At 35.7% G+C, this 288,358-nt stretch overlaps 23 protein-coding genes, 3 long non-coding RNA genes, 7 other non-coding genes and 1 pseudogene across 42 annotated transcripts; 19 read left to right on the forward strand and 15 right to left on the reverse strand.

Moving 5' to 3' along the window:
- The first annotated feature begins 31,906 nt into the window (after positions 1-31,906).
- LOC125581454 lies at positions 31,907-38,609 on the forward strand. The gene is made up of 3 exons (XR_007319061.1): positions 31,907-35,269; positions 35,480-35,526; positions 35,627-38,609. It is a non-coding gene; the product is annotated as an uncharacterized LOC125581454 (long non-coding RNA).
- Positions 38,610-40,419: 1,810 nt separating this feature from the next.
- Positions 40,420-43,134, forward strand: LOC106425669. 6 transcript variants are annotated; one of them, XR_001285187.3, is made up of 8 exons: positions 40,420-41,160; positions 41,286-41,406; positions 41,502-41,566; positions 41,640-41,883; positions 41,970-42,007; positions 42,098-42,191; positions 42,254-42,435; positions 42,864-43,134. It is a non-coding gene; the product is annotated as an uncharacterized LOC106425669 (long non-coding RNA). The 6 variants fall into 6 exon arrangements; XR_001285188.3 differs by having other exon boundaries at positions 40,434-41,160; positions 42,254-42,384; XR_007319062.1 differs by having other exon boundaries at positions 40,440-41,160; positions 42,254-42,412.
- Positions 43,135-63,355: 20,221 nt separating this feature from the next.
- LOC125581455 (cell division control protein 6 homolog) lies at positions 63,356-66,458 on the forward strand. Of its 2 annotated transcripts, XR_007319064.1 has the most exons (4): positions 63,356-64,360; positions 64,501-64,570; positions 64,662-65,025; positions 65,108-66,458. XR_007319064.1 is itself a non-coding variant. In XM_048746911.1 (3 exons), exons 1-3 carry the CDS (start codon positions 64,304-64,306, stop codon positions 64,925-64,927), a joined length of 393 nt encoding a protein of 130 aa, XP_048602868.1. In that variant the 5' UTR covers positions 63,356-64,303; the 3' UTR covers positions 64,928-66,458. The 2 variants fall into 2 exon arrangements, 1 of the variants encoding a protein (XP_048602868.1); XM_048746911.1 differs by having other exon boundaries at positions 64,662-66,458.
- Positions 66,459-75,057: 8,599 nt separating this feature from the next.
- On the reverse strand, positions 75,058-75,550 carry LOC106425639 (protein NIM1-INTERACTING 2-like). Its single transcript, XM_013866357.3, has one exon. The coding sequence runs from the start codon at positions 75,477-75,479 to the stop codon at positions 75,126-75,128; it is 354 nt and encodes a 117-aa protein (XP_013721811.1). The 5' UTR covers positions 75,480-75,550; the 3' UTR covers positions 75,058-75,125.
- A 7,236-nt stretch (positions 75,551-82,786) lies between these two features.
- On the reverse strand, positions 82,787-86,580 carry LOC125581456. Of its 2 annotated transcripts, none has more exons than XM_048746912.1 (4): positions 85,336-86,580; positions 85,143-85,251; positions 84,874-84,977; positions 82,787-83,105 (listed from the first exon to the last, which is right to left on the reverse strand). In XM_048746912.1, the coding sequence occupies exons 1-3, from the start codon at positions 85,699-85,701 to the stop codon at positions 84,925-84,927; spliced, it is 528 nt and encodes a 175-aa protein (XP_048602869.1). In that variant the 5' UTR covers positions 85,702-86,580; the 3' UTR covers positions 82,787-83,105; positions 84,874-84,924. The 2 variants fall into 2 exon arrangements, with proteins under 2 accessions (XP_048602869.1, XP_048602870.1); XM_048746913.1 differs by having other exon boundaries at positions 82,795-83,105; positions 84,874-84,971; positions 85,336-86,572.
- On the reverse strand, positions 83,066-84,507 carry LOC125582461 (glutathione S-transferase T3-like). The gene is made up of 3 exons (XM_048749186.1): positions 83,423-84,507; positions 83,309-83,326; positions 83,066-83,105 (listed from the first exon to the last, which is right to left on the reverse strand). Exons 1-3 carry the CDS (start codon positions 84,505-84,507, stop codon positions 83,066-83,068), a joined length of 1,143 nt encoding a protein of 380 aa, XP_048605143.1.
- A 25,950-nt stretch (positions 86,581-112,530) lies between the features above and the next one.
- Positions 112,531-112,637, reverse strand: LOC125582623. The gene has a single exon (XR_007320080.1). It is a non-coding gene; the product is annotated as a small nucleolar RNA R71 (small nucleolar RNA).
- A 4,937-nt stretch (positions 112,638-117,574) lies between these two features.
- Positions 117,575-117,681, forward strand: LOC125582553. The gene has a single exon (XR_007320010.1). It is a non-coding gene; the product is annotated as a small nucleolar RNA R71 (small nucleolar RNA).
- Positions 117,682-131,799: 14,118 nt separating this feature from the next.
- On the forward strand, positions 131,800-135,891 carry LOC106401388 (ethylene-responsive transcription factor ERF119-like). The gene is made up of 2 exons (XM_048746914.1): positions 131,800-134,084; positions 134,769-135,891. Exons 1-2 carry the CDS (start codon positions 133,937-133,939, stop codon positions 135,506-135,508), a joined length of 888 nt encoding a protein of 295 aa, XP_048602871.1. The 5' UTR covers positions 131,800-133,936; the 3' UTR covers positions 135,509-135,891.
- Positions 135,892-140,367: 4,476 nt separating this feature from the next.
- Positions 140,368-141,318, reverse strand: LOC111202705 (CLAVATA3/ESR (CLE)-related protein 27-like). The gene has a single exon (XM_022695563.2). It carries the CDS (start codon positions 140,969-140,971, stop codon positions 140,690-140,692), a length of 282 nt encoding a protein of 93 aa, XP_022551284.1. The 5' UTR covers positions 140,972-141,318; the 3' UTR covers positions 140,368-140,689.
- Positions 141,319-152,048: 10,730 nt separating this feature from the next.
- LOC125581457 lies at positions 152,049-152,954 on the reverse strand. Its single transcript, XR_007319065.1, has 2 exons — positions 152,644-152,954; positions 152,049-152,558 (listed from the first exon to the last, which is right to left on the reverse strand). It is a non-coding gene; the product is annotated as an uncharacterized LOC125581457 (long non-coding RNA).
- A 4,239-nt stretch (positions 152,955-157,193) lies between these two features.
- On the forward strand, positions 157,194-158,836 carry LOC106401380. The gene is made up of 2 exons (XM_022697056.2): positions 157,194-157,384; positions 157,632-158,836. Exon 2 carries the CDS (start codon positions 157,665-157,667, stop codon positions 158,670-158,672), a length of 1,008 nt encoding a protein of 335 aa, XP_022552777.1. The 5' UTR covers positions 157,194-157,384; positions 157,632-157,664; the 3' UTR covers positions 158,673-158,836.
- A 428-nt stretch (positions 158,837-159,264) lies between these two features.
- On the reverse strand, positions 159,265-159,336 carry TRNAD-GUC. Its single transcript has one exon. It is a non-coding gene; the product is annotated as a tRNA-Asp (tRNA).
- Positions 159,337-159,964: 628 nt separating this feature from the next.
- On the reverse strand, positions 159,965-162,101 carry LOC111202706. The gene is made up of 4 exons (XM_022695564.2): positions 161,800-162,101; positions 161,620-161,711; positions 161,343-161,461; positions 159,965-160,171 (listed from the first exon to the last, which is right to left on the reverse strand). The coding sequence occupies exons 1-4, from the start codon at positions 161,996-161,998 to the stop codon at positions 160,129-160,131; spliced, it is 453 nt and encodes a 150-aa protein (XP_022551285.1). The 5' UTR covers positions 161,999-162,101; the 3' UTR covers positions 159,965-160,128.
- A 1,446-nt stretch (positions 162,102-163,547) lies between these two features.
- LOC125582862 lies at positions 163,548-163,650 on the reverse strand. The gene has a single exon (XR_007320304.1). It is a non-coding gene; the product is annotated as a U6 spliceosomal RNA (small nuclear RNA).
- Positions 163,651-163,936: 286 nt separating this feature from the next.
- On the reverse strand, positions 163,937-166,436 carry LOC106401369 (putative pentatricopeptide repeat-containing protein At3g25970). Its single transcript, XM_013841879.3, has one exon. The coding sequence runs from the start codon at positions 166,139-166,141 to the stop codon at positions 164,030-164,032; it is 2,112 nt and encodes a 703-aa protein (XP_013697333.2). The 5' UTR covers positions 166,142-166,436; the 3' UTR covers positions 163,937-164,029.
- Positions 166,437-166,671: 235 nt separating this feature from the next.
- Positions 166,672-168,573, reverse strand: LOC111203342 (trihelix transcription factor GT-4-like). The gene is made up of 5 exons (XM_048746915.1): positions 167,923-168,573; positions 167,726-167,764; positions 167,390-167,521; positions 167,096-167,320; positions 166,672-167,035 (listed from the first exon to the last, which is right to left on the reverse strand). The coding sequence occupies exons 1-5, from the start codon at positions 168,485-168,487 to the stop codon at positions 166,809-166,811; spliced, it is 1,188 nt and encodes a 395-aa protein (XP_048602872.1). The 5' UTR covers positions 168,488-168,573; the 3' UTR covers positions 166,672-166,808.
- Positions 168,574-175,631: 7,058 nt separating this feature from the next.
- LOC111203343 (F-box protein SKIP14-like) lies at positions 175,632-178,338 on the reverse strand. The gene is made up of 2 exons (XM_022697057.2): positions 176,296-178,338; positions 175,632-176,213 (listed from the first exon to the last, which is right to left on the reverse strand). The coding sequence occupies exons 1-2, from the start codon at positions 177,145-177,147 to the stop codon at positions 175,746-175,748; spliced, it is 1,320 nt and encodes a 439-aa protein (XP_022552778.1). The 5' UTR covers positions 177,148-178,338; the 3' UTR covers positions 175,632-175,745.
- Positions 178,339-188,503: 10,165 nt separating this feature from the next.
- On the forward strand, positions 188,504-191,575 carry LOC111203344 (serine/threonine protein phosphatase 2A 59 kDa regulatory subunit B' eta isoform-like). The gene is made up of 4 exons (XM_048746917.1): positions 188,504-188,760; positions 188,858-188,963; positions 189,059-190,312; positions 191,012-191,575. Exons 3-4 carry the CDS (start codon positions 189,104-189,106, stop codon positions 191,315-191,317), a joined length of 1,515 nt encoding a protein of 504 aa, XP_048602874.1. The 5' UTR covers positions 188,504-188,760; positions 188,858-188,963; positions 189,059-189,103; the 3' UTR covers positions 191,318-191,575.
- Positions 191,576-191,770: 195 nt separating this feature from the next.
- LOC111203345 (serine/threonine protein phosphatase 2A 55 kDa regulatory subunit B' delta isoform) lies at positions 191,771-194,123 on the forward strand. The gene is made up of 2 exons (XM_022697059.2): positions 191,771-193,295; positions 193,548-194,123. Exons 1-2 carry the CDS (start codon positions 192,171-192,173, stop codon positions 193,866-193,868), a joined length of 1,446 nt encoding a protein of 481 aa, XP_022552780.1. The 5' UTR covers positions 191,771-192,170; the 3' UTR covers positions 193,869-194,123.
- Positions 194,124-195,636: 1,513 nt separating this feature from the next.
- Positions 195,637-198,460, forward strand: LOC111203347. Of its 2 annotated transcripts, XM_048746916.1 has the most exons (9): positions 195,637-195,869; positions 196,023-196,505; positions 196,589-197,140; positions 197,219-197,286; positions 197,364-197,435; positions 197,532-197,634; positions 197,741-197,854; positions 197,938-198,160; positions 198,244-198,460. In XM_048746916.1, the coding sequence occupies exons 1-8, from the start codon at positions 195,807-195,809 to the stop codon at positions 198,151-198,153; spliced, it is 1,671 nt and encodes a 556-aa protein (XP_048602873.1). In that variant the 5' UTR covers positions 195,637-195,806; the 3' UTR covers positions 198,154-198,160; positions 198,244-198,460. The 2 variants fall into 2 exon arrangements, with proteins under 2 accessions (XP_048602873.1, XP_022552781.1); XM_022697060.2 differs by having other exon boundaries at positions 195,642-195,869; positions 197,938-198,460.
- A 3,812-nt stretch (positions 198,461-202,272) lies between these two features.
- LOC125574853 (ultraviolet-B receptor UVR8-like) lies at positions 202,273-205,715 on the forward strand. Of its 2 annotated transcripts, none has more exons than XM_048746919.1 (6): positions 202,273-202,663; positions 203,062-203,327; positions 203,415-203,764; positions 203,952-204,356; positions 204,753-205,137; positions 205,216-205,715. In XM_048746919.1, the coding sequence occupies exons 2-6, from the start codon at positions 203,103-203,105 to the stop codon at positions 205,456-205,458; spliced, it is 1,608 nt and encodes a 535-aa protein (XP_048602876.1). In that variant the 5' UTR covers positions 202,273-202,663; positions 203,062-203,102; the 3' UTR covers positions 205,459-205,715. The 2 variants fall into 2 exon arrangements, with proteins under 2 accessions (XP_048602876.1, XP_048602875.1); XM_048746918.1 differs by having other exon boundaries at positions 202,274-202,574.
- Positions 205,716-212,832: 7,117 nt separating this feature from the next.
- LOC106432909 (anther-specific protein BCP1) lies at positions 212,833-213,485 on the forward strand. The gene has a single exon (XM_013873754.3). The coding sequence runs from the start codon at positions 212,929-212,931 to the stop codon at positions 213,283-213,285; it is 357 nt and encodes a 118-aa protein (XP_013729208.2). The 5' UTR covers positions 212,833-212,928; the 3' UTR covers positions 213,286-213,485.
- Positions 213,486-215,452: 1,967 nt separating this feature from the next.
- LOC125581458 lies at positions 215,453-222,579 on the forward strand. Its single transcript, XM_048746920.1, has 2 exons — positions 215,453-218,411; positions 218,535-222,579. Exon 2 carries the CDS (start codon positions 220,976-220,978, stop codon positions 222,026-222,028), a length of 1,053 nt encoding a protein of 350 aa, XP_048602877.1. The 5' UTR covers positions 215,453-218,411; positions 218,535-220,975; the 3' UTR covers positions 222,029-222,579.
- On the forward strand, positions 217,927-218,988 carry LOC111208928. The gene is made up of 4 exons (XM_048749187.1): positions 217,927-218,411; positions 218,535-218,628; positions 218,775-218,861; positions 218,935-218,988. Exons 1-4 carry the CDS (start codon positions 217,927-217,929, stop codon positions 218,986-218,988), a joined length of 720 nt encoding a protein of 239 aa, XP_048605144.1.
- LOC125582462 (mucin-7-like) lies at positions 219,917-220,402 on the forward strand. The gene has a single exon (XM_048749188.1). The coding sequence runs from the start codon at positions 219,917-219,919 to the stop codon at positions 220,400-220,402; it is 486 nt and encodes a 161-aa protein (XP_048605145.1).
- A 946-nt stretch (positions 222,580-223,525) lies between the features above and the next one.
- LOC106432908 lies at positions 223,526-226,762 on the forward strand. The gene has a single exon (XM_048746921.1). It carries the CDS (start codon positions 225,237-225,239, stop codon positions 226,287-226,289), a length of 1,053 nt encoding a protein of 350 aa, XP_048602878.1. The 5' UTR covers positions 223,526-225,236; the 3' UTR covers positions 226,290-226,762.
- Positions 226,763-231,428: 4,666 nt separating this feature from the next.
- LOC106432911 (protein terminal ear1 homolog) lies at positions 231,429-235,977 on the forward strand. Its single transcript, XM_013873756.3, has 5 exons — positions 231,429-233,325; positions 233,539-234,061; positions 234,476-234,613; positions 234,707-234,848; positions 235,078-235,977. Exons 1-5 carry the CDS (start codon positions 232,620-232,622, stop codon positions 235,345-235,347), a joined length of 1,779 nt encoding a protein of 592 aa, XP_013729210.3. The 5' UTR covers positions 231,429-232,619; the 3' UTR covers positions 235,348-235,977.
- Positions 235,978-238,261: 2,284 nt separating this feature from the next.
- On the forward strand, positions 238,262-238,410 carry LOC125582850. The gene has a single exon (XR_007320294.1). It is a non-coding gene; the product is annotated as a small nucleolar RNA snoR137 (small nucleolar RNA).
- Positions 238,411-238,424: 14 nt separating this feature from the next.
- On the forward strand, positions 238,425-238,519 carry LOC125582806. The gene has a single exon (XR_007320258.1). It is a non-coding gene; the product is annotated as a small nucleolar RNA Z223 (small nucleolar RNA).
- A 36-nt stretch (positions 238,520-238,555) lies between these two features.
- Positions 238,556-238,668, forward strand: LOC125582811. Its single transcript, XR_007320263.1, has one exon. It is a non-coding gene; the product is annotated as a small nucleolar RNA Z278 (small nucleolar RNA).
- A 1,598-nt stretch (positions 238,669-240,266) lies between these two features.
- On the reverse strand, positions 240,267-241,563 carry LOC106432897 (annotated as a pseudogene).
- A 1,711-nt stretch (positions 241,564-243,274) lies between these two features.
- Positions 243,275-244,476, reverse strand: LOC106437419 (glycosyl hydrolase 5 family protein-like). The gene is made up of 3 exons (XM_048749189.1): positions 244,189-244,476; positions 243,926-244,051; positions 243,275-243,541 (listed from the first exon to the last, which is right to left on the reverse strand). The coding sequence occupies exons 1-3, from the start codon at positions 244,474-244,476 to the stop codon at positions 243,275-243,277; spliced, it is 681 nt and encodes a 226-aa protein (XP_048605146.1).
- A 6,278-nt stretch (positions 244,477-250,754) lies between these two features.
- LOC125581459 (cytochrome P450 71B19) lies at positions 250,755-252,591 on the reverse strand. The gene is made up of 2 exons (XM_048746922.1): positions 251,616-252,591; positions 250,755-251,533 (listed from the first exon to the last, which is right to left on the reverse strand). Exons 1-2 carry the CDS (start codon positions 252,510-252,512, stop codon positions 250,922-250,924), a joined length of 1,509 nt encoding a protein of 502 aa, XP_048602879.1. The 5' UTR covers positions 252,513-252,591; the 3' UTR covers positions 250,755-250,921.
- Positions 252,592-288,358: the final 35,767 nt, after the last annotated feature.

Genomic DNA, 288,358 nt, shown 5'->3' on the forward strand with positions numbered 1-288,358 from the left:
AGAAGGCAAAGGAGGTTCAAGTGGTCCAAGTCCGATCCAGCGACAACTCAGCCGACCTTTTCACCAAGTCTCTGCCAACCTCAACATTCAGGAAGCTGGTTCATCAGATAGGGATGCGCCGCCTGAAGGATCTGCAGTGATGTCTTCATCAGGGGGAGTGTCATGCGTTGTACTCTTTTTCCTGTCTACGGTTTCCATTTTTTCCCACCTTGGGTTTTTGGTTTTCCTAGAGAGGTTTTAACGAGGCAACATCGTGCATGATACGAGCCCATATGGTTCTAGCATCCAAGGGGGAGTGTTATGAACAATGTGGATTGCTAGGAACCAAATGGCCAAGACCGAGGCCCATAGAGAGAGAGAGAGTCGGCGGCCAAAAGGGGAAGAGAGTGGCCGACCTAGACTTAGGATAAGTTTCCATTTATCTTTCATGTTTATCTTTAGGAGATTTTCTTTTTCACTCTAGGATTATGATTTGGATACTTTCCTTTTATCTATCCCTTGTATCCCCTATATAAGGGAACACTTTGATTCAGAAATAATAAGACAGAGAACACGATTTCATCTCTTGTTCACAACAAGATACCACTTGTTTACAGTTTTGCTTGTCTTTATGTTTGTTGCAGAGACGGGCGGATGTAGGCTTGCGGGTACGGGGGCACGTGCCCCCTACTCTTTTTTTATTTTTTTTCTAAACAACTTAAGCTAATTTGATTCAATTGTTTGGTTTAGTGAATAAACAAAATTGTCCCCCCAATTCATAATGTTTTTATTTTGTTTTTAGTAATGTGACCCCAACTATTAATGGTTCTAGATCCGCCACGGCTCTTACGTTTTATTTTTTTGGTCTTTTTTTTCTTTCTTTTTCATTTCTGTTTTTCTTTGGATGTAAAGAAATGTAAGTAGTTTCACAAGATAAGACGTATAAAATAAAATATTAGTATATACCAATTTAATTTGTAGATAATAGAGTTGAAATGCTTATATATTTGGTTACCTTCGTTATGAAAATTTAAGCTTTGAAACATAAGCACATTCATGTGACGTTTTACCTGGATAATTAAGAAAAAGAAATTTATTAATTGAGAAGAGGAGGAAACTGAATCTTAACTAAGAGAAAACATTTTTCTTTTTTTTTTTGACGTAAGTGAAAACATTTAGAAACATTTAGAATTAGGAGAAAAAAATAACTTGTATAGAATTTTTTTGATCAACAGCAGGAGAAGAAATGACGAAGGAGAAAGTACAACTAAATAAGATACAAAAAGTATACAGAAAAACAGTTATAAAATACGTGATCTTTATTTCTTGTTACAAAAAAAAATGATCTTTGTTTTGCACGTGGATGTGATCATGTGAGAAAATTTAGGGATCTAGGTTTTTTTTTTTAAATCAGTTTTTTACGTGGAGTTTGAAAATAAAATTTTAATCAATATTATTTGTTTTATTTTTGCAAAATATTTGGTTTGCCAAGTGTTAAAATTTGATTACTTAGTTGACTTGTGCTTTAGTATATAAGAGATATGTATATATATGCATATATGGATATACGCTTCCAACACATACCCGCTTCCTAATTTTGTAGAAAATCGCGCTTCCATACGCTTCCGCTTCCACGTACCTGCTTCTGTTTCTATGTAACGTAGATCTTCAATCAAGAGGGCACCAAAGAATTTCTTTATCTCGGGGGTGCTCTAAGGGTCCGTCGTATGCAGGCGGTGCTGGTGCAATGGATTTATTCTGGTGTGTGAGTGTTAGGCGAGTTTCAATGCTTAGTCATCTGTCATGGCTTCTCGGCTTTTCCCTACCGGTTCTTCTTTCTTCTGATTTCTTCTATGCAATGATGTGTTTCGGGGCTCTAGCAGAAGGCGACGACTTTCTCTATTGGACATTCCTCTATATTTTCATCGTCTCCTTATCCTAATCGACACCAAGGGTTTGTTTAGTGAGATAGGGTCTTCGTTGTTCATTTCTCGGAGATGACACCAGGCGTAGTGGCTCTTTCTTATGTAGCTTGTTGTTACGGTGTCTTTGGTGGTAATTCACATTTCCCAGTGCCAAGTAAGGTTGATTAATTTTGTTTTGATAGCGTGGTTGCAAGTTTTGTGCAGGCGTATGAGGATCCTTTTCGAGTGCATTGGCGTTTCTAAACGCAATCTTTGGCTTCTTGTGTGAGTTTGTTCTATTGGGGTTGTTGTTAGCTTGCTTCAGGTCTTAATATGCTTGCCCGTGATGTTTAGTTTCGAGTTTGATTGTCTTATTCTCGGTTTGTCTTGTGTTAGTTTGTTTAGGTTGTTGTGTGTGTTGTGTGTTCTTTTTTATGTTTGTGTATGGTTTTAATTGTCTCGAAGGTTCAGTGGTGAGTAGAGACCGGAGTCTATGTTCTTCCGCCCCAATAAATTGAGAGCAACCTGATTACTGCATTTTGCCACATGTCAATTAACATAATGTGCACGCTACCACAATCACATGGTATATCGATGCATCACTTTAGGATCGAATCCACAAAAAACTAGTGATATATAACACTAAGAATACACACATTTTTCTAATCTAACAAACTAAGAATATGGATTACTGGTAACAAGCTAAGATTCTAGATATATAAACATGTTATCTCAAATTCAAACAATAAATAAGTGCAAGAACTAAAATTTCAATCAAGTGCTAAGGATGGATCCATGGACAAGGATAATTGATATAAGGTGGTCAAGGTTCTATCTAGGATGTTAAAAAACAATCAACAAGTCTATAGGTCTAGATCTCATTCTAATAGACTAATCCAAATACTTCTTATGCTAATCATGCATTAAACATCAACTCTCGTTGGCCTAACACATTCAAGCATGCATAAATCACAAGTCTACTAACCATTTAACGTCCCCAATATCAATTCTCATTGGTTAGACATGTAAAAGACAATATTAGGTTGGTTCAAGCATTTAATCGAACATCTTTCGGACATAAAATTATTTAAGCTCTAAATCAACTTGATCAAGCTTAATCTAGCATTAAGAACACCTAACAAGCATAAAACAATGTTAATCAAGCAAGAAACACCCTAAATATCCACCTAATCACCCAATCCACCTAACCCATGAATCACAAGGTCACTACTCACTAATCTCCATGAGAAACCTTAAACACATGTAAAATTCAAGGCTAATCATGTTAATGAACAAGAGAAACACAAATATAAGATGAATTACTTTCTTAAATGATCAAAAGATTCAAGCATTTACAAAACTAGACAAATTTTCGAGAGAAAATGAGATATCCTAACATTTTTATGTTTAAATATATTTATACTACGGTAAAAATCGCACAGGATCAACCCAAAAACCCTGGGCCGGCCCAACTTAAAGTTTGATCAAATTTGGTTCAAATGACGGCCGCAACCACCTCTCAGCCGCGACAGTATTCTGTGATCGCCATGTGTCGGCCGCATGTTCCGGCTGCGGCCGACACATGTCGCGAATATGGTCTGCGAAACTCCCTGGTCAAACTCGTCGTGACGCGGCCGCAACCATCCTCATCCTTCAAAAGTAGCATGCGGTCGCCAAGTGATAGACCATGGATTTGATCAATTTTCATCCATTGTTTATAAGTGTTTTAACTATTAATTATTATATTATAGAGTATATTTAGCATATTTATAGGATCAGAAGTGATTTGGAGATAAGTGATGATTTTGGAGTATTTTGGAGATATTTGGAGCAAGCACCCGAGATGACCATCGAGCTCGACCATCGGTCGATCGACCATCGGTCGATCGACCATCTGTCGATATTGAAGAGGAATAAATGATCGATGTTCATGTCTTGACATCGATCGAGTGAAGCGCAGAAAGGCCGTTTGGTCACAGCCAACTTGAAGCCCAAGTCTTCACCAATTTACAAGATTACTCCTGACGATTTTTAACCTAATTATATAAGCTTTGCCACCATGTTAGAGGCAAATGAGTGTTTTCTTGTTTTATTATTTTCACAGCATGGTTTTCTAGGATTTTGATAGATTGGAGAGAACATCCAAAGTTATAATTTGTGATTGGAACTCCATTAATATCTATTTACTATTCTAATGAAGTTTTCTTACATAATTGCTGTTATGAATTGCTTGACCATGTCTGAGTAGTTCAATTGTTAGATTTTAGGGTTTAAATAGGTTAGGAGTGATTAGCCACAACTATAGATTGCTGAGTTGTGGTAATTGTCATTAGGATTGTTCATTAATGCATGTTTCTAGATTAGCTACCTAGAACTTGCCCTAGGATTGATAGATAAAAGCGAGAGCTTCATTCTCATCCTGAAAACATTCTAACTGAGCTAAGTTTCTTGCTATGAGTAAGGCGAGAGCTGATCTAGTGAGCTTAGTAAGCTACCATTCAACCCGTGCATAAAGCTTAACTAGAAGCGCGTCGATCGATATCATTATTGCATAATCGATCGACGGAGCCAAAGGTGTATCGATCGATATCCCTATAGTATCATCGACCGACACTTTCTAATTAATCGACATACAATAGTTGAGATCATTAGATCTAGTTAATAGACAAGTCAAAACATGCGAGAGCTGATTGACTTGTTGACTAAGTAGTTGAGCTATACATTATCATGCATGTAACTCATTAGGCATCTGTAGGATTATAATCCCAAGTTTTCTTAATAAAAACCATAAGTCTAGCTATTTCCTTTTAAGCACCAAAACCTCAACCAATCAATTGAACAAACATTTGTTCAATAAAAACTGCAATTTACATTTAAATCATTAAACCATCCTGCTTAACAAATCATATTATATTCTTAGGTTCCCTAGCTCCCTATGAATTTGATCCCTAAGTGCTACAACTCGACATCTTATTTGAGAGAGTATAAATCACTCCTTAGGATAATTTGAGTGGTATCAAATTTGATGCCATTGCCGGGGAGCTTTGATCGCCTATTCGATCTAATTTTTTGTTAAGTTTTTGACATAATTTTTTTCTTGGATTTTCAGGTACATGTCCAGCAGTACCATAAGCAACAAGGAAACTCAACTGCTATTCTCACCAGACCCTGCAAGTTTGGAGCATTCAATCCGCAAAGAAGCACGCTCCTCATCAATCGACAACAACACTTGTTCGTCGCTCGATTTTGTTCAACCATCATCGACCCAGACACTAATTCCATCGACCGATACTCGCTCACCACCGTCGACCGAGGACACTCATCTTCTATCGACCGACATCCTCCATCCGACATCGATCAATACTCCAACCCAGACATCGATCGATACTGAGCCGCGAGACATGGTTGCGACTTTGATACTTGTACGAGATGATAAGGGAGACCTGCATGACCAGGAAGGTCATCTGCGTAATGCAGCAGGTCCGAGGATAGATGCTCAGGGGGCTGCAATCCCTGAGCCTGATGCTAATGCTACAGGCATTTCTCAACCTGTAGATGAGGCTGCGCGAACCAAAACGTTGGCTGATTACAACCGTTCAGATCAATACTACACCAATAGATCAGCCATTCGTCCTCCCACTATTCAGAGGGATTTCGAGTTGAAGGCGCAGTACTACACACTTGTGGGACAGATACCCTACCATGGATTATCTCACGAGCATCCTATGGACCATCTGGAGAGGTTCGAGGATCTGATATCTGCTATTAGAGTCGAGGGAGTTTTTGAGGATTACCTCTAATGCAAGCTCTTCAAATACTCACTTGCTGGAGAAGCTCTACATTGGCTTAAGCAGTTATCACCAGGATCTCTCACATCCTGGAGCGACATCAAGAATGCATTCTTATGCAATTTCTTTGATAAAGCATGTGCTGAAGACTTGAGGAGCAAGATTGCTACATTCACTCAGGAGCCTGAAGAATCATTCAGAGGCTCTTGTATCAGATTCAAGTCTTATCAGAGAGACTATCCACACCATGGATTCAATGAAGAACAACTGCTCAGTACTTTCTACAGAGGCATCACGGTGCAGTACTAGATGGCTTTTGATGCTTCCAACAATGGAAACTTCAACACCAGAAATCCAGAGGAGGCAGTAAAGGTTATTGAAAATCTAGTATCTAGCAACAACACCAAGAACACTGATTTTGAGGGGAAAAGATCTGCCACCATCCTTGGGAACGATCAGATGGATGAGGTGAAGGCAAAGCTGGATAGTGTTCACAAGCTTCTTAGGAAGCAAGTCTGCTTGGTTGAAGATGTAGAGGCTGTAGAGGGTAGAGCAGAGGAAGAAGAAGAGGTGAACTACATTGGTGGAACTGGATTCCAAGGTTCTGGAAACCAAGGTGGAAACAGAAACTCCTATGGAAATAGGGGTAATTTCAACCAAAATTCACAATACCAGAAACCCTACAACAACAACTACAACAACAACAGAAGTTATGGGAGTTCCTACAACCAGAAGCCACCGCCGCCTACTCAAGAGAGTAAGATTGAAGAGATGCTTGATAGGGTTCTTGAGGCACAATAGCCCTTGACAATGGACTTCAATGGAAAGATTAATTCTGTCTACACAAACCTGAACACAAAGTTTGAAACTTTGAGCACTCATGTGAAGAAGCTGGAGATGCAGGTTGTTTATACAGGAGAAGCTGTTAAGATGCAGGAAGCCTTGACAAAAGAGGTAGGAGATGATGTGATGAAACACCACGTGAATGCCATCATTGGGGATGATTTCTGGCAAGTGATTAAGGAAGAGAAGCTGCAAGAAAGAGATTTCGAAGTAGAAAGTCTGATGAGTTTTGGCGGATCACATTGGTGTCGATCGACGCCAGACTACGAACACGATCGACAGACCCAAGTCCAAATCGATCGACGGGATCTCCAGAGCATCGATCGATGACACTTACGGAGTCAACCGCATCTTGCAATGCCGTGAGGATTCTGACTCACGAGGAGTTCGCAGCAAAACACCCACATCCGCCCAACCCTGATAACGTAAGAATCGCTTGACGTGCTGCCACCCCCATCGATCGACAAATAGATGTCAATATCGATCGACAACCTCAGGCGCCCATTGATCGACGAGCACCTATTACGTACCGAGTGAAAATGCCAAAAATACATGTTGCACATCTTAATGCACTCAGGCCCAAGCCTAAACCTTCTGAAACCCCACCAGAGACCGTCAGGATACCTTCAGATGATGGAGAAGATTCGATGGAAGTCGATAGGGTTCATATGGGAAGAACCCTAAGGAAAAGAAAGGAAAAAGTGGAGAAGCATCTGAAGAGGGGGGCCAATGATAAGGAAAAGAAAAGTTTCCGAAAAAGAGTCTTCAGGATTCCTCTAGATAAGCCATTCGAGGAGGCTTATTATACCCACATATTGTGGATGTTCTTCAGAGAAACTAGAGAGAAAGAAGAAGACATCAGAAGAATGTTCTGTCAAGCTAGAAAAAAGATGAGGAAGAGGGTTACATTGAAGAAGAAGAGTGATCATGGGCCATTTGCAATACCATGCACGGTGAAGGGTATTGAGTTCCCACATGCTTTGTGTGACACATGAGCATCAGTCAGCATCCTACCTAGGGTTATGGCAGACCATCTGGGTCTGCAGGTGGAGCCTTCGCAGGAATTGTTCACTTTTGTGGATTGTTCCCAGAGGAACTCAGGAGGAATTGTGAGAGACCTAAAAGTGCAGATTGGTAATGCCCTAGTTCCAGTTGATTTCCATGTCTTGGACATCAAGCTAAACTGGAACTCTTCTCTATTACTTGGGAGAGATTTCTTGTCAACAGTGGGAGCTGTGTGAAACTTGCAAACCAACCAGTTGTGTCTAACACTCATCGATCCTAATGCCCACTACGACCCTATTCCAGTCAAGAAGCCACAGACGACCTCCAGAAGAATCAATCATCAAGGAATCATTGCAACTTGCCACTGTGGAGTGGAATACGAGACAGATTACTCGGCGTCGGTCGAAACTCATACGGTAACATCGATCGAAAATGCCCACAAGGAATTGACCGACACATCAAAGGAAGAATCGGTCGACAGTAGTCCAGATGATTGGGAAAATGACTACTACAACCCCACTATTGCCGCATACTCCAGACAAAACACACATACTGAAGAGTATGATGAAGACTATGAGGAGGAACGAGCTACTGAGTACAAAGCCATCCTTGATGAGGAAGAGAAACTTCTACATCATTCCTCCTGGAAAAGGAATGCACCATTGATCGACATAACGAGATCACCATCGATCGACACTCAACCTTATCAGAGAAACCGAAAACGAGCATCGACCGACAATGCCTACTACTCATCGATCGACGCTGAAGTCGACCGTGCGCGAGAAGGAGACTACTCAATTGGCAGTTGGGCAGATGAACACCATCATGAAAGCTATGCAGTAGAAACAACAATCTATGCACCAGGAGCAGATGAACTACATGACAGCTTCACAGACGAGGAGCTTCTCAACATGCAAAGACGCGACGAAATAGATCAGAATCGAGCAGCAACTGCTTGGGAAAGAACACATTTTAGCCATACGATCGACAAAGAAAGACGTCCAACGATCGACACCAATCGTTCACAATCGATCGACATTTAAAATACAACATCGATCGACATTCGTCCAATACGAAAAAACCACTGTAAGCGAAAAAGATAAATCTGATAACCAGTATCTAACTCCAGACGAATTTGATAATTTCAGGGACCCAGATAGCTACGCAAGAGCAATAGACGGACGTACACTGCACGTATCTCGAGAAAATATCGCAGATATCCTTCAGACAGCCAATGGAGCAGATAATTTGTTCAGACATCAACGCAACATTCCAGAACACCAACAGAAGGTTACAAAGGAGTTCTATGACACAACTGGTGGCATAGACAAAAGATTCAAACAAAGGTTTCACCATCCCACCCGACCATCGATCGACGTTGACGTCCCAACATCGGTCTACAGATAGCCAGAATTCGGCAGAAGAGCCTTTGATGTCTACGGTACCCGAAAATTCTTCTGGGAAGAGAAGGATGAGTATGGAGTCTACAAAGATGATCTGGGATACGCCAGAGATCTAGAGGGACGCACCGTTCGTGTTCACAATAGAGATATCAGAAGACTTCTGGAAAGAGCTTCGAGAGATGAGCCAAGCTACATATGTCTTCCTGAACATGCTACCTCATTCACACAGACAAAACTGGTACCATAGATCTACACCAAGGACGAGATCAATGAGATGTTCTATGGAGTTTGTGGAGAACAAAAGAAGAACAAAGAAGCCTTCCAGATGAAACTTGATGGTGTCTACTATCCATTGAATGATAGTATCAGTTGGCTGACTACTTGCATGGAGGAGATAAAGCAAGACATAGACAGAATTCAGCACGCGACTGACATTGCTCGACCTACATCGATCGACAAAGGACATCATCCATCGATCGACAATCGCTTACACACATCGATCGATAACCGCATACCAGCATCGGTCGACAACATTCCACCACACTCACCTCTGATGAAGTCTCCACAAGATTTTCACACCAGAGAAGAGATAGATCAGTTGGTAGAGGGGATCTACAGAGCTCTGGAAACTACAGAAGAGAGGCTTGATGGGAGATGTGATGACATTTATTTCCCAATGGATCTTAGCATTAATGCTTTGACTTCCAAGATTGAAGCTATGCAAGGGGAATTGGTGGAGATTCAAAGTTACATTGCCCCTAGACCAGAAGCATCCGCATCGATCGACAGACGCAAACACAAATCGACCGACATTCATCAACGAACATTGGTCGATGACGCTACAAACCGAGGCCGGCTATTACCAAAGGTGACATCAAACACGTCTAACACATATTACCATGGAGAGGAGATCTCAGCTAACACTTACGCCACATTAAAAAGACATCAGTTCAACCTTGAGAGTGTTGGAGATAGATTGCAGAGGATGGAAAACACAACTGCAACAATGAAGGAAAAAATGGTGCAGAGGGGATGAAGCAATTAGAGACTTCACTGGTACATGGTTCAACAAGCGCAGAGAAGAGATGGATACTTGTTTTCCAACAAGTTCCAGTTTTCAACACTACTAGCCCAATCACCTCCAAAGTCAAGCTAAATGACATTAACAAAGCGCTGAGTGGGAGGCAACCCACTATTAGGTAATATTTATTTAGTTTTTCTTAGTATACTATTTATGTTGGTTTTTAATTATTGACGGTCATATATTAAAAAAAAGAGAACCGAGTAGACGATTGCCGTGAGTATCGACCGACGAGAAGCTGTCGACATCGATCGACATTGCCTTACCTGCCGCGACCGATATCAACATCCTTACATCGGTCGACATCCATTCCGGTCTTGTATATCGTTCTAACTTGTTACATTGAGTCCTTATGATTTAGCTCTCACCATAACTCCGACTGAATTTACACCGGGGACAGGTAGTTTAAGTCTGGGGGAGGTTTACTGATAGTAATCTATTTATGAGTCGTATTAAAACGTTTTTCAAAAAAAAAAAATTTATTGAGTCAAGAAGGGGATAATGAACTTTTAGATTTTTGCTTGTTATCTAACCACTCTTTAGCACCATTCTAGACTTACTGATTGCAGATAGTACTAAAGATACTAAAGTGAATCAACCTGTCAACTATCCACACTTGCTGAGATTGTTTGAAGGAAACAAAGATGACCTCCAACACTAAACTTGACACAACTGCTTGTCTTGGGGCTTGATATACATGAGAACGGATTCTTCAAACAAGTCTGGAAGGTAAAGCCTTGTGTAAATAGATTTATCACTCTTTCTCTCTCTATTTTCGAATTAAAAAAAATATATATTATGATATATATCTATTAGAGATTTACTAGGAAGGAATTCGAACATGACTTGGTGGCTACAACCATTAAGGCTTCCTTCATAAGAATTATATAGGTAAATGATTAGAACAGGACTTGGTGGCTACAACCATTAAGGCTTGCTTCACAAATAATCCTAGGATATAGGTCAAAAAAAAGTGAACAGAACTTGGTGGCAACCACCATTAAGGTTTGATTCATGGAAGTCTGTCCAATCTTGGTCAATGATCTTGCAAATATAAGCAGACTTTGACCACTACAAGAAAACATAACCTTAACGAGGGCGGTTTTCGTCGTTATTTCGTCGTAAAAGAGGCTTTACGACGAAATAGCGAGGAAGCGCGTTTGCTCGTTACTCGTCCGTCGTAACACATATTTCCTCGCTAATTCGTCGTAACTTAGCGAGGAATATATTTCATCGTAAAGACGAAGTAGGGCGATTCGTCGTAAAGACCACGTCAATATTCCACGCAAGGACGTCGCTACAATTCCTCGTAAATACCTCGAAATGAGTTCCTCGTAACCTACATGTAAATACCTTGAAAGAGTTTCCTCGCAAAATACACGTAACTACCACGAAACGGTTTCCTCGTAAAATACTCGTAAACTTTTCCTCGTTATTTCCTCGCAAATGTTTCCTCGTAAAATAGTCGTTAACTGTTTCTCGTCATTTCCTCGTAAGGTTTCCACGTAAAGAAGTCGTATATTAGCTGCGAATTTACTTCGTTTTTATTATTTTTACAGAATTTAAAAATATAATTAAAAAATAATTAAAATTATTTAATTTAATAATAAATTAAAATTTAAAATAAAAATAAATCAATATGAAAATATTTTATATATAACTAAGTTTTGAATTTATATAATACAACAACCAAAAAAAAAAACTAAGGGTCGTTCATCGCCCGGTAGAATTCATCACTCCTCCTCGTAACATCCGCCTCGTTATGTACGTCGGATGACTCGCCTTGAATGGGATGTTGTTGTCGCATGTTCCTCAACATGGACTCCCATTCCGGATTTGTGGCCGCAATAACGTCCAAGAAGCCCTTGACTCCACCCATACGAGATTTTGTCGCGGTCAACTCGTTACGCAGCTGAGCGGACTCTCTACGCAGCTCAGTGACTTCATCATCCCGTCGCTGACCATAAGACGATGTCGCTCTTGGAACATCGTTGACGGAACCAATACCCAACGTCCGTCCCTTTTTTTTAGGGACAACCTTAAAAACAAAAAATAAATATTGTAAGTAAAAATTTAAAGTTAAATTAAATGAATAATAAAAAATTAATTTTTTTGAAAATTTACCTCCTCGTAAATCTTATCCACGTCAAGTGTGGATAAGGTGACGGGTAATCCGTCGGTAGACTGCTGGGTCAGCTGAGTCTGGCGGTCTTCAACCCGAGCAACTACGTCGTTGTAGATTTGCTCGGACTTGCCATCTACAAATACGCCCGCCTTGTTCTTGTGGGTCCTCTCGTAAAGTTCCATAAGAGACGGGAGATGTCCCGTCTCTTTGGCCTAAAAAACAGTTAAGAAAGTTAGAATAAATTAATATATATATTAAAAAAATTATTTAATAAAATATTTAATTACCATTTCCAAACGGACACCGGCGTGGGGTTTTTGGCCCGTAGTGTGAAGCATCGGCCCGTTCCCGTGCTCATCGACCGTGTTACGGGAGTTAGAGCAAGGCTGGGCGATTCTAATGGAATCAGGAAGGCGCCAATAACGGATGAGGCCATCCCACACATCCGTGGTGAGCTCAGCGGGTTTGCCACGCTCATACCCCTTCACGATCCAGTCACCCTTCCATTTGGAGACCGTGTCCAACAAGCGAACTTTCGCCTTCACGTTAAACTTCTTCCTCACCCTCTCAGTGATCCCCAAGGCCCAAGTATATTTTTGCTGTAGGAAAAATAAATTAACAATTAGTTTTTTTAGAAAGTATATGTATAAATCATGAAAAAATTAAAGTATATATAATTAATTAATAGAAACTTACAGCGTAAATTTTGAACCACGTCTTTCTGACGTAGTGAGGCGTCTTACTCCAGTTTGGATGTGGCATGGAGAAGTAACCCTTGATCGTGTCGGTTACGTCCGATGCAAGACATCCGTCAACCCCCCCACCTGGAAAATACAAATTTAAAATATAAATTATTTTTTAATGTTATAAAAGAAATTTAAACGAATTAAAAAAAATTAATGCAACATACCACAAAGTTCCGTCCGGTCGGTCTGGGTCGATGACTGGTAAACCTTCTCTGTCTGGCAGACTGAGAATGTCCTCTACAGTGTACTGCGAGTAAGGAGCACTCGGAGGCACCATCAAATCAGGATGAATATCGGCGGCCATCGGAGGTGCCATCGGAGGAGGCACAGGAGGAGGCATCGGAGGAGGCACATGAGGAGCCGATGGTGCAGTAGAAGAAGTAGACCCAGAGACTCTCTGAGTGTACTGAGTCTCGGGGACAGTCTCCTGGCCCGAAGAACTGGGAGCGGAAGAAGAGGTCGGGTCTAAACGACTACCCGGCTCACCGAAGATCTCTCTGTAATGGGCAGTAAGTCTTCCTTTTCGAACCTGGGAAAAAAATGAAATTTTTAAAATTAACATCAACAATATATTTCCCAACATTATCCACATAATCAACACTAAACAACATAAAATCCGCAAACCTATCTAAATTCCCTATACTAACCACCTAATCTATCCTAAACTAACCAAATTAGAGAGGAATCAGAGAGGCTTACCATTGCTACGAAATGGAGAGGAAGTAGAGAGGAAGTAGAGAGGAAAGAAAGAGTGAGCGCTCGGGTGTATATATAAGATTACATATCGTCGCAAATTCCTCGTAAGTTTACGACGAAATAGCGAGCAGGTACAAAGGCCCGTCTTTTTTTTTACGAGGAAATTGCGAGGAATCACAAAGGCCCGTGTTTTTTTATACGAGGTATTAACGACGATTTACCTTACGAGGAATTAACGTGGCTTGGTTTCCTATAAATATACCCACAACTCTCACTCTCAAACCACACACAAACTCCCAAATCACACCTTATCTCAAATCACAATCCTCAAAAAAATCCTATTCAAATTATAAATATTTGAAAAAAATAGGAAAAGGAGAAGATATTAGAATTCATGTGGGCGAGACATACGTATTATAATTCCTGGAAGTCTTGCCACATGTTAATTTGGTATTTCTCTCCTTTTCCTTTTTTTTTCAAGTTTGTACAGTATGAGATATTTACGACGATTTGTACTTACGTGGAATTAACGGGTTTATGTATAAATCCGTTTACGTGGTCTTTACGACGATTTGTGCTTACGTGGAATTAAAGAGTGTTTTGTTTAAATCATTTTACGTGGTAGTTACGACGATTTCATCCTACGAGGACTTTACGACGATTTGTGCTTACGTGGAATTAACGAGTGTTATGTTTAAATCCCTAGAATCCAAAACCCGAAACCCGAAACCCGAAACCCAAACCCGAAACCCCATACCCGAAACACCAAACCCCAACCCCCAAACCCGAAACCCGAAACCCGAAACCCAAACCCCCATCTTTAATTTTCTACTTCATATATTCCAAACCCCATATTTAATTTTAAGTTTCGTCGTTATTTTTAACGAGTGTTATGGTTAAATCTCTAGAACCCCAAACCCGAAACCCGAAACCCAAAACCCGAAACCCGAAATCCGAAACTCGAAATCCAAAACCCGAAACACATCTGTCGTTTCATTACAATATGGACAAGCTAATCTCCCATGTGTAGTCCATCCAGACAACATCCCATAGGTAGGAAAATCACTTATGGTCCACAAAAGCATCGCTCGCATCGTAAAATTCGTCTTCGTTGGACAGTCATACGTCCTCACCCCTGTTGACCACAAATCCTTCAACTCTTTTATCAGTGGTTGTAGGAAAACATCCAGGGACCTTTTTGGATGGTTCGGACCAGGTATTAATATGGTCAAGAATAGTAACTCCCGTTGCATGCACATCTCCGGTGGCAGGTTGTATGGAGTAAGAAAGACTGGCCACAATGAATATTGTCTCCCTGACATTCCGAACAGACTAAATCCATCTGTGCATAATCCGAGATACACATTCCGGATATTGCTAGCGAAATCTCATCTTTCCAGCAGTCTCTTGCATCTGATGGATGAGTCATCTCACCATCCGTCTGAGTATGCTCGGCATGCCATCTCATCTTTCCAGCAGTCTGCTCTGATTGATACAATCTTTTCAATCTGTCTGTAATTGGTAGGTACCACATCCGTTGGTACGGTACCCTATTACGTCCCCGTCCTTGCGGCTTGAATCGTGGCTTCTTGCAGAATCGACATTCTTCTAGCTTCTCATCATCTCTCCAATAGATCATGCAGTTGTCGATGCAAACATCTATCATCTCCGATGGCAACCCAAGACTATAAACCAGTTTCTGAATCTCATAATAAGAATCAGCAGACACATTGTCTTCCGGCAAATACTCTTTAAAGAAGTCCGCCCATTCGTTCATGCAACTTTCAGGTAGATTGTGATCAGTTTTAATATTCATCATTCTAGCAGCTAACGACAATTTAGAAAGACCTTCTCTACAACCACTGTAAAGTGGTTGATTCGCCGCGTTTAACATTTCGTAAAACTTTTTTGCATCTATATTAGGTTCTTCATCTTCATCATGAGCTACGAATGCATCAGCTACCATATCATGAACCCTATCATAATCTACCATCTCCTCCTGATGGTAACTATGTTCATTATGCAAATGATGATCAACCGGTTCTTTTTCCTGAAAATTACTATTACTACTACTAGCTTCGTTCTGATCATAATTAAAACCTTCTCCATGTTGAAACCAAATATAGTAATTTGCCGTGAAACCTCTATTTATTAAATGCTTCCAAACATTTTCACGGTTTGCCAGTTTCGAATTGTTGCATTTCCGACAAGGACATAACATCTTACCACTTTCTTGGGCGAGCGGTGTTGAATTTGCTTGATGCATAAATGTCTCCAGACCCGCAAGGTATTCTTTCGTCACTCTCCCGTTAGCATCTCTATGCATATACATCCACTTCCGCAACTCGTAAATAGTCCCGGAGCCAGCCATTTTTTTTTCTTTCACGTTTTTTGTTGTTGGTGTGTTTAAAATGATGTTCAAACATCCATATTTATAGGAAAAATCGAATCTGGTAGTTGTAATTTTCCTATGAATTTACGACGAAAATTAATTAGGTGGGCAAAAAAAACGTGTAACACCTATAAAGTTGGTGGATTCAAAAATTTCCTCGCTAAATACACGTAAACTATTTCCTCGTAAATACCACGCTAAGTTTACGTCGTATTTACGAGGAAATAGTTTTTCCTCGTAAAATACTCGTAAAGTTACATCCACTTTACGACGAAACAGTTTTGTCGTTACGTTGCGAGGAAATAACGATGACTTTAGTTTTTCACGTAAATTCCTTGTAAACTCGACGCAAATTTACGAGGATTGTTTTTCCTCGTTAAATTTCGTCGTTAAGCATGTGTTTTCTTGTAGTGGACTAAGAGATAAAAGTAGTAGAGAGAGAGGATAAGAACTAAAGCTTACCTGCAGGTCCAGATACTTGTTTGAAAGTCCTTGCATCATGTGATCGATACCCCCAAGGTAAGGTCTGCACTTTTATTTATGATAAGAAATAAGGTTAGTAGAGGGAAATGTCATACAAGATTTGCTAAGTTGCTGGCTAGATGAATTTGGTTGCTAAGCTAGGATATGGTATAATGTGCTTTTGTGATTAGGAATTTTTAGATGTGGATTGCAATATTGTAGAGGTGATGATTCTAAGTGTTAAATCATGTGAGTCCCTGCTGTTTTCAAACCTCTTTCAGAGAGACTGCATGTTTGTTTTGCTTGAGGACAAGCAAAATGATAAGTTTGGGGGAGTTGATAGACCATGGATTTGACCCATTTTCATTCATGGTTTATAAGTGTTTTAACTATTAATTATTATATTATAGAGTCTATTTAGCATATTTATAGGGTTAGGAGTGATTTGGAGATAAGTGATGATTTTGGAGCATTTTGGAGATATTTTGAGCAAGCACCCGAGATGACCATCGAGCTCGACCATCGGTCGATATTGAAGAGGAATAATCGATCGATGTTCATGTCTCGACATCGATCGATAGCGAAGCGCGCAGAAAGTCCGTTTGGTCACAACCAACTTGAAGCCCAAGTCTTCACCAATTTACAAAATTACCCCTGACGAGTTTTAACCTAATTATATAAGCTTTACCACCATGTTAGAGGCAAATGAGTGTTTTCTTTTTTTATTATTTTCACAGCAAGGTTTTCTAGTATTTTGATAGATTGGAGAGAAGATCCAAAGTTATAATTTGTGATTGGAACTCCATTAATATCTATTTACTATTTTAATGAAGTTTTCTTACTTAATTGTTGTTATGAATTGTTTGGCCATGTCTGAGTAATTCCATTGTTAGATTTTAGGGTTTAAATAGGTTAGGAGGGATTAGCCCCAACTATAGATTGCTTAGTTGTGGTAATTGTCATTAGGATTGTTCATTAATGCATGTTTCTAGATTAGCTACCTAGAACTTGCCCTAGGATTGATAGATAAAAGCGAGAGCTTCATTCTCATCCCGAAAACATTTTAACTGAGATAAGTTTCTTGCTATGAGTAAGGCAAGAGATGATCTAGTGAGCTTAGTAAGCTACCATTCAACCCGCGCATAAAGCTTAACTAGAAGTGCGTCGATCGATATCATTATTGCATAATCGATCGACGGAGCGAAAGGTGTATCAATCGATATCCCTATAGGATCATCGATCGACACTTTCTAATTGATCGACATACGATAGTGAAGATCATTAGATCTAGTTAATAGACAAGTCAAAACATGCGAGAGCTGATTGACTTGTTGACTAAGTAGTTGAGCTTTACATTATCATGCATGCAACTCATTAGACATCTGTAGAATTATAATCCCAAGGTTCCTGAATAAAAACCCTACGTCTAGCTATTTCCTTTTAAGCACCAAAACCTCAACCAATCAATTGAACAAACATTTGTTCAATAAAAACTGCAATTTACATTTAAATCATTAAACCATCTTGATTAACAAATCATATTAGATTCTTAGGTTCCCTAGCTCCTTGTGAATTCGATCCCTAAGTACTACAACTCGACTTCTTATTTGAGAGAATATAGATCACTCATTAGGATAATTGGAATGGTATCACCAAGCGCCACCACGGCCCTCTCTTGCATGCGGTCGTCACCCGCTACTGCACCATTCTTCATCTTTGAATTCAAAATGGCTTCAAACTCCTCCAAAGATTCCAAATGGAAACTTCAACACCTAATATGGACACATGCATGAAAAATGCAACTTAATGATGCCTAAATACTAATTTAAATAATCAATATATACATTAAGTGATAGTTAAAATCATGCAAATTCATGAGACATCACAACCGGTGATCACGGAAGTTGGGTCTAAAGATTACGATAAACGGTTTTTCTGCGTTGTCATTCATTAGAACTGAGTCTGGAGTTGACGGTGTGTCTTTCGGAGATGTAACTGGGAAGTTTTAAATCATATGAATTTTACTCAATTACTACTTGCAACCGTTGTTTATGCATGGTTGAACATTTAGTGGAATTTCATTATTTATTTTCTAATAGGCATTCTTAATAAATATGCCGAAAAATGTTTACGAGCTTAAAACTTTTGGTTTTTTTTATGGCGCTAGCCTAGTAAATACCCAATTGAAATAACCCGTATAAGAGCTTCTCCAATGTACACCTCTATATTTTCATCTAAAATAGAGATCTATATTATAGAGATGAAAATACTCCAATGTATGCCTCTATAATATAGTTTCTCTAAGATGTGATTGGTTTAAAGTGGAGTAAAATGGTGAAAAAATAAAAATGAAAATGAGAGGTAAGAAAAAATTGAGCGCAAGTGAGAATAACAAAAGGAAAAAGAGAGAGAATTAATAAATAGTAAAAAGAAATAGGGAAAATTGTTTTTTAGAGCAAAAAAAAGATAACTATATCCTTTTAGACTAATATATATTTCGTGTCATTTTTGCCTATAATACCCTTTAATATTTTTAAAATAAATGTAATAAATAGTTTTACAAACAAAATTTTTTTGGAAAAATAATAACTATCGATAAAATACCTATATGAACTTAGTGGTATTTTTTTCAGTTTTAAAAATGTTTAAATCATAATTTTCAGATTCTTTTCTAAATAATGTAGAAAAGACATTCTACGAAGTAAAAAACGAAATCCACCTTTTTCATTGAATCTACGATGTTTAGAATATGTGATCTACTTAAATAAGAGTATTATAAAAATATTTACAATACACATTCCGCGCTTAACCAACCGATCTAAAATCTTTAGAAATCAAAATCTGTACATTAATATAAATCTAAAACACGTAGAAACCGACTTCTACAGATTTACTTTACATATAAAACATGTAGAAATGAAAATCTACACATTACTATAATTCTAAAAACCTGTAGAAACCGATTTCTACATATTAGTTGTATTCTACGGATAAGAAATCAGTTCCTAAAAATATGGAAACAAAATATTTGGGAATATTCACTTTCATATTTTGAAAAAAACAATTTAAAAAAAAACAAAAAAACGAAAAAAAGTGGTAACCTTCTTCTCACGGCGTCTTCTATATTCCATTGATTGTTCACAAAATTTTCACAAAAAATTTCACATTATTTCTACCATGATTCATATCTATGCTTCCACGGATCTATCGGTCTATAATTCGAGATCGGTTGATCTGTATGAAATCGACATTTTCCGATCGAGTGAAATGGACCAGGTCGATCAGTATATACTCCGCGTTTTTTTGTTCTGCATAATGATCAGAATCGATCGATCCGTTCAACCTTTTAATTTCGGATCGATCGATCCCGCTTGATCAAATCTATTATTTATTATATTTTAAAATTACAATTTTAAGGGTATTATTGCTATTTTGAAAATAATTAGCCTAATGGGACATAAAGTATATGAGATTAGTCTAAAGAGACATAGTTATCACACTACAAGAAAACAACGGTATTCTGACGGACATTCAGACGGAAAATGAAATCCTCGGAATATCCCAAGGAATTTCCGAGGATATTCCGAGGAAACACAAAATTCGGAATTTCCTCGGAATATACCGACGGAATTCCGAGGAAATATTAATCCGTCGGAATATTCTTATGGAATACCGAGGAAAAATGTATTCCTCGGAAAAAACCGAGGAATTCCGAGGATATATTATAGCCGTTAGAGAGCCGTTGGGGGATTTTAAAAATTCCGAGGAAATTCCGACGAACTAGCCGTTTCCGTCGGAATTTCCTCGGTCTGTCGGCAGGATTTCAACTATAAATACAAGCACCCCTCTTCCTCTTCATTCACTCCATATCTTCATCCTCCCTCTTACTCTCTTTACACACGAATTTGATTCATAAAAAACATGTCTTCTTCAAATTATTTTCGTTCTTGGATCGATCGATCTCATTTGGATCCGAACACGAGATTGCTTACGGAAGAATACCAACGAGGTATAACCGAATTCATGGGGTTAGTTCACCGACAACCGGAAGCAAAAACAGGTATGTTAAGATGTACTTGCTCTAATTGTAAAAATAGAAAGGTTATTAAAGAGTGGGATGTTTGGACTCATCTATATTTGAGTGGGTTTACACGAAGTTACAAAATTTGGTATCATCATGGGGAAACTGATTATGAACATGGTAGTACTAGCAAACCTCATCCAGCGGTTAGATTAGAAGAACCAATTAGAACGGATGTAGATTATGGTGTAGGTACTGAGGAGATGGTAAATGATCATTTTAGAGGGGAAGATTTACCCAATGCACAAGCTAGGAGATTTTATGATATGTTGGATGCTGGAAAGCAACCATTGTACGAAGGTTGCAGAGATGGTCATTCAGCTTTATCATCTGCCACAAGATTGATGGGCATTAAAACATATTATAATTTGGTTGAAGACTGTGTGGATGCGATTGCTAATTTTGTAAAAGGTATTCTACCCGAGGATAATGTAGCTCCTGGTTCATACTACGAGGTTCAGAAACTCGTAGCTGGTCTTGGTTCATCGTATCAGGTAATAGATGTATGCAGCGACAACTGCATGATTTATTGGAGGGCGGATGAACAGCGGGTTACATGCAAATTTTGTGGAAAGCCTCGTTATAAAGATACGAGTGGAAGAGTTCTAGTGCCATATAAAAGGATGTGGTATTTGCCTTTGACGGAAAGGTTGCAGAGGTTGTATCTGTCTGAACGCACAGCGCAACCAATGAGATGGCATGCGGAGCACTCAACAGATGGTGAGATCAGACATCCTTCAGATGCAAAAGCGTGGAAGAATTTCCAATCAAAGTATCCCGAGTTTGCGTATGATAGAAGAAATGTCTACCTTGGATTATGTACTGATGGTTTCAGCCCGTTTGGCAAGAGTGGAAGACAGTATTCTCTATGGCCAGTCATTCTTACACCATACAACCTACTCCCAAACTTGTGCTTGCGACGAGAGTTTTTGTTTCTCTCGATTCTCGTTCCCGGACCAGAGCATCCTTAGAGATCACTTGATGTGTTTCTTCAGCCACTAATATATGAGTTGCAACAACTATGGGCTCAAGGTGCTGAAACATACGATGTTTCGTGTAAAGAAAACTTTCAAATGCGGGCAGTACTAATGTGGACAATAAGTGATTTTCCAGCATATGGTATGTTATCTGGATGGACAACGCATGGAAGGCTATCATGTCCATATTGTCAAGATAACACTGATGCTTTTCAACTAAAACACGGAAGGAAAACGTGTTGGTTTGACTGTCACAGGAGATTCCTACCACCTAATCATCCATATCGTAGGAGTAGGAATTTGTTTACGAAGAACAAGAGGGTATTTGACAGTCCACCTCCGGAAATTTGTGGGAAAGATTTGAAGACACAACTAAGAGATTTTGGTGCAGAAAGGACGCCAGATGTCGGTGGACATGAGCGTTTTCCGGTATATGCTGTTGGAGACCTACATAACTGGCACAAAAAAAAGTATTTTCTGGGATCTGCCATACTGGGAGGATCATCTGCTAAGGCATAATTTAGATGTCATGCATATTGAGAAGAACTTTTCTGACAATCTCATGAACACGATCCTTAATGTTCAAGGTAAAACAAAGGATAATTTGAAGTCAAGACTGGATTTAGTCGATATATGTGCTCGTTCAGAACTTCATGTTGATGAGAATGGTAGGGCTCCTTTTCCCATATACCGACTTGATGCAGAGGGAAAAGATGCGTTCTTTGATTGGATTTCAAACGATGTGAAATTTCCAGACGGTTACGCATCCAATTTGCGTAACTGTATCGACAGAAAGGAAGGAAAGTTTACTGGCTTGAAAAGCCACGATTGCCATGTAATGATGCAGCGCCTCCTTCCGTTTGCCTTCAAGGAACTATTACCACGAAATGTTCATGAAGCAATTGCAGGGATAAGTGGTTTCTTCCGCGATTTATGCACGAGATCAGTGACTCTTGAAGGTATTGAAAATTTGAAGACTAACATAGCCGTGATTCAGTGCAACCTTGAGAAGATATCTCCTCCCTCATTTTTTGATGTTATGGAGCATCTTGTTATTCACCTGGCAAGAGAATTGGAACTTGGTGGTCCTGTGCAGTATAGATGGATGTATCTGTATGAGCGGTATATGTTCCATTTGAAGAAGATGGTGAAAAATTTAAGTAGGGTGGAATGTTCTATAGTCGCACAGATGATCAATGAAGAAACTTCAAACTTTGCCGAGTACTACTTTCCAGCAGAAGTTCAGACCAAAAACAGAAGACCTGCTCGGCATGATGATAGAGGCGAACGGGCAACATATCATGTTACGGTTCCAGACATTTTCACAGACGTTGGATGACTTAGCGGAAAACCAAAGGACCGTCGACTTACTGAGCAGGAGCGCAGTAATTTGCAAACATATTTGCTCACCAACTGCGAAGATGTTCTTCAATATGAGAGGTAAATAAATAAGCTTACAAATTTTTATTTTAACAAGTTGAAATTTAAATCTTAATTAATTACATTATTGTCATCATATGTACATGATTTTCATGGCAGAAAAGAGGTTCGAATATAGATACGCCACAGAGGACGAACTAGAAGAAATGAAGCAGAGAGAATTTTCTGGATGGATGTTTACTTATGTGAGTGCTTTAAACAAATTAAAATATCATTTATCACATATTTATACTAATTCACATTTATTGATATATAGGTGTCTGCTGGTTTGGCCAGAGGTGAAACATTTGACGATTGGATACGCGAGATGGTCGTTGGACCAAAATTTGTTGTGAAGTCATATCCGAGATTTTGTACTCGAGGATATGCATTCACAACTCAGAAGAGGAGACGTTCGAGTACGACTTATGATGCTGGCGTTTGTTCTGCATCAGGAGATGATGTATACTACGGACACATACATGAGAATTTGGAAATCAAGTATTTGGGCATGGTTGGATTGCGCTGTACTGTTTTCTATTGTGATTGGCACGACAACACTCTAGATCGAGGTGTGAGAACATATGCATTTGGTGTTACATCAGTAAATTCGAGGCGAAAGCTGCAATATTATGATCCTTTCATTCTTGCTTCTCAGGCCGATCAGGTAATTAAATGTTAATTATTTAGAATGATTCATCATCATGTGTATTAATTTATTATTTTACTAATATTTTTTTAAATGTTACAGGTTTGTTATATCAAGTACCCCCCGGGTAAGGAACAGAGATGATCCATGGGTTACTATTACAAGACTCAACCCGAGAGGCCGAGTTCAGGGAAGTTCTGAGCTGGAAGACCCACTACAACCAAGCACATCCGGCAACTTAAGTGCAGCAGAAGATTTAGCTGGAGTTGGCCTTGTAGTCGATTTAACCGACTTCGGAGAGGAAGCCGTCGTTCACGTCGAGGATGAACCAGTGATTGGAGAGTTTCACCAAGATCCAGATTCAAATTCATCTGGTGATGATGACTCGGAAACAGACTAGCATCCAATTCCGAGGAAGATAAGGGTTTCCTCGGAATTTCCTCAGAATTCCGAGGAAATAGGGTTTTTAAACCGAAAACAACGTTTTGCAGTTTGAATAACACTTATATAACCCTTATTAAGTGTCTTAGACTGATTATGAAGTCAAACATTTGTTCCTTACCCTATAATAAACACTTTTCCGATTGTATGAACGAAATCCCCACAACGTAAGAGAAACATTTATACACTTTAATGAACGGTAAAGGGAATATTTTCAATTCGTTTTGAAATTTGTTATTTCATGGTTTATGATCATCTATACAAAGAATCCTCAATGGTATACATTACAATTGTATAAGAAATGAAATACGGCAAAAAAAAATTGATGTTTTGAAACCCCAAACACTAGTTCCTCGGAATTCCCTCGGAATATTCCGACGGAATTCCGAGGAAGATAAGGGTTTTCTCGGAATTTCCTCGGAATAGTCCGAGGAAATTCCGAGGAAATAGGGTTTTTAAACCGAAAACAACGTTTTGCGGTTTGAATAACACTTATATAACCATTATTAAGTGTCTTAGACTGATTATGAAGTCAAACATTTGTTTCTTACCCTATAATAAACACTTTTCCGATTGTATGAACGAAATCCCCACAACGTAAGAGAAACACTTATACACTTTAATGAACGGTAAAGGGAATACTTTCAATTCGTTTTGAAATTTGTTATTTCATGATTTATGATCATCTATACAAAGAATCCTCAATGGTATGCATTACAATTGTATAAGAAATGAAATACGGCAAAAAAATGATGTTTTGAAACCCCAAATACTAGTTCCTCGGAATTCCCTCGGAATATTCCGACGGAATTCCGAGGAAGATAAGGGTTTCCTCGGAATTTCCTCGGAAAATAGGGTTTTTAAACCGAAAACAACGTTTTGCGGTTTGAATAACACTTATATAACCCTTATTAAGTGTCTTAGACTGATTATGAAGTCAAACATTTGTTCCTTACCCTATAATAAACACTTTTCCGATTGTATGAACGAAATCCCCACAACGTAAGAGAAACACTTATACAATTTAATGAACGGTAAAGGGAATACTTTCAATTCGTTTTGAAATTTGTTATTTCATGGTTTATGATCATCTATACAAAGAATCCTCAATGATATGCATTACAATTGTATAAGAAATGAAATACGGCAAAAAAAATTGATGTTTTGAAACCCCAAACACTAGTTCCTCGGAATTCCCTCGGAATATTCTGACGGAATTCCGAGGGATATTTAAGTATCCGTCGGAATTTCCTCAGAGTATTTTCATTTAACCGGGCAAATATTTCGCGAAAATTGAAATTGGAATTCCGACGGAATTCCGACGGATACTATCGGCCGGACCCTAGGTTTTATAACCACGAGCCGCTTATTCTTCCCCATTTCTCTCTTCTTCCTCTGCGCCTCCTCTCCCTCTTCTCCGGCGATTTACCCCTTCTCTCCGACCTCTTCTCCGGCGATCTCCCCTTTCTCTTACACAAATCATGTAAGGACCCTATCACACTCTCTTAGGTTCTATTTGTTAGGTTTTTGTGTAGATTTGATAGATTTTTGTTAGGGTGATTGGTTAGGATTGTGATTTGGTTGTATAATAGGTTTAGAATTGTGATTTGGTTGAATAATTTGTTTTGTTGAATTGATTTAGAATTTTTTTATAAATTTTTGATTTTTTTTTGTATTTATAAATTCGATTTTTGTGTATAAATTCGATTTTTGTATTTTACAAAATGATTTTTGTATATAAATTCGTTTTTTTGGATTTTACAAAACGTTTTTTGTATATAAATTCGATTTTTTGGATTTTACAAAACATTTTTAATATCTTTAAAACTTTTTTTTGTTATTAAAAACTATTATTTGGGATTTAAAAAAAAATAATTTTTTTTATATTTATATTATATAAATTTCTATATTTATTAAACATTTTTAATATTATTAAAACTATTTTTTTATTTATTAAAACTATTTTTTGTTTATTAGAACTATTTTTATATATTTATTAAACATTTTAATGTCTATAAAACTTTTTTGTGATTAAAAAAACTATTATTTGGTACTTTAAAAAAAATTAATTTATATATTTCTATATTTATTAAATATTTTTTTTATAATTTACAGGTCGCATGATGATCAGACCCGGCCTCGACAGCGTCGTGGTCGTGGTGGTACGGAGAGCCAGTCTCGGGATTCCAGCCATTTTCAGGATTCCCATTCGCCCCACAGCTCCTACCATACATCTCCATGTGCTGCACACGCTCCTGCTCCTCTCGCTCCCGCTGCTGCACCCGCTCCTGCTTCTCCGGGTCCTCCGGGCCTGATGAGTGTTGCGGAGTTGGTTCGACAGCCCTGTCGTGACCATCTTCCCTATCTCACTCCGTATCCACATGGACGGGGTCAAACATGGTAATTAAACATATTTTTTTTTCATTAAAATTTGATTCATTATTAAGCGTTTGTTCTTTTTATTAGGTTCAACCGATCCGGGAACGGGATCAGCGCATGGATCAACCGTATGATGTACTCGGCCCTCGACAAGGGACATCCGACTTTCACTGACTTCCCTACCGACAAGCAGCATCTGTGGTTTCGTCAGTTTGCGGTATGTATTCTAATTTTTTACTTATATTTTTAATCTTTAATATAAATTTTCTACTAATTGTGTTTTTTTTTTCTGCAAGAATTCACCTGGAATTTCGATGAGACGTTCTTTATCTATCACCACTTCGTCCATAAAGTTATGGACAACTACGGGAAGCAGATCCACGAGTGGAAGAAGAAGTGGGAAATCAATAAGGTTCGATTTAATTTATTAAACAATTTTTTTAATTTATTAAAGTATTTTTTAATTTATTAAACTATTTTCTCTTTTTTTTTATTAAAAGGTCCCAAAGTCGATAGGTCTGGACGGAGTTGTGTGCGCATTGAGATAAGGAAGAGACGAAAGAAACTTCTTCCACCAACTCCACCAACCGCAGGAGCGACCGTAAAGGGAAGGGCGTCTTCAAGCATAATTTGGGTGCTCAATCTATTGCCTCTCTGGGAGATCGCATGGTAAGTTCAGCCGCTTTTCCTTCAATTATTTAAGTTTTGAAATTTTATTTTTTGTTCATTTCTTCTAATTTCTAATGTTTCTTTAATTTATGTTTTTTTTCAAGGCGGAAGAAAATGATGGCGAGCCGGTTGATGATCTCGCCCTAATGAAGAGGGCGTATACCAACAAGAAGACCGGCCAGATTGATGACGGAGTGTCTCAGCCTGGTCCAAACTCAGGTGCAAGACGAAGTGTCTCAGCTTCAAACCGAGGATGACGCTTCGACGGCTTCGACCAACTTATCCCGGTTTCGAGTCAACGAAATCGTTGAATCCGTAAGTTCTTTTTTTTTAAAGTTCAATTTATTTATTTCTTGATTTAAATATTTGTAAATTTGGCTATTTTCAATTTCAGTCGGTTCCAAGGAAGAAGGGACGTTTGGTCGGTTTGGGTCGTCGCACCCGGTCGGTTCCTCCTTCTTCTGCACCACCGCCCTTTGTTGATCCAGAAGTACTTACGGCTCAGTTAAAGGACAAGGATGATCGTATATCTTTGTTGGAGACCCAGATGGCGGCTCAACAGGCGGGCTATGAGGCACAGAGGAGGCTGAACCAGCAAATGATGGAGATGATGCAGATGATGTACCCGAACGAGGTGTTCCCGGACGTGCCAGACCCGTAGTTTTTTCTTTTTCAAAAACTCGGAATGTTTTATTTTTATTTGTGAAACTTTGAATATTAATTAATATGATTTCAATTTTAATTTTAATTCTATATTTTCGAATTTAAATTTCAAAATTTTTTTTTTAAAAAAAAATTAATATTTTTTACATTCCGAGGAATTGGACCCTCAGAATATACCGAGGGACATCTTCCTCGGAATATACCGAGGGACCCCGTTCCTCGGAATATACCGAGGGACCCCGTTCCTCGGAATATACCGAGGGACCCCGTTCCTCGGAATATACCGAGGGACATGTTTCTCGGAATATTCCGAGGGACCCCGTTCCTCGGAATTTTCCGAGAAACATGTCCCTCGGTATATGAATCCGTCTATGATTCAGCAATCCCAAAGTGTCTTTTTTTTGTTTTTGTAAATAAGCTTCCGGTGTGAAAACAAAGTTTGTGACGCTGGGATGTGCCCGAATAGGGAAGATATCATTTTAAATACCCCTTTCTTATCCCATACTACTCTTTCAATATATAATCTAATTTTTTTAATCTAAAAAATTTCATATCGAATTCGAAGTGCCATGCTATTATTACTTAACTAATTCATATTTCCGAGGGACCCCGTTCCTCGGAATTTTCCGAGGGACCCGTTCCTCGGAATTTTCCGAGGAATATTTCGTCGGAACTTCCGAGGATTGGACCATCGGAAATTCCATCGAAATATCCCGACGAAGTTCTCCCCCGGTATATTTCGAGGAGCTTTCCGACGAACTGGTTGTCCTCGGAATTTCCTCGGAAATTTGTTTCCTCGGAATTCCGTCGGAAAATTTCGAGGGATTTCCGAGGAAAATTGAATTTTCGAGGAGTTATTTCCGATGACTTGTTTCGTCGGTATGTCGTCAGAATAACGTTATTCCGACGACATACCGACGATTTTTTCCCTCAGTATGTCGCTGTTTTCTTGTTGTGTCATTTTTTTGCTATAAAAAAAAAACAATTTTCCCAAAGAAATAATATGAAAAAGCAGAGTAAAAGTTATATTCTCATTGTTGCAAGTGTGTGATTATTTACTCCATTTTCAGCTGTATTGAGATTGAAGTGACTGAAATACTTTTTAACTATATTTTTCCTAATTGGTAAACATTAAGCTGAAGATAGAGTAAAAACATTTACTCTAAAACATTTACTCTAAAGTGACTCTCCAATCAAATTCGTAGTGACATATAGCCCAATAGAAAAGAACCCACGAAACTAGTAAGAAAGAACCAAAGTGATGATCGATCGTTGGACAGAGAGATCAAGGAAAGTTGCGGAGTCAGAAAAACGAAAAATCGAGTAAATTTCATTATTATTATTTTTTTAAGGCAAAAAAGTTAAATCCGAATTATGACACAGAGCTAACCCTGGGAATTTCATTATTTGGGGGGAAAAAACAGTCAAAAGCTTGCATTCACGGTCGATAAGAAATTTAGTTTTTTTATTGATAGAACATCAAACCAAATGTGAAAACAATCAAACATCAATCGATGGTCAAATCTGTTTTTTTTTTAACTTATTTTTTAATCTGCCACATTATAATATAGATATAGCCATGATTTTATTATAAATGGGTCAGTCCAGTATTTCCTTAAAAAAATTATGCAATATTATTATATACTATTCGAAAGATGCCTAAAATGCTTTTCTCTTTTCAATTAAAAATTTGTTAAAATGTTAAAGGAAAGAAACTGTTGACAAAAAAAACGAACAAAACTTAAGTTCAGTAAATTTATTAACGATATCAGAAATATGTTTAGCTTACATTCATTTATTTTACCAACGATATCAAAATATGTAACTAATGGCCATCCAACCGGTTCATCTATTATTTTTTATCAATCGGTTTCATTTAATCTTTTGATTGTTTATAGAGAAAATAGGACAAAAAACACTTAGAACTTGGTTTTGTCTCAATAGAACTTTTAGAAGATTGTTTAGGGAAATATGATTTAGATTTATGTTAATACCATAACACCTTTAAATAAACTAATTAATCTGAATTATAAATAATAATTTTTGTAATTAATTTAATATTAAAAAGAAAAAGGTAAAAACAGAAGGGAAAAAAAACTAAAGATGTGAACCTTAAGTCATTTTACTCTAATTTATTTTCAACTAGGGGGGTGTTCGCGCGGAATATTGTTTTATTATTGCGAGCATGATTTTTTTTTTGGATAATGTAATTATGTTATCGTTTTTATTTGTTAAGATTATTTGATGTTTTTAGTTTGTTATATAGTAGGTGATAAGTTAATATATTTTGCGTTTTTTTTTTTTTTGAATAATGTGTTGTTGTGTGTATAGTACTTGTTAGTAGTCAAATGAGCCTCTAACGTAAACTTATATTGAATTTCAATAACTTTACATGTACGCATTTGTTGATTATAAGATTAACGGTTTCATCGTCAAAATTGTATTATATTTTTTTCATATTTTTGAAAATTATAATTTTTAAGATGTTTTTTGCCCTCTCTCCATATTTTAAACTTGAGCCCTTACCGTCTATGTATTTCATTACATTTCTGGTGTGCGGTGCTTCTCACCATCACCGGAAAAAGACTCACATTTTTCTCTTGTTCTTCTTGCCTTTTTCACCTATGAGATTATATGGTATTTGTTGCAGATCGGGTTTATGAGTTTTCAGTTGTTCAGTTGCTTCCCACGGCATTGTAGGCTATTCCAGTCAATATTGATTGCTCCTATTCTTCCTTAGATTTCAGCTGATGTTAGGAACTGCATCTCCTTGGTTGGGTCAGAGTTTATTCGTCTTTGATTTTGTATTCCTCGTCGATGGCTTACCGTCAATAGTCTCTGCTCGTTTTGGTTTTCAAAATCTAGTTTTTGGTGCTCTGACTTCTATGCTCTCTTTCATAGCTCGAGGACGGCTCCATAGTTTTCTGATTTCGCTCCGTCTCCCTTTCCCTCTCTATTCTTGCATCTCTATCTCTGGTGGCTCTCCCTTTCACCATGTTTGCCACTCGAGATTTGGATAATGTTTTCGTTCGTGTATGCTATGTGGGCTTGGAAGGTTATTTCTGGTCTCAAGTTTAGTCTCTGATTTTTTGGTGGTTGTCTTCCATTCTCACTCTCTCAAGTTGTTTCTTTTCTTTCCATATTTTCCTTGGTATAGGTGTGCGGAGTTAGTCTCTTGGAGCTTTGGTCCTTTTTATCCAGAGCTTTGTGGTTTTTCAGTTGCACGTCGTCTTGTATGTTCTTGTTTAGTTTGTGAGGTGTTTCTTACTTTTTAGCTACTGGTTGTGATTCCGGTGTTTTAGGCATATATTTTCCTGCTTTTTGGTGGCTTTGGCCTTTCGATTATTATTCTCCCTTTGGCCCGCTTTCTTAGTTTATGTGTTGGTTGTCTAGTTTCTTATTCTTAATTTGATTATCTTATGATACTAATACTGAAATAAATATAATTTGTAAATGAAATAATAAAAATTAGTAAAAATAATAAAATGATGAAAAGTCTTGCTATTTTTAGGTGTGAATAAATTAAATATTTAAAATATATTTATATTATTTTATTTATTTCTTGAATTTTAGAGACCAATAAATGTGAGAAGGATTAGATAATAGACAATTAGAAATTGATGGAGAAAATTGCAATAATTTAAAAGAAGAAGAATTTAAATACAAAAAAAAACATGAGGACACATGTCAACAAACCCCCTTCCACATGTCATAAGAAGTAAAAAAACCAATTATATATATATAGATATAGTTGTCTTCTCCGCCAAAGCTTTTTACTCTATCAATGGTGATTTAGAATTTTTGGAAAATACTTGTTCTTCATCGATGCTTATACACTTGATCCAGTCAAAAAATTGGGAGAAATTTTGTTTGGTGTTATTTAGATAAAAATGGACGGCTAAATCCCAAATCTATCATGTTTATGTGTTAGTAATGAAAAAAATAAGTTAAAACGGAACGAATAACTCAAAAAACAATGAATTTTGTTGAAAAAAAAACCATGGCGGCTGTAGATATTAGGGTTGCATGCAGATTTGACCGAATAAGGAGGCGAAGTAAAATTATCTTTTTATCCTTCATCAAAGAAAAAATAAAAGAACATAAAAAATATACTGAGTATGGATTGAAACCGTGACTTACCTCTCATTTAGAACAAACTACACCACTAGGTAACAGTAACATATGTGATATGTTTACGAAACATAATATGGAACTTTGTGGGAGAGAAAAAAGTTTGAGAAAATATACAATGCGAGATTTAAGGTAGATTTTGTGTAGATTTAGAAAATATATTAATTGAAATAGGGAAGTTTCCATATTTTCGTCATTTGACTATAATATGTGTCTTACGTTGAGTAGAACACTGCATAATGGGTGTGAAATTTATTATTTCCTAGGCATAACATAAAGTAATAGCTAGAACAGGTTATAACACACAAATAAGATAAAGTAAATCGCAGAGTTATTTGTATAAGTTGTAATCAAGCTTTAAGTACACTAACGACATCTTGCCAGATTAATACCAAAAGAATTATATTTGTGTATAGTACTTAGTATCAGATTTCTAAACTAAATAGATGACCGAATGAGTATTTTATCCTCATTTAGGATTTAAAAAAAATATGATTCCACTATTTAAGAAAAAAAATTAAACATATAAATAGTCATACTAATGTTTATAATAGTTTCATAATTTTTTGAAATTTTAAAACTTAAAATACTATTTTCTATTACAAAAAAGTAAAATATGTCCAAAAGTGGTCTAAAGATCAAAAGTCTTATTGAGACAAATAAAAGTTGAGAGTATCTCATTTTGTCAATTTTCCCATGTTTATATTACTTAACTTTTAAACACACAGCTAAAATATATGTTTTCGGGTTATAGGATCAAATGATTAATAGAAGTAAGCTTTGTTTATAATCACACTTATGGTGTCAAATGGTTGGCTGTGAAGTGTCTTCTCATAAAATGGAAGATTTACATTTCTAGCTTATAACAAAACAACCCAACCCAACCAGTAGCATACGGTAAATGTTTATTTCACATTAAAAAGCCTCAAAACTTTAATATTTGGCAGAATCTAACGTTTCCCGGTTCATAAGTGTGACGTTTAAAAATTTTCTTATCTTTTACCAACCACTGAGAAAGAAAAATTAGCATAAAGACACTATATTCTTTAATTTTTGTAACTTTTAATCTTTTGCACTTTGTAGATGCGAATATGTGGAGGACTTCTCACTTCTCACAGGCACATACATGATATCGAACAAGTTTTAGTTGTGTCCTAACGTCCTTTGTGGTCCTTAGGCAAGTAGTTCGGATGAGAGTTAGGTCCATCGATTTAGGTCGTATCAATTATTGTTATAATTTTTTTAAAAATGTAAGGACAGTCGAAAGTTATTCGACCAAATTGTATAGATCCAGCACATGTTCAGCAATTAATAAATACTAACTAGAGTTTTGATGGATTTATTTTCTATATTTTAGTTTTTTGTTAAGTGTATTTTCTCAAATGTAATAAATGTATTGTTATTGTCTAATTGAAACATCTTTATTGAAGTATATTGAACAATATAAGATGTTTTGTGTTTCATTTCATTTATAATTTGATCATATGTTTTTTGATCTTCTAATGCTTTGTTATCTTGGTTATTCTTAAAAAAATTATTTTTAGTATTTATGTGTCTCCTTTAATCACATTTAAACTAAATATTGTTTTTCGTGTTGGTATTAACTAAATTTTTTTGCTTCAAAATTTTTGAAGATGAGTTATAAATTTAAATAAATTTGATTTAATATTTTAAGAGTTTATATATTTAGAAGAGAAAATTATAATGTTTTTAATTAAACTGAAAGTTGAATAGAGTTAACTTATATCTTCGCTGGAAATTTTTATTTATTTAGAATTATGTTTTTGAGAAGTAGTATAATACATACATGCAAAGAGTAATAAGTTTGTAGGTATAATATGGAGCCTTTTCCATTTTGTTACCCTTTTTTTTCCTCTTCAACGAGAGTTTAGGGGATTTGTAAAGCTTTTTTTTTTGAAACATAAACAGTATGTAAATTTTCGTAACACTAATCAATGCTTATATTTGTTTTATTTGTTTGGTTAGTAGCAATCCTCAATTCACATTGTTGCAGTTCGAGCATGATTAAAAGTGCAAATGGTTATTTCTGAACTTATCAATAGAAGAGTGTTTTAAAAATATATAAATTTGATCTATTTTTATAAATATGTACATTTCTTCTATTTTATACGTAATATTATTACAGAAAAAGATAAACTTTTATATTCTAATATCTGTAGTATGCTATCCGGTTTAAAATTTGGAATTTTAAGTTTGATAATACTTTTACTTCATATATTAATAAAAAAATAAAAATAGCTTTATCTATGAAGTTTTCTGAACCCATTACAGTAGAAACTCTATGAGTTAATATTCGATAAATTAATAAACGTAAAAAAATTAATAAACTCCATCAATTCTGAATTGGGTCAATATAAAATATGACACAATTCGATAAATTAATAAAATAATAAATTCTTGAATTTTTTGTGTAAATATATATTCCCAATAAAAACATAAATTAATAACCGGTGCATATAAATTTATATAAATATAATAATATATTGTATAGTTTGCCTGTATTTTATTCATAGTGAAGTTTATCTTTAAACTTTATAAGTATTTAAAAATATTTAAATGTTATTTTGTCATTTTATACTTAAAATGCATATACATTTATGGTAAATATTTTCTATACACCTTATAGTTGAACAATAGTAACATAAAAAGTTTTATCTATAACAATTAATCAACCATTCATATATCTTAAAATCAAATACCTTTTTAAACAGAAAATATATTCTTCTAAATTTTTTTTTTTTGTAAATTAATAACTCGAAGAGAAAGATCTAAACATCGAGATCAATATTGTTGTAATGTGATCCAAGTTAATGATCCGCTCTGCTTTTTTTATTCATCTCATCGTCGGCAATAAAATAAACGACACAAATAGAGTGTAATGTAAATAGGTGCAGATCACAATATAAGACGTAATAGTCTTTTATGTATTAAAAATTTTAAAACCTAACTTTATAATTACGAAAACACAACACATGCTTGGGAGGAAATACACTAACTTCACAAGTTATTATTCATTATATATAAAAAAATGTAAGAACAGAGAATTCAAAAATAGTTTGGATAAAGTTGTGCTAGACTCCCTCGTCATTCTCGTCCTCGATGTTGCAGCTATTGTTGCAGCTCCAGTCACACTTCAAGGTAATGGGGAACGCGTGTTGTGTTGCTCCTCGTGACAAAATGGTCCTCCTGCCTAACTCATCATCAGCTGCTGAGAGGAGGCATTCTCCTACTTGAAGTTTCCGCTGGGATAATAATAATAGAGGCCGTGTAGCTGGTGAAGAAGCCTCTCTCAGTTGGTTGTCTGATGGGATTAGCCGGAACGATGTGTCTGACATCAAATCTGATTTTTTATCATCTCAAGGTTCCTCTTTGGACAGCTTTCGGACACAGACGATGCAGAAGTCTCCGGCCTCAGGTAAAATAAGTTCAGCTTGTTTAGTATTTTTTTAGCTTGAGGGAACACATGTATGGTGTGTTATTTACTTGGGACTTTTAGATAGTATTTTTCAGAACCTGTTAAATCATGTTTCTCTTGATAGGACTTCTCTACTTGCTTCTTGACTTGCCTACGCATCTGTCTACAGATCATAATAATCTTACATGACATTAATGAATATTTTGGCAGATTTATCTTTTTCAAGAAATTCTTCCATGGATACAGTCTTTGAGCAGGTAAAACTTGTTTCACCTATAGTTGAGTTTTCTCACATCTTTGAAACTTCTACATTTGTTGATACATAACCTCTCTTTTGCGTTTCTATCTCTCACACAGAAAGAAAATGATTCAATAGAATCTGCAGCACCTTCATACCCATCTCCTGCACAATTGTCTCTTTCACTTGCTTTACAACCATCTTCTTTCCCAACGTCACCACTTCCCTCCCAGATCTACTATCACCCTGCAAGTTCATCGACACTTAATCCAACACAGCAAGTCTCCGATGGTAAGATCTGTGGAATGAACTCACTTAGCAGAAGCTCAGCAACTGAAGAAGAAGAAAAGGGAACTCCTTTTAGAGTAATTCATATACTACCACAGTAAATGAAAAATAATGTGATCCAACCAAAGAACGTCATTTTGTTACAGCTCCCACTTGCATCAACATAACTCAAAAGCAGAGTCTTGAAGATTTACCAAACTCCTTCATATCTTCAATGGTGCTTTCTCTGGTAAGCAAAGAAATTCAGCGACTGCAACAACAACATAACTGAGTAACGATCCATTCAAGCGGGGTATACAAAAGCATTCTCTCAATCAAATTAATGATAGGAGAGATTTTCATTCATTGTACTTACACCGAGCTTTTAAACAGACGTTTGTATCACTGTTCTTTTCCTCAAAAATTCTGTGGTATCAGTTTTGATGAAGGATGTTTGTAGTTCTCGCCACCTGAAATATATATATGAACGTTAGTGTATAATCAACAAAATTCTTGTTAACAATAAGTTGCAGAGATCACTCCACTGTCATCCTTAGTTCGAGCTTAGCCTAGAGATTCCTCCTTTAAATCACAGTTTGCTTCGAAGTCTTCAAACAAATGCAACCTCCTTGTGCTTCCAATGCTGATGCAAAATTTTCATTACACCATCAAAGACTCCTCTTCTACCTAAATAATGAAACAGATACATATTGAATATTGTGTAAACCAATCTGGTAACCTTTCGAAAAGGAATAAGAAGAAGCGAAGAACAGATTTGGAGGCTGTTACCAAGAACCAATCTGCTGTACATATTCAGTCAGATTCTTCTCAAGCATTCTCTCTCTTCATGAGTCAGTATCTCAATGTCATCGTCGTGCTCAGATGGTTTCCATACTGAATTAAATTTAAACAACTCTAGTGTTGATTTCAGCTGCTATAAAAGAGGAGCAACCCATCGAAGTAATACTCCATCTGCATAGTCCATTCCACAAACACATGTATTTTTGGCCCTGAATTAAGTTTCGCACCTTTCAAAAGAGAAGAATTTGCTAAATATTAAACGAACATAAACACAAAACAAAAAAAATCAGACAACAACAAACCTCTTCAAAACCTCCCTCTCTCTGTTTGTCTCTAGGACAACCTTACTGCATTGATCTCAGCGTGTGCGTCCGTAACTCTAGATCTTTATATGCATTCCAATAGAGACGAACATTAATTAATTAAGCAAACACAACCAACCAAAAAGAAGCAAAATAATTTAAATCAAATCGCCACATAATAATGTGCATAATTAAACTGTATTCGACGACAAAACCTAAACCTTAGCAGAGATCACCTCTGAGAACACAACTCGTTTCAAAATTTTTGGATGAATGGAACCTGATCTGTTGAACTAAATCGCTAAACTTTGTTCGTGAAGCTCGGAAAGGACTCTGAAAGTGTCATCTTTTGAGATAAGAGGTAAAAGAGGCTGAGATCCACGCTTCAGAAAACATTTATACCGGCTTACTCGAGCTATGCACCTTGTATCACAGATTCATTTTGAGGTGTAGAATAGGTTAGATTATACAAAAAAAAATTATGAAATTCAGGGGTTTAGCATATCAGCTCATACCTTTCGCCGATAAATAACAGATCAAGTCCTATGAGGATCCCGCTTTGTGCATGATTCAGGGCTGTAGATGGAGCTACACGCTTGAGGGAGCCGTCATAGAGACCAACTCCTTGTTTCTTAGTTGGAGTGGATTTCGCTGGATTATTAGCCATCGATGTGGTGGTCGATATCGCCGGAGTTCGGTTCTAGCCGAAGCTTTGGAGCTGCAAACAGTTTATCATCCATAGCCATAGCTTGATTTTCATGGCCATAGCTTGATATTCTTGTATAGAGGTTCTACGATGTGGTTTGATTTAAGTATCGATAAAGGGTTATATAAGATGGAAAACAAAGGGAGGTGAAGGAAAAGATCTCATGAAGATAAGAGTCAAAGAAATGAATTGAATGTGTTATCAAAACTCTGAAACGGAGATTCATAGAAATCGGAAACGATGGTGGTGGAGCGGAAAAGTTGCGTCGTTTGCTATGAGCGCGAGATGGGCAGTGTTATAATGGGCCACTTTGATTTGTTATAAGCCCAGCAAATAATGATGTGCGAGATAAATTAAATTGACGTGGCAGTATAGTACTCCCTCATTCGTTGATTTTATTTGCTGAGGTGGACACCCTCTCCTTTGAGTATATTCTCCTTTTATTACTTGTTTGATGTTTGTTCATTAAATAGTTTTAACATTTTGCGACACTACCATTTTTATCGATTGTAAATGACGAATACAAATGTTGGTCTATTAAATATATCATCGTTGTTGAAGAGTTAACGTATTATAGCTCATTTAATTATTTTTAAGACTTCATATATACAAAAAGAAAATAAGTTTTACGGGTGACACAAATTACCAAAACCAGTTAGGCAACATTGATTGTAAAATGAGAAAATAAAATTAGGTTTTCTTCTCTCGATTTGTTTACTATTGACTTTGCATAAGTGATTTCATTTTCTATCCCTATAACATTGTGCTTTCGTTCTCGTTTCTTTTTACTAATAAAAATTTTGTCTCTTTTTTTTGTACTTTTTCTGTGAATTCGGTGAATTACATAAATGTCAATTTAAAAATATGGACATCTGTAAAAATTAGTTCCACTCTAGATACATATGTAAGAATCATTGACCAAAAGTTTAAAACTCGTTTTTTAAAAGAAAAATCATGATGCATAAAAAATATTTATATTGATAAACACAACATATTTTATTCGAGGACATGTTAAAATATTATATTCCACTTTTTAATAACTTTTTATTAATCTTCTTCAAAATATTTAATAAATTAAATAATTGATTGCAACACTCAAATAATTTATTAAATTTTTAAAAGTAAATATAACTATTTTTTGCAGATTTATATACTATAAAATAATTTTATTTAATATGAAATCAATTAATTAATAGATTATTTTATTTTATATTTTCATTAATAAAAACATTAATTAATTTAAATAATCTTTCATATTAAAATAAATAATTTATGTCAATAAAATATTAGAATCAATAAATTAGTATCAAATAAATTTATATTTAAAATTTATCAAACATATATATCACATAACCAATCAAATATATTACAAAGATTTGATTTAAAATTCTTTAAGAGATTGAAATAATTAAAAATGAATAAATAATATCTAATATCATTTTTATATTTAATATAACTAGATTCTGATCCGCGCTTTTAAAGCGTGGAAATATCTTTTTAAATATACAAAAAATAAAATATTTTAACATATTTATTTTGCATTTTCTAAGAAAATAAAATAAAATAAAATACAAAATATTAATATTTAAATACACTAAAATAAAATATCAAAACATTTTAATTTTTAAATTATATTTTTAATATAATTCGCGTATTAAATTCTAGTTTATTAGTTTATTGTTATTTCAAAAGCTTTGAAGGTTTTAATGATTGATTTCATATCATCATTACTTCTTTATCATGACTCATTCAAAGATTTATATTTTCAATTATTATCAATTGAACAGGGTCTTTTTCAATAATAACACGTACAATGTCAGATTTAAATTTTGAGTGGTGCGACATCGACAACAGCAACATTTTGTTTTTGTCAACATAAACCATTAAACGATAAACTATGTTCTATAATTATATACAACCGTGTCGGAATCTCCAATGGTTCACTCTAAAATAAAATAACTTTATAATAAAATTGAGTTATATTTCAATAATATTCTATTTTTGAGTAAAAATAGAGTGATGAACAAAAATAAATAACTTATTCTATATAGAATAAACTCATTTTTACTCTATTATAGAGTACAAAATCAAATATTATCTGAGCATTTTTACTCAAAATTTTATTTTAGAATGAAAAATAAAACGTGGTCAGAAATACTCTCAGACATGTTAAATTGATAATTTTGGACTAATTAATTCTCCAAAAGAAGTGGATCTGATGATTTATAAACATCAATTTTACAAAAAAAATACTTACTCAATTTAAAATATGAAAATATGAATTTAATATGTGCCTGGTGGTATGGTAGTGTAAGAGCAACATTATCGCACAAGTAAATAGTATATTATACCCCGGGATCAAAATATAGTAAATGGTTAGTGGGTGTATTCAACTAAGAGTTTTAGGTGATTTGTATTAAAATGACAAATCCACTGTTATTCAAATATGAATTTTAAAAACTCATTTAAAATCCACTGTTATTGAACTTAACATTTCGTAGAGTACTCTAAAATCCACTGTTATTGAATATATTTTAAGTTGTGGAGTTTTAAAGCTTTCAGGTGATTTTAGAGTGTTTGACTGGAGTTTCTTAGTTAAAAAAAATTAAAACTCAAATCCCATGGTTTTAGGTTATATTCTAGAGTGGTTTAACAAAAATCACCTAAATCTCTGTGACTTATTAAAATCATCTAAAATTCCATTAAAAATCAAATCACTTCAAATGTTATATTGAATACACCCCCTAAGATTCTTGTAAATATATGATAATTGCTGAAGTTGCTATCAGAAAATCTATAGTATATTAAAAGAGATATATAATCAACAGGGAGAGTGTCCACTTAGGACATTAAAATCATCCAATCAAGAGATCCCTTTTTGACACGTCAACAAGCCCAGCTCCGTTGCTTTGGTTCTTCTTCACGCCTTTCGCGATCCGAGAGGCGATAAATTCGACGTTTCCCTTTTTCATTTCTCCAGATCCCGTTTTGCTAGATCGAATCGTGAAACCCTTTGCTTTTCCTCTCTTAATCCACGTTATCCGGTGATCCTAAAAGAAGTGTTATTATATCTCGATGGATTCCGATGGGATCTAAACGCAGCGATGGAGGCTTGCCGCAGAAAACCTTGCCGGCAGCCAAGACCGGGAAATCAAAGGACAAAGGTTTTTTTTTTTGGGACTTGGCGGTCTGGATCCACATCCTCAACCTCCAACATCGAGAGACCAGCTCGGTTTTGGACAATCTGCTCGGTCTTGGACAATCTCCCCGTATGAATCTTATAATCGCCTCTGCCGCCACCGTTCATCGTCTTCATGGTTATAGTGGCCAATGCTCCGGTAATACTTGGAAGGAGTGACGATAGTGATGATGACTCCGCTGGTGAAAACGTAAGATCAACTGGTCTAGATAGTCAGCCATCTGTATCAGTCGTGCTTTCGAAAACCAAGGAGAAAATCGCTTGCTTCACCGCCGACCAACCACGCCAGCAGAAGAAGCACAAGAGTCAGAGCACTGTTAGTGATGCCAACGCTGGAGTCGACCCTGAGAGAATCTTCTCTCAATTTCACTGAGAAAGGTAAAACACAAAAACTCATTTTTTTATCAAAAAATGGAGAACAAATATTTCTCTATTTTAAAGCTGTAATTTTCTATGGAGATTCTCATCGGGTGCACTCTAAAACACATCTTTGTCTTCTGCAGTAATGAATGGCTCTTTGTAACAGTTTCTAAATAAGGTTCTTCGTTGCGTAAATCTTTTAAAGACAATGCAAATGAGATTCTCAAACGTCACTTCAATCTCAAACAAAGATTTTGCTTCAAGGTATGTATCCCAGTTTCTTTCACGGGGAAGACTATCACACTTATCATTAGCAATCAACATGGTTTGTCTAATGATTTGCCTTCTTCTCCGTACAGGTTTCAGTTAATGGGGATGCATAGACACATGGAATAGCGAGTTGATTTTATGGACTGGGGTCCAGGTTATGTCTCATGCTCAAATCTTATATTTTCACTATGGTTCTCCCTATGGTTCTTAACTTACGTTGAATTCAGGTGCTCACTGTGGTGAATAATCATGGTTTTTCAAGGGATGATTTTAACATCGAGCATAAAATCCATCAAAGGACGTTAATTCGGAAATGCTACAATGAGTTTTTTATCTTCTAAAATTTGTTTTAAAGTTCTTCGAAATGGTCTAGAAAAGCCTTCCATTGATTTTGCAGATTTTCTTACATACGCAGAGCCAGAAACTGTCGTCCTTCTTCTCAAGTTTTCCAACTCTGGTGCTGTCTTGAATGTAATCTCTCTTCACTTTTTCTTTTAAAGCATTATTAAGAAAAAAAATTATGATTACAAGAAATTGTTGCTTATTGTTGTGTGCAGGTTTAAATTGAGAAGATCCAAGGAGGCAATGATTTAAGGTAAAATATTTTCTATATAAGTTATGTGTACTTTCTGTTATTGTATTGCTTCAATCCTGTTAGGAGATTCTTAATTTCGTGTTATAGCAGATTTGTTATATGAAAATAAGGTCAATACTTTCCAAGGAGGATAGCTTCTGAAGCCCTATCAAGCAATGATGAATTAAAGGGATATAAAGAAGATGTAAGGTTCTTGGTTCAAATTTCCACTGAGAAAGTTGTATTGATCATTTGTGATTTTCACAGGGCTATGAGTGTTGGTCTAGGAGTTTCAACTGATTCTATTGGTGAATCAGGTGGATGGATGGTTCGGAAGGGAATGCACACTCGCCAGTTCCTGCAACAAAGAACGGACACTGACGATCAAACAGAGACAGGTGAAACATGGACTCCACTTCTGAACATGTACAAAGCCCAAATGCAATTCTGTGAGGATTCAAAGCTTATGAAAGTTTTCTTAGAAGTTGTGAGATCACTCTATGAACTTTTATGAGGTTACAAACAGTAACTATACACAGGGTGTTTGTTCTATTCCTGAGGTCACTTTTAAACTGAAACTCTTAGACCATTACATGTATGATTGTTTTATTGTTACGAACGTAGGATTGAGTTTCTACTGTTTTCAGGGGACATTTAGAGATGAGACTTTATATATTGTTCATATATAGCACTAATATTAGAGCTGAGTTATATATTGTCTAATGTAGTTTAGCGAAAAAGAATAGGAATTTACGCATATATTGTATCTGTAGTAGCTAGCATAGGAAACAATTGAGGTATGTGATCTAATTTTTTGATCATTTGTAACTTTCTTACTTTAGTCTCACACTTTTGTGCTCATCTTTTTTTCTGATAGGCAAGATACTTTTTCAAGCAGATTATATCAAGAGCGAGTGATTGCCATGATGTAGTAAGGAATGACTTACGAAGGTCTACTCAACTCCCACAGACATACTAAAGCTTTGTTTATCATCCCTGTAGTCACATTATTTTCAATATTCTTATAGCAAATACACCAAACTTAGAGGAAATTGGAAATATACCACTTTGTTTATAATCAGGGTCGAATGAAACCATTTATGACATTGAATTTCCATTTTGGTGAAAAGAGTTCTGTGTTTGGGTAAGGGTAATATCACCTTGATTTAAAACTCATCTATGTTTTAAGTGATTGTATGGGATCATCATTCCCTGTGTAGCCTGAACTCTTTATTAATTAATCAGCACCAGATAACCACAAAATAAAAAAATAAATCGTTGACAGAGTCTTTGATTTTCAGATTAACCTAAAAATAAAAAAGAACATGAAAAAGTTGGTTGTTCATATGACGCCAATTATATGACACCAATAAACACTTCTAAACTAAAAATAATAAACAAGCCTTAAAAATTGGTTGTTTATATGATCCATCAATTAAAAAAACATTTTCAACAATTCTAAATATATTACAATGGGATTTTAATGTTCTGGTTTTTTCGTTTACAAGCCATAACAATAGAAGTTTTTCTCCTCACTTAAAGTAACAAACCTAGAAATCTCATAATCAAACATTGTACCATATCATGCAAAAGATTGCTAAACTAAGAAATATATATATATAATAATTAATAATTATAAGAAAGTAAAATACTAAGAAATAAACAAAATAGTAAAAAAAAATTATCCATGCTATCAATATTTTTAAACCCGACTTGGACATTGAACCATACTAATTCCAGGATCACCAGCTCATTGGATCGATTGTTTCTAAACCATGGATCAATAAATTAATAAATCTTATTATATATTTATATATTAATATAATATTATTAATCGTCTAAAATATTAGATAATATCAAAAAACATGTTTTATATCAAAATATAATTGCAAATTTTATTTTAAATCTCAATTTTTTTATTTTGCAATGAAAAACAAATTATTTAACTAATTTATTAATAATAAATTAGGACTTTGGACAAAAATTAAGAAAAAATAATTAAATAGCAATTACTATTTATAAAAGAAAGTTTTGGCTATTAGAAAAAACTTTTAAATCTAAAAAATTACATTGCGAAGATTTTCTTTAATTGTTACCTCCCGTCTATTATGTATATACTATTAGATTTCTATATTTATTTATAATGTTATACCAATTAAGTTTGTGTAAAAGTCAATTTAGGTTAGAGCATTACCAATTGATGCATTTGGCTTCTCGCTATACTACATCCATCATAAACTGCTTAATATTTAACTTTAAGAGTCTAAAATAATAATCAAAGTATGTTTATACTCTAAGATACATACGATATTGCAAGGTTGTGTATTTTATACACAATATTAACGAAAAATATATCTGCATATGTGTAATACAAATAATCAATCCAAAGTACTTTATGTAGTATCTAAGCATGGAATTGTTTATAATGAAATCTTACACAGGTTTCACAGTATTATAATAAATACTGATTTACAAAATAATAAGTACCAAACACATTTTAAAATTGAAATATCATATTAAAACAAATAAATGATATAATATAGCACATAATAAAAGTACTCTATTTTAAACTTCTATGTTTAAGTTATACTCCCTCTATTTCAAAATTATCAATGTTTTGGATAACAAAAAAAGATTTAAAAGATATTTATTTTTTTACATTCTCAATGTATTTTTACTAGGTAATAATTGTAAATTGTAAATTGTAAACTTTGAAATAAATAAATTGTGATTACTGAATTTTGACCGGTTAAAAATTATAGAAAATAGTTAATCACAAAGAATAATACATTTATAATCAATATATAAGATAAGTTTTTATATGTATGAAAATTTAAAACTTACATCTTTTAAACATTAATTTATAAACAAACAAACCGCGCGTAGCGCGGTAAAATCTCTAATAGTATTAAAAACAGTGAAAACAGAACACCTTATGTTTAAATGAACTTTTAAATATAATCATTTATATATATGCACTAGATATTTTTAGAAATATAGTAACTTTTAAAATAATAAATCATACAGTTATACAATGAAATTCTCAAGAAAATCTAGGCGACAGCATGAGGCCTTTTCTTTAGAAATATGTGTAGGGAACCAACCACGTCTCTCAATCTGAACCCTTTTCTTCACAATTCACATCATCTCATGTTCTCAACCATCCATTAATTTTATTTCGGCTAGACCTTTGATAAGTAGAAAATTTGCAAAAAGATAATTATCCTCATTGTCAATCACCATTTATTAAAAAGGAATTTTAATTATCAATTTAGAGTTGTAAATGCTCTTCAACTACTCTTTGCTAATTTTTTTATGAAAATTTTGGTAAAAAATAATATTTTAAGTATATAAAATTAAATACTATTTATTTTATTTAATAACACTTAAAATTATATTTATATCCAAAAACAAAATATATGTTTCAAAACTAAATTTTATAATTAATTAATTTTTAATTTTTAAAGAACAACATTTTGAATTAAAGTTAAAATGTAATATGCATAATTAGATAAAATACATTTATTTCAGTAACAGAACTAACATATATATCATATTCCATGTTCAAAAACTCGGCTAACTCGGCCGATTAACCGGCGAGTACACGCTGTGCGGCCAACCACCGTAGTGAATCGACCATAATCGGCCATAAAATCGGGTTTTTGAAAAAATCTCGTTTTAGTTTTGATTTCTGTTAAAAATCAGTGCGTTTAAGTTAGATCTATGGATATTAAATGGAATTGTACAAACAAATGATGAAAATAATGAGAAAATTGAACACAAAAATGGAGGCAGGCGGTTGTTGCAGGTTACGTTCGCAGGGCAAAAGGAAAGGGATGACACTGCGAATTACCGTTTTGCCCTTCGTTAAAAGAAAAATTAAAACTAGGCCCAAAAAGACAAAACAGGGAGTTGAACCCGGGTATTGTCGCTAGAAAACCACACTTTTACCATCTGAGCTGGACCATTTCTGATTAACCTAGTGCAAATACAAGTTTATATACGCATATAAACATAAAATGATGAAAAATTAATCTCCGATTAATCTGTGATTAATCTCCGAGTTTATGTTAACTCGCTAGGCCCGAGTGTGCCGCACGGATAGCGCCTAGCGAGTTTTCGAACATGGATCATATTATAATTTGATATAGTAATAATATAATATAAATTATATACTGGTCTATCAGTCACATCATACAACATATGTTGCACGCTGAGGTTGTGACTGGTTTTAAGTGAAGTAAAAGGGTGAAAAATGGAGGTAAAATCTGAATGCAAATGATTCATCAAAAACTTTACGGATCCGAACGGTGACCGCGGTTCGAATAATAAAAACATTAGACAAAAAGCATTTGAAGAGCATTTACATTTTCTAAATCCTAATCTAAATGCTTTTTTAATAATTGGTGACTGAATAATAATGTTTATGCTACTCTTTTACCAATCGAGCTTTACTATTACTTTATCACCAACTCTATCAATCAATGCATTAATCACTTTCGGTATTTGCAAATTCATTTAAAATCTACATTTCTAATAGGAATTGTATTAATAAATAGTGGATATTTTGCTTTTACCTTATATTTATATCATATTATTTATGTTTACATTCATTAAATGGCTTTTTAACAAATACCTAGAGTATGAGATTTTATTAAAGAGGCAAAATACTTTTTTACCCTCAATTTATAGATAAATAAATATAGATAATTATTTAGATAAATAATAAAAATAAAAATAATATATTTTTGAATTATACATTTTTTAATTCGAACTTTTTATAAAAACAAATTATTTTGAAATTTTAAAATTCTTTTTGAAGCTATTTTTAAGAAATTTATTTGAATTTTAAGTTTTTTTTTCAGATCCAAAACCCCATCCCTCGAATTTAAACTCTAAACCTAGATTAGTTAACCATAGGGATGTAAGCATCTATTTACTTCTTTAAATCTAAAGGTAAATGTGGTTAAGATAAACATGAAAAATGATATTAGTAATGTGGTAGTTTAAGCAATTTCTCTTATAAATACTAGTACGAAGTCTTATATATAGAAAATCTTTAGTTGTTAGAGTTTTAACTGGAAAAGTAGAATCTATTGGATAGTATTTAAACTGTTCTATCTGAAATTAGTTTTAATTTTTTGAATAAATATAAAATTGTATTAATCAAAAATATTCCTTTTTAAATAAAATGTAAAATATATTTTGAATAAATTAAAATTCATACAAACTAGAATTTGTTTTGAATAAATCTGAATATTTGAATCAATATTCTACATGTTTTGAATATATATGTGTATATATATGTACATATATTAAGGACTAGTTTATTTCATATTTTATCGTGAAAGCTAGATCATTTAAAATAGAGTGAATTTGTTTTTTTTTTTTTTTTCGTCAGCCATAGAGTGAATTTGTTAGAAAACCAAAACAAAGTGTAAAATTAGAAAAATGTAAAACTAGTGGACACACAGTGTACATATCATCATACTACAAATTAAAACAGTGAATAATAGAGTCTTTAGATATATAACTAATTATGGGATAATATTAAGATACGAGATGCAAAATACTCTTTAAAATAATGTTTGATGTGAATTGATCGTCTAAAGAGTTTCTAATGCAATTTTTTTGGTTTCATAAGGTTTATAATAACATATGTATTCTTAAATATTATTTTTTGTTGCAAAATTGTTTCCGATTACTCGACAACAAAGGACGACTGAGATTTATTTGATGAGAAGATGAAGAATGCGATGAAGCAATACAATTTGATTGAACAAAGCCTGGGTCCCTAACAATTTTTTTTAGCTCTGGTCAACGAAGTGAAGATTAGTGGAAGATAGAATACGAAGGCTACAATGAGTTGAGAGTGGAGATTGGCTAAAAGAAACTAGGATTTTCTAGAGTTATAGAAAATGAAACGATTTATTTTAATATATATTAGAATTGAATTGTAAATTAAATTTTGGTTTAGTATTGTGATTAAGTGGCTAAGGTTGGACATGTAAATGGTAAACCAAAATTAACTATGGTTTTATGTTCAAATTGATTTTAAGTATGAATATATGTCTATGTAAGTTTTCAACTTTTATTCCGAGTAAAAAGATGTTTTAAACATTTATTTGATTGAAAAATAAAATAAAGCATACTTTTGTAGATATAGTGGTATATGAAAGTTTAGAGGAGAAAATAGATCTTAATTCGAGTTTTATCATATATAAATTTGTTAGTACAAAATAAGAATTAGATACACTTTAACAACAAATCATTACAAAATAAATAAAATTTTAATATTTTAATATTTAAAATATAATCCAAATAAGTCTAAGTTGTAAATATGTTTAGTTTTATGTGTCTATTTGTTATATATTACATATGTTTAATATCACAATATCAAATAGTATTATCTACAGTTTTTTACTTTACTAATATAAATATAATTTTTATATCATGAAAAAAATAAAATTGAGTAATAAATCTATTGTAAAAAAAACTAATTGAAAAGTCAAATTAACACTCTTTGCTATGCATCCGGAGAAGACTCCTGGACCAAATGGGATGATAGCTCTCTTTTATCAGAAATTCTGGGATATTGTCAAGGAAGATTTAACTCATATGGTTAATCAATTCCTATTTGATGGGTTGGTGGTGAGTGGACTGAATGATACAAATATGACAACTAAGCCTAATGAGATGTCTCAGTTCCGGTCCATTAGTTGTACAACGTTAGTTACAAGATAATCTATAAGGTCTTATGCCAGAAATTAAAGAAAGTCTTACCAGACAGAAATGCAGAAACCCAGTCACCTGTTGTTGCTGGAAGACAGATCTCGGACAATGTAATGATTGCTCAAGAGATGTTCTATGCCCTGAGAACTAAACCAAGTTGACACAATAAAAAGATGTCCATTAAGACGGATATGAGTAAAGCGTATGACATGATGGAGAAGTCGTTCATTGAAGCAGTTATACGAAAGATGGGATTTTTTGAAAGTTGGATTAACTGGATAATGCGGTCTATCACTACGGTCGAATACAAGGTGCTTATGAATGGGCAACCAAGGGGAAATATTGTTCCAGAGAGAGGTCTACGTCAAGGGGATCCTTTGTCTTCTTTCATTTTTATTATATGCACGAAAGCGCTCGTTGGTCTTCTTAATCATGCAAAGAACCAAACAAAAATAACGGGGATGCGCGTTACACGCGTGCGTCCCTTAGTATCCCACCTTCTCTTTGCTGATGATAGTCTTTTCTTCTGTAAGGCGGAGCCTCGTGAATGTGAAGAAATGATGAAAGTAGTTAGGAAGTATGGACAAGCATCATGACAATGTATTAACTTTGAGAAATCTTCTTTACTCTTTGGTAAGAGGATTGATGCGAATGTTAGGCAGCAGATTAAAGATACACTTGGAATCCAAAACAAAAGAGGAATGGGGACATACCTAAAAATTCCAGAAGATATTAGTGGATCCAAATGCAAGCTCTTCGCTTTTCTTAAGGACAAATTACTGCATATAGTGAAAGAATGGACAGGTAGATGGCTCTCTAAAGGAGGAAAGAAATTTTTGATTAAATATAGCTTGTTAGCTCTTCCGACATATGTTATGTCTACTTTCATGTTGGAGATATGTAAAAACCTTGCGAGTGCCATTTAACAGTTGGGATATTGGAGGATTATGTTTCCCCTGCCGATATACCTTTCATAAGAAGTTTGGCCATAAGCTCAACTCATCGTCGTGACACATTCTGCTGGAGGTACACCAAGAATGGCCAATACACGATTAAGTCAGGATATTGAGTAGCTCAGAACATATTGAAGGCTGAGAATAAGAAAGAAGTGCTGGAGCCAAGTATTACTAGGCTTCAAGCCTTTGCTTGGACGATAAAGGCACCGCAGAAGATATGTCATCTTATATGGCAGCAAATAACATGTCATGTGACAGTAACGAATAATTTGGTGCGGCGTAACATGAGATGCGATAACTATTACCCACGATGTGGTGAGCCAGAAGAATCGGTTACCCATGCCATTTTTGAGTGCCCGCCAGCTTTACAAGCTTGGTCCTTATCATTTACACCAACAAGTCCATATATATTTCCAGGCCCGAGTATCTATGCTAATATGGATTATCTTTTCTGGAGAAAGAACAACATTGTCGAGCCAGAACTAGACATGAGTCCTTATCCTTGGATAATTTGGTACATTTGGAAGGCCCGGAATGATAAAATTTTTAGGGAACTTGATAGACATCCTTTGGAGTTAGTGCACTATGCAGAGAACGAGTGTGAAGCCTGGTTCGATGCAAACGAGATGGTGACTCCAACTCTACAAGGCTATAGTATTGAGGAACCTCAAATCTTAAGCTTGGGTAATATATGCATGATAGATGGGTCATAGACGTCAACATCAAAGTTCAGTGGGTGTGGATGAGTTTGGATGGATAGCTTGGGGAAGGTTCAACTTATGGGGACATAAAATTATATACGACGGGAGTTTGCCCTGCATTCTGAGGTAGAACATTGCAATGGGCAATGGAGAGCATGCTTCAGTATTCGACATGTCAGAGCTTTGAAACGGACCGCAAGGATTTGATCGCCATGATAAAGGAGCCTCATGCCTAGCCAACCTTTGCAACAAAATTGGAGAGAATAGCGACTCTGAAGATATGCTTCACGGACTTCAAAATCACTCATATTTCACGAGCGCAAAATCAGATTTCAGATTCTTTAGCTAGGACTGCGAGGTCTTTTCATATAGAACTTTGTTTTGTTGGTTGTTATATTCATGTCTAGTTACCCAGACCACATCAAATTTGAGTAATAGAATAGTCGTTCGTTGCAAAAAAAAAAACCTGATTTAAAATTTAAAAGGTTAGTAACATTATATATTATGATTAGGATTAAGATATAAAATAAATAACAGAGAAATTAAAATAAGCAATGAATGATACTAGCGAAATTAATTGAAATCCTAAATATACTTTTACTTCATAAATTTGTGACTGATGTGAAAAAATATATATTAAATATTAAAATAGTAAGAGAAGAATGAAAATGAAAGAAATATAAATGCAATCTTTCAATGGTAGATATCATATTTTATGAAGAAAAAAAATAAGGTAAGCAAACTGGAGAATATAAAGAAAGAATCAAATGTTGAATTAGAGGTTATTGTTTTGTGTTGACAAAAATCGAAAAAAAAGTGTCCGAGAGAATTATACAATTTTAACTTTGATAAAAGTCAAGATGAAATGTCAATTAGAAAATTATTCAATGTCTTCAAATGGACAACTTGAAGCTATAACAGAAATTTCACACTAGATAAATGTTATACATTTAAATAAGAATGTGTTAGAGAAAGTAACGTGATGATTGTATATTTAATTCCAATACAATATGTCATTGTAATAACATATGAATACAAATGGATTCTCTAAGCAGCTATACCTCATAACATATTCTAGTGTCAAAACTATATTTAGAATTTCTTTAAAAGGTCTCTTTTCTAATTAAAATACCAAATTTCACACTGAAAACTATTTTATCTTATTAAATTATATTACAAAAAAAATTATTATTTAGTTTACGAATATTAATAATTATTATGTATTTATATGACATAAGACACTTTTCAATAAAACTTTTTAGTATATATACTATCTAAATAACAGATTTATATATTCCATTTCAATACAAAAATACCCTATTGTAAATATTTAATTGACTATTTTATATGTATTTATTTTTGTTATTTATTTAGTTGTATATTTTATTAATTAAATAAGTGAATATTATTTAATGTAGTGATAGTACATCATTAAATTTAATATGATATTATAGTTTTACGCTAAAACAGTGTGACTTTTAGCATTGGACTAAATATATTTTGTGTGAAAGCTATAGTAAAATATAATTTTAGTGATTAATTAAAAGTGGTCTAGATAAAGATAAAAATTCCTTTTTATAAAAATAATAACTGCTTTCAAGAGTTTTATTTGGCTAATCTATCTTTGAGTACACTATACATATTTGTTATTTATTATTCATCGTTAGTTTAAATCTCCATATAATTATTTGTATATTCGTGGCTAGTTAACTCCTACACAGATTTATCCACATGTGTAATCAAGCAGATGTAGATATCAGTTCCATGTAGAATAACCGGGTTTACATGTCAGTTTCCAAGAAATTAATCTGACCTCCGAAGTTGGATACCCCGAATTACAAAAAAAAGAAAACTCTTTTCCTATTAGACACGAACAAATGAAATTTATTACAAGATTTGTTTTTATTTTAGCTTTATAGTACTGTTTTAAATGGGCAACGCACGTTCTGGACGTCCGTACTCGTCACATGATTCCGACATTACTTGATCATCAGTTGTTAGGTGTATAGCCGCTTTGTAAATTGGGGTGCAACTAACAAAAAAACATGGGAAAAAAAAGAACATTGTTATGAAAGTCATACAGAGACACCGCCGAATATGTTGAAAATATAAAAGATGTGAGGTCCGCTGCACTATTTGCACAGTAAATTTCTTTTCTATATATACGATCGATTTCGATCATTTGTAAGATCATCATTCACTCTTCTCTCCTCTCTATAATAAACTCTTTCTATCAGTGTTAAAAATTCTACGGGTATAAAATTTGCCCTTATTTAAATTCCCGCGATACAATAAAATTCTAGTTCCTTTTATAACACGTTATCAGCACGATCACTCTGCGATTCGGTAAAATTTATTTGTATCATTTATACCCTGTTATAATGGTTGGTATACCGCCTCTACTATTATTTATATCATGTTATAATGGCCGGAATACCGCCTATATTATTTACTAGCAATTTAATTTATTTATTGGTCGGCCGAGCCGCCTTATATTCTGTTTATTATTTATTGGTCGGCCGAGCCGCCTTATATTCTGTTTATTATTTATTGGTCGGCCGAACCGCCTTATATTCTGTTTATTATTTATTGGTCGGCCGAGCCGCCTTATATTCTGTTTATTATTTATTGGTCGGCCGACCCGCCTTATATTCTGTTTATTATTAATTGGTCGGCCGAGCCGCCGTATAATTTATTTATTACTCTGCATTGATCGGCTGAGCCGTCGCATGATTTGTTGTCATAACATAAATATTTCATTGCCATAATTTTTTCTTTTATGAAATTTTATAGATTTGATTGACCATTTAATACGATATTTTCAGACTGATTTTTAGTGCACTCGATTTAACCCCAACGGTCACAAAGAAATTTTTTCAAAATTTCCCCTTTCTCCAACGGTCATGAACAGTGATTTTCATCTATAAATACAACTCATTTTCACTCCATTTCATCATCCAAAACATATCATCTTCTCTCAAAAATTTCAAATCGCTCTCCTCCGATTTTTCATTTCAAGAAAGATGATTCGCGCACTTTTGTTTTTATGTGCCATTTTTATTTGTGTTTCTATTTATGGTTTATTCGTTGGAGAATTTACTCCGAGTGAATTTAAGATGAATATCGGTTTAATTTTCTTTACATCGCTTCTCCTTGTAATTGCTTGCATGATTAATGTAAACGGTTCCTTTTAATATCAATAATATTCTAATAATTTTTATTTATGTACTTTAGAAATACAAATGGCAAAAATCGAGAAACTTCAGTTTCCGGCATTGGAAGTAACTGGCACAAACTACACGGCATGGGTCACAAACATGGAGCTTCATCTAGATTCCGAGAAAATACTCGAAACAATAAGAGAAGGCAATATATCAACCTCTCATGAAAAGGCTAAGGCCGTGATATTTCTGAGAAGGCATCTAGATGAAAATCTTACGCATGATTATGCGAGAACCAAAGATCCCTTAGATCTTTGGAAAGCTCTGAAGGAGAGGTTTGATAACCAAAAGAAAATTACTCTCCCCCATGCACTCGATGAGTGGAAAAATCTACGATTTCAAGATTTTGAAAAAGTGGAAACGTACAATTCCGCTATATTGAGAATAGCGGCGCAATTAGATTATTGCGGTAAGCCTGTCTCGGAAGCAGAAATGCTCGAGAAAACTTACCAAACGTTCCACAAAAATCATTATGTTCTACAAGAACAATATAGAAATTGTGGGTATACGAGGTTCTCTGAACTCGCTGTGGCGCTTATAATAGCGGAGAGAAATAATGAACTCCTCATTAAAAACCACAATGCCCGACCCACGGGAACCAAAGCATTTCCTGAGGTAAATGCAACGGATATAAAAAATCCGGAAAAAGGAAATTATTCCTATCGTGGGCGTGGTCGTGGCCGTGGTCACAATCGTGGTTTTGGTCGTGGTCGTGGTTATCGATTTAACCGCAACCATGAAAGGAGTAACAACCCAAGAGGAAGGGGATCCAACACATGGAATCGATCTGATCGGGTAAAAGGGAAAGAAACCCAAGAAAACCCTACTCATAAAAATGAGAACGTCTGTTACAGATGTGGATCGAAGGGACACTGGTCTCAAGTATGTCGAACTCCTCGGCATCTATGCCAATTGTACCAAGAATCTATTAAAGGCAAGGCAAAGGAAGTAAATCTCAATGAACACCTTGTGGGTACAACATCGACATACCTCGAATCCTCTGACTTTATGGGAGATTTCGACGAGGCCACTCATCAAAATAATTGAAGTGCTTGTACTGATCAAGCTTAATAATGCCTAGTGATGCCATAAAATATTATGTATTTCACTTTCAAAATAATGTTGTATTTCAAAATATCTAATGTATAATTATTGTGTACTTGTTATTGATGCATAATATGTTTACTTATGAAAGTTTATTTTCTTTATTGATATTAACTGTGTGTTACAGAAATGGATAAGAAAGCAAATGGAACAACAACTAAACAAATTGGTAGAGAAGTTTGCATACCAGATAGTGGCACAACGCACACTATACTGAAGGATAAGAGATATTTCTCTACTTTAAAGTCAGTAAAAATGACTATAAACACAATATCAGGTCCTACAGACCTGATCGAAGGAATTGGCAAGGCAAACTTTATGTTGCCTAATGGAACAAAGTTTTCCATAGATAATGCCTTATATTCTCCAAATTCTAAGAGAAATTTGTTGAGTTTCAAAGATATATACCGTCAAGGGTATAACACTCAGTCTGCAACTGAGAATGGAAAGAAGTATTTGTATATAACTTCTGAAAAATCAGGCAAAGGCCTTGTACTGGAAAAATTTCCAGAACTTCCTTCTGGATTGCATCACACTTATATTGATGCTATAGAATCACATCTTGTGATAAAAAGAAATCCAGAAGATGTTACATTATGGCATGATCGCCTTGGTCATCCAGGCACTACAATGATGCGAAAAATCATTGAAAGCTCACATGGTCATTCAATAAAAACCCAAGATATATACCAAAGTAATAAAATGACATGTGATGCGTGTGCTCTTGGGAAATTAATCATAAGACCATCACCAACCAAAGTTGACAAAGAATCACCAAAGTTTTTGGAAAGAATCCAAGGTGATATTTGTGGACCAATACATCCACCGTGTGGACCATTCTACTACTTTATGGTATTAATCGATGCATCGAGTAGATGGTCACATGTTTGTTTGTTATCATCTCGAAATATGGCATTTGCGAGATTTCTAACTCAGATAATCAAATTAAGAGCACAGTTCTCAGATTATCCAATTAAAAGAGTTAGATTAGATAACGCTGGTGAATTCACATCCCAAGCTTTTAATGATTATTGTATGGTATCAGGGATTGAAGTAGAGCATTCTGTTGCTCATGTTCATACACAAAATGGTTTGGCAGAATCATTAATTAAACGGCTGCAACTAATTGCAAGGCCATTGATCATGAGATCAAAACTCCCAACCTCTGTATGGGGACATGCTATTTTGCATGCAGAAGCACTAATTCGGATAAGACCAAGTGCATACCATAGATATTCCCCATTACAGTTAGCATTTGGAAAAGAACCAAATATCTCTCATCTAAAAATCTTTGGTTGTGCGGTTTATATTCCAATAGCACCACCACAACGTACAAAGATGGGACCGCAAAGACGGTTGGGAATATATATTGGCTATGATTCTCCATCAATAATAAGATACCTAGAACCACAAACTGGTGATGTGTTTACGGCACGATTTGCCGATTGTCATTTCAATGAGAAAGAATTCCCAACTCTAGGGGGAGACAATAAACAAGTAGGAAAAGAGATCAAATGGAGTGTACCATCGTTATTACACCTTGATCCTCCTACGAAACAGTCAGAACTAGAAGTTCGACGTATCATGCATTTACAAAATATAGCAAATCAGCTACCTGATGCATTTGCTGATACCAAAATGGTAACTAAATCACATATACCCGCTGCAAATACTCCTGCTCGTATTGAAATACCACAAAATGGTGGAACGGCAGTTGATACACGTGAATCAGGAACACGTTTAAAGCGCGGTAGACCTATTGGTTCAAAGGATAAACTTCCTAGAAAACGTAAGGAATGTGAAAAGCATGATACTCCCAAAATAACAGAAAATATTTTGGACGAAGAAAATTGTGAATCTAATGACAATATAAAGCATCTTGAATCTGAAGGAAATCATGAGATTTCTATCAATTACATCCATAATGGAAAGATATGGAAACGAAATGAGATGGATGATATTGATGACGTTTTCTCATACCTTTTAGCAAAGGAAATAAATGAAGAAAACGAAGATCCAGAACCAAAGTCTGTATATGAATGTCAAAAGAGACATGACTGGATAAAATGGAAAGATGCAATTCAAGTCGAATTAGATTCGCTTAACAAACGAAATGTATTCGGACCTATTGTGCTCACACCCAAAGATGTAAAACCAGTTGGGTACAAATGGGTGTTTGTCCGAAAAAGAAATGAGAAAAACGAGATTACAAGATACAAAGCTCGTCTCGTAGCCCAAGGTTTCTCTCAAAGGCCAGGAATTGATTATGAGGAAACTTATTCTCCTGTCATGGACGCAATCACATTTAGATTCCTGATGAGCCTAGCGGCCAATGAAAATTTAGAAATGCGTCTCATGGATGTCGTTACGGCATATTTATATGGATCATTAGATACTGATATCTATATGAGAATCCCAGATGGATTTAAAATGCCAGAAACGTTAAGTTCCAAACCTAAAGAGTTATGTGCAATAAAATTGCAAAGATCATTATATGGGTTAAAACAATCTGGACGAATGTGGTATAATCGTCTCAGCGAACACTTAACAAAAGAAGGATACACGAATGATCCTATATGCCCTTGTGTTTTCATAAAGAAAACAACATCCGGATTTGTGATAATCGCGGTGTACGTTGATGATCTTAATATTATTGGAACTCAAAACGAAATCCAAAAGGCATCAAACTATCTGAAAGGAGAATTTGAGATGAAAGATCTCGGCCAGACAAAATATTGTCTAGGATTACAAATTGAGCATTCTCGAAAGGGTATATTTGTACACCAGTCTACATATACCAAACGAGTATTGAAACGCTTTAACATGGATAAAGCAACTCCTCTTAGCACCCCGATGGTCGTTAGATCACTTAATGTTGAAAATGATCCGTTTCGACCATCTGAGGAAAATGAAGAAATACTTGGTCCTGAAACTCCATACTTAAGTGCAATTGGAGCTCTTATGTATCTTGCAAATTGTACTCGACCTGACATATCTTTTGCCATTAATCTTTTAGCGAGATTCAGTTCGTCTCCTACGCGAAGACATTGGAATGGAATTAAACATGTCTTTCGTTACCTTCAAGGAACAACTGATTTAGGCTTGTTTTATCCTAAAAGTTCAAAAGGTCAAATGATTGGTTTTGCAGATGCAGGTTATTTGTCAGATCCACACAAAGCTCGATCCCAGACAGGATATGTTTTTACAATTGGAGGCACCGCCATATCTTGGCGTTCTCAGAAGCAGACACTTGTTGCTACTTCTTCAAATCACGCTGAGATCATTGCACTCCATGAAGCAAGTAGAGAATGTGTATGGCTAAGATCAATAAGCCGACACATCTGTTCAAGCAGTGGGATTAACGAAAATACGGAGCCAACTATTCTATATGAAGATAACGCGGCATGTGTTGCTCAAACGAAGGAAGGATATATCAAAAGCGATAGAACCAAACATATACCTCCGAAGTTCTTCTCATACACTCAAGAGCTCGAGAAGAATAAAGAGATTGAAGTAAGATATGTTCGATCATGCGACAATGCAGCCGACCTCTTCACAAAATCACTCCCTACCTCGGTATTCAGAAAACACATCCATAACATTGGAATGCGTAATCAGAAGGATATATGACTGCTTAATCGAGGGGGAGCTTACGTAGTTGTACTCTTTTTACCTTGCTATGGTTTTTCCCATTGGGTTTTCCTAAAAAGGTTTTTAACGAGGCAACAAAGACATTAAGCGAGAGCGGATAGTGACACCGGCCCCCAAGGGGGAGTGTCATGAAAGTCATATAGAGACAGCGTCGAATATGTTGAAAATATAAAGGATGTGGGGTCCGCTGCACTATTTGCACAGTAAATTTCTTTTCTATATATACGATCGATTTCGATCATCTGTAAGATCATCATTCACTCTTCTCTACTCTCTATAATAAACTCTTTCTATCAGTGTTAAAAATTCTACGGATATAAAATTTGCCCTTATTTAAATCCCCGCGATACAATAAAATTATGGTTCCTTTTATAACAAACATGACTTTTTTTGTAACCATGGAGATTCAAAAAGCTTTCTTAGTGCAAATATTAATCCTACGAAACTTTGTATATAGGTACACAACTAATCCACTAAGTAGCACGGCTGCGTGGCCAAATTTCAAGCCATCGCTATGACTTTTTGTTTTTTGTTTTTTTTTGTAACAATGTTAAATCTTTATTACCATTTTCAAGTTTTAGATAGAACTACAAGGGATACAAGGAACAGAAGATGCAAGAAATTAAGCTAAACAACAACTCAATCTAAGCAAAACAAGGCTAACTACAACTACAAGCAAAGCAACAACAAGACCATATACTACACCAAAGTCATCACAAACTCTTCCCACAAAATTGGAACCACAGTTAAAACGAGAACTGAACCCGGTAGATTTGGCAGTACCCGCTGATCAGTTCTTAATGATTAGCTCCTCAAGAACAGCTCGAGAGAGACCTCCTTGTCGGCAGCAACCATAGACAGTGGGCAACGCTGAGCAAGCTCACCCGCGTAGACAGAGACGAGCTTTACTTGGAAAGAAAGAGCACCCGAGATCACCACACGCCATGGACCTTCACCAAGAGACAGAGAAAGCCAGCACCACTTCAGAGAAGTGGACATGAGACAGCTCTAGATCATACCCCTGAAAGCTAACTGGCTCAGCACGAGCGCCACCGAGACAGAGAGTTACGGTTGACAAGACCATCAACAAACCGCCTCTCTCGCACTCACCACGGAGAACCCGCAGCAGAACCTCCTAGCTTGGGACAGTATCTCTGGGGCCCGTCCGAGAGCTTGACTGACCGGCCTTAAAACACAAGCCGTCGGGATCTAAGAAAAACAAGCGGAAGAACACCGAACCTCCACCGTCAGACAAGACCCAACACCGGTGCAAGCCAAGCGAGCTAGCTCACCCACCACGAGAAGGAGGAGCAAGGCAGCGAGAAATGGGAACAAACCACTTCGAACGGTCAGATCTGACACCAAATCCAGACTGCCGCTGCCGTACTCAACCAAAGAAACCTCTCACCAACACCGCCTCCATGCTTCACTGAAACTCCGAGCAAAAACCGCCAGATCTGAAACCGCGGTGGCGAAGAAGCTTAGAGCTGCGAGAAAAGAAGCACAAAGGAAAAGAATTGAAGAGAAGCAAAGAAGGAGAAAAACAAAAGGGAGGGGGGGGCAGCCGGAAGCGGAGAGGAAGCCGCCGGCCACCCAAAACACAGATCTAGATCTAGGGTTTTTTTGGGTTCTTAGAGATGGAAGAGAGGAAAAAGGAGGTAGAGAGAGAAAGCTCTTCTCGCCCTAAAGTTGTCGTCGCGTGTGAAAATGTATTCACTTTTTGTTTTTGTTTTGCAAGCTATGGCTTTTTTATATCAATCTGAAAATTTCATATGGTTTTAAAGCAACATCTATTCAGAAATTGAATAGGGCAACTTTTTATATTATGGACTAACAATTTTGAAACATGTTCAACTTGGCTCTCAGACGTCTTCAATGATTTTAAATGAACAATTTTTATTACCAAAAGCAAATTTTATTATTATTCCACATATTATCCAAAATTTTACTCAATATTTCAGGAAGTGTATTTTTTTTATAATCGTGGGGATTTCAAAAGTTTTCTAGGCTCAAAGACTAATATCACGAAGCCTTGCATCCGGTATGTAACTAGTCCATCTAAATGGTACAGCTAGGTGGCCAAGGCAAACTAAACAGATAAAAATATCTTTTTGGTTTTTCAAAAATTTGATTAATGATTTTTTGGTCTGATATTTTTAAAAATTTAACATAGAAGTTAATTTCTTGTTCTTAAAACAAAATAAAATTTATTAAAAGAATATATCACAGAATTTCATAAATGGTAGCAATAGTAAGCATATTATTCTTATTAATCCTTATTTGTTTATAGTAGTAATTATCATTTTTTGTTTTTTAATATTAATACATAAATATAATAAAAACAATTTAAAAAAAATTGGAAACCCACCGTAAGTGAAGTAGAAACCATGAAAACTTTTATTTTGGTTTTTATGTTGAAAAACAGTTATTTGCAAAAACTAGTTTCCCTACATTTTACGGAATCTATTTTTTTTCAAAATCATAATTGGATGTAAAATGTTTTTTGGAGAAACTAAAACCAAAAACCAATCCAGATTGAAACAAATTGTTATTTCCTGAATCATTTTGTAACAAAATGAAAATTTAGATATTGATTGTTTGTAATTTTTGGATTAGTTTTTGGTTTTTGTTTTTTTTTTAAATCCATTTTTCAACCAATCAAGATTTCCAAAAAAATGGATTTCCTAAAATGTAGGGAAACTATTTTTTTCAAATAACTGTTTTCTTAACACAGCAACCCAAAAAACAATTCATAGGTTTTTCACTATTTACTATGGGTTTTCAGTTTTTTTTTTTCTTTTTTTTGCCATATTTATCCATTAATATTGAAAAAATAATAAAATGCTAATCACTATATAAATAAGATTTTGTAAGATTCGAATCTGTGTTTTATTGTGACAGTGCTTTTACTATTCTTAGGTTTTTCACTATTTACTATGGGTTTTCAGTTTTTTTTTTATTTCTTTTCTATATTTACCCATTAATATAGGAAAAATAAATACAAATGCTAATCACTATATACTTTGTATAAAAGAACATTTTTTTAAAAAAAACTTTTCAATAAAATAAAAAGAATTATTAAAACTAGTTTTATGTAAAGTTAAGTCAAGTTCTTAAAAATAATAAACAGCTTCTAAAATTAAATAAGTTACTAATGAAAACTGTAGAGAAAAAAGAAAAATATACAGAAAATTCAAAATTAAAAAATAAGCAAAAACAAAAATCAAAAACCAAAAACAAATATCTAAAATCACCATTCATGTTTTTGAAAAAAAACTAAATGCTACTACAAAATCTAAAACCAAACACTAAAAACTAAAATCCAAAAACCAGAAACTAAAAGCAAAAAACCGAAAATGAAAATCTAAAATCTAAGTAAACAATCATCACCTTATACTTTTGACTCCATTAATTTTGTCTCAGTATGCTTTTATTTTTGTAAATACTAAATTAACTCTCTAATTTATAATTTAATACAAAATTAACTTTCTAATCTAATTTATAAACTACATTGGTTAATTAAGAATCAATATTTAAATAGGTATATGGTTATCTACTTAGTTTATTAATCAAATAATTCAAAATATTTATTCTTTTTCTCACGATTAACATTGTGTTCTTCACTAAAAGAAAAATCTTCCTCTCAGCCTTGGCGATTCCGGTGATCGGTTACGGCTTCATTTTTCCTTATCAACAATGAGCCTCCATTCATTATTCACACTTCGTCTCTAAGCATCACATGTTATATAGCTATGAAACATTTGATTTGATGAAAAAGAGATATGGAAGAAGAAGAAGAAGAAAGAAATAAGATAGTTGAATAAAGAAAGGTTGAATTCAACATGATTCAATGTAACTAAACGTCAAGAATAAGATATGTTTGAATAAAATTACTTATGATTGCTTTCTATATTTTCTTATATTTAAAAACATAGAATATCTATACTATTATTTGTGAATTTTATGGTAATTTCACTTATTTTCATGTTCTCAATAATGTTAGTTAGTATATAGTTTTGCTTATTTTCATATTTTTAATTAACTCATTATTTTGATTAATCTATAAAATAATTGAGATTGAAATTTGTGTTATTGAGTTACATAAGTTTAATATTTACTTGTTCGTACATGTTTTCCCTTTCTTCATGTGACAGCTCATGAATTAACTGAAGAGATGGAAAAATATAACAATTAAATTCTTGTGTTTATTTATGTAGATATATATTAATAATTAATAATAATATTATATTTAAAGATGATCAGTATGTTTCTCTGAATAATCCAAAGCGCAAAACATAGTTTTCCAAAATCGGTGTTACTTCCGTTATACTAAAGAGTAGAGAGACCATCTTATATTCAGTTATAGTTCTATATATACGAGTAATTAGTTCAAAATTATATTATTTGTATACTTATATTTGATTAAGTTTAAACCTTAAATAGAGATATATCTAAAGTAGACATATTATAATTTACCTTGGAAATTTTATTTTTTATAAAAAGTATATTTATTTTATTTAGGAATCAAGGAGTGTATTTTCTGTATTGGCGTAAATGTCACATGTTACGAAATGTTGGATTGTTTTTCCAAAAGAATAAGAGAAACGAAATTGAAAATCTTGATATCTGATGAATAAATAAACAAAAAGAAAAAATAATGAATATAGTGAGTGTATAAAGATTTTTTTCAAAAAAAATATCTTCCGTTTGTTTTTCTATTTTTCAAGTGCAATAAAAATCATATATATATATATATATATATATTGATAAACAACTTTGTCATATATAAATAATTTGATTTTCAGTTTAATTCTGAAAAAATAAATAATAATTTATTATGTTTATTTTTTAATTAATATTTATGTATTAATAAATATTCTTAAGATAATGATGCCCACATGTGCGGGCAAAACACCAAGTGTGAAAGGATAGAATACATATTCTAAAAAGATAGAAAATAGACAAAATCTAAGAATGCATATTTTTAAAATGATAGAATATGGTGAAAAGAATATAGTTTAAATTCTACCACCGGGTGTGTATTTAACATAATCATTTTTTCATTCAAAACAAGAATATAGAGAAAATATTAGAATTTAAATCCTACCATAGTTAGAACATAGCATAAAAGTGAGAACTCATTTTTTATCTACGATATATAATATAGTAAATAACGTTTTTTAGATTTTTCTGCAATAAAATAAAAAAACCTACAATCAGGGGCGGATCCACGTAAACATATATGGGTTCACCTCACACCTGTAATATGAAATTTTAAAGTTTTGTAAGCCCAAGTTATTAGTGTACTTTAGCAAAATTGTTAAGATACATAATCTGACCCCTAGCCCGGATTTAAGTGTCACCCTATTTGCTATATTTCTTTTAAATTTCTTCCTTTTTACCGAAATTTGAAACATTTTTTTAACAAAGTCGAAATATGCTATCTTTCATCACACCCTTAATTAAATATACTTTGACCCCCGAAAATTATTTTCTGGGTTTGCCACTGCCTACAATATGTATTGTATTTTATAAAAAAACAAAGACATTTGGTTAGAAATCATGCAGATGTATTCTATATTTGGATAGATCATAGAGAAGACTTTACAATACGAAATATAACTTATATAAAACATATAAGATAACTTAGAGCATCTTTATCGGGCGTATGTAGGGGGTTTCCTATGTTTAAAAGAAAATCAAAAATACAAATAAATGGAAAACACGTCTCTTATTTTGGCTTAACAAGAGACGTTTTTAGGGAACACGTGTAGGCAAAATGAGAGGAGAGAGGGGGAGCGTATTCTCGTTTCGTTATTTCTCTCTCAAAACGTCTCCATTTTCGTATCGGAGGAGATCAGAGAAGACGATTGGCGAGTCAACACTCCTCGAAAGCGGAAGCTGAGATCCGATTCCGCCGCGGAGGTTGCAGTAACCGAGGTCTCGACGCCGATGAAATGGAAATCTCATCGACGATGTGCTGTTTCAAGCCCAAGGACGCCTATAACGGTAATTCCTAGCGATTAAGACTTGTTTAGTTACGAATGGAATCAATCCGATTGAAGTTCTTATTGGATGTATCATCATCATTAGATCAAATTATTTCTGGAATTTTATAATTTGATTTATTACTGATTATACGATTGCAGGAGGTTGAGAAAGAATCTAATGGAAAGCTATTTGATTGTTTAGATGTTAAATCGAAGTGGAATCCTAGAGGTATACATCAAACTTCAGTGTCGTATTGATTTCAATGCTCTCAGTTTTGTTGATGTACAAGTGTAATGCACAAATGATGATCAAATGAAAGCTGTGAAGGAGGCATTGCACGTTTCCAAGGCACCATCAACTGTTGTTTGCCGTGAGGACGAGCAAAGACGTGTTTTAGAGTTTGTAAAAGCTTGCACAGAACAGAAGAAGGCTGGGAGTTTGTACATATGTGGCTGCCCTGGAACTGGGAATTCATTGCCGATGGAGAAAGTTAGACAACAGGCTGAAGACTGGGCAAAGCAGGTGATCAATCTTGTCTCTTTATCTTATGGACTTGTGAATCTATATATCAACATAAAAGACTGATGTTCGTTTATGAGTTATTTTAGGAAGGCTTGCCTTGCTTGGAAACAGTGTATGTTAATTGCACGTCATTGACCAAAACAATAGATATATTCTCCAAGGTAAGACCTTATGCAATTGATTTACATCCAAGTTCTTGGTTTCATATCGGTATAGTTGTTTATTGGGTTGTTTTGGATTCAGATACTTGGTGAAAACGAGACAGGGAAGAAAGCTGTTGCCTCCTCTTCACCTCTACAACAACTTCAGATTATGTTTTCTCAAAAGCAACAATCACCTAGCTTAAAGATGATGTAGGTTCTTTTTCATTCCTGTGGTTGCTGCGATCTGATCACTTGCTCAGATTGTTGTTTTTGCTGTTCTATAATTTTTTTTTTAAGAACCCATAGTTAAGAAACTTGCAATAAAGCACCTAAATGTTCAAATCTCTTTCTAAGTCTCTTAACTCACTTTTACAATTGAAAAACTATTAAAAATTAACTAAGAGACCCTTAAGGGGTTTAGGGATAATGATGCTCTTAGAATATCTATTGGCCGGTTCGCCTAACTTTCACTCTCCTTTGTGCTCTCCCTTCTCTCTAGCCATCGCCTTCACCGATCTTAGTCTAACCGACCGGCGGAGTGGGCTACTATAGCCACCGTCGGTCGGATTCTTCCTCTTTTCTCTTGTATCGTATATGTGTGTTGTTCTTTAGGTTGTGGATAAGAATCATGTGGTGAGATGTCTAAATCTAGTCTCCAAACAAACAAACACAAAAGGAAATTGTCTCGGCTTAAAATCTGTTGTGGTTCATCCCTTTCCGGTTTGTTTCCTTACCCTAAGGTCTCGATTGGGTATTGGGTCACGACTATGTGTGCGTCAAGATCCTTGGTTCTCGTTACTGGGTCGTCCTCTCGTATTTAGTTGTTTGATTGTCCTTGCTGCTCGTGTGAGTTATGTCGTGGTTGGAGGGTGTGCTGTCCCTTGTCTCCGATTGCTTCAGAATAGTTCCTGGTTTGTTTCTCTGTCGGTCTTTGCGTTATCCGGCTCAGATTCAAGGGCAGACAGGGGCCTCGCCCCTTTTGCATCTTGCCAAAGGAGTTTGATTGTTAAATTGTGTTCTTCATATCCTTGGGTTGCTGGTCTGTGTTCTTCTTCATGGCTCGTTGGTGTGGTCTCCCTAGCACTATAATGAGTTGTGACGGCCCCTAATAAAGTTTGGCTTATGATGTGTGCTTATCCACTCCCTCCTCCTTCAATGATTCTTATCACTTGGATAAGTTATTGTTTGATCTAGGTGTACTCTCTGCTGGATCCTTAATCCGTGTTTGTAATGTCGTTTGTCTTTGGCTCCTGACAATCTTGTAATGCTGCTGGCTTTTGTCTTCGGAGGAGGTTTGTCTCATGCCGACTTAGTGTTTTATGATTTGTATTCCACCATGTATAACTCCCTGGTTCTTAATCAATGAATCGTTTAATGTAAAAAAAATTAAAATGTCTATTTTATCCTTGTTAAAAAGATATAATATACATTCTAACAAATTTTGATCAACATATCTAAATTGTTTTTGGATTTCAATTTTTTATATCAAAATCTAAAATATTATCATGATGGTATTATCATTTTGATATACGTTTATATATATATAATTTTAATTATTTTTATTATTAGAAGAACATTTATGTTCAAAACTAATTAATTAATCAAAGGTATGAAGGGACAAAATTATTTTTATTATGGCTTATTTTGCAAGTTTCCCTTTTTATTCTCATTGGGTTCAAGGTTTCTTACCTTTTAATTCATCAACTATTTCTCATTGCTATCTTTCAGAGGATGTACTGTAGACGACTTTGTGTGTATTCTTACTCCGACAGTCTCTTCGCATCTCACTGCAACGTTAGGAGAGCCATGCATCTTCAGAGACAGTTTTTAACTGCTCTCAAAATCCATTAGTTGGGTTCCTCAACGTTTATTTTAACTTATGTGTGTTTTTTCGAACATGAACTTTAGGATTACAAGTGAAGATTTTTTATGAGTTTTTTTTTATCCTTAGCCAAATCTATATTTCGTTATGTTAGTTTATCAGCTTACCGTCGACTATTTCTCCGGTTGTAATCAACTTAACTTATCAAGCATCTAATTTTAATATAAACATTTGTTGTTGTTAAAAAGTATGTAAATATCGGAGGTGATTGGTTGGGCTTTATCTCCTCACTTTAGCTTTATTTACTTTTAAATCACTAAACTTTACCAATCATGTTGTAGCTTTATTTTTAATAGTTAAAACCTAAATGAAGTTTCTATAAACTTTTACCAATCATGCTTTAGCTTGATTTTTAAAGTTACAGCAAAAAAACTAAAGCAAAATTTTTTTTAGTGTATTTTAGGTAAAAAACGTAAAGCTTTCTTTTATAGGCTTTAGAATATGTGAAATAAAAAAAAACTATCTATAATATCAAATAAATTAGATAATCATAATTAAAAACATCTATAAATATTTAATTCAATTTTGGCTGTTGTAAAAATTATTGAAATATTTTAAATAAAATATATATTATTTACATATCACATTTTAAATAACAATAAACTTTGAGAATTTATAAAAAATATTAATATAAATTATTTCATTGATAAAAATAATTATTTTATATATACATCACAGATTTCACATATTTTATTTTAAAATATCTACAGCCTATAATTTACAGCTATAACAAATTTAATTACAACAAAAGTTTCTTCAACAAAATTTACAGTAACAACTTTACAGGTACAACCAATTTACTTACAGCTAAACTTTTACGGCTAAACTTTTAGAACCACAGTTGAACCAATCATCACCATTATTTTAATAACGACTTAAAAACGGAGAAAACATAAAATGGATTATGTTCTGTTTTACACCGAATATATATGAATTTCAACTATATTAAAACCGTTTTAGTAACAGGGGAAATAATAAGCCATATCTTGCGTTATAAGATTCACGTAGGCCTGAGCATTTTAACCTGGACCCAAAAACCCGAACCAGAACCGACCCAAAAATCCGGATCCGGACCGAGAATTTACAAGTACCTTTTGGGTCTAAAATTGTTTTATCCGAATAGACCCGGAACCGACCCGAATAGACTCGGACCCGAAAAGAACCGATCCGAATAGACTCGACCCGGTAAGAACCGATTTGTACCCGACTTAAAAACATGTATATCTAAAACTATGATATTTTTGTGTTCTATTTTATACATATTATTTTATGATTTAGTTGAAATATCTTTACTCGCCACCGCTTAAACTGTGGAATGTTTTTATTAATTGGCTTTATTTTCTTTTTTAACCTCTTCAGTGTTGTTGCTCATCATCCTCGTCCATCTGCCTCTTCATACTCTGCAAAACCCATCGCCAATAATTTTAAACTCTTGAATGTTATTGAGTTACCGGAGGAGGCGGCGAAATGAACCGTCACGTTGATATCGCCTCCAACCAAGGCGAAGTCAGTAGCATCCAGAAACTCACGGTATGCTCCTTCTTTTCCTTCTCGTTTCCAAAGTTTCAGTCTTCACATATTTTTTCATTATAGTGGTTATTCTCTGTATTTGGGCAATATCACGGTATGAACAAAAAGCCCACTAAACTGTAAACAATTATGAAACGCAGCAGCCCACATCAAAAGTTAATGAAACGATGAGTTTAAGGCAAAGATGACATGTGTCGCACTCACAATCAACGACTTTATGACGTGGCGTCATGTGAGAGAAGCAAACATTTTTTTATATATATAGATTCCTATAGATAAAGTAAATTTTCTTAATATAATTAGTAACTTGAGATAATATAGTTTGTAATTAAAATATTTAGTTATCTTATAAATTTTAGCATTTAAAGGTTAAAGCTCATGTTTCATGTGTTTTAGACTTTCAGTTAATGACAAACATAAATGAGAATTTCTAATTCGAGCAAGTCTAAATCGCAAGTGCATTGTATCCATAAGAGTGGAATTTTACTGAGAAGGATGGGCGACATCCGACATTATCTGCAGTTATGCACCAGTGTGCTTGATTTGCTTAGGCCACCTGACCACCCATCAGTTAATATTTTGTGTGTTACCAATGAGCTAGATTCTCTGCACCCGCCTATCAAACTGTTTGGACTTTGTTTGATCTGGTTTAAACACCTGCAGAGAAGACCTATATTAACCCAATTAACACACGTTTCACCTTGCATGATTTGTCAGAAATAAATTACCTAAGGTAAAGGACATATCCACTAACTAATTTTATGGATCCTGATCTGGATTTATTACTAGAGCATGTCTACTAGGCCCAGAGTCTCATTAGGCCAATTTCTTCATAAGGCCCATTATCTGTGGAAAATAAAGAAACTTAAATTAGGATGAAGTCAAAGAAATACTAATAAACGCTTTGTTAAATATCAATTCACTAATCCATTTTGTCAATAATATAAACAGTGTATAATAGACCATATCTAACAATACTAAAAGGCTAATATACTCAATGGAGAGGCATGTCACGTCCTCAAAATAAATCAACAAATCAGGGATAAGTGTTTTAAGACGTCATTACTACTTCCTTCTAATGGTCTTCCTTTGGGCTGTCTATACATTTTAAAATATCCCAGTTCAAGCTCATTTTCGTATAATCCTAATTTCTTCTGAAGCGTAGAACTGATCTTTTATCGAGTCTTCCCCTTCATCTTCACCGGTTGTCTGTAGCTCTGTTTCCTCTTGGTCCTCGATCAATTAATGAAGCTATTTAATCTTTTCTTTATTGTTTCGTTTTACCTCCCTCTGTTTCTTCTTATAGCTAATATACTCAATGGAGAGGCATGCCATGTCCTCAAAATAAATCAACCAATCAGGGATAAGTGTTTTAACACGTCATTACTACTTCCGTCTAATGGTCTTCCTTTGGGCTGTCTATACATTTTAAAATATCCCAGTTTAAGCTCATTTTCGTATAAACCTAATTTCTTCTAAAGCGTAGAACTGATCTTTTATCGAGTCTTCCCCTTCATCTTCACCGGTTGTCTGTAGCTCCGTTTCCTCTTGGTCCTCGATCAATTAATGAAGCTATTTAATCTTTTCTTTATTGTTTCGTTTTACCTCCCTCTGTTTCTTCTTATAGCTAATATACTCAATGGAGAGGCATGCTACGTCCTCAAAATAAATCAACCAATCAGGGATAAGTGTTTTAACACGTCATTACTACTTCCGTCTAATGGTCTTCCTTTGGGCTGTCTATACATTTTAAAATATCCCAGTTCAAGCTCATTTTCGTATAAACCTTAATTTCTTCTGAAGCGTAGAACTGATCTTTTATCGACTCTTCCCCTTCATCTTCACCGGTTGTCTGTAGCTCCGTTTCCTCTTGGTCCTCGATCAATTAATGAAGCTATTTAATCTTTTCTTTATTGTTTCGTTTTACCTCTCTCTGTTTCTTCTTATATATAAATTGCTGCCATATCTTCGTCTCTTCTCCTCCACTCAACAAAGCCATCAATCAAAACTCAGCGCATCCATGGCTAACAACAATGGGAAAATCATTTGCTCCAGCTAATGGTAAATCGCAAAAATCCCTCACCTTTTTAATCCCAAATTTAAGCATTTTAACTATGCTGAGATGACATCGTCGTGGCTGATCTGGTTCATTGTTACTTTGTTGTTTCTGCTTCGTTTATGCCATGCGGTTTTTGGCGCAATTTGAAACGCGCTCCTACAAAGATATCATGTTTTCGTAATATCCGTGTTTCATCAATCGTTAGTTTGATTTTAACTCTATGTGATTACTCCTACAGTCTTTCCAGATATATTGATTCAGATGATAACCAGAGAAGAGCTAAACGTCTATTGTGATAAAGGTGATTTGCTTGGTCATTTTATCAATATACATTTTAGAATACATATATAATTTCATCTCCCCAGCACTAATAAAGCCATACTTTGTTCTTGGGCAGCGCATGTCAAGTTCTTATTTGTCTAAAACGAACTTATCCACTTAATTTTGAAGCAAAATTATTATGAAAATTTGAGGGTTCAAGTTAAAGTAAGAAGCATGGGACGACACTGCTTTGTGGATATCAATAGCCTCAACTTTCTATTCATGTACCAAGTATTTACAAGGTAAACTATTTTAACATCTCAAATTCGAATCAATTTTTACATTTGAGTATAACAATTATTTAAGCATTGGGAGTCAGCTCTTGAAAGAGTCACAGATGTTCATGTTCCATTCAGTTGAAGTTTTTGAAGCTCACTGCAACATGAGTGGTGATTTATACGGTAACTCCAACATTCCATTAGTTAAGTAAGATTTTCCACAGTCATTTTCTTTTGCCAGCCTATTTAGAGGTCACTCATATTAGTTTATTTTCAAATTTGAAGATGTGGTAGACCATATGAAGCTGATCGATGGGCAATAACACCAAGAAGGCAGAGTTGACATCACAGCCCGAACGAGCAAAAGACCGTGCATCCTCCTACTGGAAACCATCTTCCCATGCCCCGTGATTGATTTACCCAATTTATAAACATGAAATGCAAAGGATCGCTCCTGAATGTTTACCTCTGCGATACCGTTGGGGCAGATTTCCGCGGCAAGTTCAACGCTAGCCTATCTACCCCTGTCATCGTCTTGATCACAACAGTAACACAAAATGAGTTTGTGGCTACACATATACAATTACGTAAGTCACAATATAGCATTTACGTCATTCGTTATTAGTTTGTCTTCAATATCAATAAATTTTTAGCTGCCCGTTTTGTTATAATCTAAGCTTACGTATCCTTGGTTTACTTTTGTATTAATACTATCTCCACATGTATGTTAACGTTCAGCTCTATGTCGTCTCTAACTTTATTCCCAGATACAGAGTGGAAATATTTGTATATGGTAATGGGGACAACGCATCTTTTGTGCTTCTTGGAGACTCCGGTGCGGAGTCTATTGGGCGAGAAGTTTCTGAGCTGATGGACAACTATGGGGAGGTAATTAAATTTCTTAAAAACTACACAACTCTCGGGACACGACAACTCTCTCACTTTGTGTTGAAAACTTTCAGGCTAATGGGGGTAATGGTAAGTCATCCAACCCAGCGATAAGTTGTGATGAAGAAAACAAGGCCAACCACCCCCACACCAGCACTTAAAAGGGTCCCTCACTGAACATTGGCACTTGAGGGCCCATGCACATCCGCATCACTACATTACAACTGTGTTTCGTTTTACGCTGCGTAGAGTTTACCTCTTTTTTTTACAGAAGTTCAGTATGCATCTGTTCAACAGGCCGCTGTTCAACTTGCAATCTACAAATCTTTAAACACTTCACTTTATAAACAAATTGGAAAAGATATATAAGTAAATGTGGGATTTGTAATAGGATCGAAACAAAGGAGACACCACAATCTAAAAAACATTCCTTCCCAACAGAGAGAAAAAGATTTTTAAAAACATTTACTTATATATGTTTTTTTAATTACTTATATATCTCAAAGAGAGAAAATTTACTTATATATATTTTTAAAAAACACTTACTTATATATCTTAGAGAGAGAAAATATTTTAAAAATATTTACTTATATATCTTTTTTTTAACACAGAGAAAAAGATTTTTAAAAACAGAGACAAAAACATTTACATATATATCTATGAATCAGTTTTGATAAATCCATAAATATTATTAAAAATAATACAATTGAAAAAAAATCAGAAGCCAAAACAAATACTACACGACCGACCCGACCCTACATGATAACTAAATGCACATCATTATCAACATCTTAAAAATATAAAACATAAATCGAACTAGAGATATATTCCTCTCATTCGCTATGTTTGTTGCACTATTCTTCTTTTGTAGTCAAATATAATACATATTGTTTATAAAAAATGCCTACATGCAGTAACATTACAATCTCAATATTAACTTATTAAGTTAATTTTACTGAAAAGAGATAAATAAAAAAAAGAAAACAATACAATATAGAACAAAACATACTAAAAACATACACAATTTTTTTTTTAATATATATGTGTAAAAGTTTCTACAGCTTAAGCCTATTTCAATATTAGCCATGTTCGTTTCATCACCGGTGCGTCCAGCGGCAGCGTCCGATAATTAAGCCCTTCATCACGGCAACATACAACGCCGGTGAAGCATCACATAATTGTTTTCCAGTCGATGTGGCAGTTAACAACAAACGAAAGGGAGATGGAAAGTTTCAGCATTCATAAATATAATTTCTTTAGCATTCAATCGGCGTTGTTTTAACTTTCAATTCCGTTTTTTTCTCCATTGCTGTATTTTTTCTCCATTAACGCTGCAGCTGGAACCAGCGGTGATGAAACGAACATGGCTATTCTTAGAATGTATTTCAGATGATAATTTTTCAGATAACAAGGTAAAATGTTTAACTACCTAAATGAAAAACATTGTCTTAAATCTATTTAACTTTTTAAAGAATCATATTTATGAATAAAGAAAATAAACTAAAAATATCTCAAACTTATTTTGATGTCTACTCTAAATGATTTTAAATTTTTTTATCAAAATAAATTAACATAAATTATGTCCAAAAGATTTCCAAAACACATTTTTTTTTGTATTTACTAAAGAAACTAAATAGATAATGGAACTTTGTGGCTTGTGGTGTATACCACTGAAACAAATCATCATGTACATTAGTATTAAACTAAATAAAGTTAAAATATGTTTATGGTTTTTGATCATGCTCAGTAAATCACAATACAACTAAATTTTCTTTTTCACCGTTACCTCCGGTCTATCATATATTCACCATAGATTTTTCCATCATTTACTTATAATGGTATACCAAATTAGTTTGTTTAAATATAAATTTAGGTTAGAGCATCACCAATCCATGCATTTTAGAAGGCATTACAATTTTTTAGAACATTTCTAATTTTTTTCTCGCTATTAAAACACCAACTTAAGCTGTTTAATAGTTAATTTAATAGAATAAAATAATAATGGAAGTATGTTTCTACTCTAACATACAAAAAATATGATAAGGTTATATATTTTCTACACGATACCAGTAAAATAATTGCATTTGGATAGTGCACATAATCTATCCAAAGTACTTTTATTTATATCTAAACATGAAATCATTAATTTTACATTTATACAATTAATACTTATTTACATAATAATAAATACCAAAAAATATTATTGAAAATATATTATTGTTTCAAAATTTCAAAAATTTATTGAATCACTTTATTGGTAATAATTTATATATTTATATATTCAAAGTGATACATATTTTATGAACATATATATATGAAATTAAGGTTATTTACCTATTCTTCAAATAATAATTTAATAATTGAATCAGGTGATATATATAAACAAATATATGATATATAAAATAACAGATTTTTTTAAAAAAAATATTTAATATAGAATATTTAAACTTTTAATAAAGATTTAGACACGGTTACTAATAGATTAATAGAGACTTATCTAAAATATATATTAAATATAAACTAATGATATTAAAACAAAAAATTCTTCTGAATTTATCAAATATTATATCAAAACAAATAAATGATATAATATAACATAAAAGTAAAATTAATTATTTATAAATTGATATTTTATGTTATATTTCACATTAAAAATTTAAAATTTATTGACAAATAAACCGCGCATAGCGCGGTCAAATTACTTAATAATAGCGCGTCAAAGGACCACAATGTAAAATTTTTAATACCAACGGAGACTTCTCTTCTTTTATTGTTTTTTTTTTAAACAAAGACTTCTATTGGCAGAGCATTTATGATTTATGCTCACGAACAAGAGCTAATACGAAGCTTTCGTAAATATACTACTACGAACTAATACTTCTTCCACGAAGATAAAAATAGATTTTTTAATATTTTCACACATATTAATAAAATACATTTAACTACTATGTCTTTTTTTTTTTGTAATTTTCAATTTTCAATAATTTTTAAATAATTCAGTAAAGCCAATTAATTTTTTCGAAGTTTACAACTTTTTTATAGAAAACACAAAAAATACATCTTGTGAAACAATTTTTTTTCTAAAAAGTATATAATAATGAAACAGAGGAAGTATTGTTGTATTGATTTGATTAGGAGACATTATTATAAAATGTTAAAAATTATTTAGGTATATTGGAAATTAATTATAGGAAGAAAGATGTAAAACTCGGCAGAAGGATTACAAACTAACGGTTTCAGATTCCGGTTTACAGTTCAGATCAAAACTCGATTTTCTTAACCCTACCGGAGTTACTCCATCGAGTTCTCCATCTCTAACGCCGTTACTATGCAATGAGTTTACCAAACCAAGGCTCTGACTCCGTTTCCTCTTCTTAGTCGGTAACCCTCGTTCATCGACACCGACGTTAACTTTCGCACCCGTCCGTGTCGCCACGTGTACTCTACGTAGTATCTTGAAAAACTCATCCACCTCTTCCTCCGTTACCGTACGTACAATTTTAGTTGACGATAACCCTTTGTTTCCATTACCGTTATCTTCTTCGCGGCGTTCTTGTTTCTTCCCCGAGCTCATGTTTACCACAAGAAACGATACTTTTAGACGTGAAAGTCTTCAATAAGCTTATTTTCTTTTTGGGAGAATTATCATGATACTCTTCTTTATAGGCCGTCGGTGTGAGACTTTGAACGGTCGATATCGTCGACCTCAAGATGAAGAAATGGACGATAGGGATCGATGATGACATCATCATTGCGACGTTAAAGCATTAGCTGCATGACGTTGTCGTTTAAGTGGGGCTTTATAGAATAAAGGAAGTCATGTGCAATTTTTGGTATCGATTTATTATTTATAAATAGTCTATAGTTTTTTTTTTGTTTAAGAAAGACCAAGAACGGTTGACAAAAAAAAAAAACCAAGAACGTTGAGACAACATACAAAGGAAAAAAGGAAGCCCAAGACCTTATGAATTGTTATCATGTTAACGTGGAAAAAGTACTCCTGCTACTATTTATTTACGGGTGTTTTTCAAAACCAACCCATATTTTCAAGTCAAACACAAAACCAACCCTTTTTTTTTTGTCCATACTATTCATCAATAAAATTTCCATACTATCCTTATGTTTTTGAATTATTCACAAAATTGCCATTTTTATTTATTTTTTTATTAATTTCGAAATTAACAAAAAACCAAATACACCCTAACCATTTCTTCTTATTTACAAAAATGCCATCATCATCAATTTTTCCAACCACCATGAACCACCATTTTTGAGCTCTAAAACTCTAGAATTCAATTTTCAACCACTTGTTTTCTCATTCTAACCCAAAAAAACTTCATTTCCTCTCATCTCCTCTACATTTCCATCTAAAAAACTCTCATAACTATCATTTTCATAATCACAAACTTCATATTTTCGAGTTTTTTCATTAGTGAATCGTTAAAGATGCTTCTTTTTGCTCATATTTGGAGTTTGGACGGTTGAAAAGGTTGGAAACGAGCTTTACACATGAAAAAAGTAACTATTTACATGGTTTTCGTTCCTTTTCAGATCTGTGTGGCGACGGTAGACTGTTTTGTATGTCTACGCCTCCGTGGAGACTTACGATGCAGTCTATTTGTCAACGCACGGGTTAGTTTTGCAATTGACCAGACAAAATTTTTTTCTAACGCAGACTTCCCCATTAGTCTCCGTCTTTACATTTGACAACAAAAATAAAACTTTCGGTAGACTTACTAAGACGTCTACCTAAAAGAGGCTAGTTTTTCATTTGACCGAACTTTTGACTTTTCAAAATAGACTTCAACGGAAGTCTACAAAATGTAGACTGCCAACGAAGTCTATAAAAGGTCAGTTTTGCATTTGACCAAAACTTTGACTTCGTGGAATAGGTTAGTTTTGTGTTTGACCAAAAAGTTTAAAAAGCAATCAAAAATTTATTAAATTGTAGACTTCATATGCAGTCTTCTTATCTTAAAAAAAAAATTAGACTGCATATAAAGTCTACTTTTTATTTTGGTCAATTGCAAAACCAACCCGTCGGATTTGAGAGTAGACTCCACAAGAAGTCTACACACCCTTAGACGTTCATTTCAATCTACTGATTTGAAGTCAAACTTGGTCAATTGCAAAACTAACCTCTTTCTAAAAAATTCAAACATGTAGACTGCATATGAAGTCTAGTTCTGAAAGTCAAATCTTGGATGAATTCTGGTCAATTCCAAAAAGTAACATTTTTAAATTGTAGTCTGAAATGAAAGCCTACATGTACAAAATCACAACTTTTATTCAACTATAGAAAGCAACCCGTAAAATGGTCAATTGCAAAAACCAACCCAAAGAGTAGACCTATTTGACAGTCTACGTCTGTAAACTGAAAAGAACATCTACATCTTCAGAGACTGAATATTAAGTCTGCATAGAAAAATCTATACAAATGTGAATTTTTGTATTATTCATTAAATTTTTCTAGTTTTTTTGTTTGACAGTGTGTGTTAGTTAATCCTAATGGGTTTGAGTGATTTTGAAAAGAATTTTTTTTATAATTATGAAGGTATAATTCATTTGATTTGACAATGTTGTTAGCTAATAATTGTAGACGTATTTGTAAGTCTTCGTTTATAGTTTTGCTAGTAAGGCTGAGCTTGTTTCAAAGCTGAAGTCGGTGACTGTGAAATATAAATTTACATTCTCAGCATATAAGACAAGGAAAACTCTGTATGTGGCTAAGTGTCGTGTTCAAGGATGTGGTTGGAAACTTAGAGCAAGTGTGAATCATGGGCCAAAGACATTTTGGGTGACAAAATATTCGAAAAGGATGAAGAATCGGAAAGGTTGAAGAATTTTCTTTGTGCATGATGGCTGTACACATGGTAAACTTCTTGAAATGACACAAGAAGATTATGATCTGGACAACAAAATTGAGAAGATGGTGCTAACCTATTCCTTACCAAACATCATTTAAAACAAATGACTCCGAATAGGAAAATAATCCTCTTATGCATGTCACGAAAAATCGACAAGTACGGAACTTGATCGAGTTATCTAAGACACACTTTGTACGCCTTTGTGTATCAAGCATGCGCCAAATACACTAAAAAAAATTTGATTGACTATATGTTAGATAATAAGTGTAGACGTTTTTGTAAATCTACAAATGTAGACTGCAGTTGAAGTCTACGTCGTAAATTCTATTAAAAGTGTATTTGTGTATTATTCATCATATTTTTTCATGATTTAATTATTTTACAGTGTTGTTAGTAAAATTTTAATGGTCTTTGATGAATTTCACAATTTAATGTGTTATAATTATACACTTGATACTTATTGCAAATTGTTTTGATTACTGTTATTCTTGAAAATTTTTGGGAAAATTTTGTATAGATTTTCTTCTTCTCACATGTGTGTTAGTTATTATTTTAGCTTATGGTGGTTTTACTTGTTTGGTTGGTTAGATCTTGTGAAAAAATTGATATCTAACAAAAAATTAATAATATCATACAAGTGAAAACAACTAAAAATGAATACAATGTTTATAGATTATGCATTAAAAAATTATTTAAAAATTAATATTTTATTATGAAAGTTATTACAGAGCAATATATTAAAAAGTATTCTTGAGTATGTTTGATTTTTCATAATCTTGATGCTTCAAATAAAGTCTTGGAAAAAGTACCTGCAAAATAAGATAGAGTTATGAGAAAAACATAAGATAAAAAATGAAATCATATTTTAGTAGACTTTTTATTAAGTCTACGTAAAGTTATTGTTTAGTAGACTTTAGTTAAAGTCTACACTAATGGAAAATTTTCATATCTAAAAGTGTGCATTTAGAAAATTTGAAAATATTTTGTTCTGGAAAATATTTCAAAAATGGTTTTTTGTCATCCTTGTAACAAAGCAAAAACATAATGTATGAATCTATAAATTTAGTTCATTATAAACACAAAATATCTTATAATGAATATATGGAAAGCTTACATTTTTGGGAAGATGATTTGAAAACATTGGAAGAGAATACCTGCAAAATAAAATAAAATTATGAAAAATAAGATAAAAATTAAAATCATATTTGAGTAAACTTCTAATGAAATATGCTTAAAAGTCAAGGCTAGTAGACTTCATTTGAAGTCTACCAACCGTAAGTTTTAAGTAGATTTCAAATGAAGTCTACTCTATCAAAAAAAATAGATCTGAAAAATAAATACATTAAAAATATGAAATAAGTTTAAATCTAAAAAACTTTTAAAAATATTATTTAATAGACAAAATAGTTATAAATTAAGGACATATTAATATGAATTTTAATATGTAACTTTATTTGAATATAAATACTAGAACACATATTTTAAATCTATAGATGTAAACCTTACATTTCTAGGAGGAGAAGAGAACAACTATGGAAGAAAATACCTGCAAAATAAGATAAAATTATTAAAGAACATAGAAAAAAAATTAAAGTTATATTTTTGTATGCTTAAACTTTGTGGTTTAGTAAACTTCATATGAAGTCTGCAAGCTTTAGTAAACTTCTTTAGAAGTCTACACTGTCTGATAATTTTCAGATCTGAAAAAATCTATATATTTTGAAATGTGAAAATAATTTTAAATCTGAAAATACTTTACATAATAGAATTTATAAGGTAAACTAGTAGCAAATTAATGTAGAGAGCTTGATCTATAAATTTATTTGAATATAAACATGTAAATACATATTTAAAATCTATTAATCTAAAACTTACATTTTTAGAGGAGATGATGAAATCCATGAGTGATAATACCTACCAAAAAAAGATAATATTGTGAGAAATAAACATAAAAATACACATTTAAAATCTATAGATCTAAAACTTACATTTTTTAAAGGAGAAGATGAAAACCATGAATCATAATATCTAAAATGACAAGATAATATTGTGAGAAAGACTTGAGAAAATTTTAGAGAGAAAAAGATAATGAGAGAGATTTAGAAACAATTGAGAGAATTTTAGAGAGAAGAGAGAAAGTTTTAGAGAGAAGGGAGAGAGTTTTAAAAACTTGTGCAGCCACTTTAGAGAGAGATTGTATAAATTTTGTTTATATAGGGAGACAAAAATGTAACTAGGTTAAAATTTACGATACTGTAGACTTCGTTTGAAGTCTACTAAAATTAAAATTTTGGAGTAGATCTTACTATAACATAGTAGACCTTTTTGGAAGTTTACTATAATAATTTAATTATTGTTGTTTATTCTTTATTATTTTAATAATTTTAATATATAATTTATTAAATTTATTTCTTTATTTTTTAATAGTTATATTATATGATTTCACTTTTTTATTCGTAAGGAACTTAACTTAGTTTAAATATAATGATTTTTTGTAAAACAAATTGAAAAATATAGACTGAAAAAGACGTCTTCAGATAAATAGACTTTATTGTAGGTCTACGAAACCCTAAACCACAAATCTCAAACCCTAAATGTTTTGCTTGATAATCAAAAAGTCTCATTTATACAAAATATAAACTACTAAACATTAATATGCAGATTTAAGTTAATAAAACAAAATCTAAAATCTAACCCTATGAAATCAATTACTTAAAGACATAACATGTTAGAATCTTTTGTTTCTAAACTATGAACATAGTCTAACACATGATAACCAAATTAGTATATATTCTTCAAAATTATTCGATTATATGAAATTTTAATTTATTTACTTCATATTATCCATTATATTGATGATTAGTTAAAAATATCACAATAATTATTTTTTTTACATTTTCAAAATTAAATTATTAGATCAAATTAGAGTGTAGACTACAAAACAAGTCTATAAAGTAGACTTTGTAGGAAGTCTATATATATGTAGACTTCTTTTATTACGTATAGACTTCCAAAAGATAGAAACGTAAAATACATTTTTGTTTTTTGTTTGGCCATAAAAGTTAAATAGTACTTTCACTATTCCTTTAGGTTGGTTTTGCATTTGACTGAAAATGGGGTACACTTTTACATTTGACTTGAATATTTGGGTTGGTTTTAGCAAATGTCCCTTTATTTACAGCTTTTTTATTCGACTTGTCGTTTCAAAACAAACACCGTGGTGATTGCAATGGTTTTCCGAATAATATAAGCACTAATAAATAATTGATATTGGTCTCTTAGTATATTTAAATGAGCAACTAATGATTTACTTAGTGCACCCTTATCCTAGGTACCCATTATGGGTTGCCTAATTATTTTTTAGTAATATTTAAGAAGTAAAAATTGATCAGGGGATTTGGTAAGCGACTTATAATTTTTGCACCTCCATTGCAACTCTCTAAAATTTTTAGGTTGCTTACATTTATTTAACATTTTTTTAAAAAATTAAAATTTTTTATTACATAAAACATAATGAAAGATAACTTTTTAAACATAGATTTTTAAATAAAAACATGAAACCAAAAATAAGTAAAATAAACGATAATTGTTTGAAAGAAGCATCCGAGCTTAGTTGTTGTCTTCACCATCCCCAAACCTACGCCAGATATTTTCAACCAAATCATGTTTCAGTTGGTGATGCGTTGGGTTATCACGAATGTCTGTTCGAACATCCATCATATTTGCGATATTTGTAGGGCGATCTCTATCAAAATCATAATCGACATGTGAACTTCCGTTTTCTTCTCTTTGGATGAACTCTGCAAGATTATATTGAGTGTATCCATCTCGTTCGTCTTCTACTATCATATTATGGAGTATGATACATGCTCTGATAATATTCCCGATTTTTTCTTTATCCCAGAAGAGCGCTGGATTTTTAACAATGGCAAAGCGAGCTTGCAAGACTCCAAAAGCACGCTCGACATCTTTTCGGGCAGCTTCCTGTTTTTGAGCAAATAAAACTGCTTTCGGGTGTTGTGGTAAATGAATTGATTGGATAAAAGTTGTCCAATTTGGATAAATACCATCGGTGAGATAGTAAGCCATTTTATATTGTCTTCCATTGACAGAGAAGGTGAATTTTGGTGCTCGACCTTGAATTATGTCATCAAAAATAAGTGATCGATCAAGGACATTGATATCATTTAATGTACCTGGAGGTCCAAAAAACGCATGCCATATCCAGAGATCGTATGAAGCAACCGCTTCTAAAACGATTGTTGGTTTACTCGAACCACGAGCATATTGCCCTTTCCAAGCGGTGGGACAATTCTTCCACTCCCAATGCATACAATCGATGCTTCCTATCATCCCGGGAAATCCACGATACTCTCCAACAGCAAGTAGACGTTGAAGATCAGCCGGAATTGGTCTTCTTAGGTACTCATCACCAAAAAAATTATTATTCCTTCCACAAAATGTTCCAGACATAACCGAGTTGTTGATTCACCGATCCGGAGGTATTCGTCGACCACATCAGCCGCAAAACCATATGCCATGACACGAATGGCTGCAATACACTTCTGAATGGGAGAGAGACTAATCCTTCTGAGACCATCTTTTTTTTGGTGAAAGTATTGAACTTCGTTGGAGAGTCGATCAACAATGTGCATGAACAATGGCTTGTTCATTCTAAAATGTTGTCGGAAGAAATTTTCAGGATATGTGGGAGTTTCACTGAAATAATCATTCCATAAACGATTATGTCCTTCTTCACGATTTCTTTCGATATAAGCTCGTTTTTTTCTTTTTTTTTTCTTTCTTCTTGATCACCATGAATTTTAAACTCCTCAAAAGCTTGTTCAAAATGTTGATCAAAGAGCTCATCAAATGCATCATCAAGAGATTCATCTACATTGATATGAGAAGAAGAAGAAGCCATATATGATGATGTAAGAGTTCTAGAAAATGGTGATGTAAAATTTAGAGATAAAGGAAAAAAAGATTTGAGAGTTTGCTTGGCCAAGAGTTTTATAACTTATGATAAAATTGTGAGAGAAGAGAAAGATTTGTGAGAGAAGAGAAAGAGGTGCAAGTGACATGATAATACCAATTGCAATATATAGACATGATAATATTGAGTTTGGTACAAGTTTATACACATGAGAATAAAAAAGTTTGGTCGAAACACACCACACAACAACAATGTCGTGACACTACACGACAATAACATAAGCTTACGTGACACTACACTACACAACCCCGTGACACTACACGTCCAATGATCTGTGACACTACACGACATTTGACTTCATACTGGTTCCTCCGTGAACCTTCCACTTCCAATGCTCCTGTAAGAACAAGACACAAATGATCAAGTATCAGTATGAATAACATAATAGAACAGAATAAATACTTCCACAAATGATCAAGTATCAAACACAAATGATCAAGTACCAAGCACAATGATCAAGTATCAAGAAGACAAATCAAATACTTCCACAACAATGATAATTAGACATAACATGAAATCATTAAAAAGAGGTAATTATACATAGCAGGGAAGATGAACCTGAGAGTTACAAGACATACTTAACATGACATAATTAGACAGAAAAAGACACAAGTCCTATGAAACAAGTAGAACAAGAACATGACCGACTGTTACATCAACTCAACTATGAGTCTTTTCTTGAGATCTTCTTCGTAAGCAGGTAAACCTTCTCCCCTTGCAACAAGACTCTCAAGAACCTTCATCTTCGAGAGCTTTTCTTTCCTATCGAAGTCCACCTCCTTCAGTTTCCACATAGCCTCGAAATCAGTGCGATTTTTTTCCTCAGCCAACGCCTTCTTCCCACGGGCTTTTGCTGCCTTAACACCCGGAGGACGACATGTTACCTCATCCGGAGCTGAGCTTGCTGTATGTGAACCATCCTCGAACTTCCTCCTTTTGGAGCTGCTTCCACTTTTTGGTGTAGAGAGTTCACACCACTTCTGGTCAGTGCGAAGCTCCTTCCACGCATGCTCAATGGTGAACTTCTTCTTATTGTTGTTATAGTAGATTTCGTGGGCTGCTTTTATCACATCATTCTCGTTCATACCACTGGTTTTCTCTCTGGTTGCTGCCTCATACGCCCAACAAAACTTGCTAACCAATTCATTCAGCTTGTGCCAACGATGCTTGCATTGAGATGCTTCTCTTTTTTCACAGCCAGCAAGCTTAGGAGACGCGAAGAAGTATGCTGCAATTCTCGTCCAGAAAGCCCCTCCCTTTTGGTCATTCCCAACAACGGGATCTTTGCTCGTGTTCAACCACGAGCTGATCAACACTAGATCATCTGTTGGCGTCCACGTCCTTCTTTCCTTATGCTCAGATGGAAGCTCGTCAGCAATAATAGGATCTCGTTGACAGCCAAAGACAACATTTTGTTGACTATTAAGTAGATCAACAAAATTGACAGTGTCTTGAAATGGATTGAAATCCATTCCCGAAGTCAGAGATAGAGGAGAAAGAGGAGACAGAGGAGCAATAGGAGACAGAAGAGAAAGAGGAGAAAGCGGAGACAGAGGAGTAAGAGGAGACAGAGGAGTAATAGGAGACATAAGAGAAAGAGGAGAAAGCGGAGACAGAGGAGCAAGAGGAGACAGAGGAGTAATAGGAGACAGAAGAGAAAGAGGAGAAAGCGGAGACAAAGGAGCAAGAGGAGACAGAGGAGAAAGAGGAGACAGAGGAAAAGGAACAAGCAAGCGCATTCAGATCAGATGTTGGAGATTGAAGAAGAAGACATTGGCTATAAATAATTCAAGAAACCGAAGTAGCATTCAAGACACCCAACCAAACAATTCATCACATAAACCTTTCTATCTAACATTAAAACAAGACTTCAATGCGTTAAGACTTGACATTTATCTAACACCAAACAACAAACAATGCTATCTAACCATCAGTTCCATTCAACACACTTCACGTTTGCTTTTCTATCTAACCATCAGTCCTATTTATTACCATACACAACCATAATCTTACACTTAATTCAATTCGTAACAGAAGCTAACCACATCAGTTCTAATTCAATTTACTTCATTTCATTTCCGACAAGATGGAAGAGTAACACTAACCTGTATTGATGAACCGTGTGTGGTGAATTTCCGACCAGATGTTGACAGAAGCTAGCCACATGAAATGCTTGTTGCTCCTGTAATCTCTCCAGACAGACCTTCATCTCATCACACAAAGACAGAAACAAAATAAAATTAGCTAAGAAATATTTGGCAGCTAAACCCAAAAGAATCAAAGGACAGAAAAATTAGCTAAATTGATTAACTTGCAACAAACAAATCAAAACTGATCTAAGCACAATCTGAGACATGGATCATTGAAGCTTTACCTGAGCGAATCGGAGCCATCGACAGAGACCTCCGGTGCCGTTGACGAGATCCACTGACACAGAGCCATATATCGCCGTCGACGAGAGCCACCGCGAGAAAGAATCGAACCTACAAACAAAAAAAACATGTGATCAGAACAAGAATAACTCTGATCTAAGACATGCATGCTTGAAAACACAACAAACGATTTACCTTCCAATTCCAGTAGATCCACAGAGACGCAGAGAGCGGTCCTTCGACTTCGAGGACACCCACGGAGAGGGAGATAATCAGTGATTTCCGTCCTCGATGACAGCCACCGAGAGAGAGGTCCGTCTTCGTTTCCTCTCGAGGAGCCACGAAGAGAGCGAGCATCGTCGTTTCGTCTACGAGACACGGAGATAGAGGATCCCGTTTCCTCGACGACCGGGGGAGAGAGGGATCATGGCCGTCTCGGAGAGGAATCATGGAGAGGGAGAGAGAATCGCCTTCTCCTTCGCCGATGATGGAGCGGATTCGAGAGAAAGAGAGGAGAGAACCAAAGCAAACCGTAATCAGGCTCATCCTCTCTCTTCTCATCTACCCTACACGTGTCCTAAACTACCGTTCCTTGCGTTGCCTCATCAAGCGACGTCCCGTTTAATTTTTAGTCTTTTTCATTTATTTTAATTGCCTCATTAACCTAAGCAACTCTCTAACTACGGTGGATAATGATGCTCTTATCACACATGTAATAAAACTGTTGAATTTTGTTTTAGTTTTTTCCTTAATTAGAATTAATTTAGACTTTGAACTTTTAAAATTATTTTTTTTATGGTCTGTTTCTAATGTTTGTTGCTATTTTTTTCGAAGATAGAAAATATTATAATATATATGGAGTTTGATTCAGTGTATTTTTGTAATAACAATAGTTTTGATATAGTGTAGAAATATAAAAATGATATTATTTTTTAAAAATATATCTAATCTATTAAGTTAAAGTTCTATTGAAATTTATCATGACATGTTTTAAATTTGGACTTACTGAACATGTTGTGACTAAATATATACACATTTATTTTTATAATTTCAGATGTCATTTTTATCTTCTTAACACATCTTTACCTAATTATTAGATTAGACATATCTATTAACCTGTTTTCCCAATCATGTAATTAAACCTATCGTTTGCCAAAAAAAATTAAAAATTAAAAATCTATCTTTGCCACACAATCGATTTTATGACTTTGCTTTAAAGTTTTGACTTTATAATCTCAAAATTGACTCAGATCATCGTAAAGTTCACATGATGTGCTCTTATGTTGATAACTTTTTTTTTAGAATCTAGGCAAACAATTTCTCTACCAATTGTGTATACCATATGATCATACCTAGCCATGCTTTCTCTTTACAGTTATACCTCGGTAGATCGAAGAATCACAAAATGGCAATTTGGCAATTGGCGTTGGATCAGCGTTAGGATTGTATCACTGATCTTCATTGCCTTTGGGTTCTTTATCTGGTGGAGACAAAGACATAACCAAAAGACATTTTGATGTTAAAGGTATGAGATATTTCTCAGTTTCTTACTTGCACACAATACAACATTCTTTGAAGATTCATTTGGAAGAAACTTATGTTGTAGTGGCTTATCAGACGGGCATCATCATGAAGACGTTTCACTTGGAAACCGCATGAGATTTAGTTTCAGGGAGCTTCAGGTCGTGACAAATAACTTCAGCAGTAAAAATCAATTGGGAAAAAGGAGGTTATAGAAATGTGTACATATTCTTCCTAAGTTCTTCTTTACACACGAGCTTCAGAAGGCAGGAGAGGTCCAAGTATTGCAAGTCCGTTCGAGTGAGAATTCAGCCGACCTCTTCACCAAGTCACTACCAACCTCAACGTTCAAAAAGCTCATATGGAAGATAGGCATGCGTCGACTGAAGGATCTTCGGTGATGCATTCATCAGGGGGAGTTCATGTGTTGTACTCTTTTTCCTGTCTTGTTTTCCCTTTTACCACATTGGGTTTTGGGTTTGTCAATAGAGATTTTAATGAGGCAACATCCAAAGCATGAATGAACCTTGACCGGATGTGTCGATCAAGTTGGAGTGTTATAAACCATTTAGTGATCGACCCATTTATCAGCCCGTGTAGCAAGACGGGCCAAGCCCATCCGCAGGATCATACTGGCGCCTATCTACTCTTGTGTTTATCTACATTATAGTTGGTGTTTATCTTACGTATTGCTAGTCATTATCTAGTTAAGGATAAGTACGATCTCATGTCGATCCAGTACTTAGACCGTCATTACCATATGTATATAAAGACCAGTTGGTCGACCTAATAATACACACAAGTTCCCCTCTTCATTCACAACACGTTATCAGCACGACCTTGTCTCTAAACCCTTCCAAAAATCCACCACCCATAAATCAGAAACCAAACGATCTCTTGCTATTTTCCGGCGACTCCTAAAGCTCTTCCAGTCGCCTCATTTTCTCTCTGTCAGCAACCAGCAGCAGCTCTCTCTCCTCACAGACCGTTCAACTCATCACAAAAGGTTCAGGTATCTTCAGAAAACTCAAAACAAAACCAAAAAGGATTTAAACCCTCAGCCGCATACATACAGCTACATCTAGCCGTATGTCTTTGCAGAATAAAATCTAAAACCCTAATCTATTTTTAAAGCTTAAATCTCGTATTGTTTCACCCTCTTTAAGCTTGTTTGATTTTTTTTTTTTTAATTTTTCTAATGTGAGTTAATTGCTAGAACCTTTTAGGTTGACAATTACACCAATTTTTTTTACATATCTGACTGCTGCATCAACTTAATTTGATTGTTTGCTTGTATTAGAAACTTGTTCTTGAATGTTTAAAGTCTTTCTCTGATATGTTGAAATCGACTAGAACCTGTCTCAAATTTGAAAGAATTTTTTTAATATTTTTAAGATAAATCCGATTTTTCTTATAGATAAATCTGAAATTTTTAAAGATAAATCTGATTTTTTTTTTTTGATAAATCCGACTGAAAACAATATATTATATATTTTAATTCGATTTTCCTATTTTTTTAAAAATCTTATATCTTTATCTTAAATAAAAAAAAATAGGATTTTCAGCATTTATCAGAAAAATATCGATTTATTTTTCCTAATCCTACTAGGAATAGGAATTGCTAGTATTTATCTGAAAATAAATAAATTTCGGATTATTACTGATATACTAGCATTATCAAATCATTATATTTAATCTGATAAATATCGAAAACAAATAAAAGTAAGAAATGATTGCATTTTTTTTTTTGAAAATGTATACTAATCTGATTTCATGCATGGATTTAACTTTATCTCGATTTTGTATAGGTTTAACTTTACCTTCCTGCATATCACATGAAATCATCTGATTAGGATAGATAATTCACACTGATTAGTTTACTTTCATGTCGAAAATTGATAAAACTGATCAGATTTCATGCAATGGATTTAACTTTATCCTAGATGTATAGGTTTAACTTTACCTTCCTGCATATACATGAAATCGTTTGGATCATTGAAAAAAAAAATATTGTTATTTACTAGCATTGCTTGTACCCGACTGAAAGAGTATGTGAATGATCCGATTATTTTCTTACTAATGGGGATAAACTACAAATACTAATGAGGCTAATGCCGTCTTGAATAAAGAATTCAAAGAAGAGTTCACTCTTTGGCACAATCGGCTGGGACACCCCGGTTCGAACATGATGCGAAAACTCATATCAAATTCAAATGGTCACAGTTTGAAAACAAAAAGAGTTATCCCTAAGAATATCACATGTGAAGCATGCTCACAAGGGAAACTAATTACTAAGCCATCATGTACCAAAGTGAATAAGGAAGTGACAAATTTCATAGAAAGAATACAAGTTGATATTTGTGGACCAATACACCTACCCTGTGGGACATTTAGATATTTTATGGTCCTGATTGACGCATCCACAAGATGGTCACATGTTTGTCTCCTATCAACTCGTAATCTAGCACTTGCAAGATTGCTGGCTCAGATAATAAGACTGAGAGCACATTTTCCAGATTTTCCATTAAAAACTATACGTCTAGACAATGCAAGTGAATTCACTTCCCAAGCTTTTAATGACTATTGTATGTCCATGGGGGTAAGTGTGGAGCATTCTGTAGCACATGTCCATACTCAGAATGGCGTGGCTGAATCCTTTATAAAACGGATCCAGCTGATTGCCCGGCCACTCTTAATGAATACCAAACTCCCAGTATCAGCTTGGGGACATGCAGTACTACATGCAGCTGAGCTAATTCGCATCAGGCCATCTAGTGAGCACAAATATTCGTCATCCCAACTACTAACGGGTCATGAGCCAGATATATCCCATCTAAGAATTTTTGGATGTGCCGTCCAAGTGCCTATAGCACCACCACAGAGAACAAAGATGGGACCTCAGAGGAGGATGGGAGTATATGTTGGATACGATTCCCCTTCTATTATTAAGTACCTAGAGCCAACAACAGGTGATTTGTTTAAGGCCAGGTTCGCGGATTGTCATTTTGATGAATCCCAGTATCCAGCATTAGGGGGAGATTATGGTAAGCTGGTACAAGATATAAAATGGAATCAAACATCCTTAACATGGCAGGATCCTTGGACTAGAGATTGTGATCTAGAAGTCCGGAAGATTATACATCTTCAAGAGCTAGCTAACAGATTGCCAGATTCCTTTGCTGACCCAAATAGAGTAACCAAGTCATACATACCAGCTGCAAATGTACCAATAAGACTTGATGTCCGTGATGGACATAATCAGGCTGCTACTACGTCTAAACCACAATTGAAACGTGGTAGACCAGTAGGTTCCAAAGACAAAGAAGTTCGGAAAAGAAAGAGTGCAAAGAAATCCAACAAAGTGGAAACTCTAGACATGGAAAAGGAAACTCATGTACCACCAAAAGATACTTGGGACGCTAAGAATCAAGGTAATGAAGTTCCTGACAATAATGAGATCTCAATAAATTATGTCATGTCTGGAAGGAAATAGAACAGAAAACATGTCGACATGAATGATATATTTGCTTATAATGTAGCAGTCGAATTGATGGATAATAAGGATCTAGAACCCACATCTATACTAGAATGTATGCAACGACCAGATTGGTTGAAATGGAAAGAAGCCATTAATGTGGAGTTAGAATCACTGAAAAAGAGAGGAGTGTTTGGACAGATCATCCGGACACCTCACAACATAAAACCAGTGGGATACAAATGGGTTTTTGTGAGAAAAAGAAATGAGAAAAAGAAATGAGAAAAGAGAAGTTGTGAGATATAAAGCACGACTTGTTGCACAAGGATTCTCACAAAGACCAGGAATAGATTATGAGGAAACTTATTCCCCTGTGGTGGATGCTACGACCTTAAGATTTCTAATAAGTCTGGCTGTAAGAGAAGGTCTTGATATGCGGTTAATGGATGTTGTAACTGCCTACTTATATGGTCCACTGGATAATGAGATATACATGAAAATTCCAGATGGTATTGAATTGAAAAACAAAGAGAGTTCTCGAGAACAACATTGTATCAGATTGAACAAGTCTCTTTATGGATTAAAGCAATCAGGTCGAATGTGGTACAATAGACTGTCCGAATATCTCCTGAAAGAAGAATACAAAAACGACCAGATCTGCCCATGCATATTCATAAAGAAGTTCAATAAGGGTTTTGTAATCATTGCAGTATATGTAGATGATTTAAATATCCTAGGAACCTCTGGAGAAATTTCCCAAACTGTTGAATATCTCAAGAAAGAATTCGAGATGAAAGATCTTGGAAAAACAAAGTTTTGTTTGGGATTGCAACTTGAGTATATGAAAGATGGAATTCTTGTGCATCAAAAGGCATATACAGAAAAAGTACTCAAAAGATTTAATATGGATCAGTCTCACCCATTGACTAGCCCCATGGTCGTGAGAAGTCTTGGTCCGGACACTGACCCATTTGGTCCGAAGAAGAAAAATGAGGAAGTCCTTGGTCCCGAAGTGCCTTATCTCAGTACCATAGGAGCTCTGATGTATTTAGCTGGCCACACACGACCAGACATCAGCTTTGCTGTGTACTTACTTTCTAGGTTCAGCTCCTGTCCGACCCAAAGGCACTGGAACGGGATTAAACATATACTTCGTTACCTACAAGGAACGAAAGACTTGGGTCTTATGTTTACTGACAAATCTAAGGAAGATTTAGTTGGTTTTGCTGATGCAGGTTATCTCTCTGATCCACATTATGCTAGATCTCAGACTGGTTATGTTTTTACACACGGTGGGACAGCTATATCCTGGCGGTCCATGAAGCAGACCATGGCAGCCACATCCTCTAACCACGCAGAAATATTAGCCATGCATGAAGCCAGCCGTGAGAGTGTATGGATGAGATCCATGACACAACATATTCGTACCACTTGTGGTATGATCAAAGGAAAGGATCCACCGACCATCCTATACGAGGATAACACATCATGCATCGAACAGCTTAAGGATGGATACATTAAAGGAGATAGGACGAAACACATTCTTCCTAAGTTCTTCTTTACACACGAGCTTCAGAAGGCAGGAGAGGTCCAAGTATTGCAAGTCCGTTCGAGTGAGAATTCAGCCGACCTCTTCACCAAGTCACTACCAACCTCAACGTTCAAAAAGCTCATATGGAAGATAGGCATGCGTCGACTGAAGGATCTTCGGTGATGCATTCATCAGGGGGAGTTCATGTGTTGTACTCTTTTTCCTGTCTTGTTTTCCCTTTTACCACATTGGGTTTTGGGTTTGTCAATAGAGGTTTTAATGAGGCAACATCCAAAGCATGAATGAACCTTGACCGGATGTGTCGATCAAGGGGGAGTGTTATAAACCATTTAGTGATCGACCCATTTATCAGCCCGTGTAGCAAGACGGGCCAAGCCCATCCGCAGGATCCTACTGGCGCCTATCTACTCTTGTGTTTATCTACATTATAGTTGGTGTTTATCTTACGTATTGCTAGTCATTATCTAGTTAAGGATAAGTACGATCTCATGTCGATCCAGTACTTAGACCGTCATTACCATATGTATATAAAGACCAGTTGGTCGACCTAATAATACACACAAGTTCCCCTCTTCATTCACAACAAGCAGATGTTTTCTAATTTGATGCGTAACATTGAGATATACCGATTCTCTAAATATATTTAAAATTTAAAGACATTCAATAACAAAAAATAACCAAAAACATAGCTTACCTAATTCAAAATCAAGATTAAAAAATTTCATATCCCTCTAAAGATCTACGGGTTCGAATTGGACTAGAAATTTTATTAGGTTCCTGACATTGTTATTTGAACCAAACCAACAACCAAAATAACAAAATCTAATGCAAATCAAAATTCATAAATAACCAAACTATTACTATATTTTGTGAACCGAAAATCTATAACCAAACCGGAATCAATCAAAAAATCAAAAAATACAATCTAGACGCAAAACCAAAATTTATAAATTATCATCAAAACCAAAAATCATAATATAAATAATTTTGCGCAACCGCGCGGGTCAGAAACTAATATATATTAAAAAGCAATGAATTGGAGTGAATTACCTGTAAAAAATATTATAGATTTAAAATAGCAATGGATTAGAAATGCTGTAATTAGCCTAAATATAACGTAAAATATTATTTTTATCAAATTTTAAAATTAAAGCAAGGTAAAACTAACATTTATGCTTAAAATTTAGTTTATTACGTCTAGTGGTAATTTTGTTTTAGTTGATATTGGTGTTTTGATTTTTGAAACATGTTACTGATTTACTAAAAACAATGAATTTTGTTAATAATTAAAATGTAGATATATATATATATATATATATATTTTATATATTAAAACAGAAGTAACGACTTTGATTCATGTGTGATTTTTTTAAAAAAGGACCGAATGGACCTATTCCTAGAAAGTCATGTTACATTTAATATATAATCTTATCATTTAAATTTTGGGCCTACCAGAAACTTTTATTGGTCTATCAATAATTATATTTAAACAATAGATGATCAATTGAATTTATAGATAGTATAAATTAAATAGATATAATTTAATGTTGTAATACTATACCTCCATATGTTAAATATATAAATATTTGTCGATGTTAACTTTTAAAAGTATAAAAAAAAATTTAAAATAACAAAAATCATATTATCTAACAATGATTAATTTTTACTACCTTAAACCAATGAAAACAAATTTTAAACTATATAGTTTATTTTAAAAATTAAACAAAAACTAAATGTTTAATTATTTACTCGATAATATAAATCTATGAAGCAGAAAGTTTAATTTTTTAAAAACTTTCTAAATTTGTGAAATGTTACAATATCTTTGAATATGACAATAAAACAATATTTTACTAATCTTTATATATATAGTTATAATTTTAATAAAGAAATAATAATCCGAAAATATATATAGAAGAAGATACAAATACATGTGAAACCTTAAGACAATATATTCAATGAAATAAATATGCCGTAAACTTATTATATTTTAAAAATTGATAGACACATATATTATAATATATATCAATTTAGAATTGAAATCAAAATATATATATATATATAAATAAACGAAAACAAAAACCCGTGCGGTTGTGCGGATCGAGATCTAGTCTTATATATTAAAACAGAAGTCACAACCTTGATTAAAGTGTGATTTTTTTAAAAATGGACCTAATGAACCTATTCATAAAAAGTCATATTACATTTAATCTCTAATCTTATCATTTAAATTTTGGGCCTACCAGAAATATTTATTGGGCTATCAATAATTGAATTTAAACAATAAAAGATTCATTGGATTTATAGATAATATAAATTAAATAGATATAATTTAATGTTGTAATACTATAACTCCACATGTTAATTATTTAAATATTTGTCGATGTTAATTTTTAAAATTATAAAAAAAAATTTTAAATAACAAAAATTATATTATCTAACAATTATTAATCCTTACTACCTTAAACCAATGAAAATCAATTTTAAACTATATAGTTTATTTTAAAAATTAAACAAAAACTAAATGTTTAATTATTTACTCGAAAATATAAATCTATGAAGCGAAAAGTTTAATTTTATAAAAACTTTCTAAATTTGTGAAATGTTACAATATCTTTGAATATGACAATAAAAAATTATTTTACTAATCTTTATATATATAGTTACGATTTTAATAATGAAATAATAATCCGAAAATATATATATAGAAGAATATACATGTGAAAGTTTGAAACAATCTATTCAATGAAAAACATATACCTAAACTTATTATGTTTTAAAAATTGATAAACACATATATATATATTATAATATATACTAATTTAGAATTGAAAATAAAATATTTATATAAAAATAAATGAAAATAAAAATCTGCGCGGTTGCATTTGTCGAGATCTAGTATATATAGATTTTAGGGCTACTAATACGTGATTCTAGAAAACACTCCCCGATTACTAACAAAACGAAATAGAAAATAAACAACGACTTCAAAGTACCTGATAATACAATAAAATTATAAGGTTTTTAACGAAAACAAAATTAAAGACCTAATAATCGTGGCAAAAAATATTAAACAAAGACCTGGCATGTTTTCTACATAAAACATCTCCAACCCAAGACCTTATTTTAAGGGGAGCAAAACCACGAAATAAAAATTTGAAAATTGATTACTCCAACCATGAATCCTCAAAAAAATCTTTAAAATTTTATTTATTTACATTATAATCTTTGACATTAACAAAAATTACTAATAATGATAAAACTTCACAAACACATATAAAATATATTTTTAATATACTATACAACACACAATATTATAATATTATATAATATAAGTTACATATATAATAAAACAACACACATACGCACAAATTTTAAAAAGTTTCATATAACATGCCAAATTACTCAAATATTATTTTTAAGATATGTAATATATAAATGTTTATATAATTTTCTTTAATTTGTGTTAAATTTGTTTATTGTATTTTTTATTTTGTGTGAGCTTTATTTAATGTATTTTTCTATTGTGTGAACTTTATTTTCATGTTATGCAATATTTATTTTATTTTATTTTATTTTATTTTATTTTGGTGTACTTAAATTATCCTAAATAAAGTTATTAGATACATTTGTTAAAGAAAATAATTATAAGGACCAAAAAGAAAATGAATAGTAGTTTTGAGGTTTGAATAGTGAAACCTCAAATTTAAGGTGTCACTATTCAAAACCTCAAAATTTGAAAATTTGAGGTTGCATTGGAATGACAAAAACCTTAATATTTGAGGATTTGAGGTTGGATCGGAGATGCACTTGTAACAGTCGGCCTAATTGGGCTTTTAGTTAACAATACATTGGATTTGGGCTCTCTATTGGGAGTATAAAGTGATAATTGTTTCAATAGTTTCTAGGTTTAGTTTTTGGTTTTTAGATTTTGGTTTTTGGTATTCAGCTTTTGGTTTTTTGTTTTTGGTTTCTAGATTTTGATTTTGGTTTTTAGTTTTGCTGTATTTTTTCTATTTTTCAAAACTTAATTAATACATTACTTTAAAATAATACAACAAAATAGCAATATATTTACAATTAAAATTTATCAAAATATTGTGATTATTATTTAAAATAAAATACAATAACATTTTTAGTGATTATATTAAAAATTATATTGTAGAAAGAAAATATACATAAAATTTATATAAAATTACACAAAAAATAAAATTATTTAAAAGTTTGAAACTACTTAGAAATTTTTCTTATATAAATTATTTATAATTTGTAAAAACTTGAATATCAATAGTTTTCTTATATAAATATTATAAATTATACAAAAATAAAAATACTCAAATTTTGAAAATAATTATAAATTTTTAAATTATTTGTATGTTCTTAAAGATGAATGGCCATTTTTATTTTTCAAGATTAGTACAATATATTTTATGAATAAAACATATTATGTTTTCTAATTTTTAGTTATTTTTAAAGTGACTAATAATTATTAAAAATATGCAATTATTTTATTTATAGAAATTAATAACTAATTTTAAAATTAATTAATATTATTTATAAAATATATAAATTTATTTTAGAGATATAAAGCACAAATAAAGTATTTCAGATTATTATTTAAATGATATCTAAAGTACAAAAATTGTATGATAATTTTATCTTTAAGAAAATACTATTTATTAATTATTAATTAATTAAAATGTAGTAGTTTTTTTTTAAAAAAATTCGTTTTTTTTCATAAAAGCTAATAAAAGTTGGTTTTTGGTTTTTCTTCGTAAATTGATTTAAATTTTCAAAAACTAGTTTCTCTAAATTTTAGAGAATCCATTTGATAAAAAGCTTGATTGGCAGATGAAATGTTTTTTACGAAAACAAAAACTAAAAGTTAAAACTTGATCGGAGAAAAAATAGTTTCGGAGGAAAACAAAAACTAGTCTAAAAACTACAAATATCTGTAAACGTTGAAGAATCAATTGTAGCGAATCTGAAGGTGACACTGGGGACCACAGTAGGCGGCTAAGCTGTTTCCTCGCTCCGTCGCTACTTGTCTGACGTGTCCACTTATCACATACTACTATAATTAGATGTACTATTTATTTATTAAAAGTTTCCACATTTAAATGATAATAATAGTTTTTTTTTGCTTATGTACGAACTAGCCTTCAGACGGATCAGGATATTCGAAAAATTTAGAATATCCGGATCCAGATCCATAGATTTAATATTCGGATCCGAATTCGTGGTATCCTGATATCCGGGTTTCGGATATCCATCTCGATATTCTATTATTCGCGGATATTCGGATCCGTCAAAATAATTAAAAATATTTTTTTAACAAAAAATATTATTTTTTTTTAATATAATACATAAATTAAATATTTATAAATATATTTATATATGTTTATAATATTGTAAAAACTAAAATATAATATTATAAGATTAATTCATGTATAAATATTAATATATCAAATATAAATATTAATAAAATTTAAAAATTTAATGTATTTTAAAAATACGGATCCGGATCCGGATATCCGGACCTAAAAATTAAGATATCCGGATCCGGATTCGGTTTCCACGGATCCAAGATTATACTATCCGGTTTTGGATTCGGGCACCTCGGATATCCTATTTTCGGAGCGGATCTAGAGCGGATCTCGGATCGAATCCGGATCTCGGATCGAATCCGGATCTCGGATAATAAGTCTCCCGCCTAGTATGAACCGTATGGTTGTTGAATAGCTTACATATTTTTTTAATATTTTTTTGTGGAACGTAAAAGTATTATACTCCACGTGATCTAGTGTCTACATTTTAACATTTAAACACCACGTGATTGTGACAAAAAAAAAAAAAAACCACGTGACAAATGACAATTCAAGTAGACACCTGTAATGAATTAAGGATGTCCTCTCTTTCCGACCGAAGAAATGAAATAGATATCGTTATTTGTTAATAGAGGCCGGTTTTAATTATTGGTTTAATTATACAATGACATTATTTTTTAAACAACACACTGAAATATTTAAAGTGTTCGTTGGAATAATTATCTGACATAAGTAATACTCCCTCCATAGGTTTATACGCACAGGTTAATAAAACATATAATTTGTATATTTCCAAAATAAATACACAATTACTTATAGATTTAATCATATTTCAACCAATAAAAAAATAAAATAAAATTTATTTTAAAAAATAAATTATTTCAAAACAAGTGTCGTTTTACGGTTTCAATATAAAATTTATTAATAAGATTAAACAAAGATTTATCATGTGACCAGTCTGATATAACATATACCATTATTGCTCTCATACTTACGTTTTGTTTAGAAAAATAACATCTTTTATGCCCTAGCAAAATACTTTGTATGAACATTTTTCTTGTACAGTCCATCGTTTTTTTCTTTTGCAACTATCGATTGAAATAAACCCTTTCTCAAAAAAAAAAACGATGGAAAGTTTGGGCCATTGTAGTGAATAGTGATTATCACTAGCATGGGCCATTGTATATTAATTTGGAAAAGAAAAAAACAACAAGAAAAAAAAATTATCTTTCTGCAATTGTATTGTTTTCACGTAGGATAAGCAGTCACATGCATTCAGGCATGCGTTCAGTATTAACTTTATTTTACTTCTCACATTCCTTTATTTTTGTTTTAGTTGTCACAAATTAAATAGTTTTATTTTGTTTTACTGGCGGTCTTGTAAATAAAGAAGGGAGTCTAGAGTCTGGACGAATGTGGCAGACATCACTCGCCAGCGATAAGAGAAAAGGCTGTGAAGATCGCATAGAAGAAACAAATCTAGAAATCACGAGTGCTTAAGACATTATATTTTATGAAAACGAAAGAACATGACATATTTTCTTTAATTTCAATTATTTCTTTTTTTTAATGAACCGGCGCAGGTGGTATGGGTTGGTCCATCATCCGCAGATATCTTATATACTAAATCACAAGTCACATGAGACGCATAAGATATGTTTTTTAATTTTAATGTTAAAATAAAAAAATATTTAATGCAAAAAACAGTTTCGTCTATTTGTCTTTTAACTGATTTTTTTAAAAAATTTTAATAAAATAAAAAATTCACAAAATTTCTCACACTAACCCCATGATCTCACCATTTTTGGAACCGTTAATATTTTTCTAGATAGAATTACAGTGCGTATAACGTAAGTAATTCATCTCTATTTGCTTTCAGAAATGGTTAATTCCTAAATTCTTCTAACAGTTTCTAAATCTGATAAAATGCGATGAAATTTCAATTTTTAAGCAAATAGATCGAAAACTTCTACTGACGTATCCACGGTATTGAATCTACAATTCTGGATCCATCAACATAATCTCTGGTGAAATGTAAGCATATTTCTAAGTCGGCTGCTGTAATTTAGTAAAAAGAAAAAAAGTTGACTGATGTATGTTAAAGTCTAGGTTAGAAACTCTAAAAACACTTAAACTCTTCATGCTCAATTTCTAATTTGCATCACATCAAATTTGTTTCTCATAAACAGTTTTCTTTTCTAGTCTGCTTATTGTTTTTTCCTCTTTTTCTTTTATAGATATAGGAAAAAGTTACAGTACTGGATGAGAAAGATAAGCGTAAACTAAACAAGTCAATAATTTGAATATTTTCAAACTGATTATATCAATTCTCGATTTGCTAGAAATGCTTATTTTGTGTGGTGGTGATAGATTATATAGGGAATGAGAGTAAGAGATATTCATCTTAAAACACACGTACAATAATTTAAAATTTTAAGAAGTGTCCCCAGAAGAAAAAAATGTGATGATAATTAGAAGGCAACAAATGGAGCGTAAGACTCATCTACTGTCTAGGTAAAAACCTAATCTGATCAGGATGGTCTTTTTTTTTTTATTCATGTGTTTTTTGTTTGCTAACTTTGATCAATATATAATTTTTTGCTTTATTGTTCTTATAGTACTGTAACTAAATTTGTAGATCGTTTTAGAAACAAAAATGTTGAAGCAAGTATGCACAAAAATGAAGAACTGTAAAGGATGCAATGAAAGAAAATAAAAGCATTTATAGGCAAATTAGGAAAACACTACATAACTTCAATTATCTACAAAACTAAGGTTGGTATTTTAATTGTACTTATGCAAAATTTGTATATTCACCTTATTAACCCTTTCTTTAATTTGTTTTTCATATGTACTAATTTTTTCCTTGATTTTGTAAAGCTACCAGTATTTTACATTCAATGGTTTATATCAGACTATTGTGAGATATAAACATCAAATTTGTAAAGCTACCATTAAAGTTTCAAAATATTTTTTTTTCATTGTTAAGTTTACACATACTATACTTGGGATATACATGTATATATAAATAAATAACGCACGGGATCTGATACTTAAAACCTATTTCAGATTTATACGATGTCCCGAAAACATATGCATTCGATATATACTTATCGAATGGTGTGTAACTTAATATCCGATACATGATTTTGGGCCTGGGCAAAATAACCGAAACCGAAGAACCGAACGGGAACCGAACCGAAATACCTGAAACTGGAACCGGACCAATACTCTCAAATACCCAAACGGCTCCTATATTTTTATACCCAAAATAACCGAACCGAGAACCGGACGGATACCCGAATATATAAATATTAATTATATATACATATAACATCACTAAATACATATTTTTAATTTAAAATTCTATTAAAAGTATCTGAAAATAGTTGAGGATAACTAAATTATTATAAAGTATCCAAACTACCTGAAAGTATCAGAAACTATCCGGATGGTTTTATCCGAAATATCCAAAGTAATCCGAAATGTCCAAATTTTTTTATCTAAATCATCCTAATTATTTGATATTTTACCCTAAATAACCGATATTTTATCCAAATTATCCGAACTACCCGAACTATCCGAACCCAAACCGGATTGATGATGGGAGTTTCAAGGCTCCTAATCAAATGTTGTAGAATAAAGGATGTCAAACCAGTTCTAAGTGATTCTAAAGCAAAGGGAATGCAAGACCATGCTTAATCTAAGTGCTATCAATTGGTGAGATGATTTTTGAACTAGAATGATACTAAAATGCAATAAAGGACAAAGCTTTCTTTCTTATTAGATAAGAGAACTCATGAGCTAAAGGAATTGACCTTGGGTGATCAAGTTTCAATCTAAAGATGTTAACTTTCAACCAATTTATCTACCTTAGACCTAGACACCATCCTAAACAAACTTTATCTCTAGATGAATATTCATTTACTAAGATAACTCAAGCATCAAATCTCTTTGGTTGAATGTTATCTAAGTAATCATTAATCTCAAGTCTACTAGCCATCTTAACACCTTTAACAACAAATCTCTTTGGTAAATAATGTTAAAAGCTTAGGAGAGTTCGTTCAGGCATTTCATCAAACACCTTTCAGGCATAAAATGCCTAGAGCTCAACTTTAGAGAGGCCAACTCTAGAGTTGCATTAAAAGCACTCTACTAGCAAGGAACAAGATGAATCTATACTAAAACACCTTAGATCTAGCTTAATCACCCTTAGTCTCCCTAACCCATGAATCCAAAGATGACTACTCACTACTCTTCATAATGAGCCCAAGAATCAATGATGATTTGGTGCTAATCATGATTAGTGATCCCAATAATCAAACAATCACAAGAGAAAATGATCAAGATAAGATCTTTCACCTAAAAGTTCTTTGTGATTAGATAGAGAAAACAAGATGATCCCCCAACTTTGGGATTACAAGAGTATTTATATCTCCTTGGTAAACCTAATGGTTTCCATTAAAAAGTCTAAAAAGCCCTTAAAAACATTAAAATTTGACTTAGGATAAATATCGACTCGGGTTGGAGACTCTGGGCATACCCCGCGTCACACCACCCGCGTCGGATGGTTGTCGATCTTCTCCGTCATGCGCGCGGGTAATGGAACCCGCGGCCTTTGTCCCGCGTTAGACCGTCGAGGCTGCTCTCTCGTCATGCGCGCGGATAGTCGATCCTGCGTGGCTCCGTCCCGCGTGACTCCTCGGTTCCTTCTCTTCGTGACGCGGGTTGAGACGATCGACACCAACCCGCGTCATCCTCCCCGCGCTGGATTTTTGATGATTCTTCTAGCTCGTGCGAGCGGGTACTCGACCCCGCGTGATCCAAGCCGCGTTGGAGTTCTTCATTCTGTTCTTCTCGACGCCTCGACGCGGGTAAGAGAACCCGCGTTGGCTCAACCCGAGTTGTGCTCGCTTGAACTCGAACTAACATCATTTTTCGTCTCTTTTTGAGCCATAATGCTTCTAAACACTTCCAATTACTCCATAGGACACTCCACTACCTGATTAGGACATATGAATGCAATATGAATTCTAAAGATGCTAAATTCCTAATCTATATGATCATTATGTGTGAAATGGGGACTTAAAACAATGCAAATATGCAAGATATCAACTCCCCCAAGCTTGTTCTTTACTTGTCCTCAAGTGACTTTGCAAGAACTCATAAGGGAAAGAGGTTTGAAGGTGGGAACTCATAGCCAAAAGTAACACTCCCTAGTACTCAACTTAACATCCTAAGGAAACATAGCAAATAGCATGAGCAACTCTCTTATTATACTCTAGCTTCTCTAGGCCTATCAATACTCCATATGCCTCTACACAAGTTGCAATACTCATCAACCAACAAGTTCTTTAAACCAGCTCTCACATTGATTCACACACACACACACATGGTGAATTCTCACAGATGGGCACATGATCTCAATCATTTGGCTAGGTAAGGATGGTCTAATATGAATGAAGAGAGAAAGGTTCAAATGTCATCATTTCAAGGTGGTTATCACTCAAAAACAAGGAGCTTGATCATTATGCAAAATTTATCTAAGATTAGAAGCAACTCATGCATACATAGATTCATTCTCATCATACTACCCCTTTTGTTATAATCACAAGTCCTACCCCTTTTTATCATAATCTCAAAATCAAAGTAAACCCCTCACATCACTCACCCAATGAACAACTCTCTTTTTCTTTTGACTCAACTACTAGGGATTTTAATTCACTCTTTACAAACTCTAACTCTTTTTCATTCCCTTCCCCAACTTCTCATTGATTTTTTTTTTTTTTTTTATTTTTTTTTATTAGGGGGAAGGTTCTTTGTTGCATAATCAAGAGCTTCATCTTTTCTTTATCCCTAGAGTTTTCATTTCTATTTAATCTCTTTTGCTCATCTCTCTCATCTTTCTCACTTTCCAAAACCCAAGTTATTAACATTTAGAACACACAAACCCCTCTCACCATCCCCAAATGCTAGCTCATTTTGCTTGCAAGAGATGAGAACAAATCTATGTCGCCTCCAATACTCTCAAGATTTTGCACATGACAAACTATCAAAAGAGGCCTCACTCATGCAATTTAAATGTTTTGATCTCAAAGAATGGCTAGGGTTGTAGGGTATGGAGTGCCATTTGGGTTAACAAAGATTGGTATATAAAGGAATAAGATAACCCAAATGTGTATGAGATCCATGATCAAGTATGCAAATGCCCATATGTAAAAAGAGATTAAGTTCATTCAAGCCAAGTTCGGGTTGGAGCTGATCTCAAGAACAATGCCAACATCAAGCAAGCAAACAAGTTTCAAGAAGAGTTTTCAAGGCTCGAAGCGTGCAAGGTTTTCAAGAGATGCTTAAGCTACTTGATATGTTTAACTAGGATGTCATTTTGAGTTCTAGACAAGGGTTCTTTGCAAGGCATTTTAAATCATTGTTCCCAATGCAAGTGAATGCAACCTATATGTTCTAGACTCAATCCTAAAAGTGCAAGTGACGCAACTACATGTTTTTTTTTTTTTTTTTAATGCATATATGTATGTACAATGCAATGCATGAGACTCAAATCATCAAAGAAAACGTGATCAAATACTTGATACCTCCCCCAAACTTAGTTCACACAGTCTCTGTGTTAGGAAGTTGAAGGAGATATCGAAAAGAGAAAAAAAATGCAAAGAAAAACTGGTATATACAATGGGAAGTGGTAGAGTACCTCTCTATGAAGCGTGGGAGGAGCCCGATGCCTCATCCTCGGTGTCAGCTTCCTCATCTGTAGAGGCAAGGGATGGAGATTTGTTTCCTGAGTCGCACTGTTGAGCTGGTGGGTTTCTCTTCTGGCGGAGCAGCTCTTTCTCGGTGGCGGGAAGTCTGAGTGCTAAAGGACCAATTGAAGGCTGAGGCTGGGGGTAAGGAAGTCAAATTCTGATGATGAACATCCCGTTACAGCTCCTCTAGTCAGTATATCAGCTACCTTCTTCATGAACTGAGCTGAAGCTTCTGCTTGCCTCTTCACAGTCTTACTCAACGCCTTACACTTGTCTTTGAGCTTGAAGATTGTTCTGTCCTGAGCTTTGTTCCATCGTTGGAGTTTGCTGATATGCTCATGAGCCTGGCGATGGGGTCCATGGGGAAGAGCTCCCGGATGCTGCTCAAAGTAGTAACGAGGAGGACCATAGAGGAGCTCGGAGTTTAGACCGGAAGCTTCTTCTTGGAAAATACCACATCTATCTGCTGTCTTCTTCCTCTTGGGAGATCGTATGGGGCCTAGAGGACCATGGGGACCAAGGAAGTGCTCACTCCCAATATCAAAGCTAATAGCTCCAGGCCTAGTCAAGCTTGTCAGGGCGGTGTTTGGGAGAAGCACTTCAACCTCTCGTGTAGACTGTATGTAAGAATAGACGCAAGTTCCATTGAACCTTCCACTGAAGTACTGAGCTTTCTTCAAGTAGCTTCCGTCTAAGAAGGCGGGACCAGTTGGATTATCTTCTAAGGGTATATCCTTGAACTGAAGCAATGGGGTTATCAAACCACCAATGCCAACCTGAGGCTCTGAGTCACTTGTTGTCCAAGCCCATTCCTTGTAGTGGACGAGGCGCTTCACAAAGAATCCCACCATGCCAAAGTTCTTGTAGAAGTCAGCATCGACCAAAGGCAACTGAGAGGGATGAGCATAATGCTGAACGGTTTGGTGAAGAAGTTGTAGCTCCTCATCATTAACAGTGCCTGGTTCTTTTCTTGGAAAGATGGTGTGGACAATTAACCGGTGGAGATAGTGCACTGGAGGGTGGCGAATGGAAGCATTCTTGTCACGGCTTGGCTTGCGAGTCTTCCCCGCCAACACCTTCCAAACCATTCTAGCCATGCTTTCCTCCCTAGGGGCATCATATAGGATAGAGATGGAAGATTCCTCCAAATCCTGAAGACCAAGAGCTTGTCCAATCTCTTTGAAGGTCATGTTGTAAACCTTCTCATGGACTTTGAACTTGATCTTTCCCCATCCTTGCCTCACATGTTTGGCGGTGTGAAAAGTAGCTACCAATGATGACAAGAACTGACAAGACTCATCTTCGTAGGTAGGATAGGCCATAGTGAAGAAGCTTTGCATGTTCATGTGCTCCAACATTTGCTTGATGTCGTCACCTATCTCCAACTCTTCCATGATCTTGATATCTGCAAATCGAGTTGGAGGCCACGATACACCATTCTTCAAATGCCCATATAGCTCATCTTCAGTTGGTGTCTTGGTTCTATCCCTCTTAGTGTCGACCTTCTTCCCCGTAGACACTTTGGCTCGCTTGTGCGGGGCTTGGTCTTCTTCAGTGATGTCTTCATTCTCCTCCTCTTGGGGAAGAGCTACCCCCTTGCCTTTCGGTTCCTTTGACCTTTTGGAATGGGCTGACCTTCTACCACCAGCATCCACACTCTCAGCAGTGGCGACTTGCTTGCCTTCTCTCTTTTTTGCTGCCAATACTTGCTGCCTAGAAGTTCCTCCCGGCGTAGATACTGAGGATAGAGACTTCCCATGTCTAGCAGTCTCTTGCCTTGCAAGCTCTTGTTTCTCAGCTTCCATCTTTTGTTGATCCTTTCTCCCCATTTGTACCTGAAAATTTCAAATCTTGGAAAAAGATAAGCAAATGGAAGAAGGAAACATTATAAATGCAAATGTGAATTCAATTCATGATCACTTAGCTAAAGCTAATTAGCACAATGCACACAAGTTATTTATAGAAAGCTACTAGAGATGATCACAAGCAAAGAATAAGACTTTTAAGCAAATTTTAAGTGTCAAATGAGTTCTTCAAGTGGACACTTATCAAATGAGGTTCCCAAACATCTTAACTAACCCAACCTAGCCAAAGTCGTATGGAATTATAGGAATTTCGAAAAATCCTCAATTCTCATGAACCCTAATTTTTCAAAGTTCAAATTTAACTCAATTTCACCATAGAATCAACAACCCAACATGAAATATAAGCTTTCCCTAGTCTATTTCACAAGTATCAAGCAAGAGAAGGATCAAATTTCAAGTTTAAATTTCTAGGGTTCATGGGACCTACGAAATTGAGCTTTAGGATACAATACCTTGTTTTGGATGAAAGGAAATGTTGATGTGAAACAAGAAAATAGACTACAGGTGCGAAAGCTTTGATTTAGGAAGAAGAATGGATTGATTTGGTGAAGAATTGAGTGAGATATGGGTGATTTGGTGAGGGAAGTTTTGATGTTTTGTGAAAGTGAGATGAGGGAAACGGGAGAGAGAGAGAGATGCGGGGTAGGTGTTTTTAGGGTGTAACTGGGTCGGGTTTAGGGTTAGAAACCATACCTGAGCGGGTTAGACCCGAGTGACGCGGGTAGAAGTCAACATCGGAACCCGCGTTGCCCTCCCCGCGCTGACAATGTCATCAAACTTGTTCGTCGTGCGAGCGGGTTGCGCACCCCGCGTGACTCCATCCCACGTCAAGCCATCAAACTTGTGCGTCGTGCGAGCGGGTTGAGCACCCCGCGTGACTCCACCCCGCGTCAAGACATCGACGAAGTGACGCGGGTAAGGCATCCCGCGTGGACTAACCTGCGTTTCAACTGTCTTTTTTTTTTTTTAGTATGTATGTACAAGGATAGACATGGGACTTCCTCCCAAGTGAGCTTGTTTTATGTCACTAACTTGACTTTGCTTCCTTTTTGGCTAGACGGTGATGGGGTCGGAGAGTGAAACCGAGATTCTTTTCTCCTCTATTGTGGTTCCCATGTAGAGTTTAACTCTTTGTCCATTGACTGTAAAGTCTCCACCATTCTTATCCCATAACACAATTGCCCCATATGGCCTAACTTCTTTGATCTTGAAAGGACCAGACCATCTTGACTTGAGTTTCCCGGGAAACAACTTCAGTCTAGAGTTGTAGAGAAGCACTTGATCTACAGCACTGAACTCTCTCTTCAAGATCTTCTTGTCATGAAAAGCTTTGGTTTTCTCCTTGTAAATCTTTGAGTTCTCAAAAGCATCCAGTCTAATCTCATCAAGCTCATTGAGTTGGAGAAATCTCTTCTCTTTGGCACTCTTGATGTCAAAGTTCAATAAATTAACAGCCCATAATGTCTTGTATTCAAGCTCAACTGGTAGATGACAAGCCTTTCCATACACAAGGTTGAAACGTGTGGTTCATCTAGCTTGATAGACCAGTCTTTCCTTGTAGTCCCCACAGTTTTCTCCAAAATAGACTTAATTTCTCTGTTGGAGATCTCAACTTGACCACTTGTCTGATGATGGTAGGGAGTTGCAACCTTATGCTTCACACCATTCTTCTTGAGAAGACTTTCAAACAGTTTGTTGATGAAGTGGGAGCCTCCATCACTGATGACAACTCTTGGAACTCCAAACCTTGGAAAGATGGTGCTTTTGAACATCTTGATCACCACTCTAGCATCATTGGTAGGACTTGCTACAGCTTCTACCCACTTGGAGACATAGTCAACAGCTACAAGAATGTATTTGTTGTCAAAAGATGATGGGAATGGTCCCATGAAATCAATACCCCACACATCAAACACCTCCACTTCTAGAATTGGGTTTTGAGGCATCTCATTCCTTTTGGTGATGTTCCCTCTTCTTTGGCATGAATCACACCTAGAGACAAAGTCTTGAGTGTCCTTGAACATATGAGGCCACCAAAACCCAGCTTGTAACACCTTTGAGACAGTCTTGAAAGTAGCGAAATGACCTCCATAAGATGATCCATGACAGTGTGTGAGAATCCCTTCGACTTCTTCTTCAGCTACTACTCTTCTATAGAGTTGATCTCTACAAAGGATGTAGAGGTAAGGCTCATCCCAATAGTATCACTTCACATCTTTGTAGAACTTCTTCTTGGCATATCCGTCAAGACCCATTGGCTCTCTTCCACAAGCTAAGTAGTTCACCAGATCAACATACCGAAGGACCTTTCTCTTCAGTTGCCTTCACCTCTTCAAGCTTCTTTCCAGTTTCACAAACCGCTACCACTGCTCCAATTGCCATGATCTGTTCCTCTGGAAGCCCTTCATCAATAGGGATCCCACTATCAATCTTCAGTCTAGATAAGTGATCAGCTACACCATTCCCGACTCCTGGTTTGTCTCTGATCTCAAGGTCAAACTCTTGTAGCAGCAAGATCCACCTCAACAGTCTTGGCTTACCATCCTTTTTGGCCATGAGATGTCTCAACGCAGCATGATCAGTGTAGACTATGACTTTTGACCCAACCAAGTAGCTTCTGAACTTCTCAAAGGCGTAGACAATGGCTAGAAGTTCCTTCTCAGTTGTAGCAAACTTCATTTGGGCTTCATCAAGAGTTTTACTTGCATAGTAGATCACATGAGTCTTCTTGTCCTTCTTTTGACCAAGAATAGCTCCCACAGCATAGTCACTAGCATCACACATGATCTCAAAGGGGAGATCCCAATCTGGTGGCTGCACAATGGGAGCACTAACCAGGTTGTCTTTCAACTTCTTGAATGCTTCCAGACATTCCCAATCAAAGTTGAATGCAGCTTCTTTGCATAAAAGCTTAGTCATTGGCCTTGCTATCATTGAGAAGTCTTGGATGAATCTTCTATAGAATCCAGCATGACCAAGGAAGCTTCTAATGTCCTTAACCGTCTTTGGTGGAGATAATCCAATCATCACTTCGATCTTCGCCTTGTCTACCTCAATCCCCTTTTCTGAAATTTTGTGTCCAAGCACAATCCCTTCCTTAACCATGAAGTGACATTTCTCCCAATTCAGACTAAGGTTTGTCTCTTCACATCTCTTGAGGACCCTGCTAAGATTGGACAAACAAGCAGAAAACGAAGATCCGTAGACAGAGAAGTCATCCATAAATACCTCCACAACATCCTCTATAAGATCAGAGAAAATAGACATCATGCATCTTTGGAAAGTGGCTGGAGCATTACATAGCCCAAATGGCATCCTTCGATAAGCAAAGGTACCATAAGGGCATGTGAAAGTCATTTTCTCTTGATCATTTGGATGTATGGGGATTTGGAAGAACCATGAATACCCATCAAGAAAACAATAATAGGGATGCTTTGCAAGTCTCTCTAGCATTTGATCAATGAATTGCAATGGAAAATGATCTTTTCTAGATGCTGAGTTAAGTTTTCGATAATCTATGCACATCCTATGTCCTGTTATTGTTCTTGTTGGTATTAGTTCATCCTTATCATTTTTGACCACAGTAATTCCTCCCTTCTTTGGGACAACATGCACAGGAGACACCCATTTGCTATCTGAAATAGGATATATTACTCCTGCATCTAAGAGTTTCAGAATCTCTTTCTTAACAACATTTTTCAAGTTGGGATTCAACCTTCTTTGATGTTCTATAGAAGTCATAGATTCATCATCTAGATGTATCCTATGCATGCACAAAGAAGGTGATATCCCTTTAATATCATCTAGTGAGTATCCTATTGCCTTTCTATACCTTTTAAGTTCATTCAAAAGTTTAGACAGTTCATCTTCACTAAGCTCACTACTCACTATGACAGGGTAAGTTTCATTAGGGCCAAGGAAAGCGTACCCTACACCATGGGTAAGAGGTTTAAGCTCCACTTTTGGTGCCTTGAGTTCACTCCAATCATCCTCTTGGAGGTTCTCTTGTTGAGTGGCCGAGGAAGCATGGTGAGCCCCATATGTAAGCTCCTCATTCTGACCTTCACCACTAATCCCCTTGTGAGAATCCAGCATTTTCACATCGGCATCACTTTCTTTGTTCTCAATCACTTGGACTTCTCTCTCAATTGTTAAAGCATGCTGTAGAGAGTCTTTAAGTGCCAACTCTTCTAGAAGCTCATCAGCTAGAGCATCAATTTCATCAATGTAGAAAACTTGGTTCTGGATGGTTGGCTTCTTCATCACTTCATTGATGTCAAAGTGGAGAATGTTCCCTTGTCCAAGATGAAGAACAATCTTTCTTTGTCTAATATTCACAATAGCTCTTGTTGTGGCTAAGAATGGTCTTCCAAGGATCAAAGGGTCTTGGGCTTCATCCCCCATCTCCAACACAACAAAATCAGTAGGGATCTCAAAGTTACCAACCATCAGGGGAAGGTCTTCAAAAATACCAACAGGAATCTTCACTGATCTATCAGCCAACACCAAAGAAAGTTTACACTTCTTGTATTGAGTAAATCCAAGCTTCTTTGCAATAGACAAAGGCATCAAGCTGACACTAGCCCCAAGATTGCAAAGACACCGTTCAAATACCATGGGTCCTAGAGCACAAGGTAAGGTGAAACATCCTAGATCCACTAGCTTCCTTGGAACATCTAACCTCTGGATAATGGCACTGCACTCGTGGGTAAGGATCATGATATCTTGCATATTTACATTGTTTTATCCATTCACCCATGCGCATTTTGATCATATAGACTAGGATTTAGCCATGTTTAGGTTGCATTTTGCATACATGAGTCTTTATCAGGTATTGGAGTACCACATAGAGTTCTTGGAGACATTTGGGTGCGTTTGGAGCTCAAAAAAGGTGATTAAGGTGATCATTGGACGAGCAATGCATGGGAGCGACCTACCGGAGCGATGCCATGAACTCGTTCGCCATTTACGCTTCGGAGCGACCTCCTAGAGCGACAAGGCGAAGTCGCTCCAGCTCCTGAAGCGACCTCACCACAGCGACACCCAGAGGTCGCTCGGGTTGTGTCGATTTGAGAGCGACGAACAAGCCGGGAGCGACCTCCTAGAGCGACACCCTAAGGTCGCTCGCGTCTATGGTTTCTGAGCAAGCCCGGAGCGACGTCTTCAGAGCGACACAGCCAGGTTGCTCGCAAAGAAACGACCCGGGAGCGACGTCTTTGGAGCGACACAGCCAGGTCGCTCGCGAAGAAACAACCCGGGAGCGACCTCTCGCAGCGACGAGCCGAGGTCGCGCCGCGTCTATTTGTTTGGCCGAATTCATGTTTTCTCAAGGGCCTTTTGGTCATTTCATTATGCACGTTTTTACTTTTCAAAGCCTATGTTTTTAAGTACCGTTTTGGTAACCACCAAAAAGACAATCTCTTTTCTGGAGAGAACAACTAATAAAACTTCTTTTGATTGAGATTTCATTGCTTGGATCTTGTGTTCTTGTTGATTTCTTATCTATTTCTCTACATGATTAATCTGAAATACACCATGGGTTTAAGAGGAATCATGGAGATTAGTGAGTAATCACCTTTTGAATTCATGGGTTAGGGAGATCAAGGGTGATTAGGTTAGTTCTAGGATGTTTAAGTGTAGATCATTCTTGTTCCTTGCTAGTAGAGTATTCATAATGCATCTTCTGAGTTGGCCACTCAAAAGTTGATCTTTACGCATTTCCCACCCACAAGGTGTTTGATGAAATGCCTGAGACAACTCTCCTAAGCTTTTAACATACTTTACCAAAGACATTTGTTGTTAAAGGTGTTAAGATAGCCAATAGACTTGTTAGTAATGATTGCTTTCATATTATTCAACCAAAGACATTTGATGTTTGAGATATGTTAGTAAATGAACATTCATCTAGATATAGAGTTTGTTTAAGATTGTGTCTAAGCTTAAGGTTGATAGTTTGATTGATCGTTTGCCATCCTTAGTTCGAAACTTGATCACCCAAGGTCTAATCCCTATACCCATGAGTTCTCTTTTCCCTTAGTCAAGAAAGTATCATTCTGTAATTGCTTTCTAGTATTAGTAGTAGCTTAAAACTCATCTAAATCATTGGTTGCACTTAGATTAAGTGAGTACTTGCATTCTCATTGCTTTGATATCCCTGAGAACTGGTTCGACATTCACTATACTACAACATTTGTCTTAGGAGCCTTGAAAACTCATAACATCAAATTGGCGCCGTTGCCAAATTCTGAGTAGATTTAAACATTGAGATTTAGTCACTTGCTTGAGACTAAGTCATTTTAATTTTGTTTTGTTACTGATTCTTCTTCTTCACCTACCTTTCACTTTCAGGTGTATGAACTTGAGGAGCAGGGGTCCATCAAACCTAGTTCCAATAGTATCAGACATCAGAGCTTTTAAGAGGGAGTGTGCTAGAGCTAGAAGAGAAGAAGAACAACAAGCCCACTTGCAGAGATTCGATATTGATATGGAAGATCAACCGCAAGGGGCAGAACACCAACCGCGGGCAGCTCGACCCATTGGTACTTATGACCGGCCCAACATTCATGGTCATAGACTGGGAATCCGAGCACCAGCTGTGGCAGCCAACAACTTTGAGGTCAAGTCAGGACTCCTCAACGTGATCGAGGACAACAAGTATCATGGCTTGGCTCTAGAGGACCCATTTGATCACTTGGACAAGTTCGATAGCTACTGGGGGTTGTCAAAAACCAATGGTGTGTCCGAAGATGCCTTAAAACTCAAGCTATTCCCTTTCTCTTTGGAGGATAAGGCACATCAGTGGGAGAAGTCTCTACCCAGTGACTCTATCACCACTTGGGATGATTGCAAGAGAGCATTCTTGGAGAAGTTCTTCTCTACTTCAAGAACTGCTAAGCTGAGAAATGAGATTTTCAGCTTTCAACAGAAGAACTTGGAAGGCTTCAGTGAAGCCTGGGAGAGATTCAAGGGCTACCAAGCTCAATGCCCACACCATGGTTTCTCTAAGGAGAGCTTGCTGAGCACATTCTACCGTGGTGCTCTTCCTAAGTACAGGGCCAGACTGGATACAGCTAGCAATGGGTTCTTCTTGGGAAGAACTAAGGAAGATGCAGAGGAGCTGGTTGACAACATGGTAAAGAGTGATGCAGTCTACAGTGGAGACCACGACAGAGGCAGTCGAACAGATGATAAGCAGACGAGGAAGGAGTTGAAAGCTCTACAGGATAAGATAGACATCCTCCTTGCTGATAAAGCCACACAAGAGCAGCTGCACTTTGTTGGTAACCCAAGCCAAGAGACACCACCTGTTGTCCATGAGGTTGAGGGGTTTGGAAGGTCAGGAGGAGCTGTGTTTCATCAACAAAAATGGTAGCTGGTACAAAAAAGAGCCCAACTTTCAGTACAACAACTACCAACAGAAATCCTATCCCAACAACCAACAGAGTGGTTATCCGCCTCGAAACAACCAGCAAGGCAGCTATCAATCTCAGCAAAACCCCTCATTTGGTTCGTCTGCTCCTCAAGAGAGCAGCACTGACATCCTGCTGAAACAAATCTTGGAGTCTCAGACTAGAAGTGAGAAGCATGTTGGTTATGAGTTGAAGAACCTTCATTCCAAGATTGATGGGAGCTACAATGAGCTCAACTCATTCCCCATAGAAGGTAACCCACTACTTTTCCTTGTATAAACCATTTTGTTTTTGCATATTAGTTTTCTCTTTTTGGGTATCTCTCTCTCCTTGACAACACAGAGACTGTGTCATTTAAGTTTGGGGGAGGTACCAAGTATTTGATCATGTTTGCTTTGATGTTGTTTCATTGAGTCATGCATTGCATACCTATTTGCATTAAAAAAAATTCATTTAGTTTGCATCATTTGCATTTCTAGGAGAGTCTAGAGCATATAGGTTGCATTTACTTGCATTGGGAGCAATGATTTGAAATGCTTTGTAAAGAACATTACTTTGCACCTGAGTAGCTTATGCACCTCTCAAAAAGACTTGTATGCTTCGAGCCTTGAAAACTCTTCTTGAAACTTGTTGATTGCTGAAACTCAGTCTTTGAAGACAACTACAACCTTGTTTGGACTGAATGAACTTAATGCTTCTTGCTTATGGTCCCTTGTGTACTGAGTCATGGATATACACACTTGAGTTGTCACATCTTTTATGCCAATATTTTTGACAAACTCGAGTGGTACACCATTCCCAAAACCCTTCCCTCTTTTTGAGCTTTCATTATTTGATGAGTGAGGCCTTTTTCGGAAAGCCTTACATGTGCATAATGTTGAGAGTATCGGGAACGACAATGCTTGATCTTCATTCTTGCTAGATTAGGCACATTATTGTCTAGCCATGGGATGGGGGTGAGTGTTGTAAAGTTTGATTTGGGAGTATGAGAAAGTAGAAGGAAAAGAGTGAACTTTTGTGCTTAATTGACTAGTCTTTATGGGATAAGTAGAGAAACTTCTAGCTCAATTTGTGAAAAGTCTTGGCCCCCAACCATTAAAAAAAAAAAAAAAAAAAAAGAGAAAGAATAAAGAAAAGGGGGCTAGCAAAATTAGTATGAGCTAAGAGGTGTTCAAAAAGTGTAAGAAATCCCATGTAAAAAAAAAAAAAAGAGTTTTATGTTGGGAAATGCTTTTGAAGTCTTTTGGTGAGAGATGGGAGTTGGGTTTGACATTGGGAAGTGATTGTGTAACCTGTATGTTGGGGAAAAGGGTAGAACAATGGAGATTGAGCATTGTATGCATGAGTTGGTCCCTTTCTTAGATATATTATGTGCAATGTCAAGGCTACTTGTTTTGAGAGTAAACCACTTTAAAAGATCATGGATTTTGAACCTCTTGACCCACTTGAATAAAAGCCTTCCCTTACTCAACCAAATGATTTGGACCAATTGACCATTTGCAAGAATTCACTTGATGTTATGCTTAATGAACTTGAGAGTTGGCTGATTTGCATGTGTGAATGCATGATGATGAGTGTAGGGATGAAAAGAGTTGAGATATGCCTAGAGAAGCTAAAGTATAATGAGAGAGGGTGTACGAATGCTGAATTTAGATGTTGATTTGAGTGCTTTGTGTGTTCCTTTTGGCTATGAGCTCCCACCTTAAAACCTCTCTCCCTATGAGTTCTAGAAAGTTCACTTGAGGACAAGTAAAAGAATAAGTTTGGGGGAGTGATATCTTGCATATTTACATTGTTTTATCCATTCACCCATGCGCATTTTGATCATATAGACTAGGATTTAGCCATGTTTAGGTTGCATTTTGCATACATGAGTCTTTATCAGGTATTGGAGTACCACATAGAGTTCTTAGAGACATTTGGGTGCGTTTGGAGCTCAAAAGAGGTGATTAAGGTGATCATTGGACGAGCGATGCATGGGAGCGACCTACCGGAGCGACGCCATGAACTCACTCGCCATTTACGGTTCGGAGCAACCTCATAGAGCGACAAGGCGAAGTCGCTCCAGCTCCTAGAGCGACCTCACCACAGCGACACCCAGAGGTCGCTCGGGTTGTGTCGATTTGAGAGCGACGAACAAGCCGGGAGCGACCTCCTAGAGCGACACCCTAAGGTCGCTCGCGTCTATGGTTTCTGAGCAAGCCCGGAGCGACGTCTTCAGAGCGACACAGCCAGGTCACTCGCAAAGAAACGACCTGGGAGCGACGTCTTCGGAGCGACACAGCCAGGTCACTCGCGAAGAAACGACCCGGGAGCGACCTCTCGCAGCGACGAGCCGAGGTCGCTCCGCGTCTATTTGTTTGGCCGAATTCATGTTTTCTCAAGGGCCTTTTGGTCATTTCATTATGCACGTTTTTACTTTTCAAAACCTATGTTTTTAAGTACCTTTTTGGTAGCCACCAAAAAGACAATCTCTTTTCTGGAGAGAACAACTAATAAAACTTCTTTTGATTGAGATTTCATTGCTTGGATCTTGTGTTCTTGTTGATTTCTTATCTATTTCTCTACATGATTAATCTGAAATCCACCATGGGTTTAAGAGGAATCATGGAGATTAGTGAGTAATCACCTTTTGAATTCATGGGTTAGGGAGATCAAGAGTGATTAGGTTAGTTCTAGGATGTTTTAGTGTAGATCATTCTTGTTCCTTGCTAGTAGAGTATTCATAATGCATCTTCTGAGTTGGCCACTCAAAAGTTGATCTTTAGGCATTTCCCACCCACAAGGTGTTTGATGAAATGCCTGAGACAACTCTCCTAAGCTTTTAACATACTTTACCAAAGACATTTGTTGTTAAAGGTGTTAAGATAGCCAATAGACTTGTTAGTAATGATTGCTTTCATATTATTCAACCAAAGATATTTGATGTTTGAGATATGTTAGTAAATGAACATTCATCTAGACATAGAGTTTGTTTAAGATTGTGTCTAAGCTTAAGGTTGATAGTTTGATTGATCGTTTGCCATCCTTAGTTCGAAACTTGATCACCCAAGGTCTAATCCCTATACCCATGAGTTCTCTTTTCCCTTAGTCAAGAAAGTATCATTCTTGCTTTCTAGTATTAGTAGTAGTTTAAAACTCATCTAAATCATTGGTTGCACTTAGATTAAGTGAGTACTTGCATTCTCATTGCTTTGATATCCCTCAGAACTGGTTCAACATTCACTATACTACAAAATTTGTCTTAGGAGCCTTGAAAACTCCTAACATCAGATCATCATGCCCTCCATCTCTTTCTTCTTTGCAGCTACAGCATCTTTCAAGAATTTGCTGTATTGAGGAACCAGCATAAAAGCATCAATGATGGGCATTGTGACCTGAACTTCACTCATTTGTTTCTCAAAGAGTGCCTTGTATTTCTCCAATAGCTGTCTTTTGAATCTTCCAGGGAATGGTAGCTTTGGCTCATAGGGAGGAGGAACAAAAGAGGAGTCCTTTGTTGGAGTAGCAGTTTCACCATGTTTCACTGTCTTTTTCTCTTCTCCAACCTTTCATTTACCCTTAGCTTCAACAATCTTTTCTAGAATTTCTTCATCAACCTTCTCATCTACAATCACCACTTCATCATCAATGTTGATAGCTACCTCCCCACCTTGCTTTTCACCATCCTTGGTGAGAATTCTTGGAGATAACTGTTTACCACTCCGTAGGGTGATTGCTTTCATAGTTTCCTTGGGATTTTGCTCTGGCTTTCCAGGTAATGCCCCTTGTTGGCGACTTGGTTGAGAATTCATTGAAGCAAACTGGTTCTCCAAATGTCTGATCTTGTTGTTGAGCTCATTGTAGCTTCCATCAATCTTGGAGTGAATGTTCTTGAGCTCATACCCCATTGTCTTCTCATTCTTTGCCTGAAAATCCAAGAATTTCTTGAACATTGCATCCACACTTGTATCTGAAGCTGGAGCTTGGGAAGAACATCCTTGAGCCTGAGTAGACTGATTGTTGTTATTGTTGAAACCAAGAGGGTTGTTTTGTCTAGGTTGATAGCTCCCTTGCTGAGTGTTTTGCTTCTGTTGGTACCCTCTTTGCTGGTTGTTAGAGTAGGATCTTTGTTGGTAGTTGTTGTACTGAAAGTTAGGCTACTTCCTGTACCAAGAACCATTGTTGTTGATGAAGCATAGCTCTTCTTGGCCTTCCAAACCATCAACCTCATTGATCTTGGGAGGAACCTCTTGATTAGGACCACCCACAAAGTTCATCTGCTCTTGCTTAGCTTGGTTGAAAAGAAGCAAATCCATCTTCTCTTGCAAGGACTTGATCTCTTTCTTTGTCTGCTGATCATCACTTCTGTTGACCCTATCATGCTTCTCACTGTAGACCGAGTCACTCCTAACCATGTTCTCTACTAGTTCCTCTGCCTCTTCCTCGGTTCTCCCCAAGAAGAAACCATTGCTAGCAGTGTCAAGCCTGTTTCTGCACTGTGGTAGAGCTCCTCTGTAGAAGGTGCTAAGCAAACTTTCCTTGCTGAAACCATGATGAGGGCATTGAGACCAATAGCCCTTGAACCTCTCCCATGCTTCACTGAAACTCTCTAGACCTTTCTGTTGAAACCCAGAGATTTCGTTCCTGATCTTAGATGTCCTTGAAGTAGAGAAGAACTTGTCTAGGAAGGCTCTCTTACACTCTTCCCAAGTGGTGATAGTGTCACTTGGAAGAGTCTTCTCCCATTGGTGTGCCTTGTCTCCCAAAGAGAAAGGGAACAGCTTCAACTTGAAGGCATCTTCAGAAACACCATTTGTCTTAGACAAGCCACAATACTTATCAAACTTGTACAAGTGATCAAAAGGGTCTTCAGCAGCAAGACCATGATACTTGTTGTTCTCTATGGTGTTGAGCAGCCCTGACTTGATCTCGAAGTTGTTGTTCTCCACTGGTGGTGCTCTGATTCCTAACCTATGACCATTAATGTGAGGTTGATCATAGGCTCCAATGGCGCGAGCTTGTCGCGGTGGATGTTGTGGCTGGCGATGTGGTCGAAGGTGATCAGCTATTGGATCAATGCCTCCTTGGGCATCACCAGCTTGAGGCAGATTCTCCATATCAAACCTCAACCTTTGCAAATGAGCTTGTTGCTCTACTTCTCTTCTTTGTCTTGCAATCTCCCTCTCAAGTGCTCTAATGTCTTCAACTCTTGGAACTAGGTTTGTTGGACCTATGCTCCTTGTGTTCATACACCTGAAATCCCAAGGGAGAAAAAAGAAAGAAAGGCAATAACACAATTAAACAAAAATTGACTTAGTCTCAAGCAAATGACTAAATCTCAATGTCACAATCAACTTAGAATTTGGCAACGGCGCCAATTTGATGATAGGAGTTTCAAGGCTCCTAATCAAATGTTGTAGAATAAAGGATGTCAAACCAGTTCTAAGTGATTCTAAAGCAAAGGGAATGCAAGACCATGCTTAATCTAAGTGTTATCAATTGGTGAGATGATTTTTGAACTAGAATGATACTAAAATGCAATAAAGGACAAAGCTTTCTTTCTTATTAGATAAGAGAACTCATGGGCTAAAGGAATTGACCTTGGGTGATCAAGTTTCAATCTAAAGATGTTAACTTTCAACCAATCTATCTACCTTAGACCTAGACACCATCCTAAACAAACTCTATCTCTAGATGAATGTTCATTTACTAATATAACTCAAGCATCAAATCTCTTTGGTTGAATGTTATCTAAGTAATCATTAATCTCAAGTCTACTAGTCATCTTAACACCTTTAACAACAAATCTCTTTGGTAAATAATGTTAAAAGCTTAGGAGAGTTGATTCAGGCATTTCATCAAACACCTTTCAGGCATGAAATGCCTAGAGCTCAACTTTAGAGAGGCCAACTCTAGAGTTGCATTAAAAGCACTCTACTAGCAAGGAACAAGATAGATTTATACTAAAACACCTTAGATCTAGCTTAATCACCCTTAGTCTCCCTAACCCATGAATCCAAAGATGACTACTCACTACTCTTCATGATGAGCCCAAGAATCAATGATGATTTGGTGCTAATCATGATTAGTGATCCCAATAATCAAACAATCACAAGAGAAAATGATCAAGATAAGATCTTTCACCTAAAAGTTCTTTTTGATTAGATAGAGAAAACAAGATGATCCCCCAACTTTGGGATTACAAGAGTATTTATATCTCTTTGGTAAACCTAATGGTTTCCATTAAAAAGTCTAAAAAGCCCTTAAAAACATTAAAATTTGACTTAGGATAAATATCGACTCGGGTTGGAGCGACTGGGCATACCCCGCGTCACACCACCCGCGTCGGATGGTTGTCGATCTTCTCCGTCATGCGCACGGGTAGTGGAACCCGCGGCCTTCGTCCCGCGTCAGACCGTCAAAGCTGCTCTCTCGTCATGCGCGCGGGTAGTCGATCCCGCGTGGCTCCGTCCCGCGTGACTCCTCGGTTCCTTCTCTTCGTGACGCGGGTTGAGACGATCGACACCAACCCGCGTCATCTTCCCCGCGCTGGATTTTCGATGATTCTTCTAGCTCGTGCAAGCGGGTACTCGACCCCGCGTGATCCAAGCCCCGTTGGAGTTCTTCATTCTGTTCTTCTCGACGCCTCGACGCGGGAAAGAGAACCCGTGTTGGCTCAACCCGAGTTGTGCTCGCTTGAACTCGAACTAACATCATTTTTCGTCTCTTCTTGAGCCATAATGCTTTTAAACACTTCCAATTACTCCATAGGACACTCCACTACCTGATTAGGACATATGAATGCAATATGGATTCTAAAGATGCTAAATTCCTAATCTATATGATCATTATGTGTGAAATGAGGACTTAAAACAATGCAAATATGCAAGATATCACGGATCCAAATGACCGAACTTTTTCCGGATATTTTCCGGCTCCTACATTTACTATCCGAACCGAACCGAATCCGAAACTATCTGAACCGAACCGAACCGAAAATAGGTCAAGTACTTAATGGATCCTCTAGCCTCTATCTGAACTACCCGAAACCCGAAATACCCGAACCGAACCGAACCGATACCCGAAATGCCCAGGCCTACATGACTTGAATATTCTACATTCAAATTATAGGTATGGCGAAGCTATACATTTCTTTCATGCAAGAGTATGTAAGAGTAGTAGAGTACTAACTACTAGCAGTTGAGATTTCGAATTACGAATAAAGATCCTTTTGGGCTTGTAAATTCTTCAATTTCCTCAATCATTGACTTTATGAGGACTCGTATGAATTGAAAACATTTGTTGATTTGTGAATTATTCTCATTAATTTAAGTTCATACTAAAAATGGGAATAAAAGACTTGTGAATCGGAATGAAAAGTCATGATGATAGCAACTAGCAGATGTGGGGATGTGCACGTTCGAAATCGGCCTCCTTTGCCTCCATCAAGAAAGGTAAACTAGGCTCTAACTCATTTATTTAACCTCCCAATTGATTGGTGTGATTTGAGTATTAGTCAGTAGTCACTACTACCCAATATATTTTTCAACTGTACTTAATGCTCTTTCCGTTCCACAAAAATAGATTTTTTTAGTATTTTTACACATATTAAGAAGACACATTAAACTACCATAATAAATGTATCATTTTCTGTAATTTTCGATTTTCAATAACTTTTAACCAATATTAATTCAATAAAATCAATTAATTTTCTTGAAATTTATGATTTTTTCATAGAAAACAAAAAAATATATCTTTCTGAAACAAACTTTTTTCTAAAAAATATCATTAAAGAACGGAATGAGTATTTACTAATATTTGTCCACTTCACAGAGCCACAGCCACAGTGCCGTGTATACTATCTCTAATTCATTTACTTAACCTCCATTAAGAAAAGTAAACTATCTCTAATTCATTTGTTTAACCTCCCAAGTGATTAGTGTAATTGAGTATTAGTTAGCAGTCACTGTCCAGCACATTTTCAATTGTATTTTGACTACTAGGGGTATAAGTATAACCCGCGCAAGCGCGGAGCCGGATAAGTTATTGATCGTTGTGTAGTTTTGTGTACGGGATTTTGTCGTTTATTTTTTTCCACTTTTGTTTTTCCGTGTTGTATATAATGGTGATGAACATAACATTTGGAAGTCACGCAGTTTGATTAAGTTGATATAAGAATGACCGGCGAATTCATATGCATTATTTTCGTAATGATTTGATCGACCATTAGCGTTATTAGCGCTTTCATGTCAAAAGATAAAGTTTATGAAGTTGTTTAGTATTTACTTAGGTAGTTGTTAGTATATAAAACAAATAGTGTAAGGAACAAAATATAAAATTTGAATTCAAAAAATTAAACAATTTATCGAACAATAAATTAAATTATTTATTCATTTTACCTAAATTAATTTCAAAAATATAGAACTGTAATAAACTATTTTTTAAAAAGAATTAATAACTCTAGAAAAATTTATAAAATTATACGGTTGCAAAATTATTTGTTTTTAGAGTTTTACTCGACTTTGTTAAAAATAGTTTATGGTGGACAAAAAAAATGTCAGAAATAGGTAAACCAAAAAAATACACCATTGACAAATCTTGTATGAGTTAGAACCCGTCGACGTTTCATTAATAATCCAAAATAGAAATAAAATCTCCGAACAGAAAAAACATGCAAGGGAAAAAATATCCAAAGTTTATGATGGAAAACAAAGATAATAGCAGTTTTTAAAAATGCATAGAAAAGTCGTTGACGGGCTGATAGGAATATAATATATATTTCCAATCACTCACGGCAGCGCTTGCGGTTTTTCTGAGCGTCTGAAATCTCTGGAGGATATGCTGCAGCACATTCCTCATCGACCTTGTCTCCCAAAACAGACGGGTCCGATGATGCTGCCAATCCTACGTCACCTTCACTGCTTGGAAGAATGTTATCACTGTGCTCCTGAAATACATGAACGTGATGACAAGTAAAATTAGACAACCTTGCCATGGTTCTCTATGATGGTATCTTCAGTGATGGTGGAGAGAGTGATGGTACGGTGATTGCTATTAATGGCTTCCATCAATTTGAGAGCTCTCCATGTTTTGGGCTGGATCTTAGCAAGTAGCTATGAATACATCAAACACTATGTTGCTGGCATGAGATTTGAACCGACCTAGAGATCCTGCAACAACATAGACGGTGAGGTTCTTGAGTATATTGAGCTCCACCAAGCCAGACACACTCGTTTTCAACACCTTGTTCCCTATCTCTCTTCTAATTACTGCCATGTCCCTCGATGCAGTTCACCGCAGCAGGTTTGTTAATGTCGGAGAAGAAGTTATCTGACCAATAAATTTCAAGTTTTTAAGTCTCAAGATGACACTAAGCTAAAATGCATTGTTTTAAAATCAAACCAATAACATACAAAATGAACTCACCAGAGATTACGATCACATCCATGTCAGGGGAATCATCGCTGAGGAACTCAATAACATTATGCACACCTTTGGTTACCATGTCCATCCCCATTGCACCACACCGGTATTACAACTGAACCATACATAGCCATTTTTTCCCTGCCAATGTACAGTGAACAGTTTGTAGCCTCGTAAATCTAATTGACATGCATCCACAAAATCATTATTTCATCAGCAAAAGTTTCAATCTTGAGCCGAACCACACCACAAACATAAAAAAATTTACATCTTGGTGGTACCTGTTGAAAATGACAGCCGACGTTTCGAAGTGATCTGGATTCTCCTAGGAAGGCTTAAGTTCCATAGCACGTTGGCACGACAAAAACCGGACAATAGGCTCTCTAGTTGTACCGTCCTTCAGCTCCGCCTGAGACGTACCCAGCCTTGCAGCCTTTGTTAGTCCTAGCAACCAAATAACTTTCCGTCATAGCCCATCAGAACAGAGTTTACATCATATTAGTTAATCGGACAACTTCAAAACGATCAATCAACTTTCACGATCGACCCCCTATCGTAGCGATGGATGGTAGTGATTCACACGAACTGGGATAGAACCATGGATCTCGGAATTCTGCCCAGAGAAACATACGCTTAAAGTATTAAAACTGATAGCTTGAATATTGATTAAACATATATGGTATATAGTATTCCATAGAAAGTCAAATTGTCAATACCTTTTCCTGGGTACTATGTTCTAGGCGGAGAAAGGTGGCGGGGACAACGACCGATTAAGCAACAACAACACTGGAGGTTAACATCTTCGAAAGTTGGCTAAAAGCTGCGACAGTTCAATTTAGGAGTAATTTAATAAGAGATATGGGTCTCAAGGTTTGTTTGAGCAATTATATATACTGAGACGGATTGATTCAGAGGTGAAACGGTACCATAACTGATCGTTGGAGATATAGAGAGGTGAAGATGAAAAGTTTCAGAATTTTTTTTGATAAGCTAAAAGGGTAACGCTTCGGTTTATCGGTGGAGACAGAGTACTATAAAAATCTTAGATACATACAAAAGAGATTTAGCCCACTTATAAGTTTTATTGGGCCAGAATGCGGATTTTACTAAATAGGTTTCGATGATCAAAGTTACACGTGAGTATTGAAACATTACAGTTATGTGTGGGATCCACTATAAGAAATCCTTTATAAATATATATTAGTTTCGGTAATCCAAGTACAAAGTATCCTTTAGTTTAGTGGTATAAATGTTAGTGTTTATAACATAGTAACCCGGGTTCGAACCATAGACTTGACATTTTTTCACACTTTTTAAAAGTGGGGTCCACTTATCTGTTGACGTGTCGCATCAGGAGTGATGAAACTGGCTCATTATAATGTTGATTTTCTAATATTTGTCCATCTGACAGACCCACAGTGCATTATCGCAGCATCGATAAGACCACCATCAATGGGGTGCTTAACAACTTAAAAAAAAATGAAAAAGGGAAAGCATCGACGTTTAAACAAGCACAATAAGCACCGTATCTTAGAGGAACGTGGCGTGCTGCCATTGAGCAGCTTTTTTTTTTCTCAAACACTTTTTTTTCTTCGGAAACACTGTTTTTATGACCAAAATAATACCCAAATATGAAAATGACCTAACTAGCACCAATTGTTTTTTCTGAAAATGACCAAAATGACACTTAAATACTGTTTTTATGACTAAAATGACATCCAAATATAAAAATGACCTAACTAGCACCATTTTTTAAAAAAAATGACCAAAATGACACCAAAAGATGAAAAAGAAAAAATCTATGTTTCTATTTTAGAATTTATGTTTAAATGTTTCTTTTTTATGTTTTATTTAATAAATAAAATGCATCTTTCAAAAATTAATATTTTAATTTTTTTTTAAGAACTCCAAAATAAGAACTTCCCATTGGAGCACGAAAATGTTCAGGATATTTAGCGCTGCATCTTAAATCACTTTTACAACTTAAAATTATTAGAAAAAGAATAAACACCTCTATTTGGGGTTTTGGGTCAACGGTGCTCTAAGCTGTGGTCACTATTTTACCATATGTGCATAAAATAATGCCAAGAATAGTATGTTCTGTTACACCAATCTGAATACAATAAAAGGGCCATCGTAGTCTGTGGTTAAATTTAAAGACTCTCCAGAATGAAAACCAAAAGATAATAAACCAAGGGAATTCAATTCATCTACGTTTGTAAAAACTTTATTGCTCTTTATTATTGAAATTTTGTGTTCGTTCAATCGTTTTTTTTCTTCTTAAATTGATGATTTTTTTTTGAAAGTAGCTTTTTATTTTTCGACATAAACAAAATTTTTGTCACTGTTATTAGAGTGAGAATCAGGAAAGATCTCGGCCATATATCTATCTGTTGGGAATGTCCTAAAATCATTTGTACTTACTCTTGTTTAAGTCGTAAATCGAGGTTCGACAATCGATCGTATAAAATTAGGTGGTTATAATGTTTTGCTAGAAACCGCTTATAATCTATAGATTGAGAATCTATTACTAATTTTATATGATCCTACAGGGTCACACACCTAAGCAAATTGAATCAATAATATATATTGGAATTATGGGAATGAAATATCATAATGTATATATATATGTGTTTTATATGATATAACGATATATGTATACATAATCTCTTTCACGTCACATTGTCTACATGGGCTTGGCCCACATTCCTAATTAAGAGAATTAGATTAATGACATTTGTTATAAAACGTGAGACGTGAACATAACAAAAGGTTGAGACAAAACCCTATAAATCCAAGAGAGCCACAAAAGAGTTTGTCAAGGTTTTGACATCTTATCTCGACGGCACTAGCATCCCGTTCTGATCCAGTTTGTGTGTGTGTGGATACCGGTGGAGACACGACGTTTGGAATGCTTAAAATCTCGACTTGGTTTATTCATCTTTCCACTGCGAATAACCAAATATATTCGGAACCCTAAAATCTATATTCATTTCAGGATTTGCATGAGATCTAGGCAAACTAAATTCATAAGTTAATTTATAAATCGTTATAAACCGGTATGAATTCCAACAGTGGTATCAGAGTCTACTTGTTTAATACTGAAATTGTTATTGTTTGAACTTGATATGTTAGCTTGTTAATAGAAACCCTAATTTGATTATGGTATATTACGGTATAATGATATTGATTTATAACTAGAACCGGCATGTCAAGTTAAACAATTAGAACATCTGAACGTCCATATGAGACACACGCTTTGGTTGAAGTGCCTTTAAAACTAATGGGCTTATGTTCAGAATAAGATTATACGAACATTGTGATTACTGTAATCAATTAGCTTTAACATGCTTTTGTCTCGTAGTGGTTTTATGCATGTCTCGAATGTGCAAGATGCATAAATTATATTTAGCACATGTATATAGTAATAACACTAGTAAAAAAAACTCAAATAGCAACGAAGTTGCTACGGTACAATCGTAGCTAGCAATAGAAAAGCTACGGATTTGCTACGTTTTAGCTACGAAAACATAAATGTAGCAAATCGTAACAAAATCGTAGCTAATTTGCTACGAATGTGCTACGTACAAAAATCGTAGCTAGTGGTTGCTACGATTTTGCTACGAAAAATAACGTAGCAATTTACTACGTTTCACTAACGTGTCATTTCGTGTTTAACCTAGCTACGAATTGTTTCGATTCTATCGTAAGTTTAGTTTTAATTTATTTTAAAAAAGAAAACGTAGCTACGGTTACCAAAATCGTAGCAAATTCGTAGCAACCCACCGAAAGAAACGTTCCATCATCCATCATCCATCGTGCGCAAGTGTCGGGAGAAAAATACAAAACGTAATAAGCCACGAGACCTTTTCGTAGCAAAGATCGTGGTTTTTTTCTGAATGCAACGTCCCCTCGGTCCGACAATGTGCAGGCAAAATAATTCAAGATATTTTGAGCAAGCTACGAAAATTTTTTTTCTAATCAAAATATAAACTTTATCTAAACCTTTTATATAAAACCTAATTATTTTCTAATCAAAATCTAAACTTTATCTAAACCTTTTATATAAAACCTAATTATTTTCTAATCAAAATCTAAACCCTATTTATAAACGCAATTAAACCTATATTTTTTTATCAAAACGTAAACCTTACCTATAAACCCTATCTAAACCCTAATTAACCCCTAAATTTCTAAACCTTCGATACCCTCCAAATCCCTCTAAATTTCTAAACCCAAAATTAATTCCCTCTAAAATTCTAAACCCAAATTCAATTCCCTCTAAAAATTTAAGCCCAAACCCATTTTCTATACTTAGACAAAATATCCCTAATTTCCTAAAGACAAACCTTTCTTCTCTCTCTCCCGTGTCTCAACTCTTCGAGCTCTCATCTCTCTCGATCTCTCTAATCCCTCGATCTCATCTCTCTCTTGATCTCTCTAATCCCTCAATCTCTCTTATAGCTCTCTCGTTCTCTCTCAATCTCTCGTCTTCCATGCCTAATTCCTCCGCAAACGCATCCAACGACCGTCGTCGTTCTCGCCCTCCAGGCTTGAATCTTGAAGGTAAGGTCTCGATTTCTCTGTTAATTGATTAGGGTTTCAATTTAGGATTCTCTTTCGGTTTTGATTTGGGTTTCAAATTAGGGTTTAGGTTTGGGATTCGCTTTCAATTTGGGTTGCGGTTTCAGTTAGAGTTTGTATTGCAATTTCGGGTTTCAAATTAGGGTTTCGATTTAGGTTTCAAATAAGGGTTTCGATTTGGGTTTAGGTTGGGTTTCAAATAAGGGTTTCGATTTGGGATTCGCTTTCAATTTGTTCTGCGGTTTAAATTTGGGTTTCTATTTGGGTTTTGAATTGGGTTTCGTTTTGGGGTTTGGTGTTGCTGTTGGTTTCGAGTAGGGTTTTGATTTAGTGTTTTATTTTCGGTTACAAGTTAGGCTTTTCAGTTTTTCAATCTTAACGCTTCTTCTGTTTCTCTTTCTGCAGATGTAAGAAACGTGAGACCGCAAATGAGAGCCGCTTCAATGCCTCCTGGTAGGACTCCTGCTTCAATGCCTCCTGGTAGGACTCCTGCTTCTTCTCAACCAACAAGACCTCCTGGAGTGGTCGGCTCTTCAACTTCATCTACGGCTCCTCCTCCTCCTCCTCCTCCAACCTATGCGACGAGAACAGAAGAGGTGCTGCTACGTGCTCCAACCCGAATTAATCAGCCACACCTCCATCCTGATAAGATCAATGGAGCATTGTGGTAAGTAAATGGGTGTTGCTACAAATCTCGTGTTATAACATAGCAAAACGTAGCAACTTGCCACGTTTCTCTTTCGTAGCAAGGTCGTATCAATTTGCTACGATTTTGCTACGATACAAAAATGGCTACGATCGTATAGCTACGAAAACAGAAACGTGGCTTTTCGTAGCAAAATCTCCATATAGCCACAAAAATTCCCCTATAGCCACGATTATATGTCGTTGCTATTTCAGTTTTTTTTAACTAGTGTAATCGATTGCTTGTCTAAATTAATATATATATTTAAGATATTATATCAAAGAGTTGATATAGATTCGGTTAAATCGTTTAACCCGTTTTGATAAATTTAGTTATAATTCTAATTTGATTAGAACTAAATACTAAGATTATCTAATTAATAATTTTAATTAGATTAAATTAATTTAATTATTTATAGTTCAATTAAAATACATATAAGATATGTATTAGTTATATTTATATTTTATATTAGATATAAAATTTAAATATAAATTAAAATTGAATTAAAATTTGTTCCTCAATTAATTTCAAGTATTTTTGATGTCTACCCAATCTTATCAACTATCAAGACTCGTTTCATTGTAAGATGGACTTGCCAAAGCAAGGTGTGTGCAATTACATGAGTGAGGTGGATGGTAACGGTTACCATGTGAAACAAAATTGGTTTACTTGACTAGGCCATCAAAACAGTTTTGGGCTTAGAGACATAGGTTGGATAAGATATAGGATGTCGTCTGACAACCAAGAATTATATTGGATATAATTAGCAAAGTGTTGCTTACCTAAATAGCTTTATATTTGGGCGATGAACCAAAGCTCACTCGGATTTTAGTGAAATATGGATCTTGGATTATTATATTCATTTGAGGAAAATGTTTTGAATATAATATGAGTTTTCTTAATTGTTGAGATTTCTCTAATTCCTGAACATCATATTAATATTTGCTATTCTTCTATTCCAGCAATGTTAACTCCTCACAACCCATTTTAATTCCAATATGCCCTTAAGAAGGACAAATTGAATGGATCAAATTTCCTCCAATGGTATCGAAACCCGAGAATTGTTCTCGAACAAGAGTTTAAACCCTACTTGGAAGATCTGAAAAAGAAAAAGACTTTTGAAACATCGTCTAGGGGTATTTATGTTATAGAAGTAAATGTTACTACTTTTGGTTCTACTTCATGGGTATTGGATACCGGCTGTGGTGCTCATATTTGTACGAATATGAATGGTCTAAGCAACAATAGAATTTTGGAGAAAGGTCAAGTGGACCTACGAGTGGGAAATGGAGCAAGAGTGGCTGCATTAGCCGTGGGAACATTTTACTTGTCTTTACCTTCAGGCTTGGTTTTAGAACTTAAGAATTGCTACTATGTAGCTGCTATAAGTAGGAATATTATTTCCATTCATTGTTTGGATTTGGAAGGAATTCAGTTTTCGATCAAAAACAAGTGTTATTCCTTTGATCGTAATGATATCTTTTATGGTAGCGGTTCATTAGAGAATGGATTTTATATTCTAGACCAAAGCGTGCATGTCTATAATATCAGTACCAAGACCTTCAAGTCTAACGACACGAATCAGACTTTTCTTTGGCATTGTCGTTTGGGCCACATAAATGAGAAACGCATTCAAAAGCTTCATAGTGATGGACTTTTGAGCTCATTTGATTATGAATCATATGAAAAATGTGAATCTTGTTTATTGGGTAAAATGACTAAGGCTCCTTTTACTGGACACAGTGAAAGAGCCAAAGACTTGTTGGAACTTATACATACCGATGTATGTGGACCAATGAGTATACATGCTAGAGGAAACTATCAGTACTTCATTACATTTACTGACGACTTCAGTAGATATGGTTATGTTTATCTAATGAAACATAAGTCTGAATCTTTTGAAAACTTCAAAGAATTTCAGAATGAAGTACAAAATCAGCTTGACAAGAAAGTAAAAGCTCTTCGATCTGATCGAGGTGGAGAATATTTGAGTCAAGCGTTTAATGATCATCTGAGAGAATGTGGAATTGTTTCACAACTCACTCCTCCAGGAACACCACAATGGAATGTGTGTCCGAAAGGATAAATCGAACTTTATTAGATATGGTTCGATCTATGATGAGTCATGCAGATCTTCCACCATCCTTTTGGGGATATGCTCTAGAAACGTATGCATTTACGATGAATAGATGTCCATCAAAATCAGTTGAAATGACTCCATATGAGATGTGGACTGGAAATGTTCTAAATTTGTCTTTTCTGAAAATTTGGGGTTCGGATGCTTATGTCAAACATATGTTTACAGATAAGCTTGGACCAAAATCTGATAAATGCTTTTTTTTTGGTTATCCCAAAGAAACCAAAGGTTATTACTTTTACAACTCCACTGAGAACAAAGTGTTTGTTGCTCGTAGTGGCGTTTTTCTTGAGAGAAAGTTTCTTTCTAAGAAGAACAGTGGGAGTAAAGTACAACTCGAAGAAGTTCGAGAGACACAGGAAAATGTTTCATCCTCTCACGAAGATGATCAATTAGATCTACGAAGAGTCGTAGAATCTACACCAGTGGAACCTGAGGTACGTCCGAAAGGACACGTCACGAACCTGTTAGATATGGGGTTTGGGTGACAGATAATCATGATCTATTGATAATAGAGAGTGATGAACCTACGTCCTTTGAGGAAGCTATGATGGGCCCAGACTCCGATAAATGGCGAGAAGCCGCAGAATCCGAAATTGACTCTATGTCAGTAAACAAAGTGTGGACTTTGGTTGATTTACCTGATGGTGTTAAAACCATTGAGTGTAAATGAATTTTTAAGAAGAAAACTGACGTGGATGGTAATATACGGATATACAAAGTTAGATTGGTGGCTAAAGGTTACAAACAAATTCATGGTATTGACTATGATGAAACCTATTCACCAGTTGCAATGCTTAAGTCTATTCAGATTCTCCTAGCAATTGTCGCTCATTATGGCTATGAGATTTGGCAAATGGATGTGAAAACAGCTTTCCTTAATGGAAATCTCGAAGAGAATGTGTACATGACACAACCTGAAGGTTTAACAGTCCCTGGAAGTACTGGGAAAGTATGCAAGCTTCAACGTTCCATTTATGGTTTGAAGCAAGCATCTCGGAGCTGGAATCTTCGTTTTAATGAGGTTATCAAAGAGTTTGATTTCATTAGAAATGAAGAAGAACCTTGCGTTTACAAGAAGACTAGTGGGAGCGCAGTTGTTTTCTTAGTGTTGTATGTAGATGACATACTTCTCATTGGAAATGACGTTTTTATGCTTAATTCTGTAAAGACTTGGCTTGGAGGTTGATCCTGAATGAAAGACATGGGTGAAGCTGCATATATTCTTGGAATAAGAATCTATAGAGATAGATTAAATAAGACTATTGGATTATGTCATGATACTTATATCGATAAGGTTTTGCATAGATTCAAGATGCATGATTCCAAGAAAGGCTTCTTACCGATGTCTCATGGCATAACTCTCAGCAAGACTCAGTGTCCGTCGACACATGATGAGCGAGAGCGCATGAATAGAATCCCATATGCTTCTGCTCTAGGATCTATCATGTATGCCATGCTCTGTACTCGTCCAGATGTTGCATGTGCTTTGAACATGACGAGTCGATACCAATCTGATCCAGGTGAAAGTCACTGGACAGCAGTTAAGACTATCCTCAAGTATTTGAGAAATACTAAGGATAAGTTCTTGGTCTATGGAGGAAATGATGAACTTGTTGTGAGTGGTTACATTGATGCCAGCTTTCAGACGAACAAAGATGATTTCTGATCACAATCTGGTTTCATCTTTTGTCTTAATGGAGGAGCAGTGAGTTGGAAGAGTTCCAAGCAAAGCACCGTAGCAGACTCAACAACTGAAGCTGAATACATCGCTTCTTCTGAAGCAGCAAAGGAAGTTGTTTGGATTCGGAAGTTCATTGCTGAACTGGGTGTGGTTCCGAGTATTTCTAACCCAGTGGATCTCTATTGTGACAACAATGGAGCCATCGCACAGGCGAAGGAACCTAGATCCCACCAAAAATCCAAACACATTTAAAGGAGATATCATCTCATTCGTGATATCGTCGATATAGGAGATGTGAAGATTAGGAGAGTCTCAACGGATGCAAATGTTGCTGATCCATTGACTAAACCTCTTCCACGACCTAAGCATGAGAGTCATACTACTGCTATAGGCATAAAGTTTCTTAAGATGTGATCTTGATTCTAGTGGGAGTTTTTTCTTTTATGATATGATGTTCAGATTTACATACATTTGGTTATGTTTTAAAACTAAAGAAATTGTTTCAGATTTATTTTATTATTGGATAATTAAATAAAAGTCCCAAAATGATTTATATCATTCTTATAGATCATCAAGTACGTGACTTGATCATGAAACCTTATATCTGAGAGATGTTATAAATTATTGAGGTCCCTTATCAAGGTTGTTAACTTGGGACATTAACAACCGAGTATGACTAGTATGTGAGGTGATTGATGACTAAGTTTCATGGAGTCATTCAATATGTGGTATTGAAGTCAATCACATGGATATGTGTTAGAGAACACATGATCGGACTGACCCGCTATGAGAACTCTACAAGATTGTTATATGAGTGCCATAAGAGTTTTTCATTACGACTATACAATATAGTCCTTAGACATGAGTTCATCATGATTCTTTACTTGTGGATTAGTTCACTTTGACCTTGTCAAACGTCAGCCGTAACTGGTGATTATAAAGGTATTGATTAGGTGTTCTATGAAGATTGTAAGGAGCATGGATGGAACAAGATGGGATTTGTCCCTCCCATATAACGGGAGATAAATATCTCTGGGCATATCGAAGATTTGATACTGAGAAATGCATGGCCGTGCTCAAACGAGGTGAATGTCAGTTGTTTGTTTTATCAGTATAAATCATAGTTCGATAAACGTGATCTAACTTGATAAGGATGACACAAGTTCTTGTCTTATGTTGAGATCGAGATATAGAGACAAAGAGATTATAAGAATAGATGATTCTAGTACAAGTGGGAGATTGTTTGGAATGTCCTAAAATTATTTGTACTTACTCTTGTTTAAGTCGTAAGTCGAGGTTCGACAATCGTATAAAATTAGGTGGTTATAATGTTTTGCTAGAAACCGCTTATAATCTATAGATTGAGAATTTATTACTAATTTTATATGATCCTACAGGGTCACACACCTAAGCAAATTGGATCAATAATATATATTGGAATTATGGGAATGAAATATCATAATGTATATATATATATATGTGTTTTATATGATATAACAATATATATACATAAACACGTGAAGGAATCAAGAGATGATAATCTCTTTCACGTCACATTGTCTACATGGGCTTGGCCCACATTCCAAATTAAGAGAATTAGGTTAATGACATTTGTTATAAAACGTGAGACGTGAACATAACAAAAGGTTGAGACAAAACCCTATAAATCCAAGAGAACCACAAAAGAGTTTGTCAAGGTTTTGAGATTTGATCTCGACGGTACTACCATCCCGTTCTGATCCAGTTTGTGTGCGTGTGGATACCGGTAGAGGTATGACGTCTGGAGTGCGTAAAATCTCGACTTGGTTTATTCATCTTTCCGCTGCGAATAACCAGGTATATTCGGAACCCTAAAATCTAGATTCATTTCAGGATTTGCATGAGATCTAGACAAACTAAATTCATAGGTTGATTTATAAATCGTTATAAACCGGTATGAATTCTAGCACTATCTTCTTCTTATATATACTATTATCACTTTTCTATTTTCACTTTTGGGGAGTGCAGAGAAGGAAAGACTGAGAGAGGGATCTCCGATGACTACTCTCTCTCTCTCTCTCTCTCTCTCTTCTTCTTTCTTCTTCTTGATCGCTTTATGCTCTGTGCTTCTTGGGTGTGCCTCTCGTTCATCAAAGCTGCATCTTCAGGCTTACCCAGTTGTTGACTTCTTGTATTTACATCGGATCCCATGCAGTTAAGCCCTAAAAGATAACTGGGTTTTATAAAAAATCCGTACTTTTGTGTTCATAGTCTCTATTCGGGTCTAAAGAGGGTTGAAACAGGACTTGTTCTGTAGTAAAATCTTGTGGAGTCTTTCGCTTAAGTCAACTCTTCTTGTTCTTGAGAGAAGCCGTTTCTTGACTTTGAAGATTTCTACGGTTTTTAGGGTTTGAAATGTCTGAACCAAAGAAACGATCTTCCTTGCAAGCCAAGAAACCCTCCAAAAACCACAAGAGAAAGACTTTCCAGCTAAACCGTCTCCCTGGTCTGTTGTCTGAGGATTTGAAAAATATGAGAAAACTTTGTTTCGTAGTGAGTGATCCTTACGCTGAGATATGTCAATCCAAATCTCACATTGGAAGTTTAGACAAGGAGTGTCTAATATATAAAGAGATGCCCAACTCTAATTAGTACGAGGCCTTTTGGGAAGGAAACCAAAAGTAAATACATGCGGGCTTGCCTAAGGCCCAAAGTGGACAATATCGTACTAATCAGATAATATAGAGTTGGACATGGGCTTAATAAATCCCAACAATTGGTATCAGAACGGTTGACGAGAAATCTGCAAGAAGACCAAAATACCCTTCGAATAGGAACGGGACCCATCGAGTTAGGATTGGGAGGTGTGTGTGGCAGGGATCAAGTCAAAAGATCCTGGAAGTTCCTCTGTGGAAAGGGAGCATCTTCAAAGCACCTCAAAGTAACCTTGCGACTAAGGGTGTCGAATGTCGAAGATGCAACAAGGCACCGAGATGATTCGCTAAATGACACAAGGTGTGTGGTCCTTGGCTTGAGGGGGAGAATGAGAGATGTTAATCCAATTCCCACATTGGAAGTTTAGACAAGGAGTGTCTAATATATAAATAGATGTCTAACTCTAATTAGTACGAAGTCTTTTGGGAAGGAAACCAAAAGTAAATCCATGCGGGCTTGCCTAAAGCCCAAAGTGGACAATATCGTACTAATCGGATAATATAGAGTTGGACATGAGATTTCACAATCTCAACATACGCTACTGACTACTCATCCAGCGAAGAAGATGAAACGTGTCAGACAAGGAAACGTTATGTCTGCGAGATCGACCGTCCTTTCTCTCAAGCCACTGCTCAATCAGAATCCGAGAGCTCGTCTTGTCATAACGGTGGAAGCAAAGCCAAAATCACCCATGTCGTTGGACGATCTAGTGTCAGGAAGCCTGTTGGTGTAAGGCAGAGGAAATGGGGCAAATGGGCTGCCGAGATTATGCATCCAATCACCAAAACAAGAACTTGGTTGGGTACTTACGAGACCCTTGAACAAGCAGCTGATGCTTATGCTGCTAAGAAACTCGAGTTTGATGCTTTGTCTGCTGCCACTTCCTCTGTTTTGTCTGAGAATGCCCTGTCAGATGACTCAGCTTCAGGGTCTAACGTTGAAGCTGTGTCAAGCATTGATCTTGATAAGAAGTTGATAGACTTTAACTTGGCAGATCTACCGATTCCAGATATGGGTTGCTTCATTGATGAGTCACTGATCTCAAATGCATGTACGCTTGATTTTCACTTACCAGAAGAGAGTGACCAGTTCTTAAATGACATGAAATTCATTGGTCTTGAACGTGACGGTCCAAGCAACCTTCCAGACTATGATTTCTCCGACGTGGAGTTCGATCTTGGTCTCGTTGGAAACACCATTGACAACAGGTTTAATTTCTTCGATCATCTCGCAACAACAACTACAACTCCACTTAATATCGCGTGCCTATAAGTTTTGAAGCTAGGTGTTATTATGAGTTATAGGAGCCAAAGTAAAATGCTATGTTTTTTTTTGTTCGGTTTTTGTCCAAGTTATTACAGTATAGCGGAGGTAGTTAACCTCAGGGGAAGCAAAGAGATAAGTTTTGCGTGTTTGGTGTTGCGAAAAAGTTTTGTTGACATAATAGTTTTGATGTTGTAGAGAAGATGAGAGAGGTGAGATTGAAATTATAATCGTTATTTATGTGAAACCTAGTTTATTGTTTTGTGATTTCTTCTTCTTCTTCTCCTCTTTAAATTCATTAATAATGTTCCATTTTGATTTGGTTTATCATATGATCAGAAAACTTGAGATTCAGCTATATATTGATATGAGTCTTTTGACATTTAATCCAAAGTCCAAACCATATGGTAACCCCTTGGAGTTCAAGATGTAACCCCTGTGTTAGGGTTTAAGCTTTTTTAATATGTTTTCAGTAGTCTTCTTAGAAAGTCGACACAAAAACAAGTGTGGTCCAAAGTATACGTGAATGTTAATGCAAGATAGAGAGATTAGTGGGGTTTGGTTGATGATCACAGTAGCAAACTAATAATCACAGGTCTAATTGCGTTTGTTCTTAACCCATTTCCAGAAGTTATATGTATAATTATTTCTTGTTTTTGTGAAAGAAAAGTAGAAAATCATTGCGTCTATATCAAGTTTGTCAAAATGTTTCCTTAAAGCTATATATTTTAAGTTTTCAACTAATTCCAGCTTTAGTAAAATTAAATATTGTAACTACTGACTACAGCTACTTTTAGTCATTTTGTGTCAAGCGATCTCTTAAATTCAAAAGGAGCTTATGTATAATATACTGAATACTGTTATTATTATTTGTTTTCGAAAGATTTTAATGAATTCTTAAGATGCTGACAAACAGAAACCTTAAAATTAACTGAATCCAGGGAAAGAAGACATCTACCTTAGAGCAACTCCATCAATGGTATGTGCATGGAATCCTCGAAAGGTGATTAGTTGCCATAGCATTGATAAGGGTGCTCTTACATATGTCATTTGAGTCAATGTATAATTGGGTGTCTAGTTTCAGTTGTCATTATCATTCGGTAGAAAAATATTCAAAGCGTGGAAGTTAGTAGTTTGGAACTAAATGAATAAAAGTAAAAGTTTAGTAGTACTATTTGCTTTCTTCAAGCAATCAGCTATGCAATTAATTCTAAATTAGATCATTTATTAATATGTAACATTTTGGAACACGTTGTCTTTGTAAGTAGAAAAATTGACACACTACTCTTATTCCACACCAGAAAAAAAAAAACAATCCGATATAATGTTAAAAATTCAAATAGGTTTTCATATGATAGACAGAGGTATAGAGCCCAACGAGTAATACCGAAGGCTTAAATCACAGACTAAATTTCTTCATGGGTTAGTGAGTTATGAATAACCGAAAGCTGCCAGAATCCAGATGACTATTATGCGAAAATAGTATGGAATTACAAAAGGCTTCCCGGTTTACAGGTTAAGGAAACGTGTGTATATTTTACTTTATTACAAAAGACCAAGCCCATTATCCATTACATTTTCAAATGTAGAGTGGGAGACAAGAAAAATAATTGTTAGGGAGAACAACATTAAACTAACAAAGGCGACTTTGATTGATTCTCCGATTTTCCTTTTCTTTCTTTGAAGAAACGAGACACATTGTATGGAGTCAGTGCGAAATGGGTTTGGAGAAGAAATCCGCATTGTTGGTTCTGCTTTACATCTGTAGATCAGTAGATAGTTATTTTCTTAGTTTTTCACTTAACCTTTATTATCTTAAGATATGTGTATTCGTCAACTAGGCCCTGGGCTTTTTCATATAAAGGCCCGTAAAATGTTTCTTCTTCAGAATAGCCCCATTTTGAATCTGTAACACATCAATTTAATTAACAATTAAGGTTTGGGTATTGTGTATATTGGACAATTGGTAGTCCAATATGATTAGTGTCACTTGTGTGTATTTGCAAGATTTTCATGTGATTGAGACTATGCTAATCGTCGTATTAAATTTAAACAAAATAAGAATTTGATTAGCAGAAACTTATATGATGTTACTTTGCTCTAGGTTGTATAATGTATTTCGCGGAATGCAGACATCTTATTTTTGTAATGCAGGCCAGTGTGACTTTATATCACCTCATATTCTCTTTAGTGTCTTACTTTACAAACAACAGAAATAATGTCATACTTTATAATGCAATCCTTTTACATTATGCAAGGAATTAGTGACATAAAGTCAAGTTTCAAAATAAACATATAATGTCATTTGATATGAAAATAATGAAATTTATATATACTAGAAAGGAGAGAGTAATTAGTTTGTCAACTATTATTACTTTTATAAAGGGAGACAAAAAAAATTGTATTACGAACAAAATAATGAATCAAATTCCATAAAAATGAATTTATCTTTTTTTAGAAAAACGTAACACAAAAAGAACAAAATATCGGGTTTACATTTTCCTTCACGTTTTAGCTAAGACATACACATGAATTTTCGAGATTTCGACCGACATTATAGTACGTACAATTGCAATTTGCAAATGTGAAATAGCAAGTACTCATAAATTAATACGATGATAATTAAGAAATGAGCATTTTTAATTTTAAGATTTTTATTACATGTACTAAATTAGTGAAAAAAAACAAATAGTCAAAGAGATTCTAAAAGCCAAATAGAAAGGGACAAACATGCAAAGCCCCTTCGCCGCATATTACGTGGAGCTTCTTCACACATTGGCTTCTCTGTCTCTCATAAAACACCCAAATTCGAGACCTCTTTTTCCTACATTTTATTCTGACTTAAAAAAAAATACGACTTATGAAGTTATAATATATAATTGCTTGACTTCGTATTGACTAGACAACAATCAAGTGGCAATAAAATGGAAGAATTTCGAAAACTCCAAGTCTTACACAAGAAAATGAATACATAGAACTTGTTTACTCGCTCTTTTTAAGAAAACAGTACTAAGATCAATTCTTATTTCAATGATACAGCCCATAGTATTAGCATTTCTCACATAGTATTAGCATTTCTAGCTAAAAATTACAATTTTCCAATAAAATATATTAAATATTTATTAAATAAACAGAAAAGTTACAGTATCATTTGCATTTTCAACTTAACTACAAATTTCTTTTTCTTTTTCTAAAATCTTAACTACAAATACGACTGTGTAAAAAAAAATTCTTTCACATGATGACTATATAAAAATTTAGAATGAAGTACATAAGCTCAAAAGATTTAAGTCCATAAAACGAAAAGATATAATTAAGCCATTGTGATGTATACTATAGCAGTTCAATTTTTATTGTAGGTTCATATATTGTCCGTCGTCGGCGTAATTTTACATTTTTTTTTTCTTCTTCTAACTCCCAATGAGAGATACCATTTCTGAATTTAAAGTTTTACAAGGTGATTGTTTCCAAAAGAAAGTACAACATCACTCATACGGAAAAATGAACCTCAACAAAATGAAATAGATGCTCTGGTCTAATCCTGTATTTTTTTCAAACCAGAGAGATAAGTAGTCGTCGTTGAATGTCTCCGGTTTCTTTGAGCAGCAGAAGGGAGAGCTCTTTGCTCCATATCGAGAGAGTATAGTTTTGCTCTAAGGAGAAGGTAGATATCTTTCACAACAGAGTGAGCGGGCTTTGAAGTCTGGTTGTGGAGTCGTGAATGACGTAATTTTACATTTTGTTGTGGGATGGATGCTAAATTAGGAATGTTTATCACTTTATCTACGGTCTACATGAATATTACATATGTATAAAATATTTCTTGCATGAACATGATCACTCGTGGATTTCGCTTAACTAGACCGTACTATTTTTAAAATATGTTCCGTAAGTTTTTAGCAGGTCACGTGGATTTCAGTTTTACCTTTTTCCATGAAGCTTTAAGTTTGAACATTGCAATATATTACTAGTTGTCTTTTTTATTTAATGAGAACTGGTACAAATGTAATAAATATATTGCAAAAGAATAATTCCAAACGCTACCGTCCAGACTATTTTTTTAAAAAAGTTTTTCTATCATTTTGTGACTGTAAAACAAAATCTCAGATCTCTCGTGTTGTTAACTTTGCATCTTGTCCGTGAATCCGAATGGTAATTAAAACCTTTTTCTTTTCACCTTAATAATACGTACCTATAGGTATTTTGAAAAGAAAATCATATGTTGCTAGTCCAAGGGGCTTGTATCAGTTTTATTTCTTTGTGCAATTTTAAATATGAAAGCCTTTTTACAAAAAAAAATATCATACAACTAAATGCAACCATACTGTCCAGATTTAAACAAAAAAAATGGAGAAAGCCAAACTGTCTAGACTCTAGATGACTTTATTTTTGGTTTAAACTTTAACCAAATTAGACTCTGGATTGGCCTGTCGTAAAGGCAATAGCCGTCAACACCAGAATTCCTGCTAAGAGGTCAACTGATCTAACGGCTGTTAAAACATCTCACCATGCACAGTACTGCATTTTGCTTCCCAAACTTTCTTGCCGCGGTTTATTGTAAAATGTTGTTATAGATAAGAGCAAAACTAAAATTGTAATATGTAGATTTTTCCCGGGGGCATGCAATCGAAACTATTTAAATTAAGAGTATGATCTGTTGATCACTGAATACTAATATATATATATAATTTCCCGGTTTGGTGAAGATTTTAAGATGTACAAAACATATTAAACTAACAAACATTCTGTCATACCAAAAATATATGTTCTTTTTCTCAAAAAAATAATAAAAAACTTTAATTCAACGATATTAATCTGATTCGCTGCAAATGCATGTGTCATCAGACGTGACGAGTACCAAGAAGAAATTGATCAGAACTTTCAATTTAAAATCAGGACCTGTCCCAAACAAGCAAAAAAATATTATGGTTTATACTCTTCCGCTTCTTATATGCGGAATCATAGTGCAGAAAATAACAATAGACATTTCTAATAAAACATCAACATTGACACGGTCAATGTATATATCAGAAAAAGTTTGTAGATCAGTGATTAAAATCTCCAAAATACCCTCGTTTTTCCCATCTTTTGACGAGAAAAACGTGGGTATTTTGGGTAAAACACTTATTGATTGATTACGGCTCAAGAAAATAAAACATAAATGAAGAAAAATTTAAGAAACTGCGTCGACTAGTTATGGAGAGGATCTGGACAACTTGGTACCGTTCTTTTAGTGTCACTGGTCCCTTTTCCGGCATAAGAATTCACCGGAGGAAACTCTCCGGCACCAAAGTACTTCTTCATTAGATTTTCTTGGTTATTAGCCGGTGCAGGAGAGGCAGCCTTCGTCGGTGCTTCTGGATATACCCGAGTTGCCCCTATAAGGGAAGTTACAAAAGAGAGATAGAGTAGATAAGAAAGCAAGATCACCATTAGCAGAGAGGAGCTTCTCCATTCTCGAACATGAGTCATATCCCAACCCTAAACCCTAACATAAAGCTTTTCTTCTTGATTAAACCCTAACCATCTATTTCTCTCTCCTCTCCTCTCAGGGTTAGATCTATCTTCGATCTGTAAATATTTCTAAAATTGAGAGAGAGAAAGAAAGACACTGAAATTTTGTCTTGTGAGAAGAAGAGTGGCTTTCATGCAAATTATGAATGGCCCACGTGAATGGGTACATATAAATACAAGACAAGATCTGGAAATTTCTTAGCTTAGATTTTTTTTTAGTTTTTCTTTTTTTTGATCAACTTTTAGTTTTTTCTTTAGACAGATTTTTTGAAATTTTATTAATAGTACATATGACGTATCTAATTATGATAAATAGTTGTATAGTACGATTATTGGTGTCTAGTCTTTTATGTGTAATTGTGCATATATTTTTAAGAATGACCATATACTAAAATAATAGCATAAAATATTTTCTCTTGTTAAGGAATTGTCAAGAATTTCATACATAAATTTATAATTAGCTTTTGTAAATGTAATGTATTATAGATTCATGTATTATAAAAAGTAGGGGTTATTGGTTGATGTATTTTAATGGATTTGAAAATCCGAACTAAATTTAGTGTTATTGGTTTTATGATTTTCAAATATGTATTAAAATCTGTTATTGGTTTAATGATTCATAAATTCTATATAAAATCAAGTGTTATTTAATCGCACAGATTTACTAATATATTTGATTTTATAATGGATTTGAATGGATTTGTTTGGATTTTTTAGTTAAAAATACAAAGACTCAAATCCGAAGGAAAACCTCCGGATTTGCATATTTTACTTGGATTTATAAATACTATATGGATTTCTAAATCAATCAAAATATATAAACCAATAACAAATGTATATAAAATTAATATATAATACATAAATTTATCATAAATGTATTATAAATTTATGCATTATAAATTTATAAACTTTTTTAATACTCCCTCTGTTCCTGAAAGTAAGATTTTCTAGAGTATGCACGCTTATTAAGAATTTAATAAATGTTTATAATTTAATTTATTTTTTACTTTATTATACACTTTCCAATAACTTTTCACCAATGAAATTTAATCAATTCAAATATTTTCAATTAATGTTCCTCAAAAGTATTAAAAAGTACCTTAACAATATAGAAAATCTATCTTTGTGGAACAAGAAAAAAATCTAAAACATCTTACTTTCGGAAACGGAGGTAATATATATTATATAATACATAAATAGTTTATAACTTAAGATATTCTTTAGACCCGCGAGAAAACATAAATTTCAGTAAACCAATTAATGCACCACCCACCAACGTACTTGCCTTTTATGGAATGCATTTCAAAAAGTTATCGTTCTGGAATTGCTTTATAGATGTAGACGTAGTCATGTAGAATAGGTTTACTTTTAGAACAACTGATGTAAAAGTTAAAGTGCTGCAGTTACAAAAACAGAAGTTAAAGTGCTATTTCTTTTTGTTTTTGGTTGTCAACCTCTATATATATATACACGAACTGTATAATGGATATACACAAACTGTAATGGATTTGAATGTGTATATGAAAAAGAAAATGGCTCTCCTTCATTAGTTCATTAAAACACTTCACAAAAATGTTACACAACAAACGTTGAATGATAGATAGACATCGTGCGTAAAGAGCGCGAACTTTTTCTCCCAGACCCTTTTCCCTGGAGAGACAGTTAACCAGTGAACTTTTCCCTGCTTTACACTTTACCCGGAAAACTATTGCCTGCAGATTTCAAATTCTTCCCTCTTTGGGAATTATCTATTGGGTCCTAGCAAGTTCTGCTCTTTACACACCGGGTTCTTCCCCCGACCCGTGGTCGGAGGGACCGCTGCTCCGCCGCCGCTCCGTCTTGCTCACCGTCGAAACTGTTCTACCATGAAATCCATCAATAGAGCTCTTAAAAAGACAAATCCCAGCTACTACGGAGAGCCCCGGCGCTAGAAAACTCGCTACTATCTCTACAAACCCTCTCTTGTGAAAGCAAGAAGAACCTTTGCAACCTCCTCACCGGCTACTTCTACTACTACCACCAGCTACTCCGAAATGCAGAAAAGACTCTCTTATGCTGAGAAGGGGAAAGGCCAGACGGAACCCTCAAGCCCTCCCCGCTTAGCTAGAATAAAGGTGCATGCTTTCGATAGTACGGAGCTCATCAGAAAGCACTCTCTCACGTTGGTCGGTAGGATGACAAACCCGAAGTTTCAAAGAATGTGGTCCCTAATCCCATTCCTCTCTGACCACTGGAAATGCGATTCTCGACCTATAGGATCAGATCCGGGCCAAGGATGCTTCCAACTCCAGTTTGCGTCAGAAAGAGACCTCTTAAAAGTGCTAGACAACCAACCATATCATTTCGCTCATTGAATGGTGATAATCCAACGTTGAGAACCATCGTTGTCCCTCTCCTTCCCGAACCAGATCCCTTTCTGGATCTAAGCCCAGGGGGTCCCCCTCCATCTCTGGTCTGCTGCAATTCTTGAGCGCATTGAAAGTGATATTGGAACATTTGATACCTCCGAGATAACAAACACAATGGCTCGAATGAGGGTGTTCATCGATGGCCTGCAGCCCCTCATCTGGAAAACAACGCTGGAGTTTGATGATGGCCGCGAACTGGTCGTGACTTTGGTTTATGAGAAGCTACACAATCACTGCACCACCTGCTATAGTCTCGGTCACGACAAAGAAGCATGCCCTGATAAACCACCAACCCCAGCTCCCCTGAGAGATAATTTTGAGCGTCAAACCTCTGACAGAAGCTGCCCTCCCCAACATAACTCTCTCAAGGAAACATCAAGCCTCTCGAGATCTAATTACCAGAGCGCCTACAGATCGTCCCCTCAAAACTTTTTACGATCAAACTCAAGGGGAAGTTTCTCCCCGGGACCTGAAAGACATCGTAAGAATCATGAGCGAAGAGCAGAGCCGTATAAGGTACACAATCATCCCTCAACGGAGAGAACTTTAACTGTAAAAGTCCTCTATAGAGACGGTCCCATATATGAATCAGCAAGAAGAGAAGACAGCTACAATACGTACCAGTCTCGGGAATATAGACGGTATGAGCAATCGGGATCACGCCGAGGCCACCAACATCCTCGGCCTGCTAGATCTTTATGGGTGGAAAAACCAAACCAAAAAGATCACATTCCTCTACCCGTAGAGAGATCTGAATCATCAAGACTGGTTGGCCAACCGATCCAGAATGTGATACCTCCACCCCCTCCGCTCCCTGTGGAAGTACATGAAGAAGCTATAAGTCAAGCAAGGGAGGAAATCAGAGACTATATGATGCAGTACACTAACTACCAGGACCCTACCGAGAGTGCAGCTTGTAAAGAAAGGCTCCGAAAAGCTGAGGAACAGGGAGAGATTGAGGAAGCTGCAACCAGTCTGGTCAGAAACAATTTGGTAACTCAAGCATTGCTTCCCCCTGACCCCCATGTGAAATATCACCTGCAAGAGTCCCTGCAACCCAAATACTGGGACCTATGAGTGAACCTTCCTCCGCATTTGATAGATTGGGGCCACTAAACCCACCTCGGGAGAGGGAAATCTTACCTCAGTCTATGCAACCTACTCAGAAAAGGAAGGTGGCTAGGCCTCCACTAAGACGCACCACTCCTCTATCCTTAGCTATGATCAATGAAGGATTGCGCAAGAGGAAAACTTTGAGAGCGACAAAAACTGCAAAAACAGTCCCTCGTAATGAGGAGAAAAATTCAAAACATATCCCTCAAAATGAGGAGAACAGTTCTAAAGCAAGGACAAGGAAGACCCACCAGAGTAACGCGGGCCCCTCAAGCAGACCGCAGCATGTCGACACCTCAACTGCTAGACCTCCACAGAGAATTGCAGGTGCGGATTTTTAAAATCCGCTCTGTCCTCTTCCTTAAAGGTAGTGGCTTGGAACTGCCAAGGGCTGGGAAACCCTTGGACAGTTCAGAGGCTCCGAGAGATCTGCAAGAAATATAACCCTGATGTTATTTTTCTCTCAGAAACCAAAAATCCCCACCATGTGGTGAACAAGAAACTAGAGAAATTGGGATTCACTAACCTGAAAACGATCCCACCACATGGAGTTGCTGGTGGAGGACTTGCGATCATCTGGAAAGAATGGCTCAATCTTGAGATTATGTCCTCTTGCAGCAGTTACTTCGATACACATATCTCCTACGAAGGCAATGTTTCTTATTTGACTTTCATTTATGGAAGTACAGACAAAAGAAGGAGGAAGCAGACGTGGGACTATCTAACCTCATTGGCCCTCATCAGGGATGCTGCTTGGCTGATCACTGGAGATTTTAACGACATCTCTGGAAACCATGAGAAACAAGGTGGACGAGAGAGATCAGAGGCCTCTTTTGCAGATTTCAGGGTCTTTCTCTCTGAAGGAGATTTATATGATTCGCAACATAGTGGCGAGAGTCTCTCTTGGAAAGGGAAGCGAGGCACACATGAAGTCAAATGCAGATTGGACAGAGCACTGGCCAACAGTTCCTGGTCAGAGCTATACCCCTCAGGAAGATGTGAGTACCTCCGCTTTGATAGTTCTGATCACAGGCTAGTTGTCACTTACTTTGAACCCCTAAGAAAGAAAAGGAAGGGTATCTTTAGATATGATCGACGCCTGAGTAAAAATGTGGAGGTTGAGAAAATTGTGGAAGACACTTGGCATCACAACACTCAATTAAAGGTAAAGCAGAAGATTGATAGCTGCAGAGCTGCAATTATTTCTTGGTTTAAAAAACAAAGAGAAGCAAACAGTGCAAACCTGGAGAGACTAAGGAAATCGATCGAAGAGAAGACCACCTCCCTGCAGCCAGATGTGGAACTCTTAAAAGGAATGGAACAAGAACTCCTGGAAGCCTACAGATCTGAAGAAAATTACTAGAAACAACGCAGTAGGCAACTCTGGCTTCATCTGGGGGACAAAAATACGGGCTTCTTCCATGCGTCTACAAAGAAACGAAAAGCAATATATAAATTTGCAATGCTGGAGAATGAGGATGAAGTTGTGGTCTACAAAGAGGAAGAAATAGTCGCTACCATTGAGAAATACTTCAGCAAACTCTTCACTCCAAATGCTTGTAACCTAGTGCACATGAAGGAGTTCATATCAGAAGCAATTGATCCTCAGGTTACAGATGCAAAGAATGCAAAGCTAACAGACATACCTTCTACTGAGGAGATAAAGGAAGCAATGTTCTCCATCCACCAGGAAAAAGCCCCAGGGCCTGATGGGTTCTCAGCCTGTTTCTTTCAATCAAACTGGGAAGTGGTGGGTAGAGACAAGATAAAGGAGGTACAAGACTTCTTCAGCTCTGGTTGGATGCCGCAAATAATAAATGAGACACATGTGAGATTGATCCCGAAAGGATTGGGAGCAAAAACTACTGCTGATTACCGACCAATTTCTCTCTGTAATGTATATTACAAAACAATCTCCAAATTGCTATCCAGACGCATTCAGCCGATCCTCCACTCCCTAATCTCGGAGACACAATCTGCGTTTGTACCAAAAAGAGCAATTTCAGACAATGTTCTGATAACCCATGAAGTGCTTCACTATCTAAAAAACTCAAGAGCAGAAAAACATCTCTCAATGGCTATAAAAACCGACATGAGTAAAGCCTACGATAGGCTAGAGTGGGACTTCATCAGGCTGGTCTTGGAAAGAATGAATTTCCATCCTACGTTCACTAGTTGGATCATGCAATGCCTAACTACAGTAAGCTACACGTTCATTATCAATGGAGTTACTAGAGGCTTTGTAAAACCAGGGAGAGAAATCAGACAGGGAGACCCTTTATCGACTTACCTGTTCATACTCTGCTCGGAAGTCCTGACAGGATTGTGTAAGAGCGCTCATGTTAAAGGCCTGATGAAGGGAGTGACCATCGCCTCTCAATGCCCAAGTCTCAATCACCTGCTCTTCGCTGACGACACCATGTTTTTTTGCAGAGCAAATAAAAAGAATGCTGAGTCACTTAAGGCTTTGCTCAACACCTATGAGATAGTGTCGGGACAGCTAATAAATAAGTAGAAATCATCGATCTTTTCTCGAAGAGAACAAACCCTGAGATTCGTAAACTGATGAAGGTAGTTCTGGGAATAGAGAAAGGAGGGGGAATGGGTAAATACCTGGGGCTTCCTGAACACTTTGGAAGAAAGAAGAATGTTGTGTTTGCTTCGGTTGTGGGTAAGATACAGCAAAGAGCAGTTAGCTGGTCATTGAAGTTTCTATCAAACGCTGGAAAAATGATCATGGTAAAGAGCGTTCTATCTCCAATGTCGTCACACACCATGTCATGCTTCAAGCTCCCTCAATCTATCTGCTCCAACATCCAATCAACCCTCACACGATTTTGGTGGGATACAGACCCTGGAAAAAGAAAAGTATCTTGGATCTCTTGGGACAAAATGGCTAGACCAAAGAAAGATGGGGGTTTGGGGTTTAAAGATGTTACCTCCTTCAACGATGCCCTCCTGGCCAAGATAGGATGGCGTATAATCAAGAATCCAAACTGCCTTCTAGCTCGATGCCTTCTTGGGAAGTATTGTCACAGCGAGATGTTAATGAACTGTCAGGCATCTTCTGCTTCTTCGCATGGTTGGAGAAGTGTACTTGTCGGTAGAGACCTCCTCAAGCAGCAGCTTGGATGGATGGTGGGTTCTGGTGAATCAATAAGCGTATGGAACAACCCCTGGCTTTCTAATAGTGAACAAATGAGACCGTATGGCCCAGCACCAGAGGCTCTGCAACTACTCAAAGTCTCGGACCTCATACAGCAAGATAACTATGAATGGGACACGGGGAAGATTGATCAGTTAATCCCTTTCCATAAAGAGAAAATACTTAAGATAAAGCCCAGTATCCTGAGAGGGGATGACTCCTTGGTCTGGTTAAAGAACTCTACGGGGGAATATTCTACTCGATCAGGTTACTTGACAATCACGCAAGAAAAAGCGGCAAATCTCCCCCCAAGATCCTACTACTCTAACTGATTGGCTCCCAAGTGTCTGGAACATCAAAACAGCAGAAAAAATTAAAGTCTTTCTTCGGAAATCCCTACAGTGCGTGCTACCAGTAGGAGAACAGTTCGCAATTCGAAACATACCGGTCTCACCTCTCTGCACCAGATGCAACGCAGTAGAAACCGTCAACCACCTTCTTTTCCAATGCCCCTACGCAGAAAAGGTATGGACTTTAGCTCCACTTGCTTCTGATATAAACACTCTCGTATTTGGGGATTTTAAGGAAGGCTGGGAAAGAGTGAGAAGGGTACCTTCACAACCACCAGCAGGGATCGGACCGGGACCGATCTTCACAGACGCTGCGTGGAACGCCTCCTCGGGAATTGCATGACTCGGTTGGATCATTGATGATCGCGTATCTTCATCCCAACATGCAGCGACAGAGACCTCAGTCTCATCGCCTCTAATGGTAGAAACCTTGGCGATTCGAACCGCCCTAATCTTTGCCCTCTCCATCAGTATTGAATCTCTCTCAATCATCTCAGACTCTCAGATCCTCATCAACGCCATCAACAAGAAGGAGATTAATCTGGAAATTTATGGAGCTTTGAATGATATTCACCAACTCTCTTTATCGTTTAATTTCATCGCTTTCAAGTTTATTCTCAGATCGGAAAATGTATGGGCAGGTCAAGTTGCAAAACAGACCCTTTGGGCTGTAAACTCAATTTAAATTTCTAATGAAAAATTATGGTTGAACAAAAAAGTATATGAAAAAAAAAAAGTACATGGTTGTGTCATCATTCTTGACTTGCGTGACTAAAACAGACCGGTAATGAACACGGTAAATCTTTCGCTGTTATTTTTCAAAATATTATAAAAAAGAACTAGCATTTTTTTTTTTTTTTTTTTTGATTAACCTGGAGGGACTTCCACCCCCAGGGGCCAACCCCTCGGCGCGAGGCGGACCATTTGGTACTATGGGGAATTAGATACCCCAATTGCCTGGCCAGCGGTTCGAACCCGGGTGCGTATTGAGGCCGAAGCTCTCTCAACACCACCAGACCAACCCCGCTGGTTAAAAAGAACTAGCGTTTCAGTACATTTTTATTGTATATTGTTTCGACATACAATAATGTAAATCTCTTGTCTCCAGAAATGAGGATAACGTGACGGAACAAAATGGTGAATAGGTTTGGTTTTGTTGTCGAATATATATAACACAAAATGTTAGTTTGGATATGTGAGATGAGTTTGAATAAAGGGTGTCGTTTTATTACTGCACTCTGCCGTTTTGTATTTGTTTCTTTTCCAGTTTTGCTCTTTACGTTCGTCTCTTCCTCTTGCCTTCTTCCTCTTCGTGTCAGAAATAAAAGATGAAGATCCCATCATGATTACTATCATGCGACTGAACCAAAGTGTTTAATATTTTCTTATTTAAAAATTCTGTAATTAAGCATATAATTAATCCATTATATAAATTTTAGTAAACTAACTTTTTCGGTAAATATCGATTCTTAAATCGAAACTATGCCGAAAGTTCTAATAATCTGATTTTACCAAAAAAAAAAAAAGTTCTAATAATTTGCAACAACAAAAGAACAGCAACCCATTTTGTTTTCATCTTTGGAATCAGTATTCCTTATAAAATGTTTATATACCAGATGTATATACACTGATACAACTCAAATGGCGTACTGCCACTGAATAAATTAACTTGTGCTACTATAAAAATTAAGTCCTATTCGGTTTTATCATTGGTATTTTTTATCTTAGGGCTGAAACTTTTAGGGGGTTTCTTAAATTTTGTTTTGTTTTGTTTTGTCTGATTAAAAAAAAATTAAAAAGTGAACTAATCGCGGACCGCCACGTGTCAGTGGGGTCCGCAAACAGTACGAGAAACTAACCAAGGTCGATTCTTAATTCATTACTTTTATAACCGACTCTTATGCTTTTATGGGGCCCAAGCCCTTTAAACTCCCCCCTAAGGATTTTTTTAAATACCTCGATAAAGATGGCCTTAAGGTGTCTAACTGTAATACTTTTCGTAATGTTTTTTTAAACATATATATCTTGCATTATGAAATGAGAGGACTACAACAGGCAAGTACAAGTGGACTTGTAGATGAATATTTTTTTAAAAAAATCTCAGGGTGGGTTTGTATCTCAAATGAGGGATAGAGAGTAATTGGGTGTTGGTTCTGTCCAAGTGGTCGAGCTCGGCTTGGTTTCACTGACCCGGCCAGTCCAAGCCAGGAAGTGATACATGCGGTTGGAACGATGGCCCTTCGGGTCACATGGTTCTTAAAGTGGACGCGTGAGGCTGGTTTCATATATCAGAGAATACTTCCTACCGATAAGGTATTTCTAACAATGACACCAAATTTAGCGTTTTGGTATCATACTTTTTTTGTTATCTCGAACAATAACACCAAATTTTACACTAAAAATAATATTTTTTTATTTTTTATATTTTAATAATATTTATTATTTTATTATTTGTAATTGATAAATAATTATTTTAGCAAATTTAGATATTGTGCTTGTTAAATTTTTGTAGTTTTAGCATTTATAAAAAATAGAATATGAAGTAAATGATGATATTTATTTAGTGATTTATTAACTGAAATATATGTATTAAAAATAATTTAAAAATGCAAATAATACAATATATTTATGTTTACTTACAAATTTGAACTAATTAATAATAATAATAATAATAATATATTAATAAATAAAATATAATAAAATATGTATTTTAAATATCTGGTGTGATGAATAATGTTACATTAAATTACAACAAATTGATGGAATTATGTCAATTTTGGTATCTTATTAAACATGAAATTATACCAAATTTGATATTTTGGTGTTGGTTCTCTCCAAGTGGTCGAGCACAGGCTTGGTTTTCACTGAATCGGTTGGGTTCAAATATGATCTTGTGGACACAGAATTGGGTTCGAATAAGTCGGATCTTTTTTTTAATGCAACTGTGATATATGGTTTCACTAGCCCACTGATTTAGTTTCCATACAGAATTATCAATTGTGACAAAAAGAAATTAAGTTTCCATGTGGATTTTTACAAGAGATTCTTTCAAGTTCCAAGTGACTATTGGTACTAATTTAGTTTTGATGATGGGCCAAGTTCCAAACATGGTTTTCTTTGCACTGTGTCTCCGTAGCTAATGAGCACACTCTCATAAATGAAAAAGGCTACTAGCTCATGGACTAGGCCTTGTAGAACATATTTAATTCTCTTGTAACTCAATTGTATAATTTTGATCAACAAAAAAAAATGTTGTTTATTAGTATTACTTTACCAGGTAGCCAATAATATAAGCTTAATAAATAATTCTGAAAAATCTTCAAAAATAGTCAATTTTATTATTAAAAGAAAAATCCAAAAAACAAAGACCAATTTAAGAAAAATACAAGATGTATTCATTGTTAGAAAGAAGTATCTATATATATATAAAAAAATGTTTGTCTCTCTCCTGTTGTGCCACTTCAGCATCCAGGTCACAAAGTCAAGATATGTGGGTGTGACACGTGTCCATTAACTAAAACACAACGTTTCATTAATGTTATAACCCCTGTTCTAAAAATCGGCCGCCTAGCCGCCTAGGCGCTACGCGTCACTCTTCCGCCCCGATTTATGCCAAATCGGTTTAAAAAATCGGATATCCGATTTTTTCCGCCTAGACCGCCTAAATGACCGCCTAGCCGCCTAAATGACCGCCTAGCCGCCTAATCTATTTTTTTTTTTTTATTTTTTTTTTTTAATAATTTTTTTTTTTATTTGATCTAAAATTTTATAAATATCATTTATATTCATAATTTTGATGAAAAATACACTATATTAAGTTTATATATTCTATTTGTGTGTTTTATACTATCTTAAACATGAAAATGTATTAATGTTATACACAATTAAAGATTAACATGTTTTATAACACAGTAAACCATCTAAAAATTCCGCCCCGCATAATTTCCGATTAATCTCCGATTTTCTCTTTAGGCGTTAGGCCCAACCCGACCGCCCGACTAGCGCCTAGCGCGTTTCCGAACATGGGTTATAACTATGGGATTGAGGTTTGTTTGATGAAATTTTAAACGAAAATATTTTGTGTATGTGGGCTACTATGTTGACCTTAAACCTTTGTGATAATCTCTTTAGAGTTGGGCCACTCACAACAATAACTATCTATTTAGAATTGGACCATAGAATAGATAAAACGAAAGTCCAAATTGGTTTAATGAATAAACCGACTCATGTTGGCTACATCTTTTTCGGGCGACGTTGCCATCTTGATGTCGATTCTTTTTTTTTTTGGAGCAATTCCTGATGTCGATTCATGTTACTCATAAGACACAGGGATTTAGTCAACATTACGTTGCGTTTAACACAACCGACCCACTCCTCCCACTTTGTTCACTAAATGCATTCTTTCTTTTTTCTTTACCTATAAATAAGTCTTTGATTCTATGAAATTCATCAGATCTGCTTCTCGATCTTGGCTGCGTCATAGCTTCTCTCGCCTTGAAATCGACGTTGTTCCACCACCAAAGAGTTGTCTGCCATGAACAAACATAAAAGAACGACATCAAGCAGCAAAACTTAAGAGCATAGGAGTAGAAAAAGCGACAAGATGTTTTACACCTTTGAGCTGAGAAGCACCAACATTGGTCTGTGAAGCAAAGAGGAAGAACGGAGAGGAGACCACCGGAAGCTTCGTAAAGAGAGAGAAAGAGAGGTTCCATGGCTTCACCAAAAACAGAGAGCGAGAGGTTTTCACCTATCGGCGGGATGGGGAACGTCACCGTGAAACCATCAGCACAGATCTGAAAGACAACGACATGAGTAAAATTAGCTAAACCCAAGCATGAAACTCATATCAATACATGACCCAAAATCGAATCAAACAACTTGCTTGATTCTTTGGCATCAGAAAAAGAGAGTGAAGAGATCAAACGCCGTCAGAGAAGATAAAAAGAATGAAACAAGGGTTTTCATTATTTTCAAAAAAAAAACAAGGGTTTTCATTTTATTAATATTTAACCAGGAACCCAAATTTAACTATTGAAACTTAAGCGTAAATTAGTAGACTTCACGTGCTAAACCAAAATTTATATTTATATTTTGCTGAGTTCGGCAGATTTGATTTTGAATTCTCCTTTTTATGCCTAATTCTCCGTAGATTTAGGATATACACAATTAATGCTTACACACAATTCAATTCCCAGAAATTTGTTTCCCACAGAATTATGTTTGTAATTTTACTACTTATTAAGATTACATTTGAATTTGATTAAATAAAAAAATATAGAATTGATTTTAAAATAAAATTAAATCACAAAGATGTGTCATATGCTACTATCACAAAGAAATGTGTCATATGTATCAAACCGAATAGTTCACCAAGTTTTCTATCTGATGGAAAAAGACAAATAACTTGAATTTAATTACAAATTTAAACATCAAATCAATTTAATGTAAATCCATAAAATAATTCAAAATACATAAAATATAGAAATAAATAGATCATAATAAGAACAAAAAAAGAGAAATCAAATTACGTTATTGTTAACATTTTATCAAACCTAGGCCAATAAAAATAAAAAGCTATTAACTCATAGAATTCTGTTTCATCTGACCAAAAATAAATTTAGAGAACTAAAAAATAATACTGAAAAACTTTAACCAAAAATTAAGAAATAGTTGAAAAATTAAACAAAAATCGGTTTGGAAAATTAAAAAGTAACAAAAATATTTAACAATAAATTTTTAGTTAGATCACAGAATCTAACTTAATAATGGTGAAAATTTAGTCAAAAAAAATATTTTAATGAAAATATATAAGTTTAAAAAATACAAAATTTAATTAAAATATTCACTTTGATCAAATGTTTTTACAGTATTCACATTTTATTAAAGAGAAATTTCCTAGGATAGCACTTTTAAAAATTTTAACCCTCAATGAAAAAAATAACCAAAATAAGTTTTATTAAAAGGTAAAAATGTATTTTTACCCTAAGATTAACTAATCTAGACTTATCGTTTAGAGTTAAGGGGTGGGGTTTTGGAGATAAGGTTTCAAATTTTTAAAAATAAATATTAAAATTTTCAAAATAAAAAAGAAGCTATTTTGGTCATTTTCTTTTTGAAGGTTATTTTTTTGATAAAAACTTAAAAATGACTATTTGAAAGAATTGCTATTTATTAAATCTTATGCCAAGAAAGATGAAAATTATGGAAAAGCATAAGTAATAATTATTATATAAAAATACAAATATTTTCAAAAATTAGTCTGGAAAAAAATAAAATATAACATTGCTTCACTCAAATAAAGTAACTATCGTATAATTTAACACTTTAGTCTCCTAATATCTTTTTTTAAACAATCTCCTAATGTCTTATATAAACAGAGTTAACAATTAATTTGACGCTTAATTTTCTAATAACAAAAGAAACAAACAAAGACAAAAATACAACAACAAACAATTGTTAATAATATCAATTACTAACATTCTACAAAACAATTATAATAACTTTGAAACGTGGTATCTAAATAAATAAATGTGGACACAAAACTTTGTAACGTTGTTATAATGTCAGTACTAGGTGATACCCGCGCCCTGCGCAGAGTGAATGGATTAAAAGAGATTATAATTTTTAATCTATAGGTATTAGAAATGTAAAAGTCATAGTCACAAGACTACATGTTATATAATGAGTTGAGACTCACCATAAGTGTTTTGCTCAAGAGATCGAATCTGTAATGAAGATTTGGGAAGAAGAATGTGATGAGTAGATGTGCTCAAAACAACCTATTTATATATAGGATGAGGAATGATTAGATTTCAAATTATGAAATCGTATGTGATTAATTATATAAAACATTCACGAATTCATTAACCAAAACTTGCTCTCCGAGATTATCGCCCAAATTACCTTAACAGACCATAACCATATTGATCACGTAATTTGATGTAAATAAAAAGATTTTGTTCTTCAACTTACTTTACATACAGACACGGATCACGCAAATTCAGTAATGGAAAGAAAAATAATTTAAAGATTTAATAAAGTTAAGGACACAGTGATTCAATCGATGCAACTCGTTTAAAACGTATATAATGAATCGACCACGACTCTTTTAAAAAGAATATAGTATTTTTTTGTCAGCATTAAAAAGAATATAGTATAATCTGATAAAAAATGTAAAGATTTGATAATGACTTGTGCATCATGAGATAATGTATGAAAATATTTATGTTATATAATAATAAATATGTGCGATATAATTTAATTTTACAATACAATATAAAAAATTAAAAAAATTATAATACATGTACAGTAGAACCTCTATAAATGAATACTCGATAAATTAATAATCTTTATAAATCAATAAATTTTATCGGTCTCAATTCAGGCAGGTTCAAAATTTGACACAAATCGATAAAATAATAAGATAATATTTTTTTAGAAAATCAAATTCTATGTAAATATATGGTCCCATTAAAATTATAAATTAATAATTTATATGTATACATATTTTATATAAGTAAGAACCTATTATTATATTGTTTGTTTTATATTAACAATGGAATTATCTTTATATTTTCTTAACACTTAATATATTTTTGATGAAATTTAGTAATATTATATTTAAAACCACATTTAAGTTCTATATAATATATATTATATACACCAAATAATATAATAAAATTAATATAAATGTCAATTTTCAAAATACAACAATTAATGTCTATACACTAAAATCAAATATTTTTCTTATCTTAGAATAAATATATCATAAAATAAAAAAAATCTAAATAAGAAAACTTTTGTAAATTAATTTATAGATGTTCTCATGTACATAATGTATCATGCCTCATTCTTAATTAATAATTAGTATTCAATGTGTCATATATATTCCTTAACGGATATACAAAATTAAAGGATGTTCAAATTAAAAATCCATATATGGAAATGCTAATTTACGTCTCATTATTGCTCATAAATTAATCACTATAATTTAGGCAAAATGTATTTATGAAAATTGGGTATGAAATATTACCAAATGACCAACAGTTTTCCAAGGTTATATACGCGAAGATCTAATATACCATATACATATATGATTGGACCAACCTTTAATTTAAATTAATATAAAGAACTCTTATGATTTACAGTACGACCATATCAATTATATAATATAATTATTTTGTATATATTTATATACATAATATAATTATTTTTGTAGACAATACGATCATATCAACTATATAATATTAATGTTTTGCATATATATTTATATAACTATTTTATAATTATTTTTTTGCTATATGGTACGACTATATCAATTATATAATAAAATTATTTTGTATATATTTATAAAAATATATAACTATACAAGTTTATATCAAGGCGGCTTATATGGACATTGTAAACATGTTTTATCTAAGTTTAATATACAAACATAACCATGATAAATTATTGTTGAAGCAACTAATGATTACAAATTTCTAATAAGTTAGGTTTATAACAATGACAATACATGTAATTATTCTGGTAAAAAAAAGATTTTTAGTTAAAGAATGTGAGAAAAACTCTTGTGATGACACGTAAGAAATAGCATTTTGGTTAATAACACATTAGTGCAAGGTTAATTTATAGGAATGATCCTCTTTTAATATAAAAGAAAAGAGATATGCCAATATTGTTGAAAATAATAGGAGTATATTTTATTGGAAATAAATTTGTTTATTAGTGTTGCTAAATTATTTTTATATAATAAATTAAAGGGGAAAAGACAAAAATAGCACTAAATCAAGTTTATGTTCCCAAACTAGCACTCAAGGTCAAAAGTCACAAAAATATCACTTAATATTTTATCAAAAGTCACAAACTTAGGGTTTAGAGTTAAAGGGTGGGGTTTAGGATTTAGGATTTAGGGTTTAGGGTTTAGATTTTAGGGTTTAGAGTTTAGGGTTTATGGTTTAGGGTTTAGAGTTTAGGGTTTAGGGTTTATGGTTTAGGGTTTAGGGTTTAGAGTTGAGAAATGAGGTTTTGGGGATAAGATTTCAAATTTTGAAAAATAAAAAAATTAAAATTTTCAAAGGATAAACTTAGAAATGTGCTATTTTGGTCGTTTTAGTTTTTGAGTGCTATTTTTGTGATATAACTCAGAAATATGCTATTTTGTAGATTTGACCTAAATTAAATCTCGAAAAGGAAAATAAAGAAAAGAAGGAAAGTAGCCGCCTCATCTTCCTCGTCTCGACTCGTTAGCTCTCTCTCTCTATGGGGAGCCCGATTTAAGGGTTTCCTCCGTTTATCAATCGATTCATCGTCTCGTCTCCCTCAAAGCTCTCTCTCTCTCTACACCTTTGTCCCGGTAATCTATCTCTTCTTCTTCGTCTCTTCTATCTCTCACTCAGTTTTAGGGTTTGGTTCACATTAGGGTTTTGATTCATGTAATCATCTCGTATTCATCTAGGGTTTCTTCCTTTCGTCGATTGAACAGATGGGTTAATCGATTAGAACATAAAGTACGAAACTTTCGAGTGCTGTAACAAGTTATTTAGGATCTTTATCGAAGAACAAACCTTTGTGCTTAAGTAACTCCATAAATGTTGTTGCAGGTTTAAGTTGTTTTCGTTTGCATCCTAAGAGCCATGCCTAAAGAGAGGAAACACCGCTCTGTATCTCATGAGAGGCTTAGAGGATCGTCTTTGTATTGTGAGTCAAGCCGTGCTTTGAAGCCAAGTGAGAAGCAAGTTAAGGAATGGGAAGAAGCTCGATGTCCCGTCTGTATGGAACAGCCTCACAACGGAATCCTTCTCGTTTGTTCTTCCTATGATAATGGCTGCAGGCCTTACATGTGCGACACTAGCCACCGGCATTCAAACTGTTTCGATCAGTACCGTAAAGCTTCTAAGCAGACACCAACTGAGACAGAAGGTGTAGTAGCTGAGGCTGCATCTGTGGTAACAGTTGTGAATCCGAGAGAAGGAGAAGGCATTGTAGAAGCAGAGGCAGAGCAAGAGAAAGGCAAACCGAAGCTTACTTGCCCGTTATGCCGTGGAAATATAAAAGAATGGGTAGTTGATGAGCCTGCTCGGTGTTTCATGAACGCAAAACGTAGAAGCTGTTCTTCCGAGACTTGTGAGTTCAGCGGAACCTACTCTGACCTGAGAAAGCACGCCAGGCTGCTGCATCCAGGGGTGAGGCCATCAGAAGCGGATCCCGAGAGGCAGAGGAGCTGGAGGAGGCTAGAAAGGCAGAGAGACTTGGGTGATTTGCTCAGCACACTGCAGTCTTCTTTTGCAGGAGGAGAAGGAAGAAGCAACAACGACGATGAGATCATGTCGTTTGATGACGGTGGTTGGCTTACAGTTTTCTTCCTCATCCGCGTGTTTAGACCAGAATCGAGTGGCGGTGCAAGGAGTGGTAGTAGTAGCTGGTCAGGTACATCTAGAGCTAGGTCACAGGTAGGTGTGAGGAGGATAAGGTCTTCAAGGCTTTGGGGAGAGAGCTATGAAGGTGAGACAGGAACATCACGTAGAGATGGGGAGAACAATAATAATCCGTCTTCTGATGAACAAGAGTCTGGAACTCAAAGACGCCGTGTCAGAAGAAGATTTTACATTGATGATGATGATGATGATGATGAAGAGGCGTAATGGCTCTCTCTCGCATAATATACAATTTGGTTTTCTAAACTCTATAAAACAAAATATGGGGGAAGCTTTGTATTAATAACCCCATACTCGTTAAAAACATATTCTGTAAAATTTCTTTGCAGTTTGAAAAAAGTTTCCATTGAGAAACAAAATGTTACAAATAATCTTATTATACCGTTTTACAAAATGTTAAAATAATGGCTCCAGTGACACTTCATCTCCATCTTCAAATCCAGCTGTATCTCTGTCTTTGATGTTCGCAGGCACGTACTTGGGGGTAACCCTGAACGCATACCTGTTGAAAGAACACAACAAGAAGGTGATTGCTGCATCAACAAACTAAACAAGGGCATAGATTTACAGAAGGATCTTTCTTCCAATGTGGATGCAGAAACTGGTTTGAGCTTATCATCGAAACAAAACATCTTACATAACAACCAACTACAATCTAGTTCCTTGGTTCTCACTTCTTGCCTTGAGGCCACAAACACATCTAACCAAAACATCACCAAGACTCTCATCTGGGTCACATTCTATCGAACACTTTGACTACACAAGTTTTTTTTGGCAAAAAAAAAAGGATAAAAAATAACGCCGTTGCCGGGAATCGAACCCGGGTCACCCGCGTGACAGGCGGGAATACTTACCACTATACTACAACGACTTTGTTGCTGACGATACTACACAAAAGCTTTATATTTCGTGAATGTATGTTAATAGAAAAGGAATGAGGAGTACCTTAAATGAAGTGGTAGGGAAGTAGAGACGGTGACAATAGCGGGAGGAGAGAGTGAGAGGAACGGCCATGGAGGGCACAGCAGATGAGAAACTTCTCAAAAGCTTTCAGAGATAAGATGATGTTGATGAGAAACTCAATTAAACGACGTCAGTTTAGGCATAGTACTCAATTGCTTAATGGGCCTTTATGCCGCATTTTGTGTTTTTTACCGAACACCTATTTCACTGTTTTCATCCAATCCTTCTTTTGATTAGGTTAAATGTCTCCTATCTTTCACTCTCTTTTCCCTCGGTTTCCAATATGCTAGTTTTATTGGTTGTGTTTGTTGTACTATTACGATCTGTGGTAACTGTATCGCTCTTGATAGGAACATTTTAACAAAAGGAAAAGAAGTCTCATCTTGTAAAATCTCTTCTCTCCATGTTCTTAATTTAGCAACTTTGGTCTAGGAAAAATATTTATGGCTTTCCAGATTTGTCTTCTTTCTATATACTACTTCTCCATTTGTAAACAATAATTTTTCAACTATATATAAATTTTTAAACAATATAGATTTTTCTAATTTATATATTATTTATTCATATACATACAACCAAATGTTCAACTATACAACCCCAAACTAACGTAATCATATATTTTACATAATCACAATCGCATACAACACTACATATACTTTTTTGCGTTTTGTACCATCTGAATGTTTGCCAAATCCTCGCTTCATTTCACGACCACAAGAGAACACTCTGTAGTAGGTAAACACCTGCATTTATATAAGGATAGTGGTCATTGTATTTGTTATTCGTTCATTACAACAAATTATTATACTGAACTAAACGATAAACGAAGACTACTTAAATATATTCATAACGATACTTCGTAGGCGTGGAAGTTCGGATCTTCTGATAGCGTTCGGACCAGTTCCTTTCAGGACCGGGTCTTAAAAATTTAGACCCAATAGATACTTAGAAATTTTAGGTTCGGGTTTGGATCGGTTCTTTTCGGATCCGGGTCAGTTCGGATCTATAACTAAAAAAATCCATAAAATACCCGTAATTTTCCTGGTTCATATTGGGTCCAGGTCGGGTTCGGATATTTATGATATGAAAATGATATGACATATCCAACTCCATCAAATATAGTCGATATTTGTCATATATATCTAAAATTTTACAAAATAACTTTAATAAAACTATTAATAATTAAAATAAAACATTTTAAACTCTAAATTTTACATTTTAAAGCTTCATATTACTTAAAAATATCACAAAATAATAACAAATGTTGTTAACAAAAGATATTTAAAACTAAATCATAAAGTAATATATATAATAGAACACAAAAAATCATAGTTTTGGATATACATGTTTTAAGTTGGGTTCGGGTCTATTTGGGTCAGTTCTTTTTGGATCCGGGTCTATTTGGGTCGGTTCTTTTCGGTTCCGGTTCTTTCGGGTAAAAAAAATTTAGACCCAAAAAGTACTTGTAAATTTTTTGTTCGGTTTTGGCTTCGTTCCGGTTCGGATTTCGGATCCAGGTTAAAATGCCCGGACCTAATACTTCATTTGAGATTCTGAAACTGATGTTCTCAAGGACATACTCTCGGAATATTCGTTCATTACTCATATTTCATATTGCGTAGTGTTCGGGTTAAAAACCCAAAAAAGAAATTTATCATTAAATAAATTATTATCATTAAATAAATTTATTTTATAATTTAAAATAAAATAATATGCATTATTAAATCATAAATTATATAATAAAATACTTTTGGTCATGCAATTTTTTGTAAAATTAAAATTATCTTAAAAATACATATTTTATATTTTGAAAAAAAAAAATATTTTTATAAACATTTTATATTATGAAATGGATGGAATATTAAGTTTACTGACCGAATAAAAAAACCATCGAACTATTTATGAATTTCTTACTTTTTAAGATTTCGGTTTTGTTGATCGCTGATAGCTATTAAATTGATCTTTCGCTCTTGAATTATTTTGTGGATTATATCTTTCACGTCTCCAACATCAGTAAATGTATCTGCTTTAACCTGCTTTCAACATGATTATGATGAGATTAAACATTTCAACAAATGGTTGTTATTTTTTTTTTTGAAACACAACAAATGGTTGTTAATGAAATAAACTTTAAACTTATTAATATATATCCACAAATGATGCCATAAATACGATTTGGTCAAAACATTACCCCATGATTTCCACATAACTTCTTGGCTTTGTCTAATATACCCAACGCAATTTTTGTATTCTTTTCTTGAGCCAATCTCATGAGTTCTGCATCTGCGAAACATAAAAACACATAAGAAAAAAAAAAACAACCTTTAAAGAAAATCTAAAGAACATGGTCGATAAGACAAGACGACTTAACTGGCAGAAAATGGATAGAAAATCTGAGCAAAGCCCACCGACGAAGAAAGTGCGGTAGGAGGAGTGAAGGAATTTTGTGGCTGTTTTGCGAAGATCACAACTTTGGAGCTGTCAATGACATCTTTTAGATTTGTGAGGACCCAAACAAGTAAATCATAACTTGAGTTGCTCTCGTCAATAATCACCATAACTTTCTTCATCTTCTCTTCTTGTTGTTGTTGTTCTTCAAGTTTTTGTTACAATTAAAATCTCTAGTCAGTGTACTAATTTATAATATAGTTTGAAATGGAACATGTCTAAGAAAGTAATTAGACGATTGGGTAAGGGAAAGGACTCGTTCACCAACTAGATTCTTTGTCTTTTAAAGATTTCAAGAAATACACACAAATAATATTTGAATTAAAGAGCAATCGAATAATATGATTTCATCCTATGACATTAATATATTATAATAATTAATATATAACCAATTCATCATTGAGATATTAATTTTTAAACTTGTTTGAGTGGATGGGTTTGGTATTTGCCGGATACACGCCAGTGGGTGACTAATCACGCCCTTTTTTTATCGAAATTTTAATCAAAATAAAATATTATTAGGGTTAAGCAAACTAAAAACACCTCTATGGAAATTAGCTAAACAGGGTAGCGAGGACTTGAGCAAATCCAGCCGTATCCAGTGGCTGAGCTATTGCACGAGGAGGGGGGTCACATGACCCATATCATTTCTTCTAGAAAATAAAATTTACTTGTATTTTCTTTCTACAACCTGATGAAATATCAAGAAATTAACATATTGACCCCCATAAAATGTAGTTGCTGTAAAATTGACCCATGTAGAAAAATATTCTGCCTCCGCCGCCACTGGCCGTATCCAAATTTTATTATTAATAATTTGATATGGTGGGTTTAAATTCAGCGTAATATATATAAAGCATTAGCATATATGTCGTAGTCATATAAATTATAACTGGCTCGTTTTTTTTCTTTTTCTTAAACTAATTTGATGCATCAAAATAACTGATATGGTTTTTGAGCCATATAGTTTGCTACAAATTTGATGGAAAGCATAGAAAATTACAACATTTTGCAGTTGAGATAAAGCTTAAAACAATTTAAGCTAGAGAAAGAGACAAGGTGAATAAATTTTAGGAGTTTTGGTTGCCTCGACCTCTTGAGACATGTTTTCCTCTATTCTTAGGCCTTAGATAATGTCCATTCTATTTCTTGAATTTTTTGGGTTGGCTTACTTGACTTCCTACCTCTAGTCGTTTTTTTGTGCTTGTGACTCACTCTTTTGAGCGAGTTCAGTGGAGGGTATAACTCGACGTGGACCAATTAAGGCATCATCCCCGAAGCGTTTGCTCCATAATATTTTTGGATAATCATGTAGGATGGAATTTCCTTCATAATATTTTTGGATAATCATGTAGGATGAAGTTTTTTCCTCCATAATATTTTTGGATAATCATGTAGGATGGAGTTTTTTCCTCCATAATATTTTTTGCTACTTGGAGCAAGAGAATCTCCCGCTAATAGTGTGAAAGTAGGCGTATAATACGAAAGATGTACCTCTTTAAGTGGATGGGTTTTCTTTTGTAGTCACTACTTATAGAAGTTTCTCCATTTCTTTTTGGGCATTGCTCATTTCCTCATGAGAGGCTAGAAGAGTATTAACAAAAGTAAAATTCTCTTGAAGTGAATTCAGTTTAGGAGATGATATAGAAAGCACATGCATATATTTTTTAAAAAAAATTGGACTATTTCTCGATTTGTGCATGTCATGCTTATGAATAGTTCATACTAATCTTCTATGTATCATTTTAATTTTATCGTATGACCCCAAAGGGACAGCTGGCTCGTTGTAACGGTATAACCTTCAGTTCGAGATAAAGATCACAAAACAATACCAGTAGACATGATTAATAATTCAAATAGCAAAATGTTTTTTTTTATTTTGTTGTTGTCAACGCAAGTTAATATTTAATTGAAAAATGAATTTGACAAAACCAAGTTACATAATTCGAAGAAAAGGTTTTAACACGCAAGCTGTTCGCGCGCTTCAACATTGCGACTTTGTAAATTGAAGGCCCACCACATATATGGGCCAAATGAAAGCTACTCCAGACATTGTTTAATTAATCATAATTATCTCATTTTCTTATATCATCACGTGATTATCAATGGTTAAGACATTTCTTTGAACAACAGTTTGATATAAAAAGCTGAAACTAAGAGTGATTGACATCAAGAAGTGAAGCTTGCTCATCAAACTCATTATCAGTCTCAAACCACTTCATTTCCTGAGTCAAATCTTCAACCATCAAATAAATCTCTTCGCAAAGAGGATGAGATCGATCTTCAGCATTAAAGGCACAAACTTCATTTCTAATCTCAATCCAGCTCCAACCTGGAACTTTCTTCACACCTCTCTCCTTCATCACCTTCTTCACACTCGCTTTCTCTTCCCACTTCTTGGCATCACTATACATATGAGACAACGAAACATACGTGAAATGATCATCAGGCTCCATCTCCAGCAGATGGTTAGCCACCTGAGTAGCCATCTCAATCTCCCCGCAAGCCCTGCAAACTCCAAGGAAAGTCTTCAACACCATTGGATCAGGACTCAGTGGCATTGATTCGATCAACTCTTTGGCTTCCTTCACAAGCCCTGCTCTGCCTAGGAGATCAACAGCAGCTGCGTAGTGTTCCATTCGTGGTTGGATTTTGTAAACCGGTTCCATTAACCGAAGCAATTTCAGTCCTTCTTGTACCAAACCGGAGTGGCTACAAGCTGTTAGAACTGCAGTGAAGGTTACATGGTCTAGCTTCACATTTTGGTTACACATTTGAGAGAAGAGTGATAACGAGACTTGGCCTGAACCGTGCTGAGCGTATCCGAGGATCATTGCGTTCCAAACTACTGTACTGTGTGTGGAGGAGATCTTCTCAAAGCATTTTCGGGCGTTCTGGATGACTCCACACTTTGAGTACATCAAGATCAGAGAGCTAGCTACAAACTCGTTTGATTCAAAGCTTGATTTAATGGCTAAAGCGTGAACCTGCTGACCTAACTGGAGCGTTGCAAGGTCAGAGCATGATCTGAGAACTGCAGAGAAGGCGTAATCATCTACTTCTGTGTTTAAAGATCTTAAGTAGGTAAAGAACTTAACCGCGTCCTCGCTTGGACCTTTTTGAGATAGCCCTGTCAACACCGAGTTCCAAGAGACAAGATCCTTAGCTTCCAGGGATTCAAATAGAGAGAGAGCATCGTTCATGGCGCATGTAGGAAACTGAATATACATAGAGATCAATGCGTTTGAAACCGAGGTTACTTGTTTCAGTCCCTTCTTTATAACCAAACAGTGCAAGGACCGTCCGAAGACTTGATGTTCTTCTCCACAGCAAGTGCTTATGATGCTGGTGTAAGTATAAACATCGATCTCGTTTCTTGTCCTTAGCATTTCAATAAAGAGCTCAAAAGCAGAGTCCTTTTGCTCTAGCTTAGAGAAACCTGCAAGCATCGAGTTCCACGTAATCAAGTCCTTTGAGCCTCCCAAGCCATCAAAAACTCTCTTGGCATCTGATACTGAACCACAATCCGCATAAGATCTAACCATAGCATTGCAGATAGTAATCTCTTTCTCAAGCCCAAGCTTCAAAACCTTACCATGTACCTCCTTTAACAAGTTACACAACAACGGATCATCAAGCAGAGTAAGAAGTGGAGCAAAAGTCCCATCGTCCATCATCATCATCTCCATACAACCAAACAACCAAAACGCAGTCTCCACATCTCTCACCTGCACAAACCCACCAATCAAAGCGTTCCAAGAAACAGAGTTAGCCTCTGAAATCTCCCGAAACGCCTCGAAAGCATCTTCAACTCTCTCACATTTCGCGTACATATCAACAAGCGCACTCCCAACGTACACATTACTCTCGTAACCTCTCTTTATAACCAAAGAATGAACTTGCTCCCCAAGATCAAACCTTTTCGCAGAAGCAACTCCTTTCAATAGTCTACTAAAGCTATACCCATCAGCATCAGAACCGGATCTTCTCATACCCGTGAACAAGCACCATGCGTTGTTCAACTTCCCGGAGCTTGTGTATCCGGATATCATGGTGTTCCAAGAGACGGTGTCTCTGTGAGGCATTTCGTCGAACAGGTTGTGGGCGTGACCCAAGAAGTCTGATTTTACGTAGGAGTCTAAGACTCTGTTGGATATGTAAACGTCTGTGATGTAACCATGTTTGATGGCGTGGCAGTGAGTGGAGGAGAGCTTGGGGAAGGAGTGGAGAGAGCTCTCTAGTAGAGAGGCTAAGAAAGGTTTCATTCATCTGTTTAGTTTTTCATTTGATTCACCAGAGACACCGAGTTACTTACTGGTAGGAAAAAGAAAGAAAGATGATTACTCTTTTATTCTCAACATCAAAGAATCTAAATAAATATTTTAAAACGTTTTTTAATTATGTTTATAATTGATTTTGTATTAATTAGTAATATACCTATTGTTATGAATTAAGTGGTTAATTTGATGTACAACATTTTCAACATTAGTAGATTAATAATATTAATTGATGTAAGTAAATAGCAATAATTGTGAAATTTTGAGTTATTATTTGTAAAATGTGGACTAAGGTCGAAAAATCTTCCATTAGTGTTTGATCACTTTGATGATATTAGTGTATTTTGAGAGAGAAAAGTGTTAAGGAGATCATGTCATGATCATCATGAGGGAGATCCAAGCTATCATAACCAGGTTGCTTCCAGCGTTACTTGCCTTGTCTCGATGAACCATGTAAGAAACCACGTACCTTTGTTGTTTATGTTTGTCCAATAGCTAACTAGCTTTCTCATTGTCTCTGTCCCTTGCAATGACCATTTTGTTTAACAACCAAACAACATATCTTGGATTCAGCTTTTTTAAAGTCTATCAGTCTCTGACCATATTTACAAAAAAAAAGGAGTCTATCTTCTAGCTTTCTGCAGTACTTATTTTCTCATCTCATTCCACGGTACAAGACACCAGGTTGAAGATCATCCATACTATCTACATTCCGAACCATACTCTCTATGTTCCTAAACCCTCCATCAAACTCTCTCAAACACGTCCATCCTCTTCGACCCAAGAACTCTCTGTAATCCTCTTCCGTGTAAAACACCTTCTCCTCTTGATGAACTGGTAACGGATCAGACTCATCATAGTGACACACTCTAACAGCTATTCCTGCATTTAGACATAGATGCTGAGAAACCTCAAACCAGAAGAGAAAGCAAAAAGACTTACCTTCATCGACATGGAGTGTATAGTTCCCTAGAGGCATGTCCCTGTCAAGAGAACGTACAACCTGTTCTTCATCCTCTAGCCAAAAAGCTCGTCTTGTTCTGAATCTAAACGCAGATCTGATAGCTTCCTTAATGGCTTCAGCTGTACCATCGATCCCAACTCTTCTTGTATAGTCTCCATACTTCACCGTTATGATCTTCCCCACAAACGGCTGACCATCACTGCCTGCTTACATAACATGAGTTATGAAACCAGACAAAACACAAGTTGGAACATAAAGTTATAAACTCTTGCCATTTCCAGCGGGTTCCCTCCAATTCCAGGGAGGAACTCCATTTGCTGTGTCGACATCAGCAGAAGCAATGGCGAGAGGATGCCCGTCATGATCAAGCTGCCTTTCAAGATTTAGCGTTGGCCTACCATTAGCTGGACACATGTATAAATAACTCATATCAAACTAGTTCCACAAATCAAGCTACACTACTAATGTAAGAGGCTAGAGAACTAAACTAACTAGCTAGCAAAACTAAACTTCCTCCCAACAAGCAGCCAAGAAAGACAAACATCAGCTTCACATTATCACAATACCATTTCAAAAAGATTAACTTAGATACTTGAATGGATTAGTACCTTCAACAGATGCAAAGGAAATGCCTGTATCTTCAAAACCTACAGTAACATAAAGACACATCAACAAAGACAATCCAAATCTAGTAACCAGCCATTAATGGTCAAGATCCTTTATAGCACCAAAAGGGCAAACAAAACTGAAACCTAACGACCATTCTCTTCTTCTAAAACACAAAAACAAGCAAAAAAGTTTCAACCTTTATCAGTAAACTGCATAAAGGAATCAACTTTAGACGGAGCAGTAACACTCTTATAAGACGTCGCCACTTTCTTACTCCTTTCTCTAAGCAAATCTTCGATCTCCTTGTAATGCGACATCTTCCCACTCACTTGTTGATCCTTAGCCGCCTTCTTGAACTCTTTCAACAAGTTCCTCCACTTGTCCGTACACATAGCCGGAGACCGATCGAACCCTTTCTCCCTCATCTTGCTCGAAATCTCTTCCCAGAGATGCTTGTTGGACTTGGAGGTGTTGAAAAGGCCGTCCATTTCTCTCCGCAGCGCGATCAGGATTCGGGTTTCGTCTTGTACCCACGTCTCAGCTCGCTTCTTTGGGGCCTTGTTGTTGATCTCGTGGTCCTCGCTGCTGCTGTTGTCTCCGAGGAGGATTTGGTGTTGGTGTTGGTGATGTGGAGGGGGTTGGAGATCTCCGTCGATCATCATGTTTATGTCTCGTGAGGTTGGAGATGATGGGTTGTTGTTGTCGTCGTCGTCTTTGTAGAAATCGATCGGAGAACGAGGTTTTTCGGAGGAGACGAACATGGTTTCTAGTTTCTTGACCCTCGTGACAAGGAGGAGGAAGAAGAAGAGGATGATAAGACCATGGAAGATTATAAAAGGTTATTTTTGTTATAAATCATTACGTGAATGACCCATAACCAATGACAATGTCCAGGTCCAGCCGTGGCCTTGTCTAAGAGTAGACAAAGTCGGCGTCCAAGAGCAGAGAGAGTCGGCGTCCAAGAGGAGAGAGAGTCGGCTATGTCTTGGCCGACTTTAGATCTTAGGACGTTTTCCATTTATCTGTTTTAGATCTTTTCATATTTCATGTTGTATTAGTTTTTGGATAATTTCCTTTTTCCTATACTTTGTAATCTTTATATAAGGAACCTCTATTAGTTATTAATAATATACAGAAACAATTCCCCATTCTTTTACAACACGTTATCAGCACGATCGTCGATCGTCTCTAGATCCTGAGACAAATCGAAACCTCTCTCTAACCTAAAAGCCAAAACCGGCGACCACAACCCAAAAACCCTAAACCCTAATCTTGTTCTTAATTCATTCAAGAACTCAGTTGATCCCTCTTGAATCCTAGAAGTTCTCAGATCACGTTCCAGCTCAGAAGAACCGTCCAGCTCGCGATCCACACCCGAGACGCGATCGCACACGACCCGCGTCCGAGAGACTCACACCCGAGACAGCCGGTGATCGTCCTCAGCTCGCATCTGCTCCCATCCGCGACCCGATTGCATCCGCTCATCCTCTCTCTCTCTCTAAAGGTGGTCCGGTTCTAAATCCCCAACAAACAAAGGTATAAACTTAATCTGAGAACCTAGATTGATCAGAAACCCTAATCCATAAATATGGAAACTTTGATCTTGATCAAAACCCTAAAAACCTACAAGATTAAAATCGGCAATCTCTTAATTAGAAATATAGAAATCGATTCCTTAGAACTTAAATTGATTGTTCCTGATTTGATTTTGAGAAACCCTAATTTAGGAATCGAAACCCTAAACCCTAAAGGACTGAATTCGATTTTAATTGATTGAATGTTTGATGTTTGAGGTTTTAGGATTGTTAGATTGATTGATTGAAGTAATCTAATCTAGAACTTGAATCCTAAAGGCCTTGAAACCTTTAATTAAACCGGCAGCCTTAGTTTTAAAGTTGAAACCCTAAATTCATAAATCAATTGCTAAGGTTGTTTGCATTACATATGAATTTGAATTGGATTGCATTCACATTGATTAATGAAATCGACCAGCATGTAGAAAACATACGAATTCGAATCTGATTGCATTTAAATTCATATGGCCGTGTGGCATTAATCTCCCTGGTACATGTAGAATCAAATGTTAGGATTGTTCGCACCATGGTCAATTTAGTTTTACACGTCCGATCCTATTGTTTGTCTACATAGCCGTGCGGCTTGTTTGTTCGTACCATGGTCGATTAGATTGATTATTTTTCATAGATGCGTAAGAAAAGTTTGTGGCCGAGCTTGTTATACCATGCGGCCACATGATCACATTGTGAACTTAAATTGAAATGATAATGTGACACAGATGTCGAAAATCTCAAATAGAGACTACGCAGCCCTTAATCTCTCCGGAGATAACTACTTGCAGTGGGCGCTAGATACAAAGATCAGCTTAAGGTCAAAAGGTCTTGGTGATACAATCATCAAGGACAACAATGAGACCGATAAGAATCGGTACAGGGCTATAAGTATTATACGCCATCACCTCATTGAAGGTCTAAAAGATCAGTACATTACGATGGAAAATACACTAGAGCTTTGGGATGCTTTACAACATAGATATGATCACCAGAAAATGGTGTTACTCCCAAAAGCTAGAAATGACTGGAAGAATCTAAGATTCATGGATTATAAGTCAGTGGATGAGTACAATTCGGTCTTGTTCAAGACGGTCTCAATGTTGAGACTTTGTGGTAAAGTAGTAACCGAAGAAGAGTTGCTCGAGAAAACATTCTCTACTTTTCATTCCTCAAACATAATCCTGCAGCAGCAGTACCGAATGAAAGGCTTCGCCACATACACTGATCTGATCTCGTGCCTGCTCCTGGCCGAGGCAAACAATGAGCTCCTGATGAAGAACAGTGAAGCTAGACCTGCCGGATCTGCCCCGTTACCAGAGGCCAATGGAGTTGAAAAGAAAAATCCCAACGAGTGCAATTACATCCAGAATGATAAGAGATCACATGGCAAAGTCCGTGGTGGATACAGGAACCGTGACAATTACTCGAACAGTCAAGATAAGTACTTGGCCGACCGGAAAGGAAACCACAATAACTGTGGTCGTGGTTCCAATCCCGGCCGAGGCCGAGGCGGATATGGACGAGGTCGAGGCGGTATATCCAAACCGTCTTACTCGACCAAGTCCGTTTGTCACAGATGTGGGATGAGCAACCATTGGGCCAAGAATTGTAGAACTCCTAAGCACTTATGTGAACTCTACCAAGAGAGTCTTAAGGACAAGAACCCGGAGGCTCATATGGTTCATGATTCCGGTTATGAGGCTGATAAAGAATCTGATGTTGCAAATGACGACCTGATGGACTTTGAGACTTCTGATTGTCTCAAAGACTAAATTTTCGATACGACTTGTTTTTATTGTTTTATGATTGTTTTTATGATTGATTTGGTGTTTTTAATTTTGGTGTTCTGCAACTTTAATAAAATGAAAGTTTTGAAGTCTCTGAGAAATGAAATCTTATTTATAGAAATGAATGGCGAAATGAGCATACTCGTGGTGGATAGTGGCACAAGTCATACAATTCTTAGAGATAAAATATATTTCTTAAATCTCACAATGCAAAGTGCAAACGTACACACCATCGCATGTGTAGCCGGCCTGATTGAAGGTCACGACCAGGCTTATGTATTGATGCCTAAGGGCACTCATCTAGAGATTAAAAATGCCTTGTATTCCCCAAGCTCTAAAAGGAGCCTATTGAGTTTCAAAGACATAAGATTGAACGGTTTCCATCTTGAAACATGGGAAGAAGGAAATAAAGAATTCCTTAACATAATTTCGATCACCAAAGGCTATAAAAGGATCCTAGAAACCTTACCTGCAATGTCTACTGGCATATACTATGCAAAGGCCAGTATGATCGAGGCTAATGCCTGCGACAATTTCACTTTATGGCATAACCGGCTTGGCCATCCCGGTACTAACATGATGCGAAAGTTGATGATGAACTCACAAGGGCACACGTTCAAAGGAGTTGTCCCATACAATCTCACATGTGCAACATGTGCACAAGGAAAACTCATAACTAGGCCGTCACCAGCCAAAGTTAATAAAGAGATTATAAATTTTCTGGAAAGAATTCAGGGAGACATATGTGGACCAATACACCCACCTAGTGGGACGTTTCGGTATTTCATGGTCCTGATTGATGCATCGACCACATGGTTGCATGTCTGTCTACTGTCGACACGAAATTTGGCATTTGCACGCCTACTTGCTCAGATAATAAGACTGAGAGCACATTTTCCAGACTTCCCTTTAAAGACTATACGTCTGGACAATGCTGGTGAGTTTACGTCCCAGACGTTTAATGATTATTGTATGTCCATGGGGGTAAGTGTAGAACACTCCGTGGCACATGTACATACGCAGAACGGCTTGGCCGAATCATTCATTAAACGTATCCAGCTGATAGCCAGACCATTGCTCATGCGGTCTCAGCTCCCGGTATCAGCGTGGGGACATGCCGTATTACATGCAGCAGAACTGATTCGCATCAGGCCATCTAGTGAGCATAGATATTCGCCATCCCAGTTACTCACGGGTCATGAGCCAGACGTGTCCCACATCAAAACATTTGGATGTGCCGTCTACGTTCCAATTGCTCCACCACAGAGAACGAAAATGGGACCACAAAGGAGGATGGGAATATACGTAGGATATGACTCCCCGAGCATTATAAAGTATCTTGAGCCAACAACCGGTGATTTTTTTAAGGCCAGATACGCAGACTCACAGTTTGATGAGTCCACATATCCGACCTTAGGGGGAGATAACGGCCGGTTGAGCAAAGAAATTGAATGGTCTCGACCATCAATATCTTGGCAAGATCCTCGGACTAAAGAATGTGATATGAAAGTCCAAAAGATTATACATCTTCAAAAGCTAGTTAATCAACTGCCAGATTCATTTGCTGACCCAAATAGAGTGACAAAATCGTATATCCTGGCTTGTAATGCACCAATATGAATAGACGTCCAGAATGGACAAGTTCAAGTGGCTACAGAGTCTAACCAACGTCTCAAACGTGGTAGACCTATTGGTTCCAAAGATAAACAGCCTCGGAAGTCCAAGAGAGGTGCTGGATCCGAGAGCATCAAGAAAACCGTCCAGAACACTGATGGACCAGCCGAGCCGACCCAAACGGTCGAGCCAAGTGAGCCGGCCATACCAAATGATCCGACCATTCCAAATGATGGGGTTCGGGACGCCGAAATTCATGGGACACAAGGGCCGGACAATCAAGAGATCTCTATAATTATATAATGTCTGGAACGAAATGGAACAGAAATGATATCGACGTCGATGATATTTTTGCTTATAAAGTAGCACTTGAGATCATGGAAAAAGATGAGGATCTGGAACCCACGTCCATATATGAATGCATGCAAAGATCGGATTGGATCAAATGGGAAGAAGCTATAAACGTGGAGTTAGAATCATTAAAGAAAAGAGGCGTTTTTGGCGCCTATAACCGTGACACCTAGAGATGTCAAACCAGTGGGATACAAATGGGTCTTTGTGAGAAAGAGAAATGAGAAAGGAGAAGTAGTGAGATACAAAGCACGGCTTGTAGCACAAGGATTCTCACAGAGACCAGGAATATATTATGAGGAAACTTATTCCCCTGTGGTGGACGCAACTACATTACGATATTTGATCAGTCTGGCCGTGAAAGAGAAGCTTGATCTGCACCTAATGGATGTAGTAACTGCGTATCTGTACGGTCCACTGGATAATGAAATTCATATGAGAGTTCCAGAGGGTATTGAGCTCAAAGATAAGAAAGGTTCTCGAGAACAGCATTGTATTAAGCTGAATAAAGCCTTATATGGTTTGAAACAATCAGGTCGAATGTGGTACAACCGATTATCAGAGTATCTAATGAAAGAAGGTTATAAGAACGATCCAATAAGTCCATGTATCTTTATAAAGAGATTTGACAGCAAGGGCTTCGTGATTATGTCTGTTTATGTGGACGACCTGAATGTGATTGGAACCCCTGAAGAGATTTCCCAAACGGTCGAATGTCTAAAGAAAGAATTCGAAATGAAAGACTTAGGAAAAACTAAGTTCTGTTTGGGACTGCAATTTGAGTATGTGGATAATGGAATCCTTGTGCATCAAAAAACATATACAGAAAAGATACTCAAGCAGTTTAATATGGACAAGGCTCATTCCTTGTCAAGTTTTATGGTCGTGAGGTCCTTAGACCTTGAGAAGGATCCATTCGGACCAAAGAAGCCGGACGAGGATATGCTCGGGCCGGAAATACCTTATCTAAGTGCCATTGGAGCCTTAATGTATTTGGCTAGCCATACTAGACCGGACATAAGTTTTGCCGTGAGTTTACTGTCTAGATTCAGTTCATGTCCGACACTTAGGCACTGGAACGGAATAAAACATCTGTTCAGATATCTGCAAGGAACAACCGATCTCGGTTTGTTCTATACGTGCCGACCAGATGATAGCTTGGCCGGGTATGCAGATGTTGGGTACTTATCTGACCCACACAATGCTAGATATCAGACAGGTTACGTGTTTATACACGGTGGGGCTGCAGTAAGTTGGCGGTCCACAAAACAAACCTTAGTGGCAACATCATCTAATCATGCCGAGATCATAGCCATGTATGAAGCAAGCCGAGAGCTTGTGTGGTTGAGGAACATGACCGGCCATATCCTAAGGGAAAGTGGCTTGGCCGTGGGAAAGGAAAAGGAAGAACCAACGATCATCTATGAGGACAATGCAGCTTGTATAGCTCAGCTCAAAGATGGATACGTTAAGGGAGATAGAACAAAACACATCTTGCCTAAGTTCTTCTTCACCCACGACCTGCAGAAGGCTAAAGAAGTTCAAGTGGTTCAGGTTCGGTCCAGTGACAATTCGGCCGATCTGTTCACTAAGTCTCTGCCGACCTCAACGTTCAGGAAACTGGTTCATCAGATAGGAATGCGCCTGTTGAAGGATCTTCAGTGATGCCTTCATCAGGGGGAGTGTCATGTGTTGTACTCTTTTTCCTGTCTACGGTTTCCATTTTTTCCCATCTTGGGTTTTTGGTTTTCCTAGAGAGGTTTTAATGAGGCAACGTCGTGCATGATACAAACTCATATGGTTATGGCATCCAAAGGGGAGTGTTATAAATCATTATGTGGATGGCCTATAACCAATGACCATGTCTAGGCCCAGCCGTGGCCTTGTCCAAGAGGAGAGAGAGTCGGCGTCCAAGAGGAGAGAGAATCGGCTATGTCTTGGCCGACTTTAGATCTTAGGACATTTTCCATTTATCTGTTTTAGATCTTTTCCTATTTCATGTTGTATTAGGTTTTGGATAATTTTCTTTTTGCTATACTTTGTAATCCTTATATAAGGAACCTCTGTTACTCATTAATAATATACAGAAACAATTCCCAATCCTTTTACAACAATTTTTATTTTATTTTTTACAGCATTGGCGCGTGGCATCAACGTGCTGATATGAGGGCGCGTAAACCATAGCTACTAGGCTTGGTATTTGACCCGACCCGAATCTGTCGAACCGAAATTCTTGGTTTTGATTCAGATACAATTATGAGTTACTGTTTAATTGGCAATCGATTATCAATTGGGTTCGGTAATCAATTTTCATTTTAGAAAAAAAAGTCTTACCGGTCATATCAATCATAACCAAATTTAAGCTAAATCAAAATCTAATCAAAACCAAAATTTTCAATTAAAACAAAATTTTCATACCAAACCGAAATAACCAGATATCAAAACCAAGCCGAATTTTTATTTGAATAATTCCACAAAATTTTGTGCGAACCGAACCGAACAAAACAAACCATTTAAACCAAACCTACATGCCTAATTGCAGCTCTTAACTCAAATCACATATTTACTGGATTGCATACAGAGAATAATCCAAAGCTCATCTTTCATAAATTTATTTATTTTATAAATGTCTAAAGCCAAAACAAATCTTTATGATAATTATTATTCCTTCATCAAAAGATGAAAGGGAAACTTATTCATCACACGAGAGGGAACTTAAGGAGCTTCGAGCAACCAGAGCACAAAAACTCCAAACAAAACGTCTCCTCGTATACGCCATTGATGCACCGACCGCACTGAACACACCTCTGTACGCAAAGAGAACAAGCACGACACTCCTCCTTCCCTTTACAATCTTCCGCTGGACAGTCATAGACAATCCTCCAGTTCTGACATTTCCGACACATCTCAATATCCAGCGCCCGGACAACATCGTCGCAGGAGGCGAATGTGTATCCTCTATGGTAATAACGCGGCTTTTGGATAGTCTGTTCCACATTGTTGCCTATGTCCAACAAATCAAGCAGCTCATCATAGTGATCTTTAGTAACTCCATAGAGGCCACCAGTCTCTAAATGTTTCACTTTAAGCTTCCCCGAAGACTTCAGGTCCCTCAAGATGCTCACAAGGCCGTCGATACTGATCCTTGTGCATCCAGGTACGCCAAGCTGCCAACAACAGAAAAAAAAAACAATATTAGTTTTGAGTAATCAATATAAACTTGACAAAACAAATGAAGAGAAACCTCACCTTGACTACTTGTGGATTGCGTTCCAACACCTTCCTAAGACAATCCTCTGTAATTTTCGAGCAATCTACGAGTCTCAGACACTGCATAGTGCCATGAGCCCTCTCGGTTAACCGCAGAAGAGACTCATCATTGATCTTCTCATTCAACGGTTGAGAGATGTGGATGTGTTTCCACAGTAGCGAGTCATCACAGACAGTGGTATGCAGAGACTTGCAAACCATACTGACTGAAAGAAGATCCTTCACTCCCAAGTGGTAAAGACAAAAACCAAGCGCTGGATGAACGTTTGCATTCTCGCCTCCATCACTGCTTTCTCCAACACGACTCATTACCTTATCCACACTAGTAGGGGATACGAATGAACCAGCACAAGATCCATCACCATCAAAACCCTCTTCAAACCAGTGACTCTCAGGAAACTCCTGAAACCGCATTGCATTGTTCCAAATAAAACTCAACCCAGCAAAGAGCTGGTGGTCTCCATCACCAATCTCATCTCTCCCATATCGGCTATAATCAAACTCCAAATCCTCAAGCCACCCAGTAATGGCAGTGAAAGTATTGTTCATATCCATCCCAAACGGATCAGATGGCAGAACATCAACAATGTCGCCAGAAGCTGGACCTCCAGTGCTCATTCCATAGTCAAAGCAATCACCTTTCTCGTCACCGGAACACCAAGGCTGAGAGAAAACACCACCAGTGTTCCTTCCGTAATCAAAGGAGTCACCTTTCTCAAAAGACTGGGAGAAAACACCACCGTTCATCTCAGAAACTCCCTCAACAAGATACCCATCAGCTATCTTCATTGGTTTCTCAGAGACATGTCTGTGAGAAAAATTCAACGCCATTCCTATATAAGTCTTATCTAAAAGCTAAAATCCCCCTTTTTGTACAGAATCCCTAAAAAGCTAAGTCCTTTTTTTTTTTGTGTGGGTTAATCTATAGAAACGAAGCTCTTTGATGGCAACAACAAAAAAATACAAGTCGCCCTAACTTTCAGAGCTTCCGAAACTCTATAACTAAAAAAAGCTAGAAGAGACGTATCAACAACGAATTGGTTGACAAAAGAATGAATTGAATAAATTGATTTTCTGATTTTAACAGCTATCTAAACTAGGGTTTTCAGAGACCTCCTAAACTAAAAGATTGCTGATCGAATTGGATAAACTAATATAGAAACCCTTCAACGGAGAATCCTAACCGAACCGAACCCTCGCCGCGAGATCTCCTTTTCAATCGGAATGTAAACAACGCCAGCAAGTTTCTTCCTTTGAGGTGAAGCAACTTCGATTCAGGAGAGAAAGAGATAGATAGAGATAGAGAGAGAAGGAAGGAAGGAACGGGTTGGTCGTCGTCGACCGAGTCAAAGAGAGAGAAAACGATGGAGAGGAGAGGACGATAATATTTTGCGCGAGGAAATCTCCCAACTTTTTTGTTTGTTCTTGATCGAGGAGATTTCACGAGGGAGAAAAAAGTAATATATACTAATCGAGGAGGACAAATAATTAAAAAAAGGAAAGATATAAGATTAGGGTAACGGTGAGATCTTCAAACACTTTAGGGTGTTGGACACGTGTCGTTTTGTAGAGCTCTCTGTCATTCCGCTCGCTCGCTCTTCGATCTGTCGACGATTTCGGATTATCTGATTTTTTTCTAGATTTGATGATGATAAATACACATTATTAACTATAAAACATGTTAATTAACGATTTATTTACGCAGCATACACCTTTTAATTTATTGCAACACACCTTTGATTTTTTTTCCGTGGATAATTACAGCTTTTGAGATGAAAATTGAAGATTCTTTCTTTTGTTAATGATGACAAAATTCATTTAACATCATTATTAAAATAAAGATATGGTGTTGACAAAAGAAAATGGTAATCTCGTTGTAAATCAATGGTTGCTACTTGTTATTTATATCCTAATTAAAAACATTGTACAATAAATAATGGTAATCTAGTTGTAAATCAATGGTTTGAGACATGTTTCTTTCGTAAATAGAAAGTGGAATACTTCGGATTGTAATGTTTATTTGACTGTTAGATTGTAGGGGTTACTTCTTCTTCTCTTTCCCTGTTGTCGCTTAGTTCAATTTCCCACTATTTGTATCTGTGTAATTTCTGTCAAAAACTCTGAAAATTGGTATAAAATCTTAACATTTAAAAAAAAAAAAAAAAGTGGAATATAAATAATTTGTTTGCTTTTAAACCCATACAACTTCACCAATAAGAGAATGTAGGTAGATAGATAGAGCACTAAGAACTATGTGATGTAGATATCTATCTTCAAAGCGAATAAAGGCTTGTTAAGATGTGGTGGCATCAAAGCAAAGCAAATATATCAGATAAAAGCGAATGTGTTCTTGATTTATTTATGGTAACAAACTACTTTTAAAATCATGTTTAAGTAAAAAAGGGGAATATATGCCGTATAAATATGAGTTTGTTCTAACAACACGTTAAGTTTGACGCAGACGGGTAAAGGAATGTTTCGTAGAAGAAGCTAAACTTCGAACCTTTATGAGAGTCCAAGATTCTTCTCCTCTTTGTGACATATTCGGAAATGAACAAAATATTAAGAATAATAATACTGTGAACATTTGACCCAAAAAAATTCTATGAAGAGGGCAGAACGATTAGTTTTGGAAGATATTTGCTGGGTCAATAGGTTATAGAATAATAGTATAATACTGAGTTAGACAAGTGTTTAAACAGCATGAGAGTAATCCGTCTAAGAGTCAGAATGGAATGGCAGGAGTGAGACAGGACGTACACTGGGGTGGGAGACCTGCCTTTTTATTGCCATTCAACGTATGTTAACAACAAAGAATCAGTTTATTTATAAAAATAATAAAATATACATGAACTGGCAGTTCAATTTTACAAGCAATAATAATGATCTGCACTCTACAGTACTAACACCACACATTTGATGTGTTTCAAGCGAACTTTCTGCCTTTTATTTTTTATTTTAGGTATTTTAACATAATAATAAATAATATTTATGTACTGAATAAAATTATATATATGTGTAACTGTTGTAATTAGAGAGTTTAGAGACTGAATATTTCTCTGTGTATTATTAATGATCAATAGAGGTTCCTTATATATGAATTACAAAGTATAGAAAAAAATGAAATTATCCAAAACCTAATAGAACATGAAATAGGAAAAGATCTAAAACAGAAAAGGAAAACGTCCTAAGACTAAGACGGTCTAAACCGACCGTCTCTCTTTCCTCGGAAGACCGCCTCTCTCTCTTTCCTCGGAAGACCGCCTCTCTCTCTCCTCCTTTGGCCACGGCTTGGGTCTTGTCTTGGTCATTAGTTATGGGCCATCCACTTAATGATTTATATCACTCCCCCTTGGATGCCATAACCATACAGGATTCGTAGTACGCTTCATGTTGCCTCATTAAAACCTTATCAGGAAAACCCAGTGGGACAAAACCATGATGAAGGAAAAAGAGTACAACACGCACTACTCCCCCTGATGTGAACCTCACTTTAGGTTCTACATTCTACGCATCTTGGTGCGTGATATTTCCTGTATGTATAGGATGAGAGTAATCGGCCAGTTTCATTACTGAACCGTAATTAGACCATTTCGACTTCTTAGGTCATTTCTCATGTCTTTTGACATTGAGTGTCCCGGTAAAGCATGTGTCCTAAACAATATGAACCATATTGTTCTCGGAGATCACTATTTGGCCTTTGCAAATCGTGTTTGCATATGTCCATAGTCTAGACGTGATCGTCTACTATCAACTGCTCTTTACTTTGGCGATTTATGGTTACCATCGACCATGTATCAATCTGGCCGAATCATGACCGGGTCATAGACCCCGTCTATAAGTGTCCACTACTTGTCTTGTGGAGTTTATACGGCAGCAGACCGTTCTGTTATGCCAGATCCTTACTTAGGGGATCTGATGTCGGATTGCAACCTGATGGTTGATCTACTAATCCGTGATCAAGGGATAAGGACTGGATGCCTTTTAGCCGATGGGCCGGACGTTTTTAGTCGGAGTGTTGGACGCCTTTAGCCAGAGGGTCGGACGACTTTAGCCGGGCACCCATATAGATTTATTCTATGCTTCCTTTAGGTTTAGTATAATCACAAGGAATTTCAAATATATGGAGTGTATTGGATTGTCTTTTATACAACTCCAAGATCATGCGTGATCACTTTATTTTACATACTATAGGCAGCTGCTTTTCAGTCCATGAATCATCTTAGAAACAAAGTTGTTCTTTCAATTTATCCAGTGATCCATATGCTGCTTACTACATCATTTGTATCTAATTTCTTTCTTATGACCAGACCATTTTCAATTTCGAAAATTCTGTAGCAGCAACCACCACATAGGAGTTTATCTCCTTATAATCTGTTCCTTTGATCTCTGTGAGTACCTTGTGTAACAAGCTATAATCTAATGCTTTTATTAGGAAGACATGAACACTCTAGACCTCGTGATTATGTGTCTTCTCTCACGGTTTCATTACCTCACAAGATCCATCTATTTCACTGGTTGATCAGATGGCGTTTCTGTATATGTATATGGTCAATACGCCCATCTCTCTTTTAGATACTTTGAACCTCCACATTTTATCTTTTCTAATCTCTATGATTGTATGAGTACTCTTTCGTGGGTTCATGATCCTCGTTCATCTCTTTATGTTCAAGTGCTATAACTTTATGTATCTTTATACAAATGTGTGTGTGTGTGTCGACACTTTCATGTGGTTCCATTATGTTCCAGACATGATCTGATCACTTTGAGATTTCATTATTCAGGACCTTTGTTACCTAGTAGCTTGGCGTCCCAAGACTACATGGTTTGGTACCTTTGATGCGTAGCTGCGCAGCCTTTTCTCAATGTCTGTTTAGTTTCTAGTATGATCTCGGATCTATCATTCCATGCACCATTCCTTTCTATCCGAGATCCCTTTATCTTATGGAACACTTGGTCTATCTTGTATAGACTCTATAGCAACTTGATTATGTCTCTTTTAGGACATTCATTTGGTGCTAAGCTGGTTAGTCATTTTTCTTTTCTTTTCGGGTCAGTGTCTGGCCTTTCAATTAGCTTCTCTATTGGCTAGCTTTGTATAATCTTTCTTTGGATGTCTTAAATCATAATCTCTAGTCTGAGGATCTTGCCAAGACAATGATGGTTTAAAACCATTCTTATCATTCTTTATCCAGCTTATAATCTTTCTCCTTTAATGTTTGGATAGATGGATGGAATCCGTGTACTTGGCCACAATCTGATCACCCATGTTTGGCTCAAGTTTTCTTTATAAATCGTGGGAGAAAGTAATACTTCTATCCAACATATATTCCCAATCCTTTTCTGAGGTTCCATCTTTAGACGGCACATGTATGTATGTGGTGGTTTATTCAAAATGTCTAAAGATGGTGTATGTTTGGTTTTATGACCCGTATTCAATCTGAGATGAGAATATCTATGCTCACTTATATGGCCTGATGCATATGATCATATTATCATTCTATACATGTAAAATCATAGTGTTCCAAGCTTATAGACTTTAGAATCTTAGTCTTATAGATAATGGCTTACTTGGCCGAACCTTTTATGGTAATGGCCTCTCTGGCCGGTTATGGCCCTTGCGGCCGACCTGTTCATAATATGGTCTCTTTGGCCGAGTAATGTCCTTATGGTTTGGCCGTTTTGAAACATGGCCTCTACGGCCAAGGAATGGCCTTTTAAGGCCGAGCCATTTAGTAACATGGTATGGCCTCTACGGCCGAGGAATGGCCTTTTATGGCCGAGCCATTTATAACATGGTCTTTAGACCATAGTGGTACACGAACTTGTAGTATTGATCATGGTTTTATCCTCTCTCCCCCTCATGACCATACTATAAGGTCGTGGTGCTTGGGACAATTAAGCCTAATGAGTTTCCCTTTGTGTACATGTTTCACAACGTGAGATCTTTTACGGGATAACTCTGTGCCTTTTCAATCTTTGCATCGAGTTTAGACTTTAGGATGACTAATCCTATCATGCCATATAGTGTAAAATTTAGTGGTGTATCTCAATATGGTCACCACGGTTCTTGCCTCTCATCATACTGATCTTATAGCATAGTTTAAATCAGTAGAGATCATTAGGTATAGTCTCGACCACTTTCTTATAAGGTCTTAGGCGATTTTTCTTTCAAAATCTGAAGGAACTTGTTTCCTTTTGTTTGCCCATTGTTTCTATTTAGAAACCATATTATCATAACTCAATGGGTCACATATTATTGGGTGTATCTAATGTCCTTTAGACAATGCCTTAGCCATAGTTTCTTTACTAGGCTCACTATACTACTTTTACGATTTCTTACTTGGATATTATGCCTTTTAGGTAATTCTTTATCAGTAAAAACATTCATATGTTCAAGTAAGATCAGGCAAGATATAATGAAATCAAAGCAAATTCTTTTATATATATATAAAAATCGTGAATCATCAAAGCAAATCATAAAGCAATAAGACAAGTCGTATCGAAAATTTAGTCCTTGAGACAATCAGAAGTCTCAAAGTCCATCTGGTCATTTTTAGCAATGTCGGAATCATTATCGGCCTCATATCCGGAATCGTGAACCATGTGAGCCTCATGGTTCTTGTTCTTAAGACTTTCTTGGTAGAGCTCACATAAGTGCTTAGGGGTTCTACAGTTCTTGGCCCAATGGTTTCCCATTCCACATCTGTGGCAAACGGATTTGGTCGAGTAAGACGATTTGGATATGCCGCCTCGACCACGGCCATAACTACCTCGGCCACGGCCATAATTGGAACCACGACCACGGTTATTGTGGTTTCCTTTCCGGTCGGTCGAGTAGTTGTCTCGGCTGTTCGAGTAATTGTCACGGCCATGCCTCTTGTATCCACCTCGGCCTTTACCGTGTGATCTCTTGCCATTTTGGACATAATTGCACTCGTTGGGATCTTTCCTTTCAACCTCATTAGCCTCCGGTAATGGTGCTGTTCCAACAGGTCTAGCTTCACTGTTCTTCATCAGGAGCTCATTGTTTGCCTCGGCCAGAAGCAGGCACGAGATCAGATCAGTATATGTGGCGAAGCCTTTCATTATGTACTGCTGTTGCAGTATCTCATTCGATGAATGGAATGTAGAGTAAGTCTTCTCAAGTAACTCTTCTTCGGTTACTACTTCACCACAAAGTCTCAGCATCGAGACCGTCTTTAATAAGACTGAATTGTACTCATCCACCGACTTATAATCCAAGAATCTGAGATTCTTCCAGTCGTTTCTAGCATTTGGAAGTAACACCGTTTTCTGGTGATCATATCTATGTTGTAAAGCATCCCAAAGTTCTAGTGGATTTTCCATCGTGATGTACTGATCTTTTAGACCTTCAATGAGGTGATGGCGTATAATACTTGTAGCCATGTACCGATTCTTATCGGTCTCATTGTTGCTCTTGATGATAGTATCACCAAGTTCCTTTGACCTTAGACTGATCTTTGTATCTAGCTCCCACTGCAAGTAGTTATCTCCGGAGAGATTAAGGGCCGCATAGTCTCTGTTTGAGATTTTCGACATCTGAATCACATCATCATTTAAAATTGAGTTTCACAATGTGATCATGCGGCCGCAAGATATATTAACAAGCTCGGCCACAAACATGTCTTACGCATTTATGAAAAACAATCAATCTAGAAATGACAATGGTGCGATCAATTCATCAAGCCACTCGGCCATGCAGTTATATCTAATGCAACCGGTTTCAAGATTGTATAAACTACACGCTGGTCGATTCTTATTTAAACAGTATGAATGCAATCCATATTCAGATTCATATGTATGCAAGAAATCCTTAATCAATCCTAGGGTTTCTGATTTAAACACTATTAGGATTCGGTTTTAAGATTAAGGTTTCAAGGCCTTTTAAGATTTAAAACGAGATTTAGAGTTTTAAACATTCAAACTTTCAAACAATGCCTCACGGCCAAGGTATATGCCTTACGGCCAAGTAGGAGCCACACGACTATTTAGTTCAATTCATGTCATCCTTAGAGTAATATCTAGGTTCAATTGCAATCAATCAGGTATGATCAAATTCGATTATGAAAGCAATAAGGCCACACGGCCATGAGATGATATAATCAATATCTTTATCAAGTTTAATTAGGATTTTTAGTTTAAACATGTCAAGCAATACAGATTCGAGTTTAAACAATCCTATCAATATCTCTAGGTGATCAAACAAACAATCAAATTTCAAATCAAACAATTTTAAAATCGTTTTTCCAAATTAGGGTTTCAGGGGATTTCGAAAACTTTGATCTTTGATCAAGGGAGTTTGATTTGAGATTCAAAATCATTAAGACTTTGATTTTAATTGATCAATGGATCAATCTCGAATTATGGTTTAGGGGACCGGACTTATTCGAGCTCCGATTTACTCTTTTAGGGTTTGATCTATTTGTCTTAAGGCTTTCATCTTAGAGATTAGTTTTTAGGGTTTCAATATTTACAAACAATAAGGTTCGATTCATGTTCTCAGAATTTAGGATTACCTTTGTTTTGCAGATTGTAGAACCCGGACCACCAAGAGAACCTCGAACGGACACGAGATGGGACGAGCTGGAACGGTCGCGTGCTGAGGCGAGACGCGTCTTCTTCTTGAGTTCGCGAGCGGGTTGATTGGAAACTCAAGCTGGCTGTGATGTGAACTGGAAACTGAGGTCGTCTAGGATCAGGAACACCTTAGGGCTGGAGCTGATCGGGTGTTTGTAAGCCGGAACGCAAGCAAGAACAATTTGGGATTTTTTCGGAATTAGGGTTCCAAAAGACCAAGATGGCGCCGAGTATTGTTTCTGCGAGTGTGGGCGCGTCTGAGATCGGATCGACGAACGGTTTGCGCTGATGGATTTGTATCGTCAAGAGCTTCAATTTGATATGTGACTCGTCGTCTGGTTCCTCCGGGTTTGAGAGATAGATCGATTATAAGTTGCACCTGTTTTAGGGTTTATGTGTGACGGATTTTAGGTTAGGTTTTGTCTCAGTGTTTTGGAGTCTATCGTGCTGATAACGTGTTGTAATTAGAGAGTTTAGAGACTGAATATATCTCTGTGTATTATTAATGATCAATAGAGGTTCCTTATATAGGAATTACAAAGTATAGGAAAAATGAAATTATCCAAAACCTAATACAACATGAAATAGGAAAAGATCTAAAACAGAAAAGGAAAACGTCCTAAGACTAAGACGGTCTAAACCGACCGTCTCTCTCTCCTCGGACGACCGCCTCTCTCTCTCTCCTCCTTTGGCCACGGCTTGGGCCTTGTCTTGGTCATTAGTTATGGGTCATCCACTTAATGATTTATAACAGTAACAATACAAAATTGTAAAATACAATTTTCATATATAAATACTATTTTCATTTATTTTACTTAAATGCAACAATACAATTTGTGGTAAATTAAATTTTCTTTTTTATTATTTAAATATATAATATGTTTTATTTAAATGTTTTTACCATTCAAAACTGTAATAAACTATTTGATCTAATTTCTAAAAAAAACACATGCTAAAGATCGTCATGCAAGCTTCTCAAATGGTCTTGGACTTGGGATTTGTCAGGCCCATCCTGTAGTCTTGTTTTAAATCTAGATCATATGCTACACAAGAGAGTGGAACAATAAGTGATTGTTATTCTGATGAAAAGGAATTGAAGAAAGAGAGAGTTGTCTTTCTCATCTCTTTCAACAAGTTTTCCCCCACGTAAACAAAGCAAGAAACCTATCTCGGGTAGAGAAGCGTTGTAAGTATGGTAAGCATGGGGACTTCCACTTTACATCCATAGAGGATGATATTCTAATTTTACGTAAACGCCACGCTCGAATAAAATGTCATCCTTACAACTCAAACTGCTTAAAAGAACTAAAACGAAGTCGTACGTTCCTGTCCTAGTCTTAAATTTTTGGGTTAAGTGCTCGCTTCAAAATTCGTAATCATACAAAACAACATTTGTATGCAGCCCCAGACGCATTTGCAAAAGAATTAATTAATTAATTAAATTAAATCCTACTATATAAAAAGAACTAAATTCAAGGCTTTTGGGACTATCCACCTCAGCTAAAATATTCTCATCCAAAAAGAATTAGAAATAAATGTCATTTAGAAGATAATTAACTAATATACGACTTTTTATATTTCTAGAAATTTCAAATTTGTAACTGCTAATTTATTAATAGAATCATATATCTATATTGAATTATGTTCTATTTTTAATCGTTAGATTTCAAGGGTAAATAAATTATTAATTTATAATATATATAGTTTATAACTTTATATTGTAATTATAAATAAAGAGAAAATAACCGGGAAGGGTGAAGAAGCTCATGTAAAATTATGTAATTAAAATGGTAAAATGGTGAGTATGATGAGGTGAATCTAAGAAAAATTGTTGTACAAATTATGGTGCTTTATTTGTCCATTATATATTTACATAAATAAGTCAATATTTGTTGTTTTTTTTTTTTGATAAGATGTTAAGATTATCATTTTCTGAAAGGTTACACTATTGTTTTTAAACAACTTATTACATCAAAGAAACAAAAACAACCAACAACAACTCAAAGTAAAAAAAAATCTTTAAAGAGGTATTATACAAGAAAGATAAAAAGAAGTAGAGAAGAAGAGAAAGAAGAACTTGCCGGGTAAGAGAGGAGACGGTCACACATCATACGGTCGAGAGAGGCAAGGATGACTGATGAAGGTGAGGAGACAGCTGTGAACACACGAGCATTACGCTCTTTCCACAGCAGGTAGATGGCTGAATGAAAGTAGAGCTTGATGACTGGAGTAGCATGCGCATCTGCGTTGACGCGAGGTTGATTGATCTATGCTGCAACAGAGTCTAGATCAGCCTGAGGAGAAATCCAAACTTCAGCAGCAAAAGGCTCCTATATCAAGCGAGAGAAAGAGCACTCAAAGAAGAGATGATGGTGAGTCTCTATTTCCAGATTACAAAGGACGCACGTTCCGAAGACATTTAACCCCCAACGCCTCAAGCGATCCTTGGTTGGCAGTCCTCTCCGCAAAGCCAGCCATGATATAAACGCATTACGTGGAATATGTTCCTTGAACCAAATAGTCTTGTGCCAATATTTATTGTTGATAGTGTTTATATTCTTTTCTGACATTAGTATCCATATTTTTTTAGTAAACTGATCCAAAGAGATTAGTTTGTGGAGCTAACCAAACGAGGATTATAGTGTTTACTTTGGAAAAAGTAATAGGTTGAATGATAGATGGCGTGCATGCTTTTTCACATGGAAATCTGCACATATATTAAAATTGTAAGATTTGAATCATAGAGAAAATATAGTGTATATGACTGAAGTTGGTCCATTCCGAAACTAAAGATGGCTAAAATTCTTCTTTGTCAAAATGCGTAGATGTGAATCTTATATGAATAGAATTCTCCATTTCTTATAGCAGTGTAATAAACTCCGTGTGTAAAGGAGAAAAAATGTTATATAAGTGAAAACAAAAATTATGATTTTTTTTCTTGTGCCTATAGGCTCTTCGCAATTTGAAGAAGAAAGAACATATTGTGTAAAAATCTTTGGCTCGGTCAAATTTTATCCAGTTGTTTATAAAACTGTTGTTATCTGATTCATGTAATTTTTCAGTGTTGATTTAAAAGCTCAAAAAACCCATCTATACTGACTTTTTGATATTTTTTTCTGTGATTTGAATTTAAAAAGAGATAAAACTTTCGATAAGTTATGTAAACTCAGAACAAGTATTTAGCTTTAGAAAACATTTACATGTTTCAAACGTATAATATATACATATATAATGTTTAAAATTATGCATATAAAACCTGTGTAAAATGTGCCTGAATATGTTTCTCTTCTTTAATGTGTTAATCGTACTATATATAACATTATTTTAAAATTTCAAAAAGTTTATGTCACATACAAAAAACCATCAATAAAAATATAATTCTCCATCTACAACAAGAAAAATGAAAAATTATAAACATATAAATTTAAATTAAGAAAAACTAACATTGGAAAAAACAAGAAGTTAATATAAAAGAAAAAAACCGAAAAATAATATTATAAATAAAATAAATTTATAAGACACGATACGCGCGAAGCGCGGAAAAAAAACTCTAGTACTATTAAAAGAAAAGAATGCGCATACAAGAAATCAATTGAAATAATTAACAACAGAAACAAATAAAAAAAAGTTTGATCGATCAAACGAAAGCCGTTGGATCATTCATCCGAAAGGAAGAAGAATTATAACTGGATCACACCCAAAAAAAAATTTTTTTTGTTCTCAAGTCAACAAAGAACAACGAAAAAAAATAGGTCCGAAGAACTTTGAATGTTGTTGTTATCATCATCATCATCACCATCATCATCATCGTCCTCATCGTTGTAATCGCATTTCCTCATCTGGGTATGTCTTCTGTTGACCTTAATTCGTATAATAAAGCTTTCAATCTTGTTTTCGTTATCTGATTCTCTTCATCGCGTTTCATTTGCGATTGTTACAGACCTGCAATCCCCGAAAGGTCGAGTCTTTTTGGTTAGATTGTTCTGGGTCTCGCGTGATTAAGGGAAGAAGAAGAGAAAATTAGGAACTTTTCTCGATTTTCTCAGGTTCGTGATTTGATTCTGTTTGTAAAGCTGTAACCTTTGATCTTAGATTCGAACCTTTCATGTTTTTTTTTTTTTTTTTTTTTTGCTTTTATCAGATGATGAAGAGAATCTAAGTTGGGGTGTTAAAAAATTAAAGAACTATGTGGAAACAGATTCTAAGTAAGCTCCCAAACAAAAAGTCTTCAAAGAACGAACACCATCACCGTGGACGTGAGCACGGTGGCCATTCTTCTTCATCATCATCATCTCATGCTTCTACTTCCAAAAGCAGTGACAATGGCGTCGGGAAAACAAAGCATTCACAGACAAAAGAGAGATCCACTGCTTCTTCTGATGTGAATCCAAAGAGCAGTGCTAACAACAACAACAACAACAACGGAGTCTTCACTCCTTATGAAGCATTACCAAGTTTCAAAGACGTCCCCAACACCGAAAAACAAACCCTTTTCATAAAGAAGCTAAACCTATGCCGTGTAGTCTTTGACTTCACAGATCCCACAAAGAACATCAAGGAGAAAGACATCAAGAGACAGACACTCCTCGAGCTTGTGGACTACGTCAACTCCGCCAACGGAAAGTTCAGCGAAGGGAGCGTTCAAGAAGTCGTCCGAATGGTCTCTGCCAACATATTCAGAACGCTGAACCCTCAGCCGCGCGAGAACAAAGTCATCGACGCATTAGACCTCGAGGAGGAAGAGCCTTCCATGGACCTCGCCTGGCCTCACTTGCAGCTAGTGTACGAGCTTTTCTTGAGGTTCGTCGCTTCACCCGAGACAGACACCAAGCTCGCCAAGCGTTACATAGACCAATCCTTCGTCCTCCGGTTACTAGACCTATTCGACTCCGAGGATCCTAGAGAGAGGGACTGCTTAAAAACAATCCTCCACCGGATCTACGGTAAATTCATGGTCCACCGTCCTTTCATCAGGAAGTCCATAAACCACATCTTCTACAGGTTTGTATTCGAGACGGAGAAACACAACGGGATCGCTGAGTTTCTCGAGATCTTGGGAAGTATCATCAACGGATTCGCTCTTCCGTTGAAAGAAGAGCACAAAGTGTTTCTGGTTCGGGTTTTGATACCTCTCCACAAACCCAAATGCTTGCAGATGTATCACCAGCAGTTGTCTTATTGCATCACGCAGTTTGTGGAAAAGGATTGCAAACTCGCTGATACGGTTATAAGAGGGTTGCTGAAGTACTGGCCCGTGACGAATAGTTCTAAAGAGGTTATGTTTTTGAATGAGTTGGAGGAAGTGCTGGAAGCAACTCAGCCACCGGAGTTCCAGCGGTGCATGGTGCCGCTGTTTCGCCGGATTGCTCGGTGTTTGAACAGTCTGCATTTTCAGGTGCCTGTATGACTGTTGTATTCTGCCCTGGATGATGCTTACTTGAAAAAGTTTCTTTGATAGATAGTTTCGTTAAGGCTGTTGTTGTTGATTACCGAGTTATGAAACTAGGAAATGTCTTTGGCATTAGGAGGTATAGTCTCGTTTGGCCTGGGATTTCCAACCGAACTCGCCGAATCCAACTGAACCAAAATTTTGGTTAGTTCGGCGAGAAGCTTGGCAGGTTTATAGAAAAACTTCGGTTTTTGGTTTGGTTTGGTAATAGGTTAGTTTAGTTTTTCAAAAAAAAATTTGTTAACCAAATTTTGAACTGAACTAACCGAATTAACCAAAATTTTAAACCGAACTAACTGAAATTATCCGAATTTAACCAAAATTTAACCGAAATATTATCGAAACCAAAAACTTCGGTTAGTTTCTGGCAAAAATTTCTAAACCGAACTACCCGAATACCTACCGAACCAAACTAAAACTTTTTTTGGTTCAATTCGGCGAGATTTTGGTCGAAGCGAACTACCCGAATTCCAGACTACCTGAACCCGCATGCCTAGGCTAAACAATGACTGCATATGATCTTCTAGAGGGAAAAATTTGTTCATTTCAGTTTAGTAAGTTCAGCATCTAGTTGAGTTGTGACTCAAGTCTCTAGTCTTTGTTTCAGTCTATTAACATGCATCTGTTTTGGTGTTTTTTGTGCAGGTTGCAGAGAGAGCTTTATTCTTATGGAACAACAATCACATAGAGAATCTGATAATGCAGAGCCGCAAAGTCATTCTCCCAATCATATTCCCTGCGTTGGAGAGAAACGCACAGAAACACTGGAACCAAGCTGTTCACAGCTTGACACTAAACGTGAGAAAGATATTCCAAGACCTTGACCCTGAGTGGTTCAAGGAATGCCTTGCTAAGTTCAAAGAAGATGAATCAAAGGAAGGTGAGACCAAGGCCAAACGTGAAGCCACTTGGAAACGGTTGGAAGAAGCTGGGATGCGAAAGGGTAAATGAGGTTAGAGCTCTGTAGAGAAAGCAAAAGGAGAGAGCTTTCGCATCTTCAATTGGCACGTGGCATATGTATGTATGTGTCTCCATATACTTCTGATACTATAACTCAGGACAAGCATTGAAGAAATGTTTCAATATTTGGTCTCTTCTTCCGAGTTCCCATTATTATTATTATTATTATTTTTTCATGTTTCCTGTAAAATCTTATTGTTAATGTTTTTTGTTGCTACACTGTCTATGATCCTCGTTCTTGACACTTCATCTTCTGCTTTTGATACCGGCAAAAATGCAGCTTTGGGAGTATGCCACGCAAAAATCAGTTTGTTGTTTGTATTATTAAATTACATTCCCTTTTGGATTTCACACTTGTATAAAATCAGAAAAAAAATCATGACTTTATTTTAAAATCTTTAATTTTGATTTAAATCTCGGTTAGTTCATTGGTTTTGAGTTTTGTCTTAAAACGTTCCTTGTTCAGACATTGGAACTTTTCTCTGGTCACGCGGTCTTCTCTCAGTCACCTTCCTTTCTCTCTCTCTTAAACTTTCTAATCTCTATCCACTTCTTTTTTCTCTCTCCACATGCCAACGAAGCAATAGGCTATGAAAATCTAAACCCTTCTTCTCCGTCCTCCTCTTCCTCTGATTCATGATAAAAAAAAAAATAGATACTACCTTTTTTGCCCTGAGTTGTGTTCTCTGTCTGCTTTTGTCTTGATGACTGAGATCTAGTCAATAAGAGATGTGCACAAGAGTTGTTCTTATTGCGTGTTGAGATGATCTTAGGGGTTTCCGAGATCTGACTTTGTGATTAGTCTGATCTGAGTCTGTTGAAGTTTGACTCCATAGATCGGAAGATGTTTAAGCAGATACTTGGGAAGCTTCCTAAGAAACCTTCTTCCGCTAAGTTTTGGGATAATAGTGAGTCCCAACCCCCAGATAACAACAACCAAGGTGAAGAAGTTTTAACCCAGAGATCATCATCAGATGGAGATTCTGTTTCTTCTGTTGAGGTGTTGCCAAGGCTGAGAGATGTTCCCATCTCCGAGAAGCAAGAACTGTTCCTCAAGAAGCTTAGACTATGCTGCGTAGTGTTTGACTTCGTCTCCGAGCCTCAGCAAAACCTCAAGGAGAAAGAGATCAAAAGGCAAACACTTCTCGAAGTCGTGGACTACGTCATCTCCTCAGGGAACAATGGAAAGTTCCCCGAACCAGTTATCCAAGAAGCTACAAAGATGGTTTCGGCGAATCTCTTTAGTAGTAACACTCACCAACAATGGAAGAAGAACAAAACTCCAGAAGGATTAGACTTGGAACAAGAAGAAGAAGGAGGGTCTCTGAACCCTTCTTGGCCTCACTTGCAGATAGTTTACGAGTTCCTTCTACGACTCGTCGCGTCTCCCAACACAGACGCCAAGATATCCAAGAAATACATCGATCCCACCTTCGTCCTCAAGCTCCTGGACCTGTTCGACTCTGAAGACCACAGGGAGAGGGAGTATCTCAAAACCATACTCCACCGGATCTACGGGAGGTTCATGGTTCACCGCCCTTTCATCAGGAAAACGATGAACAACATCTTGTACGACTTCATCTTGGAGACAGGGAAACACTCTGGTATCGCCGAGTTTCTCGAAGTGTTGGGATCAATCATCAACGGGTTTGCGTTGCCTCTCAAGGAAGAACACAAGCTCTTCCTCACTAGAGTGCTGGTTCCTCTGCACAAACTGAAGTGCTTGCCTAACTACCATCAGCAACTTTCTTACTGCGTTATACAGTTTGTTGAGAAAGATTGTAAGCTCGCTGATACCGTTATTAGAGGGCTGTTGAAGTACTGGCCGGTTACTAACAGCTCTAAAGAGATCATGTTCTTGAATGAGTTGGAGGAGATTCTAGAATCGACTCAGGGAACAGAGTTTGAACGGTGTATGGTTCCGCTCTCTCGCCAAATTGCTCAGTGCTTGAGCAGTTCTCACTTTCAGGTAGTAGTTAAGAGTCTTGCATTGTGATACTACTGAATAAATATTGTCATAAATAACTGCAACATATACGGTTTGGTATAGAAACCGAATAAACCGATTAATTAAAATATAATAGTATAGTTTTATGTAAATTATATAATACAATTGATCATATACATATTTATTTTATTAATATAATCTTCATGTTTTTAACACCATATGAGAGTCTTGCATTGTGTTCATGAGTTGTACCGCTTGTCTGTGTATGTTTAGGTAGCGGAACGGGCTTTGTACTTATGGAACAACGATCATGTTAGTAGTTTGGTGAGACAGAACAGTAGAATCATTTTACCAATTGTGTTTCCGGCTCTGGAGAAGAACGGTAGTAGTCATTGGAATCAGGCTGTGAAGAACTTGACTGAGAATGTTCTCAAGGTTTTGTCTGATACGAATCCGGAACTGTTTGAAGAGTGTTTGCGCAAGTTTCAAGAAGATCAGCAGAATGCAGAGGACAACAAGAAGAAGAATGGAGAAACATGGAGACAGCTAGAGGAGATTGTTGCTTCCAAAGGACACACATCAATGGAGAAGTAAGAAGAGTGTTCCACTCTTCTGAACACTCTTCTGCAATTTACACGATACACAAAAAAAACAAGAAAATTGGTTTTATGTTTTTTTTTGTATGGTCTTTAGGCCTAAAAGGTATATACAGTTTACTTGCTTGGTTGCTTCAAGTCTCTTGGGTTTTATTAGACAGATGTTTGTCGTCTTTCAGTTCTTGATTTGTCTGTTTTGTATACTTCTGTTCATGTAAACATCTTCTTATGAAAACAAGAGTTTTCTATAGTATGGTTCGACCATCTTTGGTCATATGGTTTTCTCCCAATTGAGCAATTGCAGAAACTGATGAAGTCGTTTTCCAGAGACTTCAACTCATTTCCTAAAAGAGAGCTTGTAACAGCTGATTCCCTCATCAGTTAATTGATTCTATAGAGACAAGAACTAAAACTGCTTCTTGCTCAAGCGAGTTTCTCTGAATGTGGGGAGGCATGGCTATAGGAGTTTGCATCTAGTTGAGTGCTTGTCGGTTTGGTCTATTTGAAACGGATTTCGGTTGGGGAAAACCGGCTTGGTTCGGGTTTCCTTCGGTTAGATAGAAGAACATCGTAGTGATTCAAAGAAGGTGATGGAATTGAAGCTTGTGTGAACCTGAATTAACAATAGATAAAGCTGTTTAAAGTAGATACCGCGATCCAACTTTTCTCCATGTTCTGTGATTATAAATCTGGTTAAGATCACTAAACCGGATCTATTTGTTGAATTGGTTCTATTTTGAGGCTTTGGATTTCAATTCAATAAAATAAAAGTGATTAAATAACTAGCCCTCAGCAAAAAACCGGAACCGAAAAACCGAACCGGGACCGAATCAAATTACCCGAAACCGAAATCGAACCGAAACTCTCAAATATCCGATTGGTTCTTAAATTTTTATATCCGAATAACCGGAACCGAACCGAAAACCGAATGGGTACCCGAATATCCGAAAAACAAGTATCCACTTTCTAATATAAGATAAAATGTCATCAACCCCACTTGAACATAAAGAGTGAGAACATTGCTATCACCAAACCATGTTATCTTTTATGTACTCTCTTATATATATATATATATATATGGTCTTTTTATATTAAAATTCAATAAATACTTATAAAACTAGCACTTGATTCGAACTCAAGTTGGATTGACAAATATGCAAGTGTGTAACCACTAGACCACTTTGATTAACATATTAACTCATATATTTTGTATATGTATATTTGTTTCATTTATTAAATGGATACCTGAAACCGAACCGAAACCGACCGAAACCGAACCGAAACCGAACCGAAAACTCCTAAGTACACATTGGGTATAAGAATGATTTATCCAATATACACGGAACCAAATGGTTCATACCCGAAACCGAACCGAATACCCGAATGACCAGGGCTATAAATAACGGTCAAAAATAAGGTGAAGTTATAAATAAATACTCCATGAGATGGAACTGTATCAAAATAAAATATTATTATTCAACGCAGAAGTCATTTAAGCCAACTCCTAAATAGATTACCAAATTTTGTTGCTAAAATATTTTACCATATTTTAGTATTTTCTTTTAAGAAAATATCAAAACATGTAAAAATTTGTTATATTTTCATAATAGCACCTTCAAAACTTTAATTACTTTCAACACCAAACTTAATTAAAGGTTTTATGATTGATTGCAAAACATTTTACAATTCTTCTTCTACTTCAAGTCTTTACAAAAAAAAGGTCTTCCTTTTTTTTTTGACAACACAATTTGCTTCCTGTAATTGGGAAAATATTATTCTATAAATGACGTAAAAAAAATGGGAAGTAGCCGTTAGGGGAAAGTTTCAAATTATATGAGCTCAGACCTACTGGAGAGAAGCTGCGTATCCATAAACGTTTCTGCGATTTGGGGATTAAAATTAGGGTTTTGGATTGTGAGAGAGAGAGAGAGAGACTATGGGAGACTCCGTCTGTCTTGCGAGATCCTTCTCGCAACCTGCAGATACTTCGTCGCACGAGGTCAGCTTCTCTCTACTTGATTCGTAGAGATTCTGATCTGTTTCGCTATCTAAGAAGATTAAATCGTTTATTTAGGTTTTTGATGGATCTGAAGTTTATGGGAAGAGAATTTGAGATTTGAGATTTGAGATTTTGTTTTTTTTGTTTTTGCAGGTGATTCCTCGTGGTGTGCTGACGGAATCAGTATCCTTCGGTAGATTTGCGTCGGAGACGCTACAGTGGGCGAAATGGTCGGCTTTTACTCAGAATCGTTACTTGGAAGAGGTTGAGAGGTTCACGAAACCTGGTTCTGTGGCTGAGAAGAAAGCTTTCTTTGAAGCTCACTTCAAGAACCGAGCGTCCGGGAACACCACAAAGACCAAGAAGACCCAAGAAGTACAGAAAGAGAATCTTGTTGATTCTGAAGTACCACTTGTGAGTGAAGTAAGGCGTGGAGATGTGGTGTGTAGTGCTGTGAAGATTATTCATGAAACTGTGTGTGAAGTACCGGAAGAGAATCTCGTTGATTCAGAGGTAACATGTATAGAGGTGTTTAGTGCTGAGATGGGTTCTGTTGCTCCATCGGTTTCTGTAACCGATGCAATTTCTGAGAAGTTTGATTCTGTGGTTGTTCCTGAAGACGAGGATCTTGACAAGGTAAGATGTTCTTGTGCAGCTTTAGAACTCTTATAAGCCAATGTTTTTGTGATTCTCTTAACGTCCATTTGCATTTTTTTCAGGAAAATTCTACTTCCTTGAGCAAAGAAAGACATCCTAGTTCTTCTTCAGGATCAAAGACCAACAGTAGAAGTTCAATCCCGGAATCCTCCTTTTCTGTAGCACTTGATCTGCCACTTAAGAAAGCCAGGAAAGAGCCACTTTCGACTAGGAAAAGGTCAACTAATGTATCGAGAAACCAAAGCAGATCACCTCCTCAACCCTTTCACATGTCAATCAATTGTGCTCCTACTGATAATTCCGGCAAAAAGATGCACCAGAGCGGTTCTAGAAGCAGTACCAAGGTTAAAGATGCATTGAAAGCAGATAAGGAGAGATCAGGTCCAAGTTCAGTGCACATGCCACTCAACTCTGCTACCTCTACTCGTCAAACGACCAAAACAGCTCCAAAAAGGCTAGCAAGAAGATCCACTACACAGAAAACAAGTTCATCAAATGCTGGAACCAGTGCAAAACCGAAGGGAAACGAACCAACAGTAGCTTCAAAAGGTCGCAAGAGACCATTGTCTAGAGGAGCCAAAGAAGATTCAGATGTTCCAAAATGTTCAACCAGAGTAATTCTCCTCCCAAGTTTCTCCATTTCATGACTATATATCCATATTTGGTGTGACTGAGTCTTGCATATACTGTAGGCCTCTGCTTTAGGGTTACCAAAACTTCCTCCTCCTCCTCCTAATAGTCGGCCATTAGACGAGAAAAGGTTACTGATCAAACCTAACTTTCAATATTAGTTATACTTAAACCAATCCTATGATTAACTTGGTTTCTTATATACAGGAAAAACATAACTGTAGGTAGCTCAGTTTCTAGCAGAATACCAAACAATGTGCAAAGACAGCCTTCTGCCAGGTAAGCAGCTTGGTTGGTTTATAGACTGTGTTTGTGTTTGTGTTTGTTCCCTGGTTTATTATGCGGGAGTAAGTTTTTTGTCTAATGCATTTGCAGCTGCGAGAATCTTTCAACTCATAGCAGAACCAGAGCAAAGTCTTTCACTGTTTCTACTCCCTTCAACTTCAGAAGTGATGAACGGGCTGAAAAGAGGAAAGAGGTGGAACTAGAGAAGACTCTTTATTTCTCAAATTGAGATAAGTGAACTTTAACAGAGAGCATAGTCTAACGAAGCTCTCTTTTGTTGTGGTTTTGTTTGTATATAGTTCTTCAAGAAGGTAGAAGAAAAGAAAAAGAAAGAAGATGCTGTCAAAGAGCAATCGTCTTGTGGCTTCAAGGAACATCAAGAATTCAAGAACCCGCAAGTTGGTGGTTTTCAGGTATAGTACAGATTGCAAGTTCTTATAAGTTTTGATTTCACCAAGATGAATGTTGATGAATATGGCATTATAATCATGTGCAGGCACCAATGATAAGTCTCACTTCACCAAGCGTCCGCAGGAATCAAACTCCAGGAAGAGAGAACATGCAAAAGTCTCGTGAATCTCCCCAGAAAGTTGCCTCAGTGAAGACCACAAACGCCAGAAATCCAACGACGGAGAAGTACAAACGCTGCAAGATTCATCCCTCGCTGACAAAGAAGAAAACTCAAGAAGATTCGTCTCCTAATGTTCTCTAGAAGTAAGGTGCGTACGTCAGAGACAAACCCTATCAATCATATGTTTCGTTTCCTCTTCTTCAACACAGCTGATATTAAAACACACACCAGATGATCATCATGAAGATTCAGCTTTTCACGTTGAAGATTTTGAAAAGTTTGTAGTTTCAGCATGTAACCTTGTCAAGCTTATGATATAGGTAACTAGACTGTATAACGTAAGCTTTTAAGGAGCTGTGTAGTGCATTAAGTAGAACTTAATTCTCCATATAACTATGTACTCAATACTTTTTCTTTTAACTAATGATAACTGAGCAAAGTTCTTCTCTTTTTCCTCGTGTATCTGAGTTTTAGTGTTTCTCTTTCAATTGAAAAGAGCAGGGGCGAATGTAGAAAGATTTTTTAGTTCTTGTACATAAAGGTGTATTCGGATAATGTTTAGGTTCGAGTCGGTATTTCGGGTTTACAACAAAACAAATGACTAGGGATTTCAAAGCTCGTGATCTTTTCATGTCCTTGAAGATGAAGATGTATGATGATATAATGATGAATTGATGTTGTTGAATGCTGCATCACATGTTTCATGATGTGTATTTTATCACACCTTTCGACATCACATAATTATCCAAATATATTTCACGTGGTACAAAGGACAAACATCTTAACAAGTTCACTTGCACATTCAAACCCAGCCAAAACAAGTTTTTTTTTTTTACATGGTTATTTCTTTTACAACTTGGATTAGCTCCTTTTTAACAACTTTCATAAAAGAAAGAGAGTTCAAGGTGGAAAATGAATTCATTTAAAATGTATTTTGGTTTTATTTATATTTATGACAAAAGTGATTAGGTATCTTCCAAATTAGACATGTATATCAGCTGTTGAATGTTAAAAAATGTTTCCAGTAAATTAATTAGGTAAAGAGTCTTCAGTCTTGTCAATGAAACAAATTTTTAACCATCATTTGAGATTAGAAAAACAATAATTTATATATTAAGTAATTATAAATTATCATGGTGACTCTTTCCAAATATTAATGATTCTCATCTCTTATAATATGGGAAATTATTTCCCAAAGAAGTTATTTTTGTGTGCTGTCTATTTAAAAGGATTTGGTCAAATGTAAATGGCAATTATTGAGTCTCGTCGCTTGCAACTCTTGATGATGTTCTCCCAAGATAGTTTATAAAATTGAAGGGTATCTTTATCAGTTTACCTTTCACCTATTGTTAATTCAATAGTTGTTGAATAGTAGTTTATTTATTGTTTAGTGTGTTTTTGCATTTCAAAACACTACAATTGTACTATTATGAAAATTCCCAAAAATATTGGCCCTTGATAATTTATAAACAAGAAAACCGCATAAAAAAACTCCTAAAAGTGTCACTTCCTAACACTTTAAACTTTTGTAATTTTTTCACTAACACTTTTAATTTTTAAAGTGACATTTGTATCATAAAAAACCTCAAAAAAAAAGTTGATGGCTGAACAAGTTAAACAATGATGATAACTTTTGTTTTAAAAAATAATTATTTAATTAATAAATAAACAAAAAAATGAAATAAAAATTCAGAAATTAAATAAAAATCAGAAAATTTAACAAAAAAAACTCATAAAGTTAAATAAAAATTCAGTTTTTCTTTTCAAAAATCAGAAAATTAAATAAAGATTTAAAAAATTAAATAAAAATAATAATTAAAGAAAAATCCAAAAAAAAAATAAATAAGATGAAGTTAAAATACAGAAAATCTAAAAAAAAAATAATAAATTAAAAAAAATTGAAAAAAGTTTTTTTTGTCATTTTCAATGATAACATCAGAAATTATCATTGGAGATATGTCAAAAACTGTCATTGTTAATGATTATGTGAGAAACCATCACCGTTATTGGTGATATATTTGAAACTATTATTGTCGACAATAATATGATATATATTTTTTAACAAAATCTTGTAATTAAATATATTTTTTTTGAATTTTTAATTTTCTAATTTTTTTGAATTTATGAATTTTATTTTTCTGTATTTAATTTAATCTTATTTATTTTTTGAATTTTAAGTTATTTTTTATTTTTATTAAATTTTATAAATCTTTATTTAATTTTCTGATCTTTTAATTAATCTGATTTTCTTTTGTTTTTCTAAATTTTTATTTAATTTTATGAATTTTTGTTTAATTTTCTGATTTTATTTAATTTTCTGAATTGATTTTACTTATTTTATTTTATTGATTAACTAATTATTTTTTGAAAAAAATTGACACATCGTCTTTTTACATGTACAACCGGTCAAATTTTTACTTTAGAGTATTTTTGTGATATAAATATCATTTTGAAGGTTAAAAGCGTTAGTGAAAAAACTTCAAAGTTTAAAGTGCAAGTAAATGACATTTTAAGAGTGTTTTATGCGATTTTCCCATTTATAAACTCATCCTATTCTTTGGAAACATTTTCTGAAACATATATGTGTGAACCGTGGTACTTTAGAAGCAATGGAAATTGATATATATATATACATATATATATATATTTGAAAAAAAAAATAGTTTCAGAAGATTTCAAATCATTTTTATTGAACTTCATCAATGATTTTGTAAGTTATAGATGAATTTCTAATTGATATGGTAGTTTAATATAATAGATTAAGCAGTCTCGATTAGATTTATATGTCTCTGAAATTAATCTTTCATATTATTTTTATTTGAATGTATATGTTTCAAATGTAATTTTAATCCAAACAAAAAACTTCTAACTTATCATTTTATTATTCATACTAAACACTTATTCAAAGCTGACATAAAATCATCATCACCATCGAATAAAATCAAAAGAAAACAAAACCTTTGCTTTTCTATAATTTTAAATATTATCCTTCACTTGGAAAGAAAACAATATGAAAAAAGCAGATGGGAATATTCTTGTACATGAAAGCCACAACTTGCGCTTTGTATTGTAACTTGGGAGGTTGGTATTGCTTCCAAGCTTGCATATCTTCTTATCAAAAAATTTGTTTGGTTTATAAAGTTACAGAAACAAACACTATGGGTCTGACCGGAAACAAGAGGAACGAATAAAAAATTAATATATGAGAATAAAATAGCAGGAATGAAAATAAATGGTCGTTACTTATAAAATTTAACAAAGAATAATTTTGTTCTTTAATTCTCTACCAAAAAAAAATGAATGAAAAGGAATGAAAGGGAATTATTATTCTTTGTGAATGGTGATTTTTTTTAGAAACGTTAGGGAATGCATTATTCCTCGCCGTTCCCTGGTCACCATTCATACCCTATATGAATAGTGACTAGAAAACGGCGAGAAATACTGCATTCTCTAACGTTCCTGAAAAATATCACCATTCACAAAGAATAAATTTTTCTTCTCATTCCCTACCATTCCTTTTTTTTTGTAGAGAAATAAAGAACAAAAGTATTTCTTATTAAATTTGAGAAGAAACAACCATTTTTTTTCATTCCTACAATTTTATTCCTTTACATTCCTTTTCTATTCGTTCCTCTTGTTTCCAGAATGGTCACCAGTCAGAATTTGGAGTTTATAAAGTTACAGAAACAACCATTAACACATTAAACTGTGTTTAGTTTACAAAGTTATGGAAAAAAACACCGTATCACTGGTAACCATCAAGAAACATTAGAAATGAATAGGAATAAAATTTTGGGAAAGATGAGAAATTAAGGTTCTTTATCAAAATTAACAAATAACAAATTTGCATTATAATTATCTAAAAAAAAAAAAGAAATGAGAGAGAACGAAGAGGAAAAAATATTTTCATGAATGGTAAATTTTTTAAGAAACATTAAAGAATGTAGTGTTTCTCTTTTCGTTCGCTTGGTTATCATTGAAACTCATTTAATTTTCTTTGGTTTATAAAGTTACGAAAACAAATACTAACACATTTCATACACAATTAGAACAACTGTAGAAGAATCAGTGGATAACTATGTCAGGACTCATGATGAGTAACTAACATTTTATACTCCTAAGTCCTAACTATTAAACTATAAAGATCCGTTGGATGGATAACTTGTTCCACCAGTCGAGCCCTCTTTCGGATGCACACGCATATGTATACAAGATGTTATACACCACTACAAGTATACGTATATGTGCACATTATACATACATACCACATCACAAGTTATCAGAGAATGTTGTAATAGAGAGATCCTAATTGCCTTGAGACCACCGCATAAAAGAGACATTTCCTCTTCATCCACTTCCCTCAACGCACAAATTTGCAGACTTTCCGAGAAGAAAAACAAAAGTTTAATAACTAAAAATAAAAAGAGAATTTTCACCGTCAATTCTCTATAGGAAAACATCGTCCGATCATTCTTTTCATATCCCTCTTTCTTCATTGCTCTGATCAGACATCAAAAACAAACAAAGAGAAACCACTTGGGGCTGTCTGTAAAATTCCAGAGGTTCGATTCTTGATGATGATGATGGTTTGATGCATATGGGTTTTCAGAAACTTCGATCCTTTACGATTGATTGATCATAACTTTGCTTGGTTAACTCTTGATCTCTTTGATGTGTTTGGTGTTGTTCAATTAAGATTTGGTTTTGAGTTTTCTGGGTTTGTAAAGTCAAAACAGAGTTGCCGTGTGCAGAGGAGAAGGAGAAGTTCTTTGCGTGTGACAAACAGTTTTCTTTAAGATTCATCTTTATTCTTACCATTATTGATTACTACACTTCTCCTTCTTTCGTTCTTGAGCTAAATTTGATTTGATTGTTTTCACAGAGTCTTGCTCTGTTCTTGCTTAGAAATAGAAAAGTCTTTCTCTGTTCTTGATTAGGAACAAGAAGCCTTGTTATATAACCCATAACATTGCTTCCTTGATACTATTTTACAAGCTATAGTTTGAGAGTTGTGACTTGGATCCTAACTTGTTTCTGTTTCCTCTGTAGATCATAAGCTTCAGGACCTGTAGTTGAATCTGTGTTCCGAAATGGATGCTACAACTAGTGGAACTCAATCTTTACATTGTCATAACTTACCGGAGCAACCAGTTTCCTCTGCTGCTTCTCCTCCCGTGACTCCATTTCAGAGGCAGAAACGCCAATGCTTTGGAGACTCAACTCCTGGAGAGTTTCCTTTAGCAGCTAACCCTTCCATTGTCCTTCATGTTCTCACTGAATGTAGATTGGATCCTCGTGACCTCGCAAATCTTGAGGTTTAATTCTCTAAAAAAAGTCTAAAATCTTTTTCTTTTTTTAAAAAAAATTTCAAGAATTTATTAATTTTGTTGTTGTTGGTTTAGGCAACATGCTCCTTCTTTAGCCAGCCAGCACACTTTGCACCGGACTGTAGCTTATCCTTACCTGAGCTCGCTGCTCTCGACATGTGTAATAAAAGGATGATTTTCAAACCGATGAGTGAACAAGAACGTGAAGAAATGAAACGTAGATGCGGAGGTTCATGGAAACTAGTCCTTAGGTATTTGCTGGCTGGTGAAGCGTGTTGTCGAAGAGAGCAATCTCAAGCCATTGCTGGTCCTGGTCACAGCATTGCCGTCACATCAAAGGGACAAGTCTATACCTTTGGTCACAATAACTCTGGTCAGCTAGGACATGGCCATACCGATGAAGAAGCTCGTATACTGCCCGTCAGGTTTACTCCTCATTTAGTATTACAACCGCAAGAACCTGAAGACGGCCCTGACATTTATAGGCTTGAAACAATTACTAAAAAAAAAAAAAATTTTATTTATTTGAGGGCATATACATACTAAACACTAATATTTTGGGGTCATAGGCGAATGTTTCATAACCAGCACGAGTGTTGTCGTGTTGTGCAGGTCAATGTTGGGAATCAGAATTATCCAAGCAGCAGCTGGTGCTGGTCGGACAATGCTGATAAGCGACAATGGGAGTGTTTACGCGTGTGGGAAAGATTTGTTTGGTGAAGCAGAGTATGGAGGGCAAGGAGGGTCTAGACAGGTTACAACTCCTCAGCTTGTGACATCTTTAAAGAACATATTTGTTGTGCAAGCGGCGATAGGGAACTTCTTTACTGCTGTTCTGTCGCGAGAAGGGAAGGTTTATACATTCTCTTGGGGCAACGATGGTAGACTTGGTCATCAAACCGAGGCTAATGATGTCGAGCCACGTCCTTTGTTAGGACCGTTAGAGAATGTACCCGTTGTGCAGATTGCTGCTGGTTATTGCTACCTTCTTGCCTTGGCTTGTCAACCAAATGGCATGTGAGTTCCTTCTCTTATACACACACTCATTGTTGTGAATAAACTCGAATTAATCGCAAAAAAAAAACAAAGAAACTTAAAGATCAAAACACACAATTAAGTTTTTTTCTTGTCACAAACACAATTAAGTTAAATATCGGTTTTATACACTAAGACCATCTCAGGCCCATTTCTATATTTTATTTAGAGATATAAAATAGTATTTCTCTATATTTTCCTCTAAAAATATAAGAACTCTATTATTATTAGACTCGTGCATCGGAGCAAACTCATTTATATAATAGAGTTTCTCTAATTTAAAAAAAATATATATAGAACTGAATTGGATTGGAGATGCCGAGATGCTCTAATATTTGTCAAAGACCGGTTCTGACGCAATAGCAATGCTTGTTTTAGGTCGGTTTATTCGGTTGGTTGCGGTTTGGGAGGCAAACTTGGTCACGGGTCAAAAACCGATGAGAAGTATCCTCGGGTTATCAAGCAGTTTCAGCTACTGAACTTTCAACCTAGGGTAGTTGCAGCGGGTGCTTGGCATGCCGCGGTTGTAGGTCAAGATGGAAGAGTGTGTACTTGGGGTTGGGGAAGATACGGTTGCTTAGGACACGGTAACGAGGAGGGTGAGTCAGTTCCTAAGGTCGTTGAAGGGCTAAGCCATGTCAAGGCGGTTCATGTAGCAACAGGAGACTACACTACTTTTGTGGTCTCGGAAGATGGTGATGTTTACTCTTTTGGTTGTGGTGAATCTGCTAGTCTGGGTCACCATACAGCCGTTTTTGAACAGGTTAGCGCTTGCTTAATGTAACATATAAACACAACACAAACACCTTATGTTTTGGTTTGGTTTTGGTTTTGTCTGTAGCGTGATCGGCAAGCTAATGTGTTGAGTCCAGCGGTAGTAACATCGCTGAAACAAGTGAAAGAGCGGGTGGTTCAGATTAGTTTAACGAACTCGATATACTGGAACGCACATACGTTTGCTCTCACGGAATCAGGGAAGGTATTTGCGTTTGGTGCGGGAGATAAGGGTCAGCTTGGAGCAGAGCTTGGTCGTGACCAAACAGAGAGGTGTGCACCTGAAAGAGTAAATATCGATCTCAGTTAGCGGTTGCATGGTTTGACGCCAGGAAAACGCAAGGAAATTGCGTTTTTAACTTTGTTATGTTGATAAGACTTCGGAAGTTTGTTACAAAGGGGGGGGGGGGGGGGTATAAGTTAAGGAACTTGTCTTTAACATTTTAATTGTATAGGGTTTTAGATCATTCTAATTGTTCATTGGGGTCATGTTTTAGGTTATGTTGTTAGTAATTGTCGAATAATTTCAATTAATCCATTTGATAAGGGAAATTAATTTCATTTGTATAGAAAGCTTAAAGGGCTAAACCCAATTTCTGGTTGAAAAGGTCTTCATCGGCTGTTTAGACGAAGGTGAGTTATGGAAGTATGTTTACTTGTGAGACACGGGAGGGAGCCCAAATGAAATATTATACATTGGTTAGACCATTTTTTATTCGCATGTTATAAATCATATTGTGGATGTCCATAACCGACCCAATGCTAGAGAGAGAGAGTCGACCGTGAGGGGAAAGAGAGAGAGAAAATCGGCATCTTGCCTTTTCCTTATTAGATTATGATTTGTACTTTTTCCATATTTGTATTTCCTTTCTTTAGTTTTTCATTATTATATGATGGTGTAATTCCCTATATATAAAGAGCTCCTTATGTTTATGAATAATACAGAAACATAGATTTTAATCCTCTAGTTTCACAACACGTTATCAGCACGATAGAATCTAAATCCCTAAGCTAAAACAAACCGCCTAAAACCCTAACCCTAATCGGCGAACATCCTTACCGGCGAACCATCCTAATCCCGATCGCGAAACCTTACATCCCGATCCTTGTTTGCAATCTGTTCCCGATCAGCTTCAGCTTAAGGCGTTCCTGATCCTAGCTCAGACGATCTCGGCTTGTTCAACCTCAGCTCGCAAACAAGACGATCTCAGCCAGCTCGCGGACAGCTCGCGACCCGATCAGAACGTTGGACAGATCGCGTTCCCGATCTCAGCAATCAGACAGCTCGCGACAACATCAGCTCGCGTTCCGATCAGTTCCAGCTCGCGGTTCATCTCTTTGGTGGTCCATTCAACCCTACTTAAGGTTAAGGTAATTCGAAACCTTAAAGAGAACCCATAATCGAATTTGATTGTTTGATAAGAATCAAAACCATAAAAACTACAAACCCTAATAGTATGATCTAATGTTGAAATCAAAACCATGAGGTAATAGATCAAAACCCCAATGAGTAAATCGAAGCTCATAATCATAAGTTCGATACCCCAAACCCTAATCGAGATTGATTGTTTGATCAATTAAAATCGAAACCTTAATGGTTTTGAATCTCAAAACCCCAATGATGTAAGATCAAAATCGAAACCCTAATATCCATGATCCTGGCCGCATACATGCTTATTGCATGAATGCATGAAATCAATTTTATTTAAAACCATAATACTAAAACACATTCGATTTTATAAACCCTAATTTGAAATCAAATTGATTGATTGAATGAATTAAAATTGAAACCCTAATCTAATGCTTTGAATCGAAATTGATTGTTTGAATGATTGTATGTTTGGATATAGTATGCTAGCCTTGATTAATTAAAACCGTACTGAATTTGATCACATAGAAATCGAATGCTAGGATTGATAATCTAATTCTTGAATTTGGTTGTTTGAATTGATAAAACCGATTGAATGATTTTCAAATTGAAGTCGTATTGATTGTTTGATTGAAACCCTAATGTCTTGAAATTAAAATCGAATACTATCTTGTTTGATTGATTAAAACCGAATGCTTGAATTGAAATAGAAATCGCTTGCTAGGTTAAATGATTTATGCATTCTCGTCTTGATAATGATCCGGCTAGTATTGATAGTTTTCATACATTCTCGAATGAATCCTAATTGTTGCATTGCTCGACTGTTTGATTGCAATTACACATTGAACTCTTAGAAAACTGTTTGCTAAGATTAAAAACGAATAACCATTGTATTGATTGCATTGAAACCGTTTGCTAAGATTGTAGCTGTGCAGCTTGTTTGCATCATGCAGGCATAATAGTACGAACTGATTGCATATAGAGTCTGAATGCAAAGATTGAACATGTATGCATCATATACGAATGACCTATTTGCATCATACCTAGAATCCGGATTGCTTGAGCATATTGATTGCATTCGCTTGAACACTTTTAAATCTAAATTATGAAACATATGATTTCAGATGTCGAAAATCAACAACTTGGATTTTGCTGCCATAAGTCTCTCTGGAGATAATTACTTGCAATGGGCACTTGATGCTAAGATCATCTTAAAATCCAAGGGACTCGATGAATGTATCACCGAGGGCACTAATGCAAGTGAGAAAGATAGATACAGAGTGATATTAATTATACGCCATCATCTTATTGAAAGTCTCAAAGATCAGTATTTAACTATTGAGAATCCTCTAGACCTTTGGACATAGTTGAAAATGAGATATGATCACCAGCGAACAGTGTTATTACCAAAGGCTATGTATGATTGGAGGAATCTCAGAATCCATGACTTCAAGTCCGTGGACGAGTATAACTCGGCCCTGTTTAAAATAGTTTCAAAATTCTGATATGCTTGAGAAAACCTTTTCCACCTTCCACACAAGAAATGTGTTGTTACAACAACAGTACCGTGAGAAGGGTTTCACAACTTATGCTAATCTGATCTCTTATCTCCTGCTCGCTGAGCAGAACAATGAACTGTTGATGAGAAACAGTGAATTGAGACCTCCTGGAACAAACCCACTACCTGAGGCACATGCGACCGTAGAGACTAAGAAAGAGTCGAACCATATCCAGAGTGATAGCCAACACAACCGTGGTCGTAGAAAATGGCATGGACGTGGTGGTCGAGACCAAAACTCGTTTGGTCGAAGCCAAGGCAACTCATATGGCCGTGGCTCCAATGGAGGCTGTGGACATGGCCGAGGCCGTGGTACATCTTTCAAGCCACAAAACTCGACCAAATCTGTGTGCCATAGATGTGGTATGGATAATCATTGGGCTAAGACATGTAGGACTCTCAAACATCTCGTTGACTTCTACCAAGAGAGTTTGAAAAGGAAGAATCATGAAGCTCATATGACTTATCAAGATGGTGAAGATGATTTCAATCATGAACGAGACGATCTTATGGATTATGAAACTTCAGATTGTTTAAAAGAATGAAATTGAATTCGACATCTATGTTTTCGTGTTCTTTGCTTTATGTTTTCTATGTTTTGATTCCTTTGAACTTATTTTATTAATGAATGGAAGTTTTTATATGAAGTCTCAAAAGTATCATTACAGGTATAACCAGTCTCATAGAGGGCTACGGCCAGGCTAACATCCTGTTGCCTAAGGGTACGCATCTAGAGATATCTGATGCATTGTATTCACCCAGCTCTAAGAGAAGCCTATTGAGCTTTAAGACATTCGAATGAATGGCTTTCATATTGAGACTAAGGGCGAAGGAAACAAAGAGTTTCTTCAGATCATAGAGATCGGTCAAGGCTATAAGAAAGTCCTAGAGTCTATACATGCACTCTCTACTGGCCTTTTACTATGCTAAGGCCGGAATGATAGAGACCAATGCTGGTGAGTTCACGTCCCAAGCGTTTAATGATTACTGTATGTCCATGGGGGTAAGTGTGGAACACTCCGTGGCACATGTACATACACATAAAGGCTTGGCCGAATCATTCATAAAACGAATTCAGCTAATAGCTAAACCATTGCTTATGAGGTCTAACCTTCCGGCCACAGCTTGGGGACACGCGGTCTTGCACACGGCCGAACTGATTCGTATCAGACCGTCTAGTGAACATAAATATTCCCCATCACAATTGCTTACGGGTCATGAGCCAGACATATCCCATCTTAAGAAATTTGGTTGTGCCGTCTATGTACCAATTGCTCCACTATAGAGAACAAAGATGGGACCTCAAAGGAGGATGGGGATATATGTTGGATATGATTCCCCCACGATTATAAAATACCTTGAGCCAACTACGAGTGATTTATTTAAGGCCAGGTATGCGGATTGTCACTTTGATGAATCCGAACATCCAACATTAGGGGGAGATAGCAGTAAACTGGTAAAAAAAAATTACATGGAATCAAATATCCTTATCTTGGCAAGATCCTCGGACTCAGGAATGTGATTTAGAATTCCAAAAGATTATACATTTACAAAAGCTAGCTAATCAATTTCCATATTCCTTTGCTGACCCGAAAAGAGTAACTAAGTCATATATACCAACTGCTAATGCACCAATCAGAATTGATGTTCAAGATGGACACAATCAAGTTGCTGCAGAGTCTAGACAACGTTTGAAACGTGGTAGACCAATAGGTTCCAAAGATAAGAACCCTCGGAAAACTAAGAAAGGTGCAGAGAATGAAACCGAGGTTGTTGAAACCCTAGACACGACCGCGACCGTTCCTAAATCCTGGGACTTAGCCGCGGTTGATCCCAAAACCCTAATAGCAATCGCGGCCGATCATGAATGCTTAGATGCGGCCCTGATGTATCTAATACTGATTCTTGGGACGCCAAGGTTCAAGGTACTGAAGGTCCTGATAATAATGAGATCTCAATAAACTATGTCTTGTCTGAGATACAATGGAACATAAAGAATGTCGACATTGATGATATATTTGCATGCAATGTAGTACTTGAAATCATGGATGGTAATGAGGATCATGAACCCACATCTATTTATGAGTGCACTCAACGATCATATTGGAACAAATGGAAAGAAGCTATAAACGTGGAGTTAAACTCTTTAAAGAAGAGTGATGTCTTTGGACCAATAGTCTGGACACCATATGATGTTAAACCAGTCGGCTATAAGTGGGTCTTTGTGAGGAAAAGAAATGAACACGGCAAGGTCGTGAGATATAAAGCACATCTTGTTGCACAGAGACCAGGAATCGATTATGAGGTGACATACTCCCCTGTGGTGGATGCTACTACTTTTAGATTCCTGATAAGCCTGGCTATAAGAGAGAAATTAGACTTGCGGTTAATGGATGTTGTAACTACATACTTATATGGGCCACAGGATAATGAGATTTATATGAAAGTACCAGAGGGTATAGAGTTGAAAAACAAATCGAGTACTCGAGAACAACACTGTATAAAGTTGAATAAGTCACTTTATGTATTGAAACAATCAGGCCGAATGTGGTACAATAGGTTAAATGAGTACCTAGAGAGAGAAGGATACAAGAATGATCCGATCAGCCCTTATATCTTTATAAAGAAATTCGGCCAGGCTTTGTGATTATAGCAGTGTATGTTGATGATTTAAATATCCTAGGAACCTCTGGAGAGATTTTCCAAACAGTTGAATATCTTAAGAAAGAATTTGAGATGAAAGATCTAAGAAAAACGAAATTCTGTTTGGGATTACAGCTTGACTACATAAGAGATGGAATCCTTGTGCATCAAATGACATATACAGAAAAGGTACTCAAGAGATTTAATATGGCCGAGTCTCACCCGTTATCCAGCCCCATGGTCGTGCGGTCCCTCGGCCTGGACACTGATCCCTTCCGTCCCAAGATGGACGATGAAGATGTCCTTGGTCCCGAAGTGCCATATCTCAGTGCCATAGGAGCTTTGATGTATCTGGCTAGTCACACACGACCAGATATATGTTTTGCCGTGAATCTATTGTCTAGATTAAGCTCTTGTCCAACCCAAAGGCACTGGAACGGGACTAAACATGTTCTTCGTTACCTGCAAGGAACGAAAGACTTGAGTTTATTTTATACTAACCAAAACAAAGAAGGTTTAGTTGATTTTGCTGATGCAGGTTATCTTTCGGATCCACACAATGCTCGATCACAGACAGGCTATTTTTTCACACATGGTGGAACGGCCATATCATGGCGTTCCATGAAGCAGACGATCGCGGCCACATCTTCAAACCATTCGGAGATCTTGGCTGTTCATGAGGCCAGCCGCGAGTTGTTCAGAACAGGGGGAGTAATACGTGTTGTACTCTTTTTCCTTCACCATGGTTTTGTCCCATTGGGTTTTCCTGGTAAAGTTTTAATGAGGCAACATCTAAAGCGTATTACAATCCCTGTATGATTATGACATCCAAGAGGGAGTGTTATAAATCATATTGTGTATGTCCATAACCGGCCCGGTTCATAACCGGTCCGGTTCATAACCGACCCAATGCTAGAGAGAGAGAGAGAGTCGACCGTGAGGAGAGAGAGAGAGAATCAGCATCTTGCATTTTCCTTATTAGATTATGATTTGTACTCTTTCAATATTTGTATTTCCTTTGTTTAGTTTTTCAATTATTCTATGACGGTGTAATTCCCTATATATAAAGGGCTCTTTATGTTTATGAATAATACAGAAACATAGATTCTAATCCTCTATTTTCACAACAAGACAAATTTTTTTTTTGAGTAACTGATTAATTCATAAATTAAAAAACATAGGAGTTCTAGCCCATTAGAGACCCAGTAGGGTAAAAACGGAGGGCCTCTTTTGACAGAGTATCAGCTTCGACGTTTGCAGAGCAATAAACAAAAGAAAACGTGATTGAAAGGAAACAAGCTGCAAGACGATTGATATCGGAGACGACACCAAAGATCTCTTTTGGGGGCTGCTTGCTGTTGATTGCTCGAATGAGCGTTTGATTATCGGAGAGAACCTGTAGATCTTCAAGACCCAGGGCTATCGCGTGGTGGAGACAGTCTCTTCTTCCGTATAAAATATTGAAAAAGAGAAAAGGATGAGATATGTGAGGAAAAGTTTTTCAATGTCTAATGGTTCAAATTATTTTAAAATAGAAAATATAATTTTGTCATAAGTTATCAATATTTTTGTTTCTAAAAATGTGTAATGTCTCATTAACGATGATGTTATTAGTCAGATAATCTAGGTTTGAAAAGAGCCCCATAGATTTTGACTTGATACATAAATATTAGATCAGGTACATCATCATCTTATTACTCATTCAGTTTTACAATGTTATTGTTATACTTCTCAGATAAAGTATAAGTTAAAAGGAAGTTAAAATCCAAGATATTACTAGTTTGAAACGGTTGTAATATTTTTCTACCTTTTTGATCATTAATCCAACCTAAATTGATCACCAAAATCTGTTAATATTTGGATAATTATTTTATGATTAACTGTAGCCAAAGTTACTACATTGGATTAAAGAACATTTATGGAAAAAGTTTTAGTTGTTGATTTTTTTTTGTTTGTTTGCTATGTTTGATAGGATTGAGACAAAAGGAGAACAACACACTTTAATGGGCAGGGAAGAAGCTTAAATTAGCAGTATAAGGTATATGTCATTAACCCTTTTTTTTGGCAAACCTTAAATTTCGCATTTTGATCAACAACTATATAAATAAAGAGCCTCTCTACACAACAAAAAACCGTAAATAAATAAAGGAAAATACCCATTAAACATTTGTAAAAAAAGGTTTTTTGGGGATTATTAACTAACTAACATAATGGTGCGCCTTCACGTAGCTCTCCTTCTTCTCTTCATTGCCGTCTCCACCGCCATCGTATCAGCTACCGATAAACCGTCGGTAACCACCGCCGGACCTCCAACCGCAACAACTCCGACCAGTGGAGATGTCGAGGCAGCAGAGGCTCCAGGAGACGACAATGCCATCGGAACAACCGACGATGATGCACCTGGTACTCCCGGAGATGATGATGTGGCAGTCGCCGGACCTATCGGAAGCGAAACTTCGTACGCAAACTATCCGCCGCCTCAGCAAACTTCCGGCAGTGGCGTCACCGCTATGATTGGAGTCGTTTCTGTCGCTGCTACGACGGTTGGATCGTTCTTCTTTTTCTGAGGTGTGATTGGTGCATGTAATTTAAGAAATTAATAATGTTTTTATTGAATGTTTTGGAGTAATAACTTTTTTCCTTGTAGATGTATCATGTATAAGCATTTTGCTTGTCCCTTCATGTATAACATTGGGACGGTACATATCATTACAACATAAAAAACTTTGTGTATGTGATTCTCATATATATGGTTTATTGTGTATAATACCTTGTGATTATTTACGTGTAACCTAACGACAATAGTTACCTTTCAAGTAGGTAAATACTAAACAGGTAAAGAGACGATGAGAAATGATGAAAGAAACAAAAAAATTTAAAACTTTGGTTCGTATATTTTAGTTACATGCCATTTTGCCAAAAACAAACTCGTATGAAAAACGTCGTTTCTCTACTTCCAGAAAGCTTGATGCTATGTTACTACTTCATCAAAATCATAAAGCTACTGATTTGGTGAGACTGAGTTAAAAAAAAAAAATATTTATTCGACCCGATAAGTCAAGAGTTCAAATCCGATTACAAAACCGATTTGAACAAAATTTTCCAAATCAATTTATTACATCCTAGTTTTGCACACCCACTAAACTGGCACGTTGAAATCGGTCATTCTCAACCATCGACAAAGATCACAGAAAAGTGATGCTCTTCTCATTGCTTCGGATGCCGGAACTTTACATGCCTTCTCCGGAGTAATAATTAGCTTCCGATGAACTCCTCGGAGAGTTATCTTCTTTTTCAAATCTATTATGATTTGCCTAACCAGTTTGATGGATATTTTGGTTTTGTGGGCCGGGGGGAAGGGGGCGTTGTTCCGGTTTGGTTATCAATTTCAGTTTGGATAACCAAACCGGAACAACGCCCCTTCCCCCGGCCCACATAAAAAGATACCCAAGTCAATTTAGAATTTTGAAAGAAAAAGAAACAAAGAATAAAGAATAATAAAATCATTAAACAAATTCTCTAATATTTTGACCATAAGTTGAATGATACTGTATGGTTGCCGAGAAGAATCATATTTGTACAACAAATAAGAAAAACTAGATTTTGATCCGCGCGCCCGCGCGGATATATTTTTCAAAAATATGTTGCTATTTATTTTTTTTATCACTATTTAAGACTGGACAAACAACTCGAATCTGAAAAACCGAACCAATTCCGATCCAAAAAAGTAGTACTAAACTCGAATCGAAATTAATTAAATATGTGAATTATTCAAAATTTTGGTATTTAGAGAACCGAAACCTTATCCGATCTGAACCAAAGTATTTCGGGTATTTTAATGTATCTGAAATAGATTTATATACTTATATATTAATTATTTTTAGATTTAATGTACATAAAAATATCCATAATATATATGATACTTTTAAGTTGGTTTAAATACTTGAAAATATATACAAATAGTCAAAAATAAATATATAAAATAGTTAATGTATACTCAAAACACCAAAAAACTTAAAATAATTATTGATTCTCTGTCCAAATATTTAAACCTAACCAATTTATATGTTAAGTTTAACATATGTTATTCAAATTTATATGTAATATATTATTATTTTTTTAGGATTTCGGAAAATTTAGAGCATATAATGAATTTAAAAAAATTAAAATAGTTTAAATGGGTTATTCTATTCCAAATCGAACCTGCAAAGATCTGAACCGAACCCAGGCCAAAATTTAGAAATATCCGAATGGGGCTGAAATATTTGATCCCAAAACCCAAAACCCAAACAGACACGTCCCAAACCCGAATGGGTACCCGAACGCCCACCCTTAGTCACTATTATATATCATATATGTGTCATCATATAATTAATCGTATTTTATAAATACCATCATACAAGTAACCACATAATTAATAGTATTTTATATGTACCATCATATAAGTAATCACATATATTATATTTTTAAAATTTTATGTGAAATATAAAAATCATACTTTAAGTTGGTGTTTGAAATTAAGCTTTGTATTGTATTTTTATTATATATATTTAAAAAACAATTATAATGGTGATTTGAAAATATTTTAGTAAAAATCAATTTTTGAATATATGTATATTTTTGAATAAATTTTTGATATAAAAAAATTTTAAATTATTATTTTAATTTGAACTATGTATATCAAGTAACATAAGCTCATTACTTTTTAATATAACATAACAGACTTCCAATTTTTTTATAAGATAAGCCCATTATTTTTTTTTTTAATATACTACTATCAATGTTTCCAAACAACATGGTTAATTATTTTTATTTTTTATCTATGTTGCCAAACAAAAGCTTAAAATACTTCTACTTTAATAAGATAGATTTGTTAATGTAGTCATATTTGTAAATGTAAATGTTATATTTGTACTTAATTTATATATTAGCATTTTAGCGTAAAATGTATAACCGATATTATGTATTATATAAACAAATCTAACATTTATATAATAAGATCCATGTCTAAGATATATAGCGAACAAATTTTTTTCAATAAAAATTACGAGACAATTGTGAATTAGCATGCTAATTATAAATGAAACATTAGCTATAATATTTGTAAGAAAATAAAATGATTGTTAAACTTCTATAAAATTTGTAACATATACAAATTAAGATTTAAATTTTTAAGAAAATAATATAAAAATATAAATTTGATGTAACTGATAAGAAATTATAAATGAGTTTAAATTTGTGTATATTTAAACCACGACCTTGCGGATGTTTGCTTTTATTTTTATAAATAAATATTTATTTTTTCTAAGTGATAATATGTATTTTAAAATTTTACATGTGTTAAATAATTATTTAATAACATTTATAAGCATAATAATTTTATAGTTTATATTTTTTAAGAATTTTATTTTATCTTATAAACCGTCAATTGTATTACCACCATTTTTAGAATATGATCTGTGCATCTATACAAATGTTTTATTTTGTTTTTTGTGGATCAAAATTTTATGAAAATGTCTAATAAATTATTTTATATACATGGTAAGTTTGTAAATAATTATGATGGTGAAGAAGAATTTGTTCAAAAAAAAAGAAGAGTAACGTGAATTGTGGGGGAGAATGAGACAAAATGCAACTTATATTGTTACATAAATTAAAATTTTGTGTATATTATTGATATTCATTAATGTTTATAATATTAATATGACATAGATAAGTTAAAAGATTTATATTGAGGGTGATTGGTTGGGCTTTAACTTAGAACTTTAGATTTATTTATTTTTAAAACACTAATTCTAACCAATCATGATATAGCTTTATTTTTAAAATTTAAAGTTATAGCAAAATTTTACCAATCAGAATATAACTTTCTTTTTCAAAGGTACAGCAAAAAAAATGAAAACTTCCTTTTTATATTTGTTTTAGTCCAAAATGCTACATCCCTATTATTTAGACTGTAGAAGTTTTAAATGAAAACAAATAACTCGTACTTTTTAAAATAACCTTAACATATACCGTTCTTCATATTTAAATTATTATAACTGGAATTTTCATAAGTATAATTTATTATTATTTAGATAATAATTTTATTATTAATTATTATTAAATGGTTTTTAATTATAAATCATTAAGTTTTTGGGGTTTTAAATAACATAAAATTTCTTTATATCTATACTATTAAAGCAGAATCTCTCCTAAGATTCTAACATTAGTTTTTTATCATATTTACAATGCTATGCCACTGACATTTAATTTTAATATAGATATTATATATTTAAATTAAACAACAAAATATTCTCTATATTTATGATAAGTAATATTTTCCATATTTCTTTTGTGAGTTATTATAGTTCTAATTTATATGCAAAACACCTTAATTATAATCTAACTATGTGATACATTTAATCACCCAAAAATCAATAACACTATATTTAAAAAAATTGATATTACGAACATACTTCGTTTAATGTCTTTGAGTTAAAAAAAATAATGTAAAATGGCTCTTTTATAAAATTGATGATACATAATATAGTTACATTTTCATTTATTATATGGGTTTACTTTGTATAACACTTATGTTACAATGGTAATTATTATGTATTATTTTAAACAATGATAAAAATTTATATTTTAATCAACACATACAATTTAAATAAATTGGAATGATAATTCTTATTAATTTAAATAAGATAGGGAAGAAAAATTGCAAAAAACTTATTTATTAAATTAAATTTATATAAAGCCCATAATCTTATTTAAACTCAGAACCTTCTACTACCTAATTGATTAATCACTTATATTTTCCCTTTTTGATTGAAAATCTAATATTCTTTAGATGTTTGATTACAATTTGAATATAGTTTCTAAAAAATTGACAAAAAAGTACATAGTTTCTAAAATATTCTGGAAACTTAACAAAAAAAAACTAAAAAACTTTAAGAATATTACTCCAAATTCTTATTAAAAATTACTATCAATTCTAAGACAGGTTATACAAACATATTAAAAATTAACCAGTATATTTATTCACTAATACAAACATTTGTTTGCAGGGTTTACAAATTGCTCTTGATACTGTTCTCCCAAATGCTGAGCATAGGGTATGTGCAAGGCATGTGTATGGAAATTGGAAGAAAAAATTTGGGGATCTTGACTATAAGCCTTTCTTCTAGAAAGTGGCATATAGTTACACTAAAGGAGAGTATAAAATGCACATGGACGAGCTGCTTTTATATGACAGAGAGGCGTATGAAGCATTGTTGGCTGCAGAACCAGAACATTGGTGTCGAGCTTTCTTCTCAAAAACTGGAAGGTCGGCTAATGTTTGCAACAACCTTTCAGAAAGCTTCAACCGGACCATCAAAAAGGCTAGAGAATTGCCTTTGATTAATATGTTGGAAACCATCAGAAGACAAGCCATGATGCGTATTTCTCGTAGGTTTAAGAGGGCAGCCAAGTGTATAATGCAATTCCCGCAAAGAATAGCAGATGTGTTGGAGGTGAATAGAAAAAACAGCAAAGACTGCCAAATCATGGTAAGTAGTGATAACTTGTATGAGGTTTTAGTGCATGATTTAAGTCATGAGGTCAGCCTGAGAATGGGAACGTGTGCTTGTGGGCGTTGGGACCTAGTTGGCATACCTTGCAACCATGCAATTTGTGTCATCAATGACATTCGTCGAAAACCAGAAGAGTAAGTCAAATTTGCTTTCAAAACTCTGATAAATTAGCGTATGATGTTAAGTACTATAAAACTTTGATGTATGTTGTCAGTTACTAGAAAATCTGAATTGTGCTTGGTTTTTCATATTTGCAGGTATGTTGTTAACTACTATAAAACTCCAGTGTGGATAGACACATATAGGGACAACATCAAACCAGTCAATGGGAGCTCTATTGGAATAAAACTGGTAAGGGACCCATTGGTGTTCCTGGATTTAGAAAGATGCCAGGACGTCCTAAGAAAAAGATAATTGCACCAGCTCATGAGTCCCCATCAAAGCCCAATAGAACAACTCGTGGTAGGAGGACTATCACTTGTAGTAATTGCAAACAGGTTGGACATAACAAAGGGACTTGTAAGAATCAATCTTTTGTGGTCGAAGGTCCAAAACGAAAACGTGGAAGACCTCAGAAGATACCTGTGAGTGTAACTATTTCCCTCAACTACTTAGAATTGTCATGTTATCTTACGTTTTTTTTCTCAAACATTTAAGGTTGATGGTGAAAGCTACCAGTCTCCTCCACCTAAAAAGACAAAGAAAAACTAAGTCTGAAGCTTCCATTTCAGTGCCTCAATCCCAACCTGCAACATCTACAGCATCTGGTGCGACCTCTGGTGCGACCTCTACGTTTCCAACATCATCTAGTGCACCACCTGCTTCAGCTACGGGACCTCGACGTTGCCGACCACCAGGACGAGGTCAAGGTCGTCCACCAGTCCGAAGACAGCCATCGGATCCCTAAGGGAGTTGGTATTTACACATGTCCTTTCACAAATCGAGTATTTGATGTGAGAGGAAGCAGAGCACGAGATCTTGGACAATCTCAGGGACCACACTAACTCTAGTTTATTATCATGCTATCTTTTGGATCCTTCTAGTTTTTAGACTTTGACTATCTAAATTATGATTTTCTTTTTTTTGTTTGCGTTAAGATTCTTTTCGGTTCGTAGACTAAATTTAGCATTTCTTCCATCTATGTGACAAGTAGTTTGGCTTAACATTTATTTTGTTTATATAATATCAATAGCTAACACCACTTGTTAAATTTAAATTAAATATTCTCATAAGAATAATAAAGTTAATTTTGATTCGAGAAAGTTTTTTTCAGATTTATAAGTTTAACCATAGTTAGAAAGTTAACCACACTACTAACAGTGTGAATAGTGTTGTTGTTGTATACCGGATACACGATCAACATATAGAGTAGTGAAATAGGTAAACAAATTAGTTAGTGTATATTTGTGGTAACTCTAAAAGTTGGTGTATTAAAGTGGAAATAGATAAATAGTTATATCATTACGAATTTTATCACGCGCACCACGCGCCCCCAAAACAGCGAACGTAAAAGCGAATCTCTAGCCCTATCACGCCGTGAAATTCGACGAGTCCACCGCAGTGAGTTGTCGCCGGTAGGTCTATCCACTTAGTGGTGACCTGTCTCCTCCCCTACCCCTCTGTATCTCCTTCCTCTGCCATGGACCAGGTGAATGAAGGTTTGTCTACTACGCCGTCTCCAACTGATGCGTTCTCGGTTCCTCTCTCTTCGTCGTCTCCGCCTGTCCCTCCTCTATGTACGGCTTCGGATTGTTGTGACAGTTCGCCATCATCTCTGATGCGTTCCTCGTCTCTGCCCATACTTCCATCAACGACTTGGGAAAGTTTTGAAGGTTTGGAGATCTCTGAAACTAAGCCTCCTCCGGGAACTGACGTGAAAGAAACAATGGAGAAAGCCTCTCTCGCTATCACCAGTACTCTTTTGTCTGACACCACCACTCTTCTACCGTTGACCTCATCTGCTCCAGTAATGTCATCTTACGAAACCTCTCTGCCCGTGGCTCCTACGTTGACCTCAGAAGCCGTTATAGTTCAATTACGTGACACTACTTCACCGTCTCTGGCTTCAGTTATCTCCATCAATGCAATAACCTCTATTACTGTGAGCGATGCTCCGACGTCTTAGCCAGCTCCGTCCGAGACCCTTGGGTCACTCTCTCACGATGACAGCGGGGTCCAAGCTTCGGAAAAATTTGTCCCTTCTTTGGGATCATGGGCTAAACCTCTTTATTTCAAACCTCTGGCAACTCCTCCTGAACCAAGTACTCCTCGAGACTATGATCCTGCAATAGTCGGGAATCAGTTAGCCGCTCTCTGGCCGACGTTAAATGACGAGATCTTAAATAAGCAACCAAAGGGTAAATACCCATCTCGTACACTCCAACCTCCAATTGAAAAACTTCCACCTCCGGAACTCAAATCTGATGGGAGTCTCCGCTTCCCGTGGGCTGCGAGATTGAGCCCTCAATCTCGAAATCTTTACCGAGCAGCCACGCCAACATATCGACTTAATGGTACACCTGAGGTATCCATTCCTTCGAAAGTGCTTAGGTTAGGCCCGGAGAATAAGGACGAGTATATTATTGGCAAGTTTCATAAGTGTTCTCTACCCCCAGGTGGTTTGATACATGCTGTGGTAAATAGAATTTGGGGAAGAAGTTGTAAGATCAGTTGTAAGAAGCTTGGTGATTCATCTTTCATGTTTCATATCCCGCACCAACCTACTCGTCATTGGGTGATTCAGCGAGGTGTATGGCATATTGATGATTGCTTACTTTTCGTACTGCCATGGACTCCAGAAGGTTCTTTTAATATCCCTGAAATCTCTACGCTTCCGGTTTGGGCCAACTTGAAGAATGTTCCGGATTGTTGCTACTCAAGATTAGGAATAAGTCATGTTGCTTCAGGACTTGGAGAACCTATTCTTACGCATAAACCCCGGTTTGATCCTACTAGTATGGGCGAAGCAAAGGTTTTAGTTGAGATGGAGCTGGATAGAGACTTTCCAAAACTTATTGCCCTGGATGATAAACAAGGTAACATCTTTCTTGTTAATGTTGAGTATACATGGATTCCATCTATGTGTGAGAGGTGTGGTAATCTAGGGCACAAAGCGAAGAGATGTCTCCTCCCTTCTACAACTGCTCAGGTCGCTGCCCCTTCTATAGACACATGTTCTGAGGTCCCGGTAGTGGATATTGATATCCTTCAGCAAAAGGATAATGTTGACTCATCTTCAGCAGCTATCCATCAAAAAGAAATACATCCCAATGCAAAGCTCTCTCTTCCAACTCCAGATTGTAGTGAGCCTCAGAAGCATATTACAGAGATTGAAGGTCTCGTATATGAACTTGAAATCACTCCGGCTTTGCAACCTACTTTAGAGCAGGAGAACTCCACTGCTTCGCCAAACTCTGTCACCACTTTGCCCATATTAGTAGATTCACAATCTACTCCCACTGCAACACCTATTATGGAGTCTCCTCCATCAATCATTACCAACACTAAGGTTTGTAAAACTTTAGTTGTTGATCCCTTAACCACATCATCTAACCCTTGCGCATTTGAGAATCCTTCTCGGTTCGAAGTGTTAGGTGATGTGGATGAAGTTGTGACAGAGCCATCCAGCTCGCTCAGCTTGACAAGAGGTGGGAGAGAGACAAAACTTCCTATTAAATACCAAGATATGGAATGGAAGACTATTCGAGAGAGAGGAAAACGTGGTCGCCGTGGCCGTGGTTCTTATCACTAGATATTGTCTTTCATTGCTTTATTGGTTATTCTAGTCTTTACCTTTGTCGTTTCATAGGTTGAGATTCAATGATTCATGAAGCTTGTTTCATGCAAACTTTATCCAACTATAAGATTCATAGTCTTATTTTGTAATAGTTTATGTTTTTTAATTTGAAAGCCTTTATTCAAAAAAAAAATAGATAAATAGTTGGTGTATTTTTATGAAATTTTCTCTTATAAAATTAAGAGTAATTATTACTTTACTAATTTTGGAAAAGACAAAAATTAATCAAAAATAAGTTTATTTAATTATTTCAATAGCATTAAAATGTAAATGTTGTGCAAATTTAAGGGGTAATCTTAATTTGTACTTCGCTTTTAATAGATCAGATAAGTATACATTTTAGTTTTTCTAGTGGGGAAGCAAAGCAAACGTCGTAAGCAAGAAGTAGTAATTATTTTATCTTAAAAAAGCGAAAACCAAGATTATGGTTTTGGGGGAGTCTTCTTCTCGAACCGAGATTTTCATGTGCACGTGCGTTTGGTCACTACTTCGTGTTTAACAAAAACTTTCTTCGTTACACAAATATGTGCACTGAACAAAACTGATCCATTCTTTTCGAAATAGACGATATTTTCATATATCAATATACTTTTTCATCTTATCAAAAATTATGTAACCAATAATATTTTGTAATCTGTTTTATGATTGGTTGAATAACTTTTAATTTTATATTTTAAAGATATTTTTAAAATAAAAGACAAATTTTTTAATAGTTGTGCACAATCTTAAAACTTTATGTATTTTGAAACATATTGAGTATTTGTTAAAGAAACAAAAAAACAAGATCACAAATATATAGTTTCCTTTTCTAATATTTATTTAAGACTTATTCTTGGATTCACCTCCTAGGATGAACTTTTAGGTTCACTAACTAATAAGATTTAATTATTTTAAATTTGATATTTTTTTAAAAAAGAAACAAAATATTGTCAAATTATATTATATTTTTAAAATAAAAAAGTAAGAAAATAAATAAAAAAATAGTAGTAGTTACAAAACAAAAAAAATTTAAACAATATTTTTAACGTCGTCAACAAAACACTAAACCCTAAATCCTAAATCCTAAACCCTAAACTCTTGGATAAACCTTAAACCCTTGGATAAATCATAAACTCTAAATCAAAAACACTACATTAAAACACTCAAAGGTTTAGTGTTTAGGATTAGGGTTTAGGGTTTAGTGTTTTAGTGTTTAGTGTTTTTGATTTAGAGTTTCCAATTTATCCAATGGTTCTTGATTTACTCAAGAGTTTAGGGTGTAGGATTAGGGTTTAGTGTTTAGTGTTTTGTTTACGACGTTAAAAATATATTTTTTAATTTTTTTTTGTAACTACTATTATGTTATAAATCATGGAGTGGATTGCCATTAACCAGGCCCGGTCCAAGACCGGTCCAATACCTAGAAGATGGAGGGACGGCCGAAGCCTAGAGAGAGGAGAGAGAGAGCCAACTTCAGGAGAGAGAAAGACGGCCACAAAGCTTAGAGAAAATGAAACTTTTTCCTTTTCTTAGTAGATGTAATCTTTCCATTATTATGTTTTAATAGTTTTTCTATTTCCTGTTGGATTAGGATATGTACACTTTCCTTTTATCTTCATCCTGTAATCCTTATATAAAGGAACCCCCTTGATCATTAATAAGAACACAGAAATATTCAGTCTCTAAACTCTCTAATTATAACACGTTATCAGCACGATAGACTCCAAAACCCTGAGACAAAACCTAACCTAAAATCCGTCACACATAAACCCTAATCCAGGCGCAACTTAAGATCGATCTATCTCTCAAACCCGGAGGAATCAGACGACGAGCCACATATCAAATTGAAGCCCTTGACGAGACGAATCCATCAGCGCAAACCGTTCGTCGATCCGATCCCAGACGCACCCTTACTCGCAGAAACAGTACACGGCGCCGCCTTGGTCTTTTGGAATCCTAACCCCGAAGAACCCTAAATTGTTCTTGCTTGCGTTCCAGCTCATCAGCATCCGATCAGCTCCAGCCCCAAGGTGTTCATGATCCTAGACGACCTCAGATTCCAGTTTGTATCACGGTTAGCTTGAGTTCCTAATCAACCAACTCGAGACCCGATAGGTAGAAGACAGCTCGCGTCCGCGTCGCAGCTCGCGTCCGAGGTTCATCCATTCATCTTGGAGGTCCGGTTTCTACAACTTGCAAAACAAAGATAATCCTAAATTCTGAGAACATGAATCAAACCTGATTGTTTGTAAAGATTGAAACCCTAAAAACTAATCTCTAAGATGAAAGCCTTAAGGCAAATAGATCAAACCCTAAAAGAGTAAATCGGAGTTCGAATAAGTCCGGTCCCCTAAACCATAATTCGAGATTTATCCATTGATCAATTAAAATCAAAGTCTTAATGATTTTGAATCTCAAATCAAACTCCCTTGATCAAAGATCAAAATTTTTGAAATCCCCTGAAACCCTAATTTGGAAAAACGATTTTAAAATTGTTTGATTTGAAATTTGATTGTTTATTTGATCACCTAGAGATATTGATAGGATTGTTTAAACTCGAATCTGTATTGCTTGACATGTTTAAACTAAAAATCCTAATTAAATTTGATAAAGATCTTGATTATATCATCTCATGGCCGTGTGGCCTTATTGCTTTCATAATCAAATTTGATCATACCTGATTGATTGCAATTGAACCTAGATATTACTCTAAGGATGACATTGAATTGAACTAAATAGCCGTGTGGCTCCTACTTGGCCGTAAGACATATACCTTGGCCGTGAGGCATTGTTTGAAAGTTTAAATGTTTAAAACTCTAAATCTCGTTTTAAATCTTAAAAGGCCTTGAAACCTTAATCTTAAAACCGAATCCTACTAGTGTTTAAATCAGAAACCCTAGGATTGATTAATGATTTCTTGCATACATATGGATCTGAATATGGATTGCATTCATACTGTTTAAATAAGAATCGACCAGCATGTAGTTTATACAATCTTGAAACCGGTTGCATTAGATATAACTGCATGGCCGAGTGGCTTGATGAATTGATCGCACCATGGTCGTTTCTAGATTGATTGTTTTTCATAAATGCGTAAGACATGTTTGTTGCCGAGCTTGTTAATATATCTTGCGGCCGCATGATCACATTGTGAAACTCAATTTTAAATGATGATGTGATTCATATGTCGAAAATCTCAAACAGAGACTATGCGGCCCTTAATCTCTCCGGAGATAACTACTTGCAGTGGGCGCTAGATACAAAGATCAGTCTAAGGTCAAAGGAACTTGGTGATACTATCATCAAGGGCAACAATGAGACCGATAAGAATCGGTACATGGCTATAAGTATTATACAGCATCACCTCATTGAAGGTCTAAAAGATCAGTACATCACAATGGAAAATCCACTAGAACTTTGGGATGCTTTACAGCATAGATATGATCACCAGAAAACGGTGTTACTTCCAAAGGCTAGAAATGACTGGAAGAATCTCAGATTCTTGGATTATAAGTCGGTGGATGAGTACAATTCAGTCTTATTTAAGACAGTCTCGATGCTGAGACTTTGTGGTGAAGTAGTAACCGAAGAAGAGTTACTTGAGAAGACTTACTCTACATTCCATTCATCGAATGTGATACTGCAACAGCAGTACAGAATGAAAGGCTTCGCCACATATACTGATCTGATCTCGTGCCTACTTCTGGCCGAGGCAAACAATGAGCTCCTGATGAAGAACAGTGAAGCTAGACCTGTTGGAACAGCACCATTACCGGAGGCTAATGAGGTTGAAAGGAAAGATCCCAACGAGTGTAATTATGTCCAAAATGACAAGAGATCACACGGCAAAGGCCGAGGTGGATACAAGGGACATGGCCGTGACAATTACTCGAACAGCCGAGACAACTACTCGACCGACCGGAAAGGAAACCACAATAACCGTGGTCGTGGTTCCAATTATGGTCGTGGCCGAGGTAGTTATGGCCGTGGTCGAGGTGGCATATCCAAACCGTCTTACTCGACCAAATCCGTTTGTCACAGATGTGGAATGGGAAACCATTGGGCCAAGAACTGTAGAACCCCTAAGCACTTATGTGAGCTCTACCAAGAAAGTCTTAAGAACAAGAACCCTGAGGCTCACATGGTTCACGATTCCGGATATGAGGCCGATAATGATTCCGACATTGCTAAAAATGACCAGATGGACTTTGAGACTTCTGATTGTCTCAAAGACTAAATTTTCGATACGACTTGTCTTATTGCTTTATGATTTGCTTTTAACCTACTTGATGATTCACGATTTATATATATATATATAAAAGAGTTTGCTTTGATTTAATTATATCTGCCTGATCGTACTTGAACATATGAATGTTTTTACTAATAAATAATTGCCTAAAGGGCATAATATCCAAGTAAGAAATCGTGAAAGTAGTATAGTGAGCCTAGTAAAGAAACTATGGCTAAGGCATTGTCTAAAGGACATTAGATACACCCAATAATATGTGACCCATTGAGTTATGATAATATGGTTTCTAAATAGAAACAATGGGCAAACAAAAGGAAACAAGTTCCTTCAGATTTTGAAAGATAAATCGCCTAAGACCTTATAAGAAAGTGGTCGAGACTATACCTAATGATCTCTACTGATTTAAACTATGCTATAAGATCAGTATGATGAGAGGCAAGAACCGTGGTGACCATATTGAGATACACCACAAAATTTTACACTATATGGCATGATAGGATTAGCCATCCTACAGTCTAAACTCGATGCAAAGATTGAAAAGGCACAGAGTTATCCCGTAAAAGATCTCATGTTGTGAAACATGTACACAAAGAGAAACTCATTAGGCTTTATTGTCCCAAGCACCACGACCTTATAGTATGGTCATGAGGGGGAGAGAGGATAAACCCATGATCAATACTACAAGTTCGTGTACCACTATGGTCTAAAGACCATGTTATAAATGGTTTGGCCATAAAAGGCCATTCCTCGGCCGTAGAGGCCATACCATGTTACAAATGGCTCGGCCATAAAAGGCCATTCCTAGGCCGTAGAGGCCATGTTTTAAAACGGCCAAACCATAAGGACATTACTCGGCAAAAGAGACCATGTTATGAACAGGTCGGCCGCAAGGGCCATAACCGGCCAGAGAGGCCATTACCATAAAAGGTTCGGCCAAGTAAGCCATTATCTATAAGACTAAGATTCTAAAGTCTATAAGCTTGGAACATTATGATTTTACATGTATAGAATGATAATATGATCATATGAATCAGGCCATATAAGTGAGCATAGATATTCCCATCTCAGATTGAATACAGGTCATAAAACAGACATACACCATCTTAAGAGATTTTGAATAAACCACCACATACATACATGTGCCGTCTAAGATGGAACCTCAGAAGAGGATTGGAAATATATGTTGGATAGGAGTATTACTTTCTCCCACGATTTATAAAGAAAACTTGAGCCAAACATGGGTGATCATATTGTGGCCAAGCACACGGATTGCATCCGTCTATCCAAACAATAAAGGAAAAAGATTATAAGCTGGATAAAGAATGATAAGAATGGTTTTAAACCATCATTGTCTTGGCAAAGATCCTCGGACTAGAGATTATAATTTAAGACGTCCAAAGAAAGATTATATAAAGCTAGTTAATTGAGAAGCTAATCGAAATACCAGACACTGACCCGAGAAATGACTAACCAGCTTAGCACCAAATGAATGTCCTAGAAGAGACATAATCAAGTTGCTATAGAGTCTATACTAGATAGACCAAGTGTTCCATAAGATAAAGGGATCTCGGATAGAAAGGAATGGTGCATGGAATGATAGATCCGAGATCATACTAGAAACCAAACAGACATTGAGAAAAGGCTGTGCAGCTACACATCTAAGGTACCAAACCATGTGGCTTGGGACGCCAAGCTACTAGGTAACAAAGGTCCTGGATAATGAAATCTCAAAGTGATCAGATCATGTCTGGAACATAATGGAACCACATGAAAGTGTCGACACACACACACATGAATGTATATAAAAGATGCATAAGAGAATAACACTTGAACATAAAGAGATAAGCGAGGATCATGAACCCACGAATGAGTACTCATACAATCATAAAGATCATAAAAGATTATATTGAAAGATAAACGTGGAGGTTCAAAGTATCTAAAAGAGAGATAAGCGTATTGGCCATATACATATACAGAAACGCCATCTGATCAACCAATGAAATAGATGGATCTTGTGAGGTAATGAAACCGTGAGAGAAGACACATGATCACGAGGTCTAGGGTGTTCATGTCTTCCTAATAACAGCATTAGATCATAGCTTGTTACACAAGGTACTCACAGAGATTAAAGGAACATATTATAAGGAGATAAACTCCTATGTGGTGGATGCTGCTACAGAATTTTCGAAATTGACAATGGTCTGTCATAAGAAAGAAATTGGAAACAAATGATGTAGTAAGCAGCATATGGATCACTGGATAAATTGAAAGAACAACTTTGTTCCTAAGCTGATTCATGGACTGAAAAGCAGCTGCATATAGTATGTAAAATAAAGTGATCACGCATGATCTTGGAGTTGTACAAAAGACAATCCAATACAGTCCATATATTTGAAATTCCTTGTGATTATACTAAACCTAAAAGAGGAATAGAATAAATCTATATGGGTGTCCAGCTAAATGCATTCGACCTTCTGGCTAAAGGCGTCCATCACTCCGGCTTAAAAACGTCCGGCCCATCGGCTAAAAGGCGTCCGGCCCTTATCCCTTGATCACATACTAGTAGAAATAAAAGATCAACCATCAGGTTGCAATACGACATCAGATCCCCTAAGTAAGGATCCGGCATAGCAGAATGGTCTGCTGCCGTATAAACTCCACAAGGCAAGTAGTGGACACTTATAGACGAGGTCTATGACCCGGTCATGATTAGGCCAGATTGATACATGGTCGATGGTAACCATAAATCGCCAAAGTAAAGAGCAGTTGATAGTAGACGATCACGTCTAGACTATGGACATATGCAAACACGATTTGCAAAGACCCAATAGTGATCTCCGAGGACATTGTGATTCACATTGCTTAGCACATATGCTTTACCGGGACACTCGATGTCAAAGGACATGAGAAACGACCTAAGAAGTCGAAATGGTCTAATTACGGTTCAGTAATGAAACTGGCCGATTACTCCCATCCTATACATACAGGAAATATCACGCACCAAGATGCGTAGAATGTAGAACCTACAATGAGGTTCACATCAGGGGGAGTAGTGCGTGTTGTACTCTTTTTCCTTCATCATGGTTTTGTCCCACTGGGTTTTCCTGATAAGGTTTTAATGAGGCAACTTGAAGCGTACTACGAATCCTGTATGGTTATGGCATCCAATGGAGAGTGTTATAAATCATGGAGTGGATTGCCATTAACCAGGCCCGGTCCAAGACCGGCCCAATACCTAGAAGATGGAGGGACGGCCGAAGCCTAGAGAGAGGAGAGAGAGAGCCGACTTCAGGAGAGACAAAGACGGCCACAAAGCTTAGAGAAAAGGATCTTAGTAGATGTAATCTTTCCATTATTATGTTTTAGTAGTTTTCCTATTTCCTGTTGGATTAGGATATGTACACTTTCCTTTTATCTTCATCTTGTAATCCTTATATAAAGAAACCCTCTTGATCATTAATAAGAACACATAAATATTCAGTCTCTAAACTCTCTAATTATAACATATTATTATTTTTATTTTATTTATTTTACTTTTTTATTTTAAGAATATAATATAACTTGACAATATTTTTTTTCTTTTTCGAAATGATACTATCATATACTACCTCCGTTCTCGAAAGTAAGATTTTTTAGAATTTTTTCTTGTTCCACAAAGATAGATTTTCTATATTGTTAAGATATTTTTTTTATACTTTTGAAAAACATTAATTGAGAATATTTGAATTGATTAAATTTCATTGGTGAAAATTTATTGGAAAATGTATAATAAAGTAACAAATAAATTAAATTACAAACATTTATTAAATTCTTAATAAGCATAAGTACTCTAGAAAATCTTATTTTCGGGAACGGAGGGAGTATGAAATAATGAGATCCTATTGGTTGGTGAACCTAGAAGTTCCCGAGAATAGCTCTTTATTTAACATTGAGTTATTCTTGGGTTCACCCGCTAGGGTGAACCTCTAGGTTCACCCCCTAGGGTCTAGGTTCACCAACCAATAAGATTTCACTATTTAAAATTCGATATCTTTTAAAAAAGAAAATAAAATATTGGCAAGTTATATTATGTTTTTAAAATATAAAAGTAAAAAAAAAATAGTAGTTACAGAAAAAAGAATTAATTTTTTTTTTAACGTCGCAGCAAAACACTAAACCCTAAATCCTAATTCCTAAACCCTAAATCCTAAATCCTAAACCCTGAACCCTTGGGTAAACTATAAACTCTTGGGTAAACCCTAAACCCTTGGATAAATCCTAAACTCTAAATAAAAACACTAAACCCTAAAACTCTAAACCCTAAATCCTAAACCCTAAATCTTTGAGTGTTTTAGTGTTTAGTGATTTTGATTTATCCTAGAGTTTAGGGTTGACCCAAGGGTTTAGGGTTTAAGGATTATGATTTAGGATTTAGGGCCTGACTGGTTCAACCGCAGCGGTTGCGGTTGCGGCTGCGGGAGTTTGCGGATGCGGGTGGTTGCGGTTTCTAGCGGTTTTAAGAATTATACGACTGGTTCTGCGGTTAGAAATTGGTGCGTTTGCGGGATACTTATGACTGGTTAACTGCCAAACGCAACAGCGGTTAAATAATAAATTAACAATATTTACATTTTATATCATTATAAAATATCAAAAATAATAATATTATAATAAATATAAAATTTATATTTAGAAAGTTATAGTTTAAACTTTTTTAAAATTATAGAAAATATTTTCATTTTAAAGTTTTATAATATTAATTAAAACTTAGGGTTTAAGGATTATGATTTAGGATTTAGGGCCTGACTGGTTCAACCGCAGCGGTTGCGGTTGCGGCTGCGGGAGTTTGCGGATGCGGGTGGTTGCGGTTTCTAGCGGTTTTAAGAATTATACGACTGGTTCTGCGGTTAGAAATTGGTGCGTTTGCGGGATACTTATGACTGGTTAACTGCCAAACGCAACAGCAGTTAAATAATAAATTAACAATATTTACATTTTATATCATTATAAAATATCAAAAATAATAATATTATAATAAATATAAAATTTATATTTAGAAAGTTATAGTTTAAACTTTTTTAAAATTATAGAAAATATTTTCATTTTAAAGTTTTATAATATTAATTAAAATATAATAGATATATTTTAGTATTTTTATAATTCTAATTTAAATTTTTTATTGAATATTTTTATTTTTGTATTTAAATTGTTTTAGAAAAAAAAAAAAATTTATCCTCCCGCAACCGTCCGCAACCGCAAACGCTAGCTGGAACCAGCTTTTGAATGTATGAGGTTTAGAGTGATTTGGAGCGGTTTGGAGCGGCTTGAGCGATTGTTGCAAAACGCCAACAACCGCTACCAACCGCAAAAGCTGCGTTTGCGGGTGGTAGCGGGAAAACCAGTCATACCTTTAATGTTTTGCTGATTATGTTAATTTTTTTTTTTTATAACTAGTCCTATTTTTTATTTATTTCTTCTTACTTTTTAATTTTAAAAAGATAATATTAATTTGACAATATTTTATTTTTATTTAAAAAATATATTGAATATGAAATAAACTTGGTTCTTGCCTCGTTAAAAACAATCGTGTTTTTGTTTAAAAGCAATCATCGTTAAAAGCAATCGTGTTTTTGTTTAAAACTAACCACAGATTCGCGAAACGCGAGTATCATTACGACTTAAAACGCAAAGAGTTAAGACCAGCTAAATAATGCCGATCAATGGCTTGTTTTAGCCATCTGGAGTTTTGAAATGCTTTCAACGAGATCTTTCCCATTTTCATATGCTGCCGTAGTTACTCTCGATTCTCCCATCATCCTCTTTGTTCGATTCAGTGATGGTTTTTCTCTGAAACATACTCGACAGTAATTAATATACAACTTCTCTCTTGTCAAAAAAAAAAATACAACTTCTCACTTTTTGGGTTTTTTGTTTTTCTTTTCAGAGTTTCAATTATTTTTGTAAGAAAATCTGCAGAACATAAAATTAAAGACGAACATTTTCCACGTACTCAGTATTCGTGTCGCGTATGGACTTTAATCTACATATATATACTGCCTCGTAAACCAAGAACCCAAACCTACAAAAAGTTAGTAGGGGTATTAACGTAACTTCGTGAAAAGGATTATAAGCCACAGTCATTTTCGAGGAAACTTAAATGCTTATGGAAAGACATAAAGAATATAAAAATAAAAAATTAAACATTTGTTCTCTTCCACTGTCTTGTCTATAGTGTAAAGAGAGTAAAGAGAGAGAGACGACGTTACAGTACTCTCTCTCACACGATCACGTTCACCGGTAAAAACATCAGAACTCCGGTAAGAAAAACAACAAACCCTAATGGAAGATTCTAGAGCTTTTCCTTTAGACCCTCGAGCTCAAGAGTTTGTGCCACTAAACCCTATCTCCTCCCGTTTTTACTTTCCCTACACTTCTCCGCCGCCGCCACCTTTTCCCACGCCTCCTCCGTCGTCGTACGGATTATCTCCGACGGTACCAAGAGTTTTCACGTTCTTTAATCTCCCACCACATCCGATGATGTTTTCTCCTCCTCCTCCTCCACTACCACCACCACCGCGTCCGTATTTTAACGGTGTCTCAGCCGTTCAACGGCTTCCTTTCCAGTCGAAGTCGCCGACGCGATCTCTTTCTCTGATCTCCGTACCGCGTGACGCCACCGAGTCTACGGTGAGACGCGACTTAGAGGTATTCGGCGACGTGCGTGGCGTGCAAATGGAGAGAATCTCTGAAGGAATCGTGACCGTCCATTTCTACGATCTCCGTGACGCTAAAAGAGCTGTTCGAGAGATTTGTGGTAGACACATGCAGCACCAAGCCAAGGTTGGTGGCAGTGGTAGCGTTTGGAGCTTGCCATCTTCTTCTTCACCGGTGCGTGGGTTTGTTTCCGGTAGACCTGTGTGGGCTCAGTTTGTAGTTCAGGCTACAAGTGCGGTTCCTAACGGTTGCAACCAAGGAACGTTGGTGGTCTTTAACTTAAACCCTGAAGTCTCGTCCATTGCTCTCAGACAGATTTTCCAAGTTTACGGTATATGTTTTTTTTTGTAATGTTTCTGTCTTGATTATGTTACATTTTTTTTTTAGTTATGTTTACTCGATTTGTGGATGTCAGGTGCTTAAACATTTTCAATTACAATATGATTAGTATCCATCATGCCCTTATTTACCTTTTGTGTACTGACAATATTATACCGTTTAATTAGCTCTAGCAGTTGATAATATTGTAATTTTTTGGCTTCAGGTCCCATCAAAGAGTTGAGAGAGACACCGTACAAGAAACATCAAAGATTCGTTGAGTTTTACGATGTAAGGGATGCAGCGAAAGCGCTTGATGGAATTAACGGTGAAGAGATTTGTGGGAAGGAAGTTGTAATCGAATATAGCCGACCAGGTGGGATTAAAAACAAGTTCAGGTCACTAAGGCAACCACATGTACTGTTTCAACCACCACCTATTCTAGCTCCTCCTATGAGGCAGCCTCTTACTCTGATGAAGGATAAAAACAAGAATGTGAGCCCTAATAATGGAGTTTCTGTTGTTGAAGCTTCTATGGGTTCGTTGTGTATCAAAGATAATGAGCATAATAAGATCCGAGGAGCGGAGTCCGAAACAAAGAGCAAGAACGTGGCTAAGTGGGGGAAGAAAAGACATATGAAGAGCATGGAACTAAGTCAGTTTCTTATCAGTGAAGAAACCATGGATGATCCAAGTTGCAGAGATCCACGTACCACTTTGATGATCAAGAACATACCAAACAAGTACAGGTTGGCTATATAATCTAATTATTAGTATTTTAAAGTTATTTTATTTCCAACTATCAGTATTATAAGGACTAGGATGGCTAAAGACTTTCAATTAAGTATTTGTATGGATTAAAGTTTCAAAGCTTTTTAAACTCTAGGATTGTTAAAGATTTAGATCTTTCTAATCTTTTATTATAATATTCACATGGATTCCTGTGCTAATATGCTGTTTATATATTCAAAGCTTTATATTCTAGATAAAATTCTCTTATGCTATGTTCCATCAAGCTTTTAATTATATTCTTGTTTCATATTACACTAATTGACTATCATTTTCCTGGATGCTCTTATATTTCAGATTCCTATAGGTTTTGTATATGAGATTCCACTTTAATTTTTTAAAGGTACAATGTTTCTTTTTGGGTTTGATATTAGCCAAAAGCTGCTGTTGAATATGCTGGATAATCACTGCGTTCACATCAACGAAGCGATCACCGAGGGGAAAGACGAACACGAAGCTCATCATCAACCATTTTCTTCTTATGATTTCGTGTATCTCCCGATGGATTTCAAGTAATCAAACATCGAACTTCACTGACAGTATAGTATCGGTTGTATCTATTACCAAAAATGACAACTCTTTTATTTTTTTTGCTGTGATATTAGCAACAAGTGCAATGTTGGTTATGGGTTTGTGAACATGACGTCTCCGGAGGCAGCTTGGAGGCTTTACAAGGCGTTTCATCTTCAACGTTGGGAGGTTTTTAATTCGCAGAAGATTTGCCAAATCACATATGCGAGAGTTCAGGTATACATTATATTACACATTTATTTAGTGTTTTGAAGTCATAGAGAACATAAACTTGATTTAACCCTCAAAATATTCTGCAAACATATATAAGTTCCACCAGATGACTCATGGACATATACCAAAGTCTCAGCCTTAAGTTATAATTAAACAAAAGTCTTGTATTGAATTTTATGATAATTAGGTGTCACTATGTGTTTTTATCTTGTTATTTTCAATCGTCAAAAAGGGCTTGGAGGATCTAAAGGAACACTTCAAGAGCGCCAAGTTCCCGTGCGAGGCTGAGCTTTACCTTCCGGTAGTTTTTACGCCTCCACGAGACGGCAAGCAGCTAACGGAACCTGTCTCTATCAACATCAACGGTTGCACCGGACTCGATAGTAAACATCTTGAGCCAATGGACGGTCAAGATCTCTCTGTGAGTGGATCATGTTGCGGTAGTGACCATTATAACAGTCAGGAAGATGACTTTTCCAGCAGTAGCATAGACGGTGGCTAGGGTTTAACGGTGGTAGGAGAGACATCTTTCTAGAAACTGTGTTTGTAATGTAAACCATAAAATGTAAGAAGTGTAATTAGACATCATTTTGTTAAGTTTTTGTGCTTGGTATGTTATCTCAATCTAACTTTATTTGGTTCATCAACATTCAGTTTATTAACATCAAAAGTTCTAAACAGTGATAGTTTGGGTGAATGAGGTAAGTAGCAATGAATTTTAACTAAGTTCAGGCAGGTAAATGATTGAGTGGCGGTATATTTTTTTGACTACTTAAGTGGTGATATATTTAAAAGAGTATTTTGAGTTTTAAATTTGTTTGCATGCATACCCGTATTTATTTTGTGTTAATCTTTTTTTTCATCTCTTGACTAGTTTGTGTTCCTTTAAGAACATTTTGTTACATTCTATAAACTCGTCACATATATGAAATATTTGTCACTTAAGCTAACCGTGATTTATGAATGCGAATTTTTTTTTTCATTCTGAAAAAAACCATGTCGATCACATTACCCATTTGAATGTTTTTTCTTATAAAAATCAGGATTATTTATGGTAAACAACTTCATATTTCTCCATTTTGTTTAATTTTGAACGAAGGATAAAGAAATTCGTAAATATTTTGGAATTATATTTCCTTATATAGAAAAAGGGATTGGGGTCTAGAACTGGGTTGACCTAGGGTAAGGGAGTTCTTTTTCAGGCAAAAATCTAATCGTTGTAGTTCTAGTGTTTAGCTGTCTTACTCAGTGACCTGTTGAAAGGGACAATAGAAAGACTGTGTGCTAGTGATGATCACATCCTGCATCTCTCTCTGATTGACGGGGTTTCGACACGTGGTGATATCTTCACCTTTCGTATTGTGCTTGACTACGTTGATAGTGATCGTTGACTGCAGCCTTTAAACTTCTTTTCTGATGTTAGATTAGATGTGCTTACCTTTAATTTTCTTTTAAAAGGATTATGAAACATGATACCATCTTTGTTTTCCGGTAAAAAGAACATGAAATTAACCCTTAAAGCATTTTAGGCTAATTTATTGGGTCTAAAACTATCATGAAATCCAATTAGAATTAAAAATCACTTTAAGGGTGTTAGGTATAGTTTGATTATTAAAAGTTTCAGTAGACCAAATACAAAAATATAAATTTAGTAAAAACATTTTTTTTTGGAATGGCACCAAGAATATTCCACAAAAGACTAGCTAAGGTCAACCAAAATTTGGGATATTGACATGGCCTTTTCATTCTTAGTTTTAATATTTATTGAAATTCTAGCTCATAAAAACTATTTTGAGTGGATTACACAATTACACATAAAATTATTTACAAAGAAAAAATTATCAAATTTAAGTAAAAACTAGATTTTAACCCGCACGTTCGTGCTTATATTTTTCATTTTATAAGTATATTTGATATTATTACAAATATTTTAAATATATAATTTAAGTGATTTGTTTAATACATTTTACTTGGTTATTAATTTTTATTACTTACTAGTTACTAATATATTTCCGAATTGGGTACAATAAAATAACAATCTGAAATAATCAAATAAAAAAAATTTTTCAAATATGTTTTTCTTTAATTTATACATTTTGCATATAATAAATTTTTAAAATTTATTTATTTATATTATAGAAAATAAATATGTTTAAGATAATTTATATTTACATGTTGTGTTTACAAAAATATACTTTAACATATATCATTTTAGTATTTTACGGGATTTATAAGTAAAAACATTGTTTTGTTTAAATAATATAACCCTATTATGTTAGTAAATTCTATACATCTATCATATTATTTTTGTAAATGTTTTTTAATATAAGAGATTTTGGATGTTATGATATTAAGTTTTTTTTAATTAAGATTTCAAAATATTAGTTGTTTTTTTTTCATGGTGCATTTCAAAAAAATATTTTTATTATCTATGATTTTATCTTTTGTAAAATTTGAAATATTATTATTTTGAGTTTGAATATTTATTTTCAAAATTTTATATTTGTCAAGAAAACTTTGGAAAATTGCACAGCTATTTTTAAGTTTGGAAGATTACATAAATTTTGAATTTGTTTTTGTTACTATATTTATACACTATTTTATAAAAAATAAAATCTGCAAATGAACCTATTTAATATAATTTTCATATTTAATTCATATAGCACTTCTATTTTTATATAATACAGAAAAGAATTATAGAGTTTATCAAAAAATAGTATAGAATTTTTATTTTCTTGTTTATAATTATATTTTAGTTAACATTAATTTATAATAATATTAGATTACTAATTAAGAAATAAATTAATGTGTTATTTTATAAAAATATTTAATTTTTTAAGTATGATTTTGTTAGATTCTTTCTCAACAGATTTTGTTATAATTAAAAATAAAATTCAAATTTTTAGTTGGTTTATTATTAATGTAAATAATTAAATATGTGATATTAACTAATTCTTTAAGTGGTTGATTTGTTAATAGTAGGTAAAAGCAGGATACTAAATTAATAGATTAAATTAAATAGAAAATGTTTTCCATGTAATGATTTTTCACTTATGATTATGAAAATAACAAACAAGGAAAGTGAACTTTTTTTACTTTCTGTAGTGCATTTTAGTTTGGGATCCGATCTGTTTCGTTTACCAAACAAAACAATTCTAATAAAAAGCGGCCCAAAATTTAATGATGGACCTCTAAGGATGTGAGCCGCAATCAAAATAGGCCGGCCCATTAATTGAATTTCCCTGATTCTAAATCATCCTCCCTGTTTCTCTCTATAAAACAAACACCGTATAAACCCTAGTTTTTCAAACCCGCTCCATAGCCGCCGACATTCTATCTTCTTCTTCTTCATCTGTCGTAATTTTACTTTAATTTGATTTCGATTCATCTTGTATATACTAATATAATTGTTTGAATGTGCTTCATAATGGTGAACTCTCTTAGATTATAAAAGTGAGAGAAGTTCAAGTTTCCGGAGCAAAGATTAATCTGGCCAGAATTTTAACAGCACTGTGTTTATATATCTCTGTAATGTTTACAGTGTTACCTGTCTTCTGGTATATTTATATGTTTTATTTTTGGTGGCAGTGATGATTAAATCTTAACAGCTTTACGCCAGTTCTGCTTCAGAAAATTCTTGATAGAAGAAGCTGTATATAAGTTCTGAGCCTTTAAAAAAAAAGAAAATTCTTGATTGATTATTTATTGTTGCCGATGAGGAAATCCAATTTTGTCGAGGTGCAGTGGAGCTGAGACCCTGTTTTCAGGGAGAACCCCTTAGCAGAAACTGCAATTTCTATGAAGCTTATGGATTAACTGAGGCTTTGTCTCTGGATATAAATTAGTTGTGTTTGTATATCAGCTTTGTCTCTGGTTTTGGCCTTGAAAAGCTTAATCAACAGCCTCGATATAATTGAGCTTAGAGTTCTATCAAATTATCATGATTTATTTGTTCCCTCTAATCCGTGAAAGACCCAAGAAGCTAAATTAATAACCCAACAAGAAAGAAACTCGTAATTTTGTAGGAAAGTGTTCCTAGAAAAGACTAGTTCTAAATTTTAGCAAAAAAAAAAGACTAGTTAATAATTTTATAAACTTTAAATTGAGGATATATAGGTTTCAAACTAGATCTTTCTTGCAAGACAAGCTTGATAAGTAGAAGATTACAAGAACGGAAAGGTATTACCTGGAAAGCTTTGATCAGGGAAAGTACAAGAATGGATATTGTCTCACAATCATAATATCTGCAGAAATACCAAGTCAATCTAACGCAACCGAAACCCATTGAAACGTTAGTTCATCTAACCCTTTTTTGTCTTTTACCGCAAACATGTATATATCTAGTTTGAACTAGCGCGACATTTAGCTTTTACCTTATTAAATTTTGTAGTAAGTGGACTGGTTGTAATTAGTTTGTACTGAATGTCTTCATGATTTCGTATACTATTAAGCTATGTCAAAAGTTGATCAAACAAATTACCAATGGTTATTTGTCGACAGTAATCACATTTAGTCCCGGCTTTGTCCATGTGCCAAGAGTGCATATGAACATGGTCCATTTTTTTTTTTTTTTTTTTTTGTTAACCGAGGGTCCCAGGCCGGGGCCCAGACATCCCTCGAGGCCCGCAGCAGCCACGTCATTTCCACCCCAGAAGTAGCAGGGTGGGCCCGGGTGACCCGGCGTAGGGGTATATCTGAGGGGGAGGTTCGAACTCGCGGCCCTTAGGACCATTGCGAGCCGCCTCACACCACTCGACCACCAACGTCGGGCTGCATGGTCCATTTTTTAATCAAATTTTCTGTGTGTTTTTAAAGTTCTAATTTTTTATATATTTGTATGAAAGATGTCCAATTTTCATATTTTGTAGATATAATTAACCTTGCATTTGGCCAAAAAAAAGAACGGTTTGCACATGACCCATATTTAGTATGGGCCGGGCAGAGATATGTGGTTTTGAGTCTTTTGACACACTGATTAACATCATAGCATTATATTAGTTCTTCGACTGATTTTGAATCATATAACATATCGTTTGCTGTTTTGTAGCAGTGCAAAAACTGCAATCTAGACCCAAATTTCATAGCAATATTGTGTAGTCCTTTATTATAATTTTCATAGGGGAAACAGAAGATAACATAATATAATAGGCTTCATGTGAGTTACTTAATTAATTGCTAATCCCATAGATAGAAAACATCATTTATATAGTGACTTTGACGATCTTAAACCACTGGCTCATCGGATCACACGAGCCGTCTTCGCCGTTCACACACTTGCAGTTGGTAGCCACGATGTTATTGTCTCCATCGACGTCAAGACAAAGCTGAGTTATTAGTTGACGTCGCAGCTAAGAGCATTTTAGAGGCTGAGATGGTTTGCCATTTACACAAATTAGAGCTGGAACAACTCGTCTCACTGAGCTTAACCACCGGTGCATTTGGTCCAGTGTTCGCTAAGCATAGAGACTTGTTTTGAAGTTTCAAGGTATTGTCAGTAGAGTAGTTCCATAGTTGAGATTCATTACATCGACCGAGAGTGACCTTAGTGGGATCTAAGAAAGATTGTAGCATGCAAAGTCCGGACAACGGGTGGAAAACAAGATTGTTGACTTTGGGTTGAGGATCTGGTGCTGGTAAACCAAGTTAGTTAACCAAAGAAGGCGAGACGTTAACTATGCAGCGAAGGGAATATATAACATTATACATACAAAGAAAAACAATTCATTGCCGCTAAAACTTGAATAAGTAAATTTAGTAATTTTTATTTTTGTCAATTAGTTAAACCAAGTTTTGACCGTACAAAGATTCCGTAGAAAAATTGTAATTTATTAATTAAATCTAACAAATCTAACTTGAATAGCAATTTGAAGATTATTTATTCCTATATGATTATGTATATTTAATTGTTGTAACTTAGTAAATATTGATTTTATACTATCAAGTATCATGTATTCGAAACTCGAGTCTTCGAGACGAAAAAATTAAAATTTTAAGAACTTCGACTGATAAAAATTATTTTGACAATCAAAAACATGTGGACTAATTAATTACCTTGAAGCTGTGATTGAATCAGAGAAAATCTTTGCAAGAAACTGTTGTTTCGAACACTTATCCAATCAGAATCCAAGACACCGTAATAGTCAATCATACCGACCACACCTTCTCAGATATAATAGCTTCCAGCAAGTGCCCAAATCGACCAATCTACGTCATTTTCCACCGCCCAACCTAATAGACATCCAAAATCCCGATTTTGGACAACACTTACGCCTCTCACATCGATTCCAAACTCACTAAGAAACACCGGGAATTCCCGGAGGTTGAAACCGACTCCGTCGTGGAGGATTTTCAGAATGTCCCCGCATGCGTCGTTAGGGTTTTTGGAACTCCATATATTTGTGTAGGGGATATAGTATTGATGGATCTCAAAGACGAGTTTTCCGGAGAAAGTTAGGGTAACGGGTCGTGATCGGACGAAAGAAAGGTCGGTGTCGTAGGTGAGGCCAGAAAGGATTACAAGTACGTTAGGGTTTGCTCCGTGAACTGCCTCGGCTCCTTGTTGCATGTATCTACATGCATATTTAGTGAGACAAAAAATTAGAGCTATTTTATATTATCATATCTCATTCATCATTCCCTTAATATATAGAGCATATATAGTTTTAAGGGAAAATGACTAGGATAACAATAAAAAAGTTTTTGTCACAAATATAGTCTATAAAAGTAAAAATGATCAAAATAGCACTTAATTAATATTTTATCAAAAGAGATAAATATACATTTATACCCTAATGGTAAATTAATTTAGACATTAGGGTTTAGAGTTAAGCGGTGGGGTTTAGGATTTAGGATTTAGGGTTTAGAGTTTAGGGTTTAGGGTTTAGGATTTAGGGTTTAGAGTTTATGGGTGGGGTTTAGGGTTTAGGATTTAGAGTTAAGGGGTGGAGTTTAGGATTTAGGGTTTAGGATTTAGGGTTTAGGGTTTAGAGTTTAGGTTTTAGGGTTTAGAGTTGGGGAGTGGAGTTTTGGGATAAAATTTCAAATTTTGAAAAATAAAAAAAAATTAATTTTTTTAAAAGATAAAATGCTATTTTTGTCGTGAGGGCTATTTTTGTTACATAAACTTAGAAATGTGCTATTTTGGAGATTTGCCATAGTTTTAATCCGGTACTGATATTTACAATTACAATGCTTGGTGGTTAATGGTTGAGAAAATTGAGATACTTTCATTCAAAAAGAAAAATGGTTGAGATAGTTTTGGATTGGTCAAGAAATTAAAGACCAACCGAATATGGACAAAGAGAAGTACAAACAAGTAGATCATTCGATGTTGTTCTGACCTTTTATTCAAAATCACTAAAATTGAGTTTCGGTCAATATAATCTTTTTATAGACGATTAACAAATCGTAATTAGCAATATATATTTTGTAACAAAAAATCTGATATATTTAGTAATATATATGCAGAATATATCTTCTAACTTAAATAACTGTTTGAAAAGTACGAAACCTATATTACCTTAGGCAAATCTCCAAAATAGCATATTTCTAAGTTTATGTCACAAAAATAGGCTTCAAAAACTAAAATGACCAAAATAGCATTTTATCTTTTGAAAAAATTTAAATTTTTTTTATTTTTTAAAATTTGAAATCTTATCCCAAAACCCCACTCCCCAACTTTAAACCGTAAAACCTAAACTCTAAACCGTAAAACCTAAACTCTAAACCCTAAATCTTAAACCTCACCCCTTAACTCTAAACCCTAAACCCCACCCCTAAACTCTAAACCCTAAACCCTAAACTCTAAACCCTAAACCCTAAATCCTAAACCCCACCCCTTAACTCTAAACCCTAAACTCCACCCCTAAACTCTAAACCCTAAACCCTAAACTCTAAACCCTAAACCCTAAACCCTAAACCCTAAACCATAAATCCTAAACCCCATCCTTTAACTCTAAACCCTAATGTCTAAATTAATTTACCATTGGGATATAAATGTATATTTATCTTTTTTGATAAAACATTAAATGTTATTTTGGTCATTTTTATTCTTAAAGGCTATATTTGTGACAAAAAACTTTTTTAGTGTTATCCTAGTCATTTTCTCTATTACCTTCTGTTTTGACCAAAACATATTACCTTCTGTTTTGACCAAAACATATTACCTTCCGTAACGAAAGAAAGTTTTTAAAAATAAATTTATATAACAAGCACTTTTTTTAGTTATAAACGTTTATGATTAGAAAGCAATATGATTGAAAAATACATTATTTTTTTCTTTTGCTGGCGAGCAAGTTGTTGTAATACATATATTTATATATTTTTGTTAACCATGGCCATAACCTTTACAAATTAAAAGCCAACTCGTACTAAAAAAACTATTATGTACTTTGGAAAAGCGACAGAATAATAAGATCAAGTGCGAATAATTAGTTATACAAATGTACGTACTTGAACCAATCGTCGACGTTTTGTCTAGGTCCTCTAAGTTCGTTTCTGAGGCTCATACCAACCACATTGGAGGCATCTTTGAAGAGTGTGGCTATCTTAGTCAGACCGGCGATCCACGAGCCAGGTTCAAAGAAAGTATTGCCAAAGAAGTTGCTGTCGTTGAAGCGGCAGCACCACCCTGGCTTGGTCAAGTGGTTGTCTAATACCACCATCAAATTGTGTTTTCCCAACGTAGTCACCACGCTCTGCAAAAAGACGCAAAATAAAATATTTTGTTTTTTATTTTAAAGGAAAAAGTGATTTTTTGTTTTGTTTTTAACTGTTTCTTTGGTAAAGAAATTTATTGGTATACATTCATTTATCTTATAGTACATCAATGTAATTTGATGAAAAGAGCAGTTTTTAAAAGTAAAAATCTACAAAATTCGATTGTTAATTAGTTGAAAATATTATTTCAAACTAATATTTGTTTAATTATAAACCTACGTTTATGCCAATTTTTATAATTTGAAACTTTCAGAAAATAATACTTGCAATTAATAAATTAATAGTTTTATTTTGTCATCATTAGATCGGTTAAATCTTTTATTTTCTTCTAAAAAGCATCCAAGAAAATATTATATTAATACCTTGTAAGCTTCAATGAGTGGAAGATCAATCATCGATGGGTTCTTGGTTTGGAAACCAGCAATGCAGAGCCGGTCTTGGAGGGAAGCCAATGAAGCTTGTGCTTCCAGCCACCAAATATTATCATCCTAAACGGCCACATTTAAACAGAAAGTTCTTAGTAGCCCAGCGGTTGGGTGGTTGTTGTAACCTGTTACAGGTTGCGGGTTCGAGGGACTTCAGCCACATTTTTTAAATTGGCTTCTAGCCTTATAATAACTAGGACCGGCTGTGCAGCAATGTCATCACTAAGACCAAGACTCTGAAAAGATTGCTTCACAGTAACATCAGTAGCCAATGTCTCATTTGTAGCCAAATCTAGTGGCCAAGTTAACCTAACACAATTGAAACCCATTGCCATTATCTTCTTGGAAACGGCATCAAGCGGTTGCTTGCTCAGCCCTTCCGCCACCACGAGCTGCAGATGCGCTGGCCAATTCACACACGCCAGTTTCACTCTTTGTCCTTTTTCGTTGATGATCCAGCGAGAGTTTGTAGAGAGAGGATAAGCCATGTTGTTGGTGATGGAGAACAATAAGAAGAAGATGAAGGAAAACATGCGTTCTAGTACTTTTGTTGTCTTCATGTTAAATTTATTTTGATATTTGCGTTTATTTTTTTTGTTTTGGGGTTGATGAATCATATGGAAGAGACATACATATGTAGAGGGAAAGGATTTACAAGTAATCTGTATTTTATCATGACATGAGTTCCGTTCAATATGTTTTCAATTCCTTTTATTTTTCCTATGTTAAAAGTTAAAAAACACAATGTAATATATTTGGTGATTATTAAATGTTACATACTGGCGATATACACATGCATGGAATTTATTTCTGGTCAAAGTCAAATAAGTACTATTACACTACAAGAAAACAGAGGTATTCTGACGGACATTCCGACGGAAAATGAAATCTTCAGAAATTCCGAAATTTCCTCGGAATATACCGACGGAATTCCGAGGAAACATCAATCCGTCGGAATATTCCGAGGAAAAATGTGTTCCTCGGAAATAACCGATGAATTCCGAGGAAATATTATAGGGATTTTACAAAATTCCGAGGAAATTCCGACGAACTAGTGATCGATCGATGCGTTTTTGGACATATACCCATCGATTGATCACATTGTCACGCTTTGGTCCATCTTAGTGATCGATCGATGCGTTTTTGGACATAAATCCATCGATCGATCCGTTTATAAAAAAACATTCGAGATTTTGAAACCCCAAACACTAGTTCCTCGGAATTTCCTCGGAATATTCCGAGGAAATTCCGAGGAACACTTGATATCCTCGATCGATCGATGGGATAATCTCATCGATCGATCACATTGTTACGCTTTGGTCCATCTTAGTGATCGATCGATGCGTTTTTGGACATATATCCATCGATCGATCCGTTTAAAAAAAATTGACGTTTTGAAACCCCAAACACTAGTTCCTCGGAATTTTCTCGGAATATTTCGACGGAATTACGAGGAAGAAAAGGGTTTCCTCCGAGGAAATAGGGTTTTTAGACCGAAAACAACGTTTTGCGGTTTGAATAACACCTATATAACCCTTATTAAGTGTCTTACGTTCATTATGAAGTCAAAAATTTGTTCCTTACCCTATAATAAACAATTTTCCGATTGTATGAACGAAATCCCCACAACATAAGAGAAACACTTATATACTTTAATGAACGGTAAAGGGAATACTTACAATTCGTTTTAAAATTTGTTATTTCATGGTTTATGCTCATCTATACAAAGAATCCTCAATGGTATTCATTACAATTGTATAAGAAATGAAATACGGCAAAAAAATTGATGTTTTGAAACCCCAAACACTAGTTCCTCGGTATTTCCTCGGAATATTCCGAGGAAATTCCGAGGAACAATATAAATTAATAGAAATACATGCACAGGATATTCTTTTTCCTCGAATTAATGAAAATATTCTGAGGAAATTCCGACGGATATTTAAGTGGCCGTCGGAATTTCCTCGGAAAATTTTCATTTAACCGGGCAAACAAGCCGCCAAATATTTCGCGAAAATTGAAATTGAAAATACTGAGGGAATTCCGACGAAAAATATCCGTCGGACCCAAGGTTTTATAAACTCGAAACGCATCTTCTTCCCCATTTCTCTCTTCTTCCTCTCCGGCGATCTCTCTCTCCTTCCGGCGTTCTCCACCTTCTCTCGCGACGATCTCTCCGGCGAATCCTTTCAATTTCCTTACAAATCATGTAAGGACCCTATCCCACTCTCTTAGGTCCTATTTGTTAGGTTTTTAAGTAGATTTGATGATTTTAGAAGGTTTTTGATAGATTTTTGTTAGGGTGATTGGGTAGGATTGTGATTTGTTGTGTAATAGGTTTAGAATTGTGATTTGGTTGAGAACTTTTTTTATAAATTGTTCATTATTTTTGTATTTACAAAACGTTTTTTCTACATAATTCGATTTTACAAAACGTTTTTTGTATATAAATTCGATTTTTGGATTTATAAAAGATGATTTCATATTTATAAAAATATTTATATTTATTAAAACTAATTTTGTATTTATAACACATTTTTTTGATTTATAAACACTATTTTTTATTTTTGTATTTATAAAAACTATTTTAAATATACAAACCGTTCTTTGTATATAAATTCGATTTTTGGATTTATAAAAGATGATTTCATATTTTAAAATTAATTTTGTATTTATAAAATATTTTTTTGATTTATAAACACTATTTTATTATTTTTTGTATTTATAAAAACTATTTTGTATTTATAAAAAGATGATTTCATATCTATAAAAATATTTATATTTATAAAACTAATTTTGTATTTATAAAACATTTTTTGATTTATAAACACTATTTTATTATTTTTTGTATTTATAAAAACTATTTTGTATTTATAAAAAGATGATTTCATATTTATTAAAACTAATTTTGTATTTATAAAACATTTTTTTATTTATAAAAACTATTTTATTATTTTTTGTATTTTAAATATGTTTTCTATTTCAATTTTAATTTTATATTTTCGAATTTCAATTTAAAAAAATAAATTTATAATTTTTTTTTTAATTTTGGAAATATTCCGAGGAAGTTTATCCTTCGGAATATTCCGACGACATCTTCCTCGGAATATTCCGAGGAATTTCCGACGAACTTAAGGTCCTCGGAAATTCCGAGGAAATAGGGTTTCCTCGGAATTCCGTTGGAAATTTCCGAGGGATTTCCGAGGAAAGATGAATTTCCGAGGAGTTATTTCCGAGGACTTTATTCGTCGGTATGTCGTCGGAATAGCGTTATTCCGACGACATACTGACGATTTTTTTCCTCAGTATGCCGCTGTTTTCTTGTAGTGTTATGACAATAAATTTTACTTGTTAGGAAAAAAATCCAAAATAATTTGAATCTATTCAATTAAAACATGATTCTATAACATTTACACTACAATATTGTTATAGTTAGACCATTTCATTAATATCTATTTTATCAAAATATTTTCATAATTATATAAAACTGACATTTAGTTCATATGTTATTTACAAAATAAGAATAGAAAAAATAGAATAGAAAAATAAAATAAGTTTGTTTATAAGAAGAAAACATAAACTACATACAATGGTGGTTATAAAAGAAACTACAATGATGGTTACTAGAATTATTTACAAAATTACAAAAAAATGTAGACATTATCTCTCAATTTGTTTTTTCATATCTCAACGTTAAAAACACAATGTTGATGTCATAATACTTTTTTGGTTGAACCTGTGAGTTCACCTTTATCAACGTTAAGTCTGTTTGTTGTTTAAGATTTACTTTTTGCTTGTCTAATTTATTTTTCAGGACTTTGGTTGGTTTGGTTCTTTGCAGCTTGTTGTATCCTCTTTTAACGGATTTTGAACTCTTTTAAGTTTAATGCAATTTTAGTTTTTCCAAAAAATCATAATAAATATTTCTTAAAGAGAATTTCCAAAAGTAAATAAAACTTTATTTTAAATGCAATAATAAATTCGTGTTTAATCAAATATACATTAACGCGAGTGTTCGGACGTTGAAAAAGAGAGTTTCGAAAGTTTTGATATATATGAACTTTAATTTTAAAATATACATTAACTTTTGAAACTCTCCTTCAACGCCCTGACATTCGCGTGCGAAAGCTCACAGTTTCTTCGAGTGTCTGTGTTTTCCGAGTTTGGCTTGAGATAATCGAGTGTCGTCAAAGAAAAAAAAAGAGTTAGGGGTTTTAATTTTGATGATTTTTGCCCCAATTTAAAACAAAGTCGTTTTGATTAATGAATCAAAACAACATCATTTCTCCTTTTGCTTGATAAATCTAATGCCACATATTATCCTACTAAGCTTCATTTAACATTTGACTAATGATAAGTTAGTCAAGGTAGATTTTGATACTATGGATATAAGTTCGGGACTGAAATTTAAATTAATTTTAGTTTAGATTAGTTTTATCACTTATGTTTTGTTTGGGTCTAAAAATGCTTGACACAAATAGTAGGGATTGAAAAAAGGCCATGTTTCTCCTTATCTGGACATCTCAACGTTTTAGCTGTTGTGTATTGTCTAGGTAAAGAAAATAAACTGTGATATAACTTTTGTAGTTGTGAGATGAAAGATTTAGTTTGGCTAATTAGAAAAACATGACAAAATATTTATATGTTTTCTTGTTACTAGGTGTTTCCCTGTATTATGTGCAGTAGTAAAATTCTTAAATTTAAATTATATTTAAAAATAAAATATTATTATTATTTTCTTACTAATAATTTAATATAAATTTGGATTTAATTGAACATAAAATTAAGATAAAATAAACAGTTTTTTTTAAATTATATTTAAGAATATACATATGTATATATTTAAAATTATAATCTTAGATAGATATTTTATCTTTTTCTTTTGGATAAAATGTATTAAATCAACTTGTATAAATTTCATAAAAAGTTGATATAAAAGTTGTATAATTATCAAAAAATAAAAGTAAACAGTATTTCTAAAAATTTTAGATATTTAAAAGACAATAATAATATTAAGATTAATTTTTTAAATTTTTTTTAAAAATTGATTTTTTTTAATTTTAAAAAAATTACAAAAAATTGAAAATAATTTTTAGTAGTAAAATTTTATAGTTGTAGAAAAGTAAATAAATAATATTTCGAAATTTGTAAATTATTATTATATTTTTATTATTATATTATTTAATATCATATTTAAATAGATTTATTTTAATAATAATTTATAATTTATTACAATATTCTATAAAGTTTACTAAAAATATAAATGCATATTAAATGTAATTTTTCATGTCATATTTAACCGTAAGTCCTGTTATCTTTTCTACTATGTCATGTCATATTTATTTAGTGAAAATGACTGTATAGAAAAAATACGTCAAATTCACTTTGCAAATAATGTCTGACTAGGTAATAATCCGCGCTTTGCGCGGAATATGATTATTAGTTTCATTATTTTTTAATAAGGAGACATTAATATATTGTTTGACAAAAAAAAAAATATTAATATGTTTAATCTGGATATCAGTTCGGTTTTAGGTTGTTTTTGGTTTTTTATCTCCTAAAATATAACTATCATTTTAAATAAATATTTATTTGTTTTGTTCGGTTAAAATGTTTGATGTTTTTGGTTTTTTCTTTTTTCCTGTGATAATCAAAAATTACTATTATTTGTTTGTTTTCATGTTATGAATCTTAGATAGTGGTGATGTCGAACCAATGGTTTCATATTACAGTTTCTAAATGGATAATAGTTAAAAAAAGAAAAAAAAATTATTAAGACAAATCATTTTACTACAATTTGGCCGATAGTGAAAGAAGCATTAAGAAAAAAATATATTTTAACTTCCAAAAAATTAGATATTTCAGTTGTGGTAAATACTTAGTTATAAGGTACTCACGTCAATGTGCACATGTATGTGTATGTAAAAGTATATAAACATGGTTGATAAATATATAAAGATATTGTTAATTAATATTAAATGACATTTTTTCAAAATAATACATGAAAAATAAAATTCTTAAAATGAAATTATTTAAAAACAAAAATATTGTAAAATTTATATAAACTATAATATATAACTTATATATAATTCTTTAAATATATGTATATATATATATATATATATAATATGCATATAACTAATCAAATTGGATATCCGTTCCTATCAATATTGATATTTGTGATTTGTTTTTTTTACGGATATTGCATTTTAGTATTTCATTTGCTTTGTAGAGTAACGTATATCTGGATTTTTTGGTTCGAATCAAAACGGATAACGAATCAAATCAAAATTTATGAATAATTTGTCCAGCTCTATTCGTAAACAGTTAGTAAAAATAACGTAAAGAAGAACCAAGCATGTGAGTTTTATATTAAAAAAACGTAAAATACATAGTGTGAACATATTTATGTAGAGTTTGACTGAGAAGCTCTATACATGTTACATGTGTCCATTTTAGTGTGAACGCATTTATTATAATGTTTTTACACGTGACATGTGTCCGGCTTAGTGTAAATGCATTTATTACTATGCTTATTTGGGATTTGTATAATAGTGATACATCCTTTTTGGTAGTTCTTTCTCCACATGTTTTAATATCCCCGCCACATGTTTTAAGAAAAGGCCAATTCTTCTAAAAACCATGTCTATGGCCCAGCCTTTTATCAACTCCCCATATGAACAAAACCCTTCTCGTATCTCGGAACCACATATTTCGAGATTGAGTGATTATTTTTTCTTTCGGAAAATAAGTCCTATCTATACTGCAATTTGTAAAATTGTCTTCGGTAATAAGATATGCTAAATGTTAGTTTGTGTATAATACAAACATTAAAAATAATACTCATATCATACATATATGCTTATAGCATCTGCATATAAAATGCTTTTATTCATAATAACATCTCCAACGTCTAAAGTTTGTTCTGATCAGTGATCACATAACTCGAACTGGAACAAGCTTGAGAGGTACTTTCTTGACGGTAGTAAGAGTACCAGCTTCTTCTGTGTCGATATCCTTATGTGTCATTCCATCAGGAACTCTCCAATCAAAGAAGTAAAGCAAGTTCAAGAGTCCCAACTCAACAGTAGCAATCCCCATAGGCATCCCAGGACACATCCTTCGACCAGACCCAAATGGTAAGAGCTCGTAATGTTGTCCTCTATAATCCACATGACTATCAATAAACCTCTCCGGGTTAAACTCCTCTGGTTCCGTCCAGAGTTTGGGATCTCTTCCTATCGCCCAAGTGTTGACCAAGATCCTTGTCTTGGGGAGAATATCATAGCCTTGAACTTTCATGTGAGACATTGTTTCCCTTGGGAGTATAAGAGGAGCTGCTGGATGTAACCTGAACGTTTCTTTTATTACCAGCTTCAAGTAAGGAACCTTATCGACATCTTCTTCGGTGATTGTCTCCTTATTGTTGCCAAGGCAGTCTCGGATCTCGTCTTGAACTTTTTTCATAAGTGTAGGTTTTTTAGCGAGCTCAGTCATTGCCCATATCATGGTGATGGCCCCTGTGTCTATCCCTGCGAGAAATATATTCTAAAAAAAGATAAAAATAAGTTAAAGTTTAACCAACATCCATGTGAATGTGTTTAAAGAAGCTAGAGAGTTCTTGATTTACCGCGAGAAAGCCCTTAATATGATCTACCGTGAACTTCAAGGAATCATTTTTGCCTTGTTTATGAATCACATCCAACATTGCATCGATGATGTCTTCATGATCTTTGGTTCTTCCAGGATTCAAGTGGTCATCAATCACAAGCTGAAACAGAGTATCTAGCTTCAAGAAAACATCGTTGAGCCTCTTGTGTTGTCCAGAGAACCAGTCAACAAGCCATCCAAGTCCAGCAACAGGGAAAAAATCAGAACAAGTGAAACTAGCTAGGGCAGTCTCGGCTTCAAACACAAGCTCTTCGATCTCTTCTTTATCGATGAACTTGCTCTCGTGGAAATCCTGTCCCAAGGCAACTCTAAAGAGGATACTTGCAGTCAGCCAGAAAAGGGTTTTGCTTAAATCAACCGGAGTTCGATCCACCGCAGATTCCGACAGTTTCTTGACAAGAAAGTTACATTCTTCCTCTCTTATATGCCTAAACGACTGAACTTTTTTCAGACAGAAAAGCTCACGTACCGCGAACTTGCGACGCTCCTTCCACTCTTCACCGTATGGCGTGAAACCGACATCTTTAAAGTCCCGTGAGAGTAGCCTTGTCCCCACGAGCTTAGGCCTGCTGCAACAGTCTAGGTCGTGAGTTCTGAGAACTTCTTCAGCTGCTTCTTTTGATGTGACTACAACCACGGGTACAAACCCGAAGTGAATAAGCATCACAGGTCCGAATCTTTGGGCTAGACTTTGAAGTGACCTGTGAGGCAGTTCTCCGATTTGGTGTAGGTTTCCGATGACCGGAAACGTAGGGGGGGTTGGAGGGAGATTCCATTTGGATTGTTTAATCTTTTTAACGAGAAAGATTAATGTAAGGAAAGTAACGAAGCAAAAACAGAGCAAAGAGATACCCATTTTTGTTTTGTTTTCTTTGGGTATGGAGAAAGTGAAAATGGTACTCCAACACGGAAACTTATAACACCTCGAACACGTGAGCTATTATTGAGTATCTTAAAATAATGGAGAAAACAGATACGGATTCTTATTGGAAAGTCAACTTTTACAGCTTCAATATTCATCATGTTAGTTTATAAACTGTGTTTTTTTTTTAAATATAAAATTTAATTATTTAACAAAACATTAAAATAATAGTATCGATTCATGGAAGAAACCATTCCTAGTATTAGAGCACCATTAATCCTAGCACTCTAGTGGGATGCTTATTTTTTTTTTTTTGATTTTTTCTCTGACTAAAAAAAAAAACGAACCAATCGCGGGCCGTCACGTATCAGTGGGATCCGCGAAACAGTACAAGCATCGATGCTAAATCTGACATTTTTGGCACCTCTTCTTCCTCTTTTATGTTGGGACCCACCACTAAGCACTCCTTTAAGCATCTACATTAAAGATGCTCTTATAGCGCTAAGCCTAGATGAAGATTTTTTTCTCTATTATTAGGCATCTCCAACTATAACACCTAATTTATTGTTCAAATTACACTAAATTTAAAATTTTGGTGTCATATTTTTTCGTCATCTTCAGCTATAACACCAAATAATACACGAACAGTAATATAATATATTATTTAGTATTTAGTATTTTCAGTAAAAATAATTAAAAATGCAAATAATATAGTATAGTTATGTTTAGTTACAAATTTGAACTAATTAATAATAATAATTTAATTAATAATTGAACTATATCATTAAATGAAACATAATAAATTTGGTATTTTGGTGTTCCTTTGGAGTTGGCCTTAGTTCGGCGGAACAACTTGTGGTCGTCCATACCGAATAATACCACTATTACGTGCCTTGTTTCAAAATATTAATCGTTTTATTATTATTTTTTTTGTTAAAGGATTTTCATTAATAAAGAAGGTAACTAATACATAAGGCAAGCAAACACCATTTTACAAAATATAAGAAGAAGATAGATGGATCAAATACAAGACTGATAGATTTAAAGATGAGGAGAGCAGAGGAAAACCGGCGATTATGGGGGATCAAACCAGAACTGCAGCAGGCGGGAACCAAGCGGGTGGCTAAGGGACAATAATGCAGAGCATTTATCCCTCAGATAATCAGATATGTATCTCATGATACGAGCAGGCGGTAAAGTCAGACCATCATGCAACCGTCTGTTCCTCTCTTTGCAGAGTTCATATATAGCTGCTTGCCATACTTGAAGAATTGTCGGTTTAACCATAGAGTCCGAGTGGGCATTAGGCAGCCACTGTAAAATATCAGACCACATCAACGGCACTGAAGATGAGTGAAACTTCCGTAGCATTCCACACCCTTGAAGAGAAAGAGCATTCGAAGAAGAGGTGATTGCGAGATTCATCACCTTCCCCGCATAACAAGCAAATGTTATTTTTCTTTCAAATTTACTTACCGCTTTAGTTTATACGTTGTTTAATCTCTTTTTAACAAATTAATGAAAATATAACTTTATAACTAATTATATGTTGTTATAAAAGTAATGGAAAAGTCTATCTTTATTCATAACATAGAGGTTCCTTATATAGGAGATTACACCGTCATAGATAAATGGAAAGATTACAAATCATAATCTCTTGGTTATGAGCCATCCACAATCTGGTTCATAACACTCCCCCTTGGATGCCATAACCATTTAGAGCTTGTAATGTGCTTTAATGTTGCCTCATTAAAACCTTACCAGAAAAACCCAAATGGGAAAAAACCATGGTGAAGGAAAAAGAGTACAACACACATTACTCCCTCTGATTTGGACATTACTGAAGGTCCCTTGGACCTCTCCAATTTTCTGCAATCCGTGGGTGATGAAGATCTTGGGCAGAATATGCTTCGTCCTCGAACATGATAGTTGGTTCTTCTTTACCATCGGTTATGCCACAATCTGATCGAACATATTGAGTCATCGACCTCAAATACACATACACGAAATCTTGGATGATGTTGCTGTGATATGCGTGTACCACCATGTGTAAAACATAACCTGTCTGAAAACAAATCAACAAAACCAAATAACCTCTCTTTGGGCTGGTTAGTATAAAATAAACCAAAATCAAAGGTTTCTTCATCGTCCTTCTTATGGACCAATCAGATCAGTGTCTAAAACAAGACTTCTGCATCGTCCATCTCAGGACTAAATGGACTTCTTTATCGTCCACCTTTGGACTGAATGGATCAGTGTCCAAAACAAGTGATCTCACGCCCATGTACTAGATAATGGGTGAGACTGGTCCATATTAAATCTCTTGAGTACCCTTTTCTGTATATACTATTTGATGCACAAGGATTTCATTGTTAATGTACTCAAGCTGTAATCCCAAACAAAACTTTGTTTTCCAAGATCTTTCATCTCAAACTCTTTATCTCAACTGTTTGGGAAATTGTATCTAGAGGTTCCTAGGATATTCAGATCATATACTTTGATGATTATCAATATTGTTCTCGAGAACTTGCTGTACTTTCAGCTCAATACCCTCTAGTACTTTCATTATCTAGTGGACCATATAAATATGCAGTCACTACATCAACTTGCTATAAATCTAATTTTCTCTCTTATATAGCCAGACTTATTAGAAATCTAAAAGTAGTTGCATCCACCACATGGGAGTATGCCTCCTCATAATCTATTACTGGTCTTTGTGAGAATCCTTGTGCAACATCAGCTTTATATCTCACGATTTCTATTCCTCACAAGACCCATTTATATCCACTGGTTTTAACATCATATGGCGTCTTAATCATATGGCCAAATACGTCTTTTTACTTAAACTATTCAACCCCACGTTTCCATTCAATCCAATATGTTCTACGAGTACGCACTCTTATATTGACGTGATTCATGATCCTCGCTTATATTCATAAATTCAAGTGCTACCTTGTATGCAAATAAATCATCTTATGTCGACATTCCTTATTGGTTCCATTATGTTCCAGACATGATATAATCGATTGAGATTCATTATTATCAGGACCTTTAATACTTTGCAGCTTGGCGTCCCAAGCTACATTGTTTGGTACCTGTACCTTAGAGCCGGCCGACCTTTTCTCCATGTCTGGGATGGTTTCCTTAGTAACCTCGGATTTGGATTTTGATTATCATTCTCTGCACCTTTCTTTTGTTTCCAAGGATTCTTATCTTTTGGAACCTATTTGGTCTACCACGTTTCATACGTTGTATAGACTCTGTAGCAACTTGACTGTGTCTCTTCTTGGACATCAAATTCGTTGGTGCTTTACAAGCTGGTTTATATATGACTTAGTCATTCTTTTTCGGGTCAGCAAATGTGTCTGGCATTTGATTAGCTAGCTTTGTAAATGTATAATCTTTGGACATCTATTTCACATTCTTTAGTCCGAGGATCTTCTCAAGACATTGATGGTTGATTTCATTCTATTTCTTTTACCATTCTTTTACCAGCTTTATTTTTTTTCTCCTCCTGGTCTTAAAATAATCCGTGTACCTGGCCTCAAATATAATCACCCATAGTTGGCTCAAAGTACTTTATTATTGTAGGAGAATCATATCCAACATATATCCCCATCCTCCTTTTGAGGTCTCATATTAGTTCTCTGTGGTGGAACAATTAGTACATAGACAGAACATCCAAATGTCTTATGATGGGGTATGTCTGGCTCTTGACCCGTCAATAATTGTGATAGGGGATATCTATGCTCACTAAATGGCTTGATGCGTATTAACTTAGGTGCATGTAAATTTCGTGTGGCCCAAGCTGTGAATGAGAGTTTTGACATCATAAGTTATGGTCTATCAATCAGCTATTTTCGTTTAAAAAGATTTCGGCCAAGCCGTTCTTGGTATGGACATGTATCATAGAATTGTCCACACTTACCCCCATGGACATACCATAATCATTTAAACGCTTGGGACATATATTCACCAGTATTATCTAGACATATAGTCTTTATTATGTAAAAGGGGCTCGTAGCCGTTTTACTGGTGATGGCCTAATGAGTTTCCCTTGTGTACATGCTACACACGTGACATTCTTTGGGATAACTCTTCTTATCTTTTAATGTGTGCCTTTTGAATATCAATTTTCGCATCATGTTTGGACCAGGATGGCCAATCCGGTCGTGCCATAAAGTGTATATTTTGCAGGCTTTTAGCCTCTATCATACTGATCTATGCATAGTCTAGGTCAGTAGAGAATGCAGGTATAGTCTTTAGGACTTATTATGGCCTTGGGCGATTTTATACATATATCTGAAGGAACTCTTTGTTTCCTTCGCCCATTGTTTCAATATGGAAACCATTCATTCTTATATCTTTAAAACTCAATAGGCTGCTCTTGCTCTTAGAGCTGGGTGAATATAAGGCATCACTGATTTCTAGATGCATACCCTTAGGCAATAATATATTAGCCTAGCCATAGTCTTCTTTCAGACTGGCGATACCTGCTTTAGTACTTATATTGGCGTTTTTCAGTGTACTCATATAGAAAAATCATTCATTCATTTAATCTAAGCAGACAATGTAATAGAAATAAATTCAAGGAGATAAAAATCAGAGAAAGCATACAAGCAAAGCAATCACACAAGTTTGATGTCGAAATCAGATTATCAACTTGATTCTTTTAGGCAATCATAAGTCTCATATTCCATAAGATCATCTTGATCATGTTCGAAATTATTTTCACCATCTTTATAGACCAAGTGGATTTCAGGATTCTTCCCTTTCAGACTCTCTTTGATAGAGGTCACAAAAATGTTTGGGAGTCCTTCATATCTTAGCCCAATGGTTCCCCATTCCACATCTATGGCACACTGATTTGGGCAAGCTTTGTGGTTTAAATGATATACAACGGCCACTGCCTTGACCATGGCTCAAATTGGGTTGATACCCACGGCATGTGCCATAGTGATTCCCACGGCCAAATGTGTTATAGTGGCCATGGCCACGTCCTTTCCACCCTCCACGTCCATGACCGTGTGGTCTATCATTCTGGACGTGGTTACTTTTTTTTTCTTATGCTGCCTTATTGGTATCATGTAATGGGGTTAATCCAGGAGGTCTCAATTCACTGTTTCTCATCAGTAATCCATTATTTTGCCCAGCTAGGAATAGATTCCTCCACGGACTTATAGTCCTGAATTCTGGGATTCTTCCAATCAAATAGGGCCTTTGGTAATAACACCGTTCTTAGGTGATCATATCTCGATTTTTAACTCTGTCCAAAGGTCTAGATGATTCTCTATAGTCAGATACTGATCTTTGAGACTCCTAATAAGATGATGGCTAATAATTAATATTGTCCTGTATCAATCTTTCTCATTGGCATTATCGCCTTCTATGATACATTCACCAAGTCTTTTTTTTTTTACTTTAGGATAATCTTTGTATCCAATGCCCACCGTAAATAATTTATCTCCAGAGAGATTTAGGGCAGCAAAATCCAGGTTGATTTTCGACATCTCAAATCATATATCACTCAATATTTAGGTATAATTTTCATGCGGTCTTACTCTTAAAAACAATCAATTCGGATTTCAATCTTGTGAGGACAATGAGACTATCAATCTTAAATGCATTTAATCAATCAGTCAATATCTAGCAAGTCTCAGCAATACTGTTTCTATGTGCTCGTAATATTATGGTTTATCAAGACTAGCAAAAACGGATTCAAGACTAGTAAAAAGATTTATTAATCACTCAATCAGTTTCAAGGCTGATTTTAGCAATACTAGAATATAGATTTCATGCATGAATTTCAATGAATCAGTTTCAAGGCTGATTGATATTTAGCATAAACCATGTGTAAATAATTTATCTAGTATCCGAATTTATCAAACCTCAAAAACATATAATCAGATCAATCAATTTAATCAAACTTAGCATACAATCTTAAACCTCAAGACATTAAATTTTATCATGAATCTATCAACCTAACATACGGATTCTCAATTCTCAAAGACATCCAAATCGGATCAATATAACCTATCATACTGATTATTTAAGGTTTCTATTTAAAACAAATCAGATTACAAAACTATCAATCCTAGCAAATGATATTAAGCCTCAAGAATCATGCAATCAGATCATTCGGATTTTAAACAAGTAAACCTCAATCAATCTATCAACCTATCGGATTATATAAGCAAAGCAAGCTAGCAACCTATCGGATTCAATCAATGTTTTAACAGGCTGGTCGGTTTAAACAATTTTAAATCAGATGAACAATTAACCAAGCAGGATGAGAAAATAAATCTATCAATTCAACGGTCAAACAATTCTAGCAACATAGCATCAGATTCAATCAGATTTAAAGCCTCAATGATCAAAACCGAAAACAGTTGTGATTTCAAAATATTCGATTAGAGTTTTAATATGTGATTTGATAATTATAGTATAATTAATTCTGATACTTATATTAGTTAGGGTTTATAGATATAGGGTTAGGGTTTATCGGATTTTAACTTGTAAAAAACGATTTGGGGTTTTAATCATGTAGGAACATGATTTAGGGTTTGGGGTATCAAACTTTTAGAGCTTCGATTTACTCAATTAGGATTTTTGATCTATTACCCTATGGTTTTGATTCATAAAGATTAGGGTTTTAGGGTTTCATTCTTTATCAATCAATCCATGTTCGAGTGGGTTCTTAGGCTTTGAATTACCTTTTAACCTTAGATGATTGTTGAATCGGACCACCAAAGGAGTTGAGCCGCGAGCTGGACACGAACGGGACGCGAGCTGGAATGGATCGAGTCGCTTCTATCGGGTCGCGGACGTCCTTTGTTGCTTGATCGGGAACGCCTTGATCGTCGGACGCAAGCTGTCTGATGCTGTCGCGAACGAGGAAGAGGTCGCGTGCTGGAGCTGCTCTCGGGTCGCGAACGTCTGAGCTATGATCAGGAACGCCTTGGGCTGAAGCTGATCGGGAACGCGAGCTGGAACAGATGCGGGAACAAGAGACGCGATCGGGGTTTAGGGTTCGTCGGATCACCGGCTAGGGTTAGGGTTTTAGGGTTTTTCGATTTGGGTATTAACTTAGGGATTTAGAGTTTCGTGCTGATAACGTGTTATAAAAGTAATGGAAAAGTCTATCTTTATTCATAACATAGAGGTTCCTTATATATGAGATTACACCGTTATAGATAAATGGAAAGATTACAAATCATAATCTCTTGGTTATGAGCCATCCACAATCTGGTTCATAACGTATAACGTATGTATAATACTTTCGAGCTTTTACATTAAAGATTTCTTTTGTTAATGTGAATGCAAAACACAATTTAACTACAAAATACATCTTAGCTATTATACTCTCACCTGTCTAACAAGAAATTGTCAATCTTAATTCTTTTGAAAAGAGTATTGTTTTATTTTTAATATATTTAATTTTCAACAAAGTTACATTTTAACCCTAGCACTTTATTTTATTAATTAATATTATTTATTAATATATTAATACAAGGTAGGATATATATTTTTGGATTTAAGATATATATACATTTACACCAAAAAAGAAAAAAAAAATATATATATATATAGTAAAACTATACTCATTGTAAGAATATATGAAAATACAGAATCTTACTAAATTAAATTGTTTGGTATAGGCAAAGATAAAATAATTATTAACAATACTGTTCCAATAAACTATATTGTTCTAAGGATAAAAATGTCATGATTAATCTTGGAAATTATAAATATTTGGGTTCTAACCATATCAAGAACTAAGTTGATACTACTTGACCAGACAAAAATAAAATCATATTTTAGATTTCATTAAATTTTTTTGAAGCAGATTAATCGTGTGTACTGTTTTGTTAGAAGATTAGTTAAACTATAATTCAAATATCTTCAGATTAAAAAAAATATAATATTCAGATTTATTTGTTATTTTTTTTTTGAAAAAACTCTATAATAAAAAATAATGTTTATTATAATATATTTTAATACCATTTTTCTTAATTTAGAGTAAAAATAGAAAAAAAGAGAGTAAAAAATGGAAGTGTTATTTTATAAATATAGAATAACAGGTTCTGTTCAAAATAAAAAAACAAAAAAGATTTAAACAAACATTATTTTTAAATACTATTATAAAACAAAAATAGAAACGAATTGGAAATATTCTTACCATCCTTACATAAGACATATATGGCTGCATTTATATGTAGAGTCGAGAAAATTGCTTTTGCTACATATATTGCTTTTGACTTTTAAGCAAATGCAAATATTATTTTGGAATTGGGTGACGTGGGCTCTTGTCTATATCTAAAAGTTGGGCGTTTAATGAAGAAAAGTTACCGACGCAATTTTGTAAATATATTTTAAAAGGATATATGATCTTCCAACATTATCCATGATGGTCCCCTTGTTTGATTGATTGAAACCTAACATTAGCTTTCAAAACTTCATATCGAATACGTCATTTGTTTATTGGCATTAAGTCTGAGACGGATCGGATATCCGTGCAATTTTAAGGTATCCGGATCCGGATCTTTATCTGACGGATCCATAATTTTACTATCTTTATCTGGATCCTGGGTTCTCGGATATCCGGATGTCGGATATCTTTCTAAAAATTGTAATATCCGGCGGATATCCGGATCCGGATTTGGATCTTTAAAATAAATAAAAAATAATATTAATATATATATATATATAAAATATTAACAATATTTTTTAAAAAAAATATATATAATGTCTTTAATTATTTCTATGTATAATATTACAAAATTTACATAAAATTTATATATACTATTATAAAAATAAAAATATATTAAATAAAATTAATTTTTATATATAGAAATTACTATTTTTGAAATATTTATTAATAAAACTTACGGATCCGGATATCTGGACTTAAAAATTAAGATATCCGGATCCGAATCGAGCTTTGACGGATCCAACATTTTACTATCCGGATCCGGATTCGGCCCCTCCGGATATCTGGATTTTCGGATCGGATCCGGATCGAATCTCGGATCGAATTCAGATCTCGGATAAAAGTTTCATGCCTAATTGGCATCACGCGAGAGTATTTAAATGTTACGCAAAAATATCATAACATTAACATCCGGAAACTATTCAATTTTTCATGAATCATATTAGTGTTATCCAAGCATTTGTTATCCTTATCTTAATAACCATTTTTACAAACAAAATATAGGTTTAAATTACAAAATTTCCGGACCATATTCTTCTCACATAAACTAATCCAAATAGTTTTTTCCTCTTAACCTACTAAACTGAGAATTGAATTACTGTAAAAAAAATAGAAAACAAACAGAGAGTAATAATGTCACAAGTCTAAAACTAAACCAGGTAAAATCGAAAAACATTAAAACGATCTGGAGACAATTAAAAATCAGGGGTTGTTCTAATTCATATTTTTAGATGACGATCTTTACTATTCGTTTAGAGAGAGTTTTGAAAGGTTAGGCGATTTTAAAACAAAATGCAAATTTATATTTGTGTTCCGGTTTGCTTTCATGCTTGTTTAGCTGAGCATAATGCTCTCGAATGGTCGATATATATATAACAATGACGTTTATTAAAATGTTTTTCTAATAGTTTACAAAATGATTTTTGTTGGTTTGTATGTGTGCTAAAGTAAGAAGTAAACCATTTTGAAGTTAGGGAAAACTCAAATTGGGATGTTTGTGCAGTTTAAATGATATTTATACGTTTATGTATCAAAATGAAAAGAACATAGTGGAAAAACTTATGCTTCGAAATTATAAGTTTATTTATTTTGTTCTAAATAAAATAAGTTTAAAATCTTAAACTAATTGTTGAATATACATCCGAAACTATTCTTGACAAGTTTCAATGGATACGACGATACTTAGAGCATGGATTTATCATCAGGAATCCATATTCGATCCGAGATTTGCTCTGTATCCGTTCCAAAAATAAAATATTCGGAATGCCCGAATCTATATAGTAAAATGTTAGATCCGTCGAATTTAAATCTGAATATTTTTTTTGGAAAATTCGGATCCAAATCCAAAATTTTAAAATATATTAAATTTTAAATTTTATCAATAACTACAGTGATATATTAATATTTATACATATGATTAGTTTTATAATATTATACTTTAATTTTTAAAATCATTTTTATTATAATATATATTTTCTTTATAGATTTTATATGAATATTTAATTTGTGTATTATTTTAGAATTTTTCTATTTTAAAAAAAATATTAATATTTTTATGGATTCGGATCCGAATTCCGATACTCACAAATAATAAAATATTTAGATGAAAATCTGAAATTCGGATATCTGAAAAGGACGAATCCAAATTAAAAATCAGGATTCGACGGATCTGGATATCTTTAATTTTCTGGATATTCGGATTCGTTCCAAGTTTATACAAGCATGTGAAAAAAATTAGCCAAAAACGATATATTGGCCAACATTATAAATTGGCCAACATTATAATATCGATTGGTATTCTAGAAATTTGAACCATGAAAGGATGTGCCAAATATAAACGTCAATGAACCGGGCCAGACATTACCGAATTCCAGCCCAATAAAATTGGATAACGTGTAATGATAGGCTAATTCTTTCGTTCTTTACACTTTTTAACTTATGACTGATTAACTCTTTTTTTTGCTAAAAGTGATCAACTCTACTTAAAAATCCTTTTTTTTTTAAAACAGGTGAGGTCTACAATCTTCATCAACATTATATTGGTATATGCTATCACCATCTCCAATGGCTCACCCTATTTTTTACTCTAAAATAAAATAACTCTATAATATAGTTGTGATATTCTCCAATGATACTCTATTTTAGAGTAGAAAATAAAGTGATGAACAAAAAAAAAACAAATTACTCTATATATAAAGTAAACCCATTTTTTTATTCTATTATAGAATGAAAAATAGGGTACCATTGGAAATTTTTTCTCTAAACTCTATTTTAAAATGGAAAATTGAGTGGAGTTGGAGATGCCCTAAGACTTTCAATAACTCGAAGTCTTTACCATATTTGTCTATACGTCAAAAGAAAAAAAGAAGTTAATTTTAAATGTATATAACAAATCCAATTCGAACAATAAACAAACAAAAAAGCATGGAAGTAAAAATGAGACAAACAAACTCTACTGAGATGTCTGGAGTCCAGTAGTGTTTTAAAAGCACCAGACATCAGTAGTGAAGAACTGGCACTACTCAAGCGGGACATTCTTGGCAATGACGAAAGCTCCGGCTTCTACCATGACAATGTCTTTTTTTTTTGTTGCTAAAACTATTGACTTCATAAGGAAAAATTACACTCCATAAATTGAGGAATTGTTTGCTAAGGAGAGAGCTGATTTAGCCACTGTACCAGTCTTGATACTTTCCAAATGGAGAACAAAAATAAAAGAGATAGAATCAAATAAGCGACTAAAGTGATAGATGTCGAACATGATCCCAAATAGAGAGGTTTTTGATTCCTTGGTCTGCAACATGGAGATGAGAACCTGTGAATCGGACAGGACCGTAAGAAAATGGATGTTGGACGAGGCATCCTTCATCGCTGGGGAACGAACAGCTATGGTTTCAGCCATCAAAGCTGAGGAGATAAACCGGCGAGAGAAATTGATGTTTGGCAGAGAAATAGAACACATGCCAACTACCATGTCAATGTCTTTAAATGTCATTCCATCAGGCAAACTCCAATCAAAGAAGTAAAGAACGTGTAGAGTTCAATCACAGCTCTAACAAGACTTTGTTGAGAGATTCGAAGCTATGGTATCGTTAGCTCCTAATCTCAGGTCCCTTGATCTTTTCCATTGATTCAATCCTTGTTCATGATTCAAGAATTTTTCACTCAGTTCACGGCCGCACCGCTACATCTGGGGTGGATCCAGGATCCACAACATCCACTATGAAGTATCGGAAAACACCTCTGATGTGGTTTACAAGATCATCACTCTCTCTGTCCTGGATATACAAACCCTAGAGAGTATACAAGAGATAATACAAGAGAAGTATATGGCTAAGAGCTAAGCCTAGAATACACATATATATATATATATATATAGCTAGCTTACTCTATCTCTACAAGAGACGCCATGGAAGCATTCTTAGGATGCTTTAGGCTCTTGCCTCCCATAGACTTGGCTTGTGCTTAGAGATCCATGTCGTGATCTCTCCTTCTTTGTATTGTGAGTACTTGACCTAATGGGCTTATTCGATTAGGTCTATAGATTGTCTGTGCGTGACTTGTGCAAGTCGCCCCAGCCGATGAACAAGTCCGATGGGTTTGACAAAACCTCACAAAACTCCACCTGTTTGGTCCAAGTCCATAACCCTTTCTTTGTGCCGACACCTCCTGATGCTTGAGTAAGCCTGCTCATCTTCTGCATCTTCTTGTCTTCTCTTATCTCTTCTCACTTCTCTCAGCTCCACCGTGAGTCATGCTTGAAGTCCCTTTATGATCTTTTTGAAACCTGCGTAAGCTTACACTTATACACCACAACGCTTAAGTAGATTAAACAATTAAATCCACTTAGCCTCATCAATGAAAATAGACATCATCCTTGATGAAGGGTATGTGACAATCCCATTGCCATTATGAATTTCCATCACCTTCATCTATTGTCTTGAGTTGCGAACCCAACTGCTACACTCCAAGTGTCAAGCTCAACTCCTCATTGACGTTGTGTTACCTCATATCCTGTTACTTCTCGTGAACTTATCAACAACACAACCTTGCTGTTAAAATCACGAACCTGTTCAAGTGCTTGAACAAAAACCTTAGCATCCTTCTGCAAATTGATTTCCTCCTTAGCTTTTCGATTCCACTCATGTGCACCGAGCCTTGAACCAAATTCCATGAATACTGTGAAACAACCTTTGAACCATATATGCTTTAGACCTGAAACAACCTCTGATTCTCTACTTATTTAAAACACTCCAGCCTTGAACACCTTTTTGTACCGCTGTTACTCTGAACATGACCCGCCATCCAACCATCACTGCTGGACAGACTTTCGACACAACCTTAGTTCACCCTTCATGTTGTTAACAGAAATTGCTACCACATAATTCTCCTTGAATCAACCGCAAACCTCGAAGTCACTCATGCTCCATATCTCTGAAACAGTCCTTGACTTAACATTGATGTTCTTGAACAGATTACACTTGAGCATCACTTTGTACCGTTATTATCACAAGTAGGTCACGCGCCTAAAACCACATGATTAGAAAGACTTTCGACATAAATATCTTTGCTCCACCATTTGATCAACCTGTTCTGCAACAACAGAACCCCACTAACAGATTTAGTCTCCACTGCTAGTTAAATGAACTGAGCCTCGTACCATCTAATCCATGATACGCCTTGGCTCTCCTCACGAGCTGCATATAATGTCTTATCTAGAATCCCTAATATCCTTCCTTTACTAATCTGTGACTTCATTATCTCAATACCCTTCTTGTGTTGAGATGTCTCCAAAACCGAAACATGTGCATCACCACAACGACTTGAACACGCCTGTTAGTCATTGAACTCTCATGGCCATCGATGAGTATCTGGCCATTTGCTAATGGACTTTCCTAAAGAAACAGCCTCAGTACTCCCCTTTTATGCGAAAATATATCCAGAACTACACTTGTTCTGTTCTCTTAAATACAATTGGATTTTCCTTGCATTTAGACCTTCATGAAAGCTTCTTTCAGTTCCATGACTTGAGCTTAAGATGAGTCTGCTTGTAGAGAAGAAGTCTTACCCTTCCTGAGATGGACAAACTGTAAGACAATTCCATGCAATGTCTTCTAACAATTTCTTACTTTGTTTTATCTCACCATTCTTCATCTTCACTGCTCAATATTTTAGTATCTCTTGATACTTACTTCCCTTCAGTTTAACTAAGTACCTCATCACGTGTTATCTTTATCATACATGACTCCTTTGTATCATATTCACTACAGTGTGTTCTTGATACATATGTCGAATTACTTGTCTCGCCTACAAGTTCCCTTATGTAAGACTCCTTTTACAAATCTCCTTATGATGTGTCTTGTACTTTTAACTGATCTTGACACTCATGGCCATGACACTTTGAACATGTCCACGAACCAATTTCTGTTTCAGCTCTTAGTCTCTTGAGCTGACCATGTTGCTAACTGAAACTCTTACCCTTCAGCTGAACCAATCAAGACATCTTCTAAACCAGTGGCTAACTCCACCTAGAATCATATTATATATATCAATGATGCATCAATCCTTATATAATCTCAATGGCTCCACCTGAATCAAATAACCTTTTAGAAGTACCATGTCTCTGTAACTAAGTTTCTGCAACTGTTCGTTGTTCAAGTCGGCCCTTCACAGTATCTCACATCATCAAAGCCTGTGATGCTCCTGAGATAATCTCTTACAGCTTCTCTCATGTCAAAACTTGAACCCATGACGAGTTTCTCCAGCTGTAACTATACCTGAACCATGACCTGTTCAAGCATGAAGTTCTGACCTGGTTAAGTCTTCAAATTTCTCCTTGTCCTTTTGAGGTTCGATTTTTATCCGAGAGCTCCACCTTGACACCTATGGTCGTGACACCAGACCAGCGTCCTTTACTTCTCTTCTGAGTCTATTCATCTTGAATTTTTGACTCAGACATCCTTGACGATTCCTCTTAAGTATAACTCACACACGCTTTTACTAGCTATGGTAGCGACTTTCTGATTTTTGAACAAGTGTTGATGATTGTTGTCTTATACCCTTTATCCTCAGGATTACAACCAGTCGTAACAACCTGTTCAACTCAATTTTGTCGGTGCATTTTTCTTTGCTTTTGACCAGAATCTTCAAGTTAAGTCTAACATTGAATCGCCTTTCCCTTTGGTTTCCTGTCACTCACACGACCTTACTAAAGATACTACATGATGTTACGACAAATAGCCATTTGCTCCAGCATAATATTTGTAGGCTTTACACACTTTATGCCTTCTATCTAGTTGCTTCTTCGTAGAGGTACAACCTAGTTCTGCCACACTGACTTGGTGACTATTCTGGCTTTCTTCTTACCAACCAGAAACTTTGCTTCTCATGCACCCACGAGAATGACTTGAACTGACCCAAAACAGAATCACCTCTGTTTCGTCAAAATGTTGTCACACGACAACTAACATGTGCAGCTGCAAGATCCGTTGATCATCTTTCGCAAAGATAATCTGCATTCCTTGTGATCTCTGAAAAACCTTTAGTCTTTGTGAGATTGACGACCTTTGATTCCTTCTCCTTAAGCCTAACTCTGACTTAATGTGAGTCTGTCTTCCCTTGAGATATCCTCCATCTCAAACGACTTAAATGAATCTCCAACTGCAGATCACGAACACACCCACCTGTGCAGCTGTTTTTGCTGCAGCTTACACGGGTCTTTCCTTTCTTGCAAATATCGTTGCATCCATTGCAAGTCTCTCATCATGATTTCACCAACCTGAAATCATCACGTGCATTGAGATAATCCTCCGTGAACGTTTCTTCATCTGCCTCTGATGTTCTCATTGTCTACCACAAACTAACGCTGCATGCTTCTTCTCTGATAATGCCTATCTTTCAACATCATCTTGGTTCGTCACACCTGAAAATAGTCATAAGATCTTGACTACGAATCTATTGTTTCTTCTTCTCCAGAATTTCCAGCTGATGTCAATGCTAACTTGAAGCTCATGCGGAACCTGAATCACTACTGCCTCAAACTAGAAGCCCTTTGACTCAATCCTAACCAACCTCAACAGCCTGTAGACACCAAATTTCTGAGAATTTCCTTTGTAACAATCTGAATGAACACATTGCCTTAAACATCAATGTGAACTGCTGATGTTGCCAACAGATCCCGCCTCTTAGCTTAACTTGCTAAGAAGACTTTCGACGCAAATAATCTCTACTCAACCTCTGCTCAAACAAATCATTAGCTATGCAACTGTGATACCATGTAGACCAATTTGTTTTCCCCTCATATGCCCTGAGAAACCAAAACAAACTATTACCAAATCATATACAGAAAACCCGAAACATACATGTTTCTATCATGCATCAATCTCGATTTGACACCGTCACATGTTCAGCCAAACTCCGCCTTGAACAAGTAACTCCTCGTTCTCGCAGATTCATCCCAGCAGAAAACTATGTGTTACGCCAAACAATATTGATACCACTCAAATTACCCTAAGGAGTGATTTATACTCTCTCAAATAAGAGGTCGAGTTGTAGTACGTAGGGATCGAATTCACAGGGAGCTAGGGAACTTAAGAAATCTAATATGATTTGTTAAGCTAGATGGTTTCAAAGATTTAAATGTAAATTGCAGTTTTATATTGAATAAGTATTTGTTCAATAGGTTGATTGAGGTTTTGGTGCTTAAAAAGGAAATAGTTAGACTTAGGGTTTTTATTCAGGAAACTTGGGATTATAATCCTATAGATGCCTCATGAGTTGCATGCATGATAATGTAAAGTTCAATAGGTTGATTGAGGTTTTGGTGCTTAAAAAGGAAATAGTTAGACTTAGGGTTTTTATTCAGGAAACTTGGGATTATAATCCTATAGATGCCTCATGAGTTGCATGCATGATAATGTAAAGCTCAACTACTTAGTCAACAAGTCCATCATCATTCGCAATGTTTGGACTTGTCTATTAACTAGATCTAATGATCTCAACTATCGTATGTCGATCAATAGAAAGTGTCGATTGATGATCCTATAGGGATATCGATCGATACACCTTTCGCTCCGTCGATCGATTATTCAATAATGATATCGATCGACGCTTCTAGTTAAGCTTTATCCGCGGGTTGAATGAATGCTTACTAAGCTCACTAGATCAGCTCTCGCCTTACTCATAGCAAGAAACTTAGCTCAGTTAAAATGTTTTCAGGATGAGAATGAAGCTCTCGCTTTTATCTATCAATCCTAGGGCAGGTTCTAGGTAGCTAATCTAGAGACATGCATTAATGAACAATCCTAATGACAATTACCACAACTCAGCAATCTATAGTTGGGGCTAATCCCTCCTAACCTATTTAAACCCTAAAATATAACAATGGAACTATTCAGACATAGCTAAACAATTCATAACAACAATTAGGTAACAAAACTTCATTAGAATATTAAATAGATATTAATGGAGTTCCAATCAGAAATTATAACTTTGGATCTTCTCTCCAATCTATCAAAATCCTAGAAAATCTTGCTGTAAATTTAATAAAACTAGAAAAGCACACTTTGCCTCTAACATGGTGGCAAATCTTATATAATTAGGTTAAAAATTTTCAGGGGCAATCTTGTAAATTGGTGAAGACTTGGGCTTCAAGTCGGCTGTGACCAAACATGATTTCTGCGCGCTTCGCTGTCGATCGATGTCAAGATATGAACATCGATCGATTATTCCTCTCCAATATCGACCGATGGTCGAGCTCGATGGTCGGGTGCTTGCTCCAAATATCTCCAAGATGCTCCAAAATCATCACTTATCTCCAAACCACTCCTGATCTTATAAATATAATAAATAGACTATAATATAATAATTATTAGTAAAAACACCTATAAACCATGGATGAAAATGGGTCAAATCCATGGTCTATCAACTCCCCTAGACTTACCCTTTTGCTTGTCCTCAAGCAAAACAAACAGGCAGTCTCTCTGAAAGAGGTTTTAAAACAGCAGGGATTCACATGATTTAAAACTTAGAATCATAACCTCTACAACATTGTAATCCACATCTAAAAAGTCATAATCACAAAGGCACATTATACCATATCCTAGCTTAGCAACCAAATTCATTTAGCCAACAACTTAGCAAATCTTGTCTGACATTCCCCTCTACCAACCTCATTTCTTTTCATAAATAAAAGTGTAGGCTTAACCTTGGGGGTATCGATCACAGGATGCAAGGACTTTCAAACAAGTATCTGGACCTGCAGATAAACATTAGTTCATATCCTCTCTCTCTACTAATTTTCTCTCTTAGTCAAAATCTGCTTATTTAGCAAGATCATTGACCAAGATTGGACAGACTTCCATGAATCAAGCCTTAATGGTGGTTGCCACTAAGTCCTGTTCACTTATTTTTGACCTATATCTTAGGATTATTTGTGAAGCAAGCCTTAATGGTTGTAGCCACCAAGTCATGTTCTAATCCTTTACCTATAGAATTCTTACGAAGAAAGTCTTAATGTTGTAGCCACCAAGTCCTGTTCGAATTCTTTCCTAATAAATCTCTAATATAATAATAATAAATAATATATATATATGTTTTATTCTATCTATCTGTAATTTGGAAAATAGAGAGAGAAAGGGTGATTAATCTATCTACACAAGGCTTTACCTTCCAGACTTGTTTGAAGAATCCGATCCCATGCATACCAAACCCGAAGACAAGCAGTTGTGTCAAGTTTAGGGTTGGAGGTCAGCTTTGCTTCCTTCAAACAATCTCAGCAAGTGTGAATAGTTGACAGGTTGATCCACTTGAGTATCTTTAGTACTATCTGCAATCAGTAAATCTAGAATGGTGCTAAAGAGTGGTTAGATAACAAGCAAAATCTATAAGTTCATTATCCCCTCTTGACTCAATAAAACTTTTTGAAAAAGTTTTTAATAAAACTCAAATAAATTACTATCAGTAAACCTCCCCCCAGACTTAAACTACACTGTCCCCCGTGTAAATTCAGTTGGAGTTATGGTGAAAACTAAATCATAAAGACTCAATGTAACAAGTAAGAACGATATACCAGACCAGAATGGATGTCGACCGATGTAGGGATGTTGATATCGGTCACGGCAGGTTAGGCAATGTCGATCGATGTCAACAGCTTCTCGTCGGTCGATACTCATGGCAATCGTCTACTTGGATCTATTTTTTTATTTTTATGACCTGCAATAATTAAAAACCAACATAAATAGTATATCAATAAAAACTAAATAAATATTACCTAATAGTGGGTTGCCTCCCACTCAGTGCTTTGTTATAGTCATTTAGCTTGACTTTGGAGGTGATTGAGCTAGTAGTGTTGAAAGCTGGAACTTGTTGGAAGACAAGTATCCATCTCTTCTTTGCGCTTGTTGAACCATGTACCAGTGAAGTCTCTCATAGCTTCATTCCCTCTACGCCATTTTTCTTTCATTGTTGCAGTTGTGTTTTCCATCCTCTACAATCTTTCTTCAAGACTCTCCAGGTCGAACTAATGTCTCCTAAGTGTGGCGTAAGTGTCAACTGAGATCTCCTCTCCATGGTAATGTGTGTAGGATATGTCTGATGTCATCTTTGGTACTAGCAGCCTAGGTTTGTAGCGTTGTCGACCAATGTTCTATGATAAATGTCAGTCGATTTGTTGTTGCCTCTGTCGATCGATGTCGATGCCTCTGGTCGACGGGCAATGTAACTCTAAATCTCCACCAATTCCCCTTGCATAGCTTCAATCTTGGAAATCAAAGCACTGATGTTAAGATCCATTGGGAAATAGATGTCATCACATCTCCCATCAAGCCTCTCTTCTGTAGTTTCCAGAGCTCTATAGATCTCTTTTACCAACTTATCTATCTCTTCCCTGGTGTGAAAGTTTTGTTGAGACTTCATCGTATGTGGGCATGGTGGATCATTGTCGACCGATGTTGGCATCATGTTGTCGATCGATGTTCGTTGACAAATGTTGATCGATGTATGTTGATCTCTGTCGATCGATGACAATCGAGCAACGTCAGTCACATTCTGAATTCTGGCTATGTCTTGCTTCATCTCCTCCATGCAAGTAGTTAGCCAACTGATATTATCATTCAATGAATAGTAGACACCATCAAGCTTCATCTGGAAAGCTTCTTTGTTATTCTCTTGTTCTCCACAAACTCCATAGAACATCTCATTAATCTCGTCCTTGGTGTAGATCTCTGGTACCAGCTTTGTCTGTGTGAATAGGTTAGCATGTTCAGGAAGACATAGGTAGCTTGGCTCATCTCTCGAAGCTCTTTCCAGAACTCTTCTGATATCTGTGTTGTGAAGACGAATGGTGTTTCCATATAGATCTCTGGCGTATCCATGTTCATATCTGTAGACGCCATACTGATCATTTTCTTCCCAGTAGAATCTCCTGGTACCATGGGAATCAAAATCTCTTCTTCAGAATTCTGGCTGTCTGTCGATCGATGTTGGGATGGCAATGTCGATCGATGGTCGAGTGGGATTGCGTGACCTTATTTTGAAGCTTTTGTCTATGCCACCAGCTGCGTCATAAAACTCCTTTGTATCCTTCTGTTGGTATTTTGGAATGTTGCGTTGATGAACGAACAAATTTTCTGCTCCATTGGCTGTCTGAAGGATGTCTGCAATATCTTTTCGAGATACATTCAGTATAGGTCTGTCTATTGCTCTTGCGTGCCCATCTGAGTCCCTGAAAATACCAAATTCGTCTGGAGTTAGATACTCGTTATTAAATTTATCTCTTTCGCTTACAGTGGTTATTGGTTTAGAGCGGATGTCGATCGATGTTGAAGGATTTATGTCGATCAATGTTGAAGGGTTTATGTCGATCGATGGAAGGTGTGCTCTGTCGATCGGATGCGTGTATCGTGTTCTTCCCCAAGCAGTTTCTGATTGATGTTGAGCTGTTTGATCTCGTCTTTGCATGTTGAGAAGTTCCTCATAAGTGAAACCTTCATGTAGTTCATCTGCTCCTGGCTCATAAATTGTTGTTTCTACTGCATAGATTTCGTGATGGTGATCATCTGCCCAACTGCCAATCGAGTAGTTTCCCTCTCTTACTCGGTTCACTTCCGCGTCGATCGATGAGTAGTTGGCGATGTTGGTCGATGCGCGTTTTCGGTTTCTCTAAGGAGGTTGAGTATCAATCGATGGTGCATTCCTTTTCCAAGAGGAATGATGTAGAAGTGTATCCTCCTCATCAAGGACGGCTTTGTACTCGGTAGCTCGTTCATCCTCATAGTCTTCATCATACTCTTCTGTATGCATGTGTTGTCTAGTGTACACGACAATTGTGGGATTGTAGTAGTCGTTCTCCCAATCATCTAGACGACTATCGACCGATTCTTTATGTGGTATGTTGGTCGATTTCTGATGGCCATTGTCGATCGATGTTGCTGTGTGAGTCTCGATCGATGTTGAGTATTCCGTCTCGTACTCGACTCCACAATGGCAAGCTGCAATGATTCCTGGATCATTGATTCTTCTGGAGGACATATGTGGCTTCTTGATTGGAATGGGGTCATAGTGGGCATTAGGATCTATGAGTGTTAGACACAACTGGTTTGTTTGTAAGTTGCACACTGCTCCCACTGTTGATAAAAAAGCTCTCCCAAGTAGTAGAGAAGAGTTCCAGTTTAGCTTGATGTCTAAGACATGGAAATCAACTAGAACTAGGGCATTACCAATCTGCACCTCTAGGTCTCTTACAATTCCTCCTGAGTTCCTCTGGGAACAATCCACAAAAGTGAACAGTTCCTGTGAAGGCTCCACCTACAGATCCAGATGGTCTGCCATAACCTTAGGTAGGATGCTGACTGACGCTCCTGTGTCACAAAGACATGTGGAAATTCAATACCCTTCACCTTGCATAGTATTACAAATTTCCCATGATCACTCTTCTTCTTCAATGTAATCCTCATCCTCATCTTTTCTCTAACTTCACAGAACATTCTCTTGATGTCTTCTTCTTTCTCTCTAGTTTCTCTGAAGAACATCCACAATCTGTGAGTATAATAAGCCTCCTCGAATGGCTTATCTATAGGAATTCTGAAGACTCTCTTTCGGAAATTTTCCTTTTCCTTTTCATTAGCCCCCCTCTTCAGATGTTTCGCCACTTTTTCCTTTCTTCTCCTTAGGGTTCTTCCAGTAGGAACCCTATCCTCTTCCGTATGATCTTTTCCATCATCTAAAGTGTCCTGACGGTCTCTGGTGGGTTTTCTAAAGGTTTGGGTTTGGGCATGAGTGCATTAAAACATGCAACATCTATCTTTGGCATCTGTACTCGGTAGGTAATAGGTGCTTGTCGATCGATAGGCGCTGGAGGTTGTCAATCGATGGCGGCCTCTGTTTGTCGAGCGATATTATATTTTCCATGTCGATCGATGGAGGTATCAGCTCGTCGAGCGATTCGAACGTTATCAGGGCTGGGCGGATGTGGGTGTTTCGCTGCGAACTCCTCGTGAGTCAGAATCCTTACGGCATTGAAAGATGCGGTTGACTCCGTTGGTGTCATCGTTCGATGCTCTGGAGATCCTGATTGATTTGGACTAGCTGTCGTCAATCGATGTTTGAAGTCTGGTGCCGATCGACACCAATGCGATCCGCCGAAACTCATCAAACTTTCTACTTCGAAATCTCCTTCTTGCAGCTTCTCTTCCGTCACCACTTGCCAAAAATCATCCTCAATGATGGCATTCACGTGGTGTTTCATCACATCATCCCCTACCACTCTTGTCAAGGCTTCTTGCCTCTTGACAGCATCTCCTGTCTGCACAACCTGCATCTTCAGCTTCTTCACATGAGTGCTCAAAGTCTCAAACTTTGTGTTCAGGTTGGTGTAGACAGAGTCAATCTTCCCATTGACGTCCACTGTCATTCGCTGCTGTGTCTCAAGAACTCTATCCAGAATCTCTTCAATCTTGCTCTCTTGAGTAGGCGACGGTGGCTTCTGGTAGTTGGAACTTCCATAATTCATGTTTTTGATGTAGTTGCTGTTGTAGGGTTTCTGGTACTGCGAACTCTGGTTGAAATTTCCCCTATTTCCATAGGAATTCCTGTTTCCATCCTGGTTTCCAGAACCTTGGAATCCAGTTCCACCAATGAAGTTCACTTCTTCTTCTTCCTCTGCTATACCCTCTGTGTCTACAACTTCTGCATCTTCAACCAAGCAAACTTGCTTCCTGAGAAGCTTGTGAACACTATCCAGCTTTGCTTTCACCTCATCCATCTGATCATTCCTAAGGATGGTGGCAGACTTTTTTCTCTCAAAATCAGTGTTTTTGGTGTTGTTGCTAGATGCTAGGTTTTCAATCACCTTTACTGCCTCTTCTGGATTCCTGGTGTTGAAGTTCCCATTGCTAGAAGCATAAAGAGCCATCTGGTATTGCACCGTGATGCCTCTGTAGAAAGTACTGAGCAGTTGTACTTCATTGAATCCATGGTGTGGACAATCTCTCTGATAAGACTTGAATCTGATCCAAGAGCCTCTGAATGATTCTGCAGGCCCCTGAGAGAAGGTAACGATCTTGCTCCTCAAGTCTTCATCGCGTGCTTCATTAAAGAAATTTCATAAGAATGCATTCTTGATGTCGCTCCAGGATGTGAGAGATCCTGGTGGTAGCTGCTTAAGCAAATGAGAAGCTTCTCCAGCAAGAGAGAACTTGAGGAGCTTGCATAGGAGATAATCCTCTGGGACTCCTTTGACTTTAATTGCAGATATCAGATCCTCGAACCTCTACAGATGGTCCATAGGATGCTCGTGAGACAATCCATGGTAGGGTATCTGTCCCACGAGTGTGTAGTATTGCGCCTTCAACTCAAAATCCCTCTGAATAATGGGAGGACGAATGGCTGATATGTTGGTGTAGAACTGATCTGGACGGTTGTAGTCAGCCAATGTCTTGGGTCGCGCAACCACATCTATAGGTAAAGTAGCACCTGTAGCATTAGCATCAGACTTAGGGATTGTAGCCCCCTGAGCATCTATCCTCTGACCTGCTGCATTACGCAGATGACCCTCCTGGTCATGCAGGTCACTATTATCATCTCGTACCAGTATCAAAGTCGCAACCATGTCTTGCGGTTCAGTATCGATCGATGTCTGGGATGGAGTATCGATCGATGTCGGTGGATGGAAGATGAGTGTCTTCGGTCGACGATGGTGAGCGAGTATCGGTCGACGGGGCTAGTGTCTGGGTCGACGGTGGTTGAACGAAATCGAGCGACGAACGGGTGTTGTTGTCGGTCGATAAGGAGCGCGCTTCTTTGCGGATTGAACACTCCAAACTTGCAGGATCTGGTGAGAATAGTAGTAGAGTTTCCTTGTTGCTTCTAGTACTGCTGGACATGTACCTGAAAATCCAAGAAATTTTTTTTGTGTCAGCACTTAATAAAAATTAGATCGATTAGGCGATCAAAGCTTCCCGGCAACGGCACCAAATATGATACCACTCAAATTACCCTAAGGAGTGATTTATACTCTCTCAAATAAGAGGTCGAGTTGTAGTACTTAGGGATCGAATTCACATGGAGCTAGAGAACCTAAAAAATCTAATATGATTTGTTAAGCTAGATGGTTTCAGAGATTTAAATGTAAATTGCAATTTTATATTGAACAAGTATTTGTTCAATAGGTTGATTGAAGTTTTGGTGCTTAAAAATGAAATAATTAGACTTAGGGATTTTATTCAGGAAACTTGGGATTATAATCATACATATGCCTAATGAGTTGCATGCATGATAATGTAAAGCTCAACTACTTAGTCAACAAGTCCATTAGCATTCGCAATGTTTGGACTTGTCTATTAACTAGATCTAATGATTTCAACTATCGTATGTCGATCAATAGAAAGTGTCGATCGATGATCCTATAAGGATATCGATCGATACACCTTTCGCTCCGTCGATCGATTATTCAATAATGATATTGATCGACGCACTTCTAGTTAAGCTTTATGCGCGGGTTGAATGAATGCTTACTAAACTCACTAGATCAGCTCTCGCCTTACTCATAGCAAGAAACTTAGCTCAGTTAGAATGTTTTCAGGATGAGAATGAAGCTCTCGCTTTTATCTATCAATCCTAGGGCAGGTTCTAGGTAGCTAATCTAGAGACTTGCATTAATGAACATTCCTAATGACAATTACCACAACTCAGCAATCTATAGTTGGGGCTAATCCCTCCTAATCTATTTAAACCCTAAAATGTAACAATGGAACTACTCAGACATGACTAAGCAATTCATAACAGCAATTAGGTAAGAAAACTTCATTAGAATAGTAAATAGATATTAAAGAAGTTTCAATCACAAATTATAACTTTGGATCTTCTCTCTAATCTGTCAAAATCCTAGAAAACCTTGCTGTGAAAATAATAAAACCAGAAAAGCACACTTTGCCTCTAACATGGTGGCAAAGCTTATATAATTAGGTTAAAACCCGTCAGGGGCAATCTTGTAAATTGGTGAAGACTTGGGCTTCAAGATATGAGCATCGATCGATTATTCCTCTCCAATATCGACCAATGGTCGAGCTCGATGGTCATCTCGGGTGCTTGCTCCAAATATCTCCAAAATGCTCCAAAATCATCACTTATCTCCAAATCACTTCTGATCTTATAAATATAATAAATAGACTCTATAATATAATAATTATTAGTAAATGTTGGGGTCAAAAACGGTTACGACGAAGTTAACGTCCAAATCCCCGAAGAAGAAAAACGTAGAAAACTTCTTCGACAAATACTCTTTCGAAATAGATTCTTCTTTACGAAAAGCTTTGCGGAGGAAACGCGAGTCATCGGACAAGAGCCCGCAAAGGATCGTTACGCAGCGACCAAACACGTGCTCCGCTCGGTCGCTACGTAGCGACCGAGTTCGAGCCAAGGCTAAGTCGCTACGTAGCGACCGAACGTCCATTCCGCTCGGTTGCTACGTAGCTATCGAGCTCTTCCAAAACGTCGATACGACATTAGTCCATGCATTCTCGTCTACCCTTCGATGCTATCTCCCGAAGACAGTAGGGAACCCATTTCACGTTCCCCGCCATTCAATCAAACTTTACCGTAAAAACCGCGGAAAGTTCATTCTTTATCGAAAGAAGCCGTAATAAACGCTTCGAGTCGGAAGACGGCCCAAAGGGACCTATGACATGACTCGAGGCCCAACTTTCGATTTCTTAACCAACAGCCCGTAAGCCGCATGACGGTTTACGCTTGGTTCGCAAGGAAAGATAAATGTCAAGTTTCCGCGGATAAATACGAAATTTTGAAGATAATTACGAAGATCAGAAAAAATGGAATATCTCCATTTTTATGATATGACGGCTTAAGGGCAGAAGGGGAAAAGCGTAAACCGACCTTGGAGCCAGTATATAAGGAGTCCTAGGCGAGAGTCATGGAAGGGGGACTTTTCACAGCAAACTTAGCACTTAGAGCAATTTTAGGCAATTTTCCGTTTTTGTTATTCGAGCTGCGACTCAATTAGGTTCTTGCCGTCTTAGGGTTTTAGAACTAGGAATCTCGCCGACAGTTCTCGTAGCCCAGGCACTTACCTTGTTGTAAACGCTCAAACGCAGATTCGGAATAAGAACTAACTATCTTGCTCTCTTTTTCGATTTCTTATTTTATTACTGTTCTCATTTCGTGTTCTGATTGCTTGGCGTGTGGTATTAGCAGATATCTGGGACCTCTGGGAAATTAGGGTTTTCCTAGTTTCCTTATTTAACCGGAAATCGACAGTGCGAATTTCGGTTCCCACAGTAAAAACACCTATAAACCATGGATGAAAATGGGTCAAATCCATGGTCTATCACATATCTGCTTAGAAAACCACACTGCACTCCCTCTGAAAATAGAAGTATTGTAGTATCTTGTTCTCTGAACATGTACCCAACTGTAGACTCTCATGATCACACATAGAAGAACCTGTAAGAGTCGATTCCCTTCAACCCTTCTGCAACACCCTTCAAGCTGACTAAGAATACCATCTGAACAGCCATGAAACACTCATATCATTCAAGGTTCTAAGGCGTCTCCAAGTTCCAAGAATTCCATGAGATACCGAGTTGAAATAACCACATATATTAGAACACCACCTACAACTGATATACCATGTAGAGATAACCCAAGAACACCGTAAAATCCCTCACTGAATCTTCAGACAATCCCATCCAAAACCAGTGCGAAACCCCTTGTGTTCCACTATGCTTTCAGTTCCAATAACATGCAGAATATGAAGATATTCGAAACTCCATAGCATATAGTCACACACGCCTTGTGACTGTCACACACTCCTTGTGACTGCAGATCGTAGACAGCTCTGAAACCTCTATTTCTTGTGCTAGCAGCATGCCACCATCTTCTCTTGTGAGTACCCGAAGTCCTTCTCACACAGTAGCAGATTCTTGCACCCGTGGAGAACTTTAGAGAAACCCTGATTTCAAAACTAGAAACCATCTCAACCGATTCAACTAACTTGTGAATCCTTCATCCACAAACTTGTGCAGCTGCAGCGAAGAACGTTCAACAGTTTTTCTTCCTATCTTGTAAACCAAAAATCTCTTTCACCTGATCTTGATCTCGGTGTATCCTGTGATGTTTTATTCTGATTAGGGTAAAACCACGTGACCACAGCTTCCATTAACCTTGCGATTCTTCTTTCTCACTAGGAAGCTTCTTCATATGTCTCTCCTTCTCGAGATGTGGAATCCGTGAATCAATGAACATGTGCTCCGATACAACTTGTAGAGTTCAATCGCAGCTCTAACAAGACTTTGTTGGGGGATTCAAAGCTATGGTATCGGTAGCTCCTAATCCAGGGTCCCTTGATCTTTCCCATTGATTCAATCCTTGTTCATGACTCAAGAATTTTCCACTCAGTTCACGGCTGCACAGCTACATCTGGAGTGGATCCAGGATCCACAACATCCACTATGAAGTATCGGAAAACACCTCCGATGTGGTTTACAAGATCATCATTCTCTCTTTCCTGGGTATACAAACCCTAGAGAGTATAAAAGAGATAATACAAGAGAAGTACATTGCTAAGAGCTGATTCTAGAATACATATCTATATCTAGCTTACTCTATCTCTCCAAGAGACGCCATGAAAACATTCTCTGGATGTTTGAGGCTCTTGCTTCCCAGAGACTTGGATTGTGCTTAAAGATCCCTGTCGCGATCTATCCTTCTTTGTATTGTTAGTACTTGACCTAATGGACTTCTTCGATTAGGCTCATAGATTGTCCGCGCGTTACTTGTCCAAGTTGCTCTAGCCGATGAACAATTCCGATGGATAAAACCTCACATAACGTTAAGTGGGCCTCCATGATGGTCATCTCCGTGGCCATTCCAGGACAGATCCTACAGCCTCCAGCGAATGACAAAAATTCGAAATGCTGACCCTTGTAGCCTATAGGGTTAACAATAAACCTCTCGGGGATAAACTCGTTAGGGTTTGTCCAACAATTGGGTCACGTCCTCGATCCTTGTAGCCTATACGTGCGTAAGTGTTGCAATCTCGATCATTGTGTTTTTGGGAATGTTATAGCCTATTACTTTGATATCAGACATGGTCTCTCTTGGGAGTAAGAGAGGAGCTGGTGGGTGTAATCTAAATGTTTATTGGATCACAAGTTCACGTGATTTTTTCTTTATTGTCACCAAGGGTTACTCGGATCTCTTGTTGGATTTCCTTCAACACTTTTGGATGTATTGTTAGCTCTATCATGGCCCATATCATGGTGATGGCTCCTGCATTCACTCCTGCTAAAGACACATCCTGATCATATAAACAAACATATATTAGTTAATTAACATTTCAAGTTATACAAGTCTTATAATATTGTAAGATATCTAAAAAAATAGAAAAAAATGGAAGATTATTTTACTCGCGGACATAACTCCTTTTAGATGATCATAGGTGACTTTAACCGAACTGTACTTTGCTTTGTTTATTGATCATATTCAACATAACACTAATGATGTCTGAATGATCTTCAGGTTGTCCGGGCTTCAAATGATCATCGATCACATGTTGAAAGAAGTTACTAAGTCTGGCAAAGGCTTTGTGCAAGTCCGAGTGTTGGCCAGAGATCCTGTCTATAACCCACCCAAGGCCCGCAGGGAAGAAGTCAGTGAACGCGAATGAGCCAAGATTGGTCTCTCAGACTCGAGCACAAGCTCTTCAACTTTGTCCATGTCGACAAATCACACTCGTGGAAGTTCTGTCCAAAAGCGAGTCTACATATGATACTCGCGGTTAGAGAGAAAAGAGATTTTCTCAAATCCACCAAAATTTTGTGTCTCAGCTGATTTCGAGAGTTTCTTGACGAGCAATTTTTCTCTATATACCTAAATGCTTTTAGTTTTCGAGCTGAAGAGCTCGAGCATCGCAAGCTTCCTCATCTCTCTCCAATCATCACCGTACTGAGCAAAGCCAATGTCCTTTGTAGTTGCAAGAGAACAACTTGGTCGCAGCTAGCTTTGGTCTGGTACAAGTCTCGAGATCATGAGTCTTGAGAACTTCTTCAGCTGCTTCTCTTGTGGTAAACACATCCACGGGGACCACGCCAAATCGAAGAAACACCACGCTCTGATACTTTTGAGAGAGTGTATGAAATGATCTATGAAGAGATTTTCCAACTTTGGTGACGGTTTCCGATGATCGGAAGACCTATATGTAAGAGATGTATTGCACTTATAATTACAGTGACGATAGACGTCAGTTTATATACAGAGACAAGACTTGTAGACGAAGTCAAGTATAAACAGAATGTTCCTAAAACAGAGTATTCGATATCAATGAGATTATCTTCGTATATTCTCTTATATACCCCCTCAAGATGGAGGAGGATGTTGTACTCCAATCTTGCTTCGAAGTTCCATGAATCGAGCTCGAGTTAGCGGCTTTGTTAGGGCGTCTGCTAGTTGATCGCGTGTATTGACATGAGAAACCCGGAGAGCTCCCTTCTGAACTTGATTTCGTACAAAATGATAATCGATGGCGATATGCTTCATGCGGGAGTGAAAAAGTGGATTCGCACAGAGAAATGTCGCGCCAACATTATCACAGTAGACAACCGGTGGTGATAGAATAGTGATGCCAAGTTCAGACAGGAGGTTGCAGATCCAGCTGAGTTCCGATGCAGTATTAGCTACTGCCCGATATTCTGCTTCGGTAGACGACCGGGCCACTCCGTTTTGCTTCTTGGATGTCCAAGAGATGGGATGACGACCGAGATAAACAATATAGGAGTTGGTGGAGACGTAATCATCTGAGTCTCCTGCCCAGTCCGCATCCGAGTAAGCATGGAGGACCAGTTTGTTTGACACGGAGAAGAATATGCCATGTGTTGGTGTTCCAGCAAGGTACCGTAGGATTCTCTTCGCAGCTTGGCAGTGGTCTTCGGTGGGTATATGCATGAACTGAGATAACTTGTTGACCGCATATGCGATGTCTAAGCGAGTGAATTGGAGATATTGAAGACTCCCGATCAAGCGTCTGTATTTTGTCGGGTCAGTGAGGGCTGTGCCAGAACGTAAGTGTAACTTTGGTGAGGACGCCATGGGAGTGGTTACTGGTTTTGCGTAGGACATATCGTACTTGTGGAGAAGATCAAGCACATATTTCCGTTGCGAGAGATGCAGACCCTTCGGTGTACGGTGAGCCTCGATACCGAGAAAGTAATTCAAGTCTTCTGCGTCTTTGACTGAGAACCTTTCGGCAAGTAGAGCAAGAACGTGAGATAAGCCAGCAGTAGTGTTACCAGTGATGAGGATGTCGTCGACGTAAATGAGAAGATAGATGATCTTCGAGCCACGGCGAAGAATGAATAGAGATGTATCAGCCAGTGAGTTGATGAAGCCAAGATTGATGAGGAAGTTGCTAAGTTCATTGTACCACGCGCGTGGAGCTTGCTTAAGGCCATAAACCGCTTTATTGAGTTTGCAAACGAAGTCTGGTCGGTCTGTGTCCACGAAGCCGGGTGGTTGATCCATGTAAACCTCCTCGGTGAGAGTTCCTTGCAGGAATGCGTTGTTGACGTCGAGTTGCTGTATGGGCCATGAGTAACTGACAGCAATGTCGAGCACAAGACGAAGTGTAGTGGCTTTGATGACCGGACTGAACGTTTCCGTGTAGTCGCGACCATACTCTTGATTGTATCCTTTTGCAACAAGACGAGATTTGCAGCAGCGAGGAGTACCATCTGAGTTGAACTTGTTCTTGTACAACCACCTGCATCCCACTACATTGTACTCTGGTTTCCGCGGGACTAAGTCATAGGTGCCGTTGCGTACAAACGCGTCTATCTCAGTTGACATGGAGCCTCGCCAACGCTTGTCTTTGAGGGCTTGAGTGAGCGTGTTTGGTTCAGCGGGGACACCATATGAGAGAGCAGCAGAGTAGTTGTACTTGGAGTTTGGCTTTGTGATTTGATTCTTCCTTCTTGTGACCATAGGATGTGTATTTGGGGGCGGAGCAGGCACAGGCGTGAGTGAGCGTGTAGCTGGTGTTGGTGTTGGTGATGCTTGGTGTTGCTCAGGCGTTGAAGAAGAGGCTGAAGCTACATTTGGAGACGCCGGAACAGAGGATTGTGAGCCCGCGGACTGCTCTGCACTAGCACTGTTATCGTTAGTAAGACTATGCAAAATCGAAGAAGAATTTACCTGTTCTGGCAGGGAAAGAGCTGAGTTCGAGATTCCCGTTTGCTGTACGAGTGGTGGTGTAGGGTTTGAAGAGTTGGTCGTTGGGATAGGTTTGGGTAATGGTATGAATATGACAGGGGGTGATGTGTTTGTGGGTGGAGAGATATTTTCTTGAGGTTTTGGTTGAGTCGAAGTCATGGTTTTGAAAGGAAACATTCTTTCGTCGAAACGAACATGTCTCGATACGTAGATTCGACCAGTATGTGGTTGCAGGCAGAGGTATGCACTCTGGGTTGGGGAGTAGCCGATGAAGACACACGGTGTGGATCTGTCTTCGAGCTTGTGAGCAGTGTAAGGTCTCAACCAGGGGAAACAAAGAGAGCCAAAGACCCTGAGCTTGCTGTAGTTAGGTTGAGTCCCAAAGAGCTTGTGAAAGGGTGAATCCATGTCGAGGACTGCAGTGGGTTGGCGATTGATCAGGTAGGTGGCGACAGCAAAGGCATAAGTCCAGTAAGACTTGGGCATTGAAGCATGAGTGAGTAGGGTGAGGCCTGTCTCAACCACATGTCGATGTTTTCTCTCAGATATGCCGTTATGCTCCGGTGTATGTGGTGGGGAGGTTAGGTGAGAGATACCAGCGTCTGAAAGTAGTTGACGAAGCGCTAGAAACTCGCCACCGTTATCAGAAAATAAGGTTACAATCTTGAGAGAGAAGTGGTTTTCGACCAGAGCTTTGAAGGTCTTGAATACTTCTTTTACTTGAGACTTGAGTTTCAGAGGATACATCCAAGTGTAGCGGCTGTAGTGGTCTACAAGTACAAGGTAATACTTGTAATTATCAATGGAGACAAGAGGGGAACTCCATAGATCAGTGAATATATATTGGAGTGGTCGGGAAGAAGAGATGGTTGTTTGGTGAAAAGGCAATTTGTGAGTTTTATTGATAGCACAATCTGAGCATAGAGAGTTTTGGGTTACAGACTGCGAACATGGTAAAGAAAATTTGGAAATAATGGACTTAAGTATAGATGCCGAGGGATGGCCGAGACGAAAGTGCCAATCCGAGGGCGTTATTTGTGGTTTGGAAGAGACGAAAAAGGAGTGAAGGGTAGAAGGTTTGGCTGGCCACTTGTACAGCTCATCCTTGGTCTTGCCTTGGATTAACGGGATTCCCGAGCTGAGATCCTTCACCTGAAAAGAAGCAGGGAAAAATTCAACCGAAACCTTGTTAGCATTACATAGACGATAAACAGATATGAGATTCTTTTTAATGTTTGGAACACAAAGAACATCATTTAAACGCAAGTTGCGTGTAGAAGAAGGCAGAGAAATGGAACCGGTATGAGTGATAGACAGACCGGACCCGTCGCCTATGAGAACTGAATCATCACCGAGATAGGGTTGGTGTAGAGACAAGTTCTGGAGGTCGCTGGTCAGGTGGTGAGTGGCGCCTGAGTCCATGAGCCAGGCATTGGTAGGATGTTGAGCTGCAACCGCCATGTTAGCTCGTGGTTGCCAGGGGCGAAAAGGAGAGGTTCCAACGTTTGTATAGTGCGGAGACATTTGAGTGCAGCGTCTGGCGCTGTGACCAAACACTCCGCATAGCTGACATTTGCCTTGATAGCCTTTGGTAGGGCGCGCGTCTTGTTTCTGCGAGGGGTAAGTGTTGGGTTTGGAGTTTACGTTCCAGGTGGGGTTGTTTCCTCTGTAGTTCTGCGACTGGTGTTGCTTGGGACGAGCAGAGACAATATTCGCAGTCATCGGAATAGGGTTCAACGGTGGAGTAGCGACAGCAAGGAGTTTGGCTTCTTTGTTGATCAGCTTCTCATGTATCTCTACAATTGAGGGAGTTGTGTCTCGTCCCTCGATTTGCTCTGTAACTGACTTGTACTCCTCAGGAAGTCCATCGATTATGTACTCAATCTTGTCTTCGTGCTCCAGCGGCTTTCCTAGCAGTCCAAGCTGATCGAATCTAGTTGTGAGGCCTCTCATGTACTCGTCGATGCTTTTGTCACCTTTTGTGAAGTGCTTCAATTGGAGACGGAGTTGTTGAATGTGACCACGGCTTGGGGTTGCGTAAGTGGCACTGAGTGATTTCCAAACATCACGAGCGGATTTGGTGTTTGTGATCAACGCTTGGATGGGTGGAGAGAGAGTACCGACGAGACCACTGTAGATTAGGCGATCTTGGCGACGCCATTTGGTAAAGTCAGGGTTGACTGTCGTTTCTCCATTAGTGATGATTGTTTCATCTGGTGCGGGAGTCGTGCCGTCGATGTGTCCAGCGAGGTCGTAGCCTTCAAGCAGGGCATGGATTTGCATGCTCCACGTCATGTAGTTCGTGGAGGTTAGTTTTGTGATGTTGACCATGTTGAGGTTGAGCAGTGGTTGTGTCTGATCAATTATTTCTGCGTTGGTAGCCATGGTTGGGAGAGATAGAGCAGATCGAGAGAAAGGAAGAAGAAAAAGAGATTGGAGCCGTGGACGGCTGGAAAAAAAAAATTAGGGTTATCGGATGGCTCTTGATACCATGTAAGAGATGTATTGCACTTATAATTACAGTGACGATAGACGTCAGTTTATATACAGAGACAAGACTTGTAGACGAAGTCAAGTATAAACAGAATGTTCCTAAAACAGAGTATTCGATATCAATGAGATTATCTTCGTATATTCTCTTATACTATATAGGTTCTAAGGGGAAGCTTGAGAAAAATCGACATTCTTGATCTGATCCTTATTCTTTTTTTTTTTTTTGTAACTGATCTGATCCTTATTCTTTTTCTTCATGTTTTTGTTGTGTGTTGTTTTTAGGTTGGTTTGTGTTATGAGTGAAGAATATTTAAGTTTTTTTTTTGTCAATAGTGAAGAATATTAAGGTAACCTAAGTTATTAGAAGGATTAGAACATCCTTATTGAGAGTATCTAATTAAAAGTTTTCAAAATGTTAAAAAGTATAAATATTATAATTTATTAGGTTTCTCAACCCAAAATATCTCATTTGAAATATTTTGGTAAGATTTTCCATAATTTTGAGATATCTCCAATTCAATAACGTTTATTATATATACATACTAGGGATTGGCCCGCCCTACAGGCGGGTGAGTTTATAATGAAATTATTTTATATTAAAATTATTTTAATTTTATAGAACACTTGAAATTTCGAATGTTTTAATGTTTGTTTTGAAGTAGTTTAATTGTTGTGTATTAAACATTGTGTGTGTTGTTGTTTCATTTTTACCTGATATTGTATATTATGGTGGAGCTCAGTTGTTTTGTTCTGTAGTGAAGCAATGTTTGCATTTGTTTGTGTTGTGCAGTGATGATGTTTTTAGTTAATAGGTTTAATGTGGTATAGGGAGGAATGTTTATATAACTTTGTATATGTTTTGGCATTTATTGTTTAGCAAGGAACTTGTCGATATAGCTTTATGAAATTTGGTTATGTGAGAGTGATTGTGTATATTTTATTGCGTAGTTATGTGGTTCTGGTTGGGTAGTTACTGAGTTGCGTGAGAGTTTGTGGGATGTAACTGGCTTGTGTATGTTCCGATCATTTGTAACGTCTGACACAATTATTAGAGGATATGTATATGAGCAATAATAAGCAAGCCGTTTTGATTACATCCCACACAATTATTGTGGGATGTAACTGGTTTGTGTATGTTCCGATCATTTGTAAAGTCTGACACAATTATTAGAGGATATGTATATGAGAAATAATAGGAAAACCGTTTTGTTTGTATATAAATACTTGAACAAAACACCTACGAACAATTGTTCTAGTTATGTATGAATATATAAGAGTGATGAAATAACTTTGCTAGAGGATTAAAGTATTTATTAACCGGCTGTATGTGGAGATTTTTTTTTGTGCGTAGCTAAGGAGGATGACATGTACCTTTCTGGTACTCGTAATGTAGTTTATATGTAGCATGTCAATTGTCATGCATATGCAGATCACGTTAATCCATATTCTACTTAATGTTCAAAATTTAATTGTGCTTTGTTAGTAATGGAGGATCAGGATCTTATTATTTTATTAGTCCAAATGACTGTGGAGGTTGACATTTTGAAGAAAAAAAAGAAAAACAAAACAAATAGCTATAAGCTTGGAAGTACTCAGATTTCATACTGTTTGGAAATGTAATTTAAAAACTAATGCAACTTAAACGCACTCATGTCCTGTAACTTAATCTCCCCTTGTGCTTTGGATGTTACTCACACTGTGCCTACTTGCCAGAACACCCATCTTCATTCACAATTTCCTCCTCGATTGTCTCCCTTCCATCAACAGAGGTGTGACTTGAAGCTGTGGCCTCACCTTCTCCACCTTTAACATCATCATTTTCCACAGTCACCATTTTTCACGAGAGTGATCTTAAGTACTTCACCCCTACGCAACAGGTTTCCATCAAAAACACTTGGGCATAGATTTGAGTGTATGAGAA

This window comes from Brassica napus, chromosome C2, assembly GCF_020379485.1.
Source record: "Brassica napus cultivar Da-Ae chromosome C2, Da-Ae, whole genome shotgun sequence".
Classification (NCBI taxonomy): domain Eukaryota; kingdom Viridiplantae; phylum Streptophyta; class Magnoliopsida; order Brassicales; family Brassicaceae; genus Brassica; species Brassica napus.

Coding starts and splice junctions, on each gene's coding strand:
- LOC111203347 (XM_048746916.1), top strand. CDS start 195,807: ATGGGAGACTCCGTCTGTCTTGCGAGATCCTTCTCGCAACCTGCAGAT. Junction 197,635..197,740: donor GGGCTGAAAAGAGGAAAGAG/GTGGAACTAGAG, acceptor GTTTGTATATAG/TTCTTCAAGAAGGTAGAAGA. Junction 197,855..197,937: donor CGCAAGTTGGTGGTTTTCAG/GTATAGTACAGA, acceptor AATCATGTGCAG/GCACCAATGATAAGTCTCAC.
- LOC125581456 (XM_048746912.1), bottom strand. CDS start 85,701: ATGAGAAGAGAGAGGATGAGCCTGATTACGGTTTGCTTTGGTTCTCTC. Junction 85,252..85,335: donor GGATCTACTGGAATTGGAAG/GTAAATCGTTTG, acceptor TTTTGTTTGTAG/GTTCGATTCTTTCTCGCGGT. Junction 84,978..85,142: donor GATGGCTCCGATTCGCTCAG/GTAAAGCTTCAA, acceptor TTGTGTGATGAG/ATGAAGGTCTGTCTGGAGAG.
- LOC106401380 (XM_022697056.2), top strand. CDS start 157,665: ATGCCTAAAGAGAGGAAACACCGCTCTGTATCTCATGAGAGGCTTAGA.
- LOC111208928 (XM_048749187.1), top strand. CDS start 217,927: ATGCACATGGACGAGCTGCTTTTATATGACAGAGAGGCGTATGAAGCA. Junction 218,412..218,534: donor ATTCGTCGAAAACCAGAAGA/GTAAGTCAAATT, acceptor TCATATTTGCAG/GTATGTTGTTAACTACTATA. Junction 218,629..218,774: donor GCTCTATTGGAATAAAACTG/GTAAGGGACCCA, acceptor AATTGCAAACAG/GTTGGACATAACAAAGGGAC.
- LOC106432909 (XM_013873754.3), top strand. CDS start 212,929: ATGGTGCGCCTTCACGTAGCTCTCCTTCTTCTCTTCATTGCCGTCTCC.
- LOC106432908 (XM_048746921.1), top strand. CDS start 225,237: ATGTCGAAAATCTCAAACAGAGACTATGCGGCCCTTAATCTCTCCGGA.
- LOC111203343 (XM_022697057.2), bottom strand. CDS start 177,147: ATGGCGTTGAATTTTTCTCACAGACATGTCTCTGAGAAACCAATGAAG. Junction 176,214..176,295: donor GCAATCCACAAGTAGTCAAG/GTGAGGTTTCTC, acceptor TGTTGTTGGCAG/CTTGGCGTACCTGGATGCAC.
- LOC106425639 (XM_013866357.3), bottom strand. CDS start 75,479: ATGAGCTCGGGGAAGAAACAAGAACGCCGCGAAGAAGATAACGGTAAT.
- LOC125574853 (XM_048746919.1), top strand. CDS start 203,103: ATGGATGCTACAACTAGTGGAACTCAATCTTTACATTGTCATAACTTA. Junction 203,765..203,951: donor GCTCGTATACTGCCCGTCAG/GTTTACTCCTCA, acceptor CGTGTTGTGCAG/GTCAATGTTGGGAATCAGAA. Junction 205,138..205,215: donor ATACAGCCGTTTTTGAACAG/GTTAGCGCTTGC, acceptor TTTTGTCTGTAG/CGTGATCGGCAAGCTAATGT.
- LOC106401369 (XM_013841879.3), bottom strand. CDS start 166,141: ATGAAACCTTTCTTAGCCTCTCTACTAGAGAGCTCTCTCCACTCCTTC.
- LOC125581458 (XM_048746920.1), top strand. CDS start 220,976: ATGTTTCATATCCCGCACCAACCTACTCGTCATTGGGTGATTCAGCGA.
- LOC111202705 (XM_022695563.2), bottom strand. CDS start 140,971: ATGACTCATGTTCGAGAATGGAGAAGCTCCTCTCTGCTAATGGTGATC.
- LOC106401388 (XM_048746914.1), top strand. CDS start 133,937: ATGTCTGAACCAAAGAAACGATCTTCCTTGCAAGCCAAGAAACCCTCC. Junction 134,085..134,768: donor TTGTTTCGTAGTGAGTGATC/CTTACGCTGAGA, acceptor TCACAATCTCAA/CATACGCTACTGACTACTCA.
- LOC111202706 (XM_022695564.2), bottom strand. CDS start 161,998: ATGAAGAAAGTTATGGTGATTATTGACGAGAGCAACTCAAGTTATGAT. Junction 161,712..161,799: donor TTTCTATCCATTTTCTGCCA/GTTAAGTCGTCT, acceptor TATGTTTCGCAG/ATGCAGAACTCATGAGATTG. Junction 160,172..161,342: donor CAAAACCGAAATCTTAAAAA/GTAAGAAATTCA, acceptor ATATAAATGCAG/GTGTTTACCTACTACAGAGT.
- LOC111203344 (XM_048746917.1), top strand. CDS start 189,104: ATGTGGAAACAGATTCTAAGTAAGCTCCCAAACAAAAAGTCTTCAAAG. Junction 190,313..191,011: donor TGAACAGTCTGCATTTTCAG/GTGCCTGTATGA, acceptor TTTTTTGTGCAG/GTTGCAGAGAGAGCTTTATT.
- LOC111203342 (XM_048746915.1), bottom strand. CDS start 168,487: ATGTTCGTCTCCTCCGAAAAACCTCGTTCTCCGATCGATTTCTACAAA. Junction 167,765..167,922: donor TATGCAGTTTACTGATAAAG/GTTGAAACTTTT, acceptor ATGTTACTGTAG/GTTTTGAAGATACAGGCATT. Junction 167,036..167,095: donor TACACTCCATGTCGATGAAG/GTAAGTCTTTTT, acceptor GTCTAAATGCAG/GAATAGCTGTTAGAGTGTGT.
- LOC106437419 (XM_048749189.1), bottom strand. CDS start 244,476: ATGGCTTATCCTCTCTCTACAAACTCTCGCTGGATCATCAACGAAAAA. Junction 244,052..244,188: donor ATGACATTGCTGCACAGCCG/GTCCTAGTTATT, acceptor GTGGCCGTTTAG/GATGATAATATTTGGTGGCT. Junction 243,542..243,925: donor CACTCATTGAAGCTTACAAG/GTATTAATATAA, acceptor GTCTTTTTGCAG/AGCGTGGTGACTACGTTGGG.
- LOC125582462 (XM_048749188.1), top strand. CDS start 219,917: ATGGACCAGGTGAATGAAGGTTTGTCTACTACGCCGTCTCCAACTGAT.
- LOC125582461 (XM_048749186.1), bottom strand. CDS start 84,507: ATGCGCTTGCTTGTTCCTTTTCCTCTGTCTCCTCTTTCTCCTCTGTCT.
- LOC125581455 (XM_048746911.1), top strand. CDS start 64,304: ATGAAATGGAAATCTCATCGACGATGTGCTGTTTCAAGCCCAAGGACG. Junction 64,361..64,500: donor GCCCAAGGACGCCTATAACG/GTAATTCCTAGC, acceptor ATACGATTGCAG/GAGGTTGAGAAAGAATCTAA. Junction 64,571..64,661: donor ATCGAAGTGGAATCCTAGAG/GTATACATCAAA, acceptor ATCAAATGAAAG/CTGTGAAGGAGGCATTGCAC.
- LOC111203345 (XM_022697059.2), top strand. CDS start 192,171: ATGTTTAAGCAGATACTTGGGAAGCTTCCTAAGAAACCTTCTTCCGCT. Junction 193,296..193,547: donor TGAGCAGTTCTCACTTTCAG/GTAGTAGTTAAG, acceptor GTGTATGTTTAG/GTAGCGGAACGGGCTTTGTA.
- LOC106432911 (XM_013873756.3), top strand. CDS start 232,620: ATGGAAGATTCTAGAGCTTTTCCTTTAGACCCTCGAGCTCAAGAGTTT. Junction 233,326..233,538: donor ACAGATTTTCCAAGTTTACG/GTATATGTTTTT, acceptor TTTTGGCTTCAG/GTCCCATCAAAGAGTTGAGA. Junction 234,849..235,077: donor TCACATATGCGAGAGTTCAG/GTATACATTATA, acceptor ATCGTCAAAAAG/GGCTTGGAGGATCTAAAGGA.
- LOC125581459 (XM_048746922.1), bottom strand. CDS start 252,512: ATGGGTATCTCTTTGCTCTGTTTTTGCTTCGTTACTTTCCTTACATTA. Junction 251,534..251,615: donor ATATTAAGGGCTTTCTCGCG/GTAAATCAAGAA, acceptor ATCTTTTTTTAG/AATATATTTCTCGCAGGGAT.